General features: G+C 40.2%; 6 protein-coding genes and 1 long non-coding RNA gene across 26 annotated transcripts in view; 4 read left to right on the top strand and 3 right to left on the bottom strand.

The window, feature by feature from the left end:
• The first annotated feature begins 9,225 nt into the window (after nt 1-9,225).
• KIAA0232 (KIAA0232 ortholog) lies at nt 9,226-81,394 on the top strand. 7 transcript variants are annotated; one of them, XM_074587528.1, is made up of 10 exons: nt 9,487-9,701; nt 29,324-29,827; nt 44,979-45,116; nt 54,511-54,626; nt 55,423-55,555; nt 57,744-57,810; nt 59,196-59,277; nt 60,631-63,928; nt 75,522-75,603; nt 77,724-78,755. In XM_074587528.1, exons 5-10 carry the CDS (start codon nt 55,553-55,555, stop codon nt 78,062-78,064), a joined length of 3,873 nt encoding a protein of 1,290 aa, XP_074443629.1. In that variant the 5' UTR covers nt 9,487-9,701; nt 29,324-29,827; nt 44,979-45,116; nt 54,511-54,626; nt 55,423-55,552; the 3' UTR covers nt 78,065-78,755. The 7 variants fall into 7 exon arrangements, with proteins under 7 accessions (XP_074443627.1, XP_074443625.1, XP_074443624.1 ...); XM_074587524.1 differs by lacking the exons at nt 54,511-54,626; nt 55,423-55,555 and adding an exon at nt 78,763-81,394 and having other exon boundaries at nt 9,450-9,701; nt 77,724-77,821; XM_074587525.1 differs by lacking the exons at nt 54,511-54,626; nt 55,423-55,555 and adding an exon at nt 33,103-33,168 and having other exon boundaries at nt 9,488-9,701.
• A 390-nt stretch (nt 81,395-81,784) lies between these two features.
• Nucleotides 81,785-88,804, bottom strand: LOC141743423 (uncharacterized). The gene is made up of 2 exons (XR_012587042.1): nt 88,722-88,804; nt 81,785-88,134 (listed from the first exon to the last, which is right to left on the bottom strand). It is a non-coding gene; the product is annotated as an uncharacterized LOC141743423 (long non-coding RNA).
• Nucleotides 88,805-88,891: 87 nt separating this feature from the next.
• Nucleotides 88,892-165,711, top strand: TBC1D14 (TBC1 domain family member 14). Of its 6 annotated transcripts, none has more exons than XM_074587516.1 (14): nt 88,892-89,260; nt 94,926-95,661; nt 112,650-112,770; nt 132,859-132,977; nt 135,626-135,708; nt 138,733-138,850; nt 140,481-140,587; nt 141,512-141,592; nt 142,999-143,093; nt 144,133-144,204; nt 145,604-145,732; nt 148,619-148,728; nt 158,152-158,410; nt 162,359-165,711. In XM_074587516.1, exons 1-14 carry the CDS (start codon nt 89,218-89,220, stop codon nt 162,422-162,424), a joined length of 2,139 nt encoding a protein of 712 aa, XP_074443617.1. In that variant the 5' UTR covers nt 88,892-89,217; the 3' UTR covers nt 162,425-165,711. The 6 variants fall into 6 exon arrangements, with proteins under 6 accessions (XP_074443617.1, XP_074443616.1, XP_074443618.1 ...); XM_074587515.1 differs by having other exon boundaries at nt 158,152-158,419; nt 162,359-162,520; XM_074587517.1 differs by lacking the exon at nt 88,892-89,260 and adding an exon at nt 89,499-89,655.
• Nucleotides 165,712-167,564: 1,853 nt separating this feature from the next.
• On the bottom strand, nt 167,565-170,322 carry CFAP184 (cilia and flagella associated protein 184). Its single transcript, XM_074587521.1, has 2 exons — nt 169,306-170,322; nt 167,565-169,041 (listed from the first exon to the last, which is right to left on the bottom strand). Exons 1-2 carry the CDS (start codon nt 170,320-170,322, stop codon nt 168,442-168,444), a joined length of 1,617 nt encoding a protein of 538 aa, XP_074443622.1. The 3' UTR covers nt 167,565-168,441.
• Nucleotides 170,323-170,682: 360 nt separating this feature from the next.
• TADA2B (transcriptional adaptor 2B) lies at nt 170,683-176,868 on the top strand. The gene is made up of 2 exons (XM_074587512.1): nt 170,683-170,995; nt 172,075-176,868. Exons 1-2 carry the CDS (start codon nt 170,726-170,728, stop codon nt 173,065-173,067), a joined length of 1,263 nt encoding a protein of 420 aa, XP_074443613.1. The 5' UTR covers nt 170,683-170,725; the 3' UTR covers nt 173,068-176,868.
• Nucleotides 176,869-178,480: 1,612 nt separating this feature from the next.
• On the bottom strand, nt 178,481-184,617 carry GRPEL1 (GrpE like 1, mitochondrial). Its single transcript, XM_074587514.1, has 4 exons — nt 184,312-184,617; nt 183,211-183,379; nt 181,606-181,687; nt 178,481-179,549 (listed from the first exon to the last, which is right to left on the bottom strand). The coding sequence occupies exons 1-4, from the start codon at nt 184,380-184,382 to the stop codon at nt 179,203-179,205; spliced, it is 669 nt and encodes a 222-aa protein (XP_074443615.1). The 5' UTR covers nt 184,383-184,617; the 3' UTR covers nt 178,481-179,202.
• Nucleotides 184,618-239,194: 54,577 nt separating this feature from the next.
• Nucleotides 239,195-243,793, top strand: part of SORCS2 (sortilin related VPS10 domain containing receptor 2) — a 575,679-nt gene continuing 571,080 nt past the window's right edge. For all 9 annotated transcript variants that reach the window (XM_074587510.1, XM_074587509.1, XM_074587507.1 and 6 more), the window contains exon 1: nt 239,195-239,554. In XM_074587510.1, the coding sequence (XP_074443611.1) occupies nt 239,201-239,554 (354 nt within the window). In that variant the 5' untranslated portion in view covers nt 239,195-239,200. The remainder of the gene's footprint in view (nt 239,555-243,793) is intronic.

Here is a 243,793-nt window from a genome sequence, read left to right as displayed (position 1 = left end):
GTGAGACCAGCGGAAAGACGGAGCTTCTACTGAATGGAACAGCACGGTACTGTCCACTATGCCAATGATGATGTACTCTTGGCAGGTGATAAATCATGTCAGCCTCCATAACGTTTCCATTGCGATTATATCTATGTATCTATTTATTGTGATATTTTATCTTGCGGGTTTTAACTATGATGTATTAAAACACGGTGCAGTGTAATCCAAAAGCAATGAGGCAAGTAACTGTAAAAGCCAAAATTAGGATAAAGAGAACAATGTATTTCAAATTAAGTGGGAACAAGATTACTTGTTAGCTGAAAATAATGAGCACCTTCAGTGCCTTATGTGCATGCAAATGATAGGTGTGCCAAAGGAATATAATATCAGCTGACATTACAAAACCTAACACCACGGAAAACAAGAGAAATGCACTGGAGAACCTAATCATTACGGAATTAAAAGAAAATCCCCCCAAAATCAACATCACAAGCAAAGAAGTCTGCTGACTGAACCTGCCGCTGCATAAACTCAAAACCTGGCAGCGTCCTATAAGATGTCCCTTAGGTGAGCCCCTGGAATGGGATGGCGAGCCAGAAAAAGGCATGTAGTTAAAATGTTCCTTACAACTACAGGTTAAAAAAAAAAAAGTAACAAATCTCAGAAGTTGATTATAATCTCATTAACTACAGAAAGCAGAGTAGTTGACGGAAACAATCACACGCTGAAAATTTGAGACCAATCACAGAAAAATGTAAGCGCTTGTCATTGACTTTGGATGAGACCATTAACAGCAGGAAATCAGGCAGGTATTAAATTTCAGCTGAGCTATTATTGCTAAGGTTTTCTTTGTAAAACAAATGGGGCAGTACTTTTAACGTACATCAGAAGTACTTCTTCCTACCACTGGCTCGTGTAGCAGTTTTCAAAACTCCCTTGTCACAAATAATGACAAGCAGTGACTGTCAAGAAAAGTCAGTTAATGAGTTTGCTGAAAAGAAACTGCAGCTGAATGCCTCACTTTCACTGCACGATACATTACCAGACAGTTGGTGGTAAATCTATGAAACAAGAAACATGAAGACTAGTATCATACATACGGTTAACCTCACTCACAGAAAAAATACTGCACGTATGTACAGAAAATGGACCAAATCTTAAGGATCTGAATCCAAACTATGGGAATTTACCCCCTCATTCAAAAGCTGGGTGACTGTAAGCAGGTAACCTGCTTTCTTAACTTTTCCAAATGTGCATGTCTTGAAGTTGAGAGAGCAAATAACACATTTCAGTTATAAGAGCCTATCTCTGCTCATTGGTCTTCCTACCAGCTTTGTAATAGCTCCAGACTGCATGGTGCCTAAAATCCAAGAGAACTATTCAGGTCACCTATTATCCATGGAAGAGCTTAAAATTTACTAGAGTTTCCACGTCGGACTGCAAAATTTTCTACAAAGAACCACACACATATTTAAAAGTATCCCAAACTGAAGTCTTAAAGCTGTAATTGAGAAAGAAGTGCCTGAAGTCATCCCCTGAGAGCCCATTCCCCCACCTAGCATCCACGAATAGCACTGAATTTAGCTCAAAATCCATTTAGTACTCCCAGCTGACATTAGCACTTTTATCCTGCCTGTGGAGACAGCTCTTCCAGAAGACTGCTCTAACCAGCAGTCTAGAGAATATCTTAGGATGAGGTCCATATCCTCCCTCCTCATACCTCTCAGTAACTCACTCATGAGATAGGGAGGGTATTTACATTTTGCATTACAGGGTTAGGTAAACTGCATACATATAAATGGAAACAGAGTTTTATTTGCAAGACTTTTAGACTTTTCATTTCTAAAGAGTATCTTCAGCAACGAGATAGAGGGAATTTGGGTCTGTTTTTGTATTCTTCTTAGTTCCGCCTTTCCTTTCCAAACAATAACCTAGTTGCAACAAGAGGGATGGAGAGTGCCCTGTATCCCAGGGCGTTCTGCCATTTGCTCATTCCTTTGGAAAATTAGAATCAGTCGGTTCAGCTTACTCAAGACTGAATAGGTCCTAGAAGAAATATCTCCATCTTCCAAGGCAAATGCATGAATCGTTAGATTACTGTGCACAAGGCTGCCACTGCTATGTCCTCCACTGGTAGCTGCCTTGTTCTGAAGACACAAAACATTATTTTGAACTTTGAAGTTATGCCTACAGCATCATAAAACACAAGACCAAGGAATGGACTTGAACACAGCACTACATAGTACTTCACTGTTAGCACAGGCTTGGCCAATAACAGCTGTCTAGCATCATCTGGAGAGGGCACATGCCAAGAACCACCCCCGATAGGAAACCTGGGTGCAGACACACTGGTTTTTGGGAGTGAGGAGAGAAGAAAATGTAGTCATGTGAACGTGAAGCAGGGGCCCTTTATGGCCCCTACTTACTCGTAAAAATGTCTTGGTGGCCAGAGATATTGCGGGCAAAGGCAAATCTGCTGAATTTTCGGATGTTTTTTTAATAGTGTTTTCTACTGATGAGTTCTAAGTACTTTTCCATTTCAGCATATGGGAGTCCTGGATCAGGTGGCAGCCCTAAGCAGTTGGGGCAGAGAAGTCAGTGCCTCATACAGGTGCCCTCAATCCCTTTTTACAGGGGCTTATAGTTTTTCACTGACTGCGGAAGAAATGTTGCAATATTTTTTGGCACAGCAGTGCTTCAGTTCCAGATATGGAAATCACTTTTATGTACAACAGTGAAGCATGGAGTTTTCAGCTTGTCTCTTAAAGATATAATTTCCTACCTGAAAAACTTTGCAATGAAGTACTCTTCAATGTACAGAAGCATACACATCTGTGAAAGTATGCTCCCAGGAATAAAAATCTATAAAATCAAAATATTGCAACAAGCTAGAAAGCAGTGCCCTTGGCTGCCAATTCTTTTTCACCACTGTGAATATTGACACCAACATTTAGGAAGAAAATATTTGTTCTGTGAAATAAACTATTCTCTTATTTAATGATACTGCATTCATTTTACCCCTTTAACAGATAAAGTCCAAGCGATCCATCTTGTAGGATTATGCTCCCATCTGTGATCTGTAGTGATGACCCAAACCTGGCATCTAATATTCTCCTCTGATACACCACCACTGCATTAGTTTGGTCTTTACTGCCTCCCCCTTGTGTGATCTGATGTCAGTAGGTTCATGATTTAGCTCTATCTGGGCCTACAATCAGCCTCAGAGAAAAAAAATATGTCGCTTTCTTAGGGAAAATGACCTCTGTCTTCCCTACACCTGGAAAAGCTGTCTGGGTCTAGACATTTAACCATTCCTTTATTTCATGACCTCTTCAACTGCTGAAATATGTGGGTTTTTAACATCAAGACAGCAATTTCCATTCAGCCAGTTAAAGCTATGCCTTCTTTTTTTGTCTCTGGGGAGTTGATATTGAAATAGTATCAAACTCAAAAGACACACCAATTTGAACACAAAATCCTAATGAAACCAGAAAACAAGCGGTTTTCATCTCATTGGAAATAGCTGTCTCCAGAGAAAACACCTTTATATATATACAAAATCTAAACTGGCCTTGGGAAGTCAGATAGTTTTATTCCAGTTCCAACAAGTAACTCTTCAAATGAGCGTTTAAATATCATGCAGTTAGAATTACAAGCCAAAATATCATGAAAGATACTTCAGAGACCGTATCAGCACAGTTGCAAAGTATTGAAATATTAGCTACTTCTTGACAGAAAAATATCCTTTCCTTCTCTCGTGCTGCTCATTTTTTTCTCTTTCAGGCTGACAGCCCTGTAGTCAACCACACAAGCTAGAAATCTCTCCTCGGTGCAGTTACAGGTTTGGAAATGCAGGTACTAGATGTCAGCACGTATTTCGAAACAATTTTTTTCTAAGATGAAAATAGTAATACTCTTGTTGGGATTCAATACGCTTTTTCAAATGCTGCTTTTGTCACACTTGGCTTTTTTTTTCCTATTCTATATGAACCCTTTGTAATGGCTGCTGGTATTATTCAGGCACTCTTAATAGTTCTTCAGTATCTATGGAATTACTTATTTTTAATGGCAGCACTTCCTAGGTTATCAGTTCTATCAGAAAGCAGCAATGGCCATTCTCCCTCCCACTCCCACACAGAGAAAACAGTTCACACACTAAAAAATATACAGAATAAACATAGGTTTATTACAGCCTATAAGTCATACATACAGATTCACTTACATGCCACAGCTTTCAAAACATGTATTTCCTTTTTTTTTTTAGGCATCTGAAAACATGCACTGTTTTTGCTTTGCAGTTTTTACCATGGGATAAGAAAGCTTTTTTGATCGGTCAAAACATAGTGTCAAAGTACCGGGACAATAAGCCATTAATACACAAAGGACCTTTTCTTTTACTAGGGTCTGCAACAGAGTATCATGTTAAGAAAATGCTGATGCATTGGATGAAAAGAGTAATACTTGTGATGCAATTACTTTAAGAAATCAATGTATTTTCATGTGTTTCTTTCACTTTTCATTTCATATAGATGATCAATAAAGATGGAATGACTCTTTTAGTATATTCATTCCAAAATCTGTGGCTGGATCGTCAGCTAGTATAACGCGATCTGCTCTGTCTTCAGCCTTTTCACTGACTGAGAATATGGCCAATATCTGAAAAAAATGTTTGGTGGAATTAGTGTAGAACAATAATTGTATTTCTGACGAGTAAGGCAAGGATTGGATGCTGATGCTGCAGGCTACTCAAGGATGGTTAATTGTATTCATGAACTATTTGTAAGACAGCAAGCTGCCAAAACCTCAGACATTTCCAACATGGTAATTCTGGAATGCTGTAGTAAATAGGAAAAAACAGATGTCATAATGTGTTTCATCTAGTTTAAAACTTAACATGTAATTAACTTAATGGTTTGACAATAGCTGATGTAGCAACAAATATAATGCAATTAAATTAGTACCTCATTATGACAAGAAATTCTTCTACATATGCATTACCAAAAAAAGATCAGATTTTGAGACATTGGTATATTTTATGGTGACTAACTGTCCTTAAAACGCAATCACATGTAATACCTGCTTTGTGTTTCATCACTTGTGGAAATTATTTTATTTTTGTAACACTGAACTTTCTGTAGCCTTTTCATTACACCACTAGTGAAACCTGTTCCTTGGTTTATTGTTTCCAATGCCGTACCTAGGTGCTTGGACTTTCACATTCGTTATGTAGTAGAAAGCTTTCATTTTCTTTATCTTTTGTACTGCTTGGCTGTTTGTCCGAAGTGGTGTAGGCAATTATCACCTTTTTTTCACATGTTCTGTGAGTATTTTTTACGGTAGACTTCAGGTGGTCTGTTTTATGCGCACGGCAGCATGTTGAGACAGAGTCCTGTTCATTTATTATTTTGGACTTCCCAAAGGTTTCTCAAGGTATTATTAGGGTTTCCCAATTGTTAGTGCTGCAGGATGAAAAAGGGCAAGAGTACACCGAAGCACAATAAGCTAAAAAAAAAAAAAAATAAAAATAGAGTCCCAAAGAAAGACCAACACCAAACCCAGACATCCTTATCACAAAACAGTACTGCCTGACCTGCAATTTCTGTGACAGTTTCCTATGGGCAGTTTGTTTTCAAAGAAAGCAAAAATACATTTTGAGGTTATAGTAATACAGTCGTATTAAACAGAAAATAATTTTACTTCAAATTACGTAATTGATATTTTAAGTGACTCAAATCTTCCAAGCTCACCATGCCAGCACGTTCCCATTAAAGATACCGAAACTTGTTAGAGAGAAGTCTAAAAGGAAAAAGGAACTGCGGCCTAATGCAGATCCTACTAAAATTTAATGTGACTTTCCATTCACTGCCATAGATGAGGTCCTTGATGCTGACGACAAAGTGGCCTTCTGATGCTGTGGATATCTACAGCTTGGTTTTTCACTGTGCAGGGATATTATTAGGAAAGAGGGTTCAGTAAAAAGGAATCTGAAAACTGATCTAGTGCTGAGGAATGCCTTTTAAATGTGTCATTTGAACCTAGTTATTACTTCTGGGAGGTGTGAACGTTTTGCATGTGTCTGCTCAAAACCTGAAATTGACCATGAAAAGTAGTAAAAAAGTTACGCAAGCCTTCATGCAATTAAGCAAAGTAGTTTCAAAGATAATTATATACTTTGGAAGCTGTACATCAAGATATCCAATAAAATGCATCATGTATCTGTGGGATGTTCCTTGTTTCACCTTACATTAAGGTCTGTCCATTTTCTGGATTTAAAAAATATCTATGAATTTATGTATATATTTAGATTCTGCACACTTAGATGATCTTTTTCGTCTCAAACTACATTTATTCCCTCATGAATGTTGCTCTATCTCCATTTCCAAAATGCTGAATGGGCAGATTGTTTCCAGCGAGCATTTCATATGAAGAGTTTATGAAGTGTGAACAATAGAGGACTGTCTAATGATTGGTTATCATGACTTTCAAAGTTAACTGATACAGAACCCCTGCTCAGGGAAAATCAGGGGTTTTTTTATGGCACCTAGCAGGAAATTTTAGGGAATACTATAAACTGACCAGTTTTAAGGAAGTAAGATGGATGGCCAACAGTAAAATGCTTACAAGCCGTGGCTATGTAATACTGAAGTGCTGTGCAATGCCTCCTTCAGTATGTTCCTTAATAGGGAAAAAAGTATTATATGGTGAAACTGATACATTTTTTCAAAATTTATTGGAGACCCTTTCCAGCAGGGGTCAGAATGAAAAAGGGAAAAAGTGGTACTTGCTGAGGCTGACAGCTAAAAGCACAAATCTATCAGTCACTCAGATGTGGTTTAGCATTCTTTTCAATGCAGATCATTTAGCCTCGATTTTCCAAACAAGTGCTGTCACCTACAATACACACCCACCTCGTCATTCTCGCTGTGTGTAGGCTGTCACACAGGGGCAACAAACACAGTTCCCATAAAGAACTTCCATCTTTGATAGCAGTTCAGAAAGGAAAAGCCACTGATCGGTGTTAGCACGCTCTATCCCCATGGCTTTTTGGAGGAAAAGTTCATTAGCTGCTTCGCATGCCAAGGGACCAGCTGTCCTCCAGCACATGGAGCAGCTCTGATTGACCAGGAGGACAAGTGGGAAATAAGCTCACAGCGGTGCCAGCACGGCATATGGTCATGTACCAGCTGTTTCTGAAATGCTTGCCAAATGGAGACCAGAATCGGCTTGGCTGTTAGGAAAATAAAACCCAACAAAAAACAACAAGCAAACAAAAAATTCCACCGTCGGGATTCCTAAGATCTGACCACAAAACCACAACTGTCAATTTGAAATGTCACACAGCAACTACGTGAATATTCAGAATAATCTGTCATTGGCTTGCATGCTCTGACTTGCTCCATTCAGAGAACACTGAAGTTCTGAGCATTTGACCCTTCTACAGAGCTTTCGGAGAAAAAAAAATATTATAGAAAGGGTGAAATAAGGTAAATGGATTCGTATTAGTGATATACATTACCAGCACGTTGAGAATACATTCAAAAACTGAATGGAGATTGATTTAAATTGGTGTCAATTGTTATTACAGACAAATCCCAGGTGTCCTGCATTTTACTATATTTTATTTCTACCTTGAAAAGGGGAATTCAGATTCTGAGCTCATGAACAAAAGGAGATTTGATTGCGATTGGCGCAGGTCGTATTACAGCATTGGTGAAATGCTTCTGATAAACCAGTGCAATGACTCAGCAGAAAACAGTCAGCAGGATTTTTCCCCCAAAGCTTTTCAGTTTCATCTTTTCATAACAAGAAAACAACTTAAACAGTAATTAAACAGTTCAGAGAACGACACTGTCCTTCCATCACGGGGTTTAAAGCACTACTTTCTCTTTAGAGCTTTCCTTCGCTCCTTCAGGGTTTGGGGGACGCTGAACTGATTAACTCCACGTTCACATGACATCAATTACTGCCTCATCAGCATTTAAGAGAACATCAGTAGCTCATGTAACTACACAATCCCGCACAATATTTAACTTCAAAAACTTGAGCTTTTTGGCTAGCCTAATCAAATTTATGACTAAATTAGGTGCAAAGGATGTTCAAAAAAGGCGAAGCCTAGCTGAAACAAAAATAAGAGTAATGCTGCTCCTGTACCAGGAAATTAGTATATAGGCTGGGAGGCAGTGGTTACTATCTTGGCTTGCGTTCATGTTTCTTATGAGATGTATTTTTGTATACAGGCTTAACCTGTCAAAAGGCCTAAACGGGACAACATCCGGGGTGGGGGGGATCATCTTTTCAAAGATGAACTTGGTTCCAGGGACTGGAGATGTTTGCACAAAAGAAACTGTGTTAGCCAACATAGATGACATACTGCATTTTGGAACTCTAGGAACCACACGTTTAGCAGTGAGTAAAAGGAAGAAAACCCTGAGGATTACACACAGACAGAAGACCATCTTTGACGTTTTACATAACATTGACTTTCCTTAGACCCGTATGTATTCATACCTTTGAGAAATGTGAGGTGTTACTGTACACCTGAAAAGGGCATTATTATTTTCCCAATTAAGAAGCTTAATTAGTACTTTGGTGTGTCATCTTTGTCATATTTTCAGTCTTAGAGTGGCCCATTTTCACCCATCTACTATGCTAAAAATGTTGCTCTTTCATTACTCTATGGTTGTGTAAACAGTTCTGATTAAGCTGGCATTTAATCAATTGGAATAAAATTTTCCTGGCTCCCGAGGAGGTCACCTACTGACACCGACTTTCAACAGCATCAATCTCCTAAAAGATGACTTTCATTTCCAGACGGCCCCTCATTTGCCAGGAAAAAATAAACTTTTATTTGCCAACCTTGCCCTCAAGAGGCGCGAAGGATTTCAAAAGGCCCTCGCATGACAAACACCGCCACCGCGCTCCATCATTATCCCCCACTTCCTCCTTCGCATTCCCGCCCCGGCCCTGGGTGTTTCCCCTCTCCCTCGCTGCCAGGCCGCCCGCCCTCCCGAGGGGCGAGGCCGGATCCCGCCGGCAGCTCCCTCAGAGAGGTGAGGTGAGGTGAGGGGCCGCCGCCCGCCTCAGGGGCACCCCGCGGGCCGGCGCCGCTCCCCTCGCCCACCGCCGAAGCGGCCCTCACAGGCACTCTCCCCGCCGGCCGCCCCGGTGACTTTCAAACGCCTCGCCCGCCCCTTTTCTCCTCAGGCGTCCGGCGGACAGCGCGGCGCTCTCCCGGCGGCGGGCGGGGCCGGGCCGCGGCTGTACAACCAGGGCAAAGGCATACTACCCCTCCTTCCCCCCGCCCGCCCTGCGCGGCCTCCCGCTATGGAGCCGGCTCGCCAGCGCCCGGGCACTACGGGAGGGGGACAGAGGGACCAAGCCCTCCCGCTCGGAGCGCCCCCGGCCGCCCCGCCAGGTCGGGCGCGGCCCCGCAAGCCGGTGGGATGCGGGCCGCCCTCTGGGCGGAAGGATACGGGGAGGAGCCTGCGGCGCGGTCCGCCGGGGCGCTGAGTCCTGTTGCCGGGTGACGGAGCGACCGGCCCCCCTCCCTCCCCGTGGCGCTGGGAGCCGCCGCCGCCGCCGGTTTACGTAACGCCTCCCAGGGCAGGTCCCGGCTCCGTCCCGCCCGCCTCACTCGGGGACGGCAGCAGCGGGACGGAGTCCGCCGCCTCCTCCGGCTGCCAGAGGCCCCAGGGCCCCGCTCTGCGCCGTCACGGCAGGTAAATACCCGCCGCGGGCCCGGGGAGCAGAGGGAGGGACAGGGCGGGAGGGAAGAAGGGAGGGTGGCTGCCGCCCTCCCCGTGGCAACGGGAGGACGGAGCCGGGAGGCGGCAGCGGCGGGCGCCCCCCCGGCCCCTCCACCCCGTTCCTTCCTGCCGCTGCGCTGAGGGACGGGCGGGCTCGACCCCCGGGGCCCGGCCGAGGAGGCCCGCGCCGGCCCGCTTCCCCCCTCCGCTAACAGCCCGGGAAGAGGAGGAGTTGCGGGGCCGGGCCTGGCCGGCGCTGGGAGGACGGTTTCCCGGGACGGCGCGTCCCGCTTCTGGGCTGCGCCTGCCGCAGCGCGGCGGGAGCGTGCCGGGCAGGCCGGGGGCAGGGCGGGGGGGAGAGGGGAGGAAGCGCGGCGACGGGAGAGAGGGGCCGGGGAGGGGGTGACAGGGAGGCGAGGGGCCGGGCCGGGGGGGGGGGGGGCTGGCTGCAGGCCGGCGGCGAGGCAGGGCTCGGGGGCGGGGCCGGGGGGCCCGGCCGGGGTGCCCCGGTCCCAGCGCCTGCCTGGGAGCTGAGCCCTCGCCGGCACCCCACCCCTCCCTCCATCCCACCCGGCCCCTGGGGTCCCAACCTCAGGTAAGCGGCTTGGGTCGGGAGGGAGGTGGCGGCCTGGAGCGGGAGCCGGGGCTGCAGTGCCTTCGGGCCGGGTCACGCCCGGGAGGAGAGGAGGAGGAGGGAGGAGGAGGAAGGCGGCACCCAGCAGCCACCCGTGGCGGGTGCCGGCCTGCGCCGATGTCACCCGGCACAGTGGGACGGGGAAACCGGAGGATGCGGCGCTTCGGGTGAGGGTAGCGGGAGCCGGAGGCGGGCAGCCCCTTCCCTGCCCGGCCTGACCGTGCGGTGGAAGTGACAGGGCTTTCCGCAGCCACCTCCATCCCCCTCCCCGGAGCTGCCGGCCCGGCCGGTGCTGGGTATGGCTCACGCCGTGACCTTTCATCCTGTGCGTGACTGTACAATGCGCCGGCAGCGGCTGCGGGGCGGGCAGGGGCAGCCGGGGCTGGACGCCTGGGGTCGGGGTGGGTGGAAACCACCCCTGGCCTTACAGGGTCTGGTGGGACTCGCTCCCCTCTTTTTTTCCTTTATTCCCCCCTTCGCCCTCCCCCTTCCAACAGCATTGTCCTTTAGGGGCCTATTGAAGGCAAAAGGCGGATAGAAAGGCTAGGGCTGCCGCTGTTCCAGGAGGAGGAGCTGGGCTGATAGGAGACTGATGGGAACCGCATCCTATGGCCGCTCGGAGCTGGGCGCCGCCGGGGCGGGCCCGGCAGGGCCGCAGCCTCTCGTTGGCAATGGGCGGGGTGGGGATGGGGGGGGGTGGGGGGACACACAGACGACAAGGTTTGGCGAAGGTTACAGCTGAATGCAGAAGTGACACGAACTGACACTTCATTCCAGCAAACTCATTGCTATCTTCTCCTCGCGTTGACTCGGTTACAAGTATGCAGTTACTGAGTCGCGTTATGAAACTTTGGGAAAAGAGAAAGTGCGGAGCTTTTTTCCCCCGTTTTGCCATTGTTTTAATTGCTCATTGCAGTACCTGGTACTGATCTGAAGGGTGAAAATAGTATGATTTCCTTGGCCTTTCAAAGAAAAGGCATTCCTATATTGCAGTGTTTTCCGTATGTTAGTAATTTGGGTTGTACTTTATAGGCCTGGGATCAGAGGACACTGGTACGGGTACTTGGTGTTCCTCATGCAGACCCTTTTAGATGTTTAGGTTTCTACCCTTCTGTTGCACAGTGTATATTCCGTGTTCCTGGGATAAGTGAGATATGCTGATCAAATGTGGTTTCTTAGCTGTCAAAAGTGAGCTCGTGGTGATTCAGTAGATAATTGGGTAAAACAAACTACTTCACTGCAGTGCTTAAAACCCAAGTATTGTGGGCTTCTCGCAATCCATGGGAGTCTGAAATTGACATTTTTCTTTATTGTTTAAGACAAAAATGTGCCTTTTAAAAGTAAATGACATGGAACTTGATCGTTACTTGACATGTAACTACAGATTTTATTTTGTACTAATCCTCCATCTGCTGTTTCTTGTCAGCATGGATATGCTAAAACGGTAGCGTGCAACCCCTCCCTTCCAATCAATAAAGCATATAATATAGGTATCAGAATCTTCTGTTTTGATCATTGAGATGTAAGAGGGGATGTAGATAACTTGAATAAAATGAGTAGTACGCTATATATTTATAATGTTCTCAATTTTCAAAGACTAAGAATTATAGGGGAAATCCTGATTTGTACAGTCCGTTGAAAGCATCAGCAGTTTATATCCCCGCCATATTCTGCTTAGCAGATATTCCCGCATGTACAGTCACAGAACTTTTATCAGTTCATTTGTTTTGTGCACAGCAAGGGTAATGGTTCTTTGAGAGCACAGATTCCGCAAATCTGTGTTGGATGCATGACCCTCTAGCTTTTCTGCTCATCAGCAGGGGAATCAGAAGGACGGGAAGGGGCAAACAGATTCTATGTGACCCAAGAGGAAAAATTGGAGGCCTCAGATTCTATGTGACCCAAGAGGAAAAATTGGAGGCCTCAAACTTCTCTTGTTATCTTAATATGCTGATTTCATAGCCAGCGTTCCCCACTGCTTTTGTTGTTGTTGCTGCTATTCGTTATTCTTCCAAGTAAGAGAAATTCCATAAGGGTAAGATGATGTCAGCATTTTCCTTTGCTCATTTGCTGTGCATTCTAACAGGAATAGGGACAGTGGAAGATCTAGATACTGCTAATAACTTCATTATTTGTCCTTCTTGAGAATCTTGTTTCTAGGTGAATAGGGGGAATGAAGGAAGCCGAGAGGTTGGTTTTATACTTAGCACGGGTGAATTTTCTGTGGAAATCAGAATCTGTAGAGTCAGAATAGACTTTCTGCCTACTTAGCTAGAATCCTTGCAAAATCATCTGTCAGTTTGCTGCTTCTTTAACCTTTGCGTAAAGAAGCATATAAAATTTGTAATAATAGATGTTGAAATTAGTACATGTTAAATACTTCCTTTAAAGCCACCTAAACATTAAATGCCTTCAAAATAAGAAAATTCAGCTTTTTTTAAATATAATTGGGCTTTTCTATAGTTTGTGTAATTGTTTCGTGGTATTCCATTGCAGCTTGTTTTTCTTCTTAAGACATGCATTTATGGCGTAGATTGCATACCTGACTGATAATGTGAAGACCCTAAAATTGTATAAAGGTAATAATGACCAGTAGCTAATAACTAAAAGTAGTAACTTATTACTATAGTAAGAGGAGTAACAGTGTCTGGTAAAGCAGAATGTGATGAAGACAGCAAGACTTCAGAATTCCTGTAGGCTAAGAGAAGTAGCAGGAACTCTTCTAGTTATCTGTACTGCTAGTGGAGCTTGGAATACAAATGATCTTCTAGAAGCTATTTAATATGCTCTGTTTATGGGGGTAGTTTCTTCTGTATTGTGGAACAGAGATTGGAATCCTTCATTTTAGTCCAAGAACAGTGACAGGCTGGTTAGGTAATTTGTAAATGTAATTATAGAAATGAGTTGTTGTGTTGTGTCCACCCCCCCAACCCCACCCTAAGAATTTTTTCCCAGTAAAGTCAATTTCATGATACCAAATGAATATTTGAATGCTCAGTTGCATTTCAATCTACAGACATAAAGAAAATGGGCTGGTAGGAGGGAAAACAATGTTTTTTCATAATTTGGAAATAATTTACCAGATTTTTTTAGGCAGAAATACTATGTAACTGCAGGACTGTCAGAGTGTTTTAGTAGAAGAAGATCTAGATGAGCTAGTTATAATATTTTTACTAAAAAGCATCTTGTTCTACTTTTCCCAAAAGTTGGTTGGGTGTATTTGTAATGGATGCTGAGGGATTGAATGTGTATTTCATTGGGCCACGGTGGTGGTTGTGGGGGTGGAGGAAGTGTTGAGTGTTTTGAACATTCAGTACAAAGATTATTCTTCCATGGACTTCTTACTAGAAATTATTTCTCAAGCTTAATTGGAAGCTACTGAATATTTTTAATTTTTAATCTGCTATTTCCTTTATAATTTCACATGCAAATGTTTGGGTTTACCTACATAAAACTATTCATTGATTATTTCTGCATCGTCTAGACTGTGTTTATAACTTAGCTTCTGTACATCCACTTTGGTATCTGTCTTTCCAAGAGATTTATTTCTAAGGCATTAGTGTGGAAATTTCAATTATAAAGGATTTAAATTCATTTTTCACTGTTGTGATGTTATATGTAATGAGTGAATTACATCCTGCTGAGTTTGTGCATAGCCTGTGCTCAGGCTTGCTGTAACAATCTTCATTTTTAATATAATTTGGGGGATGTTTAAATTTCTCTTTTTTGTTGTATTGAGGAGGAAGTTTCAAATATGTGGACCATGCTAATTTTACTTTTGTCTGTAACTTTTTAGGACTTATTCTAGAAAGGATTGCATGTGAAAATTTACACTCTGTGCAAATAAACTTGTTAATAAATAAAAATAAATCTGAATAGTTTTGTGTTCTTGTAACTTTTAAAAATCTTCCCCTAGTTACTATTACATTTATATAAGGAGCAAGGTCTGCTGGATAGAACTCTGGAGTAGGATTGAAGACACCTGCAGTTTTTTAACTGCTCTGTCACTGAGTGAATCCAAGCAAATTGTTTCGTCTTAATGTGCCTGTCCTTAAGATGCTGTATGGAAAGGAGGAGCTGTGTGCCTTTTATATGTTATTAAATTGTGTGAGTGGGGGTTTTTGTTGTTTTTATGGTTTGATGAACTAGCTTGGTTATAGAAGAATTCTGAAGGGAGCCATAGTTGCATTGCTGAAGAAATTTTGCATATATAGACTGTAGAAGAAAGTACAGAGAGAGAGAGATAAGAGAGTAAGAGACTACGGGTAGCTGAGGGCCAGAAAAAAAGCAAGTTTTCATAAGATTGACATTCTGATGTTAAAACTACACAGAGTTGAGTTGCACCCTCTGCAAGGTTATTCCAGGTAGTGTTAGTTTAGTCAGGATTTAGATTGAGATAATCTTCAACAGTGAAGTGGGAAGAAGTGCTAAAACATATACAGAATGATTAAGGAAATAATGTTGGTCACTTAGCATGTGTCATATGTGCTTTTTAAGAAAATAAAGTGTTGTATTAGCCTAAAGAAAAAAGGCTGCTTGAAGCATCGCTAATGAAGAAATCAGTAATGCGTATTGCTGCTGTTGGATGAGTAATTAATTCTCGCTACATCTTTGTGACACTGTAATCTGTTATTACAAACTTGAAACAAATTTGAAGACTCTTGCTGAGTGGGAGTGCAACATTAAAACACTGCATTGAATTTAGGACACTGGAGCATTTTGAAAGAAACAGAGCCAGCTTCCAGTGATTTGTCTGATTGATTACTTATGAAACTTCAGGAGAAGCTTTCACTGTTTCATGGTATTTTAATTCTGCTGGCTGAAGATTTTGAGCTATCAACTGTTACTAATTAGCTAAAGGTTGCTGTTGAGTGACTTTCTATTCTCCTGGTTCTGTCTTCTGGGGTAGAAGTTCACTCTGCTGCTTTTTTGACTATTGCACTTAACAGTGAAACAGAATAAACTGTAGGAATTCTTGTTTTATTACAGTTTTTATGGCTGCTTTGCTGAAAGTCACGTTGAATTGTGTGGGGTGACACAGGAGTTTTAAAATGTTTCTATAAGCCCAGATAGTAGTTTAATTTTCATATTTATATAGATCATTTTTTCACCAGCTTCTCTGAACAGGATATCTGATCAGCTTAAGAGAAACCTCAGAGTTCCAGTTTTTAGTAACTTTGTTCTTCAGTTGTGAAAGAAATGCCTTGGTTAACAGTACAGTAACTTCCTTGAAAAGAAGTAATATAATGCTGACCTGCTGTTTTTGTAAGAGGTTTTCTGATGGTGATAGTTAAGTATTTTGCGTTTTAGTAAAATAATATTTCCAGCTGTCATTTGAAGTAGCAAACAGCAAATTTATTATTTTAAGAGCAGTATTAACCTGTCCTACCTGTTATGTTTGTAAACTTTTTTTTTAAATAAGCAATAGTATTTTTAAGCAACACATTTAATCATAAAAGTGGCGATATGGTATGGTAACAAGTATCACCACTGTTTTTATAGTAAAAGAAGAAGAAAAAGTTGACGGTCTTACAACATAAACTGAACAAACAATGCTTATGCAAATGCACTCAAGTGCTAAAATATATATTCTTTCATATGAGTTGTTCCTCTGTTTAAAATTGCAGAGTCTCCTGGTCTCAATTTCATAAACATATAGAGTTTAATTTACTAACATTTTGGATTAAAAATTAGAGGTAGTAGAAGTGCAGGAGAAAAGTATTTGAAACAATTTCCTTTGTAGGTCTGCCATATTTTCTGTATCAGTACAGAAGAATCAGTATCTTCTCTGCTGGTTAAGTTGTAGAGCTTGCAAATTCAACTTGTCAGAACTCTTTGCGATTGCCCAGCCTCTTGTGGCTCACACATTTTGTACATTTTTACACAGTTGTTAGTGAAAACATTGTCTATATGTGACTTCCAACTGAATTTATGATAACACTTATTTTTTTTAGGAAAATATCAGTTGAAAAGACTATATAGTTAGGCAATGGTTATATTTGTTTTTAAACCCTTCATGAGGCTATTTTAAGCTTTTCAAAAAGGTAGTAATTAACTCCTTGAATTGCAAACCAAGTATAGAAAACTTCAATAGTAAGTATTGAGAGAAGACCTTCATACAAATTAAAGAAGTTAATAAAATAAAATGTGTAGTGTGGTCGTTAACTGTTTAGATGTTTATATATATACCCGTGCTTATGGGTTATTAACTTTTGGAGTATAAATAGCTGGAGAAATACCATCACCTTTAAATGGGCAGTGGTTATTGGATCTTTGGAATTCATAATTCATTCTGCTTTTCCTTCCCCAACTGAAAGATGCAATGTATGCCTAAGAATGAATTGTATATTAATTGAAATAAATCTTGTATGGTTGCACCAAAAGAGTGGCCACTGGGCTACTTGGTGCTGCAGTAGTGTTCCAGCTGATGTGAAGAGCACTGAATATTTTATCAGGGTGACGCCACTGGTGGCCGGGGGGGGATGATTCCTTCAGGTGGCTGCCTGTGCCTCAGAGGAGGCTGTCAGCACCCCTTGGGGCGCACTGGTCTCTGCATCTACACATGGAGACGTTTTGAAACTGAAGGCAAGTCTGTTTTAGTGGACGCACATGTAACTTGCTGCTCAGGCCTCCAAACCATTGCCAGCCTGCTTGGGAAGGGAGTTCAAACACAGGCAAATAGCTGTTAGTAATAGGTAGTTTTTGAACTGCACTAAAAGCTGGGTAAATTGAAGATATCGGGAGGGCAGGAAGGAGGGTGATCAAAATAGTCAAGAGCATATATCTGTTCTTTCCATTACTTGACTGCATCCTCTGTTGTGTTGTTAAACCCCGCATATATCCTAGGTGATCGAAGAGCCAGTAAATATAGTCCTGAAGATAAATGTCTCGGTGACCTTAAAACGTGTGTATCCTTTGTGATCTTAGTTACATTTGGTTTTGTTTTTTATTAGCTCCATTTATGTTTCCTCAAACCTGAGAACAAGTTACTGAAGTACGATGATGGTAATCAACGATGTGTGGTCTGTGGCTTGTGTACATAGTAACAGGTAGAGCTTTTGATAGTGTTCCTGTGAAGATTCTCATGGGACTGAAAAAAAAAAAAAAGGCTAACTGTCTCCTCCTTGATGTTACAGCTAGACAGGTATTTCTCCCCAGGATATCCAGGCAATCCCTGTGTGTTATAGACTTGAGGTAAATGGGAGAGTGAGATGTTTATTGCTGGCTTTGCTCTGGTACACTGATAAGGTCTGCAATTTTAAATTGAAAAACTGAAATCATACCAATGTCTTCAATGGTAAAAAGAAATGTAAGAGTCTGAAATCCGACGTCAGTGATACTGAAATTGCACCGGTGGTTGGGGACTACTGTAAAGTATGAGCTGAGGCAATGTCTGTGTTCTTGAGGCCTTCTGCATTATCACTCACACTTTCTCTTGGGTTCTTCACGTTTCAGTGATCCCTAATATTCTAGGCTAGTTACAGTGCAACACCTGCTTCTCTCTTACCAAGCTTGAAGCAACCGGTAATTTCTTTGTTGTCTCCAGGCTACTGTTGTGGTGGGTTCTGTTTGTTTTGAGGCTGTATCTGCTGAATGATATAAGTACAGGGTACAGTTGCATGGGTCAGTTGTAAATCTCTGTGAAAATGTTGGAAGTGCATATCATATCTGTTGAAGTACCGGGATTGGCTTCCACACTTCACGGTCCAAAGAGTAATGGTGGTATTAAAGATTTGCATCTGAATTAGCTAAAACGTAGTTTTCTGCTTAAAATGCTGAAAGGAGCAACCCCACTTCCTTTCTTATGCCAGATGTGGAAATTGTGTGGCAATGGGGTGAGTTGATCGCTTATTTGTATTTTTTAAAGGCTGGCCCACCAAAAATGAGGGTTGGTTTTTTGTTTTTTTTTTCCATTTGGAACAAATTGATCCAGTTTGTCTCTGCAACCACACAGTGGATGGGTTAAGTACAAGGACAGAAGGGTGAGAACGCCAGGAAAGGACGATGGGAGAAACAGTAGGCCCATCCTCTCTTGGCAGTATGGAGTCACAGTGCAGTTTGTATTACACTAACTAGCCTATGAGTCGTCAGCCACAAAGGTTTCTCTGCCAACATGCTGCTGCTGGTATCGTTCTCTTGAAAGTTAGTTACTGCTGGTGTGAAAACCATCACTTCTGGTTTTTACAAACTGATACTTGTGGTGTCAGTAGTAGTAATTACTTCAAATTTTATCAGTTATGTGCAGTATTGTTTTAAGTTCATTTTTATGTGAAAAATATTTACTTAAATTCCTTGTCATTGTATGCCGATTCGTATTTTTAAACTTATAAAAAAACTAACATATTTCTAAGTTACATGATATGTGTACGTTTTTATTTTTTTCAGATAGGATTTAAAAAAAATGTAGTCTCGTTTAAATAAAGGAGTAAAATTTATTTCAAACACCAGTTTTAAGCAGGTTTGAAATTTAGTTCAAAATCCAGTCTGGACAGTAACAAACTAAACTGGAAAAAAAGCCTCGTGGCAGTTTATATTCATCATTTTTTAAGAACGGAATGGAATTATTCAGACTGTACTACTGGTAACTGGATAGCTATGGACAAATTCTTACTAAAATAATGTAAATGTTTCCACTGTTAATGGCAGCTGGGCATTTGAAATTAGTGAAGCAGCATTCACTCCTCTAGATTCAAACAGTCTATAAATCTTTCAATCTATTAAATCGGATCAATGCTTGAAGGAGTTTTTAACAGTTGTAAGTCCTTATTAAAATTAATACTAAATTTTTTTGAGAGATAATGCTTTCGGTTGGGGGGGGCATGGGAAACAGATATGCTGTACTTACACTTACCTGGTACAACTGCACAACAAACCGGAACCAGAAATTAGTTTTTTTTGGTCAGGTTTTATTTTGTCTGAAATGCTCTGGGCTCCCTTATGTTTATTGAAATGGAAGCACTGGCTATGTGCTGCACAATGAAGTACTTGCTTTTGATTTTTTTTTTAATACATCTTTGGTATTGAGTCTTGACCTCCTGAAAGTTTCCTGAGTGATGCTATGAAGTAACAATTCTTTTGTCTTGAAGGTAAAATTTTCTTCCTCAATTACCAAGACACCTATTGAACCATGACCTGCAAAACTTACAAACTATTAGGGTTTATTAATTAAATTTTTAAGTCATATTACATGTAGTGAAGAACCACTTCCTAGGTCTCCATTATGAAGAGATGCTTCTTACAAGTCTGCTGTATGTAATAGGAACCCTTTCAAAAGAGTCTGTTTATGAAGCCACTTCCAGATCTTCTTACAATTCTGTGAAGTGATGAAATTTTGGTATGTGGTAGGCATAATAAGCTGTGACTGTTCTTCACAGTGTTTGTATGTTTTGCTGCTAGGTCATGCTTTTTCTTTTCCTCTTTCCATCTTCAATATATTCATCAATGACCTGGATGAGGGGATAGAGTGCACCCTCAGCAAGTTTGCTGATGATACAAAGCTGAGGGGGGTGGCTGACACACCGGAAGGCTGTGCCGCCATACAGAGAGACCTGGACAGGCTGGTGAGTTGGGCAGAGAGGAACCTTATGAAATTCAATAAGGGCAAGTGTAGGGTGCTGCACCTGGGGAGGAATAACCCCATGCACCAGTACAGGTTGGGGGCTGACCTGCTGGAGAGCAGCTCAGCTGAAAGAGACCTGGGAGTCCTGGTGGACAACAGGATGACCATGAGCCAGCAATGTGCCCTTGCGGCCAAGAAGGCCAGTGGCATCCTGGGGTGCATCAAGAAGAGTGCAGCCAGCAGGTCGAGGGAGGTCATCCTCCCCCTCTACTCTGCCTTGGTGAGGCCACACCTGGAGTACTGTGTCCAGTTCTGGGCTCCCCGGCTCAAGAAGGACACGGAACTGCTGGAGAGGGTGCAGCAGACAGCTACCAAGATGATTAGGGGACTGGAACACCTCTCTTATGAGGAAAGGCTGAGGGATTTGGGTCTCTTCAGTCTGGAAAAAAGATGGCTGAGAGGGGACCTTATCAACACTTATAAATACTTAAAGGGTGGGTGTCGGGAGGATGGGGCCAGGCTCTTTTCAGTGGTGCCCGGGGACAGGACAAGAGGTAATGGGCACAAACTTGAGCATAGGAAGTTCCACCTAAACATGAGGAGGAACTTCTTTACTTTGAGGGTGGTGGAGCACTGGCAGAGAGTGGTGGAGTCTCCAACTCTGGAGACATTCAAAACCCACCTGGACATGTTCCTGTGTAACCTGCTCTAGGTGACCCTGCTCTGGCAGGGGCCTTGGGCTAGATGATCTCCAGAGGTCCCTTCCAACCCTATGATTCCATCTTGCCTTCCACCCCCCCCACCCCCAACTTACAAATTGTACGTTTTCCAGCTTATTTTACATGTTTGTTTTGAGAGAGTGGAGAGTATTCAGATTATTGAGAATTTGGGATCTTGGATATGCAGCTGAACCCCTTGTGCAGGTGCCTCAGCTGCTGATTCTGCAGTCCATTAACAGTTTTTTCCCATAGCTCAATTTTTGCCCTCTAACAGGATTGATGTTCTGGCATCTTGTAACAAAGTTCATGTATGTTAATAATGTGCAGTCCTGTGAGTGGATCAGCTAATTGAACTCCTCTGGCTACCTTTTTTAATTGTTGTTCTTGTACTAAGGTAAGCATGAATGTTTTATAAGAACAGCTGTACTGGTTCAGACAAAGACTTTGTCAAATCCGGTACTTGTCTGCGACAGCATCTGTGAGTGAGTTGTTAGGGAGAAAAAAGAACAGGGAGAGTATATGTGATACCTCTCCTGAATACTCCCTCAGCCTCACACTATTTTCAGTCTAGGGGATTTCCTGAGCCTGATGTGGTTTGTCTAGTTGGAAACTCTCAAGGGATCTCTTTTGTTCCATTTCCTTTGAAACCCATCTAATTATTTTTTTTTTTTTGAGCCTTCAGTATCTTTTGGCAAGGAATTCCTAATACCTGTTGTGTCAAGTTTTGTACATAGCTCTTACTAATTCATTGGTACTTCCTATTAAAAAAATATACTGAACAGTCAATCTCTATCCAGGGAGAGGCATGTTGTCTTTGATATTACAGGACCAGGGTTACATGTTATGTACAATATGTGTGTGAAACATTAATTCAGTGACACAAGGATGACTTAGGTTTCTGTGATTTACTCTTTTGACTACTGGTGGATTTGAGCTTACAGTTTCATGAAATATCTAACATAGTACTTCAGAAATAGATCCTGAGATTAATAGTCAGCTCACAACTCATTGTTCTGTCTATTAATAGCATGAGGTTATTATTCCTCCTCTGTCTCATTTCAAGTTTATCTATGCTGAATTTTATTTGCCTTTTTATTGCCCAGACCAATTTCATGAGGTCTGTCTGTATTTTTTCAGTTATGTTGTATTCAATATCCCTGATAGCTTGCTGTTGTTTGGTAGCTTCTTAACTGTGTCGCCCATCCAATTTTCCAGGTCGCTTAAGCAATGCAGGTCCCAGTGCAGAATCCTACAGAACTGGGCTGGTGACAGCCCTGATGTCATCTTGGTTGTATCTCTGTTCTTTTTTGTTGCTAACCTAAGTAAATGAGGCTTATATGGTAGCTCTTGAATCCTTTGAGTAATTCCATTAAGCTTTTATACAGGATTAGCAGCTTCAGATTTTCATTTGGATAAGTGTTATGAAAATAAGCTTGCAGATTTACAAGAAAAAAAGATCCTGCAGTAATGCCCACAGACTGGTTTCTGTCCCCTCTATTGGTTCTGTGACTTGACTTGACTTACACTAGAACCATAGCATAAGCCCAGCCTTGTTAGACATCAGTGAGCTGTAAAACATATATCCATTACAAATGAGATTGTATCACTCTTGCACATCCCAATAATACTTCTTAAAAAAGGAAATTCTATGTATATCTAAAAATTAATTCACAGTGCTGCTTTTATGCTTCTGACCATTTTTAGTGTTCCTTGCTTTGATTCCAGCCAGGTGTTTCAATGTGTTCCTCGTGGCATGGCAGTGCTTCTGAAGCTTTGTGGCAGAAATTATCTGAACTGGGATGGAAGGAGAGGTTTGTTTATAGCACAGGGATTATCATTTTTTTTTTTTTTTTATGATAGTGTTTCAGTGCCTTGGCCATGAATCAAGTCCCTGCTTTGCTGTTTTATTAGGTAAATTTCTTAAATGATCGAGGAATGTGATTAAAAAATAACAAATTCTTTTACTTCTGAATTCACATGTCTTTTAAATGCCATGTGAAATTTATTAAGGACACAGATTCTATTGTTCGCTAGGTTTTAAATAGGCTTTGTTTCTGTTTCTGGGCTTTGACAGTGCCCTCCCCACTATGTGGTGTTTGGTTTGTATGTTAAGGATTTGTTTAGATTTTTCACTGAAAGAAACAAAAGAAATGATGGTAAAATTGCTGATTCCTCCATAATGTATGAGAACAATTTTGGACTTCTGTTACTATCATATGATGTGACCGTGCTTTTGATTATCAGTCTTCTAGAGGGGTCTGAAATTTACTGAAGTGAATATGTAATTTTTAGTATGTTGTTTGTTAACCAAACTTGATAAAATTTTTACTTTGATTTGCACTAATTAGGATTTGTGTATTTTTGCTAGATGTAGTTGTTAAGGAGAGGAAGGATTGTCTGCTTTTAATACAACGATTCTGGGAAAAAATATTACTTCTAAAAAACTTTGTTCTGGTTAAAAATGTGGACTCATATCCACATTAAATTATTATAATAATAAACCCGTAAGAATTCTACAGTCTTTTTTTTTTCCCCTTGCATTGAAAAATTGTCATACATTGTCGAAGACCATAGTGGTGGGAAAAAAAAACCCTTCTGAAAATGACAGCTGTTAATTGTAAACTATGTAATATACTGGCATATTTCACAGAATAATAGAGAAAACTTTGTATAAAACAGCAGTTACGACTTAACTATTGTGTGAGAATGTGTTTGGTCTAATTGTTGACATATATCAGTAGGCAGAATGAAGCACTGGAAACACAGAAGTTATCCCTTATGGGAATGGAAGGAAGGAAAAAGGTAGAATGCAGCTTTATGTAGGAGATCAACTTCTCTGTAGTACATGTATCAAAATGTGTAAAGAGTAACTATTAGGCTTGGGAGACTTTATTTGCAGATTATACAAATAAGTAAGATAGAAGTTTTCAACTTCCTTCTATATGTAGATGCTGTAATTTTTACTTTTTTTTTTTTTTCTCCACTGAGATTGTAGACCCTAGTGTAGTGGATTTAAGACTACAGACAATTTGCTTCCTTTTTAAGTTACCTTTTTATGATCTTCAAGAAATAGTCTATGGACCTTTAGTTTACCTGAAAGAACAATAGTAAGGGGTATGGTTTTTGCTCTCCTATTCCAATATTTTCTGTTAACTTAAGAGTTGATAGTAGGCATATCTTTAAGAAAGCTTGAAAACTTGTTAAAGCATTAAGTCTACTTATTTTTTTCATTGACAAAATATGTTTGTTCAGAATCTTGCTGTGCGGATTCATAATTTTCAGAGACCTCTTGGTGCTGATAAAATACAGATAAGGTTATGTTTGATTAATTCAGTGGGTTTTGTGGTTTGGCTTTGGTCACCGTTTTCCAAGATCAGAAACAATTGGGGAAAAAAGGCCTTACTTTTAAGCTCCTTAAAAGAACTTCTTTTTTTGTATGAAAGGGAATTATGGAGGAAAAAAACGTTGTTGAAGACATGGAAAAGTCTTGCCTGGCGTGAGCTTTTAGCCAGTCTGCTCTTTCTGTTGATAGTCTGATAAGAACAGTTACATGTGCTAGCACTTCTTGGTGGGCTTGTATCAAGCTTCGTTGAAGAGCGATTTATTTACACCTTTGGTTTACTGCACTTTTTGGTAATCTTAGTGTAATTTTACACTATCATGCTGTATTTCCATAGGCACAAGTGTCACAAGAAGGTGTTTGTGTGGCGCTCATTATTGTAGTACCAGTACACTTTTTTTAAATTTATGTTTTTATTATTATTTTATGTATTTCTTATTACAATACCCATATTCCATTTCACTTATGGAGAAGACAAGAATTATTTAGTCTTCAAAAAAAGGTTATTTTAAGGTAAATAACAAGAACAACTCTGCTCTAGGGAACAGACCTCAAGTGTTCCATTCATCCATTCATCAATTCTCCTTCCTTTTTCTTGAAGTTTGAAGTTCTTGCTTTTCCTTAACTAGATTTCAGGAGCCCAAAACTCGGTTATTGTCTTCTGTTGTCTATTTTAGGTCAAGATAATGTTTAGTGACTATCACACTGAGTAGAATTTTGAGAAAGAGTATCTGTTCTAAGGTAGTCTAATTTGTAAAATTTGAGTGTTTACACATTATTGTATTCTCATTCCTTCACATGACACTTCATAAATTGGATCCTGTCCCTATAGTTGTTAAGCTGTTGACAGCTTATCTAACAATGACCTCGTTAAGGTCATTCATTATTATTACAAAAACTGGAGGTTACTTAAAAGGAAAATTTTGACTAGGAAATGGAGTAACTAGAAGTTCTTTTGAAAGATACTCATCATATGTTGTTGACTTTAGGCATTGTAAGTAATCAGTAGTTTTCTCAAACTATTGATAGAGATGTGTAAGTTTTTACTTGGTAATTCTTATTATTAGACTTTTCCCTCCATCATATTTTATATCTGGAAATGGAGAATTCTTTCCAACTTGGTAGTTAAAATAACTAGACTTGCATTAGTTACTTAGGTTGTACTGTAGTCTCCCTTTTTCAGATTAGCCATGGTCGTTGTGAGGATGGAGAACGTTATTTTTAACAAGATAGTGTGAAAAAAGGTTAAAAAGGGATGATAACTTATTTGTCACAAAATGTTATCTCTAAAATTGCGCTTCACATCTATTAGCAGAAATGTTCACTCTTTGAGTGACTTGTATTAATTTGATATGGAAAGCCTCTCTCTAGTAGTGGGATGGCAAAGTACTTGGTTTGCAAGAAATCTTTTTAATTCTAAAACGTAATGGAAATATGTTTAAGACTTTCTGTAAAACAAAGTGCTCGAGACATCTGTAAAATGAGAACTTTCAAATATTATTTCAGAGTTTTGTTCAGATTTCCAGTTTCTATATTGTGTATATTTTGAAACTTAATGTTAAAATAGATACTTGAATATGATATTGAAAAAAGCTGGACTATAATATTTGAACATCATAGAAATTTTGTTGTTGTCTCATTTCTTAATTCCTGTGATAACCTGTCTCTCTCTTGCTGTGTCTCCTATCTCCTCCCCATCTAACAAAAGCAAGACACACTTTAACTGGTCAGCCAGAGTAAATCAGAGTTTGTCAGCGTAGATCTCAAGAACTGAATTTCTCAAATGCCTCATGAAAATAAGTGTTAAGATAGGAGAGGCCGCATTGTCACCTCATTCAGGGAAAAGCTAAAGCATAAACTCAGTCCTTACTACGTGCTAAGGGTTTAAACTGTGTGCCTAAGTAAGTTTTGATTGAAGTGACTCAGTATCCAGAAGCCTTTTGTTTTGCTATATAATAGAATCATGGAATGGTTTGGGTGGGAAGGAACCTTTAAAGATCATCTAGCCCAATGTCCCCTATTGTGGGCAGGGACATCTTCTATTAGATCAGGTTGCTCAAAGCCCTGTCCAGCCTGACCTTGAACACTTCAAGTAAGACATCCACAACTTCTCTTGGCAAGCTGTTCCACTGTTTCACCACCCTTGTTGTAAAAAATGTCTTCCTTATGTCCAATCTAAATCTACCGTCTTTCAGTTTAAAATCATTGACCCTTGTCCTGTCACTACAGGCACTTGTAAAAAGTGTGTCCCCATTTCTCTTATAAGCCCACTTCAAGTATTGAAAGGCTGCAATAAACTATCCCTGGAGCCTTCTCTTCTGCAGGCTTAACAACCCCAGCTCTCTCGATCTTTCTTCAGAGGACAGGTGTTCCATCCCTCTGATTTTCATGGCACTCCTCTGGATCTGCTGTAACAGGTCCATGTCTTTCTTGTACTGGGGACCCCAGAGCTGGATGCAGTCCGCCAGGTAGGATTTTACAAGAGCGTAGTAGAGGGGCAGAATCTCCTCCCTTGACCTGCTGGCCATGCCTCTCTTTATGGAGGCCAGCATACAATTGGCTTTCTGGGCTGCAGGCTCTGGCTCACGTCCAATTTTTCATCTACCGGTATCCCCAAGTCCTTCTCTGCCAGGTTGCTCTCAAACTATTCATCCCTGACTCTGAATTGATACTGAGGGTTGCCCTGGCCCAGGTGCAGAACCTTGCACTTGGCCTTGTTGAACTTAATGAGGTTTGCATGAACCCACTCCTCAAGCCTGTCAAAGTTGCTCTGGATGGCATCCCTTCCCTCAAGCAAATCAATTGCATGACTCAGCTTGGTGTCACCTGCAAACTTGCTGAGGGTGTACTCAATCCCACTGTCAGTGTCATGGATGAAGATCGTAAATAGTATTAGTCCCAGTATGGACCTTGGAGGGACACCAGTAGTTACTGGTTTCCACTTGGACATTGAGCCATTGACTGTAACTCTTTGGACACGGCCATTCAGACAATTCCTTATCCATCTAATAGTCCATCCATCAAACCCATATTTCTCCAATTTAGAGAGAAGGATGTTGTGTGGGACCATGCCAAAGGCCTAACAGAAATCTATGTAGGTGACATCTATAGCTTTTCCATTGCCCACTGATGCAGTTACTTTTGATTGAAGTAACTCAGTTTCAGAAGCCCATTGCTCTGCTATATTGGATACTCAAAAGCTTAAATGAAAAATGTGGTCACCTTAACCAACCCCTGTTCATCCCGCCTCTCTTGACTGTTTTTGATTGTATCTTTGCAAACCAAAGACTGCTTGGAACATGTGTTTGCTGTCCCTCTCCATTCACTGTACACTTTGTAAAAGAAAAGACTATGGGTAGATGGGAGACCCGCTGAATGAAAATAAATTAATTTCTTGTTCAGTCACCTTCTCACTTTTTTTTTCCTCCTGATTTTCGTCCCCATCCACTCTTCCATAATTCCCCTTTCCAGTGGAACTTTCTGTGAACTCCATCAAAAAGTTGTTGATTTCCTGAACATCCAGGCAGTTCTTCTCCATGTCTCAAAAGAGACAAATCAAGAGTGTTGCTTTTCCCGAGCGTTTCAAACGTGGGGTTTGGGGGGCTGACTAGGGTTGTGGCATTGACTTAGGAAGAGTGTTCATCACATGAGAGTGATGTGGAGTACCAACTGGAGAAGGACAAAGTAGATGTTTAAGTGGAATGTTCTTCAACAATTAAGAGAATGTGGACTGCTTAAGAGTTTGGACTTGTGGCTCTTTGTTTGAAGTATCTTGGTCACAATATTAGACTTTTCTCATACTTTTGGTTCTCTAACTACGTGGTGAAGCAGTAACCCTTTGCATGATGTTTCTACCTGCTGTTATTTGTGCTTACTTATGAGATTCTGACTAATACAGACATGTTACTCACAAAGATTGAATACTCTTGCTTTACCTACTTTCTCAAAATGAACATTGTCATCAGAGAAGGTGGCTTTAACATAGCGTAGAGTTTTGTCAACTCTGTAGCAACTGGTTATAATGGGTTTCTTTTTGATGATGTCGCAATTGACTCAGTAAAGATCTAGAATATACAGTTGTTCCTGGGTGGTGATGCAAAGAAAGATTCTAAAAACTACGATCTTTTTTTTGTGTGGACATAGGTATCCACTGCAAGGTCACGTTTCAATTTTGTTTGGCCAGAAGACACATGCTGCTGACATGAAATGCTGTCCACAGTATACAGTTTAGATAGTTATATTAGGTGATGTCTGTTTTGAGTGTGTTGGTCATCTTACAGTGGGGTTGAAACATAGCAGTAGATTTTGCTTAGATCCTTTAGTCTTTGTTTCCTTTAAATGAAGGGATATTTCCTGCTAGAATTTGAGCTTTCTCTTGCTGAGAAGCTGGAGAGGAGAGAGAAGGCCTACACAAATGTCAGATTGGCATGTGGTTGATTGGCAGACCAGTCCAAAAATGCCTTTTTTGGACTGGCTGCTTCTGGGTTAGAGGGCAGAATACCTACATGTGTGGTGCTTGCACCTTCTGCCCCTTACTGAGATTGATTTGGGATTGTGGGTGGTGTAAGTCTTAGGATGGTTTGTCTATTGTAGGATGTGCTTTAGAGTGTGAGCTCTCAGGTACGACTGGTATATGCTTTCTGTAAAGAGGGTTAAATGTTAATTCTGGCACTGACGAATTATGTTCTGCTCAATTTTTTTAAGTTTTTGTGAGGACAGATTTTGGATGATAAAATGCTTTCCTGTCCTGAGGCAAGGCAAATATTGAAACTAAAAAAAACCTTCAAAAGACCCAAGCCTGAAGATAGCAACTGTTTAGTGGTAGGATTTATGAAACTCCTGGCCAGGTGAATGTAATAAATTCAGTGTTTCTATAAACAAGACACTTTTTTCTATTCCAGAAATGGAAATCACTGCAAAATAGTAGGATTATATTGTCTTCTAATGATGCAAAATATACAGTCAGTCTTTATGCAAACTAAAGTAGATTGGGGTTTTCTTTAATCAAAGTGGGTTTGGTTTTTTTCAGCTGATAGTGAAAGTAATAAAATCTTGACTTTCCCATAAAGCTACGTCAAACATATTTCGATCAATGGATTAGTTGTTAAGTCTTTGATGAAAGAGTCTCTCTTCCTGCATTAGAAAGTACTTTTCCTAAAAGTCACCTTTAAACTTGGAATTATTCCTCTTATTCTTCAAAATGACACTGAATAGGTGTACTATATATGTGGATTAAGCAGTATGTAAATGACTGCTTTCTACATTGTGTGGTTTTTTTACTGTTTAATATTATTCATGTATGGATACATATTATCACAACTTATCATTTTTTCCTCTTTATAGGTCCTGCTGGGGACTTGCATCTGGCCTCAATGTGAAATTAAGGTAGAAAAACACATCTACATATGTGTTTGCTATTAGGATTTAGTTTATTCACTGGTCATGCCTGAAGAGTGATGTTCGTCTCTAGACGGCTAACTGCCAGGAAATATAAATGATTGTCCTAGAAGTCAAGCCTCTCTCCTATTTACTGGAGTGAAAATCACCTCCAGATATCGACGGAATATCAACTACAGAAAATGCTTCACGTTATAAGGATGCCAACCACCTAGATTCATGCGCCCTATCTGTACAGTTGTTGTGGATGGTTTGCCATCTGAAAGCTCCTCAAGCTCTTATCCAGGCCCTCTATCTGTTTCTGAAATGTCTCTGCTACATGCTTTGGGTCCAGTGCAGACCTGGCTGGGACAAGAGCTAGAGAAGTGTGGCATTGATGCCATGATTTATACTCGGTATGTCCTCAGTCTTCTGCTGCATGATAGCTATGACTACGACCTGCAGGAACAGGTATTTACATATTTTAGATGTTGTCCAGTGAAAGTGAGTTTTTGTAACAGTTAATGTTTTGTGTATTATACGTGGGTATGGCTCAGATGGGGAGGCGGTTGTCTTTCAGTGTGTGGGTGGAAGGGGGGTATAAACCACATGGGAATTAAATTTGATGGGTGAAGTGAGATTAATGTAGTTAGTGTGCTGTATGAGCAATAACATTAAACAAAATTTTCACATTGCTACATTTAATATCAGAATTAGTAATACTGGAATGTTCTGTATCATAAATGCAGACATTCAGTATTTGTGATTATATGGTTACTTTAATACTGGAACATTAGTAAACTGATGTAATTATTGTAAACTGTGTGTCAAATTGGCCTGCTTCATAGTAGTTTGTAGACTCCCCATTACATCTCCTCATGGATTTCATCTTGTGCTATTTTCAGTAAAGAATAAAAAAACCCCACTTTTTTTTAGCATTTAAATATTTAAAATGTATTATTGCACATACATTATTCATCTCTTCTAAAAGAATGTTAATGATGAATCCTGATAAAAGGCATGCAAAAGAGTCGTGGAACAGTGAGTCGCTCTACATGGCTGTAATTCAAAAAGGGCAGGGGAAGAAAAGTGAAGCTGTGTATCAGAGAGGCACACTTGTATTACTGTTTCCATGTGCCTTTATTGCTGTGGACTTTATACGTCCCTAGAACATACTTTTCAGCCCTGATTTCACCTCTTTTTTTTCTTTTTTCTTTTTTTTTTAATTTCTCTGCATCATCAACCTATATCAAAATACTTTTAATAGTGGAGTTTTCTGGATATAAGACTCAGGGAAGTTCTGGTGTTTTCAACAAGGTATAAGGATACTGTTGATCATAGACTTCATCTTACAAAGTAGCTGTGATTGCAGCGGGAAGAATGGAAAGCAAATATCTTTTATTCGGTGGCTTAATTATTAGTTCTTTTTTGTTTCTGTTGTTTTGGTTATACTTCATACATTGCTACCTAACTGCTTCAGAACTTTCATTGTTTTCTAGTTTACATTTTTAAAAATTCAGCAAGAGCAGGGCAGGGTATTGTGGAATAGATGTAAATGTGGCTGAAGCAGAAATAATTATTTTCAGAAACTGCCAGTTTCTGAACTCTTAGCAACCATTACTGTGCCTAAAAACCTTCATGCTTCCATTGTGCAAAACAGAAAACTTGATGTGCAACAGTGATTTTTGTTCAAAAGTTTATCTGGCAGCAGTGGAAGTCACTAGGAACAACCTCATGAATAATAGTAATTTAAAAAAAAACACACTGTAAGCAATTTTTCGAACATACCTTAACAGCGAATTTATTTAGGTCTTGGTCAGACGTGAATAACTGTACTTTAGAAGGCGACAGAATAAGGTTCCAAAACCTGTTTGAAAGGCGGGTGTGTGGGGCAAGGACAGAAAAAAGAAACTAAGTGAAACCACACCAGAATGTGAGGAGCTTTATAGATAGCCCCGTGGCCTTGGGGAAAAATGAAGACTGCTTTCTTTTCAGTCCATTTTAGAGCATAGTCGTAACTGAAGTCACTACTGTGATAATTTGAAACGGCTGAAGTGCCAAAATTAGTTTTCTTTTTATCAGGACTTGCAAGAAGCAGGGTAACTATATTATGAAAAACTCATTCAGTTTATTTCTCATTTCGATACCTTAACTGAGTGCTTTGTGGGTTGATAGTGGAGCTTTAAGGAATGTGTCTGTTCTTTTTCCAAGTTGATTATCTAAACCTACTGAGCCAAAAAGGGAAGAATACCACATGCTGACAGGGAAGCCAAGACCTGTGTTGCTGAGCAGGTGCTGTAGTACAAGTACAGGATGTCTTCTGAACGACATTGAGATTTGAAGAAGCTGGAAGTTCCTTTTTCAGCTCCTCCAATTTGATCCTGCTTATAACATACTTTTATTGCATTTGTTCCCTCTACTTCAAACAACTGTTTTCTAAGTTTTGAGACCTAATACCAATTTAGTTTTGGGATGATATTCTGTAATAATGATTGGGTGCATATGTTGTGAAACATGCTGCTACCTAGTTCCTTTCTCAAATAGCTTAATCTTTAAAGACTACAAATACAAATTTCTTATATGGAAAATTAAGGAAATCTTAAAACACATCTGCTTGTACTTTTATTTCTTTTATTTATTTTTTTATTTATTTATTTTTATTGCCTACTGATTATTTGTATGACCTCACATTTTAAAATTAAATTTGGTTAAGTCATTCAGAAACAAGAAAATCTGTGCTCCAAAGCAGATGTTTGCGTATAAGTAGTTTCAATCCAATTTTGGTGATGCATACCACATTAAGACAAAGGGGAAAAACAAATACTAGTGTTGTTTACAAATAGAAATCAGGGAGGAGTGCAGCAATTAACCATCTAAATGAGAAATAATTGAGGAGTAAAATAGCGAGAGTTGCTGAGCTCTTTTAATGCAGTTTAATTCCCATGGAAGAGTTGCTGCTTGGCATCGCAGGAATCTTTTCTCCCATAAGATTTCTTTGATTCTTGACAAAGATGACAGAATTTCCAGGAAAAGAACTGTTCTCAAGAGTGGGTTTATTGCAATGATTTCTCCACAACTTAAAGGACAGCTACAAGGAGGACGGAGGCTCTCTCTTCACAAGGAGCCACATGGAGAAAACAAGGGGCAATGGGTGCCAGTTGCGCTAGGTGAAGTTTCATCTCAATATGAGAGAGAATTTTTTTTTTTTATAGTGAGAACGATCATTCACTGGAACAACCTCCTCAAGAACGTGATGGAGTCCCTACTGCTGGAGGTTTTCAAGATGCAGTAGGACAGGGTGCTAGATAATCTTATCTAGGCTCCCTTTCCCTCAAATGGGTGGACCAGATGATCTTTCGAGGTCCCTTCCCACCTGGACTGTTCTATGATTCTATGATTCTTTGCTTCTAGAACTCTGTTTCTGTGGGGAGCGATTAGCCATCGCTTCTTCCCCAAAACGCAGCAGTGGTGTTTTGAACAGGTTAAAAGGAATGTGTGGTCTCTGAACAGCCAGAATGGGATTACACATATGAGCAATCCATTGGGTTGTGCTTTTTGTGGGGATGGTGAAGAGGATAAATTTAGGAAGTCTTAATCTTATGGTTACTGGATAAATGATCTTCATTAGAAATGTTGCAAACTCAAATTAAGATGGTCATTAAGATCTTTCCACCTCAGAATGTTGATGACATCATTAGCACTGTTTTAGTTGCTTCAGGGAGCCTCCTTCCATGCTTTCTTTATAGTGTTCTGGTGTCATCAACTGTAGCAGGGAAATGGAACTCTGAAGTCCTTGACTGAGGTTCTGTAAGGTAAGTACAGAAAGATTTAAATAAAAAATTAATGAAAAAATATCCCCAACCTTACTAGGCATATCTAGCTATTTAAAATATCGGTGTTATCAGTCACTTCTGTTTACATTTAAAATAAGTATTTCAAAAAAACATGGCTGTCTTGATTGACTAGGTCTTCAGGGTTATTTTTGAGAATAAGCAGGATGTTCCCTTCTGGTTTGTTACTGCTCTTGACTCTGCTGCAGACTTCTGTGGCTTTGGTCACTTGACTTGTCTTCCTCCAATATTATCTTTCACTGAATGGTGAGGTAGTTTGATGTGTGGATAAAAGATAAAATGTGTTTAAGGGTTTGGTGTGTGGCATTGTTTTGGGTTTTTTTTTTTCTTTGGTTTGGTTTTCTTCGTTTGGTTTTTTTTTTTTGTGCATGAGTCTGTTTTTTGGGAGTCCTTGTTTGTTTTTATTATTACTGTTGATTCTATGCCTTGCCCAATTAGAGTGGTCTTTGTTGGGTATCATTATATGGACACAGGCTCAATATCGCAAAATGATAGATCAAAAAGTCAGGAATTTTCAGAGAGTCGATAGGAGCTTTGTGGAAGTACTTGTGTGGGGGGCTGTGCAGGGAGGCACAGTACAGGAAACACAGGGGAATGTAAAACACTAATACACCGCAACCAAATTTTACTGGAATGTTTGCAGTTTTTATTCTGACTTATTGGCTTGAACTATTAAAATACTGGGAAAATTGATAGACAGGTATGTTTTGCCCATCTGTGTTTCAAAGTACTAGAGAGCTTTCAAGAAAATAATCTTGTTTATGGTAAATTACACTGTGGTACCAAGATCTTCCAGAGCTGCTATGGTTCTAAAGATGTTACACATACCTATCAAGAATTACTGTAACACCTCCTAAATATACACACTTTAAATGTTTTTTTTAAAAAATACTGAAGTTAACTTATTGTTGGCATTTATAACACAATTCTTATTCAAGCCATACTTGCTACTTTTGGAAATGAGTCTAAAAACTTAAGATGTACAAGTTCTTAAGCAGTCCTTCATCCTTGGTGTGGGCACTTTTTTCATTTGATTTCCCTCTCCTCACCCCAAATGCGCCCCCCCCCTCCCCCCCTTTTTTTTTCCGGCACTGATATTGCTGGTGAGAGGGTTTAAGAGGGTGGAAGGGAGGAGGCTCTTTGGGATTTTTTTCACAGCGTTCACTGGTGGAGGAGAGAATACAAAGACAACATGAATTGAGTTTGCACATTTTCCTCGATTACAGTGGCACAGCAGCATGTTCATAGAAATTGGGTTTTTTGTGGCTAGTTAGTTTAGGTCTGTCGTATCAGAAGACAAGTAAGGACTTCAGTGGTAGATTTGCCTTACTATATTTTTCTAGAAACAAAGGTGTTTCTTGCTTACGAACTTTCTAGAGAATATGATTCTCAAATTGATTTATGCATAAGTTAGATGTCTACATGGTCAAAATTATTAAAGGAATCTGTTGAACCATGTTATATAACATATTATATTCATTATTTAGTGGTGTTTGTTTTGGGGGTGGGTTTGTTTTGTTTTTATTTTCTAAGATTTGAGGCCTATCAATGGTCTCTGTTCAAAATGCTTGGAAACCACTGGTAGTTTGTTGTGAGGTAGATGACCTTTTAGGTGCTTTTGGTCTGTTAAGGAAAACCTCATAGAATTGGTGTGGATTTAAAGACTGTGTGATGGTAACTAAAGTGCAGACTGTTTCTGTTAAGTATATATGCTTTCATCATTTGCATTTTATTACTAATTTTTCTTATTTTGGAGTAAATGATAAATTAAGGAGAAAACCCCATGAAATTCTGACAAACCTTTAACTTTTGGACACACACAGAGTTTCTTTTGGGGGAGATCTGAACATTTCTGAGACAGCCTTTTGACTTTAGACTAGATTGATTTTTAATTAGAATGCCTTGCTCTTAGTTTCCTGATGTTAAACCAACTAGGTGCTTTTAAGATATCTGATTGTTATTTAAATGTTAATTGAAAGTATATATGTAGATACACGTGTTCTCAAACCAGTTTGTGATACAGTAAATATTGCATTAAGATAGTATAATCTGTGTGAAGTGGAAGGCATTGCCTTAAAATATATTTTGTGTGAAACAGTATTTCATTGATCTTTATTTGTACAGTATTAAAAACAGTGTTCTGTGTTGTATATTTTCTATAATATTTATAAGCATAGCTGGTTCTGAATATAACCAGTTCTTTTTTGTTTTGCCTGCAGACTGTTCTCCCTTTTGAAGGGGTAGAGCCTTTATTTAAAAAAAAAAAACCAAAAAAACAACAAACCACCACCAAAACCCAAACCCAACAGCTAGACACTGCGAGATAAAGGCTTTGTTTGTAAGCCTCTGGTCATGCAGCATTTGTTGCATACGTACATACATTTGTTATGCATACTTTCCCTATCAAGTGGCTTCTGTTGCTTTTGATCTACTTCTCTCAACTAATTTTTGGAAGTTGACATTTTTTTTCTGACCCTCAAAAGTAAAAATCCTAAAAAATTTTTTAAAAAAATATAGTAACTAACTCTGAGAATTAAGTAGCTGTTCTACTGCAAAGTATGTTCTTCTGTGACCAGCATGAGATTTTTCCTTTTGATTTTTCAATTTATAAGAGGGAGGGTTTCACTCTGGAAGACTAACTCTTTGTAGACTGATTTGAAATATATCCACTCACGTAATCTTTTACATGGAGGGATAGAAAAAGTCTTCACAATGTTAGCTACGCTTCTGGTGACTCTCTGATCACAGTTTTTATTCTTGCGTTTTCATCGCTAGCACGTACGTATTTAAAGGCCAAAATGTAGTTTTCTTTTTTTTATATTAGAAGAGAAAAGCAGAGCAGTGGAAAAAGAGATCTGAGAACGCATATGATTAATTTTAGGTCTTTACTCTGTGGTTTTATCTCTGTAAATGCTTTTGGACTATCACGCTGAACTAGGATGGGGATATCATTACCAACTCTTCTGCATTTGGTTAGTATGTGCGGGTGACGGGATGCTTTTTGCTGACAGCACTTGTGATGCACCTGCTAGGTTCCAAGATCCAGTCATTTGTGTGGCGTTTGTTTTGACTGCCATCCCATGTTAACCCAGTAGAGGGACCTGATGTCTAGATTTATATTCTATTAATGGATATTTAGTTTTTCACACGTATATGTTAGGGGGAAAAGAATGTGTTTTGTTTTGAAGTGAAAATCTCATCCATAACCTAAAGACAGGAGGAGAAATGAGGATTTGGTCCTCTGTACTACGCTAAGCATGTATTAAATGTTAATCTGGCTGGTATGCCTATTTAACAAAAGGTGACAATGCAGGTTCTAGTATAATTGCAACTGCTCTTTTATCATCCCTAAGAATTAACTGTGGGTCATTCAAATCTGCTTTTTTTTAATGCATTAAAATATGCAGAGTATAGTTCAGTTATAGTAGGGTAATGCTGTGTGACTGCTGCGCATGTCATTAAGTTTCAAAGTTCACCAGCAACATGTAAAAGTAAACTTCTCGAATGCAAAAACAGTTTAGTTTGTATTTGTGTTACTGCTCATTAAGCTGTGCAATATTCCTGTAGGAACAATTTTAAAAATTTTCTGACCTTAGTTTTTTAATCATTACCCAAATTAAGTATGTAAAATTCAAGTTGCGAAAATCTGTGTATGAAGAAGAGGATAGTTAGGTAGGCAAGGGAACTGTGAGACCAAGACTTTTGCCTGTGCTTTTTTTTTATATGATTAACTTGAAGTCCGTGGAGTATTCAAATGCGTACATGTTTGCAGGGAATATGGAAATAAAATCCCTCTTTTTTTCTCATACGTAAGCTTGTAAACTGAAGAAATAGCAGACATATTTGAGAAACAGTACTACATCCTCAAGTTAACATGCCCATACAGCTTATTTATTAATAGACAATAGTTTAATTTTTTTTAAAAGCCAGACAACTACGTCAAAAAGTTAACAGAGGATAACTTAGCTGTGGAGGAGGTACCAGCCGAGGACTATGTAACTCACGCTGTCATATATAAACTTTGGAAAATAAAATCTTTTGTATACAGGATTAACTTGGTGAGAAAAATTGGGGGGATGTGGGTTCCTCTGCAGTTAAGCAGTGGAAGGTGACTGAAATGGCTTTACTGTAAAGACATGTGCCTCGGAAAACTCCCAGATATCTCTGAAGTGCTGTGTGTGCAGCAGGGTAGGGCCTCTTGTTTTTGGACTTGGAGCAGATAAAGCCCCCAGCACGATGGGTTTTGTCCTGTGAAAGCACCTGTAGTTTGCTTTGTGCGGAACAGCTGCACTGTAGTTGTTTTGCAGGTGCTGAAGTCGTTTCAGTTGGATTCCTCAAATACTGTCAGTACAAGAGCTTCCAGCCAAAGGTCATGTAACAGTTATGACCAATGCAACCAGAGTTCGTACTGGTGCAGTGTCTCTGGGGGACGTATTCTTTATTTTATTTTATTTAAATTTATTAATTTTTAGTTGGCATTTTACTTGTTTATGATAACTGCTCTGTTCTGTATTTCTGTTTTGGTGACTGTTAGATGTGGGGTAGATTTGGAGTATTGTGGACTGTGCGTTTGTATTCTTTATTCCATTTTAGGGATGGGAATTGCAGTGGCAGGTCTTGGAGCTCTGCAGTAGGCTCTCAGGGTCACTGTATTTGTGCAAATTTTACAGGTTTCAGGGTAGTCAGTTTCAGCTGATGTGTTAGTACAAAAGAAAAACATTTGTTCTCAAGGACTATGGCTTGCTGAGAAATTTTTCTTTCAAACTGTCTTCCGCCTTTGTACCAGTGTGAGTGATCATGTTGAAACGCTGACTCCTTTGCAAACATATCTGTGCCAATATGTGAAACGTCCATTTCAGGACGTGAAACTTATGTAGGCTCTGTGGTGCCTCTCTTACGTACTATCCTATTGAAGTAGGCACATCTGTGTAATATAGTTAAAATGTTATCATTAGCTTCTGCTCTGAGTAATCAAAGCCATCTTTTACTTATGGTGTATCTCTCACAGTCATGCAAAAAGAATAACAGAATCACTTTTTTTTGTTGAGTTCTGACTTCTAATGTATTCTCGCAAAGGCTTACGTGGTGCAAAGCAGAGATATAAGCTCAAGTGCCAGGCTGGTTAGAACTCCAAAGAGTCAGGATTTATTTGCAGCCATCTCTGTGCGGATATAATTGTAGTGTTTTGGATTCTGGGTCTAGCTGAGATACCTCCTTAGTGTGCTTTGTACAGTAGACCATTGCATGACGGCACACTCACCATATGTCTCCAAGCATAGGTGTGCACTGCCTACATTCTCTGAAATCAGATGACTACAGTTGTCTGTGATGCTTGCTACACAACTTTATTCCTAAAGTCCAAGAGAGCAACCATGAATGCCGTGGAATAACTTCTCCAGTCCTAACACTTCCCTTTCAGATATCTGGGCTCTGTAGTGGCAATTTCTGTTGAGTTCTTGGCTTTGTTTTGTGCCACGTAGCTAAGATGTGCAAGTAAAATGATGTCTTCGTAGCTGTAGCTATAGCCTTGGTAAATTTTCTTCATTTCTGCTTTTACTTTAATGGTAAAACTCTACAGGCAGCCTGTTCAACAAACATAGGATTTCAACAGATGCAGTATTTGCATGTTCTCTCACTCTTGGGAGTGGGTGTGATCAAATTTCTTCTGCTTGGTTTCAACCTAGAGTAACTTCTAATTAGTGAACAACACATAGACTGCCCTTTCAAGTTGGTAGGATTATAAGCAAGAGTTTATAATTGACGGAAACTCGAATTACAGGATTTCATACTCAGATTGATTGGTTTCGATAGGTAAAGTTCTTCCCTGCCTGCAAATAATGGAATAATCAGTCCTGAACGCCTTGAGGACCTTGAAGTCATAGGAGTGCGGCGTGATGTGGTCTGATAAATTATCAGCTGTTCTGTTCAGTCCAACTGCATAGGATTGTAACATTCCAGTTACAGCAACTGGGAAAGAGGGGACTGCAGTGGCTAGATGATTCTCTGTCTTTTCACAAAAAGTCTTGAGTTCTTTCCCTGGTAATACCTGGATTTGGAGTAATTATCTAACATTAAAGAATGTTTTCCACTCCCCTCCATTCTGTGGTTGCATGGCTTTTGACATGGAGAAAACTTGTGCTGCTCTCTGAAAGTCCACTTATCTGCTGGTTTGGCTCCTGAACCTCATGTTGCATGTCTTTTGGAGAATATAAACTGAGCTTGTGCCACCGTTCTTGTGCGTTCTTCTGAATTGTCTTGCATATGTATTATCTCATTATCGTGTGTCTCAGTCTGAGGCAGCCTGTGAGGAATGTCTGAGCTGATCCTGGCCATTTAGACCTTTCTCAGTAATTATAGTGAGATGCAATGTCTCTTAAATTTTTTTGCAAAAGCAATTATGAAAAGATGTATATCCCTGTGGCTCTAAGCAATCCATGAGAGTTCTTCCTGAATCTCAGTTTAGGGGAATTATTTTTTCAGGGAAGATCACTGAAGGTATTTATACAGTCTGCTTCTTGAATAATCTTCAAGGTGAAATACACGTGTAATCTCTGGCCATTTTCCCCAGATTCTCCGTTATGAGATCCCATTATGAGAGCTAGTGTTTGTGCAGGCCTTTGGAGAGTGCTGCTGGCTTGAGTTGAGACTATTCTGTCTCATGGGCAGAATAAAGATCTGTGAATTCTGTAGTACTACCAAAACATTTTGGGATTTGTGGTGTCTTATACAATCCATGACCTTGGTTTAGCAATTGTTTTGGGTGATCTTCCTTTTTCTATTTTTGAACTTCTTTCAAAGGAACAATGGCATATGCATTCATCGTTCACTCTGTCCATGTGAGCATTCGTTCCATTTTTCCCTTTGGCCTGTCCAGTAATTTGATGATCTATTCTAATAGCGTTTGAGAATCTTTAAAGAAGTTTTGTAAGAAAGTTTCTCCTACAGCTTGGTAGAGGAGCTTTTAAAAGCTGTGGGTAACTTTTTCCCCTTCCCTGGAGATATCTCTAAGTCTATTAACTGATAATTATAAGAAGGAAAAATAGTTCACACATATTACTCAATCTTGCAGGACTCTGCTTGCATAGCTTAACAATTTTGGGAATTCTTTTTCACATCAGGTGATCTTGTCTGGATATTTGGGCTACTTGTTTTGATGGTATTCTTTGAGTTGGATTCTTAAAGGGAGAGAGACTGTGCATGTGATTATTTTGTATTTGACATTCAATGCTTCTTATTTTTGTATTAACTTGTTACTAGAACCTGCCTGTTGAAGCAGCACCTTTTGGCTAACCAGCTATAACTTTTATGAGAGCAAGAAATGCCAGGCTGGTAATATGCTTGAATAGCAACTGGTTTGTGCTGAAATGGAAATGCTCAGAAAAGAGTTCTTCAAAATTCTCTGATTCAGAATTTTTTTTTTAACTCAGTATTTTCTTTTCCCCTCTATGGGAATGGAGATTCTTGCCCTGAAGTCTCTTGTGTATAATTTGAAATAGAATCGTCAACCACATAGATAATTACGGCTCTTCAGGATATTATCTGAAAACTTATAAAGTTTTATGCGTTATATTTGTTCATCTTCATGTGTATCTAATTCAATCTGTAGTGTATTTATGGAGGCAGAATCTTAGGGAATCAGTTTACCTGAACTTACTTTAAGAAAAAAACACTGATTTTTAAAAATACATTTTTCTGCTGGTTTGATTTCCTCATTTGGGGAGTTTGTTGATCAGATTATTAAGTCTGATTCCTTTCCTGTGTGTTCTGCTGACAAGGCAAAGTTAAAGTCTGTTTACTTACCTGAATAGAAACTGGGACCTTGAGTCATCTAATGTTTCTGCATCAGTGAACTTTACTCCAGCTTTTATGAAGTATGGGTAGTTCCTGCAAGATTCTTGAAGTATGTTTTAACAGCGATTTTTTCCATTTGTGTAGACTGTGAGCTTCAAAAGAATTTTCTTTCAGTCTTACCACAAGGTGTCACATTTGTTCTCTTACTGAGAATAGATATTTCTTTATTATCTTTATAACAAATGAAAGTTAGAAGATTCACTACAAAACTTGCTTTTCTTTTGCTTCTCCAATTTCTTAGTAGTGTGGAGGGAAGCGGTGGAATTGATGTTTTTTGCGTAGTTGAGCAGGAGAAACAATTTAGAAATATCTTTCTAAAATTTGTGCCTGTATATTAATTCAGGATTGAATTAAGTGCTCCAAATACAATCCAATAGTGCATTTCTCAAGGCAGCATTACCATAAAGAATACAAATACTTTACCACCATTTCTTTAGCCACATTTATGGTTCTTAAGTTATTCTTGTCATGAAACTTTGCGCTTCCAGTGTCTTTACAATTAAAAATTTCTAATATGAATTTGTCTGGCTACTTAGTAGGTAGGTACAGTAGGACTCTGAAGAATAAATGTTTCAATAGCAGTTTAAATATTCAAACTTGAATTTTTCCAATATCCAGATGGCCTCGCCTTCCTATTGATATTTATTTAATATTAGGTGGTCATCCCTTAAAAATTTAACTAGTGTAGTCTGTTTTAAATATTAGAGTTTTATAAACCAAATTTCAATTTTTCTTTTGTGTGCATGCACTCTTTTTAAATCTATAAGTTTGGGGTGGCGTTACTTTTATGAAACATTCATTGACCACTGAACACAATTGTGAAAATTCTAAGTTACGGGAGAGCTCTTGCATTAAAATGAGCATTATCATATGATCTCTAGTTCTGTTAGGAAGCAAAGGTAAATGAAGACGTCTAGTAGCTGAAGAGAACAGAAGTCCCTAGTGATTCTTTCCATGTGAAGTAACTAGTTTACTTGCCTTCATGCATACAGAATGTTTTGTTGAAGTGCTTCCTTTCCTGGTTGTCATGGACTTAATATTTTCCAGCCTAAACCTACAACAGGCTTCTGATCACCGGAGACAAAGTGGGGAAAAAAAACCAACCAAACAAAACAAAAAAAACCCCACCAAAAAAACCCAACCAACCAACCAAAAAAAAAAACCAACAAAAAAACCCCCCTTAATTTAAACCATTTGAAACTATTGGATTCTACTACAAACACTCTCTAGGGAATATGACATTTTCTTGTTTCTTAGCTGGTCTACTGTAATCTTTTTCTTATTTTTTTTTTTTTAGTGTGTGTGTGTAGTTCTAGAGTGGTTCTAATAGATTATAACACAAGAATTACGTGTGAGGACATTTTTTTCTTCACTGCTCTGTAGTGTTTTATGGGTGTGGTGTTTGATTTGTGTGCAGAAAGTGCAAGGCCCTCAATAAATTTAGGGTATATCAAATACATATGTAGTGCTGATAAACATTGTTGTTTATATGAGGATTTTAAACTTCAGAGTTTTATGTGGAATAGCTGTAATCCATGGTGTTTGCTAATCTTGTAAAATCTGAGGCTAAAAAATTAGTGAGTTTGTCCAGGAAAAATATTCAAACACTCAAGTTTTCAACATTTTTTTTTCCTGTAAAGCTTAAAATGGCAGTGTGAAGCCCTAGCAGCCAGGTGGGACTGAAAACCATATGTTCAGAAACCAGTATTCTGTGTGTTGTCTAAAAGGGTAGAAAGGAGGAGAGAGGATTCTACTGAAGCTCTGTCCTCAATCACTGCACCCTACAAGATGAGCTGTGTTGTTCCCAGAGCCCACCAACAATGTGCTCGCTCTGGGAGGAGGGATGAGACCGTGATACGCGCAGCTCTGTGGTGGATGCGTGAGACAGAATTCCATATAGCCTCTACTTAAATAAATGTAGTATTTCTCGCAAGGATTAAATTTGTAAAAATTGAAGTGTCAGAGTTTGTAGACAAGGTCAACTGTCTTTCAAATTATGTGTGTGGAGAAGTGAATGAAGTGCTTTACAAATTTCTGTAAGCATGAAGGTTCTTCCTGCTCTGCTGACAGACTGCTAGCATATACATCAAGTAGTAAAGCTACTCTTGCAGACATTCACTTTAATGTACCAGTACAAAGCAAAGCTTTGTTGGTGTAGATAAAGCATTTTGTTTTCAATATATAGCATTTTGATAATGTTTTCCTAGGGTAGGTGTTGCCTAAATCAAATTTCCACCTCAAAGCAGAATAAATGAAGTTAACTCTGCACATTTGCTGGTGTGCCTGGATTTTCATTTTGAGTAATGTATTGCAAGTGGGTATGTATTTTTTCATTTGTAACTGTGCTCGTGTGGATGAGTGAGACAGGCTTTGGAAGCGGGTGGAGAGTAGGTGGGTCTCATCAGTTTGTATACTTTCACGTGAATATTGGGAAGAGTTAGAGTGCTCTACAGCCTCATAGTGTATAAACACATATTTAAACTACAATTTTGGAAAAGACTTACGAATTTATTTCAGTCTATTGGACCTATTTTCTGAGAATTTTATTTTTCTTATCTTTTTTTTAATTATTTCTTTCTGTTAGTCATTCTAATAACAAAACAGTAGCCTGTTCAAATTTCTTGTTTTAAATGAACCACTGACATCTTGCACAAGTGTAAGGAAAACCAGAGTGACTGGTAGCGTCTTGTTCTTTCAGAACTAAATCCATTTCTCCAGTTTTGGTGATCAAATAAGACTTAAAGAGGTAAATCCAACAAATTGCTCTACTCTTTCCTGAAGGAATTGCTCATGTAAAATCATAAATAGGAGCCATTTTGATGGCGGCTTCTGAAGGTGATTGGTCCCTCTCCACCCTCTTTTTTCCCCCATCTTATTCTCTGATGGCACAGAGACAACTAGTTCCACTGACAACTTGGTTTTACTTCATTTTGAAGCCATGAGGAATTGAGAGTTGTTTTAAATGAGGGTAGGCCTTAGCCTGGATTTCATTAGAAGCAGTAACAGATACGTTGAAAAGGTTGAATGAAACAGGTATGCTGAAAAGCATCAGGTGTTTGTGGATCTCTTTGTACATTAAAAGGTATTAAAGATTATTTTCCTGATAGCCAGAATATTTTTTTAATGAGATGAACACGGGAAATAACATGTGTATATATGTTGTCCCAAAGTGACATTCCCATATGTGAATGGGCAGTGAAGAATAAGCAAGTCTGATAATAAATTTTGTAAATTCTGAACTGTGATACAAAATGGGTGCTACGTATCTTCCGATGGTTATATGTAATGTCATAGCATTCTTCTTTGATTTTATTGTTCTTAATGAAATGTTCTTGCATGTTTGGGAACCTGTTCTTTCCTCACACCACCCACCCACCCAGCAGTATCTAATTTTCTTCTGAAACTACTTGAGGTTCATTTTAAGATAGGCACTGCTATCTCTATTTGTAATGATGTTCATTGTGAGACTGACTTGAAGGCTTTGGGATCTAATGTTGCATTTTCTTCTTTTGGCTTTTTCAGCTTTCTTCTAAGTTTAATCTAACTCTGAACTACTTGCTTTTCATCTTTATTATTTCAGAGATCAGTGAAACTCTAACATATTTTGTGTAAATTGCAGTAATACCTTCAATCATAAGTTGGCTATAAAATTATCTTTATGGATATGCTTTGCAATTGGAAAATATTGCAGTGAAGTGTGAGTAGTGTCCATGTCCCGTAAAAAATATATGTGCGTTTCTGAATAGTAAGTGCAAGTTTTCTGTAATCAAACTAATCTTTAATGTTACAAAAGGTAGGCTTTTGTGGATAGGATGAAGTTGGTTTTATTTTGAAAAGTGTGTTATTTGTAGTCCTGTTCTGCTATAGTACTGAGATATTAATGTATTTTAAATAATATAATTTCTTTATTTCAATTTTAGGAGAATGACATCTTCCTGGGCTGGGAAAAGGGAGCTTACAAGAAATGGGGAAAGAGTAAGAAAAAGTGCTCTGATCTAACACTAGAGGAAATGAAAAAACAGGCTGCTGTCCAGTGTCTTCGCTCTGCTTCTGATGAAGTAAGTTTAGACTATTTAATAGATTGTTAAGACTTTATGCGTTTCTTTGTGTTAGATATATTTAGCTTGTGGTGCTTATCTTTTAATTCTTAAAATGCAAGTTCCCCAAGAGTTCTCTGAAAGTTCTTTATTTTTCTTTAGGAAATTATGAAATCTGTGTATGGCCGCAGGATTTCACAAAAGGTTCTGTACTATGTAGTGTTATGCTTTCCTTTCTGTAAGCCCTCGCCTGTTCTTGTCAGGGACAGTTGCAATGCACCAGTTTGTGTTGTAATTACCACAAAGCTTTGCAAAAAGATATTTCTTAAAATTCTAAACTTAACTTTGTGTTGTGTGTGAGCAGCAAGGAATGGAGTATTTGGGCAGAAAGCCATTGTGCTTTGTGTGTGCTGTATGTGTGAGGAGAGGTAAAGGCAACAGGTTGAAGGAATATACATACCAGAGGCAGCAGATACCATGTAGCTCAATGAAAAAGTGGAGAGAGAGAGACCATCAAAGGAAATATTTACAAAGAGAAAATAATCTGTAGCACAGGTCAATGAAAGCTCTTCAGGAAGACTTTTAAGACAGCAGAAATGAGAAAGACTGTCTTTTAGTTTACAGAACTACAAATACTCTCATCTGTCACTAATCTAAGAACAAACTACTCTGCCTATGCAGCCTGATTGCATTATTGCGCTATACAGCTTCCTGGTCGCAGTTTGTGATTGCACAAGCATTTGTGTGGTTGTGTGGAGAACTGGATTGGGAAAGTGAATCAGTTTCCTGAGATTAACCTGGTTGGGGTGGAGGAAATGTTAACCCAGAGAGGTTTCCTGGTCAGATTTGTAGCACAGACACTGGTGCCAGCAAGGCTGGGGCAGGTATGTGGCCAAGAATAATGAGGGAAATGGCATTGATTTGTGTGGTTATTCCTATCACCACCACCTTCAGCAGCATTGCCGTCATATACCGGCTGACTGTTTGCGAAGCTTCTTGAGCATTTGTTCAGTTACTAAAGTGCTCCCTGATTAATAGGGAGTTTTCTGAACTCGCATTCCCCCATTACTTAGTATCCTAACAAAAGGATGCAAAATAGAATTTTGTTGTTAATTTGCTCTGCTCTCGTAGTTACAGAATATTGAGGTAGCACTCTGATTACCATAAAAGTTAATTTAAATATGAGGAAGTAATTGCAAGAAAAAATAGTAGTCTCATATGTAGACCGCAGGAATACCATTGATCGATTTTTAGCTTTAGAAATTACTCTCTTGATGCATCTTCACACAGCTGAAAATCAAGGAGCATCACTTAAAACTAAATTTGTAGCATATAGAGAAATCCAGTTGAAAAGAAAAAGGAAGGAGGTAAATTTATTAATAATCCCTGGTCTGCCTCCACTTGAGAGTTTGTATAATCCAAAACAGAAGAAGGGAAGAGACCCTTCAAACTAGAGTTTTGAATGAATAAAAAGGTGTGGAATCTGAAAGGCTGAATGAGTAACTTCCTCCTTTGACTCCTGCCACCTTGTCAGATTTTTATTGTTCAACGTTAACTGGTAATCTAAAACCTATAGACCTGTGTTACTTCAGGGCTATTTTGACTTCTCTTGCATGCCTGGACAATTCAGCTTGCACATTTGTGGTCTTTAACGAAATTGTAGGTTATAATTTTTAAAATGTATTTTCAAACACAGAGTGGAACCTTCAGACCTTTTTAAAAGAAGTTGTTACTTAAAGCTGTTCTGTAGGTAGTTTAACACTTGTATTGCATAAGAGAGAAATATGGATATTTATTTTTTTCATTTTTTTTTCCTCTGGAGTTGGGGGGAAGGGTGATCCTGCTTTGATGCTAGTAATGCTTTAAAGTAACTTGTAAGGTATCTTTTCTTTCTGCTTTTCAAACACGTTTCCTGTGTTGGCTGGTTTCTGTACTTATGTTTGTGTGCTAATCTGATGGGAATAATCAGTAGTTTTTGGACTGTAAACCATAATGTTACAGTACTATTTCTGCTGAGGCATTCAAGCTGCCCCATGCAATGTTCACGATTTCATCTCTACAAAAAAGATAAAAATACTCTGTTAACTGTAGCCAAAACTGATGGTTAGTGGTGTGTGAGGAGCGTTTATAAAAACTGTTGAGATAGAAAGAAATACTTTTTTTTACAATGCTACTTGAATTTTTTTAAGTTGTTTTCTGAATCATCTGGAAATGTTTACTTGTAGATATATAGTTGGGTTTTTTTTTTTGTCAAATAGGTAGAAGTTGGATGTGTACATAAGGATCTGGATAAATGTGTCAACTAGCAGCTTTGTTCTCACAGGTTTTTCTTCTTGCAAGGGGTCTGGCAATAGTCCGTGTGGGCAGTTCTGGAGCTTGCTTATAGTTGCTATTCTTTTGTGATCATTTTTTCAAAGTAGGTGGATACGGAAATACCAATATCCTCGCATGAATATGAAACACTTGCTCTTCCAGCCTAACCTCTTTTTTCAACCTTAGCATTGGAGCAAAGTAAGCAAGGATGAGGTCGCTCCATTATTGGGAGTAATTGACAGAAGTCTTAGTGTATTTAAACTTATGTATATTTATATACAACTGTATTTAGGTGAAATGGTTAGAATGTTTACCCTGTGTGTGTTTGTAGAGGGAGCATATATACACACATGTATGCGTATGCACACACAAATGAAAAAAACACAACACACACACTCACCCCCCCAAAAAAAGGGTGTCAATTAAATGAAGATTTTCAGTATTCTGCAGCCTGATCTGTTGGAGGGGGGGAAAATGTACAGAGGATGAAAGGGTATTGAGGGTTAATAATAACTTTTAAAACAGAAATCCAGGTACCATAATTCTGATGTTTATATTTAGTTACTTAAACCAGTAATGTGTTGAGAAATTGAAGGCAGTCTGCTTCCTTCCCCCTACCAGTAATCAAAGGTCCTAAAATTAGGTGATCACTTGAAAAAGATGCTTGGTGGGGAGAGGAAGTCTATAGATTTGATGAAAATCAACTTGATAACAGTAAACACTGTTTTGTCAGTATTTCATTTGATGGTTGAAATAAATATTTTAAAATCTTGTCTCTTGTGGATTTTCATTTACATAGTATTCATTCTTAGGGAGTACTTTATTTGGTAGCTTAGTTCTGTTTGAATTCATTTTTTTTTCTCTTTTTAAAAAGAGTAATGCTGTAAAATGCTAGGCTGAGAGAGAAATCCAAGATTCTAGTTATAATTTTATGGTGAAAAAAACCCCCACATTTGAATTCAGAAAGCCTACAGTTCAGTGTTTATTTCTAAAACATTTCCTAAGTTACAGAGTGTGAGAGGTCAGGGAAGCTGCACTCTTTTGACCACTCTGCATCACTGTGTCTTGTGGTGGCAAAGCATGTTGTGGATTAAGTGCTTTTGTGGCCTGATTTTGACAGATACTATCTGGTATATGTGAGAATGCAATTTGTTAATGTAGGTATGTTCTGAGGACAGTATTTTTTGCGTGACAAGCATTTTGGTGTCTCAAGGTGTCCTATATTTGTATGAATCTTTGGCTGCAGATGCTCCTGATGCAGTCAGGAGCAGAGAAAATGTAAGTACATTGCAACTTGCCAGAAAAGACAGAATGATGGTGAGAAGAACTCTTAAGACAAGTACTCTAATTTAGTAATCAATTACTATTCTTACTGCATTTCTAAAGTTTATTTTTTCCAAAACACTTGAATGGAATATAAGTAGCAGTTCAAAGGCATGGTGAAGAATTCTTCAGATTTTTAAAAGCTTGTTAACATTGACCTTGAATAGAGACTTTATCTTAATTCTTATCCTGCTGAATTGTAGAAGAAACTTTAAAATGCTGGTTCACAATTAACTAGCAAAGGTATCCATTCTAATGACGTGTTGGGTAAAAAAGCCCAATTGTTTAGGACTGGGGAGTATTTATGTAAAAGTCCTTTGAGGAAAATAAGAGATCTTATCCTGAAATTACTGCCTCAAATTTTAAGTAAAAACGGCTGTTTCTCTCAGCATTAAATTGCTTTTTTTTGTTAGTGGTTTTCTTTGTTGTTTGTTTTTTTTTTTAATTCCTGTCTGGTACCCTAAAACTAAGGTCAGTTTGTCCACGTATTGTTTCTGAGATGCCTTTTTTTTTTAAAGGTCTCTTAATTCTGAAAGTCTGTAAATTGTTCTGGATTTGAATAATGAAACTTGTCAGTAGCAAGACAGAGAAAGCAGTATCTTTGAGACTCAGAAGATTAGGAAAAAAATGTAAGAGTTTGGAAATTCACCTGCGTTGTATTTTTGCAAGGTGGATACTGTCTGAGCAAGATTGGAAGTAGAGGTTACTTGTTGAGACTGATACATGCAAGACACTTCAGTATATGTATTTCCTACTAATAATATTGAGATTACTTATGTTGCGTGTCCATTGGTCATTAATCCGAGCTTAATTACCTTTTAACTGACCAGTTTTCTGCTAAAGGCTGCATTACTCAATCGAGCAAGCAGGTTTTCAGCTGTGTTATTGCAGTTCCTATATAAAAGATACAGTTCATTTACTGAAGACTTGTAGTACTACATATGCAATTCCACATTCAAGATGGTGCTAGAGTTTTGGTTAAAGCATTTGGTGTTATCTTTATTCTGCTGAACTGTATGAGGACATTTTAAGAATGAGCAAAAGAGGCTACTGCGTATATACCTGCTCTGATGAAACCAGATCTCCCAGACTCTTTCCTTCTTTGCCTATAGGTGGCCACTTCACCTAAGCTATTCTGCAGCACATACCAAGACATTGCTAGTGTCTAACGCTGCTGATCTCTCATGTCCTAATGGGGTTCAGGCAACGTGGTCCGTTTCTGAAGTAACCAGGCTCTCAGAATCTGCTAACTGGCACATGAAACAATGTTAAAGAATTAGTCTTGGTTGATAGATTCCATAATGAATTTGAAAGAGCACTGCTCTAATGTATTGGACAAAAGCAAATGGTGCCTTCCATCCCACTGTTCTAAGAGGTTACTGCTTGGAGGTAACACTGAAACATAATTGGTGAAGCTTCATAATGGTAATTTCTTTGAAATGTAGTCAGGTGGGGGTCTGCTGTTATTTGGAGCATTGACTTTGCTCATTCTGAATTATGAGGAGGGAATACGACCCTTCTGATATCCGTATTACCGTATGTGAGCACTTACAGGAACAAGTGTGGCTCTAGTGAACAGTGTCGCTAAACATTTGAAATGGTAATCTTCTTCTCAAATGTATCTTGCTTTCAGCACAAATTTGAGATGTGTCTAGAATAAGGTTCTTTTGAAAATTTCTTAGCGTTTGTCATCTTTGTTGCTCTAAGTGCAGAACTGTCAAATGTTCCACGCAGTTACTACAGTTCTGCACATAAACCGTATTTGAAGAAATAAGCTCCTAATCAGGCCAAATTAGTCAGTTTGTTATGATTGCATGTCTGAGCGTATTTTTAGTGATGGCTTACTCCAGCCAACTATTGCAGTCTCCAAAGATTACGGTATTTGTCTGCCGGTGAGACCAAGGTGTTTTTGCGTAGTCTGTCTTGCACTTTGTGATAGTGATGTGTGAGAACAGAGGCAAACAGGCTTGTGGAGCCCGCAGCACAGGGAGTATGTTTCTTTTCATCTTATGTAGGATGACAGATTAACTAGATTATTAAAAATTCATTGTAATCACTGGTTTATTTCTGGTGGTCTCTGTTTCTCTGGTGTAAGGCAGTATCAATTAGATAGTACACTCTGACTGCTATGCTGGGGTACCAGGGAATCAGCTAGTAAATATTAGATGGTTTGCTAAGTGATTTAATTTACGCATCTTCATGTAACTAGAAGTGACATGAACAAGAGATGTGCAAAGGAAGCGCCCAATGTTCTTTTGACTTTTTTAAAAATAGGTGAAAAATGTTAGTCAAAAAGCTGTGTATGGAGAGTAACCAAGTGCTGGGAAGAAAACTGTTAATGTAAAGATAAAGATGGTAAGGTATGGTAAGGATGAAGCAAGTTGTGTAAAAGCCATCTTAACAAATCAGAAAGATGAAACGCTGAAGTTGCTGTTGAAAAGTCCATGTTTATTAAAGCAAAAAAATTGAGTTACGGTTCTGAAACAACCATTAATGCTTCTTGAAGCATATATCCTGATTAGCTAAGTCGTAAGCGTTTCTGTGTGTCTGAAGATGATTGTTGAGAATATTTTTCCAGGAAATCCCAAAACACCTCACAAAGTCAGTGAATATTACCTTCCTTTTGCATTGTATGCAGCTGGCCTCCTGGAAAGGGATATACTGTCTCTCTCTAGAACACACAACATAGGTTAGGAAAGGATTTTAAAATAACCAGGAGCTAAAAAGAATTTTAGACAAGACATATGTTTGGAAAAATAAAATGGAGCTAGGACTGATATCACTCAGCTGCTTCTGTGAGAAGGCACCACAGGGTTTTATGATTTCCAACCAGTCATTGTTTTTCTACAATAATTTAATTTGTATTGGTTTAAGATTATCTGTATTGGCTCTCTATTATCAAATCCGTTGGCTTCAAAAGTTTCCTTCTTTCTCCGTATACTAAGTAAGCTGTATGGTATTGAATTTGGCAAACTATATCAGCCTGTGTTTTATAACTTAATATACCATACAGACAATTGAAATTAATTTGCTTGCCAAGGTAACCATCAGAGAGTAAAATAATTACAATATATTGATTCCTTTTTCCTTATGACTTTGGCATTTAAATGGATACTCATAGTACCACATACCTGATTTGTTAGGTTACTGAAGCTGCTACCCTGAGTATAATAGCGTAATGGATGCTGAAAAAATTTTTAATTATTCCAATTTTTGTATGAGTTTTCTTGATACAGAAACCATTTATACTGAACTGGAGAAGTTCTTTGTGGCCGTTTAGTCTACATAGAAGTTGCTTAATAACTTGGAGGGGGGGCATTTGTTTCTCAGTTTACATCAAGACAGCAAAAGTAAATAAGTGTTTGACAGTGAATATAGCAGAGTACCTACTGAGGAAATTTTAAGTGTCCCTTCTGCATTTCACTTGATGCAGAAAATAACTTTTGCATAATTGGTGGCAACCAATTAAAAGTTTCTCCCGTGAGAAAAGCTTCTCCCTCTTGTCTTGCTTGGTATTGGATTTTTGTGATATTAAGTCAGTTTGTCTGCTTGGAAATAGATATTCTAAGGTCACACATCTATTGAAGATTACTTGGATCAATTATTGGTGAGCCCCAAAAGTGAAGTTAATAAATAGAATTTGTTTTTCTGACTGGTCCAATGTCTTTGTTGTAAATCAGTACCTATTCAAGTGAAAAGATAAAGATTTAATTACGTTCTCACTACTGAAGGGTCAAAAAGGTGTTGTACACGTACGTACCCTAAATGTTTCTTAGTTTAATCTGCCTTATAGTGGAGGAAAATCCCATAATGCAAATGGGTGCCATGTTTTATTGCTTTGAACTCTACCTGGATTGAACACCCCATGGAGCCTGCTGTTTTGGTGGATTTATTTATCTATTTATTTATTTAGTAATGATCTTGGGGTTAGTTTCGGGGTTTTTTTGTGCTTTTTTTGGTCTTTCTTGAGCACCTCTTTTGAGAGTCCTTGTAACCAGATGAATTATGCTGTATCAGAATGTTAGAAAATGAAAATCTAAACTTTTATCTAGCTCTCATCATCCTACAAAATATAGAAATAGATGTGTGGTTGCAGTGAATCACACTTTGTGCCTTACTCCGTTCACATGGCGTAACAGCTGATTCAGACAGAACAGCTACCTAATCTTCCGCTTGGGGACAGGCTACATGCCAAGAAAACAGTCCTGGTACACTACAGTCATAGTTCCATCTCTGTCTGGAGAGTCCTATGACCTGTTAAAAGAATGATTTGAAACTATGAATATATTGATTTACTTTAACTTCTAGATTGTTTGAACTTGTATTCTGTGAAAGGAGCGTCTGTATTCTGCTGTAGCTGATCCTGCTTCAGCAGAGGTTTGGACTAGATGATCTCCAGAGGTTCATTCCAACCTAAACAACTCTGTGCGCCTGGGAAAGAGAAATGAGGATTTGTTTTAACAGCGTGAGCTAGTAAACTCTCAAAAACCTAAAAGTAACTGAGTGATTATTTTAATTGTTAAAGTAAAATGAAGTGTAGTGCTTTTGTCTTCTCAAAATGCATGAAGAGGATCAAGGAACTTTCCTCATAACCTTATAGGCCTGAAGAAACAAGCCATGTTTAGTAAATATTTACAGTACACAGTTCAAACCTGCTGGAGGAAAACTATTAACTTACCTTAGGCTAGAAGCAAAAAAAAACCAAAGAAGCAAAAAGGAAAACCCCCAAACCAATACAAACCCCCCCTAAAAACAACCTTTCCCTTTGAGTTGTACAATGTGATGGAATGTTTCTGTGTATGTATTTATGGTATGTCAGATGTGGAAAGCTCATTCTAACAGCTTTGTTTTCCTTTTTTTGTCCAGAATTTTTGGTTATTGCATATGTACAGATCTGCAGAATAAAGTATAAATTTGCATGGCAATTTTGGGATCTAGTATGTAAGAGCCGTAACTAGATGACGTTACTGGGTGACAGGAAGGGCTGAAAGATCAGTTAAACCAAAGAATTTTGATGAATGGTGCTATCCTTAGTTTCATAGAATAATTGCGTGAAATAAGAGCAGTGCATGAACATTTGTGATCAAATTGAGGGAAAACTTGTTAAATCTCCTGGATGGTGACTGCTTGGTCCTTGTTTGCAACATTCAGAAGTAACCTACTAGCAGAGATGAATATCAATAAGAATTAAAGCGATTTGTCAAGAATCTGAGAGGAGCTAATGTTTCACAGCTTCTTGTTAGAAACTCACAACACTGAGCCCACTGTTAACACAGGCAGCAGTTTTTAGTAGATTTGGTGTACTTCAATATTGTTTTGTTTCCATGGTTCACAGTTGATTGAACTGATAATTTTAAATTTATAAAAAATATTTCAGGAGTAACTAAATTTATAGATTTAGTATCTTCTGGGAACATTTTCTGCAGCTATACAGGGGTGTGAACATATGTATAAAAGCAATTGGATTGCTTTAAGCTAATGAGTTACCACTTGTCATCTCTGACTGCTCTACTTCCAAAGCAGAGCATGCTAAAAAGATCTTTGATTTAAGATTTGACATTACACACATATATCTGCCTGTGTTTGGGAAAAAAAAAAAAGACAAAAAACTCAACAACCATTTTACATATATATGTGTAAATATATATGTTTATAAATATATATATAAAATATAAATGTGTGTATATATATTTATATATATTTTATATATATATTAAAATGTGTGTGAGCTTTGCTGTTTTTTTTTTTTTTTTAATTGCCATCATTCCTCATTACACAGAACTACATTAATTTGGCTCTGAACAGAGCAAAATTGGTGTGTTGGTCAGCAAGCAAGACCAGCTATTAGAGTCCTCTAACTGCAGCAGTCGGGTTGACTGTTCTTGTTCATGCTGGGTGAGTTCAGAAGCTTAATTTATCTGTTAGCATGGTCACTCCTGTGCCAGTAACATAACACCTATCCTTTATGTAATCCTTCCCTTGCTTCAGCCAGCTGATAAAAAGCCAAAAAGAACAACTTCTGATGGAACTGGATTTAAGTTAAAGCAGGGAAAGGAAATAGAAATACGTTGGAAACCGTAAAACAGAATAAAATGTGTTCTCATCATGGAGGAAGTTTTGTTACGCAAAATTAAAAATATGAATTAAAAAAATGAGGTGCTGCCCTTTGTAGTTTGAATGAGAGAAAAGGGTTAGTAGAAATCTGGGTCAGTAGTTTAAATAATCTTACAGGTAATCATGAGATTTAAGCCTTTCGTGTTGGAATTACAAAAGCAATCATAATTAGGCACTTCCACGTTGAAAAATGCTTTTAAGGTACTCCAGTATTTGTTCTATTTGGGGACTGTTTTTAATTTTGAACAGAAGCAAAGCAGTTGAAGCAGATCACCTGATTTTCTTAACTGATTGTGTCCTGTTGAACCAAGCCAGTGCCTGGAATATCTTACTTTCTGGCAATGGGGTTGCTGCATTAACTTCAACAATTTAAAAATATAGTAACTAAATCTTTTATTTAGAGAACAACACTGTCATATATGAAATAATTGCTGAGGCATTCGTTACATTAGGTCTGCAGCTAGTTTTTATATACTGCAGTAGGAGGTTGAGCAAGTGGTCTCTAGAGACTTGGCATTCTGCACGGTAGCTTCCTTCCCCCCCCCCCCGCCACCCTTTTTATTTTTATTTTATTTAGAAGCTAGCGCTGGCTCCCGCAGCGTGCTATGCAGGACAGCATGCAGCCTGTCAGATGACTCAAGTATTAGTTTCATGGTACAGGAGGAAATGAAGCATTTGATTCCAAAAGTTTTCACTTCTTCGGTGTAATGGTGAGCATATTGTTGCTGGTTTGGGGGATTACTTTTTTTTTTTTGACATGATGTTATAATTAAGTTAAGGAAGCGAATCTGTATTTCTTAGATTTTGAGTATTTGCTACAGGTGTCCTTTTGATGAGACAGTTCGGAGAGCTTAGCGAAAACAAGGCCAGCTCCTCCTCTGTTGCCCTTTTGGGGGGAGAAAGGGGGGGGTCAGGAGTGGTATAGCCATAAAGTGATGCTTATTACAACTACATAGGTTTGTCCATGTTACTGTGCTACTTGGTTCTTTCTGAACAGTTTAATTTATGTTGGTAAATTTACCGATATAGAAGATGCCTTCTGAAGTTTAATATTGCTAAGTCATCCTCCGTTAAGTATGTGGCATAAAGGTTTATATTTAGCACTTCAGTGCAGCAATGCAGTTAGGAATAGAAAATTGCTTTTTCACTTGGCTGCAAATAATTAAAATTTAGAAGTTAGCATATAAGTCATTGCTTCAGTATATGATTTTTCAAGCGTGTGTTTCTGACAGAGAATTAAACTAACTCATTTCACTGTATAAATTAGTATACCCTTTCCCATAATATTTTCTTGTGCTTTAGCAACATATATTCACATTTCTCAGCAATTTCTGACCAGTAATCAGGAGAGAGGAGAAACTCTTACATCTTGGAAAAATGAAATCTTTATACCACCATGGTGACACAGCAAATCAAACTCTTTTTTTATGCATTTCTGTAACTTGATATTTGATCTGCATTACTGTTGGAGAGAATGCGTGTTCCACGACTATATGCATACAAGATCATGTCAAATTGTAGGAGGTTTGTATGTCTCAGTCTCCAAGCATGAAGGGGATGAGATGCTGCAGTTGATAATTGGGGAAACTGCTCAGAGGGTAGAAGAAGCTGCGCACTTTTCCCTGGTTACCGTTCCCAGCTGGGTGGTGTGTGCAGGGCACTTCTTGCATCCTTTTCACTTGTTTTGGATTGCTGCGTTTTGCTGTGATTCCAGCCTTTTGTTTGGTGTTATGGAAAGTATTATCTCCAAATGTGATCCCAGAGCATTGAAATAAGAATACTAAAATCTGATCTAGTTAAAGATGTTCCTGCTTACTGCAGGGGGGTTGGACTTGATGACCTTTAAAGGTCCCTTCCAACCCAACACATTCTATGGTCTACACAGTGCGCACCTCAACTAGTTTTTCTTCCAAAAGGAAAGGCTGTAGGTTGGTATTTCACTGACTGGCATGCACCTTTTATTCCATTAGAATAGCGCGGGGTTTTCTCCTGTGGGACAGTTGGTAGTCTATTGTGCCACTTCGTGTGTTTATCGTTCAGCACTTTGCTGTTCTGGTGCTGCTGCTTTAGAACTGCTCACAAGTCTAGGTAGATGGTTAAAGCAGAAGAAAATGCACATGAGAATAACACTGAAATTGGATTTTAAAAGGAGGCTTGAGTGTATGGAAGGTTTATGTGGGGGAATAAAGGAGGAAAATAGAGGCTTATAGTGAGTAAGCTGTTTATTTTTCCCTTTGCTGTCCTGAGCAAACAACAAAATGTTTAAAAAAGAAGAAAAATTGGGCATTGTAAACTAGCAAAACTATGGGATAAGTTTTGCATGAAGATACTGTGGTAGCCTTTCCTCTCCCTCTCTGCCACTTATACATATATGTCGTCATGCTGTTCTCCTTTTCACCTTCACTCCTGATTTTCTGTATCCTTTTAACAGTCCTATTCTCACAGGTATAAATTGTGCAACCAAAACAGTCAGACTTAGCTTTTTAAAATGCATCTTAGTGATCAGTTGATTCTTGAACTTTTCATGAGACTCTTGGCTAAATGTGAAGTGATATAGTGCAGTAAACATGATACTGCATAGTTTGCAAAACCTTGGATATACAACAATGCTTATGACTTGGAGTTGGAAACCTCTGTGTGAATGTATCTACGTGTTTTGTGAAATCGTTTTGACCTGCAATTAATGTATTTATAGTAATGGATTTCTATCTAGTAAGAATTTTTGTTGCTTTTTAATGTGTAGTTACCACGCAAAAAGAAAAATAGATGCCTGCCAAGATATATTTACTGTATTGATGTTGTTCTAGAAAATGAATATTCTTTTTAGTAAGTTGCGCTTTCTTTTTTATTTTTTTTTTCTTCCCCCCTCTCTCCCCTCCCTGTGGTTTTGTTGTGCAGAGCTCCGGGATTGAAACGTTAGTGGAGGAGCTTTGCTCCAGACTGAAAGACCTTCAGAGTAAGCAAGGTGAGGAATAAATCTTTAAACTCTTGAGGCCATATCTTGTATTTATCAACTGTGTAACATTCTGAGGGGTGGGGGGACAGGCTGTTAATTCAGTAGCTTTTCATGAAGGCCATGCAATTTTAAAATACACTTGAATAATTTCATTCAAATAGTTTGAGCAATTTTGTACTAGTATGCTTTGTTTACCTAGGAAATAGCCATTCACAAATGGAGTTTCATATATATAACATACATATATATATATTACTGTTCATATCCAGCTATATTCAGGATCCCTCCTCCCTACCAAAAGAAGTCAAAATAAAGTAGGCTTGTTTCTGTTCCTTTTCTGTGTTGGGATTGGTAAAGAATAGATTGGCCTTAAAATTGTTACATACTAGCTATTCCTGTGAGAAGCATCCAAGTAGCCATGGCAGAGAGGTGTGCCTAAAATTTCAAGGCTTTAGCGGGATGATAATGAGGACTTTTATGTTCTCAAGCTCAGGGCCTGGAGCATAAGGTAAAATTGTTGTGTCTCCGATGAAAGTTCATCGCACATAAATGTTTATTCAGGCACACAGCAGCAGCCTTTGACACTTATAGTAAAATTAATATATTTATGGTGTAGTATAAATAGCAATAAATGAAGTATAAATATTTACCTGCTTAAAGCATGATTTTAGCTGTTTCGATTCCCTTTTTCTGTTGTTTAAACAGTTATTACTAGTCAGCTCTTAGTATTTCATAGTGCTATGCTGTGACGCTTTCTTACTGAGCCAAGATGATGCTAACCATTTATTTTGGAAAAAAAAAAAGCAAAACGAGTGTGTATCTCGCATCACTACTTTGGTATTTTACAGATTTTAATACAAAGGATTTAGAAATATTTAGAGCCACCTCTCACACAGGAAATATACCCTTACATCTATCCAAAGCACAGCAACTACTGTGGGGTGCTTCCTTTTAGTGAAATACATGAGAGAATTGAGGCAACCATTTGTAAAGATGTTTAGTTAAATAGTTGCTTTTTAAAATCTTTTTTTATACCTAGCAATGTACGAAGAAGATAAAGATTTGAATATGAAATAGCTAAAAATCCAAAAGAAAGTCTCCTTGTTGGGGGCATTGCTAACCATGAAGTTGCATGTAGCTGCTAGCCAGTCACATTTGGTGAAATTTGTAGGGCTTAATAAGACAACTGTGGAAAACTTGAATCTTGGGTGATAATTTATAATTTCTTAATGTATAATAATCAGGCTATAAATTGTTCTGTTATTTACAGTGTTATATGGAAATTTACTACTATTGCAGGTATACATCCTGGTGCTTTTTGTTAAATACTGTTATAAAATACACTGGTGTTTTGAATTTTTCTGTTAAGTGTTTGGAATTTTCTTCCAAAACAGAGGAGAAGATTCACAAAAAGTTAGAAGGCTCTTTGTCTCCCGAGACTGACTTATCTCCCACAGCAAAGGATCAAGTAGAAATGTACGCATTTTTTTGTTGTTGTTGTTATTATTATTCTTATCTGAGATGCTTTTCTCCTTTTGCTCCCATATTTTAAAACAGTAAAGTTAACTTAGTGGGGAATCTGGAGTTTTGTGGATATTTAGAAATAATTCTTTTTCCTGACATCTTCTTTTGTTCATCTTATGGATTTAAATATGAGCATTTGATACCGTGGGCTAGTATAATTTTTGTCAAAGTCCTCACTGCTTTCTTCTGACTATAAGCAGAACTCAACTTTCCTTAAGATCAAGTCAGCTAGACAAATAAAAAGCCTTTAAAACTGCATTAATTGACATATTAGACTTGTGGGGAGAGAATTCGTTTCCCGTCTCCAGAATTCTGTCTTCTGTTGCAGAAGTGGGAAACTGGAACTCTTTGTACTCTTTATAACCAAAGTATTCTACTAGTTACCAAGTACCTGAGTCTGGTGTTACGGAAGTACCCAGGAGTTTTATCGTTAACTTCTCTAGGAGATGTGAATGCTTCTGTATCTCTTAGTAATAGCCATCGCTAGCAACAGTCTAGTGTAAGTGTGGCTAAATGGATGATACTTCAAGGAACTGATTGTGCTAATGTGCACTTAACGGACTTAAAAAGATTTTTTTAATAGTTTTTCCTTGAAATATGTGCAATTCAGTATAAATCTCTTTACTGTCAAACACATGCTACTTTAGAAATTGCAGAAAACCATATTTTAGTCTTGTCCCTCTTGGACAAAGCTGTTAGCATTGTAAACTACTGTAGAACTACACTTTTTTGCAATAACTAAGATGTTTTGTTAGAAGTGGGTGCTTGTTGACCGTCTTTGCAAAACCATGTTGATGTTGTTTGATTTCTGCGATTGCTACAGCTTTTTCTTAATAGCTGGACGATCAGACTACGTAGACCTTAACAGATTGTATCTCATTTCACCAAAGAGAAGTAAAATAACCTGAAATTCAGGACTTCCTCATTTATACTCTAAATCATACATGTTTGAGAAGACTGCAGTGAATTGCTACATTGTTTAATAAATCTGGAGTCAGGCCTTCACAGTTTTAACCATCCAGAATTTCGGTCTACAGCGAAGTTTAGTGCTCCCTAAAAATAGGATTGTTTTAGTTGACGGTATGTTTTGAAACATAATTAATATAAGCACTTTTAAAGCTTATCTTAATCTTCCCTTTGTTATCAAATAAACAGTGCAATGAGTGGCGTGTGCATATGTAGAACAAACTAGATTTTGTGGCAATTAGAATGGTAGTGTTTTGATGTGTTTTTAGTAATACTTCTAGTCTTAATGCCTGTCTGAAGTTCTACAATTTGAATGTCACCTTTTTGTTTTGCTTTCAGGTACTATGAAGCATTTCCTCCTCTTTCTGAAAAGCCAGTTTGCCTGCAGGAAATTATGACTGTATGGAATAAATCCAAAGTATGCTCTTACTCTAGCTCCTCATCTTCATCCACTGTTCCACCAACTAGCACGGATACATCTTCTCCAAAGGACTGCAATAGTGAAGGTGAAGTAACTAAAGACAGAAGTAATAAAGTATCTGCCACTGTACAGGAAAGAACCCAGCAGAAGAAAAGTAAAAATGAGAAAGAAAACAAGTTTAGTAACAACACTGTTGAAGAGAAGCCTGTTTTGTACAAAAAGCAAGTCCGACATAAGTCTGAGGGAAAGATGCGTCCTCGCTCCTGGTCATCCGGATCCAGTGAGGCTGGCTCAAGTTCTAGTGGTAATCAATGTGAATACAAGGCATCAATGAAATGTATTAAAGTAAGACACAAAACAAGAGAGGTTCGAAATAAAAAGGGGCGTAATGGGCAAAGCAGGCTTTCAGTGAAATCTGGTGAAAAGGCTGATAGAAAAGTCCTCAGCGGAAGCAGTAGCAGCAGTAGCAGCGGGTCCATCAAACAGCTTTGCAAAAGAGGTAAAAGGCCATTAAAAGAAATTGGAAGAAAAGAAGCTGGCGGTAGCGATGGAAAAGATTTGTATTTAGACAGCAGAAATGAAAAGGAATATAAAGAAGAACCCTTGTGGTATACTGAGCCGATTACAGAGTACTTTGTTCCTCTTAGCAGAAAAAGCAAGCTGGAGACTACATACCGCAACAGAGAAGATATATGTGGCGTAACATCAGAGGCTGTAGAAGAGTTGTCTGAATCAGTGCATGGTCTTTGTATTAGCAACAATAATATTCATAAAACATACCTCGCAGCAGGTACTTTCATAGATGGTCACTTTGTAGAAATGCCTGCAGTTCTAAATGAGGATATTGACCTCGCTGGGACCTCAATATGTTCTCAACCAGAGGACGACAAATATTTAGATGATGTTCATCTGTCAGAACTAACGCACTTCTATGAAGTGGATATTGATCAATCCATGTTGGATCCTGGTGCCTCAGATACGATGCAAGGGGAGAGTCGGATTTTAAATATGATTCGACAAAAGAGCAAAGAAAAAACTGATTTTGAGGCAGAATGTTGCATAGTGTTAGATGGAATGGAGTTGCAAGGGGAAAGTGCAATATGGACAGATTCGACCAGCTCTGTTGGTGCTGAAGGGTGGTTCTTGCAAGACCTTAGTAATTTAGCTCAATTTTGGGAGTGCTGTTCATCTTCTAGCTCTGGTGATGCAGATGGGGAAAGTTTTGGAGGAGATTCTCCGATCAGATTCTCCCCCATCTTAGACAGCACAATGCTTAATTCACACATGCTTGCTGGCAATCAAGAGCTCTTTTCAGATATTAATGAAGGGTCTGGTATAAACTCTTGTTTTTCAGTGTTTGAAGTGCAATGCAGTAACTCTGTTTTACCATTTTCTTTTGAAACACTCAACTTGGGAAACGAAAATGCAGATTCTAGTAGCACTGCTAATATTCTTGGGAAAACACAGTCTAGATTGCTAATATGGACCAAAAATAGTGCCTTTGATGAAAATGAACACTGTTCCAATCTTTCAACAAGAACCTGTAGTCCATGGTCACACTCAGAAGAAACACGTTCAGACAATGAGACTTTAAATATTCCATATGAAGAATCCACGCAATTTAATGCAGAAGATATTAATTATGTAGTTCCTAGAGTGTCTTCGAATTATGTAGATGAAGAAATTCTAGATTTTTTGCCCGAAGAAACCTGCCAGCAACAAGCTAGGACTTTAGGAGAAATGTCCACTTTGATTTTCAAAAAAAAATCTAAGCTAGAATCTGTCTGTGGTATTCAGCTAGAACAAAAAGCAGAAAGTAAAGACTATGAAACTACACAAGGGTGTAGTGAAAGCAGTCCACGTGGAGAAGGCTACAGCTCAGGGGTTATTAAAGATATTTGGACAAATATGGCAGACAGAAATTCGGCAGCGATGGTAGAAATAGAAGGAATAGAAGATGAATTGTTTCCAACTGATGTAAATAACTATTGCTGCTGTTTGGATACAGAAGCAAAAGTTGAAACCCTCCAGGAGCCCAATAAGGCAGTGCAGAGATCAGAGTATCATCTTTGGGAAGGTCAAAAGGAGAATTTAGAAAAGAGATCCTTTGTCTCAAATGACTTATCAAAAGTGGATGGTGGTGACTATACTACACCATCAAAACCTTGGGATGTTAACCAGGATAAAGAAAACTCGTTTATACTTGGTGGGGTGTATGGGGAGCTCAAAACATTTAACAGTGATGGAGAATGGGCAGTGGTGCCACCAGGTCACTCAAAAGGGAGCTTATTACAATGTGCAGCTTCTGATGTAGTGACAATAGCTGGTACGGATGTTTTTATGACTCCAGGTAACAGCTTTGCCCCTGGTCATAGGCAATTATGGAGGCCATTTGTATCATTTGAACAGAATGAGCAATCAAAGAGTGGAGATAACGGATTAAATAAGGGTTTTTCTTTTATCTTCCATGAAGACTTACTAGGAGCTTGTGGTAACTTTCAAGTTGAAGAACCAGGGCTTGAATACTCATTCTCTTCCTTTGATCTGAACAATCCGTTTTCACAAGTTCTTCATGTAGAGTGTTCGTTTGAGCCAGAAGGAATTGCATCTTTCAGCCCTAGTTTTAAACCTAAGTCAATTCTGTGCTCTGATTCAGACAGTGAGGTTTTACACCCCAGGATATGTGGTGTTGATCGAACGCAGTACAGGGCTATACGGATTTCTCCAAGGACTCACTTTCGCCCGATTTCTGCATCTGAACTTTCTCCAGGTGGTGGAAGTGAGTCGGAATTTGAGTCAGAAAAAGATGAGGGAAGTATTGCTGTCCCTTCTCAAGTAGATGTATTTGAGGATCCACAAGCAGATCTCAAACCTCTGGAAGAAGATGCAGAAAAAGAAGGGCATTATTATGGAAAATCAGAGCTTGAATCTGGAAAATTTCTTCCCAGATTAAAAAAGTCTGGAATGGAGAAGAGTGCACAAACATCATTGGATTCCCAAGAAGAGTCGGCTGGGATGTTGCCAGTAGGAAACCAAGATCCCTGTTTAGAATGCAGTATGAAAGAATCTCTAGATGGGAGGGCGATGGAGAGCTCTAAAGTAAACTGCAGAATAGTGGAGCCACGTGAGGAAACTAGCAGGTTTTGCAGTTGTAAAGCAGGGTGCCATTTCCCCACGTACGAGGATAATCCTGTTTCTTCAGGAGAGCTCGAAGAGGTATGTGGATATATAACGTTACAGAATTTGCAGCGGGCAGCTGATAACCAGCAATTTGTCATGTGACAGTTCAAGTTAAATGTTTGAAATTGTATAGTTCTTTTGAAAAATACAGTTTTGTAGAAACACTGGAGGTTCCATCTGAACATAAGGAAAAACTTTTTTACTGTAAGGGTGACCTGGCACTGGCACAGGTTGCCCAGGAAGGTTGTAGAGTCTCCATCCTTGGAGATATTCAAAAGACATCTAGACATGGTCCTGGGCAACCTGCTGTAGGTGGCCCAGCTCGAGCAGGGGGAGTTGGATATCATGACCTCCAGAGTTCCTTTTGAACCTCAATCATTCTGTGATTCTGTGAAAAATTAACCATCTTCAGGCATTACGATGTCATCTTGCATACCTTTAGAAATATATGCATGTGAAGACTCATGTGACTTTAAAATCTGTTTACCTTAGGTTTTTAGCTTATCTGATTTACATATAATATGTTAAAATGTGCATAAAGTTTGAGTAATGAGATATTACTGATTTTTATTCAAACCTATTTTAAAGCGGATGATCTGAAGTCAGTCTTCGCAATATGAATTATGGTTACTTCCAAGTAGAAGAATTTGGAGCTGAATTACTGGATGTAAATTTCAGGAAAGAAGGGTTTGTAGAAAGGCTTAATTTTCTGGAAATTAAAATGTTCTCTTGTCAGCGTAGACACAAAAAGAAATAAAACATGGATGCAAAATATCCATCACTACCACAGTACTGTAAGGAAGGCTAACTGTAACTACAGGTTACAAGAGCAAAAGAGCAAAAATCCCTTCCAGCCAAAAATATTCAAGTTGTTCTTGCTGTGAGCTCCCTCTGCTCTTGAGAAGAAATATTTGGCCAGCAAAATGAAGATCCTTAAATGTGTCCAGAGGATGGTAACAAAGCTGGTGACAGGGCTGGACCTGTGAGGAGTGGCTGAGGACTTTGGGTTTGTCTAGAAAAGGAGGCTGAGGGGTTGACCTCATTGATCTCCTCAGCTTCCTGAGGAGGGGGAATAAGAGGGAGGTGCTGGTCTCTTCTCCCTGGGATCCAGTGAGAGGAGGCATGGGAATGGTTCAAAGCTGCACCAGGGGAGCTTTAGACTTGATATTTGGAAGGATTTCTTTGCCGAGAGGTGCATCAAACACTGGAACAGGCTTCCTAGAGAGGTGGTGGATGCCCCAAGCCTGTCAGTGTTTAAGAGGCATTTGGACAATGCCCTTAATAACATGCTTTAGCTTTTGCTGAGCCCTGAAGTGGTCAGGTAGTTGGACTAGATGGTTGTTGTAGCTCCCTTCCAACTGAAACAGTCTAGTCTATTCTAGTCTAAAATAATTTAGTCGTGTGGCCAGCCCAGAGGTGTTGTCTGGATAGTTGTAAGTTGCATCTTAGATTTTCTTTTCCTCTTCAGCCCCTTACACATACTCGGCAGTTGTTGTATCTACATTAGGAGGGATTTTTTTTTCATTTTCAGCTGAAGAGTTGCACCCAGCTTGTGCTGTGCGATTGCAGACTCCTCAATTATAAGTTTGAAACACTAATTCATGTACGGGAAGGCTAGCCTTTTTCTTGCTAAAACTGAAGCTAACCTTTTTATTGAACAAAATTAGAGTTCCTATTTTCCTTCTTCCCCATTTGTTTCTCCTCTCATCCTCCTTTAAATTAATTGCTATTGCAGTTTCTTTTCCCAATGTCAATAAGTTGATGTCTGCTGTTTGCACATGAGAATCAAATTTATGACTTTTCCAGGCTTAGCTGTTAAATTAACAGCGATGAAGTGGCTCCAAAAATCTTTTCTGGAGTCTAGGAAGTTTCTGGGTGTGTGCCAGTCCTTGCAAAAAGTGTCACCAAAAAATAAATAAAGTTAGACTGTAAGTCCCAACAGATTCCGGAATTACCTTTTTCCAGGAGTAAGCAAAATCTGACTTCATCATGCAGTAGGACATAATGAATAAACAAATGGTATGATACGGTTATTTGTGACGGCAAGAGTCTAAAGTTCCTTCCAGCCCTTTCCAGATTTCCTTTCTGGATGCTTAGTGCTCCATGAGGATGCTTACGCTCATCTTTACTTCAATCACTTACCCATTCAAGAAAGTGTCTAGTCTAAGATAAGTGTACAGTGGTTCCATAGTTTATGGTAGCTGTGAGGCTTGAAAAAAACTTTGGTACTGAATAGGGCTCAGAAAGCTCTGGTATTGGATTTTCTTTAAGTTCCTTCGTGCGAGAGGAAAACTAACTGCTTCCCTTGCTCAGGTCACTTTCATAGCTTTTCAGTGCACTTTCAGGCATTTTCATAGCTTCGAAATTATAAACCAGTGAGAAGTACGAAGGGCCAACAACAGTCTCAGCAGCCTGGACTCCAGTTTGGTTTGCAATTCCTGGGGGCCTTGCGGAGCCTGATTGCAACCTAAACTCAGAAAGACTGGATTAACTACTCCTAGCAGCTAGCTAGTATCTAGCAGCTCTCAAGAGGATGTGTGCAGACTGGGCTTTTCTATGAGCTGTTAGTGTGCATCTCAAGATAACAGGCTTTTTGACTTTACATTTATCTAGATTTATTATTGTGGTTAAGTGTATCTGTAAAAGAGCAAAGTTTTTTTTAAGCATTAAACCAATTTTAATATGTTGGTTAGAAGTAAACCTTAATCAGTAAAGATGATGACTGTCTCATGTGTGGGAAGGGGTGCAAAAGTCATGCAAATATGTCTTTTGGTGCACAAACTTTTTTAAGAGTGATACCGTTTATTTTCATGAGTGTTAAACAAAATCAATATAAAATACCTAGAACTAGAATGGTTTAGGAGAAGCATTCTTCCTGGACACCCCACACATGCACAGGAAAAAGAGTTTTAACTTGAGCAGAGGCTATGGAATTGACTGATTAGTATAGATCAATATTTGTAAAGATTTTTTAAAAATCAAACTTCTGTGCTTCTGTTTATTGACTTATGATAACAATTAAAGTTTTGTTTAACTCACTGTTATTTAACATAAAGTTTGAGTTGTGTTCTGAGGTACCTCCAATATTTTTGCATAAATAATGGATGTGAAAATACTAGCGTAGACCACAGTGTAGTAGAAAACATTCTGGTTTGCATCATATAAACTTGAATTACACACATGCTGTGCAAACGCGTGTCTTTGAATACCTCCTGTTTATTTAACTGAATCTGGTTCAGTTTCCTCCCTCTTAGAGCACTTCTTTTAGAACTATAGGATGTTTTGCAGCAGGAATTTGCTGATAGCTCCTGCAGAAATTCTTGTGAAAGTGAATGATAATTATATACCTAGCTTTAAGATTAAATAAAAAAAACAAAACACACAAAACCCCACCCCCAAACAAAAAAAAAAACCACTCTCCCAAACAACAGAAAATATCCCATAAAAAATACCCCCCGAAATACAGTCCTTTTTATTCCGAGTAAATGCTCTTAGCACTTAGCTGTGGAGTCATGGGTAGGTACATGATCTGGTCCAGTTAATGGTCTCTGAATATAACAACGCTGAATCTCTTATGAACAAATTTGATGTGGGCTCTGATCTAGTAGGTGTGCCCTAAGAATGCTTATACTATTGAGTCCTTGACAAAGATAAAGTTTGGCAAAACGATTGCACTCTCAAAATAACAGTCAGTGGCTGTAAAATACATGTTTCTGAAAATCCCTGATGATATCAAACTGGAAAAGTCTGCAGTTACACTGGAAGACAGGATTAGAATCAAAAGGTTGTTAAATTGGAGAAACGATCTGAAAAATAAAATGCAGTGACAAATGCAAACTTCTAAAGAAAATAATAATCCTCTTAAACACAGTGTGAGGAGCGACAGGCGAGGAAATGATGCGAAACAGAAAAGCACCTTCAAGTAGATCATAAACTGAGCATAAATCAGCAATGGCACACTGCAAAAGACAGCGACCTTGTGATATATAAATAGGAAAGGCCTTCTGTAAGAGGGGAGGCAGTTGCTCAGCTGGAGCTGGAAAGCCTTTTGCTGGAGTACCGGGCTCAGCTCCCATTACCTTGTATCAGGAAAGATGTCCTGAAGGGAGAGCAACACAAAGATCACTACTTTTGAAAACAGAGTGAAGGAACTGGGGTTGCTCTGTCTCAAAAAAACCCAAAACAAACGAACAAAAAACCCCAAACAAACCAACAACAACCCCCAGAAAACGAAAGAACAACCAGAGAAACTTGAAGAACCACCCAGCAGTTTTGCAGAAGCCATGTTCATAGTTACAGGAGGTAAGGGAGAAGCTGTGCTTGTCCTGTAGGCTCTGGTAAATACAAAGAAAGTTGATGTGATGACCTTAAATCATAGCAAGGGAAATTGAAGAAAAAGAACTCTAAACAGAAAATGAGCTTAGTAAAGCTCAATATTAAATTTATAATTGAGTAAGGTTCAATTATTTTTAGGGAAGCAGTGGAAAATCTGTCTTGAAGAGATTTAGAGTGTAGGAGTAGTGCATTGTAGTTGATTCTGGCTTTGTGCTAGAATAGGGACTAGATGATCTCATAGGGTCCCTTACAAATACTTTCAGTGAAATTTGAGAATTAGGTGACTGCCAAATAGGTTTTAAGAACATAAATCATAGAATCATCAATTAGTTTGGGTTGGAAGGGACCTTTAAAGGTCATCTAGTCCAACCTCACCTGCAATGAGCAGGGACTCCTTCAACTAGGTCAGGTTGCTCAGAGCCCCATCCAGCCTGACCTTGAATGTTTCTAGGGATGGGGCATCTACCACCTCTCTGGATGACCTGTTCCGGTGTTTCACCACCCTCATTGTAAAAAATGTCTTCCTTATAGCTAGTCTAAATCTATCCTCCTTTAGTTTAAAACCATTACCCCTTGTCCTGTCATAATAGGCCATGCTAAAAAGTCTGTCCCTGTCTTTCCTGTAGGCCCCTTTTAAGTACTGGAAGGCCGCTATAAGGTCTCCTTGGAGCCTTTTCTTCTCCAGGCTGAACAGCCCCAACTTTCTCAGCCTGTCCTCACAGGAGAGGTGCTCCAGCCCTCTGGTCATCTTCGTGGCTCTCCTCTGGACCCACTCCAACAGGTCCATGTCTTTCCTGTGCTGAGGGCTCCAGAACTGGACAACAGTATTCCAGGTGGGGTCTCACCAGAGCAGAGCAGAGGGGCAGAATCACCTCCCTCAACTGCTCGCCATGATTCTTTTGATGCAGCCCAGGGTACGGTTGGCTTTCTGGGCTCACTCACGTGTGAGTCCACGTTGTTGTCTCATGTCCAGCTTTTCATTCACCAGTATCCCCGAGTCCTTGTTGGTAGGGCTGCTCTAAATCCTTTCATTCCCCAGCCTGTATTGATACTGGGGGTTGTCCTGACCCAGGTGCAGGACCTTGTACTTGGCCTTGTTGAACCTCATGACCTTCTTAAGCCTGTCCAGGTGACTCTTGATGACATCCTGTCCCTCGGGCATGTCAGCCGCACCACTCAGCACTGTCTGTGTCATTGATGAAGACATTGAACAGTACTGGTCCCAGTATGGACCCCCGAGGGACACTGCTTATCACCAGTCTCCAGCTGGACATTTAGCTGTTGACCACTACCCTCTGAATGTGACCATCCAACCAATTCCTCATCCACTGAACAGTCCACCCATCAAATTCTTATGTCTCCAATTTAGAGAGCAAGATGTTCTGGGGGACCGTGTCAAAGGCCTTACAGAAGTCCAGGTAGATGACATCTGTAGCTCTTCCCTTATCCACTGGTGTAGTCACTCCATCATAGAAGGCCACTAGATCGGTCAGGCAAGACTTGCCCTTGGTGAAGCCATGCTGGCTGTCTAAAATCACCTGCCTATCCTCCATGTGTCTCAGCATAGCTTCTAAGAGGATCTGTTCCATGATCTTCCCAGACACAGAGGTGAGGCTGACAGGTTGGTAGTTTCCAGGGTCCTCCTTTGTACCTTTTTTAAAAATGGGTACAACGTTTCCCTTTTTCCAGTCACTGGGGACTTCACCTGAACTGACGTAACTTTTCAAATAACAGAAAGAGTGGCTTGGCAACTACATCAGCCAATTCCCTCAGGACTCTGTGATACATTTTCTGTATGTTCAGGTTCCTCAGGTGATCAGAACCTGATCTTCTCTTACAGTGGGGGGGACTTTTCTCCCCCATTCTGTGCCTTGCGGTCCATCCACTCGAGAAATGTGGGGAGAGATGTTGCCAGTGAAGACTGAGGCAAAAAAGTTGTTGAGTACCTCATCCATTGTTACCAGTTTGCTAGTCTTGCTCATCGGGGGGGGTTTGCTTTCTTGGACCTTCCTTTGCTGGCTGACGTACCTGTAGAAGCCCTTCTTCTTATTCTTTGCATTCCTTGCCAAGTTCAGCTCCAGCTGCACCTTGGCCTTCCTGATCCAATCCCTACACAGCCAGGCAGTGTCCCTATACTCTTCCCTTCCGTCCCTATACTTCCACGGCCTGTGCACTTCCTTCTTGCCCTTTAGCTTGACCTGCAGGTCTTGACTTAGCCATGCCGATCTCTTGCCCTCTTTTCCTGATTTCTTACATGTAAAGTCTAGACTCAGCTCCCTTTGTTCATTCGTGACCAGCTTCTTGAGACAGATGTCACTTCCCTGGGTAGCTGATGAACTAAAATTAGGATCTGATCTTGGACTGGGACTCAATGAGTTCATTGCTGCTTTGACTTCTAAATTATTCATGTGTTCCTTGTATTCTTTCTTGTAAGGGATTGTAGAGCAGGTTCAAATTTGTACTTACAGATTAATGTGACGTAATTTTTCTGAGGTTGGTTATGAATCTGTCAGTCGTAACACTTCAGATAATATTCAGATCATAATGAGGCTTTAGTGCTTATTTCGTTCAGATTCTGCAAAACTTTTGTCACTGCCTCAATCCTTGTCAGCCTGCATTCTGAAAGCGTGGAATTATTCAATGCTGGTGTTTTCAAATTAGTATCTAAAGCCCAAATAGACTCTCCTGAAAGGTGTATCAACTTAGATGAAAAATAGTAGCTATTTAGATGGGTAGCTAGAAAGTTTAATAAAACTTCTAATAAAGTACTGGAAGTGCCCTTTTTCTCAAGATAGATGGTCCTTAAAACAGTAGGCCCCGGCTCGTAAGACCCCCAGCTTTGCATAAATTATGATTGAAGAATAAAGTTCTGACCAGTGTAACTTTTCTAACTAGCAAATGACTAATCAGCCATATGAACTTGCTGTAGACTTTTATCTGTAACTGTAGGGGGAAAACTTGTGATAGAAGTAAGGAAATCAACAAAAATGATTGCCACCTCATACAATATTGTCAGTTAAGGAACAGCAAAAAAAATTGTACTAATATTTCCCCCTGTGCAGATTGTTGATAAGATTGAAGTTCTTAAGCACATCCTATACAAAAACACGTTGTATATTCATAAATGCTCTCCAAGAAATTTATTTGAGATTGCAAAATAAAACTGTCATTTTCTGCCAAGAAGAAAGAATAAAGTAAATTCCTAATGAACTACTTGTATGAGCAATAAAGCTCTTACCTGAGGAGAAATGATTTTTATATATATAAAAAAATAACTGTTTTGGGGTTTGTGGGGTTTTTAAATTTATCAACGTGAACTTCCCTTTTAATACATCTGTATACATAAGAAGAAGGGGAAGGATTTCTCCTACCTTTTTTTCCTTGGCTTTTCCATCTGTGCATTTACCATTCAGGTAATAAAACCTCATATTGCAGATATGACAGTACCAAGTTTATAATTTTATCATATGATTCGGTCTTTTTTCTTGAATTCTGCTTTCATGCATGTAGACCTGGTCTTTCCCAACTTTGGTAGTCATTGTTTCCTCACCTGCCTAAATGCCCCTGGCAAAGATATTCCTAAAAGTCAGCTTAGTATCCTGTCATACAGAAACTACAGTTAAACTTTATCTTATGTCAGCAAACCAACAGTACCACTCAAATGTGCTGTTTATCAGGCTGCCTCCTGGTCACAGTTGGAAACCATGGTGTTGGATACATCCCTTGCTGTAGTGAGTATGGAACGGTTTACACAAGCAAAACGAAGAGAAGAGTAAAATGCCCCTCCCAAGCATTTGTTCTGGTAGGCCCAGCTCCTCAGTCTGAAGTGTGTCTATCAAAGCAGCTTGTCCTTTTCCCCAGGTCAATATAATACGATATTCTGCTGCATGCTCGCAATGCAGCTTCATCAGCTAATTAATTACTTATTGATGTCCATTGTAGTCTGGCAAAGAAAGCAGCAATACAATAAAACTGTGTAGAACAGTAATCTTCCTTGGCTACTTTATTTCAAATATGTGTGTGAGTGGAAAAGGTGAGGAAAAATCTCATCAGCTGTAGGAAATGGCATTCATGGTGCAGGAAACAATCTCACTTCTCTGCTTGTTTTTGCTTTTATTCAGTTGTATCCATAAAACTCTGAGTTGCTTTTCCATCGTGATGATGAAGATCAAATACGCTGTTTAAAATGGTCGTTATCCACTGAAGATCACAAAATCTCCTTCATGTTAGCCGCTTCATTCCAGCTAGGTTATGGTGTCATTTCACTGTAATTTGATCTTTGAAGCATTGCTAGATTTTTTTTTTTTAAAAGTTGAAAAAAACCCTAATACTTGCCTTTATTTCTTTAGAAAGTATTTGTACTGATGTTTACAAAGAGTGGTTATTCTTTTGTATACCAGAGGTTTCATTTGAAATTTTGGATGAAAAACCTAAGTGGACAGCCCTGCTGTTGTGTGAAGTTCTTGGGAAGGTTCATTTGAGAAGACAGGCATAAAGTGATGTTGGAAGGGACAAATGTGAGCTAGATGCCAATGAAAGACATACAAGTGCTATTTAAAGTTTTGAAACTATTTTACTCTTTCAAACTCTTATACAGACAATAGCAAACATTAAACTTCTTTTTTTCTACTGTTGCCTTAACTCTCAGTAGGGGAGAGGTATCAGAGGGACAGAAGCAGAATTGGAGTTTTAGTTTCTGCATGTAACGGCACAATTCTGACCCAAATCTACTGAAAATTCATAGACAACTGTGGTTGAGATCAGGCAGTACTTGGGGCAGGAGAGTCTTGCGTAACTATAATCTTACAGTACTGTTTGTGCTTGTGAATGCTGACGTCCTCGAGTGATTTTACATCACCTCAACCAGAGGCTGTAAGAGAAGCCTCAGTTACTGTATGTTACCGTAGAACAAGAAAGGAAACCCCACATCTGTCTTCTCTCAGACCTGCAGCACGACTGGGAGCAAAACAGCATCGCAGTTGGGTTTGCCTTGGTGTCTTTGAGCTCTACTTTAAAATAGAGTAAAATAAGTATGAATAGTTTCAGAGAAAAAAGACTTCCACATGTAATTTCTAATACCAGTACCATTGAGAATAATAGTTATTTGGGTGGATAGCTGGAAAACGTAGTAAAACTTTTCATAGAACACTGGAAATGTATGTGAGTGTGTATGAGAGAGAAGGAGGCATAAATTGAAAATGCTGTTTTAAAAGGGAAAGAATGCCAACAAAGGAAGGCAGTCATGGTACTATTCTGGAGGTGGTATTTCGTATTTACTAATTGGGAGTATTTCTTTAATTAACAGAAATTTTCATAACGACAGACCATGCAATTATAGTTAACATCTAAGCAACTGTAGGAAAAAACGGGTTTCTTCAGTGAACGTGTAAAACGGACATCAGCTGCTGTCCCCCATCACCTCCCAAACAGAACCCCCAAATGGATTTAGCATGGATAGTGGGTCTTTCTACATCATCTGTCCTTTTGCTTTATACAGCTGACCTTAATGCTGGTTTAGAAATGAGCGTGAGTCATTCCATGAGGGTCAGTGTGGGGGCAGGAGGACCAGGTCTGAGCTCAAACTGAAGTTGTGCTGGGCTGCTTCTGCATTCAGCCAGGAGATGTCTCTCTGGCTTTCTCCAACTCATGTCCAACTCTCCAACGCTGCCCTGGTGTCGACGCAGGGATGGAAGGACATGGGAGCTGAGGCAGCCGGTGGCCAGCATCAGTTCGGTCACTGAGAGAAACCACCGATGGTTCAGTTACCATCCTGAAGCAGGGGCATAGGCTCTGATGATGACTTAGCCCAGGGAGCTTGTAATACCCTGCTGCCAGACTCATGCTGGCTTTGCTCGTGACCCGCTGTGGTTCCTCACATGTGCAGATAGGAGTGCAAGTGTGACACCAGCAATGTGGGAAGCTTTGTGGCTAATAAAGCATTGTGCCTGTGGAGTTTAGATGCTTCTCTTGATAGTCAGCAGCAGAGTGAGGCTTCTGTTGAATTTATTTGTAAATGCACATATTTCTTACTAAGTCCTGCTTCAAATGCCCTTGGGCTTGCTGTCTGTCTTTCTGTCTGTCTTTCTGTCTTTCTTACTATGGTTTAAGTTTCTAAGAACTCCCTTTTCTGGGGTTGGGGTTTCAGGTTTTGGAGGGTGATTCCAAAAAGGACTGTTCCTCGGTGTTATGAGAGGAAACTAGCACAGATAATTTCAATATTTATTACTGCAGAATTTACCAGGGAAAAAAGTTTAATCTGGCATACGCTTCTGAACAGAGCACTCTTGGGTTGCTCATTTGTTTTGAGGGAGACTTCTGATTATTAAGTAATAAGCATTTGTAAGTATAGGTTTTATAGGTTATAATTCTACAGTAGCTTACGGAAGAACAAAAGGAGGTTCGTTAATTGTCCATGCTTAAATGTTCTCAGGTTTATAGAGGAGGAAGCTGGAGAGAAACTTGGTGTTGAAGCTCATTTGTTACTGATTTTTAGCAGCTAGTTGCACTATAGTTTGTTTTTGAATCATTCTGTCTAATATCTGTAAGGGTTGTCACAAGCTGGCATCATCTTCTGAAGGTTAATGGGGTTACCCCAGCTGCAGTTATAAAACCAGGGACATGTCTATTGTGACAAGCCTTTGGTATTTTAGCCATGTCCATTAATTTAATAAGGGAAGGGCTCTGGTCAACTTAAATTAGCATCAAAATATGGTGGTGGGGGTAGTATTTAGGCATTTTTAGTCAGTGGATGGAGATACTTTTAGCATAAAGACAAATTATTAATCATCCCCACAACTAGTTTTTCCTCATGGTGGCACATTAATTCTCTGGTTTAATTTTATGTTATGCCATTGAAGATAATGGTACTACTTTAAACATTACATTTTGTTACTTGTGATTTCCTTTCTTTTCTGTTTTGTTTTACACTGAACTATTTGTCAGGTTGACTAATGTTTCATTGTATTTTCATCTCTTGGGTAGCTATCTGTTCTCTCTTGGTTTGTACTTAGATTATACGGCGTAGGGCTGGAATTTATGGGGTTTTTTTCTGGATTTGTACAAGTCTGTATCGGCAAAGTATGAGCCCCTGTGTGGATTATAAGAGTTCAGATAATGGATGTTCTGTGTAGTTTGACAGTCCTTTCCCATTAGTATTAGAAATTGAACACTGAGACCTATAAAAAATGGGTTGTAACAACAGAGTTTCTTCCTCTACATGTAAGTATATTATTTATGGCATAATGAAGTGTGATTACTGTCTAAATACTTTCCTATATTGAATACTAATCTGCAGAGAATGAGTGGCAGCCAGGAAAAGCAATGCTGGTGGGAAAAGGCGCTCTATTCTCCCCTTTTTCCTGCATCACAGTGCGAAGGTAAGAAGCTTACAGCTGTTTAAACTAACTTGCTCTTGCACCTGTGTTAGAATAAAGTGCTCTTTCTTACGGATTGGAATTGTTGCAGATGAGTTGGAACTACCATATGTGTTTAAAAAAAACAACAAACCACAGTAAACTTCCATAATAAATTCTGTTATCTCAGAGAGAACTGGGATGCTTCAGTTGGATTTGTAATAAATCTCTAGTATGCTTCTAAATAGTTTTAAAATGAAAGTACTTTTAAAATAGCCTTAAATATTTATGTAAATTTACTTAATTCCAGAGCCTGGAATTAAGTAAATAGAATATTAATCTTTGACTCTGAAAATACTTTATTACATTTTTGAATACATTTCAACCTGAATAATACTTACTTAGGTAGCTAATTTTACATGAATGTGAAAACATGGTAATTACCTTTTATGGGTTCGCCTAAATAACATGCCAGTTATTCAGTGAACGTGTGGAATTTCTCTTAAGCTGGGAATGAGAGGGATTTGCCTCTCGGCCACTCCTTTCACAGTGACAATCTGGGACTTTTTCTGTCCCGCACAGAGTCAGTCCAGCCTCGGTGGGAGGCTGCTCCCAAGCGGAAGCAGGTGTGCTTCCAGCACTCTCTATTGCCTCCCAAGAATTCATACCATCTGACAGCTGGCCCCAGCCCAGGTTTTCAGTGGGCAGGCAAGAAGCCAGGCAGCAGGTTTTTTTTGTTGTTGTTTTTTTTTTTTGCCTGCATACCACTTTACCTTTCCTGGGGAGAAAGCAAGAAACTAAATCCGAACATTCTGTGTACCTAACTGACAGGCTGTCTGATGCTTTCTGTTGGCAGCGGCTCAGTGCAATAAACTTTTCATCAGAGACCTGGTTCCTTAATAATCTGGAAGTAGATTAGCCAGTAATTATTATTGAACTATTTTTGGAGTGCACCTTAAAGTGCAACCAACTAAACTCTGTTCTCGGTGCCTAAATGCCCTCACTTTGGTGTTTAGGACAGTTTGCGTTACTTTCAAGAACATCTTACTTAGCTCCCAGCTACAGAAGTGTGTTTGCACAGTGAGAGAGAATAGATTGATGCCTACAGGACTTTGGTTTGCCTCCTGGACTCCTCACAGAACGTCCCATGTTAGAAAAATACTTAGTATTTACGGAATAAAGATATTTAGTAGCCCTTTTGTAAAGTTGTGGGGTTTTTTTCATGGTGACAATTGCTGAGGTATTATTGGTCTAAAAGCAAATGCGGTGACTCGCACTCTTGAGTCCATATTTTACAGAGTAATCCTTGAATTCCTGTGAGTGCGTTGTGTCATCTTTTTGCTGACATCTGCTGGTGAACCTGCATAACTGTGCAAGTGTTTCACCACCTTATTCCATCAGAGGAAGACAGAATATACAGTATAAAATACTACAAAGTCCAGAACCTGCTTGATACAGTGGCAGAATTTTTGTGAAGTAGAGTAGTTCCACAATTTCCTCTTTTAGACTAAGTTTAACAAAACTAGAGCTTTATTATCGGAGTTAATGTTATTCTTTCATGAATCTTTAGCTGTATCCAGTTTTCTGCGTGGGTATTTTTTCTATGTGGATATTGACGTATGTGATCCATATATGTGTCTATGATATATGTTGATATTATGTATGGAAATTTACTCTGGTAAGTAGAAACCACAGACATTCATGGCAACTTAGGTTTTTTGAGCTTCAGTCAGGATCAGGCTGCTGCAGTTTATTTTGTATGGATATAGAAATAGGAATGATGTGGAACACTATACAGTATCAGAATTGAAAAACGTACAGAACCATTTATAGTAAAAGAGCAATTCTTGCTCTTTGTACCTTACTGTTTTAGAAGTTTTCATTAACTAAGTAGCTGCTTTTTTTTCTTATTATTTGGCTATCCAGGTAGGATTTGATGAAGCTTCCGTAAGGTATTATGCTCATCTCTTTAAGGGTGACACTATAAAATCCCTCACAAGCACAGAGTTTACGTGGCTTAGAGTGTGAACGTTAAGAATGCTTGTCTAGATGTTTTCATTTCAGCTAAATGTAAATAACAGTGTTCCTCAATTCTGTTTTTTCTTCCTTTTTCCTCTGAAACATCCCCACAAACACAATGTAAGAGTGTTACACAAATGCCAAGGGAGAGAATGGTGTAGGAGAATTTGCAGATGTAAAAGAAATATCCAATGATGATGAACATCTTTTAGATTTTAATATGGTAAGTTTGTCATTGGTTTGGGGGAGGAGTTTTTTTGTTTATTTTATAAGGGTGTGCTACCATGTCTTTCTTTTCATCACAGTTTTCAGTCTGGCCTCAAATGTAATTCCTACAAAAACCTTCACAAGCTTTTCTTTCCTCACTTTGTTTTTTACTCTCCTGTGTCTCGAGCGTTCTTCTGAAAACTCTTCAGCGTCGTACTTTGGGGAGTACAACCCTTTGTACAAACAGTTGTACTTCTAGTAGTTAAGCAAACTCAGTTTCCTTTGGGAACACTTGGCTTTTGCTTGTCGTGTGTGTTAAACGCGAGTCTTTTTTTCCTCAACTTCTAATTTCAGTTAAGTGTAGAATGGGCTGATGTGCACTGTGAAGGCAGAAAGGAGCAGTAACTAAAGGCATAAACATAGCATATGCTGAATTCTGTCCTGCTCACGAACAAAGACCTGCTTTTTTGCTGTAGGGAGAATCTTTGTGTACACATGAACTTACTGATATTAAACTTTATACTGTGCCATGCTTGCTATAGTTTTACTGATTCAGCTGAAAATATATTGGTTTTGCTTGAAGTTCAGTCAGATCTGTGCTGTGTTTTCTTGCTATTTAATACTCACTACCAAATTTTGGAGATAATTTTTACAGTAATTTTCTAACATGACCTGTGATAATGATGCATTCTAACCTAGTTCACTTTTGATTCTCTTGCTGTTTTGTGCAAATCCTAAAGTTAAGGAATAGGAAAAAACAATAAAAGCCTCATCTTTTTTTCCTGCTGTTCTGCAGTCCTTTCTACATAGTGGACTTAGTCAGGAAAGAGAAGGACTTGCCCTGTAATTGTGACATCTCTCTTGACCAACTACAAAAATATATAACCTCCCAGCTCAGAAAAAAACCAAGCGTGTTCTTTCTTGTTCCCCATCAACACTGTCAGTTTAAATCCTTAGGTTTCTTCTGTTTATGAAGCAAGATGTGCAGATGATATAAATGCTGAGGCAAAACCAAATGGCTTCAGGAAGAAGATCTACTCCAGTGATAGCTCCAGCTCTGAAGACACAGCTTCAGAAGGTGGAAGTGAATGGGCTGATCCGTGTGAGGAGGAGCTTTTTTCTCGAACTCAACTATAAAAACAGAGTAGAACAGATGATTTAAAAGTAACATGAGATGGAAAACTATCCTTCTTGAGGGTCTGTAGCTCTAAAACAACAACTTGAGTTTCCTCTTCAGTTAATGGATTCAGATGTGTATTTATCTTTCTCTTCTTGCTTATTTTATAGATGAGGACACAGCTGTCCTGTTGAAGATTTTTTTTTTTTTTCCCAAAAAAACTGTTAAATTCTTGGCTATTTGAACTAGACTAGATTGTGTTGTCAAATCAAGAATGGATGTGCATGTGCTTGTCTTAGTAGTACCACTGCTTTTTTGCATCTTAATTGCAGTTATTTTCATTCGTAACTGTAGCCCTACCACTATTACTATCTTCTTAGCATCGCAGTGTCTACAACTACTTCTGCTGTTCAGAGACTTCAGCTTTCTGCACATTAGGCTTTGTTCTTTAAGAACTGGGAGATAAATACTTAACACTGTAATCTATCAGTGCCTTTCTGAATGCAGGAGAAAAGCATGAATGACTTGTCCAGTCTTCATTCAGTAAATCTCATAACTTTGAAGTAGGAACAACAGGGTTGTGCTTTAGAGACTTACAGAAACTGTGTTTTCTATCCTATGATTCCCCCCTCCCGCAAACCAACACTGAGGATACCATGGTTTGTATTTTTGCTAACTGGAGAAGCCAAGGATTTTTTGTAGGTATGGAGGCAATGTGGGGTTGGTTTTTTTTTTCCTTTTTTTCTTTTTTTTTGTCCTTTTTAGCAACTTGCCAATGTGGGGCAGAAGTTTAAAAAGTAACACCAAAAATAATAAACCACTGGGGTGATGTGTGGATTGTTGTGAATTTTGTAACGAGTAATGAGAATGTTGTCTTGTTGCAGATGATGGCATTCATGTAAGCTGCAAAAGCATCCTGTACTTGAGCCTGAATGACTGAAACTCTCTAAAATGCTCAGAGTGTTCAATGTTTTAAATGCAAAGGGTCGGTGCTTCACTTGAAAGAAATCCTGTGGCTGCTGCAGTTAGCTGCTGTTGTGGCTGTAATTTAGTAAATCTCGTAGTTCCATTTTGTGTTTCTGAGAGAATGTGTGGGGCAAGTTATGTGTGTGGTGGGTGGGGGTAGGGAAAGTGATGACTTTCAACATACATGTGTGATTGCAGTAGTGATTGTTGCTTTATGTGACTTGCTTTTAAATTTTATTTTGTTAACTTAGTCAATACATCATCAAGTTGCATCTGTACAAGATTATCAACTCCTTGTGCTTTTAACACATTATGCAAAATGTATAAGCCAGGAGGAGCAATATTTGCAAAACTAAACATTCTGAGTTTTTACCAACTCATAGTTTGTAAAACAACAACAACTAACTAGTCTATACAATAGCAGCATGTCTATAACATCAGGAAGTGCAGAAAGTCCAATACTGACTTGAAAAGCTTAACCATTAATTTTGACAGGCAATAAACCTCATGAGAACTCTAGGTGTTTGAAACGTGAGCTGAACTGCCTTTGAAATATGTTCTGTGCTAGAAGGGTTTTCTGAGTAACTGGGTTTTGTTGCCTTTATTTGATTGATAACGTAAGAGTTGAAATCTGTGGTTGGGAAACCATGCCACTCTGTGCAACGCTTTTGTTGAGATCCTTACTTAAAATTGGCTTGGTTTGTCCTTACCCAGGGACTTCCTTTTGGTCCTCCTCTTAGACTATGTTTTAGGGTTTGTATTCATACAACAAATCTTGTGACACTTTACAGTTTCTTTTCTTAATTTATTTGCAGACTTTGGATAGAGTTTTATATATTTTACTTTCTTCTGGAGCTTCCTTGAGAGGTTGTTTAGCACCTGCACTGAGAACTAGTTAACTGTAACATGAAAGTAAAAAAGAACTTTACACACAAATTCTTCAAATCACTACAGTGAAGAATGGAATAGAACTTCATTCGAGAACAAGAAATGACCAAATGGACATATTTCAAACACAAACTTCAGCTCAGTTAATTTTGGCTAGAGCTGCTTCTTTGGTAAGAAAGGGCTCAAAACCAACAAAGGTGTTGCTTATAGTTACATTGTGGCATGTAATAATGCCAGCACCTTTGGGGAAGATAAAATCATATATTGAGCTTGGGCAATAACAAATTGTCTTTACTTGTTTTCATAGTTTAATGGCAAAAGCTCTAAAGCTTTCAGTGAGAGTTGAAGTGTGGTTTTTAGTTTTTCTGTATGGATAGAAACACACACAACAACAACAAAAGCATTAAAGGTTGGCATACGCTGAACCGCACCGTGGTATGAAGCGCATTGCATATCCATAGCACTGAAGTATCAGTTTTCCATTCCTGGGCTGAAATTTGTTTCTACTTTTTGCTTCAAGTGGTTGTATTGTTCTGATTTCACGTACACCAGAGTAACTGATTTTGTTTTCTTGTGGAGTTACTTAACACCGAATAAAAATATAAAAGGACAATTGGATGGTGTCTGGGTGCGTTCATTTTCTTTGGCTAATGTATATAACTTAGATCCAACACGGCAGTTAAGCATCAAACATTCTGTGGAGAGAGCACGAGGTATCGAATTTGGGAGTCCTTTTCATTGCTATAATTTTTTAGTCTATTTTTTATTATTTTTCAATACAATGCAGGAAAAGTAAATACACTGCCTATGTTCTTTAAAAATAAAGGACAAGCAAACAAAATAAAATTTCATAATCTCATTCCAAACATTAATTTGTAATGACGACTTCACATTAAGAGAATACGAGACCTCATGAATATGAGACCTCATTCAAAAAAAATATAAAATTAAAACCCAAGCAAACCCACAGCCTCTCACATAACAGTCAAAGAACTTTTACATAGTGTGGAATCTAAAATAACAGACTTTATTTTTGCCTTCAAGTTGTGCTCAGCCATCAAGTGGTCAGTGTCTCACTTCTACTTTTGGAAAAACTGCACCTGTGAGAAGAAGATGCATACATCTGACTCCATGGCCAGACCTCTTTTTACGAAAAGGAAAAAAAGACAGACCCAATTTTCAACATCGCACATTTCAGCTTGGGTTTCTGTGTAGAATGACTGCAACTCCCCTGAATTAGAAGTGCAATGAAAACAACACATAAATACACACTTGGGAAATAACAGAAAATAGTTGTTTTGTAAGGTCCTTGGGTGAATATTTTTGTTCATTAGTATCTAGCATGCTTTTTAAACTTAGCAGTTAAAACTTTCAAAGGCATAAATTATTTTTAATTATTTCTTAAACATGGCAGGAGTATATTTTGTGTTTATAGAAGATGCTGATAAAAAATTAAATTTAATCAGATGGGCCTTTCAATTACTGTATCTGAATTAACTCTACATGTCCTAAAGAATTAGTTTCCAATGTAAACAATGTTTCTATCATGCAAAAACCACTGTATAGTCCTTGTCAGCAATTGCATCTGTCAGTGGTAGGGCAGGCTTCAAACGCACGTCAAACCATGACTTCATGGGAGTGAAGGTGCTGCCCACAGTGAAAATCCATGGAAAGGTACTGCGGTTCTCGGAGAGCCAGTCTTCCCAGGATTCCTTGACAGTAACTCATTCCTTTCCTGACAGGACCAGCATATTTAAGCATTATCCTCAATGAATTTGTCATCTGCCTTTCATGTACAGCATCTCACATAATTTTCTTTTATGACCTGTGAAACTATTAGCAACAAGGCTCCAGAGGTTTGGGACAAATTAACTCATACGGTTTAGCTTTCTACAGTAAGATCCCTTTTCCATTGTTCAAGTTGCTCTTAAAATGCATTATAATGTGCAAGTGCTTATAAATTTTATGAGCTACCTCTCTGCTCCAATGTGATGATAATGGGATTCAAAGGAAAAAACCGAGCTGGCACTGGGTCGGCATGCTGCTGAGAGAAAAAGCGACTGGGTGGCAAAGCACTGTTTTCCCTACCTTACTTCATCATTGTGTACAGCTTCCCCTATAAAAAAACACACTGAGGAGAGACTGAGATGAGAGGTGTCCATGTGTGCTTCCTTCTCCTACCTACCTGCAGCCTTCCCGTAGGGCAAGTGCTTCTGGAAGAACAGTACCTGTTACTGTGATGTATGTGCAACTGTAGAACCCTGTTAACCCAAGAACATGAGGAGGTGCAAAAGCCGTAATAAGTCTCCATTTCCCTCTCACTACAAGGCATGGTCACTTTTATTAACAGCAGTAACAGCTGTATAATACTGCTACAATTGCTTTTCACATAAAGGTTTTAGAAATTGTTAATGAAGGTGGCTTAACTGCCCACCATTTCTGCGTAGACCTTAGTTTACTCACTACAGCAAGAAGGAGACACAGTGAGCCGTAGCAGCTCTCCTTGTATCACAGAATTGAGCAGTCTCAAATTCTTGAATGCGTTCTAAAAATCAATCAAGCCTGTTAAAAAGTATAGATGAGTATATTTTCATATTCATTTCAGTGCTTTTCTTGTTCACAGACATGGAAATGCCTGAGCAAACGGCACTACAGTACAGTAGTGGTACTGAAGGCAAATGCGTAAGCACTAGAATAGACTGCCCAAAAAAGGGATGCCACTTCCACCATTACTGACTTTTAGGAACAGATTAGGTGAATGTGTCAGAAATTATGTAGGTATGTATACATGCATCCTGCCTCGGGGAAAAATGAGGAATTAAGTGATCTCCAGATTTCTCTGAATCACATTTTCCATACAGGAACAGTTTATATCCAGAAGGGCTGTTAAATTGATTCACAGTTTACAGAGAAAAAAACCCAAAACATTAGATTGCCTACGGGACATTCAAACTTGTGCAGGTTTTCCTTTATTGATCTCAAACTTGTGTTTGAAAGAAGTGCAACTTGTGTGTGGTTTAAGCCCATTGTCCAAGGAGTAATTTGCCTCATTAATCCCTACCTGCTGTGGTAGGCCACCCTGATCCCTTCCAGATACGGGACAGAAACCAGAACTGAATTTTCTTTTTTGCACAGTTACTTTATTCATGCAATAATGAATGTTAAGGACTGTTAGCATGCTTTTTGTTCCCAATACTCTTTTGGTATTCCCTTTTGCATTTTTTTTTTTTTTTACATTTCATAACTTCTAATTTTTGTACTGATGTTTGGCTTTTAATTGTCTTCACTTGGAGATATGGTTTTAGCCCATAGTCTTTTGACTCTGGAACCCTTATCTGTTTCACAACAAAGTCTTCTTCAAGAAGTCTCAAAAGTCATTCACGTTTTTTAATTTTTCCTCCATTTTCCCTATAGTTTTATTACATAGAATATTGAATTCTTTGAAGCACTGCAGATCCACAGAGACATAATAATTGGATCTGTTATCTGCTCAAATTGAATGTTACTTGGTTTCATTCATCATTACTGTTCTAGACAATAACTAGTTTTTAGTTCAGTAGTTTGTTTTTTTCTAGCGAGTTCCAATAGAAAGTTACCACATGTTGGGTGCAATGCTTTTTGTTACAGAATTAATCTGTCTGCTTTTGGAAACATAATTTAAATTGTACTTGCTTAAGAGAATAAATCTGCTATAGCATTCCAACTTTTCGTTATGCAGCCGTGCATAATATAAACCTTGTTTCCTTCTCTGGCATGATTTAGTGATAAGATCCATAACAGAAGTACCACGAAGGCTTTGTTAGCAATTATTTATGGGCACTTAAGATTCTGCAATTCTGAGATATTAATACAAGTAGCAATATTTTTAGTTTGTATAGTCTTACTCCTTCACACCTTATTACTCATTTTGTCTTCCCCGAACAGCTTGTAGACAGTGACAGAAACATTCCAGTCACACGCATCATGTTCCAGTAATATCAATGCAAACATGCTGGAAAGTCTCGCACTCTCTTCCCCTACCATTCCTGCTCTTCATTTTCTTGCTGTCTCATGGAGGGGAACTTTAAAGCATGTAACTTCTTACCCAGTGGTAACAAAAGGGTCAACAGTAATGGCAGTTATGGACCTGCCTTCATTTTTCTTACCCTTTATCAGGTTTAAGTTCCTATAGGAGGAGGCAGCCTTTTGGGAGAATGAAGAGAGACGTTCACCAGCTGTTCCTGATTCATTCCAAACCACTTAAAAAGGTTTGGTGCACAGACGTTCCACTGCCAGTAGGAATGCCCGTGATGATGGCTGTGCTAGAAATGGACTATCAAACACAGATGTACAAAAGGCAAATATTCGTTTTGTGACAACAAAATTGATTTGTGATGAATTTGAAGTAGAAGAGCATAATACTCTCCATTTGTCAAAAACATCACCATTTGCTTGCGAGGTATTGATATTTTTGATCAAATCATCATCCTGATCATCGCTACGTGTCAGCAGAAACTGAATTTATTCATTGTTCCCTCTTCCTGTGCCATAAAACACACATTAGTTACTTTACCATATGTACAAGTAATTCTGTAAAGCAAGGAGGAAAAAGATCAATGTCTCGTCTCTGTTCTAACACTTACCTTCAAGAGTGAACTCTTCTTTTAGCGTGATGGACTATAACAGAGATTATCCATCACTGCCTACACTTAGTACACCTCCACTCTTGTCTACGTGAGCTAAAACTACCTTTAAATGACTGCGATGGAAAACGGAGGCAGGAGCTGCTATCAGCGAGTATTCAGTGCTGTGCAACTGTTATGTCTTCACAACATGCAAATCTTTGGTTAACTAGAGAAACAAATATTATATAGAAATGTCTTCTAGCTCATGAGAGAATGACTGACCACAAAGTGGACAGGGAGCTGCACAGCTGATTGAAACGAAGCTCAGCTTGGCCATCTCTGAAACTGTTTGCATCATACTTGGCTTCTGATGAATGAAAATTCAATCTATATGTTCCCATCTAGTTCTTAAAAAAAAATAAAGTCGTATCAATTGCAAAATTGCTGAAGCTTCAAAACAGAACTGAAAGCCTAAGCGGAGAATTATTTCCCACATCCACAGGCATTAGAAGCATAAGGGAAGCTTGCGTTTCTGTTCCTTAACTCTACCTTGTTCTAAAGCAACAGAGGAAGGACTAGGAAGGACTTCTGCCTTGCATGCTTTTTTCACATGTAGTATATTTTGGAGAAATTGGTGAGACACAAGAGAGCACAAACCCTTCCAGTTTTTTTGCAGAGTAACCATGAAACTAGCATATCAGATTCTGCTGGCATGAATACGAGTTTGTACGACAGAGTTTTTCAATCGAATGTTTTCAAAGATTTGAAATCTCTAGCACTGAGGTACTATTAGACCAGTTAGATGTTTTTTGCCCACTAGGTGATTATCAGTTGCCAGTTTGAAGCTGCTCCATGCGGTGCTTCATTTTCTACACAACAGCCACAGGCAAGACACTCTTAAACAAATTTGTCCCAAGAATTTTTACAAAAATTAGTATTTTACATGTTTACCTGACTCTAAATCGATGGCAGAGCACTGATGATAAAACCGCGCTGAGTTAAGTGCCACACTAACTTCTTGTTGTGCTTGTGAGGATTTACTTACAACCCATCTATTAAAACAGGAAAACTCGATTTCTCAGCGTGCCCATCTGAACTTGTCAGTTTTGCACAGCTGAAAAACAAAGGTGTTAAAGGTCCTCTTTGCACTTAGTTATGCATTTGTACTTCCCGTACCTGGTAGTACCTGTTCTGTTTCCTTTTAATAATTGGGACATGCCACGTTTCCGTGAGAGCTAATGGTGTGACGCTACATTTAATCACATAATGTCAGCCCTTCACCTTTTACCAACAGAAGAAGAATAATACACAATACTTGCAGACAGAAACCATATTATGTTGGACAGAGGTGGCTTTAACAGAATCAATGCTAACTGCTAATGCAAAAAAGTCAACTTTTGCTAATAGCTTACAAGATCCAGAAATGCTATTTACCCTTTTCCATGAGTTATGCAGTCATTCACATGCAATAAAGAGTATTTTTTTATACTGGCTAGGCTGTGATTTTCTGTAAACATTTTGAGGCCAACCCTGGTATTTTCACACTGCGTAGCACACTGGGACCCTGGCTGTTCTGTGCTTCTTCAGTGCAAAGAACAGTTAAGAATTTTGTTGTGAACGGGTATCAAAAAACCTACCAGCTAAATAGGAAGAGTCATCTGTGGGTTGGAAATGGAAAATAGCCATTAAAATAAATCACTTAGAACGGGATCTCAAAGGTATGATTGTTAGGCAAAATTCTATCCTTAAATAAGTGCTGACTCAAAAAGCATTTAAGCGCCTAACTCCTTGTGTGATTTGAAACTATTAGCTGTTGCCTGTGCTCTGCTACTGCTGAAAGATTTCCTGCAGCAGGTATTTCTAATAGTTTCTTCAGCCTAAATAATATTACAAAGATGGGAGTATCATTACTTCCTTCGGAGACACCCTGCAGACTTACAGAACGCATGACTGTGTATTTCCATTCTTTACCTACCCTAGAAACCTAAGAACTTTGATGACAATACACTTCTCTGGTTGCTCCAACAGAATTTATTCACACTCTCAAAAACAGAAAGAAAATGTTAATACTAAAAAAGGAATTAGTGACAGCATATGCTCCAAAATAGTATCTCTCTTGCACATAAACAAGCTTATAGTGCTTCAAAGCTGCTTTGCTTTTATTTACCTTCTTTTAATAGTAATATGCAAGCTGTCTTGCACAGGTAGCAGTGTTTTTCAAAGAAAGATACAGAGAAATTAGTGCCAATCTTAATTATGTTGATACCCATTTTAGAAATCCAGCAGAATAAGCACTGAAATTTATCACTCTCTGACCCGGTCACAGAAAGTATCTGCAGAGGTGTAATTTTTGGCTGACAGTAGGTTTTCAGTGCCTACTTCTCATCTTGATAATGACCTAATTCTCATCTTGATAGCGTGGAACTGGTGTCAGTGGGGTCATGGTGGCAAGTATTTCCACACAAGTTTATCTCATCCTCTCACAATTTATTCAGGTGAAACTTGCCCACATCAAAGCTTAAGCAATCACAGCTTTGCTCTTCTTGATATTAAGCTAACTACATTAACGCAAATTCAGAGATTTCTGCATTTGCTGCACTCACACTTCCAGCTTCAGGGTAAACATAAGAGGCATGAGGTGATGAGGCTGATACTTACACCCTCAGGATAGGGGACAACTTTACTCTTTTATCATACAACTTTATCTTGTTCTAGAGAGACGATCACCATGTCTAGGTGCAAAACACATACGACCTGTGTGGAAAAAAAAACAGAATGAGTTTTAAAGATGATAAGGAAACGAGAACTCTGCTCCTGTGAGCTACCAGCTGCTTGTAACTCCTTTGATTCCAGGACGAGGTGTGGGCCATAGATTGACTACACAGATGCCAAAAGGGAACACTTTTGAGACAGGGAGTAAAGATAAGATAATGGAAAGATAAATCAGACGTGCAAGAACAATCACCACCACCCCAGAGCCTCCACTGTTGGTATTGCGGTTCAATTCCACGGAGCTACGGATACACCTTCACTTGATGCCCCAGACTGGGACCTTCCACAGCCCAAGCGTACAAAACCCATCAAGTTTTGCTTTCCCACTGAACGCAGCCAGAAACATAGGCAGAGCCCTCCGCAGAGCTGCTCCCCCCGGGGCCCGCCATCGCGCAGCTCCGGCCGCCCGCTAAGGCCGCTGGCGGTAGCGCAGGACGAGCTGCAGCCGCCCCGTAGCCGAAGAGCGGCTCTCCCCCCCAACACAGCGTGGCACTCCTCTAAACGACCGGCCTCCCTTAAAGCCCACCGCACTTCAACCCCTTCCCTTCCCTTCCCCGGGGCGACCCCACCGCCTCCGCCGCGGCTCAGCCGGGCAGGCACAACCCGTCCCCGCCGTTCGTCCGCAACTTCGGCCTCGCTGAGGCGATTCAAAATGGCGGCCAACGCCCAGCGGCCGCCTCCCCCCCCGTCGCCCGCCCCGCGCAGGCGTTTCCTTCCCTGCCGGGCGGCGCTTCTCGCCGCCGCGCTGGGGAGGGGGAGCGGCGGCGGGGCGAGAGGAGGCCGAGCCGCGGGAGCGGAGCGTCCCGGCAGGAGACCGGCACCTGTCCCGCCGGCAGAGCCCGCCGCTGCGCCTGCAGCCAGGTGTGCGCCGAGCCCGCCGCGGGAGCGGGCGCCATGGGAGGCCCTTCGCCGCGCCGAGAGGGCGCCCAGCGGCTGGGGGCTGCGCCGCCTCAGCCCCGTTGAACCCGCCGCTCCTCCGCGGGGACCGGAGAGCGACATGGACCGGCCGCCGCAGCCGCCAGCCGCCTGCTAGTCCCGCAGCACCAGCTGTGGGGCGGGTTGGGCATGGCCCAGCATGAGGAGAGCGGCGGAGGGCAGCGCTACCCCGGTGAGGCGTCAAACTTTCTGCCTGGCTCTTCCTCCTCGGGGCGGCAGAGCCGGCCGGGCGGCGGCTCGCAGCCAGCCCTGCCGGGGATCGGGCCGCTCTTGGGGCTGGGGCGGGGGAGGTTCGGTGGCACCTGCTGGGGCGAGGGGCAGAGCCCGGGGCGGCGGGGGGGGCGGGGAGCGGCCGCTGCCGGGGCGGGCCGGGCCGGCGGGAGCAGCCCCCGGCGGTGAGGGGCTCGCCTGGGGCCGGGCGGGCGGCAGGGTGACGAGCGGCAGGCTGCTCGCTTTGCTCGGCCGTGGCCACCTTAAAAAAAGTTGAGAGGAGCAGCTCGTCTTCGCCGAGTGGTTGAAAGAGCGCGGAGGAGAGCGAGCGTGGCTTCCTCCGGGCTTTGGGGGAAGGTAGTGCCTGGGTGTTTCGGTTTTGGGGCTTTTTCTTTTTTTTCTTTTCTTTTTTTTTTTTGGTGTAGTTTTGTTTTGTTTTGGTTGGTTTTTTTGTTGTTGTTGTTTTAAATGAAGGCCACCAGCTAGGAGGGAGCCTTCGCCGTGTCGGGTCAGCCTGAAAGCCCGTGAAAAGGCAGCAACTTCCATCTCTGTCAGAGCCTTCTCTTCCTAATGGAAGTCTCCTAGGCGATTCCCAAAGACCAAACAGAAGTACAGCCCATGTTAGCTGAAGTTCTTGTGGCGCTGCAGCTAATTTAATGTGGCATCAGGTTTCTTCAGTAATACTGGTTGGGGGGGGAAGAAAGCCCTGTAAACTGCTTCTGGAGCAGAGGCTTGAGAAAAGCACTGTGACTCACTTATATTGCCTGCCTGACGTAGCAAAAAAGTGGAAAAGTGGGGAATGGTTTACTTATGATCACTTTCCAGGCGCTCCACTCACAAGTCAGGTTTGTAAAGCTCGCGCTCTGTGAAGGAAGCCGGCTGGGAGTTAGATAAAAGACTTCTTAATTAAAAAAAAATAAAATATCCCATTTCTTTTTGCTATTAAAGTTTTGGCAGTGCTTACATATGTATCCTCAATCACTGTATCTCATTCGCATGCGTTGTTGAAAGCTAGGCTGTTCTGTAGGCTCAGGAATTCTTCACTGTTGGCAGTGCTGTGGCTGTTAGAACATGAACATAAACAATCTGAACCAAGAAATGTTTAATAAACAAAGCTGGTTTTGATGCTGTTGTGCACTGAGGTCACCTGCAGTTGCACTTGATAGCAGCAATGTGCTTCTTAGTACATTCAATAAAAATATTGTTAAATGCATGGAGAGTTTAAACCCCTTACTTTTTTTTTTGTATGTTTTTCCTTTAAGAAGAAAAAAAAACATTTGCAACTTTGTAATTGAGGCAATTCCTTCCTTTTAAAATCTTTTTTTAAAAAAATGCTGGCAGAGATAAGTGTTGAAGAGACAAAGTGATAAAAATTGAGACGTTAACTCTGTGAGAACTGAGCAGTATATGTAAACCATTCTTCTTGTTTCTATGAGGCAAGAAGATATAAAGCCTGTTTTGTAGATAGTTGTCTTACCCTTCCTTCTAAGCAAGTTCATTGCCTAAATTGCATTGCAGGTCACAGCAAACTTGGAAGAACGTGGAAAGATGAGTTGGCATCTTTCTCATTTTTGTATTACTCTTAACAGTTTGGCGTGCTGTTAAGTTTCTTTAAATTTTACATTAAAATGGGTTAAAAAGCCATTTTATTCTAGATCTGAGAAATTATAAACAAATATGACTTGTTCCCTCTGTGTGGTTGGGTGATACATAAAGTCAAAATGTGTTCTAAATCTTCTGGGTGTTATCAGAGCCTTCTTGCATGTTGTGATCAGAATCTGGGGAATGTAAGGCCGTATGGACAGCCATAGTGAGATGGACCAAATTTACCTGGGAGAGGGCCTAAAAGCAGGACTAATGGACATTGATATTTCCCTGAAGTTCTGACACTTGAAGTTCAGGAACTTCCTGAGTTTCTTTTTGTTTAGGAATCCTCAGTGATTTTTTTTCTTCCCTGAGCTTACCTGTAAACTTTTAGCATCCACTGTGTACTGTGGCAAGGAGTTATGCAGTTCAGCTACCTTTTGCATGAATAGCTATGTCCTTATGTTAATTTTGAACCTAGCTACAAAACTATCTTTATTTGGTGCCCCTTAGCGTTTACGTTGGAAGAGTTAGTGAGTAAATAATATCTACCTACCCTCTCATCGCCACTTGTGACCTCTACTGTAATTTCCTATCTCCTTTTTCCTTGTCATCTCGCTTCTGGGATATTCACACTTGTTAGGTCATCGTTCCTATAAGACATAGCATATTTGCAAATACCAGTTTTACTTAAATATATTATCATCTAAGTAAACCATGGGGATGATGAATGTTGTGCAGACAAAAATCCTTATGCTTTCTCAGTAGTTTATTATACTGCTAATACTTTAATAATGTTATGTTTGTTATGGTGATGTTACAATAATGTTATTAAATGATTTACGGAAAGAAGTTAGTATTGGAGCACACAACACTTGGAATGTTTGACATCAATTGTCAGATTTTGCGCTTACCAGCGAGGCAGAGAAAATGAGGAGTATAAATACCACTTCACTACATCCTTAAAAGCAATCCTACAACAACCTAACACAAAATGAATCAAGGAGTTCTCATGTATGTTTTTGACAGCTGATTACATCTCAAGTTTTCATTTAAAGCCCTTGATTGGGTATACTTCAAAGCTTCCCACAGTTTCGCTGAACTGTGTAAAACCTTTGTAACTTGTTATTGCATAATTTGCTCCAGCAAGCTAAAGCTGTTATATACTTCTGCATTTGCTGGCTGCCTGTTTACAGGATCTCTTCCTGTTAAATGTCTTGCTTAAAAACATACCAGTCCAAGTTAAAATAGCCTCAGTACCCTGCATGGAAATTTATTTTCACTTCTCTTTGAGCTTTCTTGTTTACAGAATTGTTTGGCCTCTTGAGCTGCTGTATTTACTGGCTCTTCCAAGGCCGCCTGGATGCCTACCATTTGTAAGCTTCGTCAAGAAGAGTCATACAATTAAACTAAGGACTGGCTGCTACTTGGGAAAATCATTGAGCAGAAGCGAAGGCAGCCACCAGAGGAATTTGTTATGGGAACATGCTTGTGCTATTTACCCAAACAACATCAAACTTTTTCTTCTTGGTTGATTACATTTCTGTACTTTCATGTTCTGGGCTGCATTTTCTGGATGCATTAATAAGCATGAATTGTGATAAAGCAAACACCTGCACCTTTGCTTATACAGTTCCATGGTGTGTGTGTGTATACGCTTTAGAGAAACATTGGGGCAGAGTGGGCTGTTGATATGAAGAGCAATATAACGTGTGTGAAGGGGTGGGTGAGCAAGGGGAAGAGAAAACAGTCAGACTTACGTTAGAACAATAAGTGAATCCAAGTGAGAATGTCTTAGAGGAGGAGATCCAAGTATACGCAACAGTAATTCTATCTAATGCTGCATGTTCCGTCATATTCATACACTTTGTCTGTCACAGTTGGCTTCATAAAATAGAATAGTTTGTTGCTGGTATTCAAGGATTGTTATTTAGGGGTTTTTTATATGTTGGGCGTTTTTTTGTTTGTTTTTTTTTTTTTCTGGACCTTGCAATTTTAGTTTAGTGAACAGAGAGGTTCATAATGTATGTGGTTGGTATGCTAGCTTTCTCAAGACATCACTTCTTTAAATTGCATAGGATGTAAACTTTTAAAACCATGGTAATGTGAAAAAAGAAAAGTTGCTATAGCAACTCTGTAAGAAAAGTGTTCATCTTCACAAGCTTTTTAGTCAATAAATTGACTAAAAGTGAATACTTGCATATCCAAAGGATTAGGCAACTGATGCATTGATTGATTTGGATGTGTAGTACATGGTTGGCTGTTAAAAAGTTCTGAAAAGGTCTAAAAGATGAAATATCCAGGGTTGTTTCTACTTGACTTTTCCCTACGCTTAGGAGTGGATTGAACTGGAGCATTGGGTCAGCTAGCAAATACCATTTGTGTAGTAAGCTAAAGAGTTGGTGTAGCATATGAAGTAGGTTTGGATTCATGAACTTTTCATGTGACTGAAAGCTTGTGGAAAAAGTCGTTACAGTTTGAACCAGTGGAATATGTTCGAAATGTGTTTTCTGTCACTGACTGCCTGTCAGTATCACAAAGCCAAAGTGTATTGATGGGCTCAGATCAAAGAATGGATGGTCAAACCCTGGTATTTGGCAGGGCTTAGGTGCCATTAGCCAGTGGTTTGGAACTGCTGGGAGGAACCAGTTTTCCCAAATGAGATGTTTGGGGTTTGGTTTGGGTTTGTTGTGTTTTTTTTTGTTTTGTTTTGTTTTTTTTTTTGTAGGGGTGGTGTTTGTTTGTTTTTTAAAAGTAGAATGTGGGGAGGACCTCCTAGAGGACAACTGGCACCTTTAATTAAGTGCTGCACATGAGAGAGAACAGACCAGAAGCAGAAGACCAGGCTTCAGGAGCGGGAGAAAAATCTGTCTAGAAAGCGAGCTGTTTGCAAGATGGGAGGAATATTCTTCACTCCTTCACACTTAGTGCAGAGTGTTTCAGAGTGAAGAAACTGAAGCAATATGTGCATATTTGTTCTGCCAACTGCTGCAGAGTAATTACATTGCAAACTTCAGCAGAGCTATTGGTAATTTAACTATTCATATAGAAAGAGAAGATACATGTAATGTCACAATAACAATCATGTAGTGGCTTAAAGGGTCAGTAGCAGTTTTTGGGAGCCAGGGCTGTGGCCCTGAAGGTGTTCCAGGTTTATGAAAGGCCGCAATTGCCCACAAAGACGGTGCATCTAACCCGCAGCTCATTCTTGACTGCCCTGTCTTTAAGGGTCGCTCAGATTTTGACTGGAAGTGGGGCACTGACTGGATTAACTGCCCTGCTGGCAGCCCCTGAGGAGACAGGGTGTGTATGTATAGCAAATATGAAGGATAGCGATCCCTGAGTGCAGTAAATACAATGTATTTGCAAGTGTCAGTTTTACTGTACATGCGCTGATGAAGTGTGTCATATGTATTGTCAAAACGTTGACTACATGGATAGCTTTATAGCTATTCAGATTTTGCATCTCTTGCTTAATGCAAAACTAATATGTTAACGCATTCTGTTTCAGTGACAACTTTATTATCAATGTTATGGTTTCCAGAAGAATGCTAAAAAATTCTATTTAAATGAACACTTTAGTATTTTGGCCTAAGTGTTTTGGTCTAAGTTTTGTAGCCCCTCCAACATCAGTAGATATGCAGTTATGACTGTATAAAAACAAATTTCAAATATTTGTCTTAATATTGACATGGAACATTAAAGTACTGCAGTTTTTATAGTATGTAATTTCACTCTCAGGAAATGTATACGAAGCAAACACTGGCACACAAACTGCTTATGAAAAGGTTTTCATGCATGATGTTTTCTAGAAGCCTAATTTAAGTTGCCATTGTCCTGCTTGTTCAAGCAGGGGGAAGGGATAGTTACCACATGTAAGAGAAGATGAACAACTTGTAATTAAAAGCCTAAATTATGACAGGACTGTGTGTATTTAAAAAAAAAAAACAAAAAAAACCAAAAAAAACCCCAACAAACAGGCAAGAACAAACCACAACCTTCCTGCAAGCTCATAATCTTGTCTTTTCTTTCTTTTTAACCAGTTACCAGTTGGGCCAAGACAACTGATGTAAATTTATCCAGCTCCTTAAATGGTTTGAGCTTCATGGGAATTCTGGACGCAAGAGTGGGCAGCAGTATCCAGGGCCTTCAAAACTTGAACTCCGGGACCCCGACATCTCTCTCCTTGCCTGAGTATGAGCCTGGGCAGCTGTCCAATGCTTTAGAAGATTGTCATAGCCTTAAATCAGTGGATTCTGGTATTCCAACTCTAGAAATAGGAAATCCAGAGCCTGTTCACTGCAGTGTGTTAAATGTGAAGAGAAAGCAGTCAGAATCTGAAATTGTGCCTGACAGGGCTTTTCAGAGCGCATGCACACTGCCGTCTTACGTGCCTCCACATTCTCTGACTTCTGAACATGACCACGCTGTGCGAAAATCCTCTACTTTCCCAAGAACTGGGTATGACACTGTCAAACTTTATAGTCCAACTTCAAAAACTCTGAATCGAAGTGATGATATCTCTGTCTGTAGTGTTTCTAGTCTTAGCACAGAACTGTCAACAACTTTATCAGTTAGCAATGAAGACATTTTGGACTTTGTGGTCACAAGCAGTTCAAGTGCAATTGTGAATCTTGAGACTGATGAGGCGCACTTCTCGGATGTTACTCTGAATTCCACTAAAGAGACCAATGATCAGAGCCAGCAGGAGTGTTGTCAAGAGACAGATGTGGACAGTAAACGAAAAATATTGGGACCTTTTACAAGCTTCTTTGCCAGGTAATGTTTCCGTAAAATGCATTCATATTTTAACAGTGAGATAAGGTAAGATCATAGGGGAGAAGTCTTGTGTGATATTTTACTTGGGAAGAGGTACTATCTTGCTATTTTAATTTAAATTGGTATTAACGTATTTTTTCTGTTCTGAGTAAGTCGGCAAATATCGTTAGGGACTAGGGCTCTGAATCCTACTCTGTGTTATCTTTATGATGTATGGCAGCATGTTAAATCTTCTTAAAAGATTCTTTCTACGTTACAGTAAAAGGAGTTCTGAACAAGGTTTCTTTTCCTCTGAACAAGGGTTTTCTTCCTAGTTTCTCCAGTGATGCTTTTTGTGATTTTTGGCTAAGGTCCTTAATCTCATGTCCCATAAATAGGTAGAAATAGGTAGGATCCGTACCTGTATTGAAGAGCTTTGGCATCTAAGGATTCATAAGTGGTCTAGTAGCGATGGAGTATTTTATTCATCAGTGTAAGTCTGTGAAGCTTAAATACAAGTACTTGCCAAACACTTAGGTGACTACTATGATTTTTCCAAATCTCAGTTATAGTTTTGTTAATACTTTTTTTTCCTTCACTTTTGTATGGAATGAGAGCATCTGACACTTTGTCACTCAGTTATTGAAATGAAAGCATTGGCCACTCAAAGCGATTACATGACCTTTTCTAAACGTGGCCCTTGTATGAACGATAAGGTATTTGAAATGCAGATATCCAGTGAAAGTGGTGAATGAGGAACAGGACTAGTCTACTTTTGGGGGGTTGGGTTGTTTGTTGGTGGTTTTTTATATTTTTATTTAAGGCCTTCATAATGTCTCTTATTTTTAGGATATAATGTCTGAACTATGATATATTTTGAAGAAGCAGTTCTACAAATAAACTTTAGACATCAGAGTTGGCTGTATCTAACCTGTTTTGAACATGTGATTGCTTCAGCTAATCTCTCTTTTCTCGTGTAATTTTTCTTTGGATGAGATGAATAGGCTGATATGAATAGACTGATAAAATAATTGGCAAACATCATTCTTTGAAAGGCTGCCTTATTTGCAAAGCTTAAGAGAAGCAGTTTCTTTAGATCTACTAAACTGGCTGAAGCCTGCATTGGTTTTTATGCTTAGGTGAAAGTTAGAGTAGAGTACTGTGCGGCAGAACTTCAGTCATGTTTGAGATGCTGAAGGTTTTGTGGACCTCATCTCTGTTTGTTGCCATGGAACCAGACTTAATTCTGAAGCAGGAGGCTTCTCAGCACTTCAAAGCATGAACTTTTGTTACCCATTCTGGTAGCACAACTGCTAACTCAAACAAATGCTGTCCTTCAGCCTGGAGGGAGCACAGTGAAACAGGCACGTTTAGATCCTGCTCAAAGTAGGATGTTTAACCACTTCTCAACTTTTCTCATCCAACAAAGTAAAGCCATCTGTCCAAATTCTATTCTAGTGTAGTCTCTAGTGGCTTTGCCAATGTTACAGAAACAGTGGTACTCACTAGACTAAGCTTTTTAACCTGAATCTTTTCAGGCACATTGAATTCCAGACAACGAAAGGCTGTCCTTACTACTATTTAAATGGGCAACAGGTAATCTTGGTCACCACATGATGTCCTCATGAGAATATGAGGATTAAAGTCAAACTACGTGATCGTCTTTGAAGTACCAGGTGCTCTATCTGCTCTGTCTGTAACCTGGCCTTTAATATCCTTCCCTTTAACATAAGCTCTCTGCTCTGTTTTGAAAACAAGAATTGCTCGCTTTTTGTCTGTACTTGCGCACCACGCACCCATATTTTACGCATCAGTTCCCTTATGTCATTTGACCCGGTGGTGAGTTTTACAGGTATTGAATAAGCAGGGACCTTGAGGGCCCTTCTATGCCACAGGGAATACTATCTATATTTATGCTGTCAACGTTGTTAAGGACTGTGGTGGGTTGACCCTGAGTGGATGCCAGATGGCTACCAAAGCGAGTCTATCGCTCCTCGTCCTCAACTGGACAGGGGACAGAAAATACAACAAAAGGCACATGAGTTGAGATAAGGACAGGGAGAGGTCATTCAGCAATTACCGTTATGGGCAAAACAGACTTGACTTGGGGAAAATTAATTTAATTTATTACCAATCAAATCAGAGGAGGATAACGAGAAATAAAACCTAAATCTTAAAACACCTTACCCCTGCCTCTCCCTTCTGCCTGGGCTCAACTTCACTCCCGATTTCTCTGCCTCCTCCCCCTGAGCAGCGCAGGGGGACAGGGAATGGAGGTTGTGGTCAGTTCATCACACCTCCTCGGGGGGAGGACTCCTCACACTCTTCCCTTGCTTCATTGTGGGGTCCCTGCCATGGGAGACAGTCCTCCACAAACTTCTCTAACTTGAGTCCTTCTCACAGGCTGGAGTTCTTCACAAACTGCTCCAGCATGGGTCCCCCATGAGGTCACAAGTCCTGCCAGCAAACCTACTCCAGTGTAGGCTCCTCTCTCCACAGGGCCACAGATCTTGCCAGGAGCCTGCTCCAGTGTGGGCTTCCCATAGGGCCACAGCGTCCTTTAGGCATCCACCTGCTCCGGTGTGGGGTCCTCCATGGGCTGCAGGTGGATGTCTGCTCCAGCGTTAACCTCCATGGGCTGCAGGGGGACAGCCTGCCTCACCATGATCTTCACCACGGGCTGCAAGGGAATCTCTGCTTCGGTGCCTGGAGCACCTCCTCCCCCTCCTCCTCCTTCTTCACTGACCTTGGTGTCTGCAGAGTTGTTGCTCTCACATGTTCTCACTTCTCTCTTCTGGTTGCTGTTGCATAGTGTTTTGGGTTTTTTTCCCCCCTTCTTGTATATGTTATCACAGAGGTGTTACCACCATTGCTGATGGCTGGCCTTAGCCAGTGGCGGGTCTGTCTTGGAGCCGGCTGGCATTTGCTTTATCAGATACAAGGGAAGCTTCTAACGATGCTTCCCCTATGCTTCCTCTAATGATCCCATACAGTCCCTGTTCCCTGGGGTCCTTGGATTCCCAGGGCTTAAATGAGTACTACAGTAAATGAACTTGGATTTTGCAGTGTTTCGTTTGAAAGTAACTCAACTTCTAGGGTCCTTCCTACCTATCTCACCAGGCGCTGTGTGCCAGGGTTTGTGTACAGTGTTAGATGAGGAGGAGGCATTTGGAATAGTATCTTTGAAGACCAGCTGGCTGAGAAAGGAGCTTCCTAAAGTGGTTTGTAAAAAGTGCTGTGGTGGTAGGTATAAACAAAGTCCCAGAGAGGAGCATATTCTTAGCACTTCAAGTTCTGCTGGAAGGAGTTACGCTTGAGATTCACTTTCTTGCAGGTTAAGTGCATAAACCTTCCTTTTTGAAAACCAAGGATGAACTATGGCAGAAGAAAGCCAAATTGCTTTGGCTTTGGTCAGTGGCTGGCACACTTGTGTACAGCATGGAAGAACAAGCACCTGGGTGGTTTGTACACAGCCTTTCTACCTTCCAGCAGCCTGATGGTCATGGGGTGAGACTGCAGTGCAGGGGCACTCAGCCTTCATCTGCAGGTTTAGCTCTTTGAGAGCTCCTCTGGGGATATGGGTTTGAACCACTGACAGCAAAGATGAATCAGCTTAGTTTTTGCTCGTTGTTGATATTTGGTAAAAGGAGAAACCTTATTTCTTGAAATGACAGCTGTGCTTGTGTTGAACCCTGTTTGTCATATGAGAATGTGTTAGTTTCTCTGAACTTGTCGAGATCAAGTTTTCTCTGGATATGTCAGTTAAGATTTGTGGCTGTCTGTAGACATAATACTGACAAAAATTAGATGCCTCCAGTGCTTGGTCACATGCATCTGAGCTGCTTACTTATCAAGTAAGGGTAAATCTTCTATAGTATCAAGAAGATGCTTAGAGAAGCACCTGCTTTGGAACATTATTATTATTTTGGAACAAAATTATTTCGTAGCACTCCATAGGCTTATTTTTCCTAGTGAGACCGTATGCATGTATACTATGCATGAGGTTGTGTGTTCCTTATCAGTTGTGGCATTATCTATGGTGTGTTATGAAGTGTTGGTGTTGGCTCAGGGCTGCATTTGAAAATTGAGTTATAGAGGAGATGGAAGAAAGGAGAACCCTGTTGGCTCGTTGCCGGTCAGTCCCGACACCTTCAAGCGCATTTGGGAACGGAGTGCTCCTGCCCTGCCTTCTTGAGCACTATGCTGAAGAAAGTTTCCTGGACTGCCCCTCTGTCTTTGTTGCTCTCTCTGCAGCAGTTTGAGACTGAAAGGTCTGGTTGTTCCCTCGGGCTGTTACTTGCCTCTTTGGGTGTGGCAGGAAGATCCAAAGCGAGAAAAAGAGACCGCTTTCCTGGTTTGCACATAGCTTTCCTCTTGAAAGAGCGTAAGACATCACAGGTACAGTGCTAAGTGAAGTACTAGTGCTGTCATTAGGCTCCAGGTTAGCACATGAAAATGGATTATTGCTTCTGAAAGCAGCTGTAGTGCTGACTGTTGACAAAGAAACCTAACATGTTGGCCGTTTTCAAGTGTCACGTGTGCTTGTATCAGCTCTAAAAGTCCAGAGGTCTTTCACATAAAGCATGAGTTGGAATTAATTTCCTTCATTTGAATATATGCAGGAACTTGGTTTGAGAAATAGTGTGAGCAAATAATTGGCTGAGGGGCTAAAGAGTCGGTGGTTTGTCCCTTTGCCCTAGTGACCCAGAGTAGTGTAGGTTAATGAATTTTACCTTTGGACTTCGCTTCTGTACAGTACTGCTGAAACACAGACTTTTTAAGTGCTTGGGTTTTTAAACGGCTTTGCTGAATCAGGACTGTTGTGATCTTGATGTAGAAGTTGTACTTTTCATTTATCGCTTTCATTTGTCACTTTGGGGAGCGAGGATGAGGCTTTTTATGGTTACACACAGAGGGACCATAAAAAAGAATATGTTCAGTTAAATAATAAGCCATGCAGTTCCCTTCCTTTTGAATGGACTACAAGACTCTTAAGTCTTTATTGAGTCCACTGCTGTGGGTATTGTCTATTTTTCCAGGAGTCTGGCTCCTCTTCTTTTTCAGGCTGCTCCTAGAAGTTTTTGATCTAAATGTTCTAAGTAGCAGGATCTCAAGAAACCTCTACAGAGAATAGGGACTACACATGAAATAAAGGGCTTTAGGAATATTACATTTTAAGGTTTCCAAAGAATCTCTGTGTTTCTGAGAGAAAGCTTCTGAAGCAGGATTGGCATCCTAAACCATACATAGAAGGACAAATCTAGTCCAGACTGTGGCCTTACGTGTAGTCTGAGAAGAAAAAGGGCTTAAGTTTCACAATAATAACTACTGGTTTCAGCATTAAGTCTGAAATCATGTAACACATACATTTATATCACATACGTACACACACGCATATGTTTTGAGGTGACTGGTCACACTTAATTGGGAGTTCTGAACTTAAGGAATTGTGTCCATTGATACCATCGATAAGTCACCTGCATTATTGAATAGGACCCTTTCATAATGCCATTTATTGCTTTTAATGAGAGGGCAGCCTATTGTACTTCGCTAATTTTGGTGTTAAATGGAAAGTAGAATAACAAGGAGCATTATACTGTTTGTTTCCCACTTTCATTTCTCCAAAAAGGGAATTCACTGACCACAGAAGGGAAGAGAAAGGATGAAAATAATTATGATTGAGTAATTTGAGATATTAAACTTTATATGTGATGTTGTCTCCTCTTCTGTGCATGTTTTATGTTAAATGAAACCTATTAGATAAGAGCATAGTCTGTTCAGGAGGAGACAGGCTGAGAACAGGACTGAAGTGTGTAGGAGGAGGGACAGAAAGAGCTGGATGTGCCATGGGGGAGGATATGAATACACTGCTTTTAACCACAAGTGAACAAAAACTAGCTGAGCTGCAAGTGATGTTGTCCAGAAGCTGGGAGGAAGGACTCCCTAAACGCAGCCTCTGATGGAGGGAACCTGCAGGGACACCCAGCATAGGCTGCTTCACCACCCTGTGGGTGGGCTGGGCTCCCCAGCCCTGCTGTCGCTGGACCCCCCAGGATTCACTTTCCTGTTGGAGGGAAAAGGGGAATTTGGTGGCAGTTTCGTCCCTCCCACTACTTTATCTGGATGCATTTTGAGCTGATAGTTACCAGTAACAGGCATCTAAAAGGTTTGGGGAGAGAGGAAGGCAAACAAGCATATGTTTTAGTGGTATGGGAAGCAGCATAGGCACCGAGGGTCCGTGTTGACAGATGATGCTGGAAACAGTATTTCAGCAGCCCATGAGGCATTTAGGTATACTCATCTGATGGATGCTTCAGTCTTCACAATATAATTTTGGGTACTACTTATTTGAAAGCCACTTTCTGTCTACTTGAAACAAAAGACTAATGGTCCTCCCCTCATCTGTACTTACTATCATGTCTCTGTGTAGAACAAAAGAAAAGTTGTACCATTTTTCTGAAATAAACATTCTGTCTCAAAGCAAATCTTCCATAGGTGTAAAGTTGGAGTTCTACAAAGATAACAGCCTTTTCTTTTGATAAAGGTTGAAAATTGATACAGTGAATGATACAGTGTTCAGAATTCCCGTCCTCTAATTCACTGCATGAAGTCTTGAACTTTTTCACATGGCCTGTTCTCCACTAGGTGTTGAACTGAAACTGTCCATATTAATTTTAATCCCTGTTTTTTATGTGTAGAATAACGTAACTTTCGTTTAGAATTACCATTCTGTTGGTTCTTCCTTAAATTTTGCGCTGAATCTTATTTGAGATGCAGCCCTTTAGAATAAAGGGAAGTTGCTTTTGCAGATGAAATCTTTATTTAAACTCATGTTAGTGCAAAACTGCTTTCAGTTACTCAACAGCAAAACTAAGAGGCTTGTTGAAGTTATTTGTTCTATGGAAGTTAAATGAAAATCTGCTCAGCAGTACTTTGTTTTGGGTGTTTGGTTTTTTTTTTTTTTCATTTTTTTTTTCATTAATGGTATAAAACTATGCAGTGAATGAGGACTTAATGTGATCCAGTTATTATTTAGAATAAAGTCAAGTGCATCTGTTTCTTTTCTAGTGGCTGGTGGGAAGCATTACAAAAGTTTCCTACCTGGCTAGTGGATGAGATTTATGGTGTAGATGGGTGTTTTATGTCGCTTGCAGCATTAGTCTATAATGCTTTTCCCCTCTGTTTTTTCTCCTTCATCTCCTGTGTGGGGCTGCCTTTTGTAAAGCTTGTGGTTGTTCAGTTCTACACATTCCACATGCTTGCTTTTGAACAGAAAGAGTAAGAATTACATACATTTTGATAGATGCATACAAGACTTGAGGAACTAATTCAGATGAATGAAATTAAGGTGTGTTTTCATTCTGATTCATTGGCTGTATGAAGGTTTGGTGAATTAGTGGGTTAGATGGACTTCGTATCTTCAGTTAATTCGCAAGAACTTTCCTGATGTTTCCTGTGTTAAAAGGAGCTGTGAGAAGAAGTGGATGAGCACTGGGGGATAGGGAGAATATCAGCACAATCACTGCCATGTGACACACTGTCTCGCTCTCCATCTAATCAAAATACCATTTAACGTTCAACTGACTCTTTTTCCTTCCTTAGCAGCAGTATCAACTGCTGTAAGTTATTGCAAGTACAGAAATGATTAAAAAAAAAGAAATTACTCCAACTGTAAAGAGTACTTAATTCAGGGCTGACATTGTGAGGGAATGTTATGTACACTTACAGATTCTGAAAAATGCAGTGAGTGAGGTGAAATTAGATGAAATCTTGCTCCTTGATTTTTATTTTTTAATACTGTCTCCTGTCCTTTCCCAGTGTTATGTAATCTGTGGGGATGTTGGAGTCAACATTGACTTTTTTTTGTAAACATTCTTGTAAAGGCTCAAATAAGAAACGGGTTGTTAATAAAATTACCTGTATGGATGAATACATTTAACAGAAATAGTATATGGAGACCATGGGTTTGCTGGAACAGGAATATGTGTTTTTTATGCCTTGCTCTAGATATTCAGAGTTCTGTTAAATAAATGTTGAGTTTGCTGTCAGGAAAAAAATAATCCATGAATTCTTCTTTATGAACTGTTAATCTCAATTTGGGCATTAGTTACATTGCTGTTTTAAGGAGCTATCTGTGTTAAGTCTCTCTTCATAGTCATTAAGTGCCTCAAAAATTTACGAGACATACCATAAGAATAATAAAGAAAAAAAACTTACAGTAAATAAGGAGTCATTCACACCTTACATTGACAGCTGACAGAATAAACACAAGAACTTGGTAACAAACGTGTTACTTAGTGCTTGGACTCCCCTTTGTGAGCTGCAGCCTTTCTCAAGTACAGAGCCGCAAACCAGTTTAGGTCAGAAAAGACTTCTGGAGCCATCTGGTGTAACCTCCTACTCAGTGCAGGGTTGACTTCGGCATTACGTCGTGTTCCTGAGGACATTGTCCAGCCAATTTGAGTATATCCGAGGACAGAATTAACCACAACCTCTCTAGGCTATATTGTCCAGGATTTATCCACTATGTGATTATTTTTTTTCTCCCTTTTTATCCATTTGGAGAATACCTTGCAGCAGCTTGGTGCTTTGCCACTTGTTTTTTTTCTGTTTGCATCTCTGAGAATGGTCGTCCAGGCTAAATGAAACCATCTCTCTCAGCGTCCCCACTTGTATGTCATAGGCCTCAGCACCCAGCCATCACAGTGGTCATCCACTGGATTTCCTCCAGTTTTTGATCTCTCTATTTTAGTTCAGGGGCCCCAAACTGGATACAGATACAGTCTCATGGATACCAGGTAGAACTTTTAATCACTTTCCTCTTGATCTTGCTAATGCAACCCAGAACGTGTTTAATCTTTATTGCTGCAAGATCTTGCTGCTGACTCAAGTTCAGTTTTTTGCTTAGGGTGACGTTTCATGTATTCATTACATTTTTTATCTGTGTGGTAATAGTACTTCAGATCAATGAAGAAAGCTGGGAATAGAATTTTGGGTTATTCCAATAACATCGGGGTAGCTGGGAATTTTGCCAGCTAGAAGAGAACCATCATGTATAGCCGGTTGACTCTGGTAGTTTGAACTTGGACCCAAATGTTGCTTTTGTATGAGAGTCCTAACTTGCTGAAACTCCTGTTTCTGCGGATTCTGCAGCATTCGTGTGGTAGGCTAGCACTATGCATCATGCACAGGCACAGTGGTTCTTGGGTTGCTACAACCAGTCATAACTGCTAAACATGCAGGACTACTGTGATTTATCTTTTTGCATCTTTGATGCTTCAGTGCAGGCAGCTCTGCTTTCTCTCCTCTGAAATGAGGGCTACCCTCTAAGAAAAAGAAGGTAAATATAGAACTTTGTAGTCTTGATAAGTAGTTTATCAAACCCTGCTTTTTTTTTTTTCCAGAAACCTACAGAGAGATTTCCAAATGACCCTTTTGCAAGCTATCGGGTATCCTGTACTGCTAATTTGTATTGTATTACTGTCTTCCTCAACTGAGGAAATCTTTTTTTAGATCTGCAAGTATCTGCTGCATTGTAAAGTGTATTGGTTCTTGGTTCTTATTGAACATGCTGGAGTGTCAGTGGTTGGAAAACTTCATTTATAAAATGTGACAAGGATTTATAAAACATGATTTGTCATTAGTTACTGCTTTAGTAGGTAGGTCAACTTCTAGGCTGTCTGGCTCTATTCCTGCTGGATTTGTTTATCCATAAACCAAGCATTGTTATTCCTTTACCTTGACCTTTGGAACTCTCTGTGAGATAAAGTTCTGCAAACCCTGCTTTTGCATGTGATTTTTGAATTTTATTGAAAGTATAACTTTCGAGTAATTGACAAGGGTTCTTCACTGTAGCCAGAATACTTGGACTTTTTGATGATGTTTTGTTCTCTTTGCTTTGGTTTGCTTTTTTGTTGTTTTCTTTTTTTGCTTTTGTTTTGTGGTGGTTGTTTTTTTGTTTTTTTTTTAAATATAAAAGTGTAGGTTGACAGGCAATCTGGTGTTGGGAAGAGAGAATGCAAGAACTGACAGTCACTACATCTAGTGAATTATTTCTAGAAACCAGTGTTCTCTGGTCATGAGTACCAGCTGTTGGCGTTTGTCTGTGGAGAGTGTAGATTTAGGGCTTCTCAGAAGATTTCTGGTCGGGCTTCTGAGAAGAATTTCTTCTTACTTCCTTCAGTTCCCTAGTCATCATGATCTGTGTGTCAGAGTCTTGTTCCTCCACTAATCTGGTAACCAAAATTGCTGTGACACAATCTGCTGCTGATATTTGAGAGTTTTTTTCTGTGCCTCTGGAAATGATTTAAGTGGCCAGGGTGCAAATTGGGAATATAGAGGTGAGAATCTTTCTTCTGTTTATTGAGGGTAAGTGGTGAAGGCTGTAGTTAGTACAGAATACAAAAGGTCATTGAAGGATGAGGAAAAAAACCCAAATATTGTTACACTTTTTGCCTAAATTGCATAAGGGTGTTGAGAATGTTTCCTAAATAGTGTTAATTGAATTTGTACCATGCTAGGTAAGATGGCTGGACACTTTAACTCACAATGCAGCAAATATTTAATAACATTTCTCTTAATATATTTTTTGCTTAATAGATGCTGTACGTTACGTAAAGCATCCTGTTTCACTGTCAGTTTCTGGATGCCTTGTGGAATAATGTCTGTAGAGACATCTCTTACACTGTGATCTTGTGCTCGACATATGGGCTTACCTTAGGTCTTATGATTAATATCTGCTTACTGTCAAACTCTTTATCTAGAAGTCCATTATACACTCCAGTATGGCTGCCTTTGCATAGGCTGAGGGGCTCAACGCATGAGTGCTCTCTCCACGTGTAGTTTAGAGTTGCCAGGAAATTTCAGGATCTTCCTCCAGAAGCAGCTGAAATGGACTTTGACTTGCCTCTTTCCTGCTTCTTAAGAATACACGTGAGTCTGACAGTTGTCTGAAATTGTTTTTCAAGATAACTTTCTTCTGCAAAATCTGAACCTTTTGCAGTTTCTCCACTGTCCTTGTTTTTCATCTGCTCTACTCGTGAGACTGGTAAGTCCTTCCAGTTGTTAATTCACATGACTAGTCCAATTGTTTTATCTTCTGAAAGTAAACTTCTTAATTGAAAGACTAATTAAAATTTGAATGTGAGCATGCATCTTGAGAGCAGGAAATGTTATATGTGTTAACACTTATAAGAAAAATTTACTTGCAATTGCAAATCAGTTTTGGGTAAATGCAGGTAAAAAAGTGAATCAGTCTGTGCACAAGTTGTGTCAGTTTCTAGTTAATTCTTATGCTTGTTTCTTTACAGTAACTGTCTCTTTAAAAGTAAGGAACCCATTTATTTGCAAATATAATCCCTATGCTGGGTTGGCATTGAAGTAGTCTACCACAGAGCAGCATGTGCCGTCTCACTTTTGTTTTGCTCGCAGCTATCATTCCATGCTGGTAGTTCACATATTGTGGTCTTTGGAACTTTGTGTAAGGAGCCATGTCAAAATAGGAACATCAAAATAGTGAAAAATCTTCATTGTTAGATTTTCTGGAGAACCCAAATACCCTTATCATGAAAACTCATACGTCCTAAGCTCCTATACCCTTTTATTTCAGGCAGCTGGTATATCTTGGGAGGTCTGGAGGAAAAAAAAATGCTGTAGCGTTGCCTGGATGTCCAGGTGTAGAGGGTGTGTGTGCACCAACAGGCGTCGGTGGGTGTATGTGTGTCCACCTTGCTTGACTCCACCCTCTGACAGCGACGGTGTTGGAGCCCATCCTTTTTTCCTGTTGTTGGACTGAGATGTGCCGGAGATACAGTTCCTTGACTCCAGTGGTACTGAACTTCAGAGGTATCTCAAGGGGCACAGTATTGAGCCTGCCTGGCTAGAGGAGACTTTGAGACTTTTCAAGGAGGAGGTTTACAGCTGACTTCAAGTTCTGGACTAAACTGGTAACAGAAACCATGGCAGCACTGTCTCTGCTCCTTTTAGTGGATGGGTTTGTATACTGAACTGGGGGGAATGTTGGGGAGGGATGACCTTTTGAGAGGTGACTTCACATAAGGGGCTAACCTTGCCTGGGACAAGCTACAGCTGAAGTGTGAAGAAATGAATACTGGAACGCTTGTGGAGCACTGCTATGAACTCATCGCGTGGCAGTAGTTGCTGACAGTTGTGTTACAGACTTCCTGTCTTTTTAGAAAGAGAATTGAGCTAAACTAGATAAACTTTCTGCTTTGGTGCTGATGTAGGACTTTGTTTAAAAGCATAAGCTGGAAAAAGCTGTAATAGGTACTATGTGGGTAGATTTGGTTTGATTGCTTTTTGTTGATGTGGTTCTAATTTTTTTTTTTTACTTGATTGAGGCTTCAGCCTGACCATGACAGCACACAAGGCTTCATAAATACTGGCAATATATGAATGTGCAGTATGTGCAACTGTTCAGTAAGTTTGTCTTATAGCGCTTATAGAACTGAAATGAAGTGGTTCTGAAGTTATATTAAAAAAAACCCAAACATTAAGTTTTCCTGACACTGTTGAACCTATCTGTTAGTGTTAACTTCCTCCTTTCCCCACAAAAAAGGCAGTTGGGTAGATAAGTATACAATAATGGTGCAATACTGTGTATGTTCAAGCAAAAGGTTGTTAGATTTCTCTCCTGTATCACAGGATGCTATTTGTATGGGTGTAGGCATTAACTCTGGAGTTAGAATTAATTTCTCTTCAGGCAGGTAACTCCTCTCCACAGCTCAATTAAAATAACAAGGTTAAACAGCTGTTCAGTGCCAAATTTTGTTTTTAGGGGACTGTGCAAAAGTAATTTTCTGTTTGAAACATGATCTCAATTTAACTTGTGTGCTTGGTTTTCCTAAAATAAGCAGCTGCAGACGCTTAGTGTAAAATAGTTAACATGTTCAATATGAAATGTAACCCATGACACTTTAATGGCTCCACGCTATGATATTGCAAACATGATGTATCATGTTAGATATTCCTGTTAATATCCCTATTATAAATGAGCGTGATGTGCTCTAATGGGTGTGAGGAGGACAATGAGACTGAGATAATGACCAGCCTATGATATCTTCTTTACAGGCATGTCAACCCTTTTTACATTCAAGATCTGAAATTAATTTTTATATCTTAAAACACTTGTAATTAAACTTTGAGATCTTTTTACCCTAGGATTTCTGAGCTTGTTTTTGGAGTGAAAACCTGTTTTTTTCAAATAGAGAATTTTTGCTCCTTACTAACCTCTATTTTCCATTAGGTAAAATCTTCTTAAGTTACCTTTAAAGTGGAAATTTTTGGTGAATTATATTTGCTCAGAAGTGAGACTGCTTAGTATTTTTTTTTTTTGAAAATCCTAGGGAGCTGTGTAAGTATGGGAGGAAAGGAACTCCTCTTTGTGCTGTGGCAGCAGAAAAATGAAAGCTTTTGCTATGAATTATTTGCTCTGATAGATATGTATATGGCAGAAATCATTACTTCCTTCTAAGGGAGTTGCACATTTTAAGGATCTGCTTTCAGTCCAGAAGTCTCAAGCAGGGGCTTTATCAGGACCCCGTGGTGTTGTCCTGATTTATTGCAAAGCTCTGCAGAATTTGAACCAGAGAACATTCCATAGTATTTTATTCTTTTTCCTTAAGTTTTCTAAAATTAGGTGCACAGGGAGCAGCATCTCTTCTGCTTCTCCCATGCAAGCCCAGCTGTCATGTGGTTTACTTTTGGCTTGTTCCAGTCTGGGGTAGATATCAGGGTTTAACAATGTTGTGTGTCCTCAGTCAAAGCAAGAGCAGGTTATGTTTATGGTTCTATATCTGATTGTGCCAGTTTCTGGCTTCTGATTATGTTACACCTTTTGGGAATTTTGAGACTTTTTGGGGTGCATAAAGCGTGTGGACACCAGCAAAACACCAGAACTTAGGCACAGACAGAGAGCAGAGAAAAAGAGGAAAAGGAGAGTAAGTTGTGCTGCACAGAATGGGAATTCTATATTTACCATGCCTGGTGCTTTCAGTTCAATGTATTTTTTTAAATTAAAAAAGGAAAGAAAAGGCAATCCAGAAGTCCCTGACATAATGCACCGAGAGGAAGAGAAGCCAGGTGCCCTAGAACGTGCAGTGGAAATCCTGCAGACAGAACTGAACAAGTGCTGTGCCATCTGCTAGATAGTCTGTAGAACAGATTACTTACTATGATGCTCCCTCTAAAGGGAAAACAGATAGTTAGGCTTGTGGAATTGAATGAAAGCAAGTATGTGAGATTGACTTTTCAGGTTTAGCTCATCTCACGCAGGCACTTGCAGCAGAGAGCTATTATACTTTATCATTCCAGTTCATCTTTATTTTGCTGCGAGGATAAAGACCTACTGCTGCTCTTAAAATCCTTCAGAGGAGATTGGGGGGATTGTTGCATGTATATATACCTGTTGTAGCAACCTCTGGTGTGGATAGATAGGCAGAGAAAATTGCCTGTTAGTCCTTTAATTTTCATGTTACTGCAGCACTAATCAACTGTGGTGAAAGCCTTTTACTTGCAAAAGAGGATTTGAATGTGCACAGAACTGTCACACAGGTGTGCCTCTTTGTTGGGGCTCTGATCATCAGGTGTCCCTGATGCTAGAAGTTCTTGTTTTCTCTAAAGACAGTTTGTGGTATGGAATTTAGTTTCCTTGCTTCTGAAGTAGAAACAACCTGAAGCAAAACCTTTTGCAAGGGCAGCTGGCTAATGTTGCACTGTGTATCCTATTTACCTGCAGTGGTTTTGGTGATGTTACTCCTGTTATATTTTCCTTTTTAGTCTTAGATATATTTTAGAACTTGCTTGGTATTTCTCAATTTTAAATTAACTAATTGTATATATATAAAAAACATAACTTAATATCTGTCTCTCTTTGTGTTTATTTCCCTGGTTGCTGTCTCAAAGGATCCTATAAATCCATCATCTCAGCTGTCTTACATACATGTTATGCATTTGGGCAGGGGTAAGAAGATAATTACATGCGGAAGCCTTTCAGGGTACTGAACACACAAACAGAATGGATTCTTCTTATTGCCAAGGTGAAGGAGTTGCTGGTGAAAAGAAAGCAATTTCAACTGAGATACCTTTCTTAGAAGTTGCTTTTATTGTCTCTTTTTCCAAACACTAGCAGTTGTAGTGGTAGCAGTGTAGTCAAATTGTTGATTAATGCTGTAGTTAGCTTATAAATCTCTAAGTAGCATTACAGCTGTAATGATGAGCTACAGGAGACCTTGATAACACTGAAATGGAGTATGCCAGTTGTAGAGACAAAGCAAATCTTTGATTTTGATCCAGTAGTTTACCTGTAGTATTATAAGTTCCTCCTTTGAAAAAAGTGGAAAGAGGGAAAACACAGCAGTATGCTTCCGTGTTTTCCATGCTGTTCTTCTTTAGTGTTTTCCCTACAGTTGTTTCCCCTACATCTTTATATACTATGTTTTATTTTGTGTGGGATAGGGGAAAGCTGAAAGGGGTTTGTAGAAGTATAGTTACTGCTTAGCTTTGACAGCACTTGTTACTGACTTGTGTGATTTGCGTACCTAAACACCTTGTTCTTATCTTTTAATATGATAATCTGTTCCTGGTTTGAGTTTCAAGGTAACTGTACCCTTGTGATATAGAAGCATGTGATCATTTGTGTAAATATATGCATATTTAAGGATGGCAGCGCACCCTTACCTTATAATACATTCCAGTGCACGGTGACATTTGTGCCTCCATTTCTTTTCCTTGTATTAAAGATTTATCCTGTACTCCAAGCAATACTATCTCTGTTGGTGTATTTATGATATTGTTCATGTCAGCTGATCCAAAGCGGCCAGGAAAAACAACTTTTTGTGTCCATGTTTTTCCTCTTGCAGATGTGTATTCAGCCCTTTTAGAACATGAAGTTCAATATAGTTTTATTTCCCAAACTGCCACACTTTATGAATAAGAAACAATCGGTACTTGCTGGGTCAACCCACTGGGCATTAAGGTAGTAACTGTAAGTAAGGAAAAGCAGTAATGCCAGACTGGAAGCATCCGTGGTGTGAAGGTGCTATAGCTGCCTGCTGATGGAAGTAGCAAAAATACTTTTGTCTCAGTGGAATTGGTATTTTTTTCTTTTAAATGAGGGAGCGAAAGCCTATAGTCAAGTTCCCAAAAAAACCTACCAGAACGTGTGTAAATAATTGAGCTAACCTGGACATATTGGAATATTCGCTGAAATAGACAGTAGGGCAAAAAAAAAAAAAATCTGTTATTTTAATAATCCAAGCATGCCATGGGTGTAGAATGTCTGTTGTGCTCTTGGAGGGTCTGAGTGCTGCCAAAAGCATGAAGACTGGTCTGTACTGTATGTCCAGTTTTGAAAAAACATAGTTGTGGTGAGAAGATGCAAGTCTGGCATATTGCTTTATGATTAAAAGCTAGCAATAGCAATAAAAATAATTCAACTTTCAGTGGCTTTGTCTAACTTTATGACTATTACTTCAGTGTTTAAGCTGGTTAATTTGAGACATTTCAGAGAGACTTCAGAATTAATGTGTTTTCATAGCTGCTTTTAAGGTTATTCAGAAAAAATAATCTTTTATGAAAGCAGATCAAATACAGCAAAAAAACTATGATGTCTGCAAATTTTTTTGTTATTTTTGGTAGTAGTGTGTTGTAACAGGTGGGTGGAAAATGTTTATACAGCAAGAGATACAGTGTCTTAGCCTGACTTTGAGCCTGAATGATCTAGAGGGAGGCTAAAACAGAAGGCTACTTCTAGAAAGTTACAAATAAACTTTTTTTTTATCTACTAAAAATTCTTACTTAACCTAAGTCCATTGCCTAGCATGGTGATAAATACTGCATAATGTGTCAATGAGGGTGGGAAACAGTGCCTGCCAGCACAACCACAAGAGGAGTTGGAATGTGTGATTGGGATACATAAGCAATTAGTAAATTCTTCTTTCTGTTTACTATAATTAATCAACTTTTTTTTAATCAAACTTTTTTTTTGATAGGAATTTGTTTACCAGAAAGCAAAGTGCAAGATTTGAAAAACAAAATGATGTGGGATGGAAGTTGTTTGGAAAAGTACCCCTCAGAGAAAACTCACAGAAAGATCCAAAGAAAATACAAAAGGTACTTGTTTAATTCTCCATTAGGGTTAGTGGTAAATGTAGAAGCCAGTTAAGTGTTTGATCGGTGTATATGACTGTGAAGCCTTTTTGTTTGATGAGTTGCGCACCATTTCTTGGACAGTATCAAGGAAGATTCTTCATTGAAATTTTTCTTTTCGCTTCTATTATAGCAGTGCTATTCAAAAGAATGTGTTCTACATGATTATTACATTGAGTACTCCATCAAAACAGACACCACTTTGGTATAAAGCATGTCATGTGACGATTCAAAGTATATGAATGCGTACTTGGTTTTTATAGTCAACCTTAGCAGGTATTTTGAAAATCTTTCAATCTTTTTTTTAATCTTTTTCTAGCTTTCACTGGTTTGTGGCCCTTGTGTGTCAGACCCATCTTATAACGTGCTGTTTGAAGGGAAATTGTGTTCAGCTGGGCCTTGCTTATTTGTGCTTAAATAGTAATTAAAAATACATAATTTCAAGATAGAGTGAATGTGGTAGAGTGCCAGAAACTTGTGCTGGAATGCTGGTTTTACCCACTCCTTGTTTTCTGAAGTGTTTGGTGTTTGGAGTTAAGATTTTTCCATGTGTTGATGAAAATTTGATTACTGACTTGAAATGTTGGAACAATATAATACAGTAAAGGATAAATGAATGGAATAAAGGTGATTTTTTTTTTCTTGTTCAGTATAGTTCAAAAGGGGTCATGTATTGAAATTGTTTATTGAAATGGTTCCCTGAATAGAGAAAAGGTTTAAAAGCATCATAAACACCAAAGAATTTAGGTTTCTCCTTGTCTTCGTTGCTGCTTAACTAGTTTTGACATTGATTTTTATGTGTATATCTGTTGCTTATATTTGCCAGTAGTTAGATCCACAATTTGTCAAATTTTAGCAGCCGTTTCTGGGGGCAGGGGAGGGAGATGAAGAGGTTATACAAAAATCTTTTCAGGCCTTCCTTGTTGTGCTCTAAGAGAATAAAAAACACAGTGAAAATCCCTTTCCTCCTGCTCTGCATATCCCTTCTCAAGGTATAGCATTATAACATTGTTGAAAACATAATATTTCAGAGGACTGGTCGTACTGCAGATAAATGTAAGCACATTGCGAGTGAATCAAATAACCTGCCTTCCCAAGGGGAGAAATCTTGTGAAATCCGACTGCATGGTCAGTAGTTTATGAGCTGCTCTTTCAGTGAGAAGAAATCATCCTCTTTCAGTCTGACTCACTTGATCTAGGATTTTTGGATTGCATATAGGCATTTTATGTGTTTGGGGCTTTTGTTTTATTTCATTCGGTTCTCGCTTCCGTGTCCAAACCACTGTGGGAATAGGAAGGTTTGCATGGAGAGAGACCATGCAGTTAGAACTTCAAACCCAGCTGCTGTGTGTGAAATGAGAATGCTGATTTGAAGGACTGTGCAGCTTAATTTAGGGTAAAGTGCTTTGGAAATGCACGTGTGTCATGTGGCTGTTCTTAGCTGTAGTTAGGCTGTTAATTTAAGTGAAGTTCGAGCAGCTTTTCAAAGTTGTCACTATGATCAACCATTCAGACTTTATCTGCTGCTTGTCTTGATACAATTAACAGTTCCGAAGTGTTCACCAAAGTTTTTTGAGTACGCTATTGAAGAGGCTTAATAATCTCAGTACTCTGACACTTTATAGTGTATTTTATTGTAGTCATCTGTTCTTTGATAAGTGGGTAAATCATTTATTAACATTTTGTGGTTGTTGCTGGTACTGTGAATATTTTTCCTTTAGATCCAAACTATCTTGCATCATGAGTATTCAGTGTTCCCAGAACATTACAACATTGAATGGTTGTATTAAATTTGTTAGAAAAAAGTAGCTATTAAAGAATTGGGTAGTATGGCATCGAACCATTAGTGAGTTTCTGGCAAGATTGCAAGTCTGAAATGCCTCTTGGATAGCAATAACTAATCTTTCCTAATTTATTTGGTGCTTTCCTGAAGTTATTTTTGACATGCAGAATTTCTGAGGCATGGGTAATGCTGTAAATAATTAACCCAGTCTCACCAGCACCCAAAAGCACATCTCAATTTAGGTTACCCCTCACAGGTTGCTTTGACAATGACAAAGTGGCACTTGTGTTGCAGAGTTTTTTGCCCATTTAGAGATATGCTTTTATCGCTTTGATTTGTGCCTAAAGAACTTGCATATGTGTAAGTGGAGGAGTTGACAGCATATGGCTATTGGGATGATGCCTGTTGGCCAACACCAGTTCCTTCTTTCTGGAAAAAAGGGTACTAGGCCAGAAGAATAAATACTCTGGGTCTTTTTCTACCTTGAGGTATGTATTTTATTTCCAAGGCCAGAAGAGTAGGTGCTTGAAAGATCCTTATCTCATGTATTGAAGAATTTGGAGGTATGCACTGAAGAAGTGCCTAAACTGTTTCTTTTATAGGCGACTGTTAATTGTCTGCACTTTGTATATGCTTTACTTGAAATTGGGCTGCTTTTTTTTCCTTTAATTTATTTTTCTTTCCAGATGTGCTGAGGCCTTCCATAAAGCTCAGTGCAATGGGAGTTACGCTTGCATTATATGAAATCCACTAGAGACACCAGGTGCCCTGAGAAGTTGATTGTTTGGGGATGCACGGTTGATGACTGTTTTGGAGCTCGAGACTCCATATTTTGATCACCAGTGTTTCATAACTTGCATGTGGTCTTATGCAAAGAGACATGGAAAACATTATGGAACACTCTTACATGGACTTGTCAGTATGGGAGCTGGGTCTTGCTTGAGGACTGTGCAGGGAGCTGCAAAGCCCCGAACATTGATGGCAACATCATAATTGTTAATTGAATTCTGTCAGCTCTACATATGGTGAAGTGTGTACAGCACACAGTCTGAGTGGAAAATGCCACCTAGACAGAAGAAACTAGTTAAAAATCTAAGTATTCTTTTAACATAGCGTTGTGTGTACCTTCCTGTACACTTCAAGAAAACCAAACTGGAGGGAGAAAAGGGAGAGCCAGTTTTTCTGACGTCATGAGAAATCAGCAGGATTTTGAACTCTGCTGTCTGTTGCTCCCTTGAGCTAACATAGTGATTCGTAGCAGCAGTCACCTGTCACTTCATGCCATGAATTTCTGATTATATTACACAACTGGGCTTGTGCAAACTTGATGAGAAATAGTTAGATGTTGCCATGTGCTGCTGGCCACAGTTATCGTGGGTATTGCTTCCTTCCCATAGTACACTTTATTCCTTCTGTCTTCTGTATGTGCAGGATTATCTAACTTCATTCATAGGATTCAGTGCTCTGACAGACTTATTTCTAATGTTTTGTGCTGCTGACATGATGAACAAAAGAATTGTGCGTTGGCGTGCCCTTGTAACTAACTTTTCATCACTCTTGGGTATTCATCTGGATTTGTACTGAAGAGATACTTAGTGTCCTGTTAAAGGTTTTCATGCCTGTTTGCTGGTGACAGAAAACTGACAGGCTTCTGAGGGACTGCTACTTGAGATGCCTCAAGTTTGGGAAAGGGTGGAGATGTAGACTGTGCCTTCCTCTTGAGCCTGACCCTGTCTCTCGTGTTCCAGTTCCTGCATCTGTTGGTGCTGCTGGTGCTTGAAACAGTGGTTGTTTATTGAGCAAGAGCCTTTCCATTCTCTGTCTGCTCAGGCTTGACTTACTGATTCTTTTCAAGGGAAAAAACCCAAACTTATTCATACCACGGAGTCCAGGTCTTCCTGAAAATTGTCTGTTCACAGTGATGTAGGGCCTGCAGGTCGAGGGAGGTGATTCTCCCCCTCTACTCTGCTCTGGTGAGACCCCACCTGGGGTACTGCGTCCAGCTCTGGAATCCTTAGCACAAGAAGGACATGGACCTGTTGGAACAGGTCCAGCGGAGGGCCACGAAGATGATCAGAGGGCTGGAGCACCTCTGCTATGAGGACAGGCTGAGAGAGTTGGGGTTGTTCAGCCTGGAGAAGAGAAGGCTCCAAGGAGACCTTATAGTGGCCTTCCAGTACCTAAAGGGGACCTACAGGAAAGATGGGGAGGGACTCTTTATCAGGGAGTGTAATGATAGGACGAGGGGCAACAGTTTTAAACTGAAAGAGGGTAGATTTAGATTAGATATAAGAAAGAAATTCTTTACTCTGAGGGTGGTGAGGCACTGGAACAGGTTGCCCAGAGAAGTTGTGGGTGCCCCATCCCTGGAAGTGTTCAAGGCCAGGCTGGATGGGGCTTTGATCAGCCTGGTCTAGTGGGAGGTGTCCCTGCCCATGGCAGGTGGGTTTGAACTGGATGATGTTTGAGGTCCCATCTAACCCGAACCATTCTATGATTCTATGATGTTATTGTCTATGGGGTAAAATACTCATTAGCCCATAGTTTGTAGGAGAATCAATCTGCCTGACTACAGAGACTCTTCAGTAGTGTTTCTGTTAGCAACATTTTGGTCAGAGTTAATTCTGAAAGGCAACTGAGAGGAAAGGTGATAGATTCTTCAACGTGATTTTTACTTGACTGTGGTTTTCTGTCTTGAAAAAAAAATAAAAATTCAAGTTACATGTAACTTGTTTAGACTATCAGAGGTCCTTTGGATTATCTAAGATGCGACAAAATAGTCTGACCATAGCAGTAGCTATGGTTATCAATTTCTGTTTGTGTCTGTCCTCAAGTTTCACATACCTAGGGAAATTTGTCTGATCATACCTGCTTGGTATGAAGCTCTTTGTGCCCAGTAACTAAGGTGACTGAGCCACCAAGCAATCCTTTCTCAAATCAGCTGCTTTTGCTTCTGGACAGACATCAAAGAAATCCTTTGTGCCAGGTCACTAATTAGAGCCCTGTGACTATCCCATGAATATGGCTGTAGGCTCCTATAGTGAGTTCATCATTATGTTCATGATTCCATCTTTTGATACCTTTTTTTTTTTTTTCCAGAATGAGATGAGCAATGTTAATTGCAAACATAGTCTTCTGAAAGATAAGGATGTTAGTGCACATGTTTTTTTAAACTTATATGAAAGGAATAGTTTTTAAATACATTCATATTGTATGTTGTTCTGATACTTTCCCCATAATAATCTCATCTGGAACTGAAAGAAATTTGCACGATAGTATGCAGTTTTAAGCTGTTTATGTAAAGCATGAAAAAGGGGGGGAAAAAAGTAATTGAACTGTGAAGTGGCTAACAATTGTTCTTAGAAATACCAATTCTTATTTCCTTCTGGCCTGCTATTTAATAAATAAATAATGAAAACTTGAGACCCTCAAACATCAGTTGCCTTTCGTAAGTTGAATGTTATTATACCACAGATGAAGAAGTACGTATACAACTGAGGCCAGACACAATTTCTAAGGAGCTGTAACATTTTTTCTGTCTGACCTCTGACCAAAAGAATGGACAGACAGGTTTTTGAGCACATAAACCTTTTCTTAAATCCTATAAAAGCTTCTAACAGCACTCACTTGTTCAACTAGTATATGTAAGACATAGCATCATAATCTATTTTAACAATGTGGGAATTAAAGTCACTCCAGCAAAGTCGGTGTTTGGCCTACTTTTACTGCTGACAGCATACATGAATGTTTCTCTTTCAATGAAGAGTCAGTATTGGCATAGGCTAAGGTTGGATTGCTTTGCATCATCACCAGAGGCTTTATATGTAGTCTTTACCCAGGTAAATGTTTTAAAGCTTAAAAGTTGTCAGAACAAGTAATCTTGTCTGAGAAGCTAGAAGTATGTGTACAATGGAGGTTTGCATGATTCATTTTTTTGTATCAATTATCTTTAGGAATCCTGCTTGAGCAGAACTGGTTATGTCAGTTGCTTTTGTAATTGATGTGTGAAAATGCACTAAAAGTCAGATGACAGTTACTTCACTGAAAGTAATAACCAAAGTTAGATTCTCCTCCCTTCCAGTAGACTGTAGAACTGAGCTAGGCTTTGCAGCCACTCTTCCTTTCAGGAGCTCTTTCCAGGATTGGCAAGAACAGCAGATGTAAATGCCATATCTTTGCAACTTCCTTCCTCTACCCTCCAGTGGTTTTGTTAGTGAATGCTCTTGAAAAAGAAATTCCTTTAAAAATTCAAGAAGATGTAACATTGTTCTCAGTGTATCATTTGGTTGTCTCCTCTCATGTGACTAGTTTTCACAGAACTTGTTTGCAACTGGCCAGTTAAGACCTTGTGTATTAACAGAATAATATTGTTATGGTTTGAGAAAATCCATAACAATTTATTGTCATTTATACAATTATTCTATTACCCGATGACCCCTCCCCACCTGGGAATGGGAATTGGGGAAAACAAGGAAACACAGGGGTTGAAATATAAATAGATTTAATAGAATAAGACTAAATAATTAACAACAATACTAAAGAACCATTAGTATTGATATATATATATATAAAAAAATACATTAGTATTGATCCCAATACTAATATAAAATATACGAGGATTATACTCAGCCAATTCTATCAGTAGGACGCTGTGCACTCCCAGCAGTGGTCAGCAAATGTTGGACACTGCGAGCACAACAGCTTCAGGAGGAAGGGAAGGGCTCAGGGGTCTAGCGCCGAGGCAAAGAGTTTTCTGGACCACTACCATCAAGGGAGAGAGAGAGTGCACAGCAAACTTTCTAATTTACATTGAATGTGACGTTCATGGTATGAAATAATCCTGTTGGCCAGCGTGGGTCAAGTGCCCAGGCCTTGCTTCTCCTCATCCCTGCACCTGGCAAGGCTTGGAAACACCGAGACCTTGAATCCCACGTAGCCTAGCTGGCTATAAAGTAAATATTTTCATGAATTCAGACACTAGAGTTTTCTAAAAGTCCAGTTTTCCCAAGCATTAGAAGAGAAGTTAGTCCTGTCGCTCAAATCAGGACAAATGTGTATAGAGGAAAGTCAGATTTTAGCTATATCATAGACACATGTTACAGTTGTCTTACCCAAAGGAGTAGCTTAAGTGAAATTACTTTTTTTCTGCAGTGTATGTCTCTTTCTGTAATATGAAAATCCATTTTTTTAATCAGTGAGTAATTTTTTCCCCTCCAAATATACTGTGACCCTGTGAAGACTGTTCAGTTTAACTTTATGAATTCCAATAAGAGCTCAATGAAGTGTCTTCATTTTCTTTGAGTTTCAATACCAGTAAAATTCAGCATGTGTAACACTTGAGGCCTTTCGATAACAATCTTTACTCATAATTCACGTCTAAATACTTTATGATCTCATTTGCTGACAATCTATATCAGAATATTTTAAATTTCTAATGGCAATTCCTTAATAATAAAAAGTAGCTATGATTTTTAACCTAGGGATTGTCATCTTCCCAAACTTAAAAGGCTTTCTGTTCTGAAAGCCATAGTGCACTCTCTTGGTGGGGGGGTGGACTTTTTTCTTTCTTTCCCAACTGGGCTGTCATCAGCTGGAGATACAACAGGCTTTCTTTTAGGAGTGATGCACTAACAGGAAATAAATCAACATGATTTACCAGTGGTTTTTCTGTAATAATTAGATCATGACTATGTGTGGGATCAACAGTCTAGTTAATTAAAATCAATTGTACTTAAGAGGCTTACTCTGCAGCATATGATAAAGTGAAAATGAGCTCTCAAAACAGCCAAATACATTGCTTGGCTCATAGGCGATGTTTTTTTACAGGATGAATAGTTAAGCTTATAATAGTACTTGAAAAAAAAACCTTTGCAAGTTGATTTGGGTCATTTACCATTCAAGTTGATCTTCACTTGATTTTCTTTTTTTTTTTTTTTGTAAGCTATAATCCTTGTTGATTAATAAAATCACTTTACTTAAAGCCTGTTTTTTGGCTTGTACATATTAGGTGGAAAAAGGTTGCAGAGCAACAGCACCCAGCAAGAAATACTGAAAGAGATTACTACAAGCCATGCTTTAGGCAGTGATAAGAGCTGCTGTTGAGAGCAGCATATTTTATCCAGGAAAAAACCCACAACCCAGTGAACAGTCACCCGACTGCTGGTGTGTGGAGGTTCTCATGCAGCTCCGTGTGCAGGAGCACCCCAGATGGAAGCCGTGCAGCGTGGCTAGCTGCCACCATGTGTTCTGCTTCCTCTCACCCTCTGCTGATGGGTGACAATTGTCTAAAAATACTGAGCTTTTTGAAGCGTTTGCCTTAACCATGTGTTAGGCTGTATTCAGATGGACGATTCAGGGCCTTCTGAAGAGGAAGTGGCTCGTTGAAGCTGGCTGCTAATTCAGGCAGGAGGTAGATCTACAGTTTTGGATAAAGTGTTGTCTTTTGCTTGTACTGAGTTTTCTTTGGACAGATCATGTGATAAATCATTGTGACTAATGGCTATAGCTGTCAGTGGCAGGGTGGCTGTTTGCATGTGGACTTTTTTCACGCTTTAAAGTGTTCTAGGCTATAAACTGTTTAGTGCAATTTTTTCTCTTCTGCAGTAGAATTCTGAGGGTGTAAATGATTCACTTCCCTTGTTCTCCTCCTCTGGATTCATTTCTACTTGTCAGCCTTCAAAAAAGCAGGATTTAGATCAGTCATGGTGTGTCTGAGTTCCTTTTCCTAAGAACAAAGAAACAAAAGTGCAGTTGCAGTGCAAGAAGGCATAGTTAACTGTGGTTAGTCTAAACCTAACCTATTCTTGTTGCAGTCTCTGGAAATAAAGGTTTAACTCTAATTTTCCCACTTAAGAATTATAACCCAAAACTTGCAAGTTGCCTTAAAGCACTGCTATTTCATGTCTTTCCTTCTGATCCAATTAAATATTTTTATTTTATTGTAATCATATATAAAGGGCATCTAATTTTTGTGAAAGTAAATAAAAATAAGTAAAGAAAGGAAACCTGTTTTGTCACTGATAAAGTCCTAAAATATATTATTTTTTTCCCCCAATAAGAAGAAATGTACTAAATAGATTATTCAGCAATTCAGTAGGCTGTATTACTCTGCAAAGAGTGTGTTGCCCTTGTCCTGACTTGAAAATTCCCTGCCTCAAACAAATCTACTATCATATTTAAACAGATAAAGCAAGAGTAATAGCTTCCATCCACAGTAAATGAAAGGGTAACTTAATACTACGGCAGAAGGATTGTTTTTGAGCATTTTAATAATAGAAGAATGTAATATGACTCACCCAGGTATCGTAATCTAGCGGAGTCTAGCTGCCAAGGTGCTGTTTTTGATGCTCTTGAAACTTCTTCCCTTATGTTACGAACATGTGAAAGCACAGAATATGTTCCGAGCATTAGGCTAATAGCAAATGATAGGGCTTTGAGTATAAGTTTTAACAGTTATTTCAAGCTACAAAATGTTTTTTGAAAGGAAGTGAGATGGTTTCCTGCCCCCTCCTTTGCCAGTTTTAAAGCTTTTATTTTAGCTTTATCACTCTGTAAAACTCCTCATATATTGTCCTGGTCAAAAGCTGGAGGGATCCTAAATAGGTCTAACAGGTGGTGTTTAAGAGTAGGTACCTCTTTTCTGTAATAAAGATACTAAATAGATAGAAGTATAAGCTTTTTTTTTTTTTTTACTTGTTATTGCAGTAAAAATGTCAGCTGCTAGCCTCTACTGAAGGGTCTGTTTCAATGCAAGTGGTATGCTTTAGGGGAAATGCAGTAAGTGTACAGTTGTGCAGTGCAATCATAAAGTTTGTCTGTCTTAATTGAAGCAGTCACTTTGTAGCACAACTTGATGCTTAGCTCTAGATGGAATATAAACTCACATGGCACAAAATTATTTTTAAATGCAGGAAGCCACAACTTCATGGAGAAATGCTTGACTCTTGAGGATTCTAGCTCTTCTTACCCCCAAAATTTCAAGGCCGGGGAAGACAACTATTCAGAAGACCTGATATATTCGTGGAAGTTTGTCCTCATTTGCTGTTAAATGAGAACGTAACATGTAGCTGGCATTTGTGTGTCTGTAGTGCTTATAGATAGATACTGAAACACCCACATCTTTGTAGCCAGTAAATTTTTCAGTGTGGTAACCTTCCACTGTGTGTGCTGATAAGCAACATGTGGGTGGCTTTTGGATTTTTTTCTTCTTCCCATGGGTTTTGGAATGAAAATAGAAGTCTGTAGAGAGTGAGCCCGGAAATACTGGTGTGTATACTTTTGAATGTTGCATTGCACAAACACTTGGCAAAACATTACTGTGAAGCAAAGCTGGAGATAAATCCTTAAAGGCAGGTGAGTTAGCTTGTGGTGGAACTGCCTATCCTAAGAGGAGACTAGAACTTGCATTGCTAAAATGTAAAATCAATTGAGAAAGCTTTGCAAGACTTCAGTATGTTAATTTTGTGTTAAACAGAAGCAAGCTTCCAAGAAACCCGACCTGAAGGTTTTCTTTGTCTGTCTTCCAGTTTATACATCTCAAACTTCATCTAAAACTAAAGAAGTGGGGGAGGTGAAGGTTTTGAAAGGCTAACTCTTGCTGTGCTCGCTTGCAACAACAAAGAAAGCTGATGTTCTTTGGCTCTGCAAAATGAATGAAGTCACTGTATGTGTGTTACTAGAAACCCTGAGGATCCAGATGTAAGGATTTTTAAAAGCCAGACTGGTACTTTTTCCTTAAGTGTCTTTCTGAAGAAAGACTGGGAAAATATTTCTTCAAATTTTATGTTATCATTCTCCCTTTCTCTCACAGAATCACAGGCAGGGGACATTTGATCTCATTTTTTTCAATATGATGTTATTACACATTTTTTTGTGCCTGTGAGTAATTTCCACATAAAAATTTTCTTTTGCTGCATTGAGAAGTTGTCTCTTTAGCATGACAAAGTTCAGTGGAAACAATTTCATGAATATTAAAGCCTGGAAATAGTCATTCCTTTAAGCTAGACTATGAAGGTGTGTTGCCTTCCTTCGTGTATTTTATTTGTATTTGTGTTAAAAAGATAGAATCTCTTCTCCTCAAGACTGAACCTTAAGTTGTAAAGATGACTATATTCTGGAAAATTTAAATGTTGATACAGAATGTATGAGAGTCTGCCACTCTGAACAGATGATGAAAGATAATATGAAGCGCAGCACCAGTATGAGTACAAAAGAAGCCTTTATTAGACATGTAAGAAATTGGCACCAGTAATTGCTTCAAGGGTAATTTCAGGGATCAGAGAAGCAAACATGGATGTAGAAAAACACTCAAAAAGGCCTTAATGCAATAGACTTACCACCTTGGTTTTCTGTCATTTCTAAGGGCAGACAGGTATCAAAACTTAAAAGGTCAGAGATCCTTAGAGATGCACAAATTTTGATAATGAAGCAGAATAAAAATTTGAAAAAAAGAGGGGGGAAGTGGAATATGGTTAAAAGTATCAAGTGAATTACCTTTTCTCACACTAGTGTAGTGTAGGTACTGAAGTCACGTAGCTAAATACAAGCCTGCTCATACTTACCTACATAGACAGCTGTTTGCAAACAAAAATAGTAACTGTGTGCTGTGGTGGGTATCTGAATGGCATAATAATGAGTTGTTGTGCATTGTAAAGTAGATGGCATTCCTGGGTGGCTTTTATGCTGTCTTGAAGATTGCAAGCATTTGAGGTCGTATTTGCAACTGATTTGAGAACATGCAAGATAAAACGCTGTATGCCTGTGACTCCTTTCCTGCATCCCAGAGTTAACCTGATGCTTTGGCCATTTCAGAATGGTGTCAGCATGAAGGTGACATGATGTGGAGAGTCCTCTTTATTTCTGTGTCTTACTGAGAATGAAGGGGACAGTTCTGACATGCTCTTCAGCCAGGCTGAAGAGCATGTTATTTGAGACTAGATAGGAAAGATAAGTCGTTTTTTTCCTGCAACATCAGCACTAATGTGAAATGTCAGAAGAAAAAGTGGCTGAGAGATTACTTGGAAGGGTATGGTGCTGAGGTTATAGAAAATTGAGGGGGAGAGATCAGCGAGCAGACATACAGTTTATGTAAAATTTTGTTTTTACATCAAGTCCATATCCAGTGTAATCTCGGTCTCTGGAATTGACATTTAAGGAAAACGCTGAAAACAGGTGTTTGCACTATTTTATTCTGGCAGATGTTCATCCCCCCCAAAAAACCCCAAAAACCAAAAAAACACAAAACCCAAAACCATTTAGTTTGTATTCTCTTGCTCAAGCTTTTACCAGATGCTTGCCCTGCTGGAAGCCTTTCTTATAGATGTTTCCACTCATTTGATACGGTAGTGTATCAGATAGTATCAGTATATAGGGAAACTGCACAAGTCTGTATGTGCAGATTAAATTACATCCTTTTCAGTGTTCTAAGTAGTAGGGGTGGGGGGGTTTTTGTTACTGTGACTCATATTGGAGTCACTCGTAAAAGTATGCTGCACCATCTAATTACAGATCCTACATTTGGCAATAAAAAGCTGTTCTTAAGCCACATGGTTCATAGGTGTGCTTTGTCTCTTGAGTACTTCAAATGCAGGGAACTATTCATGTTCTCCCCTCCCCCTTTTTTTTTTAATAAGGCATGTCACTCTACATGAACCAAAAAGCATTTAAATTGCTTACATATATCACAAATGAAATAAGAACCCTGAGGGTGAGAACCATCTGATACACGTTGGCATGACTAGAGGTGACAAATTCCGAAACAGGAAAACTTATTCTTTCTTGGAAGGCCTAACTTGGCCTTATCTAGACTCAGGTTTTAAATGTTCCTTAATTTGATGTCTCCATTGCTCAAAATACAATGCTATAAAACTACACATATGTAAAAATTGTTAAAATAGTCCAGTGGCTGGAGCATGGGGCTGCAAAGCAGAGTATGTGGCTTCTAGTTCTCTCTTTACTGTTAACCTTTTGGAAGATTTGTGCATTATTTTATTCATTTAACTTCAGCGTGATTGTATGGGACCAAAGTTGCAAGCCCAAATTCCGTATCACCTGTAATCAGAGGAGAGAAGTAGGTGCTTTTCAGGGGAAAAGGGGGAAATTCAGAGCATTTGAAGTGATACCTAAAAATAGGTAGTGTGAGGTTTTCCTCGTGTGAACTGGCCGTAATCTCTTATCCTTACATTGCTTAAGCATTCTTAATTTCCCGAGTATGGAACAGGAGAATACTGTGGTACTAAAGATGAGAAGGATGTCCTGGTGGAAGATAAAACTTCGCGCACATAACGTTATTTCAGTCAAGTTCTGTCATCACATTTCTATTTTCTGCTGTGGTATCCTTTCTGTAATGTAAGAGGATTATATATATATATAGATGGGTAAGGCACGTAGGGCTGATAGTTCTTGAACCATTAATTGTAGAACTTGCCAGATCACTGGCAAAGTGTGCAGGTTTGTGTGTGCAACTCAGATTTCTCAGGTTGTCAGATCAGTAATAATTAATTGCATTTCAGAATAGTTCTGTACTGGTTTTGGAGTTATATTAAAAAGCCCTCATATATATCCCTTAAGGAGCTGTTTGAAAGTTTAATGTCTGAGCTCAGCAGTTTGTATTCTCTCTCTGTTAAGTTTTGAAGGATACTCTCATAATCCCATCTTTGCCTGAGGTGTCAGTCTCCTTAAGTTCTCTGATTACCGTAGTTGTATGATATATGTAAGAGCTGCCATTAAAATTACTACTTTATCGCTTGGAGCCATATCAAGAACGAAGTCTTAGTTTCTTGACCCAAAAGATCATCACAAGTTTAATGATCTGCTGTTTCCATTCCAAGCTTCCAAAAGAAACAGTCCGGCTGCTGGCTCCTTTTCCTTCCTTTTCCTTCCATGTTTACATTGCCCCACAGCAGACGCTACTGGAGTAACCAAACTAATCCAACAAAACAAAAGATTAGTTTTTGGCAGTATCATTTCCCCAATCCTAGTGTCTTGTACAGTCACACAACTACTTATGGTGGCACAAAAAAAACCCAACGGTGTGAGGGGCCGGAAGGGCAACGTAGGGCAGTGAAATGCTGGGGGTGTGTGTGCCAGCTTGAATTTATCTGTTAAAACACTTTATAAATAAAAGGCAAGAGATTGCAGATGGACAGATAGACATGCAGTAGAAAGCTGTGAAGCAATACTGACGCAATATTTAGGTAGCAGTCAGACTCAAAACCCAGGAAAAAATAATTTTCCATTTGCTTGTGCGATTCTGGTACAGTTCCTATCTTGTATACTGAATAAGGTGGGAATTCCAGTGGAAAAAAATATCATGTAATTAAAGCTTGTGCCTAACTTGTTGGAGTAGCCTCAGGTACTTTTATAATTGTGGCAGCCTAAAAATAGTGACTGCTACCAAACATGTGTGTGATGTGTGGTTAGCTGTGGTTTGAGTTACAGAGCCTACTTGGCTTTTCACCCAGAGAAGGACGTTCCCATGTCACCAGGCATCACTCTCTCCCGATCTGTGTTCTGCAGAATGCATAACTGATTGAGCCCTTCTTTTTGTGTATCCACAAATGGCTATTTCCTGTGTCCAGGAGAGCTGCAGTATCGTCCTGTTCTCACAGAGGTTTACCACAGCAATACTATTGTCCACCTAAGGTTGCTCTTGTGATCTGAAGTTTTTTCTGTGTTAATAGCTGTAATTTTACATATTTTTTTTTTATATGTGTGATAATTTACTTCTGAGAAAAAGCATTGGCAGTGGAGGCTATAGTGCTTTTCATGGGCTATGTTGACTTGCCACTGTGGTAATTATTTGTGCTCTGACACTAGATGCTTGGATGGCAGATGTCTGTAATTAATTGGCAGCGGCAGGAATGGAGATACTTTTAAATGGTGAGCTGTTCCTCGTTTGATATAGAATCATAGAATGTGTTAGGTTGGAAGGGACCTTAAAGATCATCTAGTTCCAACCCCCCTGCCACGGGCAGGGACACCTTCCACTAGACCAGGCTGTTCGAAGCCCCATCCAGCCTGGCCTTGAACACCTCCAGGGACGGTGTCGCTGCATCCGTGAATCAGATGAGAAGTCACGGGTTCAACACAATAGCTGATACAACAGACAGCAATTTTAAGAAAATAAGTTATGTCCGCTTTTGCAAAGCCACCTTTTGAAAGCGGCATACTTTAGCGGCTTCGGTTGGTTTCGAGTTGGTCCTTGCTGCGCGTTTGGTGATTCAGGATCAGGCCTTGATGGAGCCTGGCAGGGGCGACTCCCAGTCCGTGAAACTAAGGCATGTGGAATCCTCGGTACTGCGCTGCGGGCCGGAGAGCTGGCGCTCGCAGACGAACAGATAACGGGGTAACCCGCGGGTCTCCGTGGAGGGCGTCTCCCCGGGGTTAGATAACGGAGCTTCTGGACACGGGTCCATCTCGCACCTAGATCGGAAGCGGGTTGGGAAGAGCCTGCTGGGGGCGAGGGGCACAGGAGGCGGAAAGCGTGTGCCGGGCGGAGCAGCGCGGTACCGCGCAGGGCAGGCGCCTGCGTCGCCGGGGCCGCCGCCGCCTTTCGCCCGGGGCCACCGCCGCCGTGCGTGCTCAGGCAGCGCTGGCGAGACGGAGAGAACCGATCGGCCGCGCCGGCTCCGCGGGTGATTAGCGGGGCTGGCGGGGCGGGGCGGAGGGCGGCCCGGGCTGGGCTGGGCTGGGCTGGGCTGGGCTGGGCTGGGCTGGGCTGGGCAGGGCCGGGGCGGGCGGGCGGCCCGCGAGGCCGTGCGGGCCCGGGCGGCGCCGCGGCGGGGAGCCAGGCCCGCGGTGCGGGGCGGGCATGGGGCTCTGGCACCGCTGCCGCCTGTGAAGGACCGCAGCTTTCATGGTGAGTGAGGCCGCGGGGAATGGTGTGGGGGCGGGCAGCTGCTTGGGTCGGGGGGAGCCGCGGGGGTGGGCGCGGACTTCATCACGGATCGGTCAAGCCAGCCTCGTCCGCTCTCAAACGGCCTCGCCGGGTCCGGCAGGGAAGCAGCTTGCTGGGAAGGGCATCCCCTTTGTGCGAGGCGGGCCGGGGGGACCCCGCCGGGGGTGGGAGGCGGCGGTGAGGGCCCACCCGGGACTGGGACTTGTAGCAGCGTGGAGGCTGCCGGCTGGGACCGGCGGGTGTGCCCGCGGCCGGCCGGCTCCCGTCCCGTGCCAGCCTGCTAGCCACGCAGCGGCAGTCGAGGCGTTTGCCACCCGGGCGCTCAGCGTGGATATTTCACGTTCGGCTTCCTCGGAGAGGGGTTACCTTGAGACAAACGGGGCCAAAACGAGATGACCTTGATAGAGCAGTTTGTGTTAGCGTAGGTTCAGCTCTGCCGTGGTGCCGGTCCCCGGGGAGGCTCGGTGCGTGTGGGGAGTCACACAGCCCTCTCCCGGCTAGCCCAGCTGGGCTTTTAGCGCTTGCCCTGCCTTCTGCTGGGTTGTTGGTGTTTCTCCCTGGCGGTGGTTTAGGATCCCTTTGCAGGGTAGCTTCTCTTTCGTAGAGAATTGCGGAGGATCTCCACAGCTTGAGCTCCTTGCATCTCAACTGCAAACTGTCGGGTTCCACCCAGAATTAAAACTTGGTTTCGGGGGTGTGTGTTTTTTGTTTGGTTGGTTTGCGTTTTTAAAATCAGGGCTTTAATCTACAGCACACTCTCTTAGAACATCTTCAAACCTGAGTTCAGCTATTGTGGCTGAATGATGAATAGATTAAAACGAAATCTGGAAGAAAGCCTAAGTGATCTCAGTGGTAAGGATGTATTCTAAATAGTAAACGATCAGCTCATCCTAAATTGATCCTAAAATTAATTTACAACCATATCAGGTTAGTAACCCCTAATTACAGTATAGGATTTAAATGGATGGTGAACTGTGTACCTGTGAGAGATTTGTGTCTGGTTTTTGGTTTGTTTTTTTTTGTTTTTTTTTTTTTTAAAGAAAAAGCTTAAAATGAGCTATTGTGTGTGGTTCAGCCAATTGCAGTATGCCTGTGTGTGCAAATACTTCTACTTGCTCAGTCAGCAGGTACTCTTAATATGAGTTTGTGGAGGTTTCAGTCTGCTTCATTGCTGTATCGTACATTGTGCTCTGTTCAAAATTGCATTCTCTTCTTACTGGAATAAAAGATCATTTTCACGAGCTTTTTTACTTCTGTGAATTTTTGGTGGGGTTTTTTTTGGGGGTGGAGTGGGGTTTTTTCTGTTTGTTTTTTAATTTTCCCTTATTAAAAAACAGTCTTGTAGATAACGACTGTCACTAGCAGACATCTTTATTCTTTTTTGTCTGCCACTGAAAAGGATGAAATTACTACAAAGGGCTCATAGTTGTAATCTGATAAAATGTGCCACTCCCATTTTTGTGCTGCTCTGGCTTCTTTACTGTAGGGTAGTGCTGGATAGAACACGTCAGTGAATACTTGCTGAAATGCAGGGTGGGCTGGTGCTTTAAGAGGTTTGAATAACTGTACTAATATGCCAATACTGTAACTAGCCACCCATATTCCAAAATAAAACACAATAATTAATTCCTTAACTAAGGAATTCTTAGAATAATGATATACGTAGTGCTGGTCCGGAAAACTTTGTGCTTAGGTGAATGAGATTTCCAAATTAATTCTGCTGTATGGAATAAAATTCCCATTGCAGCCTAGTGTGTACAGTTTTTCTCACCTTCAAAAGCAATTTTGCTCTGTAGTTGGCTTTCAATGAAAGAAAACCCCAAAAATAATTTTTGCTAGCCAAAATTAGGCAGCTTTTCTGGAACTTCTACTGTAATAAGCATTGGGTGCATGTGTTTTAATGTCAAAATCTGTGATGCTTTAGGGAGATCAATATATGATTATTTCTGCATATTAGCAGTTTCTTGTGGATGGCAGATGTTTTTCCTTTCACTAGTAGTGTCTTGAAGGGGTAAAAACATTAGAGTTAGGGAAAAGGTTCACCTTCTCTGTAGAAGCGGTAGTAGAAGTTAATATTTGACTATGTTAATTTGTGAAAAATAGCTAATAAACAAATCGGTCTCCTAATAGCAACTAGGGGAAAGAATAGCTGTTTACTTCATTCCTGTCAGCACAGTGGATATACTCTGCAGTTGATGGTGCAGCTGAAGCATGTTATGATGGTGCACTCATACACTTGTCCCCGTCAGCTGCTTGCAAGGAGTTATTAATGCAGCAATAATGTCTTTGCTTTCTGAATATGCTGTCGATCACAATACTTTTTTTACTGTATTTCTTTGTCTATTTTCTTGTTGGAGTTTCATTTGGTTTTTTTTTTAGTCAACAGCTTTGTCAGCATGAGCACTATCCCTTTACTAAACAAAGCTAAGTACTATTGAGTAATTGAAATACATTTTTCTTGATTTTTTTTTCCTTGTTTTCAAACTGATGTCATGCATAGCAGTATTAGCTAGCATTAATGAGGCAGACATTCCAAATTCATGACAGTGTTTCCCGTCACAGCAATGCTGGCATTGTAGGATTGATCGTTGAGACAGTGCCCAGATAACAAACAAGGAAAAAGAGGGTTTTTCTGTGTCCTGAGAGCTTCACAGACGTGCCCCCTTGAGTCCCACAGAACTAGCTTGAACTAGAATTGAATTGTACGATACAGAGTAGAAAACAACAGACCTGCTGCTCTGCATTCATGTGTGTTTTTCATCCATCCTTTTATTTTATTTTTTTTTTTTAGGATGAGGTTGGAGAAGAAGGCCTTTCTAGAAGTGATAGGGGTCTCGTTTTAGTTTCTGAATGTGTTGGAAAGGTTGGATCTGTTGCCCAAGGACAGGTTAGGCTGAAAGAAAGAAATGAGTACCATTTGAGGAGCTGTTTGTGCTAACGGGAAAAAGTCCATGGCTGGAACAGTGTTCATAGTGCTCATTTGTGATGATTAGTTTTCACAGTATGGTTTATTTTTTAAATTATTATTTTAATATAAATGATATAAGCAAGCTACGCGTGAAAGCAGATGGTTTTTGTAAGTGTCAAAATTCATTACAAAGTTGAATGTAAAAATATCTATAATATGGGTTTGGTTTTTCTGTAGGACTGTCTGACCATGTTTGTAGTTTGTATATCACTGATACTTTGCATACTTAACGTTTGCTATAGTACTTCAAGCTTTGGAGTGGATGGGAGTTTTGTAAAGGTTGTTTTATTCCATTAGGTCATGGTTTTGGTACACTTTCTTCCAAAACAGTATTTGTAGGAAAAATAAAAATAGTATGTAATGCCAAGTCCCCTAATGTAGATCACAGTGATACAGTAATTAAGGGTGGAAGGAACTCTGAGGGGCTAACTCTGCTCTCAGAGCAGAGTCTGCTTAGACCAGCTTCCCAGGGCTCATCCAGCTGAGCTCTGAACGTCTTCGGGGTTACAGGTTCCACCACATCTCAGGAGACTTGTTCCCAGTGTTTGAGTACCTTCCTAGTGATTTTTTTTTTTTTTCCCCTAAAACCGGAATCCTCCTTGTAGCAGTTTGTGCCTGTTGTCTTCATGTTCTTTATACACGTGCCTCAGAGACTTATACTCGGCCTTCACCATCCTGTTATTGCTGTTGACCAGAGATCCCTATGAAGCCTTCTCTAAAGGCTGAACAAACCCAGTTCTCTCAGCCCCTCTTTGTACGTCAGTTGCTCCAGACCCATCATCTTGGTGCCTCTTTGCTAGTCTTACTGCAATGTGTCAGTGCCTATACTACAAACTCAAATTAATACATTATGCTCTGTTATGATTTAGAACTGTCGTACTTCCAAGACATCATAAAAAGTGTGGGGTTTCTGTCTAACCATGATTTTAACGTTTTTTGGGTTTTTTTTGTTTGCCATCATTGGCCTGTTGCATCTGAAAATAGCTTGGGTAGGAGAAATCTTATGATGAGATTTTAGGACATGGAGCTCATAGTCGTTTTTGACTTTGATTTCAAAACCACGTAAGTCAAAACAAAAATATTTTAAATAGGTCTTATACCTTGGGTAGTATCTGCTGTTTGTATGCTCGTTCTTAGCAGTACTTTGTAAAAGCAGGCTGCTGCTCACAGGAACTTAAGATGTTTCTACAAATAGAAGGAATGGAAAAAACCATCATAACTCACTCCTGAACATAAATTTTAACATTGTTTTCAATTCTGAGGTTGCTCTAGTTGTAAAGCTTTAAAGGGCAGAGATGTGAAAGCATTATCTTGGAAGACTTTTGTAGACCCTGTTTAAATTCTCATGTGGTTCATCTTGGTGTTCTCCATGCTTTTAACTTGCCCTGTCTTTTGCTTCTTTAGGAATATGAAGAAAAAACTGGACGAGCTCACAGACCACTCTCTCCTAAACAGAATGTGAGGAAGAATCTTGATTTTGAACCACTCTCCACTACAGCACTTATTTTAGAGGACAGACCAGCGTAAGTTTTCAGAAATACCACAGAGAGGGTCCCTTTAAAATAAGGCTAGCAAAGCTTTTCGTAATGTTTGTATTTGATTACTCTAATTCAAACAGATGATTTATAATTTGAAGTAGAAATTTTTTCAGGCTAGAGAATATAAAAGGGGAATGATTATGAGAAAAATTATTCAAACAAAAATAACGTTATTTCATAATAAAAGCAATGGCTTTGTATGAAAGGAGGTAATTAGGAGAGCAGAGCTCAAGTTTTGAGTAATTCTAGCTTCTAAGCATGCATAAGGGATTTTTATTTTCCCTGGGAGAACATAAGCATAAAAATGAAGGTGGTATATGCTAAAGAAATTGAGAAGCAAGGATACAGTGTCCTGTTTACGCAGAGAAAGACCACACCTCCATAAATAATGAAACAATATAATGATTGTTCTGCAGTGGGTTCAGCATCACATTTTAAAGGTTGTGAAGTACTTGATAGGTTGTTTTATGCTTCTGTTACTGCAAGGAGATACTTGCATATGCAGTCTAACTCCACAACAATTTAGCTGCTCTACCATGGTTTGCTCCTGAATTACACGAATTCAGTCATGCTTAGTCAGTTTATGAATGGTACCCAGCTTTACAGGCATGGCGTCTGCATTTTTAATATAGCTGTACATTGGTGTAAAGAACTGGCATAACACAGGGCTGTGTTTTCTTTAACAAATCTGTAGGAAGAATGCTCATATCAAAGTATTCTAGTTGAAGGGTCATTTAAGACACTTTTTGGCTTGACTTGTAGATTGTGTGTCAAGGCTTCTTGGGACATCTAGAACAGTATGAGTGTGATTATTTGTTATAGCAGGTTTTATTGTGTACAGCTGGAAACAGTACATACTAGCTTATTTGTTGTATTTAAAACCTGTCTGTTAAAAATGATTCTTTATGTGAGATAATCTGAGAACCAGTGTTCAGCTAGATTGAATTAGTGTGTCACATTACAGGATAATGTTCAGATTTTGCTTTCTTTCCTGTTGTTGATAGATTGAGGAACTCCTAGCAGAAGAGGTATTTTTAAGATTCTATACAATTGAATGATCATTTCTTTTATCTATTAGGGAAAACTACTCTGGACAGCAGTGCTGTCCTCTGAATCTTTTGATTCTTTAGAATTAATTTCTTGTTTACAGTTTTCATACTTTTTTAACCTTTTAGGCTTGAAGTAATTTCTTTTTGATATCCTATGACAAAAAGATTTAAGACTTTCGTAAGAAAAATGCAGTGAGATTTTAGTCCAAAATGGCTGCTCTTGATTTTGCACTCACTCACAGGGTTTAGGTAAAGCTTTCTAGGAAAAATCAGTAAATATTCCATATTCCCTCTAGCTTTAACTGGAAAAATCTTAGTAGATACTAAACATCATCTCACATATATGGTGACGTTGTTAAGAAGTAGGACAAATAATATAAGTGATGGAATTTAAGTTAGCAGAACTTGCGTTGTTTCATCCGGTTATCGTTTCCAAAGTTCCCTTAATTCACACCATTTCTAAAGATTTGGATTTAAAAAAGATGCTGGTCAATTTACATAAATGAAACTGGAAAAGAGTGAATTGTTTTCTGTGGTTAACAGTGACACTAATGTGAAAATCTACTTTTCTTGTTCTTTTAATGATCTTGATTTTAAAAAATATTCATACGCAATGCATACTTTAGAGGTACTATGATTACGTAAATAGTAAAGAATACTACTATTATTGGTGACTGTTGATGTCTAGCAGCTGCCTTGTGTGTGACACCTTACAGGAACATGAAGGTGAATTTTTGCATATCTTTTTTATTAACCAAAGGTATAAACTGTCTTGGGAATACAATACAGTGTTCTACAATACAGGAGAACAAAATACTTAAGTCATTTCCTGTTCTGATGTTTTGGTGATCCTGTAGTTGTATGAGGTACATGGTGGTTATGCTAATTACAAATATGATTAACTTAAAGTTAATGTGGTCTGACATATGAGTATGTGTATTTGTGTGGCAGAGATGTTACCATCAGGGTTTAATCACAAACCAAATGGCTGTGTTGGTATTGATCAACGGAGAATATAGAGGGTGGCTCCAGTGCCACTTGTTGCTGTCTAAGTGAGGAGGAGCAGTTAAGCCTTTAAAATAGACATGGTGTCTCAGAGAGCAGAGGGGAAAAAAAAGGAGTGTAGGGAGTCATTACTTCATGGGTAAAGTAAGTTGTGGATGTAACTCTTAAATGAGGTGTACAGTGAGAGAGAGTATGGTCTTGCATCATACCTGTAGAGAGCAGTTTAAATGAAAACTACCAGCTTGGTATATACCAGTATATTCTCTTTATTTATGAAAATCAGCCCATGGGTTCAGTTGTTTAATAATAAAAACGCTGAAATTACCAAACATAAGGAAATTACTCAGCATGTTTCGTGTATAAAAGTAGTCGTAGCTGGTCAGTGTTCTTTCCTTCTCTTCTGCTGACTCTGGCAAAAAAAAATTCTTTCCAAGGATCTGTTGCTCTCTTTACTCTTTGAACAGATATTTTGACAAGAACCAGTGTATGCTTTTCTTTCAGAAGTGCCTAGAATTTTCTTTGGACAGACTTGCCAACTTTCAATACTGATTATTATTTATTTTTTTTTTTAAATTTAAGGAACCTCCCTGCAAAACCAGCAGAAGAAGCTCAGAAACACAGGCAACAGTACGAAGAAATGGTGGTTCAAGCAAAAAAAAGAGGTGATGGAATTTCTTGTCTTCATAGGAGAGAAGTGTAAAGTTAAGGGGTATTTCTAAACCTGAAATGCACTTGTGTCAGTCTGTTGCTCTGTAACATGAGGGATCTGTACCTGCTCTCGAAGAAGAATCAATCCAGAGAAGAGAGAGGGACAACAGTAGTTTCATTACAAAGCCCTACACCAGGCCGAGAAAGAAAACAATCCTGGAATCCAGCACGAAATAATTTTTTTTTCATTTGTAACTCTTAAATAATTGAGTGGCATTTGTTCGTGGATTTAAAAATTTACTGATACAGTGAAGTAGATTATCAGTCAAATTAGTGAAGACTAGGCTTATTTAGATAACTACAGGATATTTGATGGTTTCATGTTGGGAACAACCTGTTGAGGCTGTAGTATATCAATACATAATTTTCCGCATAGGAAAATGTATGTAGTTACGTTCATTTGATAATCTGTCTCCCATCTAAAATTTACAGCTTTCCCAAGGTTTTGCTTGTAACTTCTTGTCTGACACTGTTCACAGAAGTGTCTCTGCAACACTGTGCCATGCATATCAGGTAGAGCTGACAGGTTTGGTTTTCTTCTGCAGATATTTTAGATCAGCTGGGTTTTCTAATAAACACAAGCATTGCAATAATAGTAAATTTGGACTCATTGAAGTTTTGTGTCCAGTGAGAGCTACTGGAAATATTTTTTTTTCCAGCTGGCCAGGTCCCTGTGCCGTATGAATCAGTGGAAAGGTGATATGAACACAGGACCTGCTCGCTTTCTGCAGTTGACATATTAATAAAAGTAGCCCCTTGTGGTTTTGAGTATCATACACCTACTAGTGAAGTTCTAACTTCATGTGACTCCCACGTTAGTATATCCACTCAATGTGTGGTAGTCCAGAAGAGTTTCTCTGTTCTTTCGTTGCACGTAGGGTAGATGGTTTGGGAGAAACGGGACGATGCTCAGGTTAGGCAATGGGCCAGGTCCTTGTGCTGTCTTCGCTGTACTGGAGTATGTCATCGTGTCCAGATAAATACCCTGACAAACTCACTTCCCCAAAAGCCACTCCAGATGAACAACTTTGCAGAGTCATGTGTAATGTAGTGTAGAGGTCAGGAAATCAAAGAGTGTAAACACCCTCTTTTTGTTTAGAGAAAATCTCAAAGTCTGCATTTAGGCAGGCTTACAAAGAGCTCGTGTCAAAGGTGAAAACATTAGGAGGCAGTTGGTATGGTTCTGCTCAGGCACAGCTTCTGTTGGGCTTTAAAAAACGTGGACGCATCAGGTTGTGCATGTTCATTCCAAAGACCTTGTTCATGGTACTGCTGCTCTTCAGTTAGTTTTTCTTCCAGGTCAGTACCTTCCTATATTGTAGGCAGTGTGTGTGTGCTTGCACATGCCCTGTAGTGCCACTGTGCTGCTACAAAGAGTGTCTGCCTGCATTTGTTAAACTGCATGTCTAACAAATTTGCCTATGGGAAAAATAGTAGTTGAAGCAAAAATGTAAAATATGTTTAAACATGAAAAATGTTTTCTTTTTAATGAACTGAAGATTTCCGGTGTATATATATTCGTGATGTGTGACATTTTGATTAACCGTACGCTAAGTAGCATCAAAAATGTGGCTCTTGTGATCACGGAATCACGGAATCTTCAGAGTTGGAAGGGACCTCTAGAGATCATCTAGTCCAACTCCCCTGCTAGAGCAGGATTGCCTAAAGCACATCCCTCAGGACTGCATCCAGGCAGGTCTTGAAAATCTCCAGAGAAGGGGACTCCACAACCTCCCTGGGCAGCCTGTTCCAGTGCTCTGTCACCCTCACTGTAAAGAAGTTTTTCCGTGTATTTGAACGGAACTTCCTATGTTCTAGCTTGTGCCCATTGCCCCTTGTCCTGTCACTGGGAACCATTGAAAAGAGCCTGGCTCCGTCCTCCTTAAACCCACCCTTTAGATACTTGTAAACATTAATCAGGTCCCCCCTCAACCTTCTCTTCTGCAGGCTAAAGAGTCCCAGCTCTTTCAGCCTTTCCTCATAAGGGAGGTGCTCCAGTCCCATAATCATCTTGGTTGCCCTACGCTGGACTCGCTCCAGTAGTTCCCTGTCCCTCTTGAACTGGGGAGCCCAAAACTGGACACAGTACTCCAGTTGTGGCCTCACCAGTGCAGAGTAAAGGGGGAGAATGACCTCCCTCGACCTACTGGCCAAAGTCTTCCCTATGCAGCCCAGGATGCCATTGGCCTTCTTGGCGACAAGGGCACACTGCTGGCTCATGGATAATTTGCTGTCTACCAGGACCCCCAGGTCCTTCTCCTCAGAGCTGCTTCCCAGCATGTCCGCCCCTAACATATACTGGTGTTTGGCATTCTTCCTTCCCAGGTGCAGGACCCTACACTTGCTTTTGTTGAACCTCATTTGGTTCTTCTCTGCCCAGCTCTCCAGCCTGTCCAGGTCACGCTGGATGGCAGCACGGCCCTCTGGAGTGTCGGCCACCCCTCCCAGCTTGGTATCATCAGCAAACTTGCTGAGGATACACTCTGTCCCCTCATCTAGGTGATGTCCTGACAGTATATCTAAATCACAGTTTACGAAGAGCAACACAGAAGAGTGAAAACAAAATATAAAACTTGTATTATTTTAGCCTGTATTTTGGAATCTGCCATACAAAAAAGGGTGGGGCTTTATTAGGAAATACTCTGACCTGTCCTACTAGGTGGGGCTGTTGGCTGAGATGCTAATTCAAAGCTACTAATGTGGTTAGGTTTGAAGTGTCAAAGGAGCCACATATTATCCAACTCCCTTTGTCCCATCCATCAAAAATGAGCCTTATGGATAATTCCGCTTTTTTCTTTATTCACATGTGGCATCGCTGCTTAGCTTGCTGTATGCCTGGGAAATTCTAATTTGAACAGTCTACTGTACACTTAGGTGAATATAGTGTGCTTTTACATGGATATGTAGCCATGAATAGCTAACACTGAATATTTGGTTTCTGATTTTATTAATTTAAAAAGGAAATGGCTTTTTTGCAGAGCTTAAAGAAGCCCAGAAGAGGAAGAAACAACTGGAAGAACGCTGTAAACTGGAAGACAGCATTGGCAATGCTGTTCTGACTTGGAACAATGAAATCTTGCCCAACTGGGAAACTATGTAAGACAGTATGTTATACTGAGTTTTAATTAAAATTGCTGAGTCTGTATCCTGAAGAGAAGTTACAAAGTTAGCAAGTATAATTTTAAATGGTCTTGGAAGCTTTTGTTCGAAAGTTGCTTTTGGACAGCTACAAAGAAAATGAGCAACAAATGTTTCATTATTTCTACAAGATGGCTGGAAGTGATGCAGTTCTTATTTGTCTTTAATGGAGGTTCGGGATATTCAGAAACTGTGAAACACAGAGTAGTGATCTTGGTAGAGAATGTAAAAGCAGAAAGCATAACGCTTGAACACCATGCATTTATCACAAGTGAGCTTTCCTTGACTACTTGAGCTGTTGATGTTATAATATCAGATGCAGATTGATGTGACGTGTATGGCATTATGAAGCCTCTTTAATTACAGAGTGGTATACCTGCTGGGATAATCAAGTGATGGAAGAGAGAAGTAGGGAAAAAGTTATTTAAAAAAAAAACTATTAAGTGCTAAAAGATTTCCTACAAAGACACAGCACAGGCAATTGGTAAGCTACCTTCGCTGTCTGGTTTTTCATGTCCTTTGTACTTTGCTAGTCATCTTAAAAAAAAAAAAAAAAAAAAAAAAAAAAAAAACCACCACAAACACCAAAACCAGCTTCCCCCTCCTCCCCCCCAATATAACCACCACCACAACAACAAAAACAGGTCTCCACAACACTCACGACTGCAGTTTGCTTCATCTTGGAATTCAGTTGTCCTGAGAATATATGTTAAAAATATGGTTGGAATTTGTTGGAAAATGCATTTCTGGGGAACTGAAGTAATAAATTATTAGCAAATTGCAGATTTGCATGTCTGTCTTTAGTATTTGAAGATGCATCCGTTATGGCTGCTGTTAAAATAATGACACCTTTTCCTGTACTGGTTTATAAATCCAGAAGTTCCACAGTGTATTCACTATTTTACATTTTAGTTCAGGATCTGCTTTTAGGTATATAGATTGTTGTGTTTTATGTTACTACCACAAACTTTCATTGGTGCTTAGGTGCTATTCTGTTCCTCTTTCTGGGCTCTTGGATTGATGAACATCAGCTCCAGCCATTTCAAAGCCTGTGTTCTGTTAAAATGTATTTCATGCTGAAAGTTGTTATTTGTTACATCTTCATGCGTTTTTCTGGAGGGTTAGAGCTGCAAAGCTGTGTGGGAAACTGCATGTCTCATTTGCACGGCAGGGTGATAACAGAGGGGAGAGGGTAGACTTCCAAAACTTGTTTCTGTGTTTAATTTTACATGGAGATTTAAGTTTGTCCAGTGTTTATCATAGGCAGTGGTGCAGATACAGATTTAGTTTTCATTTGTTTATTTCTGTCCCCTATGATTCTTGCTGGTAAAGTGGGGTTGCAGATTACAGATATTGAGATTGCAGTGCTTCTGTCAAAATAAGCCGTTAACTTGGAAGGAAGTAAGCTTTCCTTTACAGTTCAAAGCGAAATAGCACTAAAGAATGGGTATGTGCAAACCACTTTTGACTTCTTGGCCTGTTGATCTTCATTTTGGTTTGGATCCCTTCAGCGGTGGTAGGAGGACGCATTCACAATTCACACGGCACTGAAATATTTCTCAGAATTAATCCATTTTATTTTAAACAGGTGTTGTTCCCGTAAAGTTCGAGAGCTATGGTGGCAGGGCATCCCACCGAGTGTGAGAGGCAAAGTCTGGAGCTTGGCAATTGGCAACGAGTTAAACATCACCCATGGTGAGACTGTTGTTTTGTCTACATTATCTTAGAAAGAGAAGTAGTAAGGGCACAGTCTTGGATTTTATTATGGTGTATCAGAACCTGAGGTGTGGGTGTGGTATGTTATCTAGTTATGCTTTTTTTGTGGTGCTTTGACCTGTTTTGTTCAAAAATACAGTGTCTTTTTATCTTGTGACTGCTCTAGGACTGCCACTCTGAGTTGTTTCTGATTATCGCTGTTGCTGTGTCTTGCTTTGGCGTTAGATGGAGATGGTCAGAATTAATGACTCAAGCTTGCTTTTTTCATTTTGACACCTAGAATTGTTGTTAATTTTGTAGTGCCTATGAGTATGCATATAGCATACTCTGATTTAGAGCAAAACATTAGGTTTGTGAGAGATTAAAAGACCCCTGGGAAAATTTGTACATTTGCTTATATGTGTGTTTGTGAAAATAGGAATAATGTAGTACTTCAGAGTACAGAAGAACACAACTTTGAAAGGCTAACATATATAATTAATTCCAACTTATAAATGTGGTAGACTGCCTGTACTCCTGCTGTATTGTGCTGCTTTTCTGTGCTTGGCGTAGTTACCTTGGATGTAGTTCTTGGATGGAATTTTCTAGACTTATCCCAATTATCCATTCAGACTATAATTTTGAACGCTAGTGCTCTGCAAGAAAAATGCTTGAACATCAAATGCAACTCGTGCCTGGATTGCCTTTTGTTTTCACTTAATCTTTAGTTACATGTTAGCAGAACAAGTCTTTCAGAACCATAACCTATTTAGAAATTCAACTACTGGGTTAGAGATGCTGTTACTTGTAATGAGTGGGGCAGCACTGCTCGCATGGTAGGTGATTAGTACCTGACAATGGATATGAGCATATACAAATAGTGGACTTGGTCTTCTCTGTTTTGTTTTGTTTTGTTTTTTCCAGAACTGTATGATATTTGCCTGGCTCGTGCCAAAGAGAAGTGGCGATCACTTAGCACCGGAGGGGCTGAAGTAGAATGTGAAGGTATACTTTTCATGAAGACCTTATGCTGTGTTACAAAATAAGAGATTTTGTAAAATTGTTCCTTAAAATTAAGTAAGAGATTATAAACAAAAAAATTCATATAAAAATGCCTCTGGTCAAAAGAGAGTTTGTTTTTGTGGAAGCAAGAAATAATTTTACTCTTTCTTCTCAATGAAACCATAGTCTCTTACAAAACACACTTGTTAATTTTTCTTTATAAACTATCTCTAGGTATGGTTCTTATTTGATGCTAATTTGTAGGAAAAGTAGTAAAGTTTGGGGATTATAATTTGAATTGCAACACTTTTCTGCATCCATAGTTTTGGAATTGAAATTCAAATTATAGCAGAAAATGACATTTTAGTCCCTTTTTGCAGCTTTGAGCCCATCTCTTGGGTGTGTTTCAGAGAGAAGCAATTTAGTTTTGCAGATGAAGTGATTTGAGATTTACTAATTGATTGGAAGAGTTGTCTGTTTTTGAGAGAGTATAAAGCTACATGCAGATGCTTGAAACTGCCTTTGATAAGTAATTATGCTGAGCAGAAAAAGGAGAACATACATACTGGCATTTATCAACAGAAAAATATTTTTGATTGGAAATCCCCTGCTTTGTTCTTTTAAGATTGTCTGCATCTTAAGATGACATCTAGTACATTTCCAGCTTCCTCTTGCACTTAATTTTGTGGAGTGTGTACGCTCATGTGATTGGTGTAAGCATTTGCTAGTGACAGCTCTTGGTTTTTGATTGTTTAATAAGCAGCAGCAAGTAACTCCCAACTATACTTACCAGAATGGACAAAATACAAATAAAAATTTTCAGTATCAGAAAGAAAACTAGTACTTCAGAAATTTACTTTGTATGAGATCTCTTTCAGTTATGGAGAATTTATTGTAGTGTCCATGATGTTTAACAACACATACAAAGAATAAATAAACATGATTTTGGAAGGAGAGCTGACAGTAGTAGAGATAGGTGGTATCTATCAAATACTTCTGCTTTAGGACTTCTCCCTCCCTCCACAACCTTTTCACAGAGTCAGCTATTTCAGGAGCCGCTGGGAAGCCTTGCTGAAGGCGAGGGGTCACAGGTTAACAGCCTTGTGTCTGTCTAATGATTTGTTAGCCAATACCAGTGAAGTGCCTGGCCTGCCTTGTCGTGCATCTTTCCACCCATGACTTCAAATCATATTGAGGGTCAGTGTGCGATGTAGGGCTGCTTTGAGACTGGACATACTTGCTTCTTAGCCACTGTGCTGAATTCAGGGAATTTTCTTGTCTATACGCTTATTCCCTAGCATTCGCCTCAAAATAAATGAACTGTGCAAAAACTAACCCTTACTGGAAAGAAAAAAGAAATGAGGGTACACTGATCCATGTAATAAAAACAGTAACTTTGGCTTTTGTAGATGCTGGATTTTCTGCAGCTGACAGAGAAGCAAGCTTGGAGTTAATAAAACTGGATATCTCAAGAACATTTCCTAATCTCTGTATATTCCAGCAAGTAAGCAATGTTAACTTTTGTCTTGACTTCTCAGAGAAATTAAGTTTACATAATCTTGCCTGTCCGTTGGTTGAAACAGCCCATTGAGTTCCAGTCTGAAGAAGCAGATACCTTGAGAGAAAAAAGTTCTTAAAGATTTTAGAAAACTAAATAATCTAGAAAATACTAACCTCAAGGTACTATGCGTTTCGAAGAGGCAACAAAACCAATCTGTTGGCTAATGATCGTGATTCATCTAGCCCAGCTCATGCTGGTTTCTGTTTGATGAAGTGATGCAGGTGAGTGTTTCCAAGTCCGTGAATCAACACTGATGGGTTGCAAATACAGGGTAAGTGAGAGAGAGAGCACAGCTCAAGCAAGCAAGACTTGGTAGCCTCTTATTGGTTCCATGCAAGACTAATTTAACTTGTATGTTTTTGGTGTGCTTTAATGACTCATTTTAACCATATATTTTGTCCTATAACAAATTTCAGCAGCCCTGTAAAAGCTTTAGATTGTGATAAGTCAACATTTTTGGGTGAGAAACTTTTCCCTTTGGAAATTCTCAGCCAGTTACAGTACTTACAGCAGCTGTGAGCAGTCAACAGCGTGAAATTCTTTTTAGCTATATATGTAATTCGTGATATGCTCTGTGTGTGTTATGGCATATTGTCGTAGTTTTAACTATTTTCTTCACGGTTGACTTCTGCCTCTAGTCTACTCTGCAGTTAAGTAGTTCTCAATTGGTGTTCTACTTTCTTGTCACTAGTGTCAAAGTGCTGCTAACCTATAAGGAATCTCTTAGGTTACATTCCTCTTGCATAAGGATTTACTATGCAATTGGTGTATTGGATGAACTTTATGCATTTGTAATAAACGTGGTATGGAGGGCTGCTTCATGCTTTTAAAGCCAAAATTATTTCGAAAGACTTGGTGCTGTTCAAAGCTGCATAGGGAAATAATGCAGCTTCAGAAGTAATAGATACTGTCTGGAGCACTGGAGGGTTTTTAACGTTTGTTATATACTCAGATGTATTGTCTTGTTTTTCTTTAATTATAGGGTGGTCCGTACCATGACACGTTGCACAGTATTTTAGGAGCCTATACTTGTTACAGGCCTGATGTAGGCTATGTAAGTGATGAAAATTTTTTTCGGGGGTGAGGAGGGAGAACTAGGGGGAGGGAGGGTTGTGTTAATCAGTCCTTTGTAGACCAGTGTTAAATGCTTTTGTGAATACTGAATACTTGTGGGGTTTCTGTGTGCTTTCTTCTATTCTAATGCATACTTGAGAAGGGTATACAAGGGTTCTGTTGCTAGATTTAAGCTTAACAGGTTAAGTAATTGGAAAACTCCAAAGTACGTATTTGTACTGCTTGAAAATTGTAGTCAAAGGAGAAGTTGCAGTTAAATTGGTCCTTGAAGTACATACTGTTCTTAATGGCAGTCTTAGTGAGACTATTCTCAGTTGAGTATCTATATATATATGGATAACTATACTCTGTTGAGTATCTTACTCCTCTTGATACGTATTTCTGTGCCTTAGCACTGTGAGTTTCTGGAACAATCTTTAAAGCAATGTCCATTGAGGCTACGTGAGCTACCTCAAAGTATTTGAAGTAGTGATTATGAGAGGAGTGAGTGGATTTCAGATACTTCATGTAGTCTTTTTTCCCGGAGCAGGGATATATAAGAGCTTATTCTTTATTAGGGAGCAGTTGTTTTAGAGAAGGCAAATGTAGAAAGATAACGTTCCTATTCTGTGAGTTGTATGTGGTGCTTGGCAAAAACTGCTGAATGTGACAGCTGGGAAACTAGAAAAAGGGCAGGTCAGGTGGTGTGCTTCATTTGGCATGGAACCTGTTGTGTTGGGAAGGAACTTGTTCCTCAGGTTTGCAGGAAAGACTGTCACACCTTGGTTCATGTGACTCTTCAGCTGCAGCGTTACACCCTCTGAGAGAGCGAGCTTTGCCTATGTTCAGCATTGATTCCATAGCATACTTTGTAGAATAATGCAACAACATCATGAGCTGATGGTAAATGAAACATGAGTTAATCTTAAAATGCAACTTACTGCTTGTCAAATGAGTCATTGCAGTTGTCTGTAACTGCCAGTAATTGATTGAAAAAGGAAAGGAAAGAAAAGACTTTGTCTCTAGTGTCCTAGTCCAGCTTTCCACAAATAAGGGTATGTATGACCCATCCCTAGGAGAAGAGGGATTGCTTAGGAACAGCTTATTCTTCAAAAAAATCTTTATTCTGCATATTTGAAAGTGCTGTCATCCTAGCCTGTCTTAGGAGTTTTACTTAGAGCCTTTGAAAGGAGGCAAGATGGGGATCACTAGCTTCCATGCTCTGAACATTCAATACCAAAGGGTCATGTGGGTTAAAAAAATCTTACCTTTCTGAATGTTTTGCAAAATTCAGCACCTCAGTGAGTGCATTAAACACTAGTGATTACAAGGACAAAATGAGGCAGTATTCTTGGAAGAACACAGTTATTGCTGAATGATAACACTTCTCCTTTCTTCAGGTACAGGGCATGTCATTCATAGCAGCAGTATTGATCTTGAACTTGGATACTGCAGATGCCTTCATTGCTTTTTCTAATCTTTTAAATAAACCCTGTCAGATGGCGTTTTTTCGTGTGGACCATGGCCTTGTAAGTATGCAAGAAAACTGTAATCTACATGTAGTAGCTATGTGTAGGGAAAGGTGTTTTTTTATTAAAAAAAAATTATGGTCTCAGTAGCTTGGTAAATAAGTCAGAATTTATTTTAAAGCAACATGCTTGATAAACAAAAAAAGCCCCAACACACACGCACACCTCCTCAAAAAAACCAAACCAAAACCCACCCCACTAACCTTTTTAAGCAGGCAGGTGAATTAAATCGTTCAGCTGCTATTTTATGATGCTCAGAGAATAGTTAATGAGAATATTATTGTAGGTGTTTCTCAAATTGGGCACTGCAGTTGACAGCTGAAAACACCTTAATATTAGAAGAAGTGTCTTGAAGGTGCTTTTTATCCCAAACTAATAGGTTGCTGAAAATAGACTGTTGCAGGGAGAGGCAGGTTTCCTGTCTCTTAGTGTAGCAGCTGTGTTTGACAAGCAGCCTGGGGGAAATCAGATGAGCAGACCCCTCCGGTTTTCAGTGGGAGCTGGTTGCCTGATTCTCTCTGGGGTCTCTGAAGTTCCTTGTTATCATGTACACTGGGCTACTTGTATACCCCATCTCCCGAAATGTGTTTTTAATTTACTTTAAAAGTATTTTTTAAAAAATATATGGCATTCTTTATCTCTTTCTCACTAATTTACCTTTTAACACTATGAAAATAGGATCTGCTTCTCAAAAGTTCAAATGGGAGAAAAAAAGCAAGGGAATGGATGACATAGCAGCAGTCACTTTTGTTGCTTAAACAGTAGGACCACTAGGGATCCTATCAGTATTTCCTGCTGGAAAAGCAGTATGTAATTCCCTGTTGCAGCCCCTGAATCTCATCAGTTATAAACGCCCATGGGGAGATGTACCACAGCGCAGACAGCATTGCTAGAAACAGTATCAGTCCATCTCCATTACTGTACTTTGAAAAAGAGGATGTGGTCATGCATTCAGTGTGTAAATATGGTTCTTGTGAAGATGATTTTGGAATTAAATTTACTGGAATAAGACGATATTTTTAGCTGAAATAGTGTGTTTTGATATGCTCTTGAATACTGCTGTTTAGTTCTGTTAGCCTGGCTAAATAGAGGCTACATGATAAATGAATGCTTACGGAACAGTTGAGATGGTGATACAATATTAACATATCATGAAATTACAAAGCCGTGATTCACACCACAAGGAAAACTTTGTACCTAAAATTTCAAACCGATTAGTGACACATAAAGTGAGACAGTTTGGGCTTCCTGTGGTTAATATACTCACCTGCTGTCTACCCTCATCTTTTTGTGTCAGTTTTACAGCTTAATAACCAAATGCTGATTTGTCTTAACATATAATAAACTAAAAAAATAAAGCCAGCATTAGTTAGTTGTGGAAATGATAGTAATTTATACCAGTTTATCTTGATTCATTTTGTTGGTTGCAATTTTATTCAACTCAGAATTATTTTAGTTACTAGTAAGTGAATGTCTTGTTGAATGTTGATTTGATCAAGATAAATACCTGAACCGCTATTGCATTTCTGATAGAGCTGCCAGCATTACTGTCGATAGATGTGATTGTAGCAGTTATGTGTAAAATTCCTTCTCTGAAGTACTTTTGAAACACTTTAGTAGAACTCTCTTACTGCGGTGCTAGCATGTAAACAGATCATTTTGGAAGCCGGACTGTAACTGATGGTTCAGAGATTTTACGTAACTTTCTGTGGGTATTTTTGTAGAATACACCCATCTCTGATTGGCTTTTAAGCCTTATACTCTTACTGACTACCAGGCTCAATCTTTTATTTGTCGCTGTTAATGAAGGTAGTCTACCATCTGTCACTTCATTCAGATGAAATGGGAAATGTTTCTTTAAGGACATTTAAAAAAAAATGGAAAGCAAATCTGTCATTCTTTAAAAGGATTTCAGACAAAAGGCTCCTCTTTTCACTTTACTGTTATGGTGTTTTGGGGAGAAGCATGATGATACATCTCGTACTTTGAAGTAATCATAGCCATTCTTTATTGCTTTTAATGGGATATTGTGATTCAAATTACTGAATCATTCAAGGATTTTGCTTAACTTTTCTCCCTATAGTATTAAGAGCATGGTGGGGGGGAGGGGGGTGGGGTGGGGGGAGGGGCAGCTAAAAACCCTTTTTTTTTTTTTTTAAACTCTTAGTTGGATTGGAAGATTGTCTTTTTCCATGTCCTCTATTATGGAGTTTGACCTAAATATTCAAATTTTAAAGTAATATGAAAGCTTTTGTGTTTTAAAAGGAGTACAGTTCAGGGGTTGCGGTATCAGGTGGGAGTTACAATCTGTTTCTCTTGCATAGGTGTTTTGTCTTGGTCTTTGGCTTTTCTGTGTGAACTTTGTCTCTCCCTCTTTGCAGTAGAAATGCTATTATCTCATTTTAAAACGTATGGTATAAAAGAAGCTTTGATATTAGAATGTGGTTTGTGATTGGAGCCAACTGGACACTTCACTCTTGCTGTGGACTATTAAATTATTTTAGTTACATATTTCATTTTACAATCCATTGAGCCTTGGATTTTATTCAGTGTAATATTAAATTACTGCCACAAGTATAAAGCACCATTCTGTTATAATTATTTTGAGAAATCAGCAAATAACTTCTGCTGGTATTTTTCTTTCCAAAGGAAGCTGGCCAAGACCCAAAACAATAATTATATTGTTCAGTATGAGAACAGTGTATAGGCTGAATCTTAAACTCTGTGTGCTTGCAGATTCTGTCCTTTATGTAAATGTTTAGTTCTTTATTGTATCACGTAATTCATAGGATCCTGTTTTTGAAGAGCATTAATCCAACAACAGATAACACGTTTAAGCCTATTAATACAGCTGACTGCTTTTTTCTCCCCATTGTATTTTCCCAGATGTTGACTTACTTTGCCGCATTTGAGGTATTCTTCGAAGAAAATCTGCCAAAGTTATTTGCTCACTTCAAAAAAAATAATTTAACTCCAGACATCTATCTTATTGATTGGTAAGACATTGAAAGTATAATTAATGTGTGTACTAGCGTATAGTTCCATGTCAGTATTCGCGACAGAAGCTGGAGTGCTTTTACCTGGTTTAGTGTTCTTTTAAGATAAAGGCTTTATCTTTTGTTCAGTACTTGAGTTTGTTAATCTAAATCATTCCCACATACTTTTGCAATGTTTAATGTTTGCCTTTATTATTGTACTTCTGCTGAATTTGAAGCTTCTTTTGAAATACATCTGTATAGCACTGTTTATCCATATTTAGTGCATATTTGGATTGATCTTCTGAGAAAATCTACTGCGTGTGTAGGTGTGTACCAGGGGTGTATTTCCAGAAAGTATTGCTAGTCTTGCATTTGGAAGTTATAGTTTGTCCTCTTGCTCAGAAAAGGAAGAGTCATTAAAACATAGTGTTTCTGTCCATACAACAAAAAGCTAGAAGCTACAGAAAAGCAAACACGTAGGCTTTTTTAGCAGGATGAACTATGACTCTTGTGCAGTATCTCTCTCATATGTTAGGTGGTCCCAGACCCTATTTAGAGGATCCCAGTACAGGTTGTTTAAGAACTGGTCTTGACACCATCCAACTGAATAGCTAAAGGGCATTAGCATGTTTTTAATTACTGCAGCTATTCCACTTAGCAGAAAGGCAATTACAATCTTTTTATTTGATGAAACTGACTTTAGTTCTAGTGTAATTGAACCTTTTTCATTAGAGAGGAAAAAAGACAAGGATCTTATTTGCACTCCTGCCAAATTTCAGTGTGGTATAAGGCACTCCAAATTGAGCATTTGCATTTGTGCCCATCATGCTTGGGTTTGGGGCAGCTGAAATATCTCTTCTCAGCAAGACTTTGTTGTCAATTTCAGAATGATATGAAATCTTTTTTGTGAAAAATTGATTTGCACTTAAATTGTTGGCAACATCACCTCAAGTATCTGTTCCCAGTAGTAATAGTATTTTTTTCTGAGATTCAGAAGTTACTCTTTTGGAAAACATTTGTACTGTTAATGCAATTCTACCTGAACTAACCTCTCGATACCCTGGTAATCTGTAAGACCTAGTTGCTAGGACTGAACTTGTTGCTGATCCATTAGACAGAAATCCATTTAAAGTAATTCAGTCCAATCCAACAGCCAGAAGTTTGAATACAAAAGTTTTTATAGAATCATAGAAGTCATCTTGTCTAAACCCACTGCTCAAAGAAGGGTCAGCTAGAACAGGTTGCTCAGGAGCTTTTCCAATCATGTTTTCATTATCTCCAAGGATGGAGACTCTACAACCTCTCCAGGTAAGCCATTCCAGTGTTCAGCCACCCTCACAATAAACAAGTTTTTTATTTTCTTATGTTTAAATGGAATTTCCTGTATTTCAATTTGTGCCATTGGCTCTTGTTCTTTCACTGGATACAACTGAGAAGAGTCTGGCTCTGTCGTCTTTATGCCCTCCTGTCAAGTATTTTTACACATTTAGATTCAAGACGTCTCTTCTCCCGGCTAAATAGTCCCAGCTTTCTCAGCCTCTCCCTGCGTATCAGATGATCCAAGTCTTTAATCATGTTCATGGCAAGCTGGACTCGCTCCAGTATAGCCATGTCTCTCTTGTACTGGGAAGCCCAGAACTGGCTCACTAGTGCTGAGTAGATGCATGACCTGCCTTGGCTTGCTGGCAGTGCTGTTCCTAATGCAGCCCAGGAGTTTGTGTACGTTATTTACTGCAAAGACATGTTGCTGGCTTACATTCAACTTGTCCACCAGGACCTCCATGTCCGTTTCTGCAAAGCTACTTTACAGTCTTTTGGCTTCCCATGTGTATTGGGGCCCAGGCATATTTCCTCCACAGGTGTAGGATTTGGCGTTTCCCTTTGCACTTCATGAGACTCGTGTCGGCTCATTTCTCCAGTGTCTCAGGGTCCCTATGGAGTGTTGTATCGACCACTCTTCCCAGTTTCGTATCACCTTTAAACTTGCTGAGGGTACAGTCTGACCTGTCATCCTTAATGAAGATGTTTAAAAGTGCTGGATGAGTATCAGACTCTGGAGTACTCTACCAGTGGATTGGCTTGAAGCTGTACTTCATGCCACTAATGACAACCTTCTGAGCTTGTCAGTTCCAGCCAGTTTTCAGTCCATCTCACTGTCCATTTATCTGGTCCATACTTCATCAGTTCATCAACAAGGATTTTATGGTATACAGTGCAGAAAACCCTGCTGACATCAAGATAAACAACATCCATTGCTCTCCCTTCATCCACGAAGGCAGTCATCCCATCGTAGAAGGCTACCGGGTTGCTCAGGCATGATTTTGCTTTCATAAATCCATACTGACTTCTCCCAGTCACCTTTCTGCCCATCATATGTTTTGAAATTATCTCCAGGAGTTTTTTTTCCATCACTTACCGAGGGATGGTGGTTAGACTGACCAGGCTGTGTTTCCCTCTATCCTGCTTCTTGAAGATAGGAGTGACATTTGTTTTCTTCTAGTCCTCAGGAACTTCCCCTGATCACTGGGACCTTTGAAAGACAATTGAGAGTAGTCTCACAATGACACCAATTTCCTCAGCACTCACATGTGTATCTCATCAGGTCCCATGTACTTGCACATGCCAAATCTGTTTAAATATTCCCTAACTTGATCCTCCTTGCACTAGGCTTTCCCACTGGTCTGGAGGACTTGGGCTTCCTGAAGGTAAGTCTCAGTAAAGGCTGAGATGAAGAAGGCAGTGAGTACCACAACCTCCTGCATGTACTTTGTCACCAGGTTTCCTGCCCTGTTCAGCACAGGCTCATGTTTTCCTGAGGTTTTTTTCTGCTGATGTACTGTGGAAAGCCCTTCTCATTGTCCTTAACATCCATTGCCAGATTCAACTCCAGATGGGCTTTGGCTTTCTTAGCCCCCTTCCTGCATACTCAGACAATGTCTCTGTATTTCTTTGGGGTCATCTGCCCCTCCTTCAGCCTTTTGTATGCTTCCTTATTATATTTGAGTTTTGTCAGGAGGTTCTTGTTCATCCATGCAGGCTTCCTGCTGCCTTTGCTTGAGTTCTGTCGTCTTCATGTGCCTCTTGCACAGAGGTTAGTGTAACATGGGCTTTGTTTGGCTTGGCTTTTACACTGGGACTAAATCCTAATGCCACATGAGTAGAAGAATGAGGGGATGTGTAATGGATAGGTTAATACCATCGGAAGGGTTTTCATGGCTGCAGGCTGAGAATATTAAGCTGAACTAGATCTTAAGCTGAACAGAGCAGGAAGATGCTGGAAAAAATACTGGAATAGGATAGAAGGGAAGGCAGAAGGCAGAGGCTGGTATGTTCAATGATGAGAGGAAAGATGTTGAAATTGTTTTGCTTCAGACAATGTTGTGAAAAGCCTGTGTGTGGAGGAAACAATTGAAATAAAAGGGATATCACAATAGGAAGACTGTAAACATGCTGGAGAGTAACTGAACAGACAACATTAAAATCACCAGGTTATTGTATTTTCAGTGGATTACTATTTAATATGATGCTGTCATAAATAAGGTGATTTTTTATGTAGGAGAGACTAAAAACAAGTGTCTTCACGGTGCAGGCATGTTAATACCACTCTGTTGTCTAACTTTGAGCTTTACATTGTGAAGAAGAAATCCTGAGGAGCAACACCAGAAATTGGAGATTTAGAAAAAGACTGTTTTGATGAAAGGTGGAAGGTTTACATTCACCTCAGCAATTTTGCTTTGATAAACTAGTCTTTATTATGTTCTCTGGAGTAAACATTTATGCAATCAGTTGTTCTCTCTGAGCACATTTATAGGTTAAAAAAAAAGAAAAAAGACTGACTTAGGACAAAGAACTGAAATGTTGCATTCTGAGTGTGGGGCACATCGTACCACCCCCTTTTGTTGCTTCTGTGGGTGTTGTTAAGAGCCCTTGAAAAAACCTTCTGCGGGAGTGCTTGTGGATGGTGCTTCTCAAGGTCTTTGTATGAATGGACTGACAACCCTTAGCATTTCTTGCTGACTACCTGCATCCATATTAAAGCTCTTTATTTTAATTCCAAGGACAATTTACTGTGTTCACCCCCATCTGTAGAGAGTCACAACACTATGATCTTGCACAGGAATGTTGACTAGTTGAGGCAGTCCTGCCCAATCCTGCATTAAACTTTTTTCACCCTTGTCTTGAGCTAGACAGCTTGTCCCACTCTGTCTTTAATTTTGTTAGACAGTGGAGTTGGTATTTAACTGTGTAAGATTCAGGTATAATATTTAAAGATATGCATATATAAGTATATGTATACATATGTGTGTGTGCGCATATATATATACACACACTCTTAAAATACTTTGATCCTGTAGGAAGCAGATTCAGATATTTTTTTCTTTAAATGGCCACTGGAAACTCAGTGAATTGGACTTTATATGTGCTGTCCTTCCATTACTTTCAGGAAGTAATACAGAAAAGATGTAAGGAAAAATCATGTGGTTCTGTGTTCTCACAAGTGAGTAACTATTAAAGCTCAAGACTTTGGAAAATATTGTTTATAAGGTTGCCTGTGGCTCGTGGCTGACAGTGAATTTGCTGTAGTACAGATATCGCTCCGTTAAAAACAACTGTTTCCGGATAGATAAGAATGTGGTTTCAGCGTATTTAAAGTCAGGGAAGAATATGGTACACTGTTGCTCTGAATAGAGAGACCTTTTGGTTGTGGGTAAAAATCTCTATGAAACAGCCTTGCTCTAACATCATTACTTTTATTTAAATGTGCGTTTGTTCTGAGCTCCAAAGGGATGCCTGCTGCTATTCCGGTGGCTGGCATGGTTACCGTGCAGGCATGTGTGCAGTAAATCTCAGTTGGTGCCAGCTCTGGGAGGGCTCCAGTAGCCGGTGCTGCACAGACCAGTTGCTGGGAAACCCTCATGCTCCTGCCGCAATTACAGTGGAATCAACTAGTCTCCTTTGTGCTGCTTCCTGTAACCAGTGCTGCGGGGAACGGCAGTAAAATCGGTGTGCTTAAATCATTTGTGGAAGGGATGCGTTCCAAGGAAAAAGGAATGCTGTGTGTATAGATGGGCCCATCTGTGCAGGTGATGCAGTGCTGCTTTGGGTTTTCTTGGGGCTGGTAGAGGATTTAGGGAGGGGAGATCCCCTGCCAGTTTAGTTCCACCACTGCCTTCTGCAATGGGAAAATGCCGAGGACTTGAGAATTGAATTAAAAGGTACAATGGCATTGATTATCAGTGGATACCTGCCAGAAGTAAGGCGTCTCTTTTTAAAAGGACCCATGTGCTTCAAGCCCAAACTCCAACTGATAAATCTCACGGTAAGAATTAAAAAGCTAGACAGGTTTTTACTTTTTTTGAAGAATATAAAGGGAATCAGTTGTGAGGGGAGCGTAAAGAGCAACGTACGGTCAGGTTCACAGAGAATAGGGGGGAAATAGTGTCTGAATAGCCCGGTTTTGGCCTCTCGGCTCTGTCAGCTGATGTATCACAGGCTCTTGTGAGCAGAGCAGAACGTGGATTTGCAAAGGACACATGCTGTCTATTTATGGCCCACCGCTGCTATACAAACACCCTTTATCCCTACTCAGAAAAATGATTTTGGCAATAATTATAGCCAAGGGCTTTGTTTGTACTGATGGATTGACCAATGATTCTTCAGTATTGCATTGACTGTGATTGTGCTCTCTGAACGCTAACTTTCTATTACACCATTTGCTTGTTACAATAAAGGTCCGAGCCACTTTGTGTGGACATTTGTAGTGGGCACTTCCAGTGAAGTGTTTATAAGCTTGCTGTCTGTTACATTAAAAGAAACATAGTCCATGTCATGCCAGTAACTCTTCACCACACCACCCCCCAAAAAAAAATGAAGCTGAAGATTATGCTTTAAACGTATGCCTCCTTTTCAAAGAAAAAATGGACTGTAATTCTGTCCAAAGGTTTCTGGTGACATCCTGATTTTTTGAGCTTGAGTTGTTACCTGACTTCAAAACATCAGTCATCAGCCCAATTTACAAGTGTGCTTATCCTTATGTCATTGCAGGCTAGGGTGGAATCAAGTGAAATGCTGTGTTGCCTTGTTGTACTCCTAGGCAAGAGAGCAAGGCTTTTTGGGTGCTTCTGACTGACTGGAAATTGCTCAGGAACTCACACAGGATTTGTATTATATTGATGCATTTTAGAATACAGTTAGGTTTGGTGAGTGCTGAGAAGTTGCTCTGTTGCGGTCAGTATTGTATAATATATAATACTTTTTCTTTCCCTTACAAGGAACAAAGTAAATGCTTCCACTTCTATTTTAAATTGTAATAATTTTAAAGTTGTACTAAGTAAACTATTGCCAAAAAGCATGTTGCAATAACTTTGAAGGTGCCAGTGGGAACAGAGATGCCACTATACAATAAAGTAGTGCATATGAACACTTGGAAAGATGCAATCTTTGTCTCAAAGCAGATGTAGTTGGAATTGATACAAACTGTAATAACTAAATACTAGTACCAGGGTGAAGGAGGGAGGATCCAAGAATAAGTTTAAAAGCTCAATTAGGTCATCAGTTTTCACAGCTGAACTCCAAAGTTGCATAAATATTTTTGTGCTGTTACAGACATGGGAAAAGACTGTGTAGTGCAAGAATATGGAAGATCAGATTTGCATCAGTGTTGTTGTGCTTGAGTTGCCAACCCGAAATATGGCATACCTGTCTTCAGTGCTGTTGCTAATGATATTTATGAAGACTTTTTAATTAAAAAATAAAGAGGAAAAAAAAAAAGAAAAAACAAGGAAAGAAAACACAGAGCTTGTGTTTATCATGGTAACAGTGCTTTGCTTTCTTGATAACGTTATTATGGTCATATGCTTTCCCTGTGAGTAGCAAACCAGCCAGCATTCCATGCATCTCCCTCAAAGTGCGCTTTCATCATAAGCAGGACTGGGAGGAGCAGGAGCATCTGGTATTTAGTTTTTTCCCCTCTTCCAAACCGATAGCAGCCAATAGCCTGCCTTTATGTTACTCTGGACATCTCTGTGCTAGTTAGCTGTGTTGTCTGCACCTGGGACTTCTCGTGGGTTGGAAGAGAGCTGCAGACAGAAAATCATCCTGTGGCACGGCGAGTAGAGTGCTAGTGCTGCTGAGAGCCGCTGCTGTGACTGGTTTAGTCTAGCAGCTGCTTTATTGCTATAATAAATTTCAGCTGGGTTCCAGACCAATAGCTCAGATGTCTAATAAAAAATGTCTTCCAGTAGGAAATGTTTGAAGGGAGGAAATGCTGTATCCATTCTTAGCAGTAATGATTCGACTATTGTTTCATTGCTTGTTCTAGGGCACCCAGTCTCCATTCTTGGGGCTTGATACATTTAATTCCATGCTAGTACTAATGAAAGTTGATTCCTGCAAATTACACTTCCTTCCAAATAATGAAGAGATCAATGTCAAATACCTTATTTGATGTGACAGCTTTTTTGATGCAAATAAATCTTTTCCTACAAAAAGTAGTTTTCTAACAAATAGTTCTCGCTCTTTCTTCTGACAGTTAATTTTCTGCCTAGTTGCAGGTTTGATACACATGGGTTATTCAGGTTAGGTCTGAATCATGACAGAATAATAGCTTTTGTGAATAAAAAGAGATTAAAAAAAAATAGGCAGTTACTTATGTTTAACCAGGACTAGTTTCTGGCTGAGTGTTTGCCTGCTGCTTGGTGACCAGGAAAGGACTCAGCTGAATTGCTTCCTATTACACTGTTCCTTTTAAATGGAAAAGCTGTTGCTGTTTCCTGTGCGTGTGTGTGTAATAGACAAAAAGTCTTAATTTTGCTGTGTAGGTATTCTGTAGCAAGACATTTTTATACGGCATGTGACTGTATAAGAACGTTGAAAGAGTGTACAAATTCTGCAACACATCATCAGCCAGTAACTCAAAAAGGGGGCTTTTATTGTGCTATTCTTATACATTAGGGTATGTATGTGAAATGCATATGAGAACAGTAGTGGGTTTTTTTCATCCCAGACTCTACCCCTTATTTACTTTTTTTATATTTCAAATTTAGCTTTTTGGAGAACAGAATTTAAATTATTTCCACTTGTTATAAAACCATTGCAATGAGATGTAAAAATAGAAAAAAGTAAAATCTGAAGGATCCTAAACCTGCAATTTACTTATCACCTGAATTTGTGCAAAAGGTTTAGTCTCGTCTTGTTGCTTGTAAAATGAATACGTTTTCCCATTTTCCTGAAGTGTGCTGATTCACAGAGAAGCTGGATACTTGATGAAACATCATTCAAGCAATCTTATATAGTAAAAAGCAAATACTGCAGAAAACCTTTATTAGAATTTGCTGTGAAAATACGTTAATTCATATTCTACACCTATATATGTGTGTGTGTATATCTGTTCCATTATATTTTTTTATTTTAATTTAAACCCAAATTTACTAAATGAAAAATTGAAGGGGCTAAGGAGGGGTCTCAAACACAAGAGAACTACTGTTCAGTTCACCACAGTTGAAAAGAAATTTTGTGTTAAAAGATGTGGAAAAGATTTATTTAAATTTGAGGCTTTGCTGACCTCTGCCGGAGAAAGAGTTATTTGCAGTTTTACAGAGATCTTTTATGCACTGCATCTGTGGAGAAATGTGTTCTCTCTAAATCCTGAAGGAAAAAAAATCACTGTTATTCTTTTCCCTTATATACTGTAGCATGATTCCAGGAAACTTAATTCTCTTCACTTGCTGTTCTGACATTGTTAGTGGCAATGAAAACTGCTCTGCCTTGTAGCGAAGTGTTGGATAGAGGAGGGAGTAGGGAGCATCTTCATGTTCCCGTCTGCAAGGCTGTCAGCATTTTGATGAACGAAGCGTGCTCTTGGCAGTTAATGAAAATGCAATTTTAGCAACGGGGAGGAGGTTCTTGCTTCTGCTGTTACTTTTACTCTTTGGGGATCGCATCTGTTCAAGCATGCTCAGCCACCATTCTCTCTGGACATCTTGCCTGTTTCTCCCAACTCACTAGAGTTTAAACTGATCTGCCTGGAACACAGAGATGATTTTACACATTTCCTTCATCTGATGCACAAATTCCCTTTGCATTATGTCTAAAGATTCAGCTTTTTGTGTTCTCACAGCTAATACTGCATCAGTCCTCAACTCTGAAGTGATGATTAAGTATGCCTTTGGTTATACCTGTGGCCAGTGCATGTCTATCGTAAAACCACATATATTGTTTCTTCTGGTGTGATCTGAGAAAATTGAACTTGGAGACCCAGATTGATAGCAAGATGCCTTAACTGTTGTACAGTTCTGTGTTGTTTCATGTATTGCTGTGCAGCAACTAACAGAAGTACTCCTGAAATAAAAAAGTATTTAACTAATAATCAGTGTGTGTACTTCTGTGAGTATCCAAGACATTTTCTTGTGCAGTAACTGAAAATTTTACTCTGTTTTTCAGGATATTCACATTGTACAGCAAATCTTTGCCACTAGACTTGGCATGTCGTGTCTGGGATGTGTTCTGCCGTGATGGAGAAGAGTTCTTATTCCGTACAGCCCTGGGAATATTAAAACTTTTTGAAGATATTTTGACCAAAATGGACTTCATTCATATAGCCCAGTTTTTAACAAAGCTACCAGAGGACTTGCCTTCAGAAGAATTCTTCACATCTATTTCTGCCATTCAGATGCAAAGTAGAAACAAAAAGTGGGCTCAGGTAAAGAAGGTGCTGATCTTTGATAACAGATGATTGTACTGTACTCATGAAAATGTGGTTTGGCAACACCTGGAAGAATGTTTTAGCAGAACTAGGGTTTGATTTTACAGGTGGATAGGACTGTGTAGCTCCATGCTTTTAGTATACATTCAGGTGAGTGGATTCCTTGAGCTTTTTCACCTCTGGAAAGGGAGAGCTCAGTCAACATTCAAAATTGAAATTGTTGGCTGAAGCCGACCAAGTAAAGTATGAGACGACTTTTTTAACTTACTAATTACAAAGGCTGCTAGCAACATCACAACTTGATATTTAAAAGCAGAAATTCACTCTGAGAGAAGATGACAGTTTGTCAGGACATATACAGTCATTATCTAAATATCGTTGATGATCTAGTTTGCCTAATTTGGGGCTGTAAAGACATGACTACGTGTCAGACTTCTTCACTGGAAATTAGCACTAAAGCCTTTACTTCAACAATTGTAGTCTCATCACTGTAATTGCAACTAAATTCTAGCTTAAGGAAAATAAAGATGAAAGCGTGTCATCGGAATGTGGAAATTAAGTGATTGTAACAGACATCATGCTGGAGAGTTAAGTCAAATGTAGCTTTTCAAGTGTAAACTACATTTTTTTTCTTTCTTTCAAAGCAGTAATACAGCCTGCTTCATGAAGCATGCTGTATTAGAGCTTTGCCCAGTTTATCCATTCTTTTTTGCAGTGAAACTGAAAGGTGATGTTAAACATAGTGGTTATGGGAGTTCATGGTTCTTTCCTGGAGTTAATAGTCTGCCTGTAGACAGGGGGGACTGCCAGCTTGCTATTTGAGATGAGAATTTCTAACCTTCACAGTAGGATTAGATGGTAGCCTTCTGAACCTTATCTTGTGTATAAGGGGGAGCACAACCTGTGCTCCTCAGGCTGTCAGCATTTCCTCCCTGACACGGCTTTCCTGACAGCTTATTTTGCGTTTACCTTCTGGTCTTTGTCATAAACTGCTAGTACAGATCGATCTTTTTTTGTATCCTTAAGAACATTTTTCAGACAGCAGTGTCTCTACAAGGAGCCTGCCATGGTCCTTGTTCAGACGATTCACTTTCTTTGAACATGTCTTGTGTGGATGAGGATCACATACCAATTCAGTTCTCAGCCTATAGCTGCTTCCTTTGCGGAGAGGGGGAGATAATGGTCCTATTCTGCCAAGTAACCGAAGTAATAGGCTTGCTTAGCCAGTGGTTTTCAGTCTTTGACACCTGTGAAGGTTCAGTGGTGATTATCACAACAGAAGGAAGACTTCAAAGTAACCTAGCCCAAGCAGTCTTCCAGTCTCTTCATCATCTTCATTCTGACTGTGCTGGAATTTCCAATTGTTTTTGCTTATTGTGGCAAGCTGAAGAAAAAATGCTGCTAAGCTCTGGTGCTGAACTTGAAACAGTTAGCATGCTGTAGGGTTGGTATTGGCTGACCTCTTACCTATCTTGACTTCTGCACCAGCTGGCTTTCTTCACCAGGTAGTTCCATTGCTGAGTAAGTTTCCATCAGGAAAGCCGCTTCACTCTCTCACCTGCCATCTTTTCCAAGCCAGAAGTGGGTAGGGGCTGTGAGTTTGCTCACGGCATGTGCTTACTGGCACTCCTCGGTCACTGAGGTACCACTGTTGGAACCAACCTAGAAACACTAATGAAGACAAAGAGTGTATGGGATTATGTTTTCTATTACTAAGATGCTATCTGTGATGACCTCTTATCTCTCTTCAGGCTTTTAAAGTTCACGTGGATGAGTTTGGACTCAGAAACCCAAACTTTGCTGTTCTAAGACAGGCTTTTGGAAGTGTGTGACTTGGTTGCACAGGTGGTCTCATAGCAGTGCTAGAGCTGTGGCAGCATGCACCCACATAATATGCTTGAGAAGTCTGGCTGCAGTTGGGATGCTCCCTAGCTGGATAGTTATTTCTGAGTATTGTTTTAGGAGTCAGATGCTTTGCTGTGGTATCTATATGTTTTCTGTAGGGAAATAACTTTTCAAAGTAGCAAAATGAATGTCTATTGTGATGGGCGTGCTACCTTTAAGATAAACTCTAGGTGGACTGACTGACCAGGGGCACCAGTTCCCAGAGGATGCAGAGTGCTTTTGAGCTTAGAAGATTGGGCTTTGTGTTCCCATCGCTAGCATAATCTCATTTGGTTACAGTAACCGTACTGCATAAGCAAGCAGCAGAGCTTGAGGTACTACTTCTTTGTAAGAATATATTTGGACAAATTCAGCTGCGCTTCTCAGCAGTAGGTGTCTTTGGCACTCAAAAACACACCTGCTTACTGAACCTTTCATCTTGCTGTGCCATAGTAATTATAGTCCTGGTATCCTGTGGATCACATTCTGGCGTGGTGATACATGTAGGACCTCATCTGAAATGTTACGGGCTGCTTATGAATCCAGATCCCACAGTCCTGGTTCCCTCGTCAAACGGACTGGTGTATGTTTTCCATCTTGCTCCATTTTCCTTTGGTCAATGACAATGTGATCAGGAAACTAAAGACTGAAAGGAGTCCTGCTAAATCACACACATGGCATTTCTGATAACAAGGACTCTGGTTATCAACAGGAAACCTGCGAGCTCTGTTCTTTCTTCTGGAATTATCTACAAGAACTCCAGGGCCTTGTGCCAATACAGCCTTAGCCTGAAACGTGAGTGGCTGTTGTTACATCCACTGCTTTGTTAACAGTAAAGAAATAGAAATGGTAGAAGAGATTAGACTGTTGGTTTAGCATTTCTGTAATCTGGATGTTTCAAATCTTAGCTGCATAAAGTTTTCTAAATAACTAAAGAATCTGAGCTGTGTTAGTTGGCTTCATGTCTGTGCTTTTCTGGATCGGTATTCGGGTGCCATTCTCTGGTTCCTTAAAAAGAGTAGCTTTTTTCCACTAGGGACGTTGTTACTGTGGCACTTGAAACTCTCATAAGCTCACTTGATTGAGTAGCTGTTTACACCGCCTATCTCTGTGAAGAGGACCTCACTGAAATCTCTCTCCAATTCTAGAAATTGCTGAACAGCCAGCCAGCTGTGGCTCTGTTCAGATCGATGTTGAACTCTTCTGTTGCAACAGCTATGGATGCTTTTGCATTGAAGCATAGGCAGTGTTGTGTGACTGCCCTATGAGTGATTTAGGCCCACCTCCTGTTAATTCTGGTGGTGCAGAGGTTTGCTTGAAGTCGGTCAGAGAGAGAGAAGGCGGTGCTTACTCGTAACTGCGGTTCTCTGAGATGAAATGTCCCTCAGTACATTCAGTTCCAGGGTGATTCTTGGGGATGCTGCTGGACTTCAGCAGAGACTAACCATAGGGCAGGGGGTGTGTAAGCAGCCTGGGAAACTGGTTATCATTGTGCCCTCTACATGAGGGCTAACAAAACAAAATTTTGTGTTGGATAATAGGAAATACAAATTTTCAGTGTGGATGCAAATGTGGACTTTTTGCTTTGGAAAAAGACGTAAGCATATCTGGAGACAGTGACGTGCTCTAGACAAGAACCAGTCAGTGCTATGGTAATTCTGTCCTGAACTCTTTGGTAATATCAGACTGCCGAGGCTGCTCACTTGCTGTGTTTTTAGACAGTCCATTTATCTTGAGAATTACAACTTCCCCTCAGACAGCATCCTTTAATAGTGCTAGACTCGTGTAGTCTGGGTAAGAATCTCAGCTCTCAGGCTTCAAAAGTGTGTATTTGGGGGAGATTGAATTTAAACCTTTGCTAAATCCATTTGTGTCTACCATGTCACGAGAACTTATGGGAGGGGTCTCCATCAGTAGAGAGGTTCTCTAAATTTGATTACATTTAATAGTTAAAATAGTATTGCTCAGAGATAATTAAATTGGAAACTCTTCAGACGGGGATTTATTGAGTCATTTTTTAAATCTAATACTTTTTTCTCTGTCATTTCTTGAAACATCTAGATACTGGCTGCTCTGCAGAAAGATAACCGGGAAATGGAAAAAGGAAGTCCTTCACTCAAACGTTAAAACTACGATTGCCTCCAGTGACTCACAGGAGAAGTGGCAAAAGTACTGAGTACTGTTTGACGTGTATGAGCCTGCAAATCAAAGTGTTATTTCAGAGTTTTGTTTAGTAGTAGGATAGCCTTAAGGGGGGGGGGGGGGGGAAGTTCTTGAGAGCAGAAAAAAAAAAAAAAGGAAGAACACTGAGGGATAAAACCCTTCTAAGTGAAACCTAGGCTTAGCCTTAAACTTTTAGTGGAATGAGCATTTGCTGTGGACAGCGTTACACATTCTGTACTTCTGATGAGGGCAGTGAAACTGAACAATATTAAGGGGTTTTTTTAAGTTTCTTTTTTTCTTTGATGTTTTAAGACTGGGCTTTCAGCAATGTCAGTTGCTTTGAAAGCTGTTCCCCAGTTTCATTCTTAGGCAGGATATATTTCCCATACCCATAACAGTAAGTGGATGTGGATTTTAAATAACTGGTGCTGGAATTCATAGTTAAATGATGTAAGGACCATTTCTTTAGAAATGCTTCTTGTTTCCTAGGCTGTGGGTCCCATTTACCAAAGAAGTCATGTAGACATAGAACTACATTCCATTCTTTAATAAGAAAAAGTTAGGTAGAAAGTAAACTTGGAAGAGAAGTCACGCTAGCAGTGCAAAACCAATTATTCTTCAAGATGCCTTGGAAATCTGTGTTTCCAATCTGGATGCATATGGAATCAGACTAGATTCCAAATTGACCGGAGGGTTTCTAATATTAAGCTGGCATCGTTTCCCAATTGTACACCCTTTCCTCAGTTTAAACACAGGGTTACATACTACTAAACATATGTTTCCACATCTCCTCCTTCTGGGGCAGTGCCGTCTCAGGGTGTTCTTGCCAACCAGCTACTAATTCCTGTGCTGACCCTCCAGTCATCCTGATAAAACTGTGGGCTGAGCAGATGAATTGAGAAATGGTTAAAAGCAATTTTTATAGTTTCTTTAAACCTAGCTCTGCTCACTGGCAAAACTGAGGAGGAAGGGTGTAGGGGAGAACTTAATGTAAGCCAACATTGCTGCTGAAAAGAAAAGGTTCTGGGGGGATCTCCTGAAGCTGCTGCTGCCACGGTGGGAAAGCGTTATGTGGAGCTGATCTAAATGTAGTGACGAGTGAAAGAAGTTTACTGGGGAATGTGCCAGCCAAATACTATCAGGTACAAGTACAAGCTGTCATTTCCTAGTGTTTTATCCAGCCTCTAATGCATGGGAGCAAGTTACAGAGATGGCAAACTGTGGTTGCATAATACTGTTATACAGCTTAGATCCCCTCTGCATTCAGATGAATGTTGAACTGTAAATCATGAGTGCCTCTGATTTACAAGAATGTTTATTGTGTAGTGTATAGTGTAAAATCTATTTTATAAATAACGACGATCATTGAAAAGGGAAACTGAAGCAATATTTGTGTTAACTGTAAATCGGCGTTACTAAATCCTCTAGCTATGTGGTCAGTGGTTTCCCAGTGCTCTTCAGTCTGTTTTATGCTGATTGTTTTGGCATTGTCTGAATAAAAAAATAAGAATAATAGTTGCACACTGCTCAGCTCAACATACAATGTAAAAGACTGTAGGACACAATCAAAAAGTTGTCCTTTAGTACAAGCATTGTTTCTGTGAGGGATGATTTGATTGTAATATTAAAAAGAGTGAGTGAGATTCCCTGGTAAGTGAGGACGCATAGTTGCTGCAGAAGTTGTGTAATGCAAATGCAGCTTGCAAGTCTGATACCTCACGGGCCTCTTTTCCTGTCCACTTTGTGTACCTGGCATAATGGATGTGGTTTTTTCTGTTGGCCGTCTTAATTTCTCCGTAAGACTTCATCTAGGTCATCACTTACTGAAAACAGACATCAAGATGTTGGTATGAAGCACGTATTAATTCTTCTGGAGTTTGTATAGCTTTGGTCCTTGAGTGACCGGTACTTGTATGCTACGTTGCTTTGAAGTGCAATAGAAAGCTGGAAGGTCAGTAAGTGTTTTGTAATATTACTTTTTCTATTATTACAACAAATAATGCCTTTCCATGAAGGAAATGAGAGGCCTACCATCTGAAACATTTGCACTATGCTTTTAAACAGTTTATTAAACACAGAGACAACTTTTTCCTCAATATACATTTTTAGGTGGTACTGTAACAGGCTTTGTGATTTCAGTCTTCATCGCAACTAGATTTGTATTTCCTTTTAAACCAAGTCTACAAGCGTGGCTTGTTTGTCTGGTTAAAATGCATTCTTTAGCCACTAGGTATCTTTGCAGCCATCGACAGCCTGTTCTCCTTTTTCTCTTCTTAATAAGATGTTGAATGTAACGGTGAAAATGGGCATAGTTGTGGGGGAAAGGCCTGCTGCAACACTTGTGCACTGTTTGTTACTTGCAAATGTAATTATTTTGTTCTGTGATTTGATCTTTCTGTTCTTAGAAGATGTATATATTTTCTAAATGATTTCTTTGTGTATATAAGGTATGTTCTTTAATGAAGAAAAGCAATGCAATAAGGAGCTTTGCACAGTTTGTTTTCAAACAAAATACATCTTAAAAAAAAAAAAATCACCTGCCTAAAGATGCAATTGTTTCAACTTCTCAGTAACTTGATTTGAAAGTAACGCTTGAATTTTGATAAAAACGGAGATGAGTAGTAAGGGCATGGAATTACTTGCCACTGAGCTTTTCAAATTTCTTGCAGCATACCAAATCTCTTAATTAGTTATTAAGGAATATTTCTGTAATAAATTCAGGGATTCCATAAAAATTTTTGACAATTCTGTTGTTCAGGTGCTTGAGAGTATCTGTAACCTGATGTGTGAGATTTTCTTTCATTGAGCAAGTGTTCCTATCAAGCAAACTTTATTTTCTTCATGGGTTTAAGGAAAAATAAAAATACTGCAATACATCCGAAGTCTGCAACTACCACTGTACATGCAGCAGATTAGAGAAACCAGAAAACTTCAGCCAGGTTTGGAATTCTGTGCGACCTGCACTTTATAATAAAGTTTTGCAACTTCAATCAGCAATCAATCGTTAACATTATTTCATTTAGTAAAAAATTTCATTTGAAAGAAACAGGTACCTTGTAACAGCTTATTTTTGAATGTTTTAGAATCTAGGATGACACAGAGAACTGTTGATACATCCCCTGTACATCATGTTTAAATTGGTTTTATGTAGTTATCAAGTTTGTTTTGTTTAGATATGTGTATCAAACTGGAACTTTTTTCAACTGTAAATATATGGTTTTGTTAAATAAAGTCATGTAAAGTTATCTTAATCACCTATTGTCAGTGTAATTCAGAAATTAAAAATTCAAGTACCTGTCTGTTTCTTCACAGGCTTCTTTAGCAGCTTTTGACTGTCCAAAATCAGGACTTTGCAACATCTGAGTATTGCAGCTAGAGGATTTTTTGGTGATGCTTTCCAAATTCTCATGTTAAAATACCTGTTCTATTACATATGACATTTAGAAGATTTGATTTTTTGTCTATGGTGTAGTCCATTTCATATGCCTTTCTCTGGACTAGGTCAGAGATCTGATAAATTTATTACGAAAAATAGATGTGAACATATCTTCGAGATGCGCAGAACTTGGAAATGCTTGAATACCTTATCCTTTCTTTGTTTTGAAAGAAGGAATCTTGTTTTATTGCAAGTTTCATAATCACAAGGCATTTTTGTGCTCAATTTAAGGCAGTATTCTTTTAATTCCTACAGGGACATCATTTCAGAGATTAAAGTAGAGAAGCTTCTTGTTGCCACCACATAAAAGATAGATAAAAGCAGGGGAAAGAAGACAGTACCAGTGCAACAAGACTATGTGGGGAACATGGTCAAAAACTTGGCTGCCATGGTTCTAGTTTCTCCAGTAAACACATCCCACTTCCTTGTACTTGTACAATAAGCAAATCTTACTGTTCGATTTGCTGGATTAGGACGTAAAATCAGATTTGCTTTATGAAAGCCTATACCAATTTGATACCGATAGAGCTTTATATTGTATATATTATAGAAGTTGCACAAAATTGTACAAAACTGGCTTTACTTTTCCGTACCTGTTTTCCCAGTACTAACTTCAATCTGTTTGAAGAGAAGTGAAATACTTTCCTGCATGCTAGCACATGAGATTAGGAAATAAAGACATTTGTTTTTACTGCTTCCTGACAGAATGTCTTCTGAGATTTGTAGGAGGAAAATGGAGGAATCTTTGATCTTCATCCTCAGGGTGCTTTGGAAGGCTGAGGTAGCAGTGGGTTGTTTCAGTGGCTCAGTGCTAAGAAAAAGAGTTTTGGATACAGTGTGTGAAGTTTAAATAAATAGCATAGTAATATTTGTTTCAGTGGAAAATCTCAGTTCAGGGAGTATACTATCAGCCTCACTTGCACCCTAAATTCTTGCCTTTTCCAGATATCAAAGATGCAGCAATGAAACTCATCTAAGATTTAATTTCCCTGCTTCTCCTCCCTTTATCTGTCTGCATTTGTGGCTTAATAGTGTTTAAGAAGTTAAAGGAAGGTTTACATGTCTTAAGCCATAAGTAGCAAGAAGTGTAAGAAGTCAAAACGAGTAACTTCTCTTAGGGAGATGACTGCTGATCATCTTTATTTATGGGAACGGTTTTGTGGAACACCAGGAGGCTACTCGACTTCTGCGCTAGCTACTCTTTCAATAGAAAAGCTCACTTTTCATAATGAGGCCTAAGGTGAAAGGTACAAATATTGGTGTTGTCTTTTCATTCCACGTGTTTGGGAGTTACATTTGTCTCCTTTTACTGTCCAGCAAAACCAGACAGAGGCAGATCTCCTGGTATTTTCATAGAATCATAGACTTGTCTAGGTTGGAAGAGACCTTTCAGATCATCTAGTCAACCATCTTGTGAAAAGTTTTTGAATATTAGTTGTGTAATGTCTCTTAGTGAATTGAGTGTTGGAGCTGTTGAAGATCCAGAGTACTTCAATTGTTTGCAGAACAAGAGCCTCTGCTGTTCCACTGTGTTTATGCAATAGTTCTGCAAAACTGTAACGATCTTAGAAGAATATAACCAAGTCACTACTGCATGATTGCAGTAAGAGTAAGAAATTGCTGATCTCTTATTTTGCTATGACAAGAAAAAACAAGATTCAAACCTTTAGTAGTGTAATAGACACTTTAATTATGTTTTGTCTTTTAAATACCCAGGCAATTATGAAAACCTAGTTCAGAGATTTAAAGAAGAGAAAGGTGTAAGCCATTCCTAAAAATGTCTTTATGTAACTTTATCTACTTTTTATCCCCATATAAGTGTATTCAGTGACTTGTGTACTTTGTTTAAATGCAGCAGTGCAGAGGGGACTGAAACGGTGATGGGCTTACGCTACTCTCTACCTCTTCATACACCATGAATGAGGAGGACAAGGCTGAGGACCCTCTAAAAATGTAGAAGCTGGAAGACTAAAAAATTCATAACTCTAGTTTTGAGCGGTAAGATTTATGTATATTTTTATACTATGAAAATAGTTCTTAAAGTAATAAACCTTTCTTGTGCATTGCCAACGTAAACGTGGCAGCCAAGTATACTTACAGAATAGGTGAATGATGTAATGCTTCTGTAGTATATTGGCTGTATGCAAGTCATGTCAGGTATTGACAATAAACTTCTCTCCGATCTACGAAAACCACCCCTTGCGATGTGTGGAGAAGGCACGTCTATTTATTGTACAGGTGAAGCTGATACTAAGTGATAAAATCCATACAGTTAGGGTATGGTGAGTGCTCTTATTAAACGGTACTTCCATGGCCTCAAAGGACAGAATGCTAAGGTGTTTTTCCAAAAGTGTAGGCTTTTGACAGGCTCTTTTTGTTTCTTCAGGATAGGCACGCATGTATGTTTTCATTCAAAAATGGGTAAAACTGCTCTTATCACTTCATTGAATGCATAATACTGACATGTCATTTAGAGAAGGGTTTTTCAGGAGTATGTAATGTATTCCCCAGGACTTACCAAAAAGGAGCATGTCAAAAATGAGAATTAGGGAAAACTCCTTAGTTTATTTTTTCCCATTCTTTCTTTTCTTTGGTCATCCTCAGCAAGGAAAGAGGAATTGGCTTCCTTGATTTTTTTCTGGATTCCACTACAAGTAAGGATCACACCAGCATGGTGACGCTTCAGTGTTTCCAGTTGCTGACTGAGCAGCTCTGCAGTATCCACCTTTTCTTCAAAGTCCCGAAGCAATATCTCATTTCCAAGCAACCCACACTTCTGCTGCAGTTTCAGATTGTTTCTCCGCAGTCTGTCTCTGGCCTTTTTGGTTTTGGTCAGAATGTCTCTCTTCTGGGCCAGGACGGTCTCAATGTCCATCAGTTCAGCCTTTCTGTCTTGATTCTCAGCTTCCACAAACTGTAGTTTTTCCCTGAACTGGCTGAGAATATGTACTGCCTTTGATACCTTCTTTTTGAGCTTCAGGATTTCTTCAGTGAGGTCATCGATCTTTTCGCTGTGTTTCTGATTCTCTTTCTTCATGTGCTCAAAGTCCATAAAATGTTGACCCTCTGCCAGTTCTCCCTGAGCTTTCAAGATGGTTTCAAGGGTTTGGATTTCATGCTTCAGCTTGATATTTTCCACACGGGCCTAGAGGAGTAGAAACAAAAGAAGAATGACTTTTTAAAATCTCTGCCTTTCCAAGGAAGAAGTGCTTCTTTTTAAAAGAAGTCATGGCAATAATGAAGCTTCAAGGGGAGAAAAGCACGGTACCCCTTCTGTTGCTTAATACTGAGAAGTAGATGTTAGTGGAAGAGGAAAACGCTGCCCTTTTCAGAACGTTTATGACAAGCGAAGATAGAGATGAGACAGACGGGACTGCGGCCACAGCTCAACCGGGGCCCTGATCCTCACCTCACGCACTTGTTGCTCCTTGTCCCCTTCACGGGCCTGGATGCGCTCCACCGCCCTGGCCGCCGCCTCCCTGCCGCCCAGCCGCCGCCCGAGGCTGAAGACGGTCACCGCCTTCTTGCGTGCCTGGAAGGCGGCCCACTCCGCCTGGGCTCGGGCCTGCCGCTCCTCGCCGCCCCGCCGCCGGGCCGCCTCCCGCTCCCGGCAGGCGGCGGCCTCCCGCTCCCTCTGCTCCCGCAGCTCCTGCAGCCGCCGCAGGCGCTCGCCGTACCGCTGCGGCCCGTCCGCCCCCGCCTCCGCCCGCGGCCCCTCGCCCCGCCGCAGACGCAGCAGCTCCCCCAGACGCAGCTGCAGGCGGGCGCTGGACTGCCGCAGCCGCTCGCGCTCGCCCGCCAGCCCGCGGTGCTGCTCCAGCAGCTCCGCCCGCTCCCGCCGCTCCTCTTCGCCCTCCTCCGCTATGTCCCGCTGCTCCGCGGCCGCCTCGCCCGCCGCCTCGCCGCTCCTCCGCTCGGCCTCGCCGGGAGGGACTGAGGCCTCTTCAGGCTGAGCGATGGGAGGCGTCTCGTCCGCGGCACCGTTCCCGCTGATCGACGACGCCGCCGCCGCCTCCTCCCCGGCACCGCCGGCTGCTGGCGCGGCCTCCGAGGGCCCCGGCGGTCCCTCCGCGATCTCCGACCCCGGCGGCTCCGGTGGTTCCCAAGGCTCTGGCGACTCCGAGGGCCCCGGTGGTCCCTCTGCGACCGACGGCCCCGACGGTCCCTCTGCGACCGACGGCCCCGACGGCCCTGGCGGCTCCGAAGGCCCCGGCGGTCCCGCCGCGACCTGCGGCTCTGACGGCTCCGACGGCTCCGGCTCCTGTACCTCGCAGGGCTGTGGCTCCTCCGGCCTCGGTTCTGCGGGTTCCCCGGGCCCGTCTAGCACCTCGGGCCCCGGCGACTCCCCTGGGGCAGCCGGGCTCAGCTCCCCCGGCCCCGGCAGCCCCTCGAGGCGCTCCGGCCCTGGCCCGCCGGCCGCCGCCATGGCCGGGCTGCTCTACGCTTCCCCCGTTGCCCGGGCAACGGGACTCGGCCCCGGCGGGCGGCCCAGCCCCGCCCCGCCCCTCTCCCCGTGTCTCCGACTCGGCCGCGCCCCCTCGCCCCGGCCAACCACTCAGCGGCGGGGTCGCTCGGGGTCGCCTCTTCGATTGGCCGCGCGCGATCCGTCTATCCTTTCCCGCGACCAATCGTAGCCGCTCATTCGTTTTGATACCCCCCGCGCCCAGGCGCGTTGGCCCCATTGGCCGGGGATCCGAGGGGAGGGCCGAGTCCTCCACCCCCATTGGCCGATCGCCGGTGGGCCCCGCCCTCCGGGCGGGCGGCCATTGGCGGTGCCGAAGCGGGGGCGTGCCGGCGCGTGCGCGCGGCCGGCCGGCGGGCGGGGTAAGATGGCGGAACTGGGGAAGAAGTACTGCGTGTACTGCCTGGCCGAGGTGAGTTCCCTCCGCTTCCGCTGCACCGAGTGCGCCGACATCGAGCTCTGCCCCGACTGCTTCTCGGCGGGTGCCGAGATCGGCCCGCACCGACGATGGCACGGCTACCAGCTCGTCGACGGCGGTCGCTTCACCCTCTGGGGCGCCGAGGCCGAGGGCGGCTGGAGCAGCCGGGAGGAGCAGCTGCTGTTGGACGCCATCGAGCAGTTCGGCTTCGGCAACTGGGTAAGTGCCGCGGCGGGCGCTCCCTAGGCCTGGGGCGGCGGGTGCGGGGGGCAGCGGGGGCCGCCGGCCTGAGGGGGGGCCGCCGGCCTGGGCTGAGGGGGCCCGCGGGCCTGGCAGCGGCGGGGGACGCGCGGCGTCCTGACAGGAGGCCCCGCTGTCGCCCCCCGCTCCGAGGCGGTGCGGGGACTGCGGCCTGGCTGGCTGGCAGGTGCGGGTGGCCGCCTGCCGGCTTGGTGGCCTTTACGTGGGCTACTGTGGGAGAAGTGTCGCTTCAAGGAGCGCTTCAGGCTTCTCGGACCTGTCGCTACCTCAAGTTCCATCCTGTGCCTTCCCCCCAGCCTGTCTGCGTTACAGATCTATCCCCTCTTCTTCTTACTGTCTTTTTCTTCAGGATGTCACAGCTGCAAAGTTGCTGCTTGCCTTCTGTGTGCTGTACAGTCAGGCTCGTTTTAATAAAGCAGCAGTGAAAAGCGTCATAATTTGATTCATTGTTACTTGATTATATTCTGCTTCATTAAATGTGAAGCCTTTGTGAAAATAATGAAGTTTATCATTATTGTAGCTTTAGTTCTTAAATAACTAGAAAAGAGTAAATGCTATCTTTCTTACTGTAAATACGCTCTTTCTTTATTTCTATATTGCTCTAAAAGTACTTCGGCAATGCAATATAAATGAGCAAAATCCGAACATGTAGTGATCTCAGTGCTGGCTTGGGACTGAGGCAGCTTCCTGGTGATGGTAAGCTTACTTTTTGAGCAATGGATACTCAGGAATCGCCATGGGGATCCAGTGTCTCGATAGTGTTCCTGTAGCTAGAGGATCTGGTGCAGCTTGCCTTGGTGATGTTCCTGAGCTCTTTCCGTGGTTTACATGCCCCCTGCGCTTGTAAATACTTATCTGGACCTAAAAATGCAGATCTGATGGAAACGCGGCTAACTTCAGTATTGCTAGAAAAGTTTAGGCATTGTGAGTTGGCTTTTGAGGAGCAGGGAACAAGAAGTCGTGCTGTTACCTGAGTGCGCATTGTGCTGGAGATGTAATGGGAATCATTTTATCGTTCCTCCTTATTTTCCATTTAGGAGGACATGGCTGCTCACGTGGGAGCCTCCCGAACGCCTCAGGAGGTGATGGAACACTATGTGAGCATGTATATCCACGGCAACCTGGGAAAAGCCTGCATCCCTGACACTATTCCCAACAGAGTAACGGATCACACGTGTCCCAGCGGCGGCCCGCTTTCTCCTAGCTTGACCACGCCGCTCCCACCATTGGATATATCGGTGGCTGAGCAGCAGCAGCTGGGATACATGCCGCTTCGGGATGACTACGAGATTGAATATGATCAAGATGCGGAGACTCTGATCAGTGGCCTTTCGGTGAACTATGATGACGATGATGTGGAAATAGAGTTAAAAAGAGCTCATGTAGACATGTATGTAAGGAAACTCAAGGAGAGGCAACGGCGGAAGAACATTGCGCGAGACTATAACTTGGTACCGGCCTTTCTGGGGAAGGATAAAAAGGACAAGGAGAAAGCTCCCAAACGAAAGATCACAAAAGAAGAGAAGGAGTTGAGGCTGAAACTGAGGCCTCTGTACCAGTTCATGTCTTGCAAGGAGTTTGAAGACTTCTTTGAGAACATGCACAAGGAGAGGATACTTCGAGCAAAGATTCGGGAGCTGCAGCGGTATCGTCGAAATGGAATCACCAAAATGGAAGAGTCGGCAGAATACGAGGCAGCCAGGCATAAACGGGAAAAGAGGAAGGAGAACAAAAACATAGCTAGTTCTAAGAGAGGGAAGGAAGACGGTAAAGAGGGTGAATTTGCTGCCATTGAAAACCTGCCTGGCTTTGAACTCCTATCGGACCGGGAAAAGGTGCTCTGCAGCTCTCTAAATTTGAGTCCTGCACGTTATGTGACTGTAAAAACTATAATCATTAAAGACCATCTCCAAAAAAGACAAGGAATTCCTTCAAAGAGTCGCCTTCCCAGTTACTTAGATAAGGTACTGAAGAAAAGGATTTTAAACTTTCTCACAGAAAGCGGTTGGATATCCAGGGATGCTTCATGAAACTCAGCTGATCTGAAAAAACACAGCAGAGGCCCATTAGAGCCTCAAGAACTCCGTTATTTTTTCCTTCCCTCCCCAAAGATACAGAAATTATGTCCCTTAACAACAACAAAAAAGCAAATATGTAAACCCCCACAGTATTCATGATCCGTGGTTCAAATAGACTTTAGCTTTGGATCATGGAAAATACTTAATTGTGAAACTTCTACATTGGATTTCACTGCTTTTGGTACATTATTAGAACAGATTTCTTTCATGTGAACTTATTCAAGACCAGTAGTCCCAGAGTGCTTTACTCCTTGCTGCTGGACAAATGAATATCTGTGTAATCCTTGCTTGTTTTTTTGAAGGGGGGAGATAGTTTTCAGCAAATGAAACCTTCTTCTCCCTTTTTTTGTTTTGTTGTTTTTTTTTTTGGCGTAATGCTGGCAGCAAAGTGAAGGTTACAAAAGTCCTGAGCTCAGGAGCATGCCGAGCGGGGATTTTTGTGACCATTGCTAAGGTTTCCGAACATTCTCCTTAGTAACTACAGCCGAGGCACTGGGACAGCGGGGTGAGAGTTTCTGTTGAGAATACAGCAGGGATGAGCCATGGCAGGGAGTAGAAGGAATGAAATATGGTAGGTGAGATGCCTCCAGGTACTTGTGCTGTGGAAAGGGTTCTTGAAGAGCTACTGCCTTCACACCCAGCTGGTCCGGACATAGCTTTGATGTGTTTGCTGAAACAGACCCCACTGAAGCTTCGATGTTAATTCACTCGTAGCGAAGTTGCAGGAGTACAGGGCAGCTGTGGTGCTCTGTTCCGGAGAAGGGGTCAGCACTACTGTGAAGTAGCTGATTTGGGCCAGAAATGGGGTTTGGGAAAAATAGGCGGTGAGTTTTCTTGCAGGGGTTGGGAGCCCCAGGAAGCAAAATCAGTTTCTTCTTGTGGGGGGAGCCTACTCCTCCTCCTTTGATATCTGTAACTTCCAAGCTTCTACGGGCTGAGGAGGTGTAGCTGCCTCCTTCTGGATTTGATTGTGAGGGACAGGGAGCGAGATTCTCAAACAGAGAGTGCTGACTGAGATGATGATTGTTTTTTAAAAACAAAAATGAGAAGTGATACAGATTAGGTAAAAATACACAGCCAGCATGGTCTGGTCCTAAAGTACGGAGCTGTAAATCAAGCCATTACAGGGTTCTAATTGCACATAACTTGAAATGTACCGGACTAAACCTGTTGAAATGACTGACATGGTAGGAGAACTGTGAATGCAGCGCAGTGCAGGGAGAACAGTGCACCGTGACAGATAACTCGTCACAACTCTAACGACTATGGTCTCAACTGGGTGCTTGCGACAGGCGCCAGCTGGTGATATAACACAGCGCGTAACAAATGCCAGATCCACAGTGCTGTACCGATTAGGGGAAACATGTTGAAGGAGGACTAGAAAACGATTTTTATACTCGCTTCATCCTTAAATTCCCATGGTGGTATTTAATCAAATGAATAAAAATTGGTGGTTGCCCCATGGAAGATGGCACAGTGTTACTTGTGCCTAAGCCTGTCTGCCGCTCATGTCCAGAGCAGGAAGCTGTGACTGGAGGCCAGCTGGGCAGGTCTCCTGGAGCACAGGTGTGCCAAAACATGGAACTTCACTGGCTTCCGAACAAGTGCAAGCACTGGAAACAACATCTCGGTTTGATGCTTTGGGCTGTAGTCAGTGAGGATACCACAAAATCTTAAAACAGTATTAATTCTGCACCTTGGCAGAGGTATACTGATCAGAACTGGGTTTTAGTTAATGTGTCCAGCATTACCAAAATAGCGTTACCAGTGAGTTTAGAATAAAAGGGGTACAATTACAAAGCCAGCATTTCTATGGAAGAAAAAACCAAAACTCTAGTGCCTTTTTCTTTTGAGCTTGTGATGTTATGTCCCTTCAAAAAAGGTAAGGGCTATGTCCTCTCGGATGTAATATTTTGTTTGGCTTACGTGTAGGTGGCTTCTTGTGGAGTACTTGAGCCAGAACTGTCTCTGCTTGGCAGCAATGGAACTAACTGCAATGTGCAGAGTAGCTTTTAAGACCCACTTCCACCCTATATGCATGTACAAAGAGCACACAAGTTCATAAGGTATAAACCCTTGGTTATTTTCTCTGTCCTACTCCCGTGGAAGGGAAGCTCAGCCTTTCTTTCTAGTATTCTAGTTATGCAATTTGGTTCTTCCTGTAACTTGTTACCTAACTGCCATAACATACCATTACTGATAAGTGTTCCGGAGCCTCAACTCTGCATGTAGCTGGGAGTTTAAAAGAACTGAGGGGTTTTTTTAATTATTATTTTCTCAGATCCGTGATTTTTGTATTTCTACACTGTTTTGGCACATCGAAGTCTAACTGAAGCAATAGTCTAAAGCCCATCTGAACAGTAACTTAAAAAAAAAAATCTAGGCACCAACGAGTCACTTAAATGTTGAAGTGAATTCTGCATTTACATTTTGTAGTTTCTTAATTCCTCAGCCCCTCCAAAATGTTTCTTTGGTGCTAGACGTAACTTATTGAACATCAAAATGAATGTAAAATAAAGTATTTTTAATGTATGAAATATGGATATCAATATTTATTTTATACTTGCAAGCGAATTCAAGGTGGTAAATGTTTGCTTTAGCAAATACTAGTCCCTTGGAAAGGGCTTCCCTAGAAGCAATGTCTCATTGTCAGCTATGCTTTTAATTTTAAAGGTGACTTGCACTAGAGGATGCTGCTGTTCCATATTTTCACATGGAACTGATTTAGTCTAAGCATTCCTTTGTTATGAGCTGCTGTTTTTTTGTTTGATTGTTTGTTTGTTTTTAAATTGAGATGCAGTTATATTAATCCAGCAACTTACTAGAGCTACGCTGCTTCTCTTCTGTGGTGAAGGGGCTGAGAAAAAAAACATGGCAAAGAGCTCTTCAACTTGTATCTTCTGTTGATCTGGAAGTGCTTCCTGTACTGTACGAATAACCTCGCCTTCATGTTGCTAATGAAAAGGTGTTTTATATGCTTAATGCTCTTGACTTTTCTAATTAAAGATATTACTAATGATAGTATCTGTCCTAACAGCATTGATGTAAACCTATGAAAAAGTGTCACTCCATAAGCTATTCAAAATACTGATCTGCTACTGATAGAGGCAGCAATAAGTCTGTTTTAATGCTGTATGTTTACTTCAATCAGTCCAGTCCCGCTGATGTTTTACAGTAATATTTGCTCACTAGGTAACAAGGGAGCATTAATCTCCATTCTGTGTGTATTACCCAGCGCAGAAGGGCTTGTTACAGAGTATTCTGGACACAGACCCTCCTGCCCTACGTTTCGTTGCAGTCCCTGCAAGCATTAATAACAGCGTGAGTAGGTTTGCACGAGCCTTTGACCATAAACTGCCTTGTAAATCACACAAACTAAGCACTCTGCCATTATTCTCTTGTGTGGTGGCTGCATCAAAGTTCTTTGCAACTGTAACAGATTTAATTAGCTTTTTGGTTTACTATCTCATCTTGCAAAATGTTTTTGCATGTGCCCCAATTGCTCTTAAGTGATGACACATTAAATACTGTGAAGGAAGGTACCTGGTGAGCATGTTCAGCTCATCAGCTGCTTCCTTAAAGGGAATGTTGCACTCATTTGAATAGTGTCCTGGTGCAGCTGTGCCAGACACACAAATGCCTGTGCTGAAATCATGTAAAACCTATCTGATGTTGTGCACACTCAGCATTTTACTAGGTTTTTGCATTGTATATTGGTAAATAAACTTGTATTAAAGTTTCTTTCTATTATTGATTTGATGGTAACATAGCTTGTGTAATGAGGAAAACGGTTGAAGTCTTTGCAATAACAAATGGAGATGCATTTAGCTAAATGGTGATGGGTGGAGAAGTGGTCTTTATGAAATAGCTAAGCCAGAGGTACTGGTGGTAGCTGCTCTTATGCTTAAATTTCAGAACCACCTCCCTCTGGTCTTGATTTCTTCAGCGCTTCTTATTGTTGGACGGCAGAGTGCAAGATGTTTTGAGCTCTTGGTGAAGACTGAAGCTCTGAAAGGGCAGGCAGAGGAAAAGGAATCACTTACTTACTTAAATGAGACAGTTATGAGCTTTAAAGATATTAGTTTGTGTCTTGTGTTGAACGTGTAACAGTAACTTGTGTTTAGAAATACCCTGAATGAAGTAATGTAGTCCAAAAAAGACAGTTTGTGTGAGGTGCTGGGAAGCTCATTAACAAAATCTTAGTCTGCCAGGGAAGAAGCTGTCTGTTTTAATTACCCTACTGGAAAAACTTCTATACTAATGAAGTTATTAGATTTAGTTTAGATAGTGGGGTTGGGAGGGGACAGAACAACACATGACCGTTCTGAAGAGGAATGTGGCAGAGTAGTTGAGCACAGGTTCCAATCAGAGTGCAACAAAACTGTTTCTTCAGTCCTGCTTCACACAGCTACAGCGTGCTCTAGCCCAGATGGAAGAAAGTTACTTCCAAATTGAATTTAAGTATATGGATTCCCCTTTTTTTTCCCCTGTAGTGTTACATTTAATCTTTGCACTGTAGTTGTCTTTTCACGCACACCAAAAATTATCCTCCCTCCCCTGCCCAGTCAAAGCATTGATTTTCTTTCTTAAGAGTTGAGAAAGAATGAATGAATCCTTAAACATGGTTAATCCCCAAACAGTAGTATGGGCTTAGGTTGTTCCTAGTTAACTGTCTGATTCCCATGAGGCAAACCAGCGCTGGAAAAAATGTCTTATGGGACAAGTAATCACTTCTCACCATAAGGTGGCCTACTGTTCAGTAAGCTGTTGGCAACTCTGTATCTGAACCAAAAAAAAAAACCCAACTTGACCTTAGGTAAGAAGGTCCTTAATGCAAGACAGCCAGAAACAAGGGTGAAAAATTTAGAAGTACTTACTGTTTAACTAGTCCTAATAACATGCATAAGTTTGAAGTTTCTGTCCTCTGTGTTAAATGTGTGGGCTTTGAGGATACAAGAGGACAGATGCTTTGTCAGCTGTGCAATTTGCCGAGTTCCATCCACTCCTATCCAGGTGACCAGACAAATGTAGGACAAAGCATTTGGTTAATCACATATTGTATTTTAGCCTGATTCTGCAGGATTGGGAGCAGCAGCTGGAGTTAGACATGGTGAGAGCTGCGTATGGGAAAAGTTCTGTTGCAACTTAAGATCCAAGCTGAGTAAATGCAAGAAATGGAGATGAAACTAAATTCACATTTTTGTTTGAGCCACTTTCATGCAATTATTTATGTAATTCTAAGAGACAGCATATACCAAACTCTCAGCTACTTGCTTCTTTGGGTATTCTGGCTTTCAGCAGGGTTGTAACTACAGTTTGCATAACAAACTGATTGTAAAGCTTGGAAGTTACAAGACTATCAAAATTGTTTAAACCAATTTATACAATATTAAATTAAAAATCCAGAGATAGGATAAATTCTATAGGTTCTTCAATGCCATACAAGTATTAGATGGTTTTCTTGAGTCAACATTACTACAGAACACAAAGGGTAGAAGAATTACAAAAGTTGTCTACTCTCCATTGCCTTTTATTTACAGGTCAGAATTCACAAAGGTTTCAATTTCAGTTGTTGAGAAAAATTATTTCTGAATAGACAAAAAAGGGCATTTATCACATGTGTGTAAAAGCTGACAGACGCTTGCAGAAAACAGGTTATTTGTACTATTTCACCCACTTCTGCAATGTTACATCCTATAAAACAAAAGGAAGTGTTTGAACCACTATTTGGATTTTCAGTCTACACGAAGTGATAAACATGAGATGGGAAAATTCTTGTGAGCATTTCGTTGCTTTCAATTTAGTGCACCTTTGGTAGCAACAGTGGTAAAAAAATGTTATCATCTAAAGCATTTGAGGGCTTAATGGCTCTTGTATTTCACACTTAAGACGACAGCTTACGGAACAGTGATGTTGAAGGCCACTAAGCAAGAGAATTTAATTGTCTGCTTCATTTTCACTAGGAGACCTCAACCAATTCATATAAACCTCTCAGGGGGCAGAGGAATGAGGAAAACATGGTGTAAGAGAAAAACCATCCAGCTGTTTAATAGTTGTATGGCATTTTAAATTCTCAGATTAAGCATTTTAAGCGTCTTTCACAACACCCACCAAGGCAGGCCGCAGTGTACGCCCATGCAGCTTATAGCCAATCTTGGATACTAATGCAATAGTGCCAGGCTCCTTCCCTTCCATGGGAGCATGGAACAACGCTTCGTGTTCGTAGGGATCAAACTTGGCTCCGACAGGATTCAGTCTGAGCAGGCCGTGTTTTTTAAACACTTTTTGAATCTGTACTTCTGTCATAACAAGACCTTCGTATAAGCTCTTCAGGTGAGGATTTTCATCCTTAATTTCTTCTTTTGGAACACTTTCTGTTGCTTTCTCCAAGATGTCTGCAACTTCTAGTAAGTCCTTGCAGAAGCTCTGAATCCCTAAAAAGAAATAAGAGAAGGGTCTGGGATTACACCACTGAGGGAAACAGGCATTAAAAAAACCCAACCAAACACAACCCCAAAACCTCAGAAATAATCTGTTCTCTTTTAGGTTTTTAACAAGGTACATGATATTGTAAACATTTGCGGTAAAATGTCCTTCACAATTTTACTTGATAATACAGAACTATTACAGATAGATACCTTGAAATCTACACCAACTCTTCTAGTTCTATGGGAAAAATGTATTTCAACTTAATACTTAAAAGAGGTAAAGTTACACTGATGATCTGACATTAACAGTTAACATTCTAACTGAAGTTACCAAAACCTTCAGATGGCTTAATGTAGTTTCTTCACGTCTCCCTCATCCTGGGATTCACCTGAAGTTCGAAGCATTATGTTACCCTATTCCTACCCTTTAATATGATGAGCTAAAAATACTTGCAGAAGAAAAAGCATGTAGTCAGACTGACTAGGAGTCTGAACGATGAACGGGGATTCTGCCTTGAATGGAAAGAATTCACACCTCTCCCTTCCCACTACAAACCGCATTTATTGAGTCAGAAGCTACGCCTTTGTAAAGACAAAGCAATTCCTAAGCTAATGATAGTCTGCATCCTGAAGCTGTTCTCTGGCTCACACTAAAAGAATCTGGACTAATCTCACTTAAGGCAAACTGTCTCTAGAAATCATGAAAAATCAAAATGATTCACTAGAATAACACATTTCAATGTAGAGGTAAGCCACTGACAAACTGCACTGCATTTTGGTAGCTTTGTTCCTTTTCTTTTAAGCCACAGACAGCCTTTTCAACTCTAACTCACATATTAGATGTCTTTTTTTCCCCTTACCAAGAAGCAATATGAGCAGCATTACCAGAGGACAAGTCTTTCTTAGGTTTAAACAAAAAAACTACATAAACACCTTGCAAGATCTATAGGGATCAGCTAGTTCTCAGGAAAGGGTCTGAGACAACTTTAACAACTGCACAACTCCATAGAGTTCTTTATAGAGCTCTTTATAGAACTGTAACTAACAGTGTCCAAGTAGTTCCAAAAGTATGAACAAATGAATTGAGGTTTTCGATTAAAACTAGAACTGTGGTTAAGGCAGAAGTGTCCCAAAACCAGATTAACCAGTCGTCTAGGGATCTGGATCAAACCAAATAACCAAACTCTTCAGAAGGTGATTTGTTTTGGTTGGGTTTTATGTTTTGCGTGTGTTATTTCTGCAGATACCTGTGACTGCATCTCTGTGAATTTTTGCAAGTCTGAGAAATGAGCTTCTCTTCCTTCAACAGCAAAAGCAGTCATATACTAATGATAAAATCATGCAGATTATCTGTAATTTATAATGAGAAATTTTATTTGAATGTTTATTTCTATTATAGCATCTCTGAACTCAGACGTGACTCAAAGCCCTTCTGCATTAAGTAGCATATTAGTGAAACAATGCTTATTGAAAATCATCTTCAGGATGAAGCATTGAAACATCCATGAAACGGTACAAGAATACTATGTAACTGAGAAATGCTTTTTCTTACAGTACACATTAACTGAAGACCCCATATTCAGAAATTAAAACTTCTGTATTCAGAAGAGCCAAAAAAGAACCAAACCCAAAATAAACACCAAGAACAAAAAAAAAACCAAACCCAAACCAGAAGGAAAGCTAGTATTCCATGCTCTTGGTTCAGGTTTTGGCAGTCAATTTCAAGACCAAAGTGTGTGAAAAAAAGCAAACTTCAGGACACAAACCTCACTGAAAAATCTACTCCTGCAGTACATATTGTAGGAAATCAGACACCAAATTTAAAGAGTTCAAGTTGTTTACTGTAGCAGTGTAAGTCTCATCTTTGTCTAGCGAGATGATTACAAGTCTGATGCAAAGTGAGGAACTGCTCAAACCTCTCTGCCTCAAATACATTTTTTAACCAAGTAGTCAGAATCACTGGGAAGTACAACTTGTCAAAACTGTGGGCCAGTCAGCTCAATTTTCCGGGCTTTGCATTTCCTGGGTCTTATGAGCATACACACAGGGAGTCTCCACTGACCGTATAACTTTGCCTCTTCTACCAGTTTCTGGCTTCTTTGCCTCACGTTTTCTGCATCTGCCAAGGCACGCTTGTACTTGTCCTAAAGAAGAAAAACCAGTAACAGAAGAGATTTCATTCCTGGTGGTTGGATGGTTCACAATAATTCACAACAGCATATTCAATATAAACCAGCATTTTAAACAGTTACATAGCCTAAACCCACCATCTAATGAGTAATCTGAAGACAACATGACACTTATCACAGCATCCTTCCCACCAAGGCAGATGTTTCCTTCACTTCAGTGCAGACAGAAGTAACCGAAATGAACTCAGAGGGGTCTCCAGACTCTTAGTATTTGTCAATAAGTTAGCTGGAAAAAAATTTTAACTCTACAGATATATCAAGTTTTATGGATCAAAGATTTCTGCTTTTTCTGACGTATGTTCACAGAAAGCCTTCATCAGTCATAAGGTATTTTGACACTATGGCAAATGAGTGTCCGCCAGTTACTTCAAACTTCACATACTATGAAGTCTAACTCCTCTGTCGTTCAGGTTAAGTTTTGGTCTATGCTAGCAATATGGCCATCTAAGAGCAGATAAATGAAGAATGAAAATTCAATACTAAGAATGAAATTCAACAAACTTAGGCACTTCAGGTTGAATGCTTCACCACCTAACCCAGAATTCCATGTTAGGCTTCCACTCTGAATATGCTTGACCTTCGCATGCTTAATGAAGAATCAAAACAGAATAAAAATAGTCAACGAGTTGACTGAAGAGACATGTTAGGTAGCCAATAGCAAATCCTGTCACCAAAGATGCTAAATGACATCTCAGCTTTGTCCTTCAGTGCTTTGGGAAGGGCAACAGAAAGGAAACTCAATCCAATTATGATAGGTGCTGCTTCTAGAGAAGCTTCTGGGCTACCTCTCAAAGTCTCAAACACTCTAGAAAGACATTTTGTATAAAGCACTCATCCAGAAAAGCAACACCTTTGTTTAATCCACACCTCCCACTTTTCAGGGCATCCTCCACCCTCTGCTCAAGCCGCACGTGGGAGAAAATGCAAGATACACTATGCCACACAGAGGGAATGAGACGCTTCAGCCTTGTGTTTGAAGAGCTCTCCAACAGAGAAGGTTTGAAACTTCCAGTTTTTAATTACCTAATAAGTACACTATTATAGAAAAGCTAAGCATCATTAACCCTGACCTTTGAAAAGTCAGCAGCTGCTTTCAGAAAGCCTACTTTTAGCACACGCAAATACACACATCAAAGACACATTCAAACCCTTCCATGGGCTTACAAAAGTTATTTCTCCACTGAGTAAAACTTAAGTGAACTGAAGTCAGCAAAACTCAGTTACAAATTTTCAGGCTGGAGAAGGTCCAATTCCATCCAGAAACTGAAAAGAAACTATCCAAAAATCTTAATTTTGGTCTCAGGTCTTGTAGTACATTTACTCTTAAGTTTAAAGAAATTATTGAATTGCAGGTTTTTATTCAACAACTAAACAGCAATCACACAACTGTATCCACATCATGCACGGAAAACCCATAATGAGCGCTGTTCAGTATGCGGTCTGTGAAGTATGCAACCTGATGACCAAAAGACACTTACGGTAACGTCTTTTAGTTGTTCTTCCAGTTTGGCCTTTTCTTCCGTTAACATTTTTTCAGCAGAGCCGGCTTCAACCTTCTGCTCATTTTGGCTCTGACTCTGGTCCTCTTCCAAGTTCTGACCAGTATTTTTCTGTTGTGTTGCTACACAAAGCAGTCGTGGAGAAGTCCTAAGGCAAAAACACGTGGACAATATTAATAAGTTTCTTACTCTGGACGACACTTTATTTGACACGTCAATGTGTACAAAATTCTCACATTAAAGCACAAATTAATACAACAATTCAAGGTCTGTAAAAACTGTTTGCAGAACCTTTAATCAGAAGTAACTGAAGCTAGCCTGTCTGAATTGTTGCAAAAAATAACTTTGCTGCAAGAGAACAATCACTGGGCAGCAGCTTGTAAGTGTCGACTAATTCAGTTTTAAAATCGCAGCACTTTTAAGGGCAATATAAGCTCATTTTCAGCACAGTACTCTATCAGGAAGCAAATCTAGTTTATGTGATGCAATCACCTGCAACAGCCTCCCAGAAGACACACCGACGAGAACAGTGGAGAGCAACGGAAAAGCACCTTCTGTGTCACTCCTGTATCTCATTGCTATTTTGCAAACACCACGTCAAGAAAAGCCAGTCACCATGAAGATGGCAATTTATCCCTTCCTAACGCTTCTTGGACTGAACTAGCCGAGCTACCTGAGCAAACCTGTTCACGGACGGGGCAGGTGGATCAGTGCTGCAACGCCAAAAGGCCTCGGATCCCCGCACGCCACATCCCGACCCCAGGCCTGGAGGCCTTCGGGCTCAAGACCGGGCCAGGAGGGCCCCGCAACGCCTGGCCGAGCCGCTCTCCGGGGGAGGGTAAGGGAAGCCAGCAAAGGGCGGCGGGGGAACGGGGGCCCAGCACCACCATCCCGTCCTGGCTGCAGGAAGGGGCTCCCCGGCGCAGAGCCAGAGGGCCGGGGCTCGGGGAGGGAAGCACCCCACCGCGGCGCGGCTGGGCCCCGCTCTCCTCCTGGCCTGGCCGGGCGACGGCGAGGCGGTGACTGCGGACCCGTTCCGCCGCGACCGATGTGGGCCAGGCGGCGCGGCGCGACCCTCACCTCAGGGAGAAGCTCAGCAGCGGGTACCGCGGGCGCAGCGCGGCCCGCACGCACTGGGCCACCGCCGCCATAGCGCCTTCCTGCCCACCGACCGCCTCAGCCCGCCCCTCCGGGCCTCCGACAGACCGCCGCCAATCAGCGAGCGGGTAGGCTAAGAGTGATGCGGCCGAGGACCAATCCACGAAGCGAACGCACGCCTCAGGCCAAACAGGCGAGGCGGGAGGGGTGGAGCCTGTCGCTCTTCCGGAGCGCTGTGGGAAGCTCCTGCGAGGAGCGTTCTCCTTGCCCCGCCTCGTGGCGGAAGGTGACGTAGAGTGGGCGTGGCCGCAGGCCAGGCGAGGGGGCGGGGCTCACGGCTCGCACGCTCAGGCGCCATTTTGTCTTGTGAGGGTCAGAGGCGGGAAGGCCTGTGGCTGCCTTGAGCCGCGGCCCCGGGGGGCCGTTGCTGCCCTTCCGCGGGGCGGGAAAGCATAATGTCGGGAACGAGAGCTTGCACTCGTATGCAGGGCACTGGCAGAGGTCAGGTGTTGGTGTTTCCCTGTCAAAACTGGATCAGCACTAGCTGGAGGCAGTTTGGTGGGTGCAGGTGAACCGGTCTAAGGATCCACGTGTTTCCTGTGCAGGTTGTGGCAGAAAAATTTTGAAGCTGAAGATTGCAGCGCATTTTTTTTAACTACTGAATAACCCTGTTATCAATAATACCTTATAGCATCTGTCAATAGTTTGTCTGCAAACCTCCATATAGAGGTTTTCATGATGTATGTCTATACACATTGTAACTGTTGCATACGCTCTTGCTGGATAATCGTCATCTAAAACCTTGATCGTCCATTAAAAGGGATAATGTTGCTAATCTACTGCTGTCAAATTTGGCCACCTGTTTGTGCAAGTGTCCCGCGTAACTGGGGGCTACGGAAGCCCTGCTTGGTGATACTTGGATGACTTCTTAACTTCGGCAGTGTTGTCAATTAGTTTGTCATTATCCTGTTAAAAGGGAAAAGAAAATCAAGGTCATGCATTTATCGTACAGTCACGAAGCGAGTGCTAGATTTTTCACAGATGCGTGAACACCAGCTGTTAACCTGATTTTTGCATGCATTTGTACACTTCCCAAACAATTTGAAGAAGATGCAGATTCCATAATACAAATTCAGTAAATGTTACGTTCAAGTGTGCAATTAAAGTACTACTAAAAAAGAAGCTGCAGAAGACATTTCTGGCTTGCTGCGTAAGAAGCCTGCAGAAGTTAGGACTTTGCTAAGTTCAATCAAACTTTGGCAGAGGACACTTTAAGTTTTCAGCTTGGCCTTTATTTGGCAGGTCTATGATGTGTTGCTTCACGGCCTCTGCAGAAAGCAGGATAAATGGCATGACGAGGCCAGTGGTCTCACACTGTGACAACCATTAGATCCCCAGGAGTCTCACTGTCTCTTACAGTTACATGGATTTCTCCTGTGAGAAGATTTGGAAGAGCATACTAATAAATGCTCTTGGGTGACAACAGACAGCAGCTCTAAGATAAGAACCAAATGGTTTTGCAGTCTGTGGTTTTTATATTTTGGTGATTGCTGTTTTGTGAGGTGACACTGGTACAGTCCAAGGGGTTGCCTTTACAGAACACAGCAAAGAAAAAGGGTGTACGCCGTGTGCTATCCATACATGGAGTGGCTGTACTGCCTTCAGTATCTGCTTTCTGGAAAGTAGGTAAGCCACAAATTCCAAGCTTCATCCTCAGAAATACTGGAAGAAGTAATTGAGGAAATCTGTTAAAGAGGCCGATAATGCTGAGGAAGGATCAGAGAGAACAAGGAGAAAAATAGGAGTAGCCATAAAGGACCCATTTACCCCAAATGACAGTTCATAGGCTTTTTGCAAGCAAATTTTCAAGATATTCCACAGTGAAAATGGATTTTGTTGTGATTTTCTGAATGTGAACAGCAAGCACAGATACTGATGGGTCAAGACTTAACAGCACATGCAGCACAAAAGAAGAGCACGCAGGTTTACATGGAGCTTGTTTGCATCGTGACTGATGTTGGCTGTAAGTCCCACTGACAAAAAAAAAGTTTTTCATACTTTGTTCTGACTTAGACTGTTGCAGTCTGATCTGTTTTATTTGTAGTGCCACCTAGTGGGTTGGTTTTTTTTTAAACTCAACTAGTGAGTATTCAGTATCTGTTGTTTGACCCAGTTGTCAGTCACAGATATTCAGTAACAAGCGTAGTTTTGTTCTTGAGCAGTCCTCTCTATATCAAGCGGCCTTTTGCTCTTCACATAAATACCGGGTTTGAATATGATTTGATAGTAAGTAATGCTTATTCTGAATTCTAAAACGTTAACCAGCTGCTGCTTTTCAACTTGATGTGGTTAAAAGTGACTCTAACCTCTAATTTCTGTGGACTAGTGATAGGATCAGATAGTCCGGATATAATTCACGGTTCCTCTAGTGGTTTACTTTGTGGTCTTCTGCAGTTATTTAACCTCATTTCCACATTTCTACAACTGCAAATTAAGGGTAGTAATCTTTCAGTACCTTACAAGAAAGTTGTTTAGAGAGCATGAGGGAATTTCTGTGATATTTTGGAAATTCAAAATGTCAACTGAATGATAAGTCTCTTTTTTAATATTAACATTGCACTTGTAGTAAAGAGACTTGTAATCCTTCAAGATGATAAATGCCATAAATGCAAGATTTGTGGTTGAAAAGTTAAATGAAAAATCAAGGCATTGCTGTTTCTCAAAAAAAAAAAAAAGCTAGTTCTGTCTCCTAATGTTAAGATAATCCATTGATATTCAGCCAGCAAACAGAATGTCATTATATTTGTGTTTCAAATATGAACTGTATTATAAATGTTTTGAGGGTGAAAGCAAAAGGGTATCGTGGCTTTCTGATCAGCAATGTTATATGTCATCCTAATCAGAACCAAATATTGAGCTGTGGTGGGAGCAAGTGGGAAAAAATGCTAAAAAATATCTTGGTAAATATTCTAGCAGTGATGTTTCAGGCCAATTACCAGGAAATACCTACATCAAATTAAAAAATGTTAATTAGCTGTAAGACTGTTACTGATCTATATAGCAGTGAAGGCAAACTTGTTATTCATACCTGTGCCCTTTGGAAAAGGTCGCAGATAAGACCACTTAGCCATAGTATTCCATAGTCCCTTGTGGGAAGATATCTAGTGTAAAATTAAGGGACTGATCCTTGTGTATAAAATACTAAAAATAATTTCTCTATAAGTATTACTGAGACTGAGGATCAGCTGCACGCTGGATCCACTTCAGGCAGAAGACAATAAAGATTAAGTCATTACTTGAATCCAGAAACTTTAAATCTTGAAATGCAGTTTGGGGTGTGTGTGGGAGATAACCTTACTTTCTTTTAATTAGAGCAGTACTAAGATATTTAATCTGTATGTTCAGAATTTATAATTTTTAATGCAAACATTTTAAGAAATCTCTCCCAAGAGAGAGTGTATAATACATACTTTCTGCCTAGTTTCTCCTTAGGCTGAAAATACAGAATCATACATCTTGCTCTGATTATAAAGAGTACTCTTTGAGTTCCCATAGCTTTTTGCTAACTAGTTTGAAAGGTACGTTTTGTAACTATCTTGTTGCCTGGAGAATGTTGTCGCTGTGTTGGAAATCTAATAGCTATAGCCACAGGGCTCTGAAGAGAGCTAATTAGAGCAATTTAGAATAACAAAAGTTCTGTTCCTGGGAGGACACCGAAGAGGTCCTTCCCCAGAGCAGCATGCCATAATTTCACAGACAATTTATTGTAATATTCCTGCATAAGTCATCTGGTATCCCAAGGATTTACAAATCTGGCTATTACGGTTTGTTCTGTTAGCCGTCATGTTATCAGGGGCTTTCATGTGTGTCTTGTAACATTCCTGGAGATATAAAAATGGGAAAAAAAACAGTCAATCAAGCATTGTCTGTCTTACTTTAGCCTGGTTACCAGTCAGAACCAAGCTGTTCAAATGCACAGAAACAATCTTCTGTCATGCTGATGTGGCTTTCCACCTTAGGACAAATGTATTGAGCTTTGAGAGAAGAGTTTTCAAATCAGTTGTGATTCTCTTAGTGTGGTGTCATGGATTTTCTTAATATTTTTCTTAAAAATAAATTGTTGCCTTTCAAATTGCCAGAACAAGTTGATAGAAGACTAAGTCAGCTCTCTTTTGTCACATTCAGATTTGCTAAGAAGGCAGCAGTTGTTGGTATCCATTTTTGTACAAAGGCTAAGAATGGAAGTGCTGTTATTGGAATGGTATTTTGACATTCAGATCTACATTTTTCTTTCTTTCTTAATTTTTTGTTAATATTTCATGAATTAGTTGCTGTGGGCCCGTTTCTGCTACCCTTGTGTACAAGTGATTTGTATTAGTTAAAGGGAACGTTGTACAGTGAAGGACTGCCAAACCAGGTGCTAGGCAAATAGGCTGCCAGTACCGCTGTAAAAGCCTGAGGCCTGGCTATTTATTGCTCAAGTGTGACTTGTGCAAATGTTTCTCCCTTGCTTTTTACCTATTTTTTCTGCTGATTGACAGGATGTTGAACTGCATGGTTGGTTGGGCCGGTGCACGGATCTCTGTTTAGGCATGATGTTTTAGTGCGCTGATTCACAGTTCAGTCTCATAGGCAAGCTGCTCTTCACGCACCCAGCTGGCGAAGAAAGGAGGAATGCTCATTCTGCTGACGTTGTGCAAGGGTATTGAAAAGCTGTGAATACAAGAAGCATAAAGCAAAATTTAAAAGGAGTAGCTTCCGCTTTAATTCAACTCCTGTAGAAAGCAGCAAGAGCTTTTAATGTTTTTCTGTGTGTAATTAATGAGTGGGTGCACACTCCTGTGGGACCATTGCTGTGCTTCACTCAATCCTAATCTAGCTAGGTGGGTCTGGACAGAATGGGGACAAACAGTTCAGCTAAAAATAGCTGGAGTGGGAGGGAATAAAAAACTTCTGAAAATCTGACTGCCACATAGATAAGATCTACCTAACAACTTTTTGATGCTTTATGTAGAGGTCATAATCTCTAATCCTGGATTTAAACCGGTCCCTAAAATGAGTGCTTTGTGCTTTGTTCCCTTTCCACAAGCATCTGTGAAGGCAGAACTTCAACCCTGTGATAGGAGCTCATATCATCATTAAAGTTAGACTGGTGAAATTGTTTTGTCAGATTTTCCTCAAAATTGGTTGGGTTCTGTTGCTGATATCTGTGGTATAACTCCATGTTTTGAAGTTTATTTGAATGTAAAACTTGTGCCAGGCAGGTACAGACAGAACTGAATGAAAGCCCTTGTTTTACATCCACAGTACTTGAAGCTTGTTCAGAAAGCAAGAGTGTGGCGGCTTTAAGTTTTCTAATAGTTATCACCCAAACTACTTTCACTGCTGTTTTAAAGGTCACCTCAGATTTATGAATCACCTCAGGTTAATGTGTTGTTAATCAATCAGAAACCAGTTGAAAATTATTGGTTCAGCACTGTGAATGCTCTTGTGCTAGATGTTTATAGAATAAAATACCAGGAAGGGAATCTGTACTTCCATGCTGTGTGTTAAATAGCAATTCTGCTGCGTTAGCTAAAACTACGTAGTCTTTCCCTCTGACTTCATTACAAGCTCCTGGTCTCTGCAGTGTTCTCTGGTCTGAGCACATTGTTGGTCCTTTGATTTTGCCCAGGCTTGTGCTGTCCTTTCTCCTTTTTCCCCTTTTACCTTCTGCTCTGCACTTTTCTATCACCACATCTGCTGCATTTGGAGTGGAAGAGCCTCTTTACCACACTGCTTCCATCTCTGCTTCCGTACTCGTTCTTGAGTTTTGCTAAAGCTGTCCTTGCTTAAGATTTCATCATGATTTGTGATCAAGAACACCTTCATCTTTTTGATATTAAACATTGCTTCAACAGCATTGTGTTAATTTCTAGAGATGGTTTGACTGGTACCCCCTGCTCTGGTTCGTGATATTAGTGTTGGTTGATAATTATGCTTGCGCTGTGGTAAAGCATTAAGGTGGAGAATCCCTGCCCCTCTGTGGCTTCTCTTTTAATTCATCTTTATTACTGAACAAAGCAGACTCTTCCATTCAGAGAGCTTATAGCTTTTTTATGACTAGCGCTGCCTGTAGTTTATTAGACCACCTTTTTCTGCTTGCTTAATTTGTATTTTAGGTCTATTTTTAAAATGATATTTTTATTGTGTCTTTTTAAATGTGTGTTTATTACTTTTCTATGACTCCCCAAGTGCCTTGGCTGGCAAAGTCTTAATGAATAAAATTACTGTCATGTTATAGCTATAAAAATCCACTCCCTCCTTGGAATGGGGCATGCAAGTTTGAAGAAGCTGAGGAAAATGAGAAGTATAGTTATCTTGGAGTTATTTTAAGTAGACTAGGATAATCGCATAGGAAAAATGTTTGAAAAATTATTTTGCAGTTATGAACTGTTAACGTGTTGATCTTCCTAATTTTACATTATGCACATAAACCAAATGGTGTATCTGTACTATTATTACAGTGATGTTTGCTCTGTAGGACAGATCCACCGAGGCTAACTTTGTGGAAGTTGAATGCTGACAGTGCTCTGGAAGTACCAAAGAATTCTATATGTGCTAGAAAACCTGCTTGAGTGTCACGGTACATTGTCATGCTAATTAGCTCTGACGTGGTCGTGCTTCTGTAAAGCAACTAGTATCTGAGGCAGCTTGTGTCTCATACAGCTCTATACTGCTCTGCAGACACATTAGCGGCTGTCTACACATTGATTTGACAGCTTTTCTGTTATTTGGAACAGAAGGAGCTGTATTGGACTGACGGTTGTTGTTTTTCAGAGATAACTCTGAGAGCTGTAAAGTAGATGCTGTACTCTTCTGCCAGAAGACGGCGTGACAGACTCAGAGGATCTTTCTCATGGTTCTCATTGCAAATAACTGTTTCAGAGCCAGATTTTCAGTAAACTCCAGCTAAACTATGTAGATCGTGTAAGCAGGTGGCCAGTGCAGCTACAAGCAAGGTCAAGCAAGAGCATGGCACAGGAAATATTTACGAATTAATGGCTATTTCCCTGTTACAGCTCATGGTTTGTAAGGAATAAATTCCCAGGTGGGGGCAATTCTGAGCCAGCGAGGAAATTTATCTCACTTTTTACTTTTCAGATACTACCTGCCTTTGTAAGGGTTCTGCAGATCACTAAGTAAGTGCAAAATGCTGGTAGAGTTAGGTGATGACTTAAGGCAGCCTCGTCTCTTCAGGCAGAGTCACTGAACAGGAGAGACAGGATACATTTATCATCCTCTGTTGGCACAATGCGATGGGTTGACCCTGGCCAGCAGCAAAGCACCATGAGCCGCTCGCTTACGTCCTGCCACAGCAGGAACGGGGAAGAGAGAATTGAAAGGGCAAAAGCAAGAAAAATTTACGGGTCAAGATAAAGACAGTTTAATAAGTGAAGGAAAAAATGAAAAAAAAACCCACCAAGTGATGCGAAGGCAATCACCATCTCTCACCAACAGACCAATGCTTGGCCAGCCTCTGAGCAACAACTGCCTTGGAATACTCCCTTCCCAGTTTTATTGCTGAGCATGGCATGGCATGCAATAACCCTTTGGTCAATTTGGTCAGCTGTGCCAGCCACATCTCCTCCCAACCTCCTATCCGCCCCAGCCTGTTTGCTGGGGGGCAGAGTGAAAACCTGAGAAGGCCTTGGTGCTTTGCAACTGCTGTTCAGCAATAGCTAAAACATTGGTGTATTATAAACACCGTTTTAATCATAAATCTAGAACACAGCATCATACAAGTTGCTGTGAAGAAAATTAACTTCATCCCAGCTGGACCAGGTACCTACAATAATAGATACACCTCACCCTACAGTGGGATAAACACTGTGTTGGCTATAAATACAACTTGACTGCATCTGCATCTTGTCTTCTTCTTTTCTTTAGTTAGTGTTAATGACATGTATCCAGTTGACATAGAGAAATACCAGTATCTTCAGCTCCTAATAAATTTTATGAAAGCTATAAGCAAAAATTTTCAAGCGGAATGGCTGAAATTGAGCATCTGATCTCTATTTATGCACATAAATATTTTGGTCTTCAGACATGTACTTCGCTTGAGTTCCAGACAATTTGTAGTAGTCCGATCACTCTAAGACTGCATTTTACAGGGGTTGTATAGTCATCATTTTTTGCTTGCATTTCTTGATATATTTTCATTGTATATTTAGGTGAAATTCTAGGTAAATATGCAACCTAGATAAATATAAGGCTCTGATTTAGAGAAACTTATTCCTGTAGAACCGTCTGTTTTTTCTTCTAGAGAAGTCTGTGCCCTGTGGCGAAACCTCACTCTGTTTAGGACCTTCCTGGAATGTCATTTCTAGCATTCCTCCATTTGCCCTGGAAGCGCTCCTGCTTTATTTGAACTTCTGGTTTTATGTGAAATTTGTTACATTTCTTTCCGGAAGAGAAGATCACTTGAAGCAGAGAGGGTGAGATGGCATGTAATGTGGGATGGAGGGGGTATAAGGCTCTGGAAACAGTAATACGTTATTAAAACCAAGCAGTGTTTTGGCCTACGAAGGGTCAAGGGATGAGTTGAGCATTAGGCTTCATTTTGTTTGGCCAGTGATACCACTGTGTAGCTTTTGTATCTGTTATTTGGGCGGGCAGCTGAGTTGTCTGGTTTTTTCCACCATGTAAATTACAAAGCGAGTGATTGAGGTGCTAAATATGTGTAGTCCTGTTGTAGATAACCCACATACCCCACCTGGCCTCCAGCAGCTGTTCCAGAGTGTGCAAGCCTTAGTAAGGCTTGTTTTGTTTCCACCAGCACCATGTTGAGTCTCATTTAAAATGTTTTTAGATACCTATTTTTAGGCACCTGAACCACTCTTCAAACATCGGTTCTAGCGAATACGTCTACAAAAGTCCTGTAAGCCACAGTTCTGCACCTAGTATGTCACCTATACCATTGCAGCTGGTGTACAAGCTCCTCTGTGCATGTCAAAAGAAGACACTATCAAAGATATTTAAAGCCCAGCAAGTTGCTCTCTATCTTTCAGTCAGTATGGCGCTTTACATCACTGGGGCTTGTCTGCGTGTGCATTCCGTGTGTTTGTGTGCCCACTTGGCTCTTGGCAAAATAATTTGTGCCCTTTGCAGTCTGCCTTCCAGAATGATCCTGAGGCCTTTGTTTGGCTCAGTCTCCTGGCCTTCAATCTGTTTTCCTTAGCTCTGCTCTCATCCAGTGTTTCTTATGACTATGACTCTTGCCAGTGGTTTACCCAGCTATTTCAGGAGATATCCTGTCTTCTGACTCTTGCGTTTTGTGCTCTGGCTTGTGAGCTGGCCAGAAATGTGAGGGTCACCATAACCTTGATTTGAGTCATCGCTCTGTCTCATGTTGAATTCCTAACTATATGTTGGATTCCTGACTATTTACCAGCATGTTCTTCTTACTTTGAACCTAAAGATGACCTCAAGAGACAGGCTTTTAAAACAAACCATTTGCCTAAGGCGGCTTTGGATGCTCCTTAGGAGCCTCCTTCTGTAGCTTTTTTTAACTAGTTCCCTGTAAGTGAATAGGAAGCAAGGTTACATGTTTGGGATGAGTGAAAAAGTAGTTTAACCTCAGGAAGGACTTCATAAACCTTAGCGAAAATTGAGTTTTCTATTTCCATATCCCATCTTCTTTCTTCAGCAAGATTTGCTATGAGGCAAATGCTCATTGCTTATCCTTGATGTTTCTTGGGCTCTCTAACATACATTGGTGCCAGAGATGGTGTGTATGTAGTACAAACAAAAATATGTGTAATGGTCGGTTTAATATGGTGTCAGGATACTTCCACGTCTATGTGATGGGCATATTGATGTGTATCACAGACTGGCCTGAACACAAAATTTATTTCCTTGTTTAGAAAGCGTGTAGCCCTAGTAATGGCATTACAAAGATCTCTTTTCAGTCATGTCAAAGTTGTTGCATTTGTTCCGACTTGTTAAAAAAAGATAATGTTGATTTATGTTATTTAACCATAAATACTTACCTCTTGCTTGGACCATATTGAAAATAAACCCCATTGTATTTAACAAGAAATGCTGCCCCGTATGCCACACAGAAGTGGCAGCCAGCATACAGCAGATTGGAAAGGTCTTCTATTGTTTTTCTAAAGTTCTGAAGTGAAAAGAACGTACCTGTGAAAATATTTAAGTAATATAGTCGTCTTATACTGTACCTCGTGTTCTGAAAATGCCTCTGAAAATGAATGAAAATAAATTGTACCTAATGTATTCTGTGTTTTGCAAGGAGGGCAAGCCTTTTCCCCTGATTTATTAATGTTTGGAAAAAATTCATTGCACATAAAAATCCTATATTAAAAATAGTAATTCATGATGTTTTAATATCTTTTCCCCATAGTTAAAGAAGAGTAGGAAGTATAGCAGTAATTGTATTTTACTGCTCTGAAAATATTTCTATTTTTTGACAGTAACTGGCATCAAAAATAACAATAAAAAAAATATAAGCCATACTGAGAATTCCTTCTCTGATGTTTTATGTCTACTCAGAGAAGATAGAGCACAATTGTTCAGCTGCAGTAAAGTTCTCATTTTTATTGTGCAGAACTAAATTTATCCTTGCTGTAATTTTTCTGAAATCAGCAGAGTTGCTCCTGCTAGGCATGAGAGTGCCCTGCTCCAATTGTATTGCTGTTGTAGGAGAGACTACACTCGAACAGAGTTTTTTCCCTTCAGTTGAATACACGCATACACGTAAATTGCATTTACTTCTGCAACTGTTTGTATGAGTATAGCCAGCACAGATAGAAGAGCACAGTAACTTGAATCTTTGGCTTTCAGGTGGATGAGATAAGCATTTGTCATTCCAGAGGAAGGATGCTGTTCCCTATCATGTACTTCATCTGAAATGCTTCACCACATATGTGATTAGGCAGAAGCCTTCTTTAGAAACAAATTTGGGTTAGTACTCATGAGATGTTCAGAATCTTTCTACAGAATATCCAGAAATCAAGGCAGGGGGGAGGGGAGAGAAGAGCTTTGTTTTTTTTTAACAAATAAGTTTCTAGCATTGTATCAGAATATTCTGTGGTTATAAAAAAAAAACAGGTGGTGCAAAAGAAAATAGGCTGATGGGAGTTTTTCCAAAGCTGCTTTTTTAATTAAATAGATGTGTCAGTATAAGGTTTACACAGACGTAGGACCAAACTGAGATTTGACATCTAGTTTCTATTCTGAGATTACTCATTTTCTCACTATTAGGCTGTACAGACCCCAGTTGAGCTAGTTCTCTGTAAACTGAAGATTCACCATTCGCTCCCAGCATTTCGTGTTCTGGTCTCCCTTGTATTGATGTGAAAATGGGAATTTTTCACAGAGCTGATTCATTTTTTTTTTCCCTTCCCTTGGAAGTACCGTGTTTCCAGAAATGTGTATGGTTCATTTCTGTGCCTGCTTATATTTATTTATTTTTAATGGATTCTTTCACTGTCATCAGTAGCATATGTATGATACAGGTTGCCATGGTAAATATGAATTTTTTATTAACATTGTAAATATTAATTTAAAACATGAGAAGCTTGTAACTGAGATGTTAACACTACTTTGAAATTTTCCTGCTCCTGAGGTGATAGAAATTATATATGGGGTTACAAATGTGAAAAGCAACATGTCTTGGGAAGGAGGTGCTGTAGTGATAGTACAGCAGCCTAAAGGCACAGAAATGTAGGATATTTGGACTGTGAAGCAAAGACAATAGGAGGTCAGATATAAGCTGCTGACAGTTTAATACTAGAGATGACATGGAACTAAGGTTCAAGTTTTAAACTTCCTTATGTTTCTGGACCGTTTGTAGTCAGTACTTTGCATCACTGTGACCAATTGGCTCAACTGAATCCAGTATAAAAAAGAGAGTGTGAAGAGACATGGTCAGCTTCAAGGCAGGGAGGGGCACAGGGCTGGGCTCCCGAAGTTTCCTTTATGACTTTACATCTAACTGTGCTTAACAAGTAATTTTAGGCAGATTTTTGAAAGCTCCCGAATGTTAGTTACCTGAATTTCACTGAGCTCAGTGGGAGTTACCAGCCAGGAAGTTCTTGAAAATTCACCTTTCTAGACATATCATGTCTCTAAAACTCATGTCCTTCAGCCTCTGTTAGATTGATCGTGAAATGAGCCCGATGCTGCTTTCTTTCTTGGGAGATGAGGAAACAAGTATTTTTGGATAGGTGTTTTGTCCAATGAAGAATTTTTTTCTGCATAACCTGTGATTCCTGATGAATTTCTATTCGTCCATGAAGTCCATGGTGTTATGACTGAGTGTTAATTTTTCACTGTGGATTCACTTTTGGAGCAGAAAGTTATGAGGTTGTTGCCTTGCCCTGAGACTTTGACTTGTATTTGATGCTGTCACTGAAGAGTGATTTTAGAAGAAGCTACATGATGAGAGGTTCTATCTTTCATCAGATATGTTAAATTGGGGTCGCTTCTGTCAATGGCCCTCTTAAAAATCACCTCTGTGTCTTGTCAGACATTCCATTTCCCGGTGAAATTAATTCTAAAAATCAAGGACTGTGTCTGAGATATTACAAAGCCCATAATGGTGGCTCTGTTTGCCCCGTCTTCATTGCACTACTGGAATTGCACTTACTATTTTTGTCAGGACTTATATTACAAAACTCAATTTTACTCCGTTCTATATCACAAAGCAGCATATGTCACGCAAACTCTACTGAGCAGAGTAAGATTACTACATGAAATCTTACATCATCTTGTGATATATATACACACAAGATTACTCAGAAAATAACTTGTCACCACTGTAGACACTTCATGGTTGCTGGAAAAAACACTACATAGTGAAGGTCATATGTATATATACACTGATTTAACAGCTCTATTCGCCCTTTGCTAGAACAGTGCTGCTAGCAGAATGACAGTTTAGTAAGGCCTCATACTTTCAAGGAAAGCTTTCTGATCCCCTCTGTTTAAAGAACCAAAGTTCCTTATATTGAAAAGAAACAGAACTTTGTAACTACATTATTTTGTGAAAAGAAAAGCACTCTCAACTCCATTTCACCTTAGAGACTATTAAGTCTCCAAATGTGTCACAAATGTTGCTATATAGCACACCATTGCGATTGCAGCATTAGATTCGACACTTTCAGATTGTTAATTCCTTAGTTTGAATCATTTTGGGGATTTTTTTTTTAATACGGATAAACAGTGCAAGGAGTTCAGTGTCTCTGGTTCTTTCATCTGAGATGTTAAAAAGCATAGTCCTCTCAGACTCTTTGTAGGCTGAAATCTTATAACTATTCACAAGAAGAGGGTTTAGGAAAGCTGATTTTGGGTCATGTCTCTTTTCCATGCTCCCGTTCACTGTGCTGTATGCTTTTTCTGCTTGATGCATGTCAGTAGTGATTTCAAAGGTAAGAAGGCTTCCTTCCTTTTCTCATGAAAAGCCACTTAGATTTTGCCGATTTGTAACCTATTGAAATATAACCTTTAGTATTAGTGTCCTGTGCCTTTGAGGTGGCTCCCAAAAGCCCAGGTCTTTCTGTTGGTTCTGTGCATTCCCAACTGAGATGGTTAGTTTTGCAGACTCACCTTTTATGTGTTCTGACTTACCGTGTGTCTAGAACTAAAATTCATTTTGGATGGGTAATGCTGGTTGATTTCTTGTCTTAAAATGTTTCACAAAACCAATAAGTTTTTTTTTTCGTATTTCTGTGGGGTGTATTTGATAAGAAGTGACATTTCACATTCTTCTGCTGTTGGTACAGAAAAATTCTGTCCTAAGTGACTTGACTTCTAACAGACCCACATTCAGTTTTTCACAAGTGTCCGATCTGGCTTTGTGTTAGTTGATTTCTTTAATGGTTCCAGTGATATCTTATAAGAGAAGAATGTTATATGCGACGCAGTAGTGTTGTGCTCTTTGTAGTCCGCAAATCAATAAATGCACTTATAAAAACTAAACTCTAAAAACATTAATTACAGATATAGGCAAAGGTCACTCTCTCTGTCAAATTCCTCTCCCTATCCTATTTCTAAATAAAGAAAGTATAAAGCAGCATGCAATTTGTGAAGTCAAGTGACAGTATTTATATTTGTATGTAAATTAGACTGTAAGGGTTCAATTTTGGAATTGGAATGGAAAAATCTCAGTGAGCAGAATTCCCTCCCCGCTTAATAAAAATGGAGGTCTCTCCTCGTGTAGTATGTAACAACAACCACGAAAAATCCAGAAACATTATTGTGCTCAACTGTCAGTATCTCCATGTGGAATTACTTCTTGCTTGTAAACTAGCAGGAGGGTCTCTCAGCACTTTTACAGTAACCAAGCTGGGGCCTAAATTGGTATCCTACCACTTTGATTTAAATTCTAGCAATTATATAAAATAGATAGACACCTTTTGATATTTTTTCAAGTCCTGAATGTTGAATTAAAATGTGGAACTTCCTAATTATGTCAAATGCTGTCATGAAGAGTTCGCTTGAAAGCAATTCAGACATTACAGAGAAGGGTACGGCTTAGTCAGCTTATTATTTCTTTCATTTAACTTGAGTTCTAATATGAAATTGTTTTAATAGCTTTGTTGCCGTTTTAAATGTTTTATGGGCTTTCCTTCTGCACAGAAATTTTAGTCACCATGTTTAATTTAGGAATCTTTCCTTAATGAAATTCATATTTAAAAAAGTCGGCAAGATTGTAAGCAAAATTCTGGGTTTATTCTCAGGACAGATACAGCATAGACAAGAAGAATGTAGTGCTCTTGTTAGATAGGCATGGTCATCTGGATCAATCTGCATCAATTAAAGTCATCACCACAGCCCCTGGAAATGGCAGCACTGTGTCCTATGCTCTGCATTGTGCAGGTACTCTCAAACTATGTCTTGGCAAAGTCAACTGAGACAACCATCTTTGCACTGAAGGAAAGGAGAAGCATTTACTCGTTTCTTCTACTAGCAAAGGTTTGGGGGCAATAGCCTATGTCAAGGGATAGTAACAGTGACTGTAAATTGTTGATACCTGTCCTAGCATCCTTCCTTGCAACATGAATGTGAATCGTGGCCTGAACTTTCATTTCACTTGTTCAATGATACTTGAGTCTTATTTTGGAATAGAAGAACAACTTCTAGCATTACAAATATGCTCATTTTTTCTGCAAGTTTGCAGTATGGGTTGTGATGCAGGTTGTCTATACCAGTGTAACTTCTGCCTTATTCTAAATTGCTGAAAATTACGCCGAGCTATGGACAATGGGGGTTTAGGGTCTTTCCACGGTAGGTAAATGGATTTGTGCTAACTGTGTGATAACTAACATGTAAAAAACCTAGTGGTTATATGGTATATACACAGCCTGTTTTTCTATAGCTGACATAATTTTGTTTGTTTTTAAGGTAGCATTTCCAAGTAATTATCATTGTGCTTTTTGAAATGTTAGCTTCTGCACAAGAACCAGTCTACCTGCTTTGTCAATTTTGGTTTGACTTAAAAGGTCACTATTAAACCAGTATTTATTTGAATCAGTGCTAGTCTATATAGTTGATGAATTCACCTGCTATCCAGAAGGTGGATAAAGGGACAGATACACTCTTCAGCTAGAGGTTAGCATACCTGATGCAGAGCCTCAGGTTGGTAAATGTGTGATGTGGTGCAAAATCAGCCAGTGTAGCTCAAGCCACAACTGGCATGGTTTGAGATGAGCTTTGTCCTTGTCCTGAAGAAATGAGGAGGACTTAAACATTCTGGCTTGCTGGCTGTGATGCAAATGGAGTAACTTCCAGCCAAGAGAAGGCAACATGCAGCTTTAGGGCAGTGACACTGCCTAAGGCAGTGTCCGGGCAGTAACTGCTCTAGACAGCTGCTAAAAATCTAGTTTATATTTGTTACTTTTGTAGCATAAAAATGTAGATACAAACTCATAAACTCAAAGAAGCAGATGCAAAATACAGAGGTGTAAGCCAGATTAGATGTAACGTAAGAATGTCATAATATTCACGCATAATACTTCAAAATATCTTTAATTAAGCCAATGCAACTCACAGAGAAATTTGGGGGGAAGAAAGGGTGCTACATTACAAAAATTACTAATCCCCACTGTCTAAATCAACTCAGGCATTGGAAAGAATAAATGTCATGGAAAGTCAATAAGACTTGGCTCCTGGGTAACCCGTGTTATTTTAAATGTCATGCTCTGTGCTAAATAGTGACTCATTTTGTACATGTTACTAATTCTTCTTGGGAAATGATCTACATTAAACTAATGCCTGTGAAAGGAGCAGTCACTCCCTGGCCATCCATTTCTGATTTTTTGATTCTTTAAATATTGATACCCCTGCAAGGGGTCTAAAGAGAAAAAATGTCTCATAAACTAAAGGTGACCCAAATGCCTAGTAAAGATCTATGGCAAAGAAACCAAAGGTGTCAAATGCTGTATGAATTCTGACACAGGAATGTTACGTACAGAGGCAGACACGCTTGCAACCCGTAAGTGCAGTTAGGGTCTGAAAGAGGGTTTCATATGTAATTACAAATTTCCAGGAAATACTTCACTGAAGTTGTATTTATGCTAAAATAAACATCTTTAATGTATTGAGCTGAATACTGTAGCATTTTCCAGTTTCTCCTCTTTCTAAAACCTGCTTATGTGTCCTCAAAGTAACACAGATGGTCTTGATTGTCAAATACTTAGTTGTTAACTTTGAATTCCGGGTTGTTTTCTAGAGGAAAGTTGTTTTTCTGTTTCTGTCAGAACAAACAACATCAGATTGTATATGTTCTGGTCTCTACTGTTCCTTCACGTTAGTCTTGTACTCAGTGCAATCAATGGCTCAGTCTAACACATACGGAAAGCAGTAGGAGGTATTCTATTGATTAATAGGAGTTAGACTTCTCAAAGAAAAAGAAAATCATCCTCTGAGATCAGAATCTGGCATCCAGTTTCCTTTCTGCAATTCTAAGTATCTTTCCTGACTTTTTTGTGAACATGGGAGAGATTTTACACAACCACCTTTAAGTCTACAACGGGAGCCGAAGAAGCAGAAATATTTTGTCTTGTTTCTGTTCTGGCTAGATACGTGCTTGATTATAGTGTTCTCCTGTATAACACCATAGAAAAGATCTGGCAGTTAGTAACTGTTTTGAAAGCTGTGTACTTTGGCTGTAAATAGCATTCCATGTGGAAAATTGGCATATCAGGTGTCAGCTCAGGATACTCAGAATTCGTCCTCTTTCTGCTACCAAATCAGGCACAGGAAATGTAAGGATTTTGTGGTTTCATGTTCCACTGTGCTGTTTCGTTCTCATTACTGCTATTTTACCTCCCATCCAGCTTCCACAAGTTTCTTAAATAAATGAGGTTCTACAAAAATGGAAGGAGGAGAACTATGCGAACTGCAGGCTTGGTAGCGTCACCTCAGTCCCTGAAGAGGATATGGAGCAAGTTATGTTGGAAGCTACTTCCCAGGCATTTGAAGAGTGAGAAGATAATTGAGAACAGCACAGCACAGATTTACCCTGGCAAATGATACCCGAACAATTCATTATATTCTAGAATGAAATGAGTGCTCTGTGGTCGAAGGAACAGTTGCGGATGTTGTTTACCTTGATAAGGCTTCTTACATGGTCTCCCATACCATCTTTGTAGCTAAACTAGTGAGACATGGATTGGGTAGTGGATGACAAAATGGACTCAATTTTGGCACAAAGGGGAGTGATCAATGGTTTGGAATAAAACTGGCAGGCAACCACAAGTGATCTTCCTCAGTGATCCATACTGGGGCTGATACTGTTGGACACCTTCATCAGCATGAAGGGGCAATCTGCACCCTTAGCGAGTTCATAAATGATGCCAAATTGTGTGTGTGGGAGGGAAGCAGCTGATATGTTAGATTGGAGCAGAACTTCTATGCAGGGGGGCCTCAACAAGTGGGAGGAATGGGCTGGTAGGAGCCTCATAATGTTCATAATGCAAACGCACCGTTCTGCCAAGACAGATTAGTACAGGCTGGGGGCCAACTGGCTAACCTGTGGGGCTCCTGGTGGGCGATGAGGTGATCATGAGTCATCAGGAACACCCTCAGAGCAATGAAAGCCAATTGCATTCTAAGCTGCCTTGTCAAGACTGTAGCTAGCAGGTCAAGTGGTTATTCCCTTCTATTAATTACTTACAGGACCCCATGTAGAGAAGGGTGTTCAGTTTTGACCTTCTGTGCAAGAGAGAGAAGAATAAACTGGAGCAAGTCCAGCAGGAAGTAAGATGGTGAGGGAGCTGCTGCATAGGAAAATTCAGGAAGGTTAAGGCAGTGTAAGGTAAAGTTGAGAAGGCTGTGCTTGTTTACCCTGGACAAGTTAAGGCTAAGGGAGGATCTAACTGCAGTCTTCCACTACCTCGAGAAGGGATATAGAGAGGATGGAACCAGAACTGCACAGCAGAAGGGCACGATGCAATGGATAGAAGTTGCTACATAGAAAATTCAAAGGCATTAGGAAAATTTCTTAGATAGGTAGTTACATATTTATTTCACAGGGAGGGTGCTTAAGTACTGAAACAGGTTGCCCAGAGAGGTTGTGGAGCCTCCATCCTTGCAGATACTGTAACTTGTTAAGTCCCTGAGCAACTGATTTCACTTTGGAACTCACCATGGAGGCAGTTGGGTTTGTCGATCTTCAGAGGTCTTTTCCAATCTAAACTATTCTATAATTATCCCATTCTATAATAAGTCTTCACCTCTGGACATGACATCCTTCTGAAACGTAGGAGAGATGTAGTGAGGACATGGGAAAGAAGTGTGAGGTTTGGAAGTTATTCTGTGGGCTTTCCTAGAAGATTTTCTAGATCTTAGGTTAGTCCTTGAGTCAGCTCTTCTCCTGATTTCCATGGGTGTATCGATCCTTAGAAGTACCGCAGAGCTCTGTTAACGCCTGAATAGCAGTATGGTCCAGCGTACGAGACACAAAACTGCCACTCTGAGCTGACTTCTGTACCTGATCATCCTACTGAGTTGATAATGTACAAGTCACTAGTTTGTTTTCCCTTCCCATTCCTTCCCAATTTAGACTGCAAACTTTCTGGATTGGGAGGTGAATTTTTACTAACTGTTTAGCATACAGCATGTCAGGACCTTGCATTGGGTAGGTCTGTAAGTGCTTTTTTTGGAAAACACCGTCTGAGGTGAGCAATGCTGTAAAAATGCAAAGTGTTACAGCTGGAATTTCCCTCCGACTACATTTGTCATGTAACACTGAGAAAACATGAAAGTCCTCAGTGCTGTACTGCTCCCAGTAAGAGTCTTAAAAACACTTATATTATGAATGGAAATGTTAGCAGTGGTGACTGGAGATGGGGATTGAATTAGAGTAATCTGGGAGGAGAGAGGCTGAAGAGTGTTGTTACAGTTCATAGGGCAAGTTGAGGGAGAATAATCTGTATTTGCTTGTAAGACTCTGCTTGTCCCCTGGCTCCCTCCTCTGCCCTCCTCCTAGAATAAAAATAAAGCCACAGGGCTTTATTTGGGACTGAAATCCATATGCAACTTCATGGAAGACTTTGTGTTGGTTCTGTAGTGTTAATTCCTGCAGGGTACTGCGAACCCTTGACTACTAAAATGTTGATGTAAAGTGCTCACAGGATTTATGAGCTAGAATTAAGAAAAATAACTGATGTGCACTGCTGCCATAGGTTCTTGACTGTCTCTTGTAGCCAACTTTACTGCCACTAGAATTGTTTCTGGCAAAGTACTGCAGCTTCCTTTCTTTCCTTTTCCAGAATGGAAGGAAATATCTGATCATGCCCTGTGCATGTGTTTCCTGCAGCTTTTTACAAAGACAGCTGGGACTACTGTTGAAATGAATAGTTCAGAGACCCAGTGGATAGTTCTAGCTGCTTTGCAATCCATGAGGCAATAGAAGAGCAACCATAAAGCCCACTCCATGGCCAGGGTCAGATTAACTCACCTTTGGAAGAGTATCTCCAGCTGCCACACAGGTGATTTAGTAGCTCTGTGTTATTACTTTCTGCTAGGCCATGCAACTGTGGGTACAACTGGGACATGATTCGATGCTTCATCAGTGTTAAATGAATAGCTGCCCTTGGCTCCCACACACAATGGCTGCTGAGCTAATTTCTGAACATTGAAGACGATTGTGAACCATGCTTGCTGATTTCCTTACCTTTCCCAAACTGAATGGAAGCACCTGGGACAGCTCGGGATGAGGTTGAAGCTTTTAAAAGTATTTGTTCTTAGCAATTATTTGTCAGAATTCACCCTTTTCTTTAAAAATAAGGAAAAAAGGAAAAAGGATTCTTACCTATTGAGAGTATAAAGCTGTGATTTAAATTACTTTGGAGATGGTATTTCTAAAATAAATACTAGTCTTAGGTTTATATTAACTTGTCCTTTGCTGACTTTTGCTCTGATAGAGCTACTATGAACATAGAGCAGGTGACTCGGAAAGCGTTTAATTTTATTTTGTTACTGCCCCTGCTTGTGTCATTATTCCTCGTGAAGGTCCAGGATGTGATCTGTGAGTAATTTGTAATTATATCAATTAGAAAGGTAATGCTGGGCTTGCAGATAAATCACAGGACTTGATGGCAGGTGATGTAGGTTCTTTTGGTTTCATTACCTTTGTGGCCTCCAGCAAGTCACTGGATTTTGGTGTCTTATAGTACCTATCTGCTTATGTTGGACTCAGAAGCCGTGTCAAGTACAACAGAGCCTCAACATTTATACATACATTACGTTATACAACATTGCTGTCTGTAGTAAAAATAACTGTTTTTATGATGGTCAGTGTTATAGGGTAGCTTCAGAAGAGGAACTTAAATCCTTCTGAAATTAATAGGCTATAATCTGAGTACCTTGACTAAATACATAGTTGAGAAGAGATCTCTTCCAATAGCAAATTTTCTGACAGAAAATTCTTGACCTGTGATAATCCTGGGAAAACTGATCTACAGCTTAATCCTGCACACAAAATAGATGGATAGAAGTAACCTGATATCTTTATGAAAGACAACATTCCTATTGAATAAGGATTTTTTTTTGTTGGTTCATTCTGTTGTAGGCTATGATAACTGCTATGCAGGGTGACACCTGCTAAGTAGAGAGAGACTATTATGAAGAATTATCTATCATTTTTCCTTTTTTGTTGAAACACATTTGTGAGAACATAGCTTATTGTTATGTTGGCTGAAAAAGAAATATCTGTGAACATATTTCTGTAAAATTTATTTGGACTTTTATGAGTAGTATATTTTTATGTGATAAAGAGAGGAAGATAAAGTGATAAAGAGAGCCAGAAAGATCAGTTGAACTATACCGATCTCAAACTGTATGCTGGAGTCACAGGTCCATTTAACTGCAGCATGGAGAATTCTGATTCCTGAATACATTTTGTTTGGTATGATGATTTTTAAATAAGCCTTTAAAGTTTCTGGTTTTTTAAGTATTTTGTAGGTTTCTTAAAAGTACATAGGGCTAATGGATTGACTTGTAGCATAGAAAAGGCAAAGTTATTTTTTTTTAAGCTTATGATTCTCATACCTTTACATGCCTGTCCTAGTTCGTCGAAATTTGTGTTGATAAAAATTGGATTTGAGAACACATACTATCCTTAGCGTCCTTGACAAATTCACACTCTACGAGGATAACTCCTTACTCCTGTTTTTTACAAGTGGTCTAATTAATTTCAGTGGAACTTGTCACAAGACTCAAGATTTTTCATGGGTTTAGGGGCTTTTAGATTGATTCTAAAGTAGTGCAATCCACTTATCTTCCCTATGCAGTTTGACATGACTACTGTTCTTAGCTTTGACATTGAATAGCATAGCTGTGTGCTGTTAATCAGCTGCTACGTCCCACTCCATGTATTTGCTTGTGATTCCTGTGTCTCCCTTTAATTCTTTGATTAACTAATGGGAGGTGTTATTGGTGTTTGTCAAGTGCTTTGAAATCCATATATGAATGGTGTTGGAAAAGTGAAAAGCTGTTCTTAGGCAATGCCAGGAAAAACAGGCATTGCTTTGAATGCAGCCCATGGAGTTATCCTCAGTCACTCCCTTATCATTACAAAAAAATAAATAAAACAATGGGGTATGACTGGGCTCATTAAAAACATATTTCGTTATTAAGCATCCTGTAAAGAACATACTGTAATATCAATTACTGGCTTCATCAGTTTTGGGAAATGGGAGCATCAAAGTACATGAAAGCCAATATGCACCAATGGTATAGTCATTGATTTTCATAGGACTGTGGGAGTCAAAAATGGAAATTGATATTGCAGTGATGTCCTGGGTAATTGACCATTTAAGTGATTCGGTAGTAGTCCTGTAGGTAAGGGAAGAGGTGCCCTTCTTTGGTGCCTGTTCCATGTTAATGAGGTTCATACTTAGTTTTTTATGCTTGTTTCATTTACAGTAGAGCTTCAAGTACCTGATCTTGACTTGGGAGTACTTGGCATCTTGCAGGATCGGGAATTGTGCCTGCCGAAGCTTGCTGCATTTAATTTAATTTTATCATTTTATTCACTGTTACTTACTCCATCTGTCCCAAGGGGAACATAGAGAAAGGAAAAGGGAAAGGAGAGAGTGCCAGTATAGTATAATAGCAGAAAGAAAGAACTAATTTTAAACTGTTTTGAAACATGCTTTCTGTATGCAATGTGGTCCTCCCAGGTGGCAAAGAGCTTAACTATTGAGAAGAATTGCAATAAACTTAGGTTTTCTTAGAATGGCATAACATAGTGTATTGATAACACCTACTTACAAGCACTGTCCAAAAAGGGTTTTCTAACCTAGGGAAATTGTAAAGTGGATAGGACCCAAAACCACAGAAATCCTTATTATGATCATAATTTATAGTGAGGGTCATACAGAGGGTTAATAAAAGACTTAATAGATATTTGAGTAAAAGGCAAATCAGCAATTACAGTCCAATAGGTTGCTTATGAACGTTGCCTTTAACTATCCATTAAACCTTCTAAGGATATTGTCAGCTGTAATATGTAAATCTTATAACTATACTGTCTTTATAACATGTTACAGTCATTTAACCTTTATAAAATATTTATAAATGGAACCTTATTATAAGTGTAGCCCATATTTTGTGTCTTTGATTTTCCCTCTGCAGCATGCTGCTTATTTTGCAGATCAATATTGTCTTATTGCTTCCTTGTATTCCCTCATCTGCCTGTATGTAAGAAAAGAGGATTTTCTTTAGATTAGCATCCCCATGCTACTGTGGAATTGTGCAAATGTGTTTAATTGTACACACAAATGTTATGAATGGCTTCCGAAAGATCAGCTCAGGAAATGCCAGAATGAATGTTGCCTGTCACAAGAAGCACATGCAACCCTGATCCGAAGGGCTTCTGTCTCACAGCACATGAAATTGGGAGTTAAGCCTCTGTGTGGTGTACATGAAGCAGTGTTCCTCCTCTTCCTCCTGTGCTGTGACATCTTACAATGTGGCAGGACCAGTATGGCAGTATGGGTGGAAGGAAGATCCAGACTCAATGATGTGTCATTTGGTGGATTCGCTGTTAGCCCACTTTGAAGCAGAAGAGTATTTTTGAAGTAGATCTCCCAGTTGTCAGTACTTTGTCTGCATTTCTTTGCGTCATAGAGCAGTTGCAGTTTGGACGAGCTAGATAGATTGCTTTCAGAGGAAACTAAACGAGAAGATCCACTGTGGGAACATACCAAATATGCCCCAATCCCTAATAATGAGGACTGCAACCATGAATTGCCCTCAGCACCATGAAGTTTTCTAGCATGAATCAAATGCATACCAAGAAGAGGCTCTTGGACACTTGAGAGTTTGTGCAGCACCCAGAAAGTACTTCTAGTGCTATATAAATGCCCATATGGCAAGTATGCCTTGATGTTTGCTGCTGTTGACCACCTTGAAATTTGCTTCTTTTTTCTTTTCTGGGACTCCTGCCTCGATATTGGCAGGGTTTGATGGTGATAATGAGACTGAGTGTTTATGGGTAAGAATCAGGGACAGGGCTAACAAGGCAGATATCGTAGTGGGAGTCTGTTATAGACCGCCCAATCAGGATGAGGAGGCAGATGAAATATTCTATAAACGGCTGGGAGAAGTCTCAAGATCGCGAGCTCTTGTCCTCGTGGGGGACTTCAATTTGCCGGACATTTGCTGGGAATACAATACAGCAGGGAGGGAACAGTCTAGAAGGTTCCTGGAATGTGCTGGGGATAACTTCCTGACACAGCTAGTGAGAGAGCCAACTAGGGAAGGTGCCCTGCTGGATCTGTTGTTTGTAAATAGGGAAGGTCTTGTGGGGGATGTGAAGGTTGGAGGCTGTCTTGGGAACAGTGACCATGAAATGATAGAGTTTTCAATTCTGCGAGAAGCAAGGAGAGGGGTCAGCAGAACTGCTACCTTGGACTTCCAGAGGGCGGACTTTGGGCTTTTCAGGAGCCTGGTTGACAAAGTCCCCTGGGAGGCAGTCCTCCAGGGCAAAGGAGCCCAGGAAGCCTGGATGATTTTCAAGAAGGAAGTCTTAAAGGCGCATGGAGCAGGCTGTCCCCATGTGCCAGAAGACAAGCCGTCGGGGAAAAAGACCGGCCTGGCTAAACAGGGAGCTAGTGTTGCAACGTAGGGAAAAAAAGAGGATCTATGGCCTCTGGAAGGAAGGGCAGGCCACTCAAGACGACTACAAAGAGGTAGTTAAGCTATGTAGGGAAAAAATCAGGAGGGCCAAAGCCCAGCTAGAGCTAAACCTGGCTTCTGTTGTCAAGGACAACAAAAAAAGTTTCTATAAATATATTAGCAATAAGAAGAGGACTAAGGATTATCTCTGTCCTCTAGTAGATGGGGCCGGCAACATAGTGACCAAGGATGAGGAAAAGGCTGAGGTACTTAATGAAGTCTTTGCCTCAGTCTTCAGCAGTAGGACCAGTTGTTCCCTGAGCACCCAGACCCCTGAACTAGAAGACAGGGATGGGGAGCAGAATGAAGCCCCCGTAATCCAAAGGGAAACGGTGAGGGACCTGCTTCAGCACCTGGAGGTGCACAAATCCATGGGGCCGGATGGGATCCACCCAAGGGTATTGAAAGAGCTGGCGGAGGTGCTCGCCAGGCCACTTGGTATCATTTATGAGCAGTCCTGGACAACCGGGGAGGTCCCAGCTGACTGGAGGTTAGCAAATGTGACACCCATCCACAAGAAGGGCTGGAAGGAGGATCCGGGGAACTACAAGCCAGTCAGTCTGACCTTGGTGCCTGGGAAGGTCATGGAACAGATCCTCCTCAGTGCTATTACACGGCACATGCAGGAGACCAGGGTGATCAGGCCCAGTCAGCATGGGTTTGTGAAGGGCAGGTCATGCCTATCAAACCTAATATCCTTCTATGATAAGGTGACCCACTTAGTGGATGAAGGAAAAGCTGTGGATGTTATCTACTTGGATTTTTGCAAAGCTTTTGACACCGTTTCCCACAGCATTCTCCTGGAGAAACTGGCTGCTCATGGCCTGGACAGGTGTACTCTTCGCTGGGTAAAAAACTGGCTGGATGGCCATGCCCAGAGAGTGGTGGTAAATGGAGTTAAATCCAGTTGGTGTCCAGTCACAAGTGGTGTCCCCCAGGGCTCGGTGCTGGGGCCGGTTCTCTTTAATATCTTTATCAATGATCTGGATGAAGGGATCGAATGCACCCTCAGTAAGTTCGCAGATGACACTAAACTGGGCGGGCGTGTTGATCTACTTGAGGGTAGATTGGCTCTGCAGAGGGATCTGGACAGGCTGGACCGATGGGCTGAGACCAATGGTATGAGGTTCAACAAGGCCAAATGCCGGGTCCTGCACTTGGGACACAACAACCCCATGCAGCGCTACAGGATTGGGGCAGAGTGGCTCAAAAGCAGCCCGACAGAAAAGGACTTGGGAGTGTTGGTTGATAGTCGGCTGAATATGAGCCAGCAGTGTGCCCAGGTGGCCAAGAAGGCCAACAGCATCCTAGCCTGTATCAGGAATAGTGTGGTGAGCCGGACTAGGGAAGTGATCATCCCCCTGTACTCGGCACTGGTGAGGCCCCACCTCGAGTACTGCGTTCAGTTTTGGGCCCCTCGCTACAAGAGGGACATTGAGGTGTTGGAGCGTGTCCAGAGAAGGGCTACAAAGCTGGTGAGGGGTCTGGAGGACAAACCTTATGAGGAACGACTGAGGGAGCTGGGGTTGTTTAGCCTGGAGAAGAGGAGGCTGAGGGGAGACCTTATCACCCTCTATAACTACCTGAAAGGAGGTTGTAGAGAGATGGGGGCCGACCTCTTCTCCCTGGTGACAAGTGATAGGACGAGGGGAAACGGGTTCAAGTTACGTCAGGGGAGGTTTAGATTAGATATTAGGAAACATTTTTTCACTGAAAGGGTTATTAAACATTGGAATAGGCTGCCCAGGGAGGTGGTGGATTCACCATCCCTGGAGGTGTTTAAAAAAAGGGTAGATGGGGCACTTAGGGACATGGTTTAGAAGTGGTTTTTGTCAGGGTAGGCTAAAGGTTGGACTCGATGATCTTAAAGGTCCCTTCCAACCTCAACAATTCTATGATTCTATGATTCTATTATATTCTTAATTTACAAGCACTATCCCACGTGGCAGCCTGTCTTTGCTGAACCTATTTCTGAACAGAACCTTGGTCTCTTTTACAGTATCTCTCATTTTTCCCCATCTTGTTATTATTTCAGCCCACTCCCCACGGTCTTTCCAGATGGAAATGTCTTGCTGCTTCAGCCTTCCAGAAGATCCAACAAGGTACATGCTGCGGTCCTAGGAATATAATCATGTTTATTATCTTGTACTGTGAGAAAGCTGGAAAATTCTTCAGTGGCAGAACAAAGAGCTTGCTAACGTCAGGATAGCTTCTAGATGCAAGGGGGCTGGCGGTCAGCGGTGTACAAAGCACTGGAAGATGAAGGTTCTCTTGATAACAATAACTGCACTTTTGGGAAAACACATGTACCCCTGCTGAGGAGATATGAAAAGCTTTTCAGGTGGGACCACACTTCTGAGGCTGCCATGCACTTGGATGCTTGTGCCCTGGGTCCTGGGATCATTATGCAGGGGTCCTGGGGGAGGACTCAGGCTCTAATGCCACTCCAAGGGAAGCTGAATCCCACAAATGACTCTCGTGAAAAGCTGTCAACATCGAGGGGTATTTCTTTTACTTGCTCTCTGCTGTGGCCAGTATCAACAGTCAGTCCCCTGTGTCAGATTTAGTGTTTTCATTTTATGTGAGCAAAGGTCTGCACAGCAACACTAAGGATCCCACCTCCTTCCTACGAAAACAAGCGCAGGCTGGGTTTGTTTCAGAAATCAAGCCCGGGTTTATCTTCATCTGCTGTTACGTTAGAAAACTATGAAGTTTTCTGTCTCCGTTAATATTTTACCCTAAATTTCAACTTCATTCTAACAAAGGCAAACTGTGAGAACAGTACCAACCTTAATGTTAGTACATAAAATATGTGTATATTTTAGGTGACTAGCCATAATTAAGACTTGGCTTGTTTTCATCCTCTTTCTTGGCCTGTGTGATAATGAACAAACAATTCTGATGAGTTATTTATCAAACTTGCTTGTAATGATAAAATAGAATAAAAATCAGGTAATTTAAAATTATATTTAAAATTGAAATTAAATATATTTTCTTTTGAAAATACATCTTTTAAAAAATACCTTTAAAACATGAGTATATACTAAGCCCTGACTTTAGTAAAAAATACTTTTAATTATTTTTATGCATTAAAAGTTTATTATATTGTTGTCAATATTTTCAATAGCCAAACCACTGCAGTCACTGAGTAAGTCTTTGAAACTATAGGTTTCTGAGGCTGTAATACAGGATTAGTTTTCTTCTGCAGACAAAAAAATGCTCCCTTATTTTGGCCTTTTCAAATAGTTCAGTTCAATAATTATTGAGCTCCAAGCTGAGAAACTGACCTGTGCTGAAAAAGCCAAAAAACTTGATTTTCTCTCTCAAACTGTTGTTATGATAGGAGGATCAGATCTACTAATTAAACACTTGGAGACAACAGCTATAAGAGACAATCAGATTAGTTTACTAATTTTAGATTAGTAAAGCCTTCTTTATCAATTACAAAATTTTGAAAATAAAATGTGAATAGACAAACATTTTTCTTTGGGTATACAGCAGACTGAAGATTTTTACTTACTTATAAAATAGCTCCAAACACTGTGTTATGCATTTGGGGTAAATTAGAATTTTTAATCTTAATTCAGTTTGACAGAAGTTACACAAAAGCAGACATTTAATAAATAAGACACATGCTATTCACAAGAGTCTTACTCTAAGACCCCGAAGAGTCAAAATAATTGTGCATTACTCAAATAAGGTCTTAAATTAATTCATTTTTGTCAGCAAAGTGAAAATAACAATACATGCCACCAATGAAAATTAACTAAGTAAAGAATACAATTGCAAAACAAAAGTAATGATTATTTAAGGTCTTCTACTTGGTAATTCAAGTTATCATTAAAATCCGTGACTATCAGCATAGTTACAAATTATCGGTAATTCAAAGGCAGCAGCATAACTTTCTTTACTCTTCAGACAGTCCCAGTATTCAACGATAGAAAATTCTGTGGCAAGATGGGAAATAGAAGAAAAATTCTGTTGAAGGAGACTGACAGTTCTGTTTTCAGTAATTCTTCAGTGGTAAAATGCTTACTAAGCAGTTAAAGCTGAATTGAAATGTTCTTACATATATTGAAATGCTAACTTAATCTACAGGAAATCACACTCATTGCAGCGTCTTGTTCAGTAATGTGGTGGTTAGTCAGTCTAACACTACGGATGGTCTTTTGATTTTTTAGTTTCTTCTTTCTTATTCCTGGTAACACTTTCTCTGTATTTTTAACTATAAGTCGATAAAAATAAACTGACCACCATAAGGAAATTGAGCCAACAAAAGCAGTTTGCCTATGGATATGAACTTAATGGAGAAACAACAACAAACGCCCTTAGAAGACCATTAATTTGGACTGAAAAGGCTGAACTATATTTTTAATTGTAGCATTTTTAACTTCTGTGCTGTTACTTTAGGTTGTTTCTCAATGGATTTAAATGGTATGTGATGAATAAAATATTGATTGGTGGTTTCGGATGACAGATGCTTCTAAATCTGAACAAACATAACTAATATGAAATTCAAATTCTGATCAAACAGAAAATTAATATGAATTTCATATTTTCTTGCTTTTAATAAGCACAGATGTCTTGCCAGTGGCTCAGGCTCTGTCAAGCATCACTGCATCACTTTTTGTGGGCTCAGACATAAAGGTATAGAGTTCTTTCTATGTATGTGCCTTGCATGCAGAATCAAACTGGTTGATATTCAAGCATAACTGATGTTGACTTTTTTGAATGGCAGTTGTGGTCCTAATGTAAAAATCCTGAAACCCTTGCTTTTCCAGTACAACATGCATTTAGTAATTTAGGACCAGCAGGGTCCTAGCTCATCAGTGAATCACGTTCCCTGGTCTTGCAGGCAATTTGATCATATAATCCCTTTAACAGACTGCTGCAGCTTTGTGCCTCTTACTGCTTGACAATGGGTAAAAAAGATAAAATTGCTGATACTTCTTTTATCTTCTACCAGGTTACTGAAGATAAACAATGCCCTAGCCTAAATGAATCACAGAATCACAGAATCTTCAGAGCTGGAAGGGACCTCTAGAGATCATCTAGTCCAACTCCCCTGCTAAAGCAGGATTGCCTAGAGCACATTACTCAGGACTGCATCCAGGCGAGTCTTGAAAATCTCCAGAGAAGGGGACTCCATAACCTCCCTGGGCAGCCTGTTCCAGTGCTCTGTCACCCTCACTGTAAAGAAGTTTTTCCGTGTATTTGAACGGAACTTCCTATGTTCCAACTTGTGCCCATTGCGCTTCGTCCTGTCACTGGGAACCATTGAAAAGAGTCTGGCACCATCCTCCTTCAACCCACCCTTTAGATACTTGTATGCCATAATAAGGTCTCTCCTCAGCCTTCTCTTCTCCAGGCTAAAGAGTCCCAGCTCTCTCAGCCTTTCCTCATAAGGGAGATGCTCCAGTCCCTCAATCATCTTAGTTGCCCGTCGCTGGACTCGCTCCAGCAGTTCCCTGACCCTCTTGAACTGGGGAGCCCAAAACTGGACACAGTACTCCAGTTGTGGCCTCACCAGTGCAGAGTAGAGGGGGAGAATGACCTCCTTCGACCTACTGGCCACACTCTTCCCTATGCAGCCCAGGATTCCATTGGCCTTTTTGGCAACAAGGGCACATTGTTAGCTCATGGATAATTTACTGTCTACCAGGACCCCCAGATCCTTCTCCTCAGAACTACTTCCCAGCAGGTCCACCCCTAACCTATACTGGTGCTTAGCATTCTTCCTCCCCAGGTGCAGGACCTTGCACTTGCTTTTGTTGAACCTCATTAGATCCTTCTCTGCCCAGCTCTCCAGCCTGTCCAGGTCACGCTGGATGGCAGCACGGCCCTCTGGAGTGTCAGCCACCCCTCCCAGTTTGGTATCATCAGCGAACTTGCTGAGGATATACTCTGTCCCATCATCCAGGTCATTAATGAATATATTGAACAAAATTGGACCAAGTATTGACCCCTGGGGGACACCACTCGTTACAGGCCTCCAACTAGACTCTATGCGGCTGATCACAACCCTCTGAGTTCTGTCACACAGCCAGTTCTCAATCCACCTCACTGTCACCTCATCTAGCCCATACTTCCTCAGCTTCCTAATGAGGATGTTATGGGAGACAGTGTCAAAAGCCTTGCTAAAGTCAAGGTACTCATCCAGCCAACCAGTTATAACATCATAGAAAGCTATCAGATTGGTCAAGCATGATTTACCCTTGGTAAATCCATGTTGACCACTTCCAATAACTTCCTGTTCCTCAATGTGTTTGGAGATAACATCCAGAATGAGTCACTCCATTACCTTCCTAGGGACAGAGGTGAGACTAACTGGTCTGTAGTTCCCTGGGTCCTCCGTCTTGCCTTTTTTGAAGACTGGAGTGATGTCAGCCTTCCTCCAGTCCTCAGGCACCTCTCCTGTTCCCCATGACCTTTCAAAGACGATGGAGAGTGGTCTAGCAATAACATCTGCCAGCTGTCTCAGTACTCGCGGGTGCATCCTGTCAGGGCCCATGGACTTATGAATGTCCAGATTGGCCAAGTGGTCTCTGACCCGGTCCTCCTCAACTGAGGGAAAATCTTCCTCTCTCCAGACCTTCCCCCTTGCCTCCAGGGTATGGGATTCGTGAGAGACAGCTTTAGCAGTGAAGACCGAAGAAAAGAAGGCATTCAGTAACTCAGCCTTCTCTGTGTCTTCCACCACTAGGGCACCCGTCTCATTCATCAGTGGGCCTACATTTTCCCTAGTCTTCCTTTTTCTATTGATACACTGAAAGAATCTCTTATTGTCTTTAACTGCAGTGGCCAAGCTGAGTTCTGATTGAGCTTTGTCCCTTCTAATTTTTCCCCCTACATAGCTTTGTTATATCTTGATAATCCTCATAAGTTGCCAGCCCCCTTTTCCAGAGAATGTAAACTTTCCTTTTTTTCCTGAGGGCCAGCCAAAGCTCTCTATTTAGCCAGGCTGGTTTTCTTCCCCGTCGGCTCATTTTTCGAGACATGGGGATGGCCTTCTCCTGTGCATCTAAGAGCACCTGCTTGAAGTATGACCAGTCTTCCTGGGCACCTTTGCTCTTCAAAACTGCCTCCCAAGGGACACTCTCGACCATGCTCCTAAACAGGCTAAAGTCTGCCCTTTGGAAATCCAAGGTGGCAGTTCTGCTGGCTCCCCGCCTTGCTTCACCAAGAATTGAAAATTCTACCATTTCATGGTCACTGTGCCCAAGACGACCTCCAACCTTTACATCCCCCACAAGACCTTCTCTGTTAACAAACAGTAGGTCCAGTAGGGCACTTCCCCTAGTTGGTTCCTTCACCAGCTGTGTTAGGAAGTTGTTTTCCACACACTCCAGGAACCTCCGGGACTGTTCCCTCTCTGCTGTGTTATATTTCCAGCAGACATCTGGGAAGTTGAAGTCCTCCACAAGAACAAGGGCAAATGATCATGAGACCTCTGCCAGCTGCTTATAGAATACTTCATCAGATTCTACATCCTGATTAGGGGGTCTATAACAAACTCCCATCACGATATCTGCCTTGTTGGCCTTCCCCTTAATTCTTATCCATACACACTCAACACTGTCATTCACACTGTTAAGTTCTAGACATTCAAAACTGCCCCTAACATAGAGGGCCACCCCGCCACCTCTCCTTCCTTGCCTATCCCTTCTGAAAAGTTGGTATCCATCGATTACAGCACTCCACTTGTGTGTGTCTTCCCACCACGTTTCTGTGATGGCAACTATATCATAGTTTCCTTGCTGAACAATGGCCTCTAGCTCCTCCTGTGTATTCCCCATGCTGCGTGCATTAGTGTAGATGCACTTCAGCTGGGCTAACTGTTCTGCTACTTCCTTGGGGGGACAAGCCCGAATTCGCACCTGATCATGCTCAGACACTTCTGTACTTCCCAAATTATCACTACCCCTCATGTCTTTGCTACCACACAAATCACCATCCCCCACCATCAATGAGACAGATTGGAAGACCTTGCTAACACTTTTACCCAGAAGCACTGGTATGCTGCTCCCAGGCACCACTTTTGTAATCCTGGTTTCATCCCCATCCCCCTTCAAACAAAAAATTTCAAAAAAAATGAAGTATCGGTTTAGTGAACAATGAAGTATATGAACACAAGAATTGCCATGTAGGTCAAAATATTGGGTGTCTTGTCCTGTGTCCTAGGTTTGCCAATGTCCTATTCCAGACTGAGGTTTAAGAAGCTCTTTTCTGAATCATTGCACAGTGTCCTTCCTCTGGGGGAGGCATTTTTGTACTGGCTGTCAGTGAGAAATCCACACAAACTCCTGCTATATAACTTGTGTGTTCATCCTGTTTATATAAACATTTAAGTTTTGGTTTTAGTGCCTTATAGTGATGAGTTTCAGAGGTTAACCTGACATTTTTTATATTTTAAATATTTCTGCCTTTTACCTTTACTACTTCACTGAGTAAAGGTATACCAAACCCTGACTGACTGTGGCTATACCATTGATTATTTCATATATCTCCATCATATGTCTTCTTGTTGGCATCTTGCTGAAGCACTTAGTTTCCTCCATTATCTTTGAAAACAAGATGCCCAGAACTAAATGCACTATTTCAGCTGAAGGCATACTAATGACTAGAATAAAATGGCATGCTAACATTATTTTTATTCTCTTCTGTATTGTTCTGTTATAACCTGCTGGGGTTGTTCAGCCTGGAGAAGAGAAGGCTCCAGGGAGATCTTATAGCAGCCTTCCAGTACCTGAAGGGGGCCTACAGGAAGGCTGGGGAGGGGCTATTTGCAAGGGCATGTAGCGATAGGACGAGGGGCAGTGGTTTTAAACTAGAGCAGGGTAGGTTTAGATTAGACATTAGGAAGAAGTTCTTTACAATGAGGGTGGTGAGACACTGGAACAGGTTGCCCAGAGAGGTGGTGGAGGCCCCATCCCGGAAGACATTCAAGGCCAGGCTTGATGAGACTCTGAGCAACCTGATCTAGTTAAAGATGTCCCTGCTAGCTGCAGGGGGGTTGGACTAGATGACCTTTAAAGGTCCCTTCCAACCCAACATATTCTATGATTCTATCATTCCATTGCAGAAAATAAGGCTGAGGATCTCAAGAAATCTTTTGCCCTCCTTCTCCCATAATCCTAACACATTGTTTGCCTCTTTATTTGCAATTGTGTGTTGATCAGAAGCTTTTGTATTCAGTCTGTTTACAGTAGTGCTCCTGTCTCTTTCCTGAAAGGTTCTAATTAATATGGAATTTATCAGTGTCTAAATAATTCAGACAAGATTAATTTATAGTGAACTATGTCTGGATTAAAATCCTCATGTGTTGGATTGCTGAGTGGACTGGTGAAAGCATACACTGCCTTTCAGTTCTGGGGCAGTTCGATATGGTAATGACCAAAAATTCCCACCAACATGGATGGAGTTTGTGGTGGTATCATCTTGGCACTTTTTTTCATAATCGGTGTATTTTTAGGAAATCTTCACCAAGAGGCCAAGGCTAGCATGAAATAGAGCCTGTACAGGTGTCTCTGAGAGGTGTGCCAGAGTGAAAAAGCTGCCACTGCTGCTCACTCTGCATTATTAATTCTAAAAAGATGCTAGGGAAGGGCAGATAAGTGGGTTTTTTTGCCCGTCAGGAACTTAAATAATATTTCTGCCCTCCCCAAAGTGATGTCATGAGTGTCTTTTGCTCCTTGGGTCAATGAGTCAGACAACTATGTTATATCATTCCTTTAATAACCTAACCAAACTTAGCCTAAACATGTGCTGGTGACTGTGGCCGTGGCCAAAGGATCCAGCAGTAATAATACATTCTGATTAGGAGGCACCTATGCCTGAGGATTGTAGCTTCATTAGCTGTAATTAACATGAATATGCAACAAGCTGAAATATGCACAGGATGAGTAAAATCTGAAGAAACTTAACACTTACATCCCATTGCCTCAAAACACTTAAAATGGTCCATAAATATATGTCTGTACAGGAGCAATACAGCATACAGCCTATCGCCTGGTTGAGTCCTGACATGCATATAGATATGGAAATCTCATTTCATTACAAGAGTGTACATGGTGTATTCAAAGAGTGAAACATACACAACACACTGGGTACATGAATTATCAATATATCATTTTAGATTGATACAGATAGAAGATATGTAGTAGTTTGATATATCTGTATATCTGTACAGATACACAGATCTGTACAGATTGATATATCTGTATTATAATATATCCGTACCGGTACACATGTATTAGATGCAGGAATAAAATAAATATCTTTTCCCAGTATGTGTCTGAAGTCTTATTAATTGCACAAATTAGACAGCACAATGTGTGATGGAAAAGCAATTTATTCCTTCCAGAAATTTCAAGTGCAAAGCAATAAAAAATCTGGGGGTTTATTACATATTTTCTGTTATTATAAAAGCGTCTTCACCTATTGCATGAGGTAACCCGTCATGACAAGTCTTACTTATCATGACAAGTCATCAACTATATTACTTACAAGTTCAGCATTCATCCCCAGTGTTCTCTCCTTATAGTAACGGTCCATGCAAGACTCATCCTAGACATATGGCATTAGAAAAATATTACTCTGTCTCAGAACTGGAGTTGTTCAGAACTCTGCCACTGATCACCATATAGTAATGTCTGTCTCATTTGGAGGACCTGAAGAGGACCAGGGCTTTTCTGTGTTTAATGTTGTGTAGGACTGGTAGGAAAGTGTCTGGCTTCTACAGCCTAAGGTTGAAGTTGCCAAGGGACAAATGGAGAAGCATATAAATATCCAAAACAAATGACCACTAGATGTGTAGAGTACACACATGCATGTATCAGGGCACACATTTTTGCTAGTTAAGTAGAGAAACCAACCATTTAGTTTGGTTACATTTTGACTCGTTACTTCTGGGCATCATAGCAGAAGTGGGTAATGATAAAAAGGGGATGATCCAGGTGCTGCTGGTGGGAGTTTAAATCTTTGTGTCTGATAGACAAATTCTAGAATTGTAAAACACTCTTATTGAAAGAGACCTCCAGAGGTTATCAGTGTCGTTCCCTTGTCCCTGTCTTCTCTGGTTTTGAATCCACAGAGGGACCTGGCTATATTGACAGTCCTCATACAAATTGAGATTCGTTCTTTCAATGCTCTTAATTTCATGTACTCTGTTCATCTTAATCATGTGAAGCACAGGTGCCCAAAATGGTAATTTTTCATGATGCTGAAAGATGGATTTAGCATACTGAATGAGCAAAATGCAGCTCTTTCTCTGTTTCTCCTGCTCCTTGCATTATTTCTGTAGCTGGTGTGGTATCAACCAGCTATTATGGTTTTGTCTTGATTTTTATGAGTTCATCTTTAGATTGCTGTAGCCACAGTTTCTAGTGATATATTTAAAAATTCTAATTCAGTCTTGCTACTGCTCAATAGGTCTGCAAACTGTCAAATTGATCATAGCATTCTCATCACTCAGCAGTCTTCTGCATAAGACCAACATGTTGCAGCACTTGAGCAGCTTTCATCTTTTCAAACTACTTGTTTCTGCTTATATACATTCTGCATGGAACTCAGAATTTATCAGTGATTTTACAAGGAGGAAATAAAATCTCGGGAGAAATTTATTTTCATTTCTGTTTTGTTTATTATGTCTTCTGTTGTCATTATAAAATACAGAATCTACTATTCCTTATATTGAGGAACAGGGATTTAAAAATAATGTTCATCTGAAGTTTATAGGACAAGTTTCTGAGGCTTTTTCAATTTTAAATGCATTTTCATTTTTTTGGTGAGATTTGAGTTACTTATTACATTCCTCCTTTCCTTATCATGGAGTGTGAGGTTCTCAAGGTGTTATGGAGCTGTATTTACACTTTTTTTCCTACATGGACCTAGTGTAACTCCAGTAAAGTTGCTTTTGATTTCAGTAGCTACCATTGCTATGAGAATTGTCTCTCTGATTTTGAAACTGCTGAAAATGCATTGCGTTTATTCAGATATTTGAAAGGACAACAGAATGCTATAGACCTAAGAAGAAAGCCAGTACCAGATGCAGCCATAATGTGAAAGAAGGGATGTTGCTGGATGACTGCTTTTGTGTCATCTGACTATATCACATGCTCCTCTTGGTCCACTGCTTTTCCCTTGCCCACAGTAGTGGATCTACCTTTGTGAAGTGTAGCGAGAGAGAAAGGAGTCAAGTACCATGCCTTGACTTTCCTCCACAATCAGTCTCACAGTGACAAGAAGCTCCTTGCTTTGGGGTCAGATGCTGAGCTATTAGGGATATTCTGTGCCTGCCCCTCCCCCCCCCCTTTTTTTTTCTGCAGCTCTCTGTATTCTATTTTTCTAGGCAATGGTGTGTTGTTGTGGATGGATGTACCACTTGTGGTTTAAGCTTTCTTTAACCTCAGAGCAGCATAAAGAAATTTGTTGGAGTCATTTAGTGACAATAAATAGTTACAGCCTGCTTTCCTAGGGAAATGACGCAGCCAGGTCTGGTTTTGCCAATAGTAATGTTTACATCACCTGAATTTGAAATGGAGTAGAGCTATCAGAAGTAGTACATTCCTGCATGTTTTGTGAAAACTGGTTGGCTGGTGAAGGAGGTGTAACCTGTTAGTGTTGGAATACCTTTGATTCAAAGGTGTTCAGGCATCAGTGTCAATCCATCTTGAGTAGTAGGTTTTCCTAATGCTAGTAATTGTATAACTACATATTTTAAAACAGGGGGACTCACTAAAGGGTGGTTTATTTTGATTGTAATTTATCATTGGAAGGCTGTGTCTGAGGATAACTGTATTCTCTGTCACTTTTTCCTTAATTACTTTTTTCTAAACTGAATAGCCTTTTGAATACAGCTTCTAAATATGGCACAAGAAGTAATTGGTGAAATTGTAAAGGACCTTAATGGCCTTAAAAACTATTGAAAATTCTAATTCTAATTTATTTATTTGTAAATTAGAGTTTCTATTGCAGGAGCTCAAGGCAGATGTCTCAGGCTCCCTGTGAATCCTGTGCTTATCACCTCTGCATACTTTAAGAGCAGATATAGCACTTAGATATTTATGTTTGATCCATTTTTCAAACTCACAGAAATTGGGTACATCATGATGCTTTCAGAATGTAAATATTTAATACAGACTTCTTCCAGGAGATGGAACCATATTGATCCTGTGTTCTTAATCTTTACAACTTTGTCATTTGTCTGACTGAAATTTGAAAGCTATCCTTTGTGTTTTTTAGAGTTCTCTTTCCATTTATGCTGAACGACTTGACTAAACTCCAGATCACTAGGACTGTAATTTATGTAACTCAGTTTTTCAGCCTCTATCTCCTCGTTGAAACACTGTGTGGTTTGTTTCATTATTGAAATAGACTGCACTCCATAAATTACTTTTCAGTCTTTCAACAGGTAAGCTAAGGCTCTAAGTGTGAATGAAGGGAAAAATTCTGAACTTCATACACAGAAGCTGTAATTCAAACAACAAAGCAGATGTATTTCAGTAGGAGTAAAATCAAAGCTTCCAAGACTTTTTCTATTTTGAGATTGTAAGTTAGGATAATAAAAGCTTCAGTAATAAGGATCGATTAAATGAAGTCATATTCAGACCGTAAGTAACAGAACATTCACCTCCACTCTAATGAGAGGGCACTTGGTTTTAGCAGAACGTCGTTTCTTTCTATGAAATGAATTATGTATGTTTTCCATGGTTTAGATCTAGGATTTTTAATAAGTAGCAACTACACCTTACTTCTATTCATGTGGGTATTAATTATATAGTAGAGACCATAATTACTGGTATTATCAATTGGTGATAAGACTTTGCCCAAATCAATCTGGAGCAGACTTTGCACCTTTCTATAAAGCAAAAGAGCAGGTAGGGACTGTGTGATATTTTGGAAGAGTAGGCAATATAGAGAAGATTGGTGTGTAGCAAAAACTCTAAAACTGAAGTTGTTGCCCTGCACGGGGCTAGAATTGATTGTTCAGAAGCTAATAGTTTGCAGGTCCTTTTCCCAGGTGAGTATTACTAGAAGTTTACCATCACTATGCACTAGGAAGAGTACAATACATTTTAACCAGAATCATTGCTGAAAATGTCCAGTAACTAATAGTAATCTATCCAACGGATACGGACTTTCTTTCTGCAGTTCTGTTTTTGCCATTATGTCTTTAATCCTATTTGTCCAGGACACATACTCCAGTTTACCCTCACAATTTCTGAGACACTGAATCATTTCATTTCCCTAAATCCCTCTGTGACTAGATGATGAATTCTTGCAACTCAGTAATGCTGCACCATGTCCCTCCCTGAAGCAACATATCCAATAAGAGGGAGACTTTAAGTAACCTTGGTGCTTTTGCACCAAGTTTCTTGTGACCCAGATGTTCATGTGGCTGACTTGGGTAATGTCTTGCGAAAGTGAATTCTTTTTCATGAAAGTAATGGGAATAGGACATAATTCTGGTAGTTGTCTGGCTAGTTTGATAATGTCGCCTGAAAGCAGTGGAAAATGACATGTAAATAATTGAATTGCACATGCCTGTGTTGTTACTTTGTTGTTATTACTCCATATCTGAGTGTAGCTTCATAGAGATAGAAAGCTGTGCTTGCTGCTGCTCTCTGCTTTTATAGTTAAGCTACTTTGCATTTAAAAAGTTAAAACGGTGATAGAGCAAGGAGATATAAATAGAACACTGTCTCTCAATATCCAGTAACAGATGTTTGGGGAAAAATAAAAGAAACAGGGCAAATACTGAATAATCTTTCCCTGGTGCCATCCAACCTTTCCGTAAATGGCAACTCGGGGACTTTCAGACCTGGATGTTTCATCTGTACCATGATGCTCAAAAGCCTTCATGTGCTATTACCTCTCTCTAATGCCTCTTTTACTTCTGGCTTCCACAACATCTCATGTGGAATTTAATTATGTTAAAAAGTGTTTCATTTTGTGTGGTTTAGAACTGCTTGATTCACGAGCTACTTTCTCCCTACCAATTATTTCATAGAACTATACTGTGCTCCTCTTCAGTCATCATTCATCCAAGCTCAAGAGTCTGACTAGCCTCTTCTCATATAGATGTTGCTCATAACTTCCAGTCATCATTGTTGCACATTTCCTTCTCCGGGTTCTGTTACATTCTTTCTGAGATGGGAAGATCAGCACTCCACACAGCATTTAAAGAGCAGGCACACCATATATATGTACAACAGTGAAAACTGTCTTTGCACCTATTTTAGCAATTTCTTTGCTATAAAATGTGGCCATTCTAGGGAAAAAGAATGTTTCAGTACCTTGTCATGACATTTACAAGGTCTTTACAGGGCATTTGCATTACAGTGTGCTGTGCAGTTCATCCAGGAAGACCTTACCCCTTTGATCTCTTCTAATGCACCCTTTCCTAGTCTAAAAGGGTTTCAGAGCTCACCAATGGCCATGTTCTCTTCACTGGATATGACTGGCTGTGGAGCAGATACTTCGTTGACCAGTACTTACTTTAGACCTTTCATTTCTGAGCCTCACAAACAGCTACTGCTGGCTGCTTGCTTGGTGTAACTCTTGATCCCCATGTTAAGTACGCAAAGGTGCTTCACGCCTTCTACATGCCAGTAGTCTCTCCTTCTCCATTGCTTTGTTTATCTGGCTCTTCCTCCTACTGCTTCCCCGTGCATGGAGTGCCATGTTCTTCCTTCGTTATCTGCTCCCCTTTCAGGGTCTTCCACTTCTACATTACTTTGCTTGCATTATTTTTCCTCTTCTCATCTTGTTTTAGAAATCAATGGTGAAGCATTTAATGTGATGGGAGATTGGAGATCTGTGGCCCATTTTGTCAAGCAGCATACAAACTTGATAGAAAAGATAATCTTAGTTTATAAGAGCTTACCATGTAAATTAAAGGTAACAGGGGGCTATGACAAGGGAAATGGAGCAGAGCAGTGAACTGTGAAAACTAGAGGTAGTCACAATAGCACTAAAAGTACACATAGGTCCAAGTCTAACCTGGAGACGTATAGTACTGAAATGTGTGGAAGCAATAGTCCTTGTGTGTTTTCAATAGGCAGAATCAAACCTTTGGTTCAGATACTACTATGCACTAAGGTAAGAAAGTGTTAAAACTGAGACAGTATTTTCTGGTGCCTCAGACCCGTGTTCAAGTGAAGACTAAAAAGTCTCTGCTGCTACAGTAATAAAAAATGATAAATAAACACACTAAATAAAAACACCAAATACACTCTAAGGTTAATAACAAGCCCTCCCTATCATAGTGTTGTATGCATGGTTTTATGCACAGGAACTCTTTTGTATCCAGGATGTGATAAAACGTTATTATTGATAGATGCATAGTCTGCTTAAGAAAAGCTACAAAATATTCCACTCCTAACAAACTTTTACCTAAGATATACTTTTTCTCCTTATAATTGTTTATAGTGTCTTAATGTAAGGTGTTATCTTAGACCTGTATGTACAACATGTAAGGGGTTTTGAGAATAATAAATGGAAGTTGCTATAGAAATAATACAAGAGTACTTAAGAATGACTTTTAAATGGTTCGTTGAAGTAGATACTGGAACGGCAATCTAAATTCTATCAGACAAGGTAATGGAGGGTAAAGAAACTGGCAAGCAGAGTGACTGGAAAACTAAGTGACAATATAAGCTTAAAGCATAGAAAAGCTTTGAGAAACTCTATGCAAATGGGCCAGGAAACTAACATGTACGTGAAGGACTGAAGCTTGAAAGGAGTAAAAGAAATATCTGGTTGAAAAGGGGCCAAGGAAGAGCTGAGCCAAAGGTGTTACTGAGTGCTTTTGCTCTGGATGTATGGCATCCATGCAGCCTAGGGCTAAATTCCCACTTGTGGTGTTTTGATTTAAAATAAACCTCTGTAGACATGGAAACTCAGGTAATTGGCAAAACTGCTCAGGTGCCATATTTCTGTCTAAGCTATTTTACACACAAATATTTGCACATTGGCCTGATAGCTACTAGTAGCTACTATTTTGGCTGATAATGCTGGATATCTAGCAGCCAATCACAAATGTATGAATCCTCCATATTAAGCCTGGAAGAAAATCCTGCCTTGAAAAGGGGAACACATCTTCAAGAAATCCATGGGAATACAACCTGGGGGGGAACATTCATAGCTGGTTAATTCTAGTTTGAATGTGTTTAGTCTAAAGTGTTCTGACAATGGAGTGCTTACTGATAGTTATTTGAGAAATACATAGTAAAAATAGCAGAGGCAATTTCAGTTTTCCTATGGAACAATCACGAAGAAAGTTGTTCCCAGTACTTTTCTAGAACTAGACAAGTGTTCACAGGTTTCTTTAGCAAGAATAAGTGCTCTAAAAAGAAAGCTTATCACCACAGTTCAGCCACATGACAAAGCATCCTGAGCGAATTAGTATATCACATGCGTATCACAGGGGAATCCTGTTGGGGTTTTACAGATTTGGTGTGCATTGATGATCAGGCTGCTGTTGAATACAGTAAAACAGCAGATGCTGTGTTGAAATTTTGATTGAGGAGAAGACCGTTTTTAAGTATCTCAGCCAACATGGTTCCGTGAGGATTTGGAAGGAAGGATGTTCAGACAACATGGCAGGTGAATGCCTTTTCTGTACTGGTCTATAATGAAGCCTAGGCTTCTCAACACATGTGGTGTTTGGAACAATTGACTCTGTTGACTTCAAAAGGGGTAAGAATTTAATGTAATTTGCTCTATTTTTAGCCAATTGGATAGTGCCACACCCTATTTAGTTTTGATTAGTTTAGTCAATGCGCAGGATTAGTAAATGTTAAATATTAATGTTAATCATACAGCAGTACCACATACAGGCTGTCAACATTCTCATCTTTAGCCAGAAGTGCAGGTGTGCAAATGAGGAATGTTTTGGCTTTAAAACCCAAACCTTTCTGCCTCTCACACCTGCACATGTTTGGAAAATGAATGTAGCCAACAAAAGCTCTTCTAAAGTATTATTGTCCAAGGATTCCCTATGCAAACACTTGCGAGACATGCACACATATATAAAAGAAGGAGATGCTATTCCAAGAAGTGTAAAGCATGCTTATTGCATGGAAGTTGATGTGGTCTAGCCATGCTCATCAGAACAGCAGCTTGTAGGAGGTATTTGATTACCTGCAGAGTCAGTCCCTGTCTCAGTTGACTGGTACATGATTATCTAAAAAGCCTCATCTTGCTACCTCTGAAGTCAATGACAGTCTCCTCATCTTCTTGTCATTAGTGGGTCATCTGTTGGGAATATTTCATTAGATTGTAGTTCACATACATGAGCTCCCCAATAAAATCTTTGTAAATATCGCCTTTCTTCTTTGTTTGTTTTAAGGGACAAGCTTAAACATTTTCACTTGCCTTCTGCATTTTTTTTTGTTATTATGTTTTTTTGTTTATTGTAGGGTCTTATTTTTTTTAACACTCAAAATTACAGGATCAAAATAACTACAGGAGTAAGTGGTATGTTACTCTACTGATTTCAGTGAAGTTATAAATGCATAGTTTATAATCTTCATGGCAAAATCCGGCAAAATGCAAAGTTTGGTTTTAATAATCTCAGTTTTTGTAAGAAAATCTACTTTGAACACTGCTTGTTGCATTGTATTTTGAAGATGTTAGTTCAGAATGAAATAGGAATTTGGTAAAGTGTATTTGTGAAAAGAATCAGTCACACATGCGATAATATTCCCTGGAAATTGTACAGACCCTCATGAAATCTCTGTTGCTGAAAAGCAAGGTCCTCTTGTAGTACAGGATGCACAGATGCCTAATATGTATCTTCTGGAGGTCAAGGAGGAGATAAGAAGATCAGAAGTGATATGGAACATTCACAATCAATAAACCTTTTATGAAGAGAAGTTGGATCCTGCCTTCCCCTCCAGGGACCTCCCTAAGGAAAAAGCAAGTGTGGGTGTGAATCTCTTCCTGGTGTCCAGTAAGACAAGTGATTCAGGAAGGAGTTAGTGCAGTTACTGGTAGAGTTTCAGCTGTGTCAGTTAGCCTAAGCACAGCAACCTTGGTAACATAGCCGAGGAAAGCACAACTGAACTTATTTAGAGCTAGTTTGATTATCTCTTTTAACAGGAGATGTGAATCTGGCTTAATGTGTAAAACTTGAGGAAGCCATAGTTGAAGATAATGATGGGGAATACTGGCAGAACTATTCAAAGTGAATAAATATCACGAAGGGAAAGAATTAAACTTTTTGGAGAGATTGAAAGGATATCTAACTAACTAGAAATAATGGAACTGAGTCAAAACAAAACTGTTAGGAAACGTATGTCATTTGCATTGTGGCTCTAATGGAGTCACATTTTCTTACATTTGAGCTCATTTAAGGCATACATCCGCTTAAAAAGATCACTGTAGGCTTGGCTTGCGTGGTAGTAAGTCTATCTAAGGTTCAAAACCAACATTTATAATAGGAGAAGAAATAAGTGAATGGCAGTAGCTGTTAAGACATGATTAAATTTGGTGTATATGTCACCGGTGAATGGCTAGAGGCTACTTTTATTCTCTGGTAGGTGTTTGGTGACCAGAACTAGCAGCTGTATTGCTGTGGCATTGCATGAGCTCTCCTAGATTAGCATCCTCTGTATAACCCACGCACAGAAATACCCTTTAATTTGGCTGGTCTGTTGACCTAATAGTATTCCTGGAATCCAAGTATCTCTAAGGTTTCAGCCCTGCAACACCTACAAACCTCAGATTACTAAATGGCTACTCCTTTTAACTGTGCTGCAAATGGGTTTCCAACCTAGGTTAGGGGTCACAGTATGAATAAGACTTTAGGGTAAACTGGAAATAAAAAGCCCAGATGACAAATTAGATAGCTTACATTGGGGCATCATTAGTATGAGAAATACTACTATGAAGTCAATCCTTCTCCTTTGAAATGCTAATGCTTAGTGAATGCAATGGACACGGAGTTGGGATTTTCTCCATATTTCACTTTTTAAAAATGCACAAAAATGTTTCAAGAGTTGCAAAGGATGATTCCTAGTGAAATCAGTGCGTCCACTTGCATGACTGAAGTTAAACATGTGCTCAAGGTCTCTGCTGATTTGTGAGCCTTGGCATAGGACCTTCTTTTATTGGTCTTTTTTGTCATTGCAAAGTCAGTAATGTATTCAACGTATTTTCTATAATTTACAACCCAACAGTGATAAGCAGTGTATCGAATGTTGCTGTAGTGACTAATGAAGTTCAGGGGCCACGTGCTTCCACAGCTTTATGCAGAATTAGGCTGGTTGTGGAGATGGAGGGAGACTCAGCCAATATGAAAAAAGATTAAGTATGCACCCTATTCACAGTAATACTCATATCCGTAGGAATAACTACTAATACAGCTAAGGTGGAAAACCTAGAAAATGAAGGTTCTTTGAAAATTGAGTGGTAGAAATAAACTGAGGATGAGAAAAATTCTATATCAAGCCAGCTACAACTGAATATCTTCACTAATATTTTTTTCTGCTGACACCAGAGACCCCATGAGAAGTCTTCTTTTTTTTTTTTTTTCTTCCTAAAACAGAAGATTTGTGTCCTGTGATGCAGTTCTAGCAAGCTAAAACTACAAGAGCACTGCTGGAAAATTGCAGGAACAATGATTTATTCCTGGGTTGAAAGCTGAACAAGGGAAAACACATAAACACTGCACTATAGGCACAAAGGGTGATTATTTTTGCCACATGAAACAGTTTTAAAATTCATGGGAAAAAGTAATTTTTAACAATATGCTGTAGGAGGTTTAGGTCTTATAAAAATAGCTATGGACGGTATGTTTTTTTTTCAGACTGCTATCTTTGCTCTACCATTCAGGTATTTTTAATGGCTTTTCTTTAATAAGAGTTAGAGTAGTTATGTTTATTGATGGATGGATTTATATGATTACAGCAGACTAAAATTGTAGAATCTTTACAATAGCAGAAACAAATCTGCAGCCTTACTGTATTTTTCTTGAGCAAGTTGTCTTGGGATAAAAGATCTGATCATTCTATTTGATTGATCCCCCCACACCCACCCACCCCCAGTTGTATTTATTTTAAGTATTTTGGTGGATAAATGTACTACTTTTCTGGCTGCTACACTCTGAATCATATGTGAAATTAGAGTGAAGTATGGGAATTTAGCAGTAGGTTTGTCACTAAAATATATGTAAAAGTCAGCCTCTGTTTCTTTGTCAGTTTTTACAGTTTAGGTGATGCAAATTCAGATCCCATATGCTCTTTCATGAGTCCTAAGCAGATTTGGTGTTTTAGGTGTTTCTAACATCTGTTTTTCCCAGATTTCTTGTTCCACCTTCTGTAGATCAGGGATACAGAATTACCAACTATAGATAGAAAAAAAATAAAAATCCTAGTGTCCTGGTTTAAGATCCTTTTTTCTTAAAAATTATTTCCCAAGTATCATTTCAAAACCAGAAGAAATCAGCTCAGGTCCTGTAATGTAATAACACTAAAAGCTTTTGTAAGTTTAGTCAGGCAGGAGAAGATGGTGAGAAAATCATGCTAGACCTTTCTGCCACAGCACTGCAAAAGAAAAGCACAAAAGTTGAAAAATCATGAGAATGTCTTAAAGAATGTGACATTAAAATGAAGTTCTTGACTCCACTTTCTTTGTCTTCCAATATCCTGAGTCTAGAGAATTAATTTATTCACTGTTTTTGCTTTTTGAAAACGTGAGGACTATCAATCACACTTCCTAAATGCCAACACTGAGATTTTTATGCAGTCTCCTGAGTCCAACAGATGAAGCTCTAAGAAAAATATTCTGAATCTATAAGCTGCTGTATAAGCTTTATACATTGTTTCCTACGGATACACATTTGCTCTTATTTACCTCTCACACAGTACTTATTCCCAGTTTCCAATGAATGATATAGCAGGCATATGGAAAAAAACTTCCCTGCTTTTTGATAATCCCAAAGAAAATTGAAACAGCCGCTCATGCCAGATTTCTAAAGGCAAATTCATTTTCTAAAGCATTTGGGCTCTTAGCTCCCATTGATCTTTGTAGAAGTTGGGGGCCAAGAGCACTGAAAATGCCTACCTGCATCTTTACAGATTTAGGGTCTTTCAAGACTCTGGATCAAAGGGAACTTCAGGGTAGGCTGTGATTGTTTGGAATTGGTGAGAAAATATTGCATAGGAAAGAAAAAAAGAGAAATGCTTTTCTTTTGGATATTTTTTCATCCTGTGTGTTTGTAAGAGGTACTGATAATGGAATTTGTAGAGGGCTGTTCAAAACAGTTTGATATTTATCCACCAGTTTGGTCTTTTTCAAGTTAGTTAGGTCATCCTATATTCATATGACAATACTAAAAAGTACCTTTTCTTTGGGAAAAGTAGTACATTGTCTTGATGTAAGTAATCTGGCTTGGTGCATAAAACAAGACTTAAAAATATTACAAAATATGGGGCTTTTTTTTGTTTTACTCGCTCAAATGCAGAGCAAGAATTATTTAAAATAAATTAATGTTTAAATGTAGAAATACAATTGATAAAGGGAACCTTGGAAACTGTGAAGTCCTTTGTATTTCTCCAGCTTGTGATTCCAGTGCCCTCCAGCCTTTTACTTACACAAAACATCTGCCTTCAGCTGTTCCATTTTTCAGGAACAATAGCTTGTAGGAGAAGAATTGGTGCCAGTTGTCTTTTATGTTTCTGTTACTTTAATTTTCACTATTACCCATACAGCTTTTTTTGAAAATGGGCTTCTCTAGAATGTGTGATAGTCAGGTTCCCTGGCATCACACAGTACACATTTTTCACAGTGCTACATTGCTTTCAGTAACTTTCTTTTTTGGGGAAAGGGGAGGAAGAGTTATCTTTATCCATTCATCAAGACCATGCAAATCTATATTGCAAACAAACACGGAAAAAAAAATTACATAAAAAAGAATAAGCCGACTCAGAAAAAAATACTACCTAAACCAAATTCCTGTACTATTCTGTTAATTATTTAAAGCATCTATTCCTGAAGGTTGTTACTTTAGGTAAATCTATTACACATATTGAAAACAGTGTGGTCTTCTATGATGTTTTAGTTAAGTATGTCTTCTATACAAAAATCTCTCATTTTTGTTGGTTTGGCTTTGAACCAGACACTGCTATATCTGCAGACCTTGGCCATGAGAAAAAATTTAGCAAACTCACTGGAAAACTTACAGCAAAATCCTCCCCCACCCCTTCAAATAGGCACCCAACCACACAGTACCCAGTCCCACACCAACTTAAGCTTTTATGTTTGCAATAGAAAGGATTTGCTCTGTTGGTCAAAACGTATTAACCATAAATTGGAGCCTTCTCCCATCTGCATTCCTCACTAAGCTTTTTCCATGAAGAGTTTGAGAGGACTGAGGTAGCTGTAAACATGTCATACTGACTTCCCACTAAACGTTTACCAGATGGGAAGATCTCCTATTAGAAAAATGGTGCCTTCAGGGATCTGTTGCAAAAGACCAAAAGACTAATTTAGAATGGATTGGTTTTAGTTGAGCTTAACATTTATTTATTTTTCTGATACCATTTTCTCAGAACTGCAACTATATTAGCAAACTGATTAATAAATGACACTGATAAAAATACTGGTAAGATTAGATCACAATGTAAGTGGTTGGTAAGACACTAACAGTATTTAAAATAAAAGGAACTGCATATCCATACCTATATGAAGCTGAATGTAAACCTGAGAATTAGATCCTTCACACCACATTTTACTTACGTAAATACCCAAACCTTTCCCAGCTTTCCATATTTTCTCAAATTAGCTTCATGCAATTTTAGGACAGAAAAAGCACGAATGCAAAGCTATTCTGTGAAAAACAAACTCCCCTAGTCTAGCCAGCCACATAAAAGAAAAAGCTCTTCTTGTTTTGTGGTAAACTCCTAAGGTGTAGACAATTAAGCCAACTCTCTCATGTTTTCAGAACTCTCCCCATTGATTGTTGGTGAGAAATTATGAAGGCTGAAGGCAGATAATCTTATAATAGCCACCACAACATTATGCTTCACCATATGCTTTCTATTTCAGACTAAGCCCCTGTTTCAGACTTTGTGGCATAACAAATTTATACAGGTTAGTTTATTTTTTTTTATCTGATTGATAGAAGATAAAACTTAGAGGCTCAAGGCAGCTTGTATTTCTTGTCAGCCTGTTTTATGAGTGACAGTAATTTTACAACTTTTTTCCTCTTTCATTTTACGAGCTAGAACTAGAGAAAAATATACTGTATATTTACCTACTTACTAGTAAAAATCCTGCAAGGTGCTGAGCTGTTCAGTTACTTTCATTGAATTAAATGAGAGCTGGAGATGCTCAAAGGATGAGGTTTCTAGACAACCTCAGTGACTTCTTGTTTATGGGCTACTGGCCTATATAAAGGTGGGTTGTTGCATCAGTTTTCTCTGCATACATGCTGTTTGCTAACTTGATATTGATATTGATTAGAAGCTATTTAGTTTTCCCTCAAATCATTTACAGCTCTTCCAGATTTTTTCTAATATGTCAGTTAGAATACTCATACCTGAACACAGCACTCCTTAATAATCATAGATAATACATTATGCTGAAATCCACTCTTTTTTATGTTGTTCAAATTTGAATAGGGTAATTGAACGTGTACTTTGTAGCTTAGTCAGTCTTTCATGGAACAAAGGCAGCTACTCACTTTTTCGACTTCAGAACTGCCCACAGAAGTAGAGTTTTGTTTTTCTACTGACAAGTGTTGCTTCCTATTAATTAGGCTTTCTTCTGTGGGCATCTGGGCTAGCTGCTGACAGCAGTGTATCAGTGAATTAATGTGAACAAAACAATCTGACATCTGCTTGATTGTTTATTCTCTCAAATGGAACAACTATTGAGAAAAGTGTTAAGACACCTAGATTTATTGAATAGAAAGATTTTTTTTTTTGGTAATTGTAGTAATACAAACAGAAATTATTTTGGATCCCGAGCGGCCTAGCTAAATAAAAAACTGCTGTTTGGCATAAGGGAAATCAGGGTATGGCATTGTGTATAATAATTTGCATTTAACACAGAAGACAGTATTTGCTTTTTGTTAATTGGGTAATAAGGCAATAAAGCTTTGCCATTTATTAATTTGTTAGCTTAGAATGTGGTCAGAGTGAGTAATAAGGCTATTTTGGAGTCAAGCATTTTGATAAGACGTGTGAGATTAAATTGTTTTCATGCATGAGCATTTTGTCTAAAACCCTGCAGGTCACTGTGTTCTTAATGATGTTAGTAACACAAACACAATGTAAATAGTAATCGGTTTGCATCTAATTAATAGAACAAGGTATCCTAAATGCATCCTGATACATTAATTTAAATCAACCTTTAAAAGATGTAAACAATCTATAAGGAGCATGCTTAAACAGGTAATTCTTTTTTGATTTTCTACCATGTTGTGCATCTGTGGTTATCTTGCATTATCAATTTAAGAAAGCTGTGAGTATGAACATATAACAAACAGTTATCAATATTTTTATTTGCAAGAGTACTTCTTACGTCCAGTAGCAAAAGAAGTATTATTATTGTATCTTGGTTTCTGCTCAAGCAGAACATGCGGCTTTCTGTAATACTTGTGTTTGATCAGAAATGAACACGGTAAAAATAAAGTGGGTTAATTGAAGACTTTTTAATCTTAATCTAATCTGACAGTCAATAAAAATGTGCGTAGACTTTATTAGTATAGCACTAATAATTCTGCCATTAGCAGAAAGAAACTTGCTTTGGATTTACAACGCACTAATTCACTAATTCTTTTTCAAGCTTTTTCTATTTCTGTTTTGGGACTAGAGGAGCTCAGAGGTGTCTGACACTAGGTTATTTGTCTTTTTGTCTGCCTGTGCGTATTTGCTGAGCCAGAGTTTATAGGAAACATAAAAGGTGACAGAAATTTAGGGAAGCCTCTTTGTTTTAGGAATCCTTAAACTCAGTCTAAACTAGCTTTTTGGCAACCTTTAAGAAGCTCCAGTTAAAGAGGCTTTGAAACTGGGAAAGCGCTTTGCTCTTCAGAGTTGGTCTCTTATACTGCTTAGCTCACTTGGGCTTTCTAGACAAAATTATACACACTGGTCTGTAAATTAGCTTCCTCCTTTATTAACATACTTGATGTTAACAAACCTAGAAAAATCAGTAGTGATTCCGTTCTGTTCTGTTTGCATTTCAGCTGGAATAAACATAACAGAATAAGAAGTAATTAAATATTCCAGTCATGCTTTGGACTAGAATTATGTTATTTTGATTGTCCTTTGCATAACTAAACATTTCCATGAAGCTGGATCAACCTTTGTTTTCTCTTTTTGTACAGTAGCTACCTAACACAACTGGACCCTGATCTGTGATGTGATCCCCTAACTTTGGATAAAACAAATACATGTTTTTACCTCTTAGGCGATTTAACCACAGGACTTTGCATGACATTAATGGGACTTATATAATGAAACTTCTTTTCCAGTTTTGCAGACCTCTGCCTTCTCATCCAATCTGCGTGATACTCATACTGTCATCAAACATACGCAGTAGTGATATAATGCAATTCAGGTACTGTTGCTACCATATCCCTAGTCTAGAGTTACAACATTTTATTATTGTGAATTACTGATATATTAAATATGCATTATTTATTAGATTGCAAGATTCAGTAAGTGTGTATTAATCTGGTTGATGTGAAAAGAGCTTCAATGGCTATTGAAGAAGTGGCCAGGTAAAAGCCTTTCACTTAGTGGCAGAAGTTCTCTGTATTTATCCTGAGAATGTCTATTGCAGAGACAAGGGATGGTGCAAATATTTTCCTAGCATTGCTCATACATCTGTCTTGGTTATGATAATCTCTAAAGGAGAGAAGTTACCTTGATTTCCATTTAATCCTTGACTGCTTAGGAGCTTGATACTAAGGGATTCAATTAGTGACAAGCGCAGTGGTAGGCTGAGTGATTCATCCACATGTACTCAAATCTTACAATTCATAAAGATAAATAAGATTTACATCCATTTCTCTCTGCTTTAGCGTCCTTCAGGTGAGATTTTTAATTGACTTGCCTACGAATAAAAGGCCTGTGAAATTATTCTTTGTCAGTGACTCATCAGTTGGGCTGTGTATCTGTCCATCCACCTTGGTCAACATCTTCTGAACCTGTAAGACAATTTCAACAAAATTGGCAAACAGGGGGAGGTCACGAAAATGAATGGCAAGTTTCAAGATTGGGCAGACAAGAAGGACTTTATTAGTGGATTTGTTAGGCTCCTGTGAAGATACACGGGAAAGAATTCTGACAGTGGGAAAAGATTCAAGCAGACCTTGCAAGTGACCATAAGATGCAGGGCTGGAGGATACCAGGCTTCATTCATTCAAGAACTACTGCTTGGTTTTCTTTTCATTTCTCATTGTGGGAAATGTCAGTTACTGACAGATATAAAGAGCATGACTCTTAGGAATGTGGACGTTATCATCTCTTCTCTTTGCTGCTGCTCACTGGGAGCCCTACCTGTTGAACACAGTGGTGAATGCAAAATGGATAGGCATGACGAAGTCCAACTGTGTTCACTCAGATGAAGTGTAAGGTTTTATATGCCAGTTTTAACATGTAGGGACTCAGGCCCTTCAAGCTATACTGAGTATTTTTACGTTATTCTACAAGTGTTGAGAAATCATCACTATTTCAAAGGAGACAGGCCACAATGTCAGAATCAAAATTATTGAATTCCTAAAAATGGACAAATCACCCCTTCATGTTGGTTGATAGGGTTGTGGTTGGTCAGTGTTTTCTTAACAATTCAGCATTGCATTTTTTCCTTTGTTGCTTTTTGTGCAGAGATGCAAAAGTTGGAACGTGACACACTCGACATGCAAGTGTTACCCCAGCAAAAAAATGATTTCCCGCTCGTGTGTTTTCTGCGAGCAGTTGAATCACTGCCTAATTTCTGTGACCCTAAAGAACATGTCCAAACAGCAATGATTCAAATAAGTGTTTGACCACCAGCTGTCACTGAGACCAGTTTGCAAGATTCAAGGGGGTTTTATCTGGAAAACTAACTTTCTGTCCACTTAAAACCAGGTGTTTTTCCTCTTACAAGGGTAGTGTTTCAGAATGATAAGACACTGTGAGAAAACACACTGCATGCAAAGATGATTCTCATCTCACGCTCATGTTTCACTTCCTTTAGATAGTTCCCTGTAGCGTCTCCTAGGCCTTCTGAGCTTTCAGTGTTGTTTCCAGAAATCAAGATTTCAAAACAGTCAACTTGCTTTTTACACAAGATGTAAACAGCTTGAGGAATGAATTTAATATGCAGCCCCTTCAAGAGTCCCAGAGGCAGCTTCTGGTGACCTAGGCCAGGTGGTGCTGCCTGCTGGAGTTCCTGCTGGCTGCCCGAGCTCCTGCTGGCAAAGTTTTTGGGGCAGAATCTCCCCAACCAGCAGCTGGAGATTCCCAGAGAAGGGGCAATTTCTTCTGTTAATTCAGACACCGCACGGGAGGAACAAGAGGGAAGGCTGTGCAAAAGCCATTTTGAGGCTGTGGGGCTGCGCTTGGGACTCTGAAAGAGGACTTTATTGGAAGCTGCAGAAAAAGCACATGGGATTATTTTATTTAGTTATTTTTATTTTTAATCTTTATTCCTTTTGAAAGGTGAGAGTCATCCTGAATTTGAAGCTGCCTTATAGTTTGAGCCACAACAGTAGTTATGGGGTAGGTTACCATAGGTTTCCTAACACTGAAGGTGTACGGCTAATATGTAATCATGTAGCTTGCTGAAAGTAATTTTTACATGAATTTGGGATGACCAGGTTATTTTAGGTCATTGTGGTAGTCATCCCAGGCCTGTAAACAGTTTAGTTAAACCAGCGGATACTATTTTTTCTATTAATCTTCCTAGAAAAGCCTTTGTAATCCTAATTTTCTAGGCCATTAGGGTAAAGGCAGATTACAACTAAAGCTGGTTTACTAACTTTACTCACCTTGGTTTTCCCCAGCCCAGATTTCTCTTACTAGGTGTCATCTAATGTGTCTGCCTGTAGCTGCAGTCATTACTGCCCTCGGTGGTCTTTCAAGTATGTTTTCTGACATTTAGGCCTGAGCAAGCTTATCTTACTGTGAAGTTAGATTCAACTTCAGAGTTGGCCCTGGACTGCGCAGCAAGTTGGACCAGGAATCCTCCGGAGGTCCCCACTGACCTCAGTTACCCCATGATTCTAACCTGCTCCATCTCATGGCATCGAACCGCTTCACAAGCACCAATTTTATTCACAGTTACACAGCATGCTGCAGTGGAGCGGGAAGAGCATCCAGTCTACGATGCCTAAATCTTCTCCCACCCCTTCAGCTGTCTGTTTTGAGTTACGCCACATGGCACAGACCCTGTCATTGCCCTCCTGGCCGGGACCACACTGCCCCGAGCATTTCCGGGTGCTGCCATGGATCAGTCACAAGTTACAAGTCACCTGTCCCCACAGTGGGCAACAGTGGATTAATGATCGGCTCTGGACAATGCAGGTGACAGCCGGCTGCTTGTGAGGAGCTGAGGGGCTAAGGAAAGGAAGGGCTCCCATTCTCCATGGAAGCACTTCTCGTCTTAATCACAAGAATCGTTATTTTTGCACCTGCTCCATTCGCTCCTCGGCTTCCAGCTGCTGACAAACAGACCCCTTCTGGCTTTTTTCCTGCAGCCTCCCGGGACTCACTGTCAAACCAGGGCCATCCCCTGTGCCGGCAGGGGGAGGGCTGGCGCGCTGGCCCCCAGCGGCCCTCGGCCCTGAGGGGCTGTGTGAGTTTTGCTCGGAGCGCCCTCGGAACGCCTCTCCCCGGAGCTCCGCGGGAAACTTCACACGCAGCGGGCTCTGCCGATGCCAGCTCCTTCCCGTCTCACCGGGAGAGACCCGTCCCCCGCCGCTGCCCACCCGGGGCGCGGGCGGCTGTGCCCGTCACCCCGCGTCTGTCCGTCCGTCTGTGCCGAGCCCACACCCCCCGCCCGCCGCCGCCCGGCGTTTCGGCGCGGGCCAGCAGATGGCGGCGCCGCCCCGGCTGGGCGCGGAGCCCCGCGCACGCCGCTGCCGAGCGAGCCCCGCTCCGGTTACAACCCTCCCCCGCCCCCGCCCTCCGCGGCGGTGTCTCCCTCCCCGCCACCTCCCCGCCTGTCACTACCACGCCGGAGAGCCACCATGGCGCACGGCGGGCCACGCGTGTCCGCCGCCGCCGCTCCGCGCGGGGCCGCCCGCCTGCCGCCGCCGCTGCTGCTGCTGCTGCTGCTGCCACCGCTGCTGCTGGGCGCCGCCGCCGCGCTGCGCTGCGCGGAGCCCTGCGGCCGCCCGCGCCCTGGAGCCCTGACCCGCGGGGCGCGCAGCCCGCCGGAGCCGCGGCGCGGCGGCGAGGCGGCGGCGGGTGGCAGCCGCTCCAGGAGAGCATCCTCGGCGGCGGGCCGGGAGCAGGTCTCCCTCATCAGCACCTCTTTCGTGCTCAAAGGGGACGCGTCTCACAACCAGGCGATGGTGCACTGGACGGGCGAGAACAGCAGCGTGAGTGCGAGGGGCGGGGTGTGGGGGGGTCCCTGCCCTTACCCCTGCCTTTACCCCTGCGCTTACCATTGCTTTACTCCCCCAACTTGCGGGGGGCAGCCTGCCGCTGCCGCCTGCGCTCCGCCGGGCTCGGTGCGGACGGGGCGCGCTGCTCCCGCCGCCCGCTGCCTCGTCGGGGGCGCGGGGGTGCCCGCGGGCTCCGCTCGGGTCGAGCAGTACTCCGACGGCCGGTGAGGTGCCGCCGGGAGGCGAAGCGCCACCGGGGTCGGGCCAGCCCCGCGCACCTTCCGCCACTTCCCCCGAAGTTTGGAAAGTTTGCGAGCGCGCATCTTGCAGAGGGGGCGGGTGCGCGGTGTGCGCCGCGTTGCAAGGAGGAGGAGGAAGAGGAGGTGGAAGGCTTTATCCCGGAGCGGCGAGGCGGTGTCCGTGTGCGATCGGCGTGCCCCCGGGGCTGTGCGAAGGTCTCCGGATAAAGGAGAGGCTAGGGGCGAGCTGCGGCGCGGGGATTATCTCCGCCGGCCCGCATAAGGTCCCAGATTAAATTGTCGAGTCTTAATCGATTCTCCTCAATTCAGTCATCCCCGGCTACTTTTCCCCGCGCCGCGCTCTGCCTCCTCAAGCGCCGGGGAAAGAAAACCCCCAAACAAAACCAAAATCAAATAAAGTCCATGCCCGGGTTTGAGGTGGATGTGAGCGGCGGGAGCGGGTGAGCGGCGCGGCCCCGCGGAGAATCCGCCCGGCGGGCACCGAGCCTCCGCCACGGCGCGGGCGATGCGCGGGGAGGGCCGGGGCCCGCTCTCCCTCCCCGCACGGCCCGGAGCTTCACCCCGCCGGGAGCGGTGGCGGGGAGGGGGGGAGGGGGGAATTCCCGCAAAGGAATAGCAGCAGCTCACCGAAGATATTTACAGCCTCATCCATGGATAAAAATCGCGCGCTGAGACCAGTGTTACTGCGTTAGAGCATCAGCGTTCACAACTTTTCGCAGTTAAAGCCGTGTGCCTTGCCTTTATTATTTAATTATATATTTTAGACAGCAGCTCTCACGGTGAGCACCTATAATCTATTTTTAACTAATTTTCAATTTCAGCTAGTCTTCATTTCTTTATGTATCGACCCATTAATGGTTGCCTGTTTGCACAGGTAATTTCAGGGATTTGCTGCTTCTAATTTATCCTTCGCTGAAACATTGTATCATAACAGTGGGTGTCATAGGTAAATATTACATAGCACCTTGCACTGTCTGTGTAACTTCAGAGACAGGAAAATATTGTTATGAAGGCTCAAGATCAACTTTCTCCTGGAGGATTTTAGTGTTTCTGGAAAACTCTTGACTGTTTTTGCTACAGTTCAGCTAAGCTCCGACTCTGCTTGAACTTTGTGAATTTAGCATAAAGTTTACTTAAACTTGGCTCAGTTCAGAGAGCTTGTGTTGTACAAGTAAGTATGTGAATTATCATCCTTTCAGTATGATCTCAAGTCCTGTTTTTTGCCCGTTTTGCTAGGGAGTCACCCAGGATGTGGAGCTGCTAAGGCTCCACTGGTGAGGATGTAGTGATTCCCTTGAGCATGCTGAGCGCTTGTGTTAATGCGCTTGTATAATCAGGTGTCAGAGTCGGTGTCAGAGTCGGAGTCAGCGTCATAAAGCTTGACAGTTTCAAAGTCAGTTTTTTATTTGCTCAGGAAGGAAGCATAAGATGATGGCCATTTTCTGTGAAAAGAAAATGCTGCAAATCAGCAGCATCAGTTATTCTGATTCTGCCCTTCCTCTACTTCTCTGCTGTTAGACTGCTGCTGGTTTTTGTGGACAGTGCTTGCAGGCTATTAGGACTACTTCCTTGAAGAAGTCAGTATTAAAAAGTTGGCATAAGTTCATTTTTGACATAAAAGGCAAGTAACAGCTTTCATGCAAAGCACTCTGCACTCTAAAACGAATATAGTAGAACCTTGCTAATCCACATTTATGACTAGTGGTCTCTCCTCGCCTCTCTGCAAAGATTTAATAACAGATGCTGCAGTGAGGGCTTGTATTGCTAAAATGTTATTATTTTTTCACAGTATGCTACAGTTGACTTCCTAGAATACTACCAAGTAGTCTTTTCAAAAGCAAAGATAAGTGGCAACTGTCAGAATAAATGAAAGTGGTTACAGTCTTTGCTGCAACTTCTTAGTTCTTTCTTGTTTGCTTAGTTACTATCTGCTAATTCAGTATTGCAGGATGATACTGTCGCCATGAATGCCTGCAGACATAGTCTACAGCATTTACACATTCAATAGAAAATACTTTTGCCAAGTTACTTAAAAAATTATGTTGCTTACTCTGCCTGCCATCAAGTGATTACCATCAAGCAAGACTGGATTTGAACGAGTGACCTGGTAATGAAAAACTCTTTGCTGCCTTAACCCAAATGAGAGCAGACAGTCTTTTTGCGCTGGATGTTTTACAGTATGACTGTCAGCATTTTTTACACCTTCTTTTCTTGTTAGCTTTGTTTTATTGCACGCTTCCAGTAGAAGAGCTGATTTTAACAAAGGCTTCCAGAGAAAAATGATTTGTAAAGACAGTGTGTAGAATCTTTTTTTTTTTTTTAAAAGAAGTGGAAGAAATACATTAAGCCCAATGGGACCAGGGTAGACTTAAAGGGTTTGGAGAGAATTTTACTGCCTCTAAGTACGTGAGATTAAAACAATTGAAAAGAAGTACCTGATCCAAAACATATTTAAAGTAGTCTTGAATGTTTGTTTGTTTATATAGATATGTATGTACGTGTGAATGTATTTATTTATTTATTTATTTTACTCTGGGTTAAGTGTTTGGAGGAACACTAAGATCCAGTGCTTCTCAAACCTTGCGCCTTACCCTACATTCTTAAATCTGTGGCAAATCTTGCCTTGCCTGAGAAGCACAGGCTTTAACCATGAAGTGCTGTTCTGTCCCAAGCATATTGGATCAGGCCCTGCAAACCTCAGGAGGTGCTAAGCAATCTTAAAGTGTCACCACGCACGTTTGGCACCTCATTGGAGGTACTCAGCACTTTGTAAACCAAGGAGCTGAACTAGTTCCTTTACCCTGTAAAGCTGCGTGGCTGAAAATTTGACAGTGATGAGCTCCAGATGACCGCATATCCTCTTAAACACCTCACCTAGTAAAATAAGTGAAGAAGAAATATGCAGTAGGATTACTACTTTGAGCTCTGTGATGGAGAGACAAATAACCATAAAAGCAGAGGGGGCAGCTGCTTCTCTGAGGGATGTTCACCTGCACGAATAGTTCATTGAAAGTGCTACGATGGAGTACTCATATGTGTGGATCAAGGGCCAATAAATAAATTTGAGAGGGGCAGAGGTTAGGTTGATGTGCACATGGAGCTTTAAAACATTTATTTACATCTTTTAAATCTTCCTGTGCTGCAATAATAGGAGCAGGTGAATTTTTGGTTGCATGAGATGTCTTGAAAGAAACTAAGGAGGCTATAAATTAAATTGGTCCTCTTTCCTCCCCTTTTTTTTCTGTACTGTAGAAGTCTGATGTATCCTCTCGTAATGCTGTTAGTTTTGCGAATTAGAGAAGTGGTGGGTTTGATAGCACAGCAGAGTATATAGTTGCACTGATTGTAAAGTGAGCTTGAATAACTGGGAAGATCACTGTGCACTTCCTTGCTTTGTCAAGTGAGAACTGTGCAGGGAGGTATGCAAATTGCTTCCTGTATTGTGTCCTCATTACTTTTATTTTGTACTCTAATAATTAATTATTTATAAATTACACAGACAATAAGCCTGCTCCCGACCTCTCTTGACAGTGGGATGCATAGTTAAAACCATCACTAGTGATGCAAATCTTGCAAAGCTAGTCCTTGTAACATCAAGAGTATATCAGGTTAGCAAATTCCTACAATTAGTATTTCTGCTCTCTGTCCCCTATCCACAGAAATCTGTTGTGCACTATTACTTTCAAACAAAGGCTCATGCAAGTGGAACTAATTTCCTTTCCAGTCTTAAAATATCATAAACTGAAGACATGACAGGTGGGTGGTGCAGCGCACCATTTACGCTGGTGAGGGCTACTGACTGACGTTTGTGTAACTGATAAATAATGTGAAGTTGCGCATCAGAATATATACAGGTAGTGTGCTTACAGAATAGCCTCTTACTGTGTTAAGCTGAATATGTATGTTCACAGATTTGCTAAAAATACACTACCCTTTCTGATTTGGGGAAAAATAGTCAACTGATGACAGCTTT

Source organism: Larus michahellis, chromosome 5 (genome assembly GCF_964199755.1).
Source record: "Larus michahellis chromosome 5, bLarMic1.1, whole genome shotgun sequence".
NCBI classification, from domain to species: domain Eukaryota; kingdom Metazoa; phylum Chordata; class Aves; order Charadriiformes; family Laridae; genus Larus; species Larus michahellis.
Note: the sequence above shows the minus strand (reverse complement) of the source record. Positions and strands in the feature narration are given on the sequence as shown.

What these genes read in the sequence shown, in the direction of transcription:
- GRPEL1 (XM_074587514.1), bottom strand. Translation starts at nt 184,382, where the DNA reads ATGGCGGCGGTGGCCCAGTGCGTGCGGGCCGCGCTGCGCCCGCGGTAC. An exon ending in CTGCTGAGCTTCTCCCTGAG is followed by an intron (nt 183,380 to 184,311) that starts GTGAGGGTCGCG and finishes TTTTTGCCTTAG; the next exon opens with GACTTCTCCACGACTGCTTT. An exon ending in AGAAGAGGCAAAGTTATACG is followed by an intron (nt 179,550 to 181,605) that starts GTCAGTGGAGAC and finishes ATTTCTTTTTAG; the next exon opens with GGATTCAGAGCTTCTGCAAG.
- TADA2B (XM_074587512.1), top strand. Translation starts at nt 170,726, where the DNA reads ATGGCGGAACTGGGGAAGAAGTACTGCGTGTACTGCCTGGCCGAGGTG. An exon ending in AGTTCGGCTTCGGCAACTGG is followed by an intron (nt 170,996 to 172,074) that starts GTAAGTGCCGCG and finishes TTTTCCATTTAG; the next exon opens with GAGGACATGGCTGCTCACGT.
- TBC1D14 (XM_074587515.1), top strand. Translation starts at nt 89,218, where the DNA reads ATGGCCCAGCATGAGGAGAGCGGCGGAGGGCAGCGCTACCCCG. An exon ending in TTTACAAGCTTCTTTGCCAG is followed by an intron (nt 95,662 to 112,649) that starts GTAATGTTTCCG and finishes TTTTTTTGATAG; the next exon opens with GAATTTGTTTACCAGAAAGC. An exon ending in GGCTGAAGTAGAATGTGAAG is followed by an intron (nt 141,593 to 142,998) that starts GTATACTTTTCA and finishes TGGCTTTTGTAG; the next exon opens with ATGCTGGATTTTCTGCAGCT.
- KIAA0232 (XM_074587523.1), top strand. Translation starts at nt 29,597, where the DNA reads ATGCGCCCTATCTGTACAGTTGTTGTGGATGGTTTGCCATCTGAAAGC. An exon ending in ACTACGACCTGCAGGAACAG is followed by an intron (nt 29,828 to 44,978) that starts GTATTTACATAT and finishes TTTCAATTTTAG; the next exon opens with GAGAATGACATCTTCCTGGG. An exon ending in GCAAAGGATCAAGTAGAAAT is followed by an intron (nt 59,278 to 60,630) that starts GTACGCATTTTT and finishes TTTTGCTTTCAG; the next exon opens with GTACTATGAAGCATTTCCTC.
- CFAP184 (XM_074587521.1), bottom strand. Translation starts at nt 170,322, where the DNA reads ATGGCGGCGGCCGGCGGGCCAGGGCCGGAGCGCCTCGAGGGGCTGCCG. An exon ending in AGGAGCAACAAGTGCGTGAG is followed by an intron (nt 169,042 to 169,305) that starts GTGAGGATCAGG and finishes CTACTCCTCTAG; the next exon opens with GCCCGTGTGGAAAATATCAA.